We start from the raw sequence: 255,114 nt of genomic DNA on the forward strand, positions 1-255,114 counted from the left end.
CTTTTATTCTGCATCTAATGGATTTTTCAGATTATAAACAGGCAATGATGAGATTCTCCCAGCAACACTGAAATCAAAACACAACCTTGGGTGATATGAAATGACACCCCAGCCTGGTCAGTGATGGTACCTGTCCACATGATGGCCAGCATACCCTGCCCAGTTTCCTGGTCTGTATCATGACTTCTATCCCCCTAATAGAGCGCAGACCCACTGGCTTTCTCTAAATCTGGACACACTGTGAACCTTGTGTTTGCCTTTGTTCAAGCTGTTTCTTCAGCCAGAAATGCTGTTCTGTTTCCACTAGACACACATACGCCTCTCTCATATTTCGTTCAGCTGTCACAGCCCAGGGGCCAAGTCTGAGGTCTCAGATGAACTCTAATGACCATGCACCTTGCCTTGGGGAATCTTAGCTACAGTTTTGCACTCCCATGTGAAGTCTTCGGTTTATGATACTAAACTCCATGGGGAAGGGGAGGTCTTGACTCCCACTGTGTCCCCAGCACCAAGGATCAGGTCTGACAACAGCCAGGTGCCGGGAGAGTGGAGTGTAGAATGAACAGATGTATACTGGTGTATCTTTGGCCTATGCCAAAAAGACATCTGGTTCCTACTGGTTCCTAATCATGATGTATACATAGCCAGACAGTAGGAGCTGCATCAGTAGAACAAGTTTTGGTCTACTGTTTTAGCGTTTACAAAATCACTAAGGAAAGGGATGGGTATTTGGTTCAAATAGGGTGGAGTACTATGTATCATGCAAAGACCCTGAGTTCCATCTGTAGCACCACAATGAAACAATAGTAATCCATTTTACATTTTTACCATTAAATATGATCAAACCATTGTTTTCTAGAGAGAGTCAGTTTGACCTGAACATACTCATCACATGGGGGTTCTGCAGTGAGCATTCTTAGCATGTTTCTGAATAACCATTTTAGCTACACATTCTTGTTCGTCTTGCTGCCCTTTGACCCCCTCAGCAAGAGCAATGGGAAGCCCCCCTTTGAATCTCTGACTCACTGTGTGCACTGGAAGTGTTATCATCCCGCTGCTGAATTTATTATGCATCTTCCTTGGAAGAAAGAGAAGATGTCATATTTTTCTGTGTGTTCCTATTTATGATGTCTGACTTCAACACCACACCACTGCTGTGAAAAGATAGCATCTTCCAAACCTCATACACAACGAAAGCCAAAGGACTCGCTGTTTTCAAGTTTGCACAGAAAGTATTTGGAAAGATAGGACTCGACTCAAACTCAACTTGTTCAGTTTTAAAATTTTGTATTGCTAAATAGAGAACCATTTGGAAGCCTGCATGTCACAGGCTTTATAATTAGGCTTTGGACCTATGCCTTCTATGTGATAGCATTTCTTGTTATTCTAGGTATGTGACGAGAAGTCTCGAGTGTCCACAATGACTTCCCAGGATTAATGAGATAAGTATTCATTTAGTTGTGTAGGTAAGTAAGCAGGCCCTTGCTAATTAATGGCTTTTTTTAAAGCCAGCTGAACAGTTTGAGACAAATTTCGGATCCCTGCTCTCTGACCACCAGTAAGAGAGGGGCTAATGTTTCTCCAAAGATGCCCCAATGCATTTTCAAAACAGTTTTCAAAACCTGTGAGTGTGTTACCGAATGTGGTGTAGGAGCTTTGGCAATGCTATTAAATTAAGAACTTGGTGATGGAGAGATTACTCCATGTTATCTGGGTCAGCCCAGGATAATCACAAGGGATCTTACAAGAAGCAAACAGGTCGAGTCTGAGAATGAGATAGGACAGTGGAAGTGTACAGTGTGTGTGTGTGTGTGTGTGTGTGTGTGTGAGAGAGAGAGAGAGAGAGAGAGAGAGAGAGAGAGAGAGACAGAGACAGAGACAGAGACAGAGACAGAGACAGAGAGGCAGAGAAAGTGTATGTGAGAGAAAGAGAGGGAGAGTGTTTATGTATGAAAGAGACGGGAATGTCTGTGTGTGAGTGTATGTGTATATGAGAGTATGTGAGAAAGAGAATGTGTGTGAGAGAGAATGTGTGTGTGTGTGTGAGAGAGAGAGACAGAGACACAGAGATACAGAAAGAGACAGAGAAAAACAGACACTAAGAGACAAAGAGACAGTGTGTGAGAGAGACAGAGAGACACACAGAGATAGTCAGAAAGAGAAAGTGAGAAAGAGAAAGAGAAAGAGAAAGACAGTGAGAGAGACTGTGTATGAATGTGTGCATATGAGAGAGACAGAGATTCTATATGTGAAAATGTGTGTGTGAGAGACAGAGAGACACACATAGAGCAAGAAAGACAAAGTATGTGTGAGAGAAAGAAAGAGAGTGTATGAGAGAGACAGACTGTGTGAGTGTATATATGTGAGAGTATGTGAGAAAGAGAGAACATGTATGTGAGAGAATGTGTGTATGTGTGTGTGAGAGAATGTGTGTGTGTGTGTGTCTGTGTGTGTGTGTCTGAGAGAAAGACAGACAGACAGAAAGAGAGAGACTCAGATTCTATGCTGTCATCTTTGAAGATAGAAGAAGGATCCACAGGCCACAGCATGGTCTCCATAAGCTAGGAAGGTTATGAAGATAGGTACTTTTTTCCAGGTTCTGGAAAGAACCTTTAATATTGGGGGCTCCCACATCCAGACTATCCAAGTGTGTGTTGTTTGGACCAATGAGCCGTGACCATTTATCCCAGCAACACTGGAAAAGGAACACTCCCCTCTTTGAACCATGACTTCCAAAAGGGAGGAGAAATTCGGAGCTCCTGCCCTGGTCTCCAATATGTCAGGGACAGACCAGCCTCTGCCTCACAAGGAGAGGCTCTCCCACTGCTGTCTTCCTTGATAAAGGCTTCCAGTGGCCTCAGCACACAAGGCACAGACCTTAAATATACCCAGCCCAGCCCGCCTCTGCTCTTGCCTTCCCCTCACTCACAGGCAGCAGACTTGGGTCTTCCTGTTGCCAGCGATGTGAGGACTTGCAACTGTCTCTGCTTGAAACACCATGGGATCAGGTGGGTCTTTACTTCTGCTCCTTACAGAGTTTTTGCCCATGCTCTATCAGTTGAGTGCCTTCTGTACAGCATTTAGCACTGCCTGGGGCCACTGCTTTATCATTCACCTGAGCTGTCTGCTCTTACTAACACACACCCTCTGTCTGAGGGCCCAGTGTGTCACTCATCACCAATACAGTCACGTGCCAGAGCTTGGCTTTCTTTGGCCTCAGTCTGAGCCTTCAAGAGCAGTTTCTGCTGGGGTCTGCATGCTCTGGGACCTCAGATCCTTTTTCCTGAGGGCTCCTGGTTGCCTTTAAATACAGGCCACATTTTTTTTTCCTGAGGATGAGAAAGCCTCAAGAGCTACCCACACCCTGCCTGGCACTCACACCAGGTTCTTTTGAAAACAAGTATTTCCACAAAAAAAAAAAAAGTATTTCCATGAAGCATCAACAGCAGACAGGGCCACTCTGAGCACAACAGAGCAGAAACAAAACAAACAAAACAAGATTACTCCATAATTATGTCTGGACCCATACAAAAAACAAGAACATGGTCCAAAAACACAAAAGTGATCAACAGTGCCCCTTCCTACCTAATACTCGATGACTTCTGTTTCTTTACTAATTATAACTTTGGTCTTACCTCATTTCTCCTGCCTTCTAGCTAAGAATTATTAAAGATATGTAATCATATAATTACCCCTATTCCCGATAACATCCAACGCACAACATCCCATTTCCTTAAACCCTCCCCAGCACCCAAGTCCAAACCCTACAGTGATATTTTTTCCCCACAGTGCTGGGTTCAAGTCTAGAGTCTTGTGCATGTTACATAAGTACTCTACCACTGAGCTATATCCCAGTCTCTACATTCCTATCACATTCCTGTGCTGAGATAACCCATGGATCCCTATCACAACTAGTCAGACAACTCAACATCGTTTCTTCTACAATCCCTGGAGTCTCCAACAGTAAGCACAAGAAGGCAAACCCAGTGCTTCTGTCATCTTGGTATGGAGAAGTTCTCCACGAGCCAGGGGGTCAGCTAGAAAATCCTGAATCCAGTGCTAGCCAATCAATAACACTGGATACTTCTGGGTGACTTGGAACAAGGTGCATGGACAGGAGCTTGAGAAGTTTCTGGTGAGTTGTTTCCTGGCAGGCAAAGGGCCTGACAAGTCCCAGCTAGAGCACTTGTGGCCTGGATGGCTGGCCTCAGAGATGTCTCCACCTAAGGCAAGTCACTCCCCATTGCTAATCTGACTAACTCCCAGCTCTTCAAAGCAGCTAAGGGACAGGAGAGATAGTTCACACAGTAAAACTTTCCATGATGAAGGCCTGAGTTCAACCCTCAGCAACCACATTAAATCCTGGCATGATGGCACGAACTTGTAATACCACTTGGGAGGTAGAGACAGGGGGATCCCTAGGTTCACTGGCTAGCCAGACAACCCCAGTCAGTCAGTGAGCCACAGGCCAATGAGGTACTCTGCTTGAAGAAAACAGGATAGAGAATCATTGGGAAAGACACCTGATACTGGCATCTGACATCTCTACACGTGCGTGTTCATATATAGACATCTGGACACCTACGCAGCAGCCTCAAGAGGTGACTTCCTCTTCTGCTTCTACCCTTCCAGCAGCTCCCTTTCCCATATTTCTTGTATTCTTCTTTGGACCCTCCTTCCTTTATGGTCCTCCCATTGGCCTCCTCCCTTTTCTCTGCCCCTTTTAACTCTCCACCTCAGCCTGAACCTCTGCCACAGGTCTATGCCTCGGGGCCAGCTTGGCTCTGGCCTCTTCCCTCCTTCACATCCCTGTGTGATGGTTAACTCTGCTTCCCCAGTGTCTCGGAGGAGCCCAGTTGGCTACGCCCAGCTGGAGCAGCTGCTCTCAGCATTTATCAGGGGATTTCTGGTTACAGTAACGTCTCGATTGATTTATGAAGTTGGGGAGTATGTTTAATTGTGGTGGGCGTATGTCTCATGTCCTTCATCTTCCCTGCCACAGCCTAAGCTACCCAGAGGTATAAGCCACACCGACAGGGCTTGGTTTTGCCTACTTCCTCCTTAGGACCCAGAACCTGCATCCAGAGGGTGACTGCCCAGCATCCCATAGGCTACCATGATATATGTGAGGCTTAATCAGCTGAGGTGAATCTCAGGAGACCTTCTGGTGATGGTGATCTCCCCGCTGTGCCCCTCCCTCAGACAGCAGCAGCCCCAGCCCCCAGAAAGGGGTCAGGAGCCAGACTCTAGAAGCACAGCCACCATGCCATGCTTAGCCGGTTGCTCCCAACTGTAAGCTCTCTAGCCTCAAAACACTGGTCCGAGAATATTTTTCTTTCCACAACTGGAACTTTTCCAGCCTCTCCGACTGCCTGAGCGCTCAGCTCATTCTCAGTGAGGGGGGAGAGTTAATCTCAAATGCTCTCATCAGACACCCCGGACTCTCCACAGAGTAAAGCCAAAGTGATGGCAAAGCACACTCTTGTTCTTAAGGGAAGGATATGATGTTGGAATAAGCATCGCACTACCACCTTGAATAGAACCAGATTAACACATATGCACAGATTTTAGGGTAATGTCCAAGATAGGAACTTCAGGGAGAAAAACGAGGGTTTCAAAACCTGTAAGTGTATATATAGCAAGAGGCCGCTCAAGACAACCTCACATGCTGAACACACTTTCTGTGAACCAGCAGGCTATTTACTGTGCCCTTCTGGAAAAGGATTCTCAATAGTTAACCTTTATAAACCATTTCAATTAGTCCAATTAGTTACAAAGTTACACTTGTTATTGTTACAGTCAGTGAGCAATATTTTTGCAAAAGGAATTTGAGATTGCCATTTCCTGCCTTTTAATAATGTCTTTCCTGTCTCCTTGAAAAACCACACCCACACTTCACTATCAAAAACACAATCTTTAAAATGTAGCTTAATGTATGGGTTCTCTCTTTCCATTTTAAACTGTCATTTTCAATTTGTTTGTTTTTCTTTTAGTATCCAACAGCACTTTAGATTTCTCACAAGCTCTGTAGGGATGTCAACCTGGGAAGTGAGAGGTTCGAAGACCCTTCTATCCCTGAGGAATGGCTGAGGAACAGTCGGTCATTCATTGTGGTTGATCTGTGCCTATGCAGGGCTCCCAACCAGGCCGTGTGCTGGATGTCAGGGCCAGACACAGAAGATTGTGATTCTAGACAAATACTCAAGGGTAGGCAGCTGCTCCAGCACCCCTGGCTTGCTCCCATTGCCCTGAAAAGTGAAGACACTTGTGGGTGGGAACTGGATTTCTGGACCTTATTCCCAGCACAGATAACAGTTAGGTTTGGATTAGATGCTGATCACAATAGCTAACAGTAAACACAGGCTTAAATAGAATAATTTATTTTTCTTTCACTTAAGTAAAACAACAGGCAAGCATTCCAAAAACTATTGAGCATTCTCTGTTCTTGCTTCACAGATGTTAGCGTGCAGCTTTTTTGGGGTGGCAGTGACAAGTTGGTGCCAGACAGGACTCCAGGCAGGAAGAAGGAAGCAGGAACAAGGGGGAAAGACAGAGAAAAGCCCCCCCCCATACACAGTCTAAGCCCCTCGTCAGAATCTCTCAGGTTTAATCTTGTACCTTTCTTGTGCTTCCACCATCTGAGCCACAGTTGCTTGGAAGAATGAGTGGAAAAGAAAACGTAGTTATTCATCTTCCTTCACCACATCAACTCAGGGTTGCCTTAGTAAGACAGCAGAGAGCAGGTGGGCAGCCTGCCTGGGACCCATGATACTGCCCATCTCACCAAGTACTTAGGAATTAAATCACATAGTATTTGTAACCCTTGAATACATCTTTTCTTGGAAAGCCTTCCTGAGGCAATGTTGGAAGTTAGCCTTTCTTTCTTTCTTTCTTTCTTTCTTTCTTTCTTTCTTTCTTTCTTTCTTTCTTTCTTTCTTTCTTTCTTTCTTTTTTTTAAATGTAGGAATCACATAATATATACTTCACACCTAAATTCTAACAACTGGTAGGTGTGCATGTGTGTGTGTGCGTACATGTCTGAGATACCAATTCTTTGGGAATACCCAGTTAGAGGACAACGGCAGAACGGTGGTAACATGGCCCCAGCTCATGCTTCTAGCCTCAGTGTGTCTGCCACCATCTCTCCTATCCATCATTCACTGGTAACTTCCTGTATCTCTCTGGAGATAGAACAGAAGGATTCTGGGTGATACTTGTCTTCGTTTAATGCCCCCCCCCCACCATGGCATCCTAGTAGCTAGTCATACTCCATAGAAAGCTTTGGAAAAGTCCTTCTCCAGAGCCTGAGAACATCTGTGATCTTAGAATACTTGTTATTATAAGAGAGACCAACCCCCAATCTTAGAATCAGCCCTATGCAAAACTCGAACTTATAACGAAGATCAATGTGCTGGAGAAGATGCTCTATATTGCATCAAGATAATTCCCTTTATAAAGTGAGTCATGCCAGGCTGCCTTAATACAGCTGCACTTAGAATGATTTAAAATCTTACACATTCCATTTGCATGAAACTTACAGAGATCTATTTATTAAGCGAAGTGCAGCTACTCCCATGCAATTCTGTGATCCTCGTGTTGCAAGGAAATTACTGCCAACCCTGCCTGAGCTGACCCTCTCCTTTGTACTTCCTTCTTCCAAATTTTCCCCTAAGGAGGAATTTTTTTGAATCCTATTATAGGAAGAACATTACTGAACACCATTTAATTATCACAATAAAAACAAGTGAACTTTAACGTTACTGGAAGCTTCCATTAACTACTAGCACCCCTTTTTCTGTGCTGGAAAAGTACAAGTCCCCCCCCCCACCGCCCCACCAAAGCATTTTAAAAACTTTCAGAGAGCTGAGAATCCCCAGTTAAGGCATTGGCCACCTGCCAGGGCCGAATGCTAATGATATCATGGAACTTAGAGCTGAAGGAAGAGGCAGCACTGGGCGTCAGCTACTCAAGGCTGGCTGTGTCGGTTCCTGGGCAAGTTCTCCCAGTGGCTATGATTAATGATGTGCTTCTGACCAGTCTGCCAGTGACAGGACATAAAATTGCTGGCCAAAAACTGGGCAGAAATCAGGGAGGGAGGAGACAGCATGGGGCTGAGAGTCCCAGAAAACCCTGGAGAGAACAAAGTAAAATATATATGTCCGAGCCACTTTGCAGAAACTTAAAACCATGTGTGAATATACAAGAGAACATCTAGGGATACTAGGGACCAAAGCTACACAGTGACCAGCATGCTGGACTGAAGTAGAATGAGAAATCCAAGCATTTCAACAAGGTTGGGAGTGGTTTTCGAGAGGATACTGGAGCCTGCTGGGAGTTTACATTGCAGGAGCCTGGCCTGGTGAGGCCTGCCCTGACTCACCCTCACAGGGCTGGAGTTCACGGTCACTGCTTGGAAACGTTGACATTTCCTTTTAAAGGAATAGAATGTAGAGTCGGGATCTAGGACAGCCCAGAGATCCTCTCCGAGCTCTTCTATGCAGTCCTTCTTCCTTTATCTTTCAACAGGACTGAGCTGGGGTAGCCGTGAGATGGTTGTAGAGATGGAAGACAAGACCCCAAGTCTCATAAAGGGTCAAGTGCAAAGCTGGCATCTGTGTGTAGCCATACACTGGCCTCACTTTTCTTCCCGTCCCTTCCTTCTCAATTCCGTGTTCAGTTATCTCTATCCTATGCCTGTTAGCTGGGGATATATTATGGGCATTTTCAAAGCTCTTTGAGTGATTTTTAAAATGTAAATAAATATTGGTTGCATTTTGTAAGGACACCAAATGCTAGCAATCCGACTTCATTATCTTTTGCTAGTATGTTACCTGGGGACATGGGTGGGAGGATGCCTTCTCCAGTTCACTGTGGTTCAGGCTGCTCACTATAAGTTACAGAGGGTCCTGTGGAGTTACAGTTGCCAGGTGAACTATAGAAGAACCAGCCAAATATGAATTTCAGGAAAGAGAACATAACTTTTATCTGAAAGTCAGATTTAACCTGGCCAGGACCTCTGGGCTATTTTCAGTTTGCACTGGACAGTCATGTATAAAGAGGGTGTCGTGGTAACTCCCTAAAATTCTGCCCAAACTATCACATGCAAGGACCCATCTCTGCTGAAGTGTGCAGAATTCTTGTTGATACAAGTGTGCCTTCAGTGTTAAAAGCAATAAATTCCTTCTGGTTTAACTACAAAAGAAAATCATTGGAGAGAACTTGGATCCTGTTCCCTTTGTCTCCTGAGGGTTGATGCATTGCTCAAGGCCCTGGCTTCTCCATCAGTTAAGGATGCTGGCCAAACTGCAAGTATTGTCTGCCGCTTTTGCCCCTGTTTGTGCTTTTAATCTCTTCCCATAGCTTCTTTCCACCCACACTTACAGTCGCTCTCTTTCCAATGATTTCTTCCCCCACCCCCCGCCCCCGACTCATCAATTCAAAGTTCTTAATACTCAGCTTCAATGTAGAGCCCGAGGTTTGGCCAGGGTTCTCTGTTCAAGTAATAGCCCTTAAAAAGCTGAACAGAAATGGACTCCCCGGGGCTCCTGCCATGTTCTCTGGTTATGGCAGCTGGTGACAAACTGGTCCTAAATTATATGTAGAACCAGCTGCCAATGGACCTAGTCTTAAAACAATTTCTTGCACATAGGCAGTGCTCCAAGCTTGCTAAAGTACTCTGGAGTTGACAGCTTTTCTCCTGGTATCGAATTAAAATGCATTCCACTACAGTTGAAGTCCTTGTCATACACCATTTATAGTACCTTCTTGACAAAAATGTCCTACATCATTCCGTCTTTGTATCCACGACCCTTTGCTATGTCACTCTAGGGAGACTGGCCATGTGGCCTGCTTTGCTCTGTAGATGTTATCAGAAGTGATATGCTGCCATTTCCAAGCCTTGGCATTAAGGAGTTTTGTGAATTTTTGTTCTCTCTCCAAGAACTCTGCTCAGATGCCATGTGGTGGAAAAGCTCATGTCTGCCTGCCAGATGGTGAGAGACAACCTGTAAGCCTTGTTGCCTCAGCTGACAGCCAGCCATTGCCTTGGTGAAGGGCTCCTGAGCTGACCCATAGCCAGCCATGCACGAAAAACACCTGACATCCAGAAGAAAAAATAGTGGAGCTACACTAAATTGATTAGAAGAACCATGAGCTCAAGACATGGTTACTATTTTAAGCAATCAAGTTGTGGGGTGGCTTGTTCCACAGACATTATTCCTAGTGCACCATTCAAGATGTTCAGATGCTTGAAGAATGTAAGGAACTTCTAATCAACCGATAACATCTCCAATTGCTGCCTTGATACAATTTTGATGTTGGATAGCACTAGGAGATACAACAGAAATCAAAAACTGGGTGGCTGGATCATAGAGACGTGTCCTTACAAGTGATAAATCCACTGTTCACAGCATGAGCACAGAGGGAGTTGGGACTTAGAGCGAGACTTAGCAAAGTGCCGAGTGACGCAGCGCATGAAAGTTCATCTCTGCTTGAGGCTGACAGCAGGTGTGGCCGTACAGCTGCTTTTCAAAGTGTGGTAAAGGGGTTTTAATGCTCTTAAGTCAGGAGCTCTCCTCTACCACTCTACTGTTATCAGTCCTCACTTCTTAACTGACTAGGCAGAATCAGGTGGTGTGGATCCTCCCGCCCTATCTTCTTTTCCGTGTAAGACTAGCGCTTGCCTGGTTTCCCACAGAATGCCTAAGCTCCTTTCTGTTTTCCGCTTCAATGGCCCTGCCTCTTCTCAACCCTTAATGCTGGAGACAGCTTAGGTTTGGTTATGGGCTCTTCCTTCTTCGTCCCCGCAGCACCACCCAGTAAACAACATCTGCAATTAGGTGTGTCCAACATGCAGCCCACAGGCCACATGCTCTCAAGAGTGCTATGAAAGTGGCCAACTACGTTCAAAGACAATAGCTCGAGCTGCAATGTCAAAAGCTTGGAGACACACACACACACACACACACCGTGTGTCAAAGATTTCCAACTTCAGTTTTGAACTCAGAAGTGCTTCCAAATCCCAAATTTCCATTTTTAAAACAAATAGTGACATATTAAATACAGACATTAGGTGAAATTGCTGAGTATAAAACCAAATAAAACTTGAGCTTTTTGAAATAAAATAAGTTATTTAAATAAAAAGTTTAAATAAAAAGACAGGATAAGTTATATACAATTATACACGACATTAATGAAATTGAAAGTAGTAGTGGGGGATTCGCATCAAAATAGCCAAAGAAAGATACAGAGCAGTTAAAATATGAAAATGCCAAGGGATATAAGTTGATATGGAAAATTATGAGAAATCATTTGAAGTGAGAAAGAACAGGAGCTTTCATGAGTGTAAGGATATAATCCCTGGGCCAAAGGAACACTTGAATGCTTAAGCAGAGTCAGGAGAACAGGCCTGACCAGCTGCAGGTCAAACCGAGGAGCAGCAACGTGGAAAAGAGCAGAGACATTTACACAGGGAAATGCATTCACCAAGAAGCAGGGATGAGAGCAGACTTCTTATCACCGTAGTGGAGTTTCAAGACTCACTGGAAGATGTTATAGGCTGGTATTTACCCAATAGGAAGGCGGGCTGAAGGCAGAGTTACAAAAGCACAATAATGAATTACTGAGTTGTAACGGCCACTGCATATGGATGTAATACTGACTACATGTTTAGTAATTTTTTTTGTAGTTGAAATTTTACAAAGAGGCTGTTGGCACAGCTCAGGGGTAGAGCACTCGCCACGGGCCAGCAGCTTAAAAGAACATAAAAATTGAAGATCTCCACAGCAGTCGTCCTATGCCAGGGGAAGAGCGCCAGGCTAAAGCCTCATTTGAAGTCATTTGCACAGTTAAGGACAGAAATTCTAAGTAACTTACGTCTGTTAGAAAAGTTTGTGATTATATGTGTTAAAAGGAAAAATCATAAAAATCAACAATTAAAGTACATATTAAGATTCTATGGATATACAAAAACCCAAAAGTAAAGCAAACATTTAAGTGTACTACAAATAATCAGCTGGTTAATATTTATTTGTTTAAAGTGGCTCTTAAGGTAGAGCCTATAAAGACCCAGCTATGTATTCCCACACACAGGCAATTCAGCACAAACAAAACTGAAGAGGACACTCGGTAGAAAGAAATATAAAAAGTGAATCATGTAAATAATGCAAAAAGGAAGCTTGGAATGGCAATCAGGTATTTTTAGCAGACCAAGTAGAATTCAAGGCAAAAAAAAAAAAAAAAAAAGATGCAAAGAGACAGAGAAACCACCAGAGACGCAGTACTCAAGAACCCGTACATACTGAAGAGCCTAATTGTGTCCAGCCAAACCACATTTGGTGAATGCATGACCAAGAATAAATAAAGTGGAATTTTATTGAGAATTTGAAAGGTTTGACTGACAAGTCTATATCTGCCCATTCGTAATCTTTCTTCTGAAATCGCAGAGGTTTCAGTAAGGGTGAAAGACCTGACTGGGCAAAAATGCAAGTAAATCTAAACTAATGAGACCTCGTCTCAAAAAATTTGTTAAAAAATAGTAGCAACAGCAGTAATATTTTTGGGGGGTGACGGGAAGCAATGACACAGCGGGCTGAGTAGTTCATGTGTTAAGGACTAATTCCCAACAGAACTGATGAAGTATTTAGAGGTGGGGTTGGTGAGACAACTCCCTCTGTCAAGTGCTTGCCTTCCAAGCATGAAGACCTGAGTTCTATCAGCAGCACTTGCTAAACTGACTGCTGTAACCCCAAGGAGGATGTGGAGGTAGAAGGACCCCAGAGCTAGCTGTACAACTGGTGTAGCCTGGGAAGGTTCCAGGCCAAATACATGACCTGCTGCTAATAAATAAATAAATAAATAAATAAATAAATAAATAAATAAATAAAAAAAATAAAAAAAGAAAAGAAAGAAAGCTGAATAATTCCCAGGGAATGACATCTGAAGTTGTTCTCTGCCCTCTGAGTACACACACACACACACACACACACACACACTTTGAAGTAAATGACAATAGAATTACTTCCTAGCATAAACTTCAAGAACACATTAGGATAACTGCTAAAGTCTGAGCTGAGGTAAGCACAGGAAGTGAACATTGTTATTGTTAGAAAACATGGTAAAATATGATACTCTTAAAGGATGCTCAAATGATATCCGAAGGGAAGAAAGAGGGGGCAAGGGAGAGGAGGAGGAGGAGGGCAGAGAGGAAGCAATCTGGAGAGACGAAAGGAAGATATGGAAAATTGGCACTCCAGAAATGGCAAATCTGGGTAAAGGAGTATACAGGTGATTTTTTAAAAAGAGTATTCTTGAAATTTTGCAGATTTGAAGGTTTTTTCCCCCTTCTCAAAGTAAAAAGTTTGAAAAAAGACAATACACTATAAGCAGCTTCAAAAGGGGGTGTATTTCAAAGTGTAAAAGGGTGGCCATTTTCCCAGTTCCCTTGCCTTTCTGAGCCCTTGTTAGCAAGGATTAGAGAAGCCAGAAGTCCATTGTGTGAGGAGATGCTTGCTCTCCAGAAGAGCATTGCTGACCACCTTGCCTGCCATACCATGTATGACACAGCACCTGGCTGGAGCCAGGACCATTTGTTACAGATTGCCGTGGGGATAAACATAGACCAGTGACTACCCAATGATGTCATGCAATTGTTTTAAATAACCGAACCCAAAACAGCAGTGTGGACTGCATTCCAAGTAGGTCATAAAGCCATATTTAAGGTGCTCTGGCCTTGGGATTTCTGTCTTTTGTAACATGTTGCTTTAGTGTCTCTCTCCATGTACCATAATTCAAAACAGAGACACCCAATCTCCTTTTAAATGTTTCCCGAGAAAGCTGCCTCCTGACTTTAGTGCTAAAGTGTCAACACAGCCCTGAGATTGTTTCCAGACCTCCCATGCTCTACGCAGCAAGGTCCCTGATAAAGGGCAAGGGCAGGAACGCACCTTGAACTGAGGTGGCATTGCCAGGGATGGATGTGTGTGGTGTTAGTGAACGGAGAGAGCATCTGAAAGGGTGGGTAGGAGATTATGTGGAGACCCGGCTCATTATGCATAAGATCTACTTTGAAGGCCTCCTCTGGGACGCCCCTTTCCCGGCTTCTCAGACACATAGTCTTGTGTCTGGCAAAGTCACAGCATCCTTGGGTTGATGGCATAAATAACATATGAACAGTGAGAAGGAGACAAGAAAATTAGGCTGCTTCTAGAAGATAGCATAGTTGAGATTCTTAGTGACATCTCCGTTTCTTCAATGGTGACAAAGTCTATTTTAGTTAAAATTACTCAGGAAGAGACTGGGGAGATAAAGTCAGTAAAACTTTGGCTCTGCGAGCACGAGGCCTGCATTCACCTGTGAGCTGCTGCATACAAAGCCGGGCATGATGTCAAGGCTGTGATCTCAGCCCCTGGGTGCTCTGGCGGATCCCTGGCAACCATCGGCCTGCCAGCCTAATCTACCTGGAGAGACCTAAGCCTTCGAGAAATTGAAATTCTATCTCAAAATACAAGGTGGATGGCTCCTGAGGAACACCATTCCCAAGGCTGATCTCTGGGCTCCACATACAGGTATGCATACATCTGCACATGCACACACACTCACTCACACACACTCACACTCACACACACACACACACACACACACATTCACAAGAGCTCACATGCAGTTTACTAAGGAAGAAAAACCCACACTAATTCAAAGAGTTCATTGGCCACAGAGGGACTCAGGACCTACATGTAAACTTCTAAATCACCCACGCTCCCTAGAAAGATGGTCACTCTATGAGGGGCCCGGGCCTAGTTCCCTTTCATGTGACCAAACCCCTATCCTTATCTCTTCCCAAAGAAAGCCTTTCTCAACTGGAAGAATCAGGTTGAGAATTTCTGATTTACCGGATACCACTATGATTACGTTTTCCAGTTATCAGAGTCTCTTTATTACTAGCTTTGAAAGGAAAAAGATACCAGACACGATGGTGTATAACCTTAATCCCAGCACTTAGGTGGTTGAGGCAGGAGGATTGGGAAGTCTTGTCTCTAATAAAAAAGAGAAAGATCTCCACTGGATACAGTCTCTCATGGGAGAAAAGGGAACATAGATTGGGGAGGTTTTTCGGGCAATGGAAGATTCATTTTTGTTTGCTTTCAGTTTTCACTTTTCAGGTTAGTTCAGACCCCAGAGTCTGTCTCTACTCTTCCTTCACTGAAGAAAATGGAATGGAGAGCCATATCCTTGGCATGCCAGTCAGCTCATGACAGCACCAGGACCACAGAAAAATGTACTTATTGCCAGGAAGTCCTCATGCCTTGGAATAGGACCAGAAGGGCCTGGCTTCTTCTGGTGACTTTTGGGGGCAGAGAGTCCCAGTCCCAGTCAGAGCACACATGCTCATCAGTGTGTTTGGGGCCTTCCAAAAATGGCAGGCAGGCAAGCTAATGCTCTTAGTGGAACTGGTGTTAGTGTACATTAGAGCGTGCTCCCAGAAGTCAGAACGGACTTCTCCCGACTCCAGAAGGAAGTGCAGGCTGTGAGGACAACTAAGAAAGCAAATAAGGCCAGAATGTCCTCACAAACTCATGGGTGGGCTCCACCACACAGCTGGCTTTCTCGCCCGCCTGGCCTACTCAGACCAGCCCTCACACACGCTTAGTTTGGCTTATAACTTTTGTTTGTTTCCTCCAGAGAGGGTAGAGAAAAATGGTAGGGAAGCGCTGCTTTACTTAATAACCTGGTCATTACACTTTATCCTATTTTAAAACTGCACTGTTGATCCATGTACCGCATAGTAAATACATTTCACAATAACCATGTCCTGTGAAAGCATAGTGTCAATGTTGTCCTTAACAAGGGAAATGAGGTCAGAGAAGTCAGGTGGCCACTCTGTCAGCTGTTGATGGATGGATGGCCAGCCAGTGACCAAAACAAAGGAAGATAGTCTTTTACTTTACATCACATTTGAGATTGGATATAGGCTCTGCTTTTTAATGAGCATGTCCGAGGACCCAGACAGACAGCCTGGGCTAACGTGTCAGTGCACAGAAAGAAAGAAAGCTACAGAGCACAGCAAGGTGACTCTAGTAACAGTTCATCAGTTACAACTGCTAACAGAACAGATTTCAAAATGAAAAATACTGGAGTGGTGTGCATGGTTAATGAGTCTGATATGATCCTACACTAGACACACACACACACACACACACATGCCACCCTGTACCCCAGAGGCACGAGCCTGTCACCTAAAATAAGATTATACTTTAAAACAAGGCGGCCCATAATTGCTCGATCTGAGCATTCTCTATAGTTATTTATATATCATTTCTGTTCAAATGCAGATTTGCATTCGTGTAGGTAAGTTCTGGAAGCATTTATTTATGTAGTCATTGGAATCTATTTGCTGGTGGGAGCTAACCTTTTCTAGGAAGAATCTTAAGGCAGTATAGCTCACCTCTCAAGGCTGGGCAGCGTTCTGCATGAAGAGCAGACTTATTGGGAGCACCAGGCTGAGGCCCCGGAATGAGAGGGTGAATTTGGCAGCTGTCAGGACAGATCAACTCACAAGCGGAAGTGGGTTGAAGAGAGGTGTTCTGTCTGAGAGGACAGAGCTGGGCATGCAGGCCCCATTTACTGAGCTGCTTCTCTCTCAGGGAGCACCCATAGAGCCTCGCCTGCCTGCCCTGTCATCCTCAGAAAGGAGAGTGCTACCTCTGGCACAGAGTCCTTTCTAATTGAAGTACAACACTATGGCCTGAAATGTCCCTGCTCAGATGTGCTTCCTGCAGCTTGTCTGAGCACTCCCGGAATTCCCTTCAAATTCACAAGCATGAGGAAGCCTGTCTTTCATTTCTCCAGAGGGCTGAGGAAAAACCCAGGTCTATGGGGCAAAATTCTGTAAAGCAAGTCAAACAAACAAGTTACTGCTTCTTAGCGAAAAAAGCTGTTGAGGATTAAGGTGTCTTTGGGGGCTACCTTGGAGTGGGTCACATCCGTACCAGGATAAAGCAAGGTGGAGAAGCATAAGAAAGCTGGTACCATCCATCAGGGATGCCAGTGGCTCAGAGGAACCTGGTACCACCCACCAGGGATGCCGATGGCTCAGGGGAACCTGATACCATCCACCAGGGATGCTGATGGGTCACAGGAACCAAATTTGTCTAGACACAATTTTCAAATAAGGAATCACTTTCTCCTCAGAGAGTTTCTGACCACCTTGGAAGCGGATGCTGAGAACTTCACAAAGAGAATAAACACCAGTCCTAAGGAGGAACACAGAACACTGCCCCTTTCTTTCCCTGCATGGGCCCTAAGAGGCCCCTGACTCCATTCTACAAAAGCACCTGTGTTCAGAGGGCCCAAAAGCTGTCCTAGCTGTGGCAGCTGACTAGCTCAATGACCTTGGGCTAATTACTTGATTTAGGATTGGGTTCCTATGACCTAATGATGTGAGTCTGTCTGGGAACCTGATGGAAATGTATTCATTAAGAGAGGAGGAAAGACGCTGGGAACACAGGCCTGAATGCCTGAGTGGTGAGCCTGCTCTCAGGGGGTCTGGGGAGACAACACCTACAGAAGCAGGGTTTGGGTGGTCATTAGACCATTTGATGGGAGAATGGGGGAGGGGAAGATTTTAGTAATGATGCCTTTGTTCATCACTGTCTCACCGTGACCATCTTCTGGAAAGAGACATAGTACTCTCATTGTTGTCTCTTACTAAAATGACGCCCCATTGTCCTAACAAAAGCTCAAATCCTCAGCTATGCTTCCACAGTCCCATGCCATCCACCACAGCCCCTTTCCCGGACACTTGCTTTTCTTGATCCCTGTCACATAGCCACAAGGACTTCATTTCTATCCTCCAGAGAACAATCTCTTTGCATCTCAAGCACATCTTGACTCTTTACTTTTTATTTCTCCTTCAATGCTCATCCTAATTATGACTCCCTCAGGGAAGGCCCTGCCCTGCATTCCTCTCTCCAGCCCTACTGGAGACCCATTCCATCTTTGCAAAGCATCCTGCTCCTTTTCTTTATGACTTTGGTTGATACCTGCATATTTACTAATACCCGTTGGATTAATACCAGCCTTTCTCACTGGGTTACACGCAGTTGATGTTGTATCTCAGGCCTAGTACACAACAGACAGTGATCTCAGGGACCTCAGAAGGATGAAGCTGAGGTGAAGAAGGTAGGGCATCCAGAACACTGTTCCCCTTCACATTTACAAACCCCATTTGTCAGTGACCATGGACATTGCAGCTAGCCAGACTGCTTTAGAGAAGCATTCACATCTATGAACAAGACACGTGCATTCTTTGCTACTTTTGGTTGACAACACTGGGAGAATTTGAGAAGCGATGAGCCCCTGAACTGTCCTTGTTTCTTCTGCTAAGAACAGACCATGTTTTGAATGCATTCCACTGATTGCACCATCTCTGAGGACTGCACATAGGAAAATGAGAGAGTCCGTGTGTGGGGACTTGGGTCTGGCAGTGGCATTCAACCAATGCAAGCAGATGCTTAAGAAATATGCTGACACTAGGGCTTTGTCTCCCCAGGGCACTAGAGACACACAAAAAACATTCTCTGCTTTGAAAAACAAAGCATTCATATGGAGCCAAGAATGTTCTGGAATCAGCAGTCTTAAGCCTTCTGCACTCGGTTGAAGAGGTCCTTGGGCTCAGATGGATGAACAGGGATCTGCTACTTAGAGATTCCTGGCCAGGTCAAGCCATCTGGCCTGGTCCAAGCACCTACTGTGTGTGGCAGGAACTTGGGAGATGCCTGCCAAAGTAGAGCCACTGATTATCTGTGCGGACAGACAAGTCTGAACCCTCTCAAGCAGTTCCAGGTGTCAGGAAAAGAAAGAGTGTGATGCGGGGGTGTGTGGACAGTTCCCAAGTGAGAATCTCTTCTGCATTAAGAATGATGCCTTTGAGCCGGGACCATTATGAAATCTTCCTGATGTTACCAGAGTTGAGGCTTGGGATGCCTCAATTACTAAGTGACTCCACTCGGCACAAATATGGTGCCCTGCATGAATAGACTGCTCACGCTCTGAATAAGGAGACCAACTTAAAGTCTCCAGCCCAACTAGATGTCGCTTCACTCTTCAGAATCTATTCCTCTCTGACGATCTCACTAACCTACAGCACTATGGAATGGTTACTTCATTCCACTGACTAAATCTAGCCCCATTCCAATAGTATAATTTACATTTGATTTCTCATGTAGTTTTCTTTCCTGTTGTCTGAATCAGTCTCCATTGAAACACAAGTCCTCCTGAATTTTAAGCACCTCTGTCCATTTAGCTGCTGATTACCTAGGCAAAACTTCCAGGATGAAAGGCACAGGACACCTATGTGCCAGCTCAGAGACTAGGAAGGAAACAAAACTGACTTCAGCTATAATGGGCTCTCTTTTAAGGTCAGCCATTTTCCCCAGGACAGCCTGTTTCTCTGAGCAAAAGATCAAGGATGTCTTCCCAAGGCGACCAACAGAGCAGCGAACACCTTGACGTTTGTCTGTCTTCAAAACTCTTGAAAGCAACAAAGTGCCCACATTGTATCTTCTATATGAAAGTCAATTATCTCTTTTCTTATCCACAGAAATCCCAGTATTTGTAGAGAACAGCTTGGGAGGGATATTGGGTCCCCATCTCAGCAGGGATCACCCAATTTTTCGTCCCTGGAAGGGTTTTCCGTGTATCTCCTTTCCCCTGTTCCCTCCGGAACTGGAAGGGCTGTGCACCTGGTTGACTCAGAGGAGTCAATCTTCCTCCATTTAGTCCCTGGGACTGAACCCCGCAGCACTGAGGGCAGCTAAGGCTAAAGCTAAACGGTGCTGTGCTCTAGGAGTAGACAGAGATGAAGTAACAGAAAAGTAACATTCAATGGCGCTGGCTTGGAGAAAATGGCTGGGGCCTCTGGGTGTAGGAGTGCTGGTGGGCAGTAGGTCCTATTTGTGATCAGTCGCCATCTTTGAGAGCACACTGTTGAAGGGAATTTGGTCCCTGCTCTGCTTTTCCCAGAGGCTAGCAAAGGACATTTGAGACTAGTATTAACCAGGATCCTCAGATTTGGGAGAGACCTTCCAAGTCATAACTTATAATCAAGATTTTTAAAGATCATATTAAAGTTTAGCTCTTTTTTATTTCTACTTATCATTTATTATTATTGTTATTGAGATAAGGTCTCATTGTATAGCCTAGACTATCCCTAAATTCCCAAGATTAGGACCTGTATCTCCACCAATATTCTGGTAATGCCAATGCACAACCACATTCTGGACCGGTTGAAAAGTTACTACTGCTTTACCATCTGTCATTGAGCCGTCACTTTATTAAATCAGGTGGTAGGAATGAGGACCGATTATTGTCCTTTGTTAACATTGTTTCTTGCATATGCACTCACCAGGGCCTCTCTGCTGCCCATTGTTCACGAAGTCCATTTAATCAAGACTGCGCTCAGAACCCTCTGTAGCTCCTGAGCCCCAGCCAGGTAGCTGTGGGCAGACTGGAGAGGAGACGTCACTCTGATGGAGGTGGTATGGACTCTGAAGAGGGTGGGAAGTATGGCGGCTGCAGCTCTGCCTCCTGCTTCAGTCCATCCTGCCCCAGCTGTGTGAGAAATCTATGGAACAAGAGCAGTGTCAGGGAGAGTTCTACTTGGCTCTTTCCCTGTTGAGGGACACCCAATACTTGTATAAGTATTTACAGGGCCATTTCCCTCTTGAGAATAAGGCGGGACTGGTTAAAGGAAGAAAGAAGAAGAAAGGCTAACACTGACTAGTAAGGAATGCAAAGTGGAGACATCATGGACCCATAAGGGTCTCCTCACCCACGGTGGGGGAGGGGGGAGCTGGAGAGATGGTAGCCATTAACACGAGGGTCTGTGGTGTAAGCCAGTGACTCTCCACAGTTGTAAGCAGTGTCTGGCAGGTGTGATTTTTTTCTTAGAAGTGCCAATGGATTTCAAAAGATTCTCATGGAATCTGTAATTCATATTTATTCTATCTCTCTGTCTCTGACTCTGTCTCTGTCTCTCTCTGTCTCTCTCACCTCCCATCTCTCTCTCCCCCTCCCTCTTCCTCTCCCTTTCTCTCCCACCCTGCTATTCTGACTTTCTAGGGTCTTATGTAACCTAGGATGACTTTATATTTACAAAGTACCCGAGGATGACCTTACACCGCTAATCCCCCTGCCTCTCCACCCCCCAGAGGTTTACAGATATATGCTCCCATGTCCAGTTGACATGATTCTGAGGATCCAGCGTGGGACTTCCTGCATGCTAGACAAGGTCTCTATCAAAAGGAGTAACGCCATCTGCCTCAGCACCGCTTTCAATCAGGATGCTATTCAAGTCGTTCCCAGAGTGATCTTCAGAGTCCTAAGCTTCTAGACAGTATATAATATCAAGTGCAAGCTACACAATTTGGTGGGACAGCAATCACTTAGAGTCACTTTCTACAAGAGGCAAAGGGACTCAGCCACCAACAGCCTCCTTCTACACAGGAGCTGAACTCTTCTAAATCACATGACTCCTCTTAAAGCCCAGCACTTAGGAAGCTGGATCCATCTGAGAACCCAGGCCTCCTGATACTCGGAGGGAGGGCAGGTCTGCACAGAGAGAAGCCACTTCCATCCCGCAATTGCCTGGGAAAAGCAAGACATTTGCAGCTACAGCGCATCAGGAGCTCAGCTGGTTATTTCTAGCTTGCTGAATGTCAAAACTCCAGGCTGCTTCTCACAGCAGCCTCCACATGTCAGATCAAATCAAGGCATCAGCGAGTCAAGCTGCCAAATCAGCTGCCCCAAGCACTAGCCTGGAGGCGCTGGTCCGGTCCAGCCTCTTGCAATGCACCTGACCTGGGCCCCCGCGGTGCACCTGACCCAGCGCGCTCAGCTTACTGTGAGCCCTCTGCCCACGCTCCTGGGGCGCGGCTCCCACCTGCAGTCAGTGCCTGGTGCTTGAACACAGTCTGAAGTGAAGTCTTCACCGGCTCGGTGCAGCTGTCTGGGTTTCCCCCGATTTGGGGCCAGCTGGCAGTCTGCCCCGATAGAATGCGACCATGGGAGCCGGGCTCTGATGCTGAGCTCTGACCCCAGTGAACAGATTAGTTTGTCTTTCCTCTGGTCTCTTTTGGAATCGCTTGGAATCCTCCTTTGCCCTGCCTTGTTTTCTTAGAATAACTCTCACACCCCAACTCCAGTTCTTCCCCAGATCCAAATCACCCAGAATGTTTGTTTCCCTGTACAATAAAAGCAGTCCCAAGGGCCACTGAAACTGGAACACTAGAAGCTGACCACCACCCTCAGGAGGCTGATGGGCTTCTGGGTGGGAGGTAGACCATGCTGTCCTGTGTTAATTTGGTAATTTGATGCACGTTGGACTTTGCTAGTTAATAGGGAGCTTCCCTGCTGGCGCAGGGGGCGGGGAGGGGGACCTGGTTGGTCAGGGAATGGATTTTGCAGGAGAGGGGGATAAAGTTTCCAGGAGAGAAACAGTGTCTTGGGTAAGGCCTGGGAAGAAGGCAGGGGAGGCCAGTGCTAGAGATTCGCTGGGGAGGAGGCGGGGGAGCTCTTGAGCCAGAGTGAGTGTTGACTGATCCAAGGTGATGCAGGCCTTTGAAGGGAAAGTGACCCACTGGGTGTGCTTTTCTGGAAGGATCTGGAGGTGGAACTCCAGAAGGTCCCAGCAGAGAGGCATCCACTCACTAGAAGGCAGCAACCTTCTCAAGGGCACGCGCCCTGTTGTCCTGTGATGATTCAGTTCCCTTCCCTTCCCCGCTCTCTCTCGCTGCTGCCCTGGCCCTGCTGCCTGATTAGGACTCTTCACCTGGCTGCTCTTGGTTTGGTTCCCCCCACCCCCCATTGCTGTTGCGTTGTTGGTCTTTGCGAGCTTGAAGGTAACAGGCAAGGTTGACTGCACTTTCAAGAATTCATTTGCCCATTGACTCAATAAATATTTATGAAGTGTTTGCGTAGGGCCAGGTGGTGTGCTAGTCATCCCGGGCTGCAAAAGGGAGAGCACACGTGTTTCCTGATTCTCGTATTTGTCTGGCAGTTCCCAGCTTAATATTGCATGAGGATTATCTGGAAAGTTTTTTTTTTTTTTTTTTAATATAGCTGACTGGGCTGTTCCCCAATTTGACTGAATCTGAATGGTTGACAGTGTGTTATTTGAAACTTACACTGTGTCATTAAAACTCTGCTCCAGGTAATTTTACTGGGTCAGAACCACCCATCCTTAGAGGAATGCTGTTTATATCCTTTTGCAAAGCAGATAAGAGAGAACAAACCCAGAGTCTGGCCACCCTCTGAGGGACTCCAGGCAGGGTTGGTCCTGTGAAATCAAGCCTGGAGGTCTTCCTGGAGTTTGAGAATTCCTGTTCCAGTTACTGGTTAAGGACCATTCCTCTAAATTTGATTAAGTATTTATCAGATGCGGAGCTGTGGACCAGTACTGTGAACTCTCTCTCTCTCTCTCTCTCTCTCTCTCTCTCTCTCTCTCTCACACACACACACACACACACACACATTCACACACTCATACACCAAGCCCAGCCCAGATCTACCTGTCTAGCTGAGCATAATCAACAAGGAGAACAGTTAGGCAGCCTGAGCTGCATGAACCCTTCAGACTAGGACTGACCAGCCTCGGAGGCTTAGTGTTTTTCAGAACGTTCCCCATGTAGAGTAGGAAGCAAAGAGCCCATGAGGTAAGTGACTTGGCAGGGGTGTGTGTGCAGAGATTACTACGACACTGCCTCCTCGAGTTTTAACACTGCCTCCTCGAGTTTTAACTCTGATTTCCTGTCGCGGCTCCTGTACTAGGCCATGCCTCATGGAGCTAAGGAGAAAGTCAGGATTCTGTGAAGTCCACAGCCTGACAGGGAGAGGGGTTCTCAAGCTTTTACTGCCAACACAATTGCTTGGAGCACTAGGCAAGCGCCTGAGTAGGTTGGGATGGAGTCTGACAGTTTACATTTCGAAGGTTTCTGGGTGTGGCTGATGAGGGGCGCTGGGTGGGCCACACCTCGACAACCACAAGCAGATGCGGATGCTCAGTGAGCACAGGCAGGCTGGAGAGAGGACAAGGCTAAGGGTTTCAGTTCTCAACCTTCCTGATACTGTGACCCTAAAGGAATACAGTTCCCCATGCTGTGATGACCCCCGACCATAAAAATATCTTCACTACTACTTCATAGCTGTCATTTGCTACTGTTAGGAACCATAAATATCTGTGTTTCCCAGTGGTCTCAGGGGATCCCTGCTATAGGATCGGTTGACCCCAAAGGGGTCATGATCTACAGGTTGAGAACAGCTGTTAACGAGACACTGGTGTAGTCTCTTCAGAGGTTCTCTGTCTCTTCTACTTCCATCTCTCCCTTCTGAGCTGGGACTTCTTAGATGTTACCTCATGGCGTGTATAAAATGCAGGCTCTGGCCCATCAGTGAGGCCAAAGTCAGCACTTGCAGGGGCTTTTTTTTGCAGCCAGCATTAAAAGGAAGTCAGAGTCAGTCCCTCCGCTCGCACGCACTTGTTGTCTTTATGTCCTTCGTTCCGACTGCAGCAGGACAGGTAGAGCAGGCGAGCAGTTCTTGGGGAGTGCAAACAGCTGCCTCACCACAAGACCAACCTTCAAGCTTCTCAGACTTTTCTGGCTCTGCAGGTACAGGGTGGAGTCACAGTGAACCAAGTGCCAGCGCTGCCATCCCATCTGTAGAGATTTCCACCGACTTTTATTGTTTTGAACTCCAGACAAGAGCGTTACCAGCCACACTATTTTCTATATCAAAAGCTGGAAAATATTTCCAAGAATCCAAGGTAGAGCCTGGGGCCTAGAGGCCCCTCCTCCCCGCCCCTTGCCTACTCCCTTGTTGTGTGCTTAGCTTATCGGCAAGGAGTCCTCTCTGCATCCTTCCCAGTAGGGCCTGTACGTGGCTGGCACATGGAGCCTTCCCTGGAGAGGAGCTGGGTGAGGCCGTGGACACGCTTCCTGAAGCCACAAGAAAGAGGAGGCTGCCGATCCACCAGCAGCTGCTTCCTGGAATTACAATGCCAGGCGGCTCGGAATAGTATTTTTCCGAGGTGATGTGAGCTGTTACAACATTCCTGCTGGTCCCCACAGGACCTTCCTGTAAGGCAAACCAGAAAGTTACCCAAACCAGCATTCCTGAGCAGCAGAGCACAGGATTCCAGACACAGTTTCCAGCATGCCTTTAGAGCCCTCTTAGGAGCAGGAGTTCATCTCTTTCAGAGCCTCTGCGTGTCATCAGCTGGGGCCAGGGGTTTGTCTGGCAGGCCACAAAGTCATAAGGAAGTGGTATGCGGCATTAAGTCAGCTGGGAAACACAGGTCTTTGCAGATTCCCCTAACAGGAGGGTCATCTGAAAAAGGAGCAAACCCCACGTGTCACAAAGATGCTTTCTCTGGTCCTACCCTGCTCTTCTTATCTGACTCAGAAAGCTGCTGTGACCTATTGCTGACCTCCTCAGAGCTATGGCACTGGTTTGGAAGTACCTCTGTTTTATCTGTGTCTCTCCATGCACTATCCTGCCTCTGTAGGATAGTGGTTTTCATTCCGAATAGAAAAACCTCACAGATGACAGTGGAAATGTGCAGGGAGGCAAGGACAAATTCCAGACTGTTCCCATTCAGTGATGCCCCACTCCATACAAAAATGAACATTAAAAAAAAAACAGACTCATAAAAGCAGTTCTAAAATGCGTTTGTTTTTGAGACATGGTCTCCTGTAGCCCAGGTTAGCTTTGAGCTGACTTATGTGGTCAAGGATGCTCTTGAACTTCTGATCATCCTGCCTCCACTCCTGCAGGGCTAGGATTATAGGCATGCATTGTAACAGCCAGTTTTATACTGGCTGTATAATGCTAGGGATCAAACCCAAGGTCTTTTGTTCATGATAGACAACTGGGCTATACCACAGTTCCTGGTTCTAGGTACATTATTCTTTTCTAGGGAATAGAAAATGAATGGGAGTGGAGGGTTCTTGGAATAAAGCAGATGGAACCAAGAGATAGGGGCCTGCTCTTAGAAGCATTAATTGTACTATACCCTACTCTAATATAAAGTGGAAAATGACCTCTTTTGTCTCTCCTCCCCTCCCTCCCCCTCTCTCCTTCCCTCCATCCCTTGATGGATGCTTTTGGTATCTTCAACCAGAGAAATCCTAAGCTAAGAGGCTCCACTTCCGGAGATGCCAAGAAGACTCATTGGGTAAAGGCACTTGTTTTCAAGCCTGAAGACCTGAGTTTGATACTTGGTATCCATATGGTATAAGGAGACAACAGATTCCTGCAAGAAGATGCCCTCTGACCTTCACACATGAGGGAGATATGGTATGTATACACACACACACACACACACACTTTTTTAAAAAGAAATGAACCATCTAAAAAAAGACCCTACTTATAAAATGAATTCCTTAGTCATGCTAAAAATAACTGGAATTGGCAATGAGAGTTAGAGGTTTACAAGTCATTCTGTTCATCTCTTCATAGTCTTATCAGGTGGTGATAATATCCCTCCTTCCCAGACATTAAGCACTGTTGGTCTCAAGCATTTTGTATAAGAGACATTCAATCTATTTTACCATGGACCTGATGAGGGCGAAGGTTAGGGACGTGCAGAGTGAGTGCACAGTGAGGTTTTATACCCATGTCTCCTGACCCCCAAATTCATATTCTTTAGAGCCCATAGCATGCACTTGGCAGCTGCTGCTTGTAGTCCCTGAAATCAAGGCCATCTCTAGAAGCAAGTCCTTGGAATTCCAGCTAGGCGCTAACATTCCAAGCAGGCAGTGAGCCAGCAGAGAGGTTTGTTGCACCCGTGACTCTGCAGAGCTTATCCACAGCACATGGTGCTCCTCACAGGGCCTGGTCTGGTGCTTTAATGGAGGGCAAGACGAACAGAGATGCTCCCTTAGGCCATGTCTTACCTTGAGGTGGGTAGTAAAAACTTTAACTCTCTGCTTCCCACCCTTTACCACAGTCCCATTTCCTCAATGCTTCATTCAAGACCTCATTCCAAACAGCTCTATATCTTACCTCTGAAAACACTCCCCCCTTTAAATTTAATTATGTTGAGAATTTCATCTGTAAGTACTATATTTACATCATCCCTACCTTCCCCCGCCTCCTGGCAACTTTTTCCATGTCCCCACCCCAGTTCATGATCTCTTCTTCTATAATTATTAGTTCTCTCTCTCTCTCTCTCTCTCTCTCTCTCTCTCTCTCTCTCTCTCTCTTTCTCTCCCTCTCCTTCTCTCCCCCCCCCACTCTCTCTCTCTCACACACACTCACACACTACACAGCCCTTAATGAGTCCATTTAGTGTTGTTGCTCTTACATATGTGCATGTTTAGGGCTGACCACTTGAAAATGGAAAACCCATCTCCAGGAGCTTGGTCCTGGAGAAAATTTATTCATCTTCTCTTAGAAGACATTGATCGCCTGTAACTCTTCATCTGATTGTGATGCCTTGTGAAATTTACCTCATCTTCCCTGGCATCTCAACGTTGTGTTGTCACTATGCAGGCATTAAAGGTGACCATTATTATTGAGACTTCAGGGATGTAGGATCCCTGTCGTGTTTAAAAGGCCCAGTCTAGCAGCAGACTTCTTGGTCCCTTTGGTTCCTACAGTCTTTCTGTTCCCTCTTCTGCAATGTTTCTTGAGTCTTAGGTGTAGGATTGCATTGTAGATAGACTTATTGGGCAAGGAACTCCTAAGGTCACTAATTCTTTGCATTTGACCATTGTGCACCTCTGTAATGGTCTCCATCGACTGCAAAAGGAAGCTTCTTCAGTGCTGGCTAGGAGCCACACATAGAATGCCTCCCTATTTTTCTCCACCAGCTCTTTGCATCAGGCCTAATTAGAAGTTGCAAATGTAGACCACAGGCAATGCTCCTGACAATGCTCCCCCATTCTCTTCACGCCCTGCCATCCTTAGTTCCATCCTCGTTCTCTGGGAGGAAGAGTCCCTCTACAGCGAGCTCCAGGAAGCTAAGCTATAATTTATCTAAGACTTAGACTTGAAGACTCCAGTTCTAGGTTGTGGCTACACATTGGAACCATTGGGAGAACTTTCATAATCTCACAACCCAGTCAGGAGCTTCCTGAAATGTTATGTCTTGCTCTCATCTTCCCTGTCTAATAATTAGTGTTAGGTATGGTCCTGTGGTGATAAACTGGCCATGGGCTATGAGGACAAAGCAGGCAAATGTCTAGAAATGCTTCCGACACTGAAGACAACTCTGTGATTCAAGAGTATGCGCTTTGTCTCTGGTACTTGTTGAAATGTGCACTCAAGAGAGGGAGTTTAGTTCACTAAGTGATTAGGGCATCATCTCATTTGGTCCCACAGTGTTCTCCCAGGTGATTTGTACTTTTACTTTATACACAAGGAAACTAAGGTCCCTAGAGGTTTCAGTATCTAGTCTCCCCCAGGCCCCATTGGCCACAGCTGGTAAAGCAGAGCCAGGCTGCACCCAGTTTGGCCTGGAATAGAAATGAAGTTTATTTGATCACAGTTCCTCTGTTCACTTCTAGTCATCAGAGCATAATTTTCTCACTACTTGACGATTTCCGGGGATGTGCTGTTGGGCTTTCTGAAGTAATAATGATAATAAAGGGTCTCATTTTTAGTACTTGCCCATTTCTATAGTATAAATATTCCCACCACCGCTGCCAACTTTAAGTTAGCATAGAATTCACTAGACATTAACATGGGAGAAGATGTGGAACTAGCCAGTGTAGACCAGCACAGAAAACCACTAGAAAATGGAAAAAGTGTACACATCAAACCATTAAAAACCATGTTTCCCTTCAATCCCAGAAAAGAATTTTCTTTTAACATATGCCTCCCCAAACGATCTTTAACCTGGAGTTCTGCACTGGTAGGAAGGTGCTTAACTCTTATTCCTGAAGTCAGAGAAGTGCCACAAACAACAACCAAATGGGTGTGGACCTTAGGAGTTTCCTATCATCCATAGAAGGCTAATTCTGTGAACAGAATCCCAAGACACATCTCCTTCACCCTGGGGGCTGAGCGCCCTCGCCATGCGCCTGATTTCCTTGCTGAGAACTACGGATCCACTTGCTGAGTTCCCTCCCAGTGCTGAGCCTGGACTCCCTCCTGACTGTGTGGTACAGTGTAGCAGTGGGGGTCGGGCATGCGGCCAGTGGAAACATGGTGTGGAGCCAACTCCAGGCTCGCCTGGGTCGGCAGTGCAATTGTGGTATGCTTGTAAAGCCTATTTCAGACTGTGGCATGCTAGTTTCTAAGGGTTGGGACAGGGTTCCTGTCCACCATTCTCACCCAGGATACAGACTGCACATGCCTACTGGTGACAAAGTCCTTGTCTCAGAAGAAAGCCCATCAGAACTTTGGGTACCTCTTTGAAAATATTAATATTTTTTTTTTGTATGAACACAAACTCTATCACCCTTATTGTATCCCGATGTGTCCCTGTTCTAACTCCAGGATTTATATAATTGAACTAGTCTCTTTTTATGTATAGTACAGTACAGCACAGTGTGTCAATCAGCTTTCTATCAACATGATGAACACCCCAAGATAAATCAAGTCCTAAAGAGGAAATGTTTATTTTTATTCATATTTTCAGAAGTTCCAATCCATGGTCTCTTGGCCAACTGCTTTTTTATTAGATATTTTATTTATTTACATTTCAAATGTTATCCTCTTTTCTGGTTTTCCTTCCAAAAAACCCCTATTCCACACTCCCTTCCCCTGCTTACCAACCCACCCACTCCTGCTTCCCTGTCCTGGCATTCCTCTACACTGGGGCATCGAGCCTTCTCAGAACCAAGGGCCTCTCCTCCCTTTGATGTTCAGCAAGGCCATCCTCTTCTACATATGCGACTGGAGCCGTGGGTCCCTCCATATGTACTCTTTGGTTGGTGGTGTAGTCCATGAGAGCTCTGGGGGTACTGGTTGGTTCATATTGTTGTTCCTCCTATGGGGCTGCAAGCTCCCTCAGCTCCTCTGTCCTTTCTCTAGTTTATCACAGTCAAAACACATGGTAGAGGAATCTGGAAGCAAGGAACAAAGAGATGGGAAAGAACTAGAATCCTGATGCCCCATAAGAGCATCTTATCAATGATCTAACGTCCTCTCATGGGTCTCACATCCTCACCTCCCAGGAGCACCAACCTGGGGACAAACTCATTGACACATAGGCCTGTGGGGAACATTCAACCTTCAAATCACGAAGCCAGGCCCAGTGGGCCATGAATGTAGTACCAGCATCTCAAGAGGAAAGGTAGGAGGATCACAAACTTGGGCTATAAAGTAAGACTCTGTCTCAACAACAATGACAACAGAAAGATCTAAAACATAGAAGTCAGATAACATTATAGGAATAAAAGTTGGTACAGCAGGGTCTCTGTAGCATTAAAAAAATTAATAACAACAATAGCAATTATTCCTAGCTCATTGAAAATACACTCCAAGGGGTGTCTGTGGGCTCATGGTAATTACTCAGGAGTCCAGTGTCATCTCTTGTCACTACCACTCACTGAGGACAATGACCCTCTGCCAGCACAGAAGCTATTCCCGTTTGCAACCATTTTAACACCATTCTGCTCTCTAGATGTTACCTAAGGACTATCCTGAAACTTTCCCCCACACAAATGGTCCTGGGTCACCAAAGGGGGTCACTTGCTAATTTAGACTTTAAGGTGGCAGGAAAGTGATGCACATGCAATAGAAACTGTAATTGGAATTTTGGATTTTGATCTTTTCACAAACTAGCAATATGCAGCATAGTATTTTCTTTAGATGCTAAGCCACGGCAATGAGCTGCCCTTGTCAGCCATGTGGCCAGTCAGTGCTTCACAGAGTGTGAGGGTGTGGTGTTTGGTAGGTTGGGTGACTTAAAGGCACTTTGGACTTAGGATATTTTCAATCTACAATGGACTTACTGATGACCAGCCCCTTCCTAAGTCAAGCATTTACAGGTGGTTGTGACATCAGCTCGCGTCTCTTCTGAGGCTGTCCCTCTGTAGTTCTCACTTCTGTCTTGTGCCTTTTGCCATCAATCAGCTCTCTTATCCGGATCACCTTGCAGCTTCATCTTTCTCCATTGTGGTACTTAGCATGGGAGTCACTCATCTACACATAGTCGTCTCAAAGCAATGTTCAGTGGGCTCTGCCTTTGGGCTCACTTGAGACACGATACTTGCCCCTCAGGAGGATGGCGTGCTAGTTTTTACTTGGTTTTAATTTTTACAGATTCCTATTGCATTTTCATTAGAGTTCACATTTGTAGCAACAATGACTATCTTTTGCTTGTTGTATCCCTATAATTTAGAAATAGGTAAATATTAGTGATATTTGCTGAATATATTTTTGCTCTGCCTAATTATCTTTTTTGTGCTCTCATGGTTACCATCTTCTCCTAACTCAAGGAACTGTCTCCGATCCAAACATAGCTCATGCTTATTAGTTAGATTTTTCCTAGCACAGACTATAATCTGCATTTGTATCTGAAAAGCAAATTAAACCAGGACAAGATGGAAGCAGTAATCTAAACGAAGCTGCCTTGCTGGCGAGTAGGTTTGGGTAAAGAATATAAACTGGAGGCAGAAGGCCTGACTCAGAGGCAAAGGGCACTTGCGGCTCTTGTACAGCACTGTTCAGTTCCCAGCATCCATATCCGGTGGCTCACAGGTCACTCTGGCTCCTGGGAAAGACATTGCTCTCTTCTGGCCTCTGTAGACAGCTGCACACATATGCACACAAAGGCATGCAGACACATGTCCATAAATAAAAAGAATACAAAATCTTAAAAAAATATTATGTTATATCCATGACTAATTCATTTCTGGGAATACAGAAAACTTGGGCAATTTATTTATTTATTTATTTATTTACTTATTATTTATTTAGAATCACTAAAAGTTTTCTAGCAACTAGATTATGCCCGGGGATATAGTAAGTACTCAGTGAATCTCAGTTTAATGAATGACTCTCTAGGCTTTTATATCAGAATCTCCTGATATAAAAGAATATGTGTAGAATATATGTGGAAGAATATGTGTAGTTTGGAAACAAAGTAGTACTTTATTTATGCCACTTCCTTTTGTATTTAGTTAGTGTTATAACTTAAAGCAGCAAGTGTCTGGAGAGGGGCTTTACTAGAGTAAAGAGTCACATGACACTGATTTGGGAGAGCATTAAAAGACCCAGGGCATCATGCCACAGGCAGCATTATCAGACCTTCAATGGAAAGAGAGTGCATTCTGTTCAAATTCCCCAAAGGAGCCTCCTTCCCATGGGCATCCTGAAGGAGAGTGTGGCATGACAGGTATCCCGAAGGAAAAAGTCTTCAAATCCCTGGGACGAAGTGGGTTTCTTATTCTTATTCTTAACTTACTCGGTTTCTTGAGTGAGTAGCAGACAGGCTTCCCATTGCCCCCGCCCTAACATGCCTTACCTGCTAGGGTGTGGACTATAAACTTATCTGAAAGGGAGAAGGGATGTGGACCATAGCTCAACATGTTTTCTTGGCATCAATTCTGTGTTGGGAAAAAGAGAGAGAGAGAGGGGGGGGGGGAAGGTTGTAGTCTAACAGTTATGATATTGAAGGCTTGAAAGTCTCAAATAAGATTAAAGGAAGGATTGAAATTGTCTTAATCCAAGGAGAGCAGCGCTGTCTTGGGCCTGAAGGATCACCCTCTCGGACTGATCTTTACCTGCTGTTTTGTGTGTCAACTTGACACAGGCTGGAGTTATCACAGAGAAAGGAGCTTCAGTTGGGGAAGTGCCTCCATGAGATCCAGCTGTGGAGCATTTTCTCAATTAGTGATCAAGTGGGGAGGGGCCCCTTGTGGGTGGTACCACCTTTGGGCTGGTGCTCTTGGGTTCTATAAGACAGCAGGCTGAGCAAGCCAGGGGAAGCAAGCCAGTAAGGAACATCTCTCCATGGCCTCTGTATCAGCTCCTGCTTCCAACCCTGCTTGAGTTCCAGTCCTGACTTCCTTTTGTGATGAACAACAATGCAGAAGTGTAAGCTGAATAAACCCTTTCCTCCCCAACTTGCTTCTTGGTCATGATGTTTGTGCGGGAATAGAAACCCTGACTAAGATACCTGCTAACTCCACACCCTGGGTACCGTTGCTCCTTTAACCCACATTGACACAAGGAAATGAGTTGAGACTTGGTTACTTAATGTTATTAAAATACAACTCCAGAAAGCATACCACCTGTCCTTGATCAACCAGTCCAGGACTCATCAAAGTAAAAAGAAATGAGTCAGGGTCAGTGACATGTCCCAGTGGGTTCAGATGTCTGGTGCCAGGCCTGATGACCTATCTGTGTCTGATCTTCAGAACCAACATGGTGTAAGGAGAGAACCAAACTCCTCAAGCTGTCCTCTGACCTCCACACTTGCACCGTGGAATGCATCATACCCACATCTCTACCACAATGACGAAATATATAAATGTAACTTTTGAAATGGTTGTTAGTCTTTCTCCCAGTGATCAACATCCCTTCCAGTGTTTCAGTAACATTGCTGAAATAATTCTCATCTTACAAATTCTACCAACATTCCCTTGAATGCCTCCTAGCACCCTGTCCCTAGGCTACAGTTCATCTCATCAGCGAATACCTCACCTTCTTCACTGGCAAAAACCTTCTTAGAGCATTGCTTCTCAACCTTTCTAATGCTGCAACCCTTTAACACAGTTACTCATGGTGCAGTGACCCCCCCCCCAACCATAAAGTTATTTTTGTTGCTACTTCATAATTGAAATTTTGCTGCTGTTATGAATTGTAATGTAAACATCTGGTATGCAGGATATCTGGTATGTGACCCTTATCAAAGGGTCGTTTGACCCCCCCCCCCAAAGAGGATATGACCCACAAGTTGAGATCTGCTCCCGTAGAGGAAGGGAGGGTACCCTGGAGTCCTTTCCCTTCTGGCAAGCGCTCTGTGCGTATCTGCTGCTGAAGGAGCTTAGGTTTCTTGTGATCTTCTTACACCAGTCATTCCCCTTTCCCTTTTGTGCATGGGTGAGCATGAGGAATAGGAAAGGCAGCTGGCTAAGAGGTGCTGGTGAGTACGTGGCCATAGGAATGAGTGATCTGTGTGTGTCTAAAAAGGGATCTTGAGACTGAGAGAGCACAGGGTACACATGGAGATGAGATAAGGCAGAGAGATTACCCAGAGGTGGACAAAGAGCAAAGGTGACTGGGGGTCCAATGGATGACAGGAACGTTATCAGTAAGGGGAGAGAGGCTCATTGAGCATGGCCACCTGCTTACTCTTAGCCAGCAGAGCACAAGGCTGGGGAAACCTTAAGAGCTCATTCAGGGTATTTTTGGCACCGTCTGGTCAAATGACTGCTAGACTGTCCCTGGTTTCTAAATTTGAAATGTCTGTAGAGATTGTTTCACTTTTGGCAAGCCACTTGAACACGTCCACACTTGGGCCTAACACAACCTTCCCTTTGTCTTCTTCTAGCTGTGGCTCAAGCCACTAGAAGAATAAAGTCTCTGTCATGTAATGACCACCTTGGTGGCATAAGACAGGCAACTCTGGGGATCTGGAAGAGCTATGACATGTGGCAGGGACATCCAGGGCTGTATTCATTAGACTCTACAGGCCTGCGGAGGCTCTTTTTACCACGGTACATCTCCAGAGAGCTTGCTTTAAAGAGAAGAGGGTATAGGCTCTGCCTCTGGCTTCAGGACATTAGGCATGGCAAGACTTACTGAACATCTTGGATAGCTTGGCTTCTGGTTGCACAGGATGCTGCATGGCCATCATAGGGTGCCCAGTCAGTACTCAGGATGGGTGTGGTCCCCATGGTCAGAAGTGAACTAAATGAACCTTGTAGCTAACCCTGAAAGGACAAGCGAATTCCTATCATGTTGGAGAGAAAAGCCCCTTAGGAAAACCATGGGCATTTCTTGGCCTGGTTCTTTTAGAGGGACCTGTGTTTAAAACTTAAAACTAATCCATATTTGGCAACGGGGCTTGACTCAAAACTCCTCAGAAGGTTTAGTCAACTGAGGAGGGTCTGAGGCCAAGAAGAAGGGATGAATCCTCTTAAGTTGGCACTGGCTGAGTATCTATATGAGATGGGCATGAAGTATATAGGGGTCTGTCCTGCCCACTGTCTGATGGACACCCCAAGCCCCACAGACTGGCTGTGTTCTGCCCATTATCTAATGGACATCCCAAGCTCCACAGACCGGCTGGTAGTGACAATAGCTAACACTGAGCACATCCAGTGTCCCTGTACTAACTAGATGCTTTCCATCTGCCTCTGAGGCAGTCACACAAGGCAGGCAGTCACTGTTGTTTGTTCTTTACTGACAAGGACACTAAAACTGAGGAACAACTCCCTCTGCTTAAGGACACCAGGTGAGTGTGGGCTCACCCCATATGTGTGTACCCCACTAAGCATGCTCTCTTAACTTGGGGGCCTCTTGCCTCACACAGCAGAGAGAAGTGGCTCTGCTAGATATTCCATGCTGGGGCAGGAGCCCATAGGGTGATAACAGAGGCAGAAATACATGGGAAAGGTAGCTGCCTTTTCGGAGCTCCAGAGGAACCTTCAGAATAAACACACGAATGATTTTAAGTCATTTTGATTGGAAAACTGGTTCTGAAGGCCAAGTAGGGGGAGAAGAAAGGAGGAGATAGGAGAAGGTAAAGTCAGCTGACCAGGACTAGGGCTGGGGTGGAAACGGGATGAATCCAATCCAAAGAGAAAGGAAGACAGCAGAGTTCTGTTCACAGCTGTGCTCTGGTTTGTTCCCGCCAACCTGCAACCACCCAGCCCAGAGGAACCTGTGACCACAGGGCTCATTTCCAGAAGAACCTGTGACGATGAGGAGGCTCATTTCCTGCACAAAAGTCTGAGTTGGATCAGACTCTTATCTTCAGATATGAAAGGAGGAATTATATGACCCAGTGTGCCCATTAAGTGTGGTTACCATAGGTCAACATTGCCAGATGAAACAATCCAGGTAGCCAAGACCAAATAAGGGGAAAGGTCTTGGCTGTTGGCTTGGGGAATATTGCACATCCAATGAAAACCAACAGATGTTTCAATTCCTGCTCCTGCTCGTCTCCTTGCGGGCAAGTCACACCGGATTCGTGGCTATAAATGTGCAGCTGCCACCACCGACTGCCTGGTGGCTGTACACACCTTCCTGCTCTCCGCTGCAGCTGTGGCTTTTGCTCCAGCTCGTTCAGTGAGGAGGCTGGAAGTTACCAAAAGACAGGACAGACCTCCAGAAGGAGGAAAGGATTGTAAACTAAAGCTCAGAGGTTAGCCAAGGGGGTTCCAGTGGAGTTTATGGGACCCAGTGTGACCCAGACTATTTCCTCTTTCTCCCCTTTTCTGAACGATAAGGAAACTGAAGTCACTATTGCATCACCTGGGCCTGCCCCAGTTCCCTGAATCAGGGGTGCGAAGCACCGCCCTTGATTGCGACTGAACTGTCTCCCTGGCAGATCTATAGTTCTGCAAAGGGGCAAGGATGACAGGGGCGAGGATGACTAAGGCCTTCCTGCAGACTGGCAGCTTATTTCCTGCTCCTGTGAACCCCAGACTACACCCTTTTAACTGCTCTCAGAACCCCACAAAGGTAGGGAAACAGAATTGATTTTAGATGGAAAGCCTTACTCATTTGGGCTAAAAGCAAGGACTCCAGAAATAAAATGCTTGCTTCCTATCTGGGCCCTAATGCTTTTGTTGTGTGACTTTGGACAAGCTATTAAAAAAAAAAAAAAAAAAAAAAAAAAAAACCTCCGTGCCTCAGTTTCCCCATCTGTTCAATGAACATGAGAGTACTCGATTCATAGGAACATTGAATAAATAAATGTGCTTAAAATTTGTACAACTAATTTTACATAAGCCAAGCATTATGGCCAAGAGGCCCCAAGGCAGAAAGAGCTCCCCATCCCAGCAGACTGTGGGACTGGAATGGAAAGCTTCAGGCTTTATATCCAGAGCCACCCCTTATCAAGATCAAGACTTTTGCAAACCTCAAGTTCTTGGAGGCTGTAAGATGTACTGTATTTACTCCTGCCTGCCACACAGACATGCACCAAGAGCTACTGAACTATGCTAAAGGAATCTGCAGGGAGGCTCATAGCTTTTTCTATTAATGCAGAAATATCTATTTTGCCCTGGAATGCCCCAAAGAACTGATGGTGGAGACTGTGGTACTGCTCAGCTGTCTCCTAATCCCTCTAGGCTTTTTGCATCTTTAGGGGAATGCCACGATCTGGCCAATCAAATGGCAAGAGAGGTTGCATGTGTTCCTCTGAAGAGTGGATGCAAAAAATGTGGTATATCTACACAATGGAGTACTATTCAGCCATTAGAAACAATGAATTCATGAAATTCTTAGGCAAATGGATGGAGCTAGAGAACATCATACTAAGTGAGGTAACCCAGACTCAAAAGGTGAATCATGGTATGCACTCACTAATAAGTGGTTATTAACCTAGAAAACTGGAATACCCAAAACATAATCCACACATCAAATGAGGTACAAGAAGAAAGGAGGAGTGGCCCCTTGTTCTGGAAAGACTCAGTGAAGCAGTATTCAGCAAAACCAGAACGGGGAAGTGGGAAGAGGTGGGTGGGAGGACAGGGGAAGAGAAAGGGGCTTATGGGATTTTTGGGGAGTGGGGGGCTAGAAAAGGGGAAATCATTTGAAATGTAAATAAAAAATTATATCGAATAAAAAAAAAAGAAGCAAACAAGGACTTCCTCTATTCTACTTTCTCAGTGGCACAATTAGCAGATAGAGGGCCACAGGCATGTATTATATGTGAAAGATAAATGAATGTTTTAAAGAGCTACTAGGATTCTGAGGATTAGCCTGCTACAGAATACCCAGAAGTCACTGCTCTGATTAAGAGTAGACGTATGGATCAATGAGACTGATCCCTCCTCGGGGATACAAGTTCTGCCAATGTCTCCTCTCAGGAGTTTGCCTACAGTCCTGGGTTCTAATAACAGCAGAAAGCATTGAAGTTTGACTAGAAACCTGTTCTCTGAGTTGGGAAGAGAACAAATCATTCGTCTCACAAAATTTCCTTTTGCTACAAAATGCCTTTATTTCCAGCCAGATAAAACTTTTCAACTGTATATATGGTTACACGTGAAAAGGTACACCTTTATTGTGGGCCTTGTTTATAAGACCCATTGTTAATTATTAATGTGTATATCAAAAAACCTTTGTCTCTGAAAACATAACTTAAATAGACTGACTGCCAATACATATTTGTGGATGGAACCGTGTGGAGTTCGTCGCCAATGAGTCAGCCTGGGATGGAGGTGGTTCGATTCCACCAGTCAGCAGGTGTCTTGCAATGGAAGCCTGCCTGCTGACTGCACCACTGTGGTGGTGGCCCTTCTATGAACAGGAGACAAAGAAGACAGACCTATGCAATGTGGAGAGGCCTTCCACAGAACGCAGACACCATTGGGTGGACCCCAGAATGTGTAAAAGCATCATGACTCTACTGTGCACACTACTGAAGATTATGGCACCTTTTTATTTGACACTCAATAAATATCTAGTTACGGAAAGGAAGAGGCAGAGACTCAAGACACTGACGGGTGTCGTAGGGTCGTTGTGAGACCTCCACTCCCAGCACTGGGTTTAGGTTGCGAGATTGAAGGACACCCGTCTGCAGTTTCTTCAAAGCAAATCCTTCTGCTTAGAATGCTGTTCATTTCCCTAGAGAGGTCTTTAACATCTTCATCAGCATTTAATCTTTTGCAGACTGAAATATTGGCTTAAAGAAAAGTGTAGAGTGCTCCACAGAAAGTAGATTTGTCTCTTGAAGTTTAAAAAAAAAAAAAGCCAGAAGCCTGTTTGGCTTATAATCCCTAGGACTTCCTGCATTCTTCCCAGTATCTCTTCTTTTGGCTTCTGTCCTTTACTCCAAGCCTGAAAGAGCCCCGGAGACTCCTGGGTTGAGGAGCGCACATCTTTGTGACATCTTATCTCAGCATGGACTACTGGAATGTACCATGGCTCCCTGGGACTTGAGAGAGCAGCTCTCTTGAAGCTCCACCCTTCGCAGGGTTGGGAACATTTGCTCCTTGAAGATGAAGCTGGTGTTCTAAGGCGAATGCTAGGGAATTCCCACAGAAGAAATTTCTGGAAAAATCCACATTCCCCTTTGGTGCTCATTCCCCATAAGGTTATGGTTGCAATTCCGGTGACACATAGGAAAAGTTTCTAAACTCATCCTGATTAATCATAGGAAGATGCCCCTCATCAATTGGGGTTAAAACTGGCTCTTCTTTTATAAAGTCTGGGTCAAAATTGCTGACATCTTCTCTGGATTTCTGTTAAATAAAAATAGAAACTGTGGTCAACTTGTGTATACCTGGGGCTCTGGCCTCTTACATGAGACTCCGTTTACATGAGAATGTATATATATATATATATATATATATATATATATATATATATACGTTCTCAAGCATTCAGAGGTCTGCCCTGTGCCTTGGTCAGCAGCAGCATTTCTGATTCTGATCCCCGTGACTACGCGATGCTTCATGGCCACTCCACCACGTGTATTATTATGGCCTTTGCCAACTGCCAAGTCATTCATCTCATGCCCTGCTCTCCAGTCCCTGCGCCCTGGAAGTGGGACAGCCTTGGACTGTGAGGCTAAAGAATTAACAACGTGGCCACCCAGACTTGCTTATGACTCACTTGCCCATTAGCCTGCATTTCACTGAGCTGCGGTTTCCCAGCAGGCCTTGCTGAGGGACATGCCCACTCACATCTAGCCAGAGGTTGAGTATACTCATGCTCAGCTCACTTAGTGTTTACGCACATTCTATAGATGTGAGAAGAGGCTCTCGAGTCATTTTATGGTGCTGTCTGGCTTAGAGGAAAAGCACATGACCTGGTACTGGTCAGAAACAAGACACCCCAGTGGGCTGGAGCGGGTGGGATTCCCTCCGGCTGCTGGACATCCAATGTCTGACGGGCTGGCACAGAGAAAGCCCTCTCTGTTTGAAAGGACTGTGTAAACAAAATCTTTATAAACATGCTAAGGAGATCCATTTCTTTTCTTTTTAATCAGAGAGCTCCCACTTATCGGATTCAAGGGCGTTTCTCCTCCACCTTCAGACCTTGTCTCCTCCTGGTAGTCTTGATCTATTTTTAGCCTGCCTTCTCTGTTCTCTTACTCTGGATCCCTTGATATTTATATATACAGCTCAGCTCGAAGCCTGTGAGGTAGGCCACTCTCAAGCTTGGTGGCTTATATTGCTTCCGTTGTTGTCCTCTGCATTTCTCCAAAGGGGCTCTGCCTGTCTGGGCTGAACACTCTATCACTGTAGTTATGACAAGCTGTGCAGGCCAAGAAGCCAGGCTCGGTGAAGGAGCACCCGGCATCTTCTCTACTATCTTAGGGCTTGGGAGAGGCACAAATGGTGTCCCAAGAATATGAGAAAACTGGCTAGGAATAATGACATCAATTCGTTAAATTCTTTTAGGGAAACTTAAAGCAGCTTAGGAATATTAGATACTGGGATATTTTAATTTAATTTCAGGGAGGGTAGAGCTAGCACCAGTGAGAGGTGAAAACTGTGATAAATAGCCAACACAAGGAGAGACGCTGTCTCAGGGGCAACCAGCTCAGCCTCGCTCTGCAGCGGGGGCTGGCCATCCTTCACTCTGTCATTCCATAGGAGATAGCAGCTTTTCCCATGGACTTTGATCATCGGAAGAAGAGGGAGAATCCATTACAGAGGCCTTGACACTCACAATTCTGGGTCGGAAAGGTGGCTCCAGTTGGCGATGGTTCAACTGGGTCCAGTCGATTTCCTTAAAGAAAGGATGTCTGAGGATCTCATGCTCGCCTCCCTGAGTCAGGCTGCCCAGGCGCATGGTGGGGTTCTTGGTCATGAACTATGACAAGACAAGAGAGAGAGACTGTTACTCATTCATTCATTCATTCATTCATTCATATACAGCTGTCTCACAGGACAGCAGACACCAGCCCTGGCAGAGGGCCTTTTGGGAGTTTTTTTGGCTGGTCTTGCTCCACTAGCTGGATTTTCCATCCTGGGCAGTATGAATCATGCTGTAATGTCGAGACTGCCTGAGTGGATTTTTGGCCTTCCCCACTGCCATTTCAGGCACGGCCACTAAAGGAAGGCTGAAGGGTCCAATTTTCTTTTTCTGTAAATACTCTGTATTTTTCTTTCCTCTCTAGAGAAAGGCAACTCCTTGTGAACTAGTGTGCCTTTCCCCAGCATGGCAGCTGTGGACAGCAGGCAGAGTCTGACTAGGGCTGCTTTTAGGAACAGCTGGGCCATTGTTCTGTCAACTGCACAGCTGGCCAGGGGTCCTGCTTGCTCCTAAGACCACAGAGAAGAGTGGGAGCCATTGTTGTTGAGAACTCTATAAAATGTCAGCAGGGGTGAAAAGCTCTAGAAACTTCTGTGTCCGGCTCTAGGAAAAATGAAAGTTGGTTGCTTGTCCTTCTGTGGCTAAGATATTAGAGTTCGAGACAAACCTTTTCTGTCATCAAGATTCCCCTCTTCTGGTTTGGAATCCATTTCTGGAGTGAGAATGTGTGACTGCATAGACCAAAGCTAAAACAAAACACCAATATTCAAGTGCTGTTTGTACCCAAATATTCCATCTTCATGTAAATTGGAAGGCATCGCTTGTGCTTGTCTCCCAGGCATTTTGGGCTAACTCCCCTTTTTACAAGTGATCTCCATGCTTTAATCATTTCCTAGTGAAGGACTCAGGATAATTCACTTTTTAGGGTCAGAATATCATTTTAACTTCAAGTGATTTTCCATTCATAAAAAGCTAACTGTGAATAAAGAGATTTGTTTGAGTTGGCCATGGTGGTTGCACCTGTCTGTAATCCCTTTGGAGGCTGAGGCAGGAGGATGGTGAATTCCAAGTTACCCTGGGCTATAAAGTATGGCCTTGTCTCAAAGACAAAGCAATAAAACATGCAGCCTCATGGCTACAGATTATCAGGAGAGCGCTTACCTACCACAGAGAGGTGCTGAATTCTATCCCAGAACCATGGGAAACCAACAAAGCAAAAAGGTTGTTGTGGTTTTAAGGAAATCAAATTACTTTAAGTTTCTTTGTGCTTCTTCCAAGCTCAATTTCCAGTGCTGGGGATCAAACCCAGGGCCTTGTGTGGGGAAGGCGAGTACCCTTCCTCTGAGCCACACCTTAGACTCTAAATCAAGTTATCTGTAAAGAGACTAATGACAACTTTCGACAGTCACCAAACATCCTTTTCAAGTTTGACTTGTGAACATAAAACAAAAGTAATTCTGTAATTATAGAAAATGTTTGGAGCTGAGTTTACAGAGAACATTTAATGATTTGTTTTTCAAAGACAATCTTGTTGCTGATGAAGACACAGAAGACAGTGACACCTGGGTCACACCACGAAGCCAGAGCTGTGACAGGTCTCAGGGTTGGGTCAACTGAGAAGGATCATGCTAAGGAAAAGACGGCTCAGAAAACAGCCATCCCACGGCATCCACCTTACAAAAAATGTTTTAAAATAATGTCAAAGGGGAACCTGTAAGAATGAAGTCTCTGATAAGGTTTATTGGCCTCTCCTTTCTGCAAAAAATTTCTGACAAACAATTAGAGGATCTAGCATGCTGGATTTGAGGTTAAGACTCAAGCATTCGAAAACAGGTCTGATCACAGCTCTTCGTACCCCAGTTATTAACTGTAGGGCACAATCCCTGATGGACAGGTATCTGCAATTTTAAGAGCTCATTAACAACCAATAATGAAATTAAAAAAAAAAAACTTGAGAAAGAAGGACCACAGAAAGAGACCCAGATGGCTTGTGGGAAACTCCCAGATCTGCCAGGGATGGGAGCAAAGGATTTCTTGTGAATGAGTGGGTGTGCAACATGTTGGGAAGAGGGACAGTGGAGGAGCCCAGATGCCAGTGTGGCAGAAGCATTGTTGTCCGACTCTCCTCATTGCCCCTGCCACTGCCACTGAGCTCCCATGGGACAGAAGCATTGTCTTAGGAGAGGCAGACAAATCACAGTGGTGACTTTTCTGAAGAGCACACTTCTAGAACTGGGCCAGGATGAGTCACAGTTGGTAAACACCTTCTCTGGAGATCAAGCTTTTTGAATAGTCTTAATCTAATGGTTTTTAAATATCTATTTTATCTTTAACTATGTACATGTGTGTTTATCTCTGTGTGGTTAGGTGTACAGCAGAGGTCAGAGGCGTCAGATACTCCGTAGCTGCAGTTACGGGTAGTTGTGGGCTGCCCGCATAGGTGCTGGGAACATGGGTATACACTCTCAACTGCTGAGCCATCTCTCCAGCGCCATAACTTTGGTTTTTAACACCTAGGCTTGAGTTTTTTAGATATAATCATCTTCGACATAATAAGAAAGTCTGGCCAACCCAGTTTGATAAGAGTAACTCTCACCTACCATCCAAGAAGCTTCTTTTTTTCAACAGCAGAGACTATTCTAAAGGTCCACAACTGGTCAAAATAATAGAGATCGAATGATCATGCCCAGTATCCAACCCCAATGCATCCACAATGCAACCGCTGTACAAAGGCTAAGGGACAATCATGGAAGAGGAGGCAGAAAGACTGCAAGAACCAGAGGAGCAGGATGCCTGCTATGAGACAGTTTCTTCTAGACAGGCATTGTCTAAACAAGACCTGCATAGTAACAGTACCACTTGACATGCCAAAGGGGATGGGAGATTCACAAGGTCTCACCTCTAGATGAGAGATACAGGCAGGCCAAGGGAGGAAAATCATTATTCTCCAAGGATGAGAATCCCTTATCCAATCCTAAGTACTTAGCCTTAAACACATGTACATGAGACAGAACTAAATGTACCCAATAGGTGCTGTGTGTGAGTGTCTGTATGTGGTGTGTGTGTGCCTGTGTGTGTGTGTGTGTGTGTATGGTGTGGTGTGTGTGTGTATGGTGTGGTGTGTGTGTATGGTGTGGTGGGTAGGTATGTATGTGTGTGATGTGTGTGTAGTATGTATGTGTATATATGTGTGTATGGTGTGTATGTGTGTGTGGTATATAAGTATGTGTGGTGTGTGTGTGTGTGTGGTGTGTATGTGTCTGTGTGTCTGTGGTATGTGTATGTTATGTATATGTGTGTAGTATGTATGTGTATGTATGTGTGTATGGTGTGTATGTGTGTGTGTGTGTGGTATGTAAGTATGTGTGTGTGGTATGTGTGTGTGTGTGGTGTGTGTGTATGCCTGTGTGGTGTGAATGTGTGTGTGTGTGTGTGTGTTTGTGTGTGGTGTGTGTATATGTGTACAGTGTGTGTGTACAATATTAATTAAAGAAAAAGTCATTGAATGTGAGTGGGAATGTGGGGACATGGGAGGATTTGGAGGGGAAAGAAAGGGGTTAAGAATTATCAGAAACAATTTCAATCAATTAAAAAGAGAGAAGAAAGCTCCATTCCTCTTACAAAGTCTACACAGGATCTGGTGGATGCAAGGCAGCGAGCGCACTAAGCTTGGGATGTGCAGTGGCTAAGGTATCGCCATTGCACCGAGGTGTAAATCAGGAGAAGAGAAGCAAACTGTGACCCCCAGTGGGACGCGCTGGAAAGAAACACACAACGCACAGTGAGAGCTTGGAAGATGACTGAGCAAACCGCACTGGGGCTGCGCTAGGAGGCCAGTGAGTGTCATGGAGAGGTTGGCGCTTGATGAGATGAAGTAGGATCCATGTAGGAAGCAAACAACCACGCCTGTCACACAGTCAGTACACATGGCCGGATGCACACAAGCACCTGGCGTGCCAACAGAAGAACATATAGCTCGGGACAACTGGCACGTGAGGCTGGCAGGGCAGGTGCGTGGGCAGTGAGTCGGACCCATCAGAAGCGTATGAGGAGGCAGGAAGACTGGCCACAGTGCCATGAAGAAGTATGGAACTGGGGGGAGGGAGCACAGCCAGATGGGAGTAGGGAGCATAGCCAGATGGGAGTAGGGAGCACAGCCAGAGACCGAGACAGCCGAAATGACAGGCAAGAGGCAAGTTCAGAAACTACAGTGCTTGTAATTAAGGGGAAGGGAGACTTGGGAGCAGGTTCCAGAACATTTTAAAGAAGAAACATTCCTAGGGCTATGTGAAAGGGTAGAGTCTAAGGTCAGAGCATCTTCCCAGGCTGACTGATGGAGCCCTGCAAGGGAGTACCAGAGGCAGGTTTGCCAGCATTACTATTAACGGCAGCATCAACAGTAGCAGTCAGGGTAACAAATACAAAAACAAGTATTCCTTAAGATTATGCAAACAGTCAGAATCAAAATGGAGTCGCTTGTGTCAAACATTAACAAATCTGGGAGGTTGTGAAGGAGGGGAGGCGTGCAAGCACACCTGATGCTAAGAACTGTGAGAGAAGACCCATAGAAGCACATTTCTTTGCACACATGCCACCATGACCTGACACAGAAAATACTTCTGCAAGGCCGTCTGCCCAACAAGTGCTTCTAGTTTTGTTAACATCCTTGTTATTGATTATAAAGTCTGGGATTGTGGTTTATATAATGCTCCTCATTTGGCCTTCGAGAATTCCCCTTAGTGTCATCCTCCCACAATATGCTCCTGGTTTACATATTGGCATGCATGATACCACTGCTACGCCAGATCCTGACTAAGCAGATGAATCGTTTGGAGAACCTTTGTTTATTGTTTGGTTTAATTAAGGGTTTTAGCATCTTGCCAAATCTGGGCAGTTGACATGCTCAGTTTTGTATCTGAGATATAAAACACCCCACACAGACAACTAAACATGTCTACATGGGGTGCATGCTGGGGTTAGATCTCTTAGTGATATGTGAGGGTAAAGGGCTGAAGCTGGGAAGGCGGGCAAGACTGATGAGAGAGAGAAAAAGAGAACGATGGGTGAATGAAAAGAACTGAGGCCCAACCACACAATAACTCTTATTGTGTGGTTGAAAATAATCCACTTAAATGCCGAATTACATGAAGGCCACGTTTGTATGTGGGACACCTTCAGCACTGAGCTTTTACTCCTTCAGAGGAGTGGCCTGGGTTTGACCAGTGATGGGCATGGGATGCCCAGGTGGCCATATATACGGCCACCCCCTATTGTCTCACATGGGGCTGGCATCACTTACCAACTTTCATGGCTTCTGACCTCTGGAATAGAGGAAGAGAAAAGTTCTACCTGGGCATGATGACTCATGCCAATAATTCCTTGTACTCAGGAGCCCCAGGCAGGAGGACTGTTGCAAGTTTGAGGCTAACCTGGGGTACCAAATACCAATGAGTCTCGGAGAGATGTGTGTGTGTGTGTGTGTGTGTGTGTGTGTTGGGTGGGGAGGGGATCTAAGATGACAGGATACAGAAACTGGACACAAAGAAGCCAGGAACTCTAGAGGGTTGACTATACAGACAGGAACCACTGTAAGGAGGACGTAAAGCAGTGGCACTAGGGAATACGACTTTTGAGGGGAGTGGATCACAGCCCCTATGTAACTACTCTCTCCAGACATGCAGAGCTGGAGAGTTAAGAAAATGCTATTAGTCCTGGGCCTAAAATGGCCCACATTCTGCAGGAGGCAGAGCTAGAGGCTGGAGGGGACTGCTATCCTGGACTGCAAACAGCTGTCACTGGAAACCCTGGTCCTCTGCTGTGACAGCCCAAATGCTTTTGCAGAAAATGTCTTCAATCTGTTCATGTCTCTAATGGACTCAGATGTTAACTCAAGTTAACAGTCCGCATCTAAGGTCATTCTTAAAATATACCTTGCCTCCGCTCACCTCTCTGACCAAGGTCCAAATGGGAAGCTCTCCAAGAAGGAAAACCGTGTGGCTACAGGAGACTGAACACATCTACCAAAGGAAGTAGACGGTTCAGAGGGCCAACAAAAGCACTTGACAAACTGGGGAGAGTGAGTGAGTGAGTGGGTGGGTGGGTGGCCTAGGAGCCCCGGTTGCATCCCAAATGTAAATCTCACTACAGAGGGAGAGCAGTAAAGAGAGGTGGGTGACCCACCCCACATCCCCCTAAGGAAAGTGGTGCTGATGTAGAGGATGCTGAAGCAACAGAGGCCCACCAGGCTCTGAGACTGGAAAGCTCCCAGGCCACCGACAAAATCCATCAGGCACCACAGTGAAGTGCACTGGATGATGCTGGCCAGGTCTGTAAAGCACATCCCGAGAGAACACCAGCAGAGCAGGAAGGATACCTGAAGAAGGCTGAATGCATGTACGCATGTGCAGGTGTGAAAGTGGAGCTATTCTACACGACAGAGCTTAAACTCCCCTGGATAATGATGAGTCCAGAGACAAGAGGATCCAACTCTGCTTTGAAATTTAAGCAGTGTCAAGAATTATTCATCCTCTTTCAAAATGCCTGATTTCTTAGGAAGAGGACTAGTTACATAAACCGAGCAATTAGACAATAATGCATTCTCTCAGGAGTCAGAAAACACTGTGCGCTCTAGTTAATAGTTGGATCTGACTGTTGGGCAAATAGAATAGCCTTCTCCTTTCACTTCGTTTCAGACCTTAAACAAAAGGCAGACAGACTTGGCAGTTCCTACTGCCAGGCCAGAAAGGAAGGAAATCAAGCCACAAGACTCTGCCCTCAGTATTCCAGGGAGCCACTCCAAAAAAACAGGAGGAAGGCATTTCATGGTTCTAAAGAGTTCTAGGGAAGGAAGACAGAGAAAGGACACAGGATTCAAAACAGAGGCTGGCTCTCTGCCACAATGGCCAAGCTCATTATGGTCACATAGCCTGAGGGCCACCCAGAGGCTGACAAAATGTGCCCCGTGTGTGTACACCGCAGGCATAGGCCTCCTGCTTTGGGCCCTAGAAGAGTCTGAGCCAGCTGGGAAGTACAGCTGCCAACTTTGTCACTTCCCTTCATGGTGGCGAAGCTGAGGGACACATAGCTTGGAATGACCTGTGCCCAAACCACTCTCCACCTCAGAGCTGTGGTCGCAGAGCAACAGGCTGTGTGTGCAAGTTTGCAGACAGGAGGCAGGAGAGAGGACAGACACTAAGGTGACCCGGTGTGGATGCCAGTTTTGCACTGGACAAGGCAGAGGCAGATGTTCCCTGAGATAGTGGTGATAATCCACAGAGAAGGAGAGGCAGCAGGATGGACTCTCAGAGTGTCTCTGGGGAAGCCGGCTGCCATGTTTAAAGAGCAGGCTCTCACGCTGCAGGTGCTGCTATAGAATACTGGGAGAGCCGGGAGTCACTCCGCCTTGCTCACATTGGACCTGTGGGGGTTTTTACTGGCAAGGCTGGAACTAGTAATCCACAGACTTATGACAAAGGACAGCCCTGCCAGGTGTCCATACTTGTTTAGGAAAAGGGCAGCTGCAGGAGGAGAGAGCATTGGAGAAAAGAGGGCAGAGCTGCAGCATTGCTATTGCTTAACGAGGGGCAGACATTTTTATACGGGCATGCTAGCATTTTTATTACACCTGGCAGTGAGTTCAATGCTTCAAGTTTGTAACACCATAACCCCGGGAACACCCATAGTTATTGACCCTATCTTATGGACTGTCGTAGAGAAAATCTCTTATATACTGTATGGGTGCATCAAAACGAACAACAAACCTGTTGCCTGCAGGAAAGGGTAGAATAGAAGGTGGGACATCCGGTAGGCAGAAGGATTCTGGGATACAGTCAGGCCTGGGAGGAGTCGCCAGGGAACATGGAGGAGGACAGAAGCAGGGGAGCTGAGCTGAGGTTACCAGCCATGTGGCAGAACTTAGAACAGAATAACAGGATGATTGACTTACGAACTCGTCAAGAAACAGTCAAAGCTTATGGCCGGGGTATCTGTAAATGTAATTTGAGCTCTCAAAGTCATTATTTTGGGAGCTTGGGGATGGGAGGGAAAACTCTCACTTTTACAACGGTAAAACTGAGGAAAAGGCCCATTTGTAATCTGTCCAAGGCCATATGGTTTGGAAGTGGTAGAGCGGGGATTCCTAACCAGGCTCATGTGACACCAGAAACCTCTGCTCTGGAGGTCTCCATGAGGCATATCCGATCTCCTAAGGGATAGCCAAAGGTCTCCCTGGAGTGGAGTGGAGAGGAGTGGAGAGGAGTGTGGGGATTGGTTGGAATCATGGCCTAGGCCTTGAACTTCACTTGAATGAAAACTGGCAATGCTTGGTATGTAGCCTCTCTGGGTCCATACGACCTCTCTCGCTGCTACCAACGAAGCAGCTGAGATGAGTTCCATGAGTCGTGGAATGAGAGAGGAACACAAAGCCATCGCCTTTCCATGAACCTGAAGCATCTTTGAGTCTGGTTACCTGATTTTATTACAAGCCGCCAAAGACTGGTTCGTTAAAAGTGACAAAAGGGCATGTTCCTGTTTTCAGAAGCAGAAGCTGTTGCCCAGAGCCAGGCAGCTTAGGTGGGAGAAGTAAGTCCAGGGACATGGAGGAGGGAACATATCATAAGGAAAGGCAAAATAAGTTTTTAAAGACAGATACTTCCCCCCCCCTTTCTCTTTTCTTCTGTACTTTCCATTCCTTCTTTGCCATTAAACGATGGAAAAGCTTTTGCTGGGAACAGACTTTCATTGGAAATGTCTGAAGCAGAATAATGTTCTGTCATACATGTGTGTATGTGTGTGGGGGGGTACTGGACTGGAAGCAAGGCTTGTATCCTATGGTTGCTAACAATATTAGAGTCCATCATCTTCACCTTTCTCTCTTTTCTTCTTACATTTGGAACAAAGGAGCTGGCACTGTGAACCTGACTATATCCTCAGCTGTAAATGCTACTTTCTCTTTGGGTGGGACCTTTATTTTATCAATAAAGAAAGAAAGGAAGGGAGGGAGGAAGGAAGGGAGGGAAGAGGGGGAAGCAAAGAAAGAAAGAAGAAAGAAAGAAAGAAAGAAAGATAGAAAGAAAGAAAGAAAGAAAGAAAGAAAGAAAGAAAGAAAGAAAGAAAGAAAGAAAGAAAGAAAGAAAAAGAAAAAAGAAAGAACTCTGATACAGCAAAATCCCCCAACCTTGCGGGTGAAGGAATGGGCGCTCCTCGCCTGCCAGGTTACATCTGACTGGCCTACCAGGATTTTCTGTGAACTCTCCCCAGAGGCACAGTGCACTCTGTTTCATTTTTCTGTTATCAAAATCCAGTACAATCAGTGCCCTATGTTCTTCCTGTCCCCACAATAGGGCAGGAACTGTGCTTGCTTGATCTGCTGCAGAATACTGGCTGTGACTCCAGCCTGCAACCACCGTCAGAACCCAGCAGGCTGTGCGTGCACACATACTGATCCCTCAGGGCTGCCAGCACTCGGCCTGGCCCGTGTCTCATAAACATAGCTGTTCCTGAAACCTAGGCCACCTTAGGGACTTCACTTAGGCCATGTGTAGGGCGGGACAAATATGGGTCAGAGGTGTCTCAGATGGAACCCCGGGTCATGTATTTGTCCTTATGTCTATTATCCCCGTTGGCCAATATTCACAGAGCCAGGCTCAACCATGGTAGCCAGTGAGGCAGGCTCTACTGCTCTCGGGGAATTTTCTTTATTTTTATTTGAATTTTTCATTCAATATATTCAATCATATTCTTCCCCTCCCCCAACTCTTCCCAGTCACCTCCCCATCTCCCTACCCCCTCAACTTTGGGTTCTTTATCTTTCACATGTGCAAGAAAAAGAAAGCTCCTTGATGCGGCTATCCTAAGCCACACAAATGTATCCTTTGTTGCTGGGTGTTATCCTTAAGAGTTGCTACTGTGAAAAAGAGAGTGTTTGAGGAGGCTTTTCTGTCAGTACTCTCTCTCCTTGATTTTGTGTGTGTGTGTGTGTGTGTGTGTGTGTGTGTAGTCTTTGGTACCCAAACCACATCTAACAATCAACTGCAAAAAATTAGATCTTTGGTAGCTGGCAGGGAATATGCACAGGAGAAGAATCCTGCTACCATTCAGGATTTTTCCCACTTAGAAAGTGCTTCTGATGCAAAGAGGTTAGCTCATGAAAGTCACATAGAGTCTTCACTCTCCTGTCCCAGAACCTCTGATAGCTTTATTTTCCTAGTCGGAGAGCTGGAGGTGGAGATTAAAGAGACCTGTTTGTGAAAAGTCCAACTAAAAACAAGAAAAGGGAGACAGGAAATCCTTCACACAACTTCCTGCAAATAAAATTCAGAGGCCCTGTTCTCAGGAAATGAACATTCTATGAAGTAGAAGGAAAATGAGAAAAAAACAACCTTAATAAAATAAAGGCTCAAAACTCAACACATACCAAGACTCTGAGAAGATGCATACTTTTCTGTTGCTTCAGGTGCTATCCTTGATGTGAGCCAATGGGTGACTTCTAAAAGGTGTTGATCCCACCATGAGAGGCTGCAGACATACCATTTCCTCATTTAGAAACTCTAGTCCTGAAGAGGGGCTTGTCTGTCCGCATGCTAACCACCTCTCCTTTTGGGCAGCCATTTTTGGGCCATTCCCCATAACAGTATTTGAAAACTAACCCTGGTGGCCTGGGCCTGGAGTCCCTGTAAGCCTTTAGTCCGGCCTTCAATCCTTCTTCTCTCCTGGCTGATCCCCTTTTAGCCACCCCCTTGAGCTGTCCAACCTCCATCAAGAGAGGTGTGGGAAATGGAGAGGGTAACTGTCCCTGCTTCCCAGACAGCTTCCTGTCCACAGACAGGGCCTCACTCATGGCTGGCGAAGGGACCAGCATTCACAGTGGTTCTCCTCTTTGTAGCAGAGGCCAGCAGGGATTCTGCACACAATGCACTGGTGGTGAAATCTGATCATTTCAGTGACAGATAAACCCACATGTGTACATACGCTGTAATTTCTGTAAAGCCTGGGAACAAAAGCACTTTATAAGCTCCTGCTGATGCCAAGACTGTAATGCCTCCAGAATCGGCAAGAGGTGACTCAGGAGAAGCTAAGTCCTTTCAGCACTTAGCTAACACCTGTGTGAGCTCAGAGGCAAGACGCTGACCTCATCTGAGTTAGCACGCAGCCAGCCAGGGGATCCCTCACAGGTGCTGACTCGGTACCTCTGAGCTGGGCACCCTCCCTTCTAAGTTCTGGGGCTCTTTGAGGACATCCTCAAGCCTTCCTTTCAAGAGATAAATAAGGAAAGCTCAGGCAAACCTTCAGAGTTCAAAGAAAACTATGCATTTTTCATATGACTATCAGCTACAATTTGTGTCTTCTATTTCTGCAGCTGTGTATTCTGTGCTCCACAAGAGATGTTCCTACAGGGAAGTCCACTGTCCTAGTCTCATCTCTGTATTAAACTTTTAGATGACATACATGAGGGTTTCAAATGCCTACCATCTTAAGGAGAGCCAAGGTTAGGAAAGAGTAGAAGAGGCAATAATGAGAGGAGAAAGGACAGGACTTGGTGTTGGGTTGCAAGCCAGGAGAGGTTGAGACCTGCCCTGCTGACCATTCACTCTCAAAGGGACAATGAGCAAGAACTGTCCCTTCTCCACCCTGAAGTCATGAGAGTCACTGACTCTAATATACAGATGAAACACTGGCTGAGGTCTTTAACAATTCTCTAGTTCGCATGAGATGCAAAGTTTCCAAGGACAGTGAATAATACTAATAATACCTTCCATTTTTAAAAGAGAGAATTCAAATACACTTTTGTTTTTGAAGTAAAACATAGCATGCAAAATATTTAATAGACACTAATTCTAGGAACAGCCTTCAAAAGAAGAAGAAGAAAAAGGAAGGAAGAAAGAAAGGAAAAGAAAAGAAAAGAGAATCATCAGAGAATCTCAGGAAGTCATAAGAAGATTGACCTTGACCCTCGGTAGAAAGGGTGATGTTCTAAAGAGACTCATGTGTCTCTCAATTTGACTATCAGACTATAGAAACAACAGACTCCCAAAGATATGGGAATTAATTTCCCAGCAGTGTCATGCTGGGAGAAGGAAAGGGCACCAGCCAGAGCAGGGACCTTGTCTCCCAGAAAGAGATGTAACAGCATGTCAGAGCACCTTAGAGAACGAAGCCTGGACCGTGGTGGGTCAGTGGTCAGCAGGACCATACCTTGAGCTGGGACTATTTAGACGTTCTTGACCCTCTTTTTTGAGTTTGAACTTTAAACTCACTTCAGGACAATGAAGACAGATTTGGGGGCATTTACTTGGTTACTTTGTCATCTTCCCAATGTGTCCATACTGAAGAAAAAATGACACTCAATGCTGATCTCCTGGGAAAGGGGGGCATGAGTTGCTCTCTTGGAGATCACCCTGTCTCTATAGAAGGAGTGGCTGGCTGGGCAGAAAGGATGCCACAGGGTCCAGGAGCAGCAGGGAAGTGTAGCACCTCCCTGTGCTCCCTCCAGGGGGCTGAAGGGCACTTAGAGAAGGCAAGACAATCTTTAAGAATGTGAAAGAAGCGAATGTGTAAAAGTCACTGGCTCATTCTATACTCATCAAGAAGTAGGACAGAGTGGTGCTGACTCCAGTTCTAGGGTCCTGTGACTCTTGCTTGGACTAAAAGTTGCATCTGGGACCAGGGATGGGTTTTAGTGGTGCTCACACTGTTTTCTGTTTCTGTAGATTCGTGTGATTAAACCTTTTCCTTCATTCTTTCATGAAGGCTAAGCTCATTTCTTTCACACAGACTGAAGAGAATTCCCTGTCCACCCACAGAGCTTGCAGAAGACTTCCATTCACATGTTCTATGACAGGAACTTTCAGATAAATAATTAGAAGGGGACAATAAAATTGTCTTGATGGACACAGCACACAGACTTGTCTGATGCGCCTGGCTTTGCTTCTGTTGTTTTCTTTCTAATCCTGGATTGTTTTAGAAGGGATCTTTTCCTGTGCAGATGTTCTGCCGGTTGGTCCACTCTTCAGTACTACCACAGTCTGGGTAATATTTTAAACATAAGACATGAAGTGGTCATGCATCCTTGTCTGAAGGGCTTCAGACTCGGCTTGGCACTTCAAAGTCCAAACACCTTTCTGAGCTCACCATGTCCTCTGGGCTGCTGATGCATTTTCAGACCTATCCTTTGCACCCCTCAATGTCTGCCCTTTGGATATCCCAGCTACCTGCCATTCAGTTATTCAAAAGGGGCTTCTTTTTCTCAGGACCTTCACATACTTTAAAGCCTAATCCATTTCTCTTTAAAGTCTCCTCAGGATGGTTTCCTTCAGATGAGGGTAGCTCTTATTGGATTTGCCTTCACAGCACTGGGCACATTTTGTTATTAAGTTCTGAGTATTCATTTAGCACGTAATTATTTCTTCCAAATATCTTTTTTCTTTCCACACCAACTAAACTAAATTCCATAAGGTAGAAAGCACAAGCTAAGTAAGTAGCACCTTGCTCAAATGCCAAACATACAGACATACATAGTGCATATATAAATACTGGCAGCACCTACATACACACACAGACACACACACACATATTTCACACACATCTACTTGGCATATATATATATATATATATATATATATATATATATATATATATATCACAATACCTATTTAGCTCTTTGAACCCTATCTATGTGTCTTTGGTTTAGATTCAATGGTATTCAAACAAAAATATAATTCTCTCAAGAAGAAAAATCACCTAGCATAGACTCACATGTAATTAAGTGCTTAAGAATGGCAATGGTGTTTCTAGGCTACTCAGGAAGAGGATGAGGGTAATGACACTTTAAGTGACACGTGAGTGGCACTACGACTCACAACTTAGCCATGCTAATAACTTGCTTTCTATTGGATGCGTCTCTTTTAAAATGCTTTCCTGTGTGTTGCCTCATTGAAATGAGCACTGTAGCTGGTCATCGCTGGAGCTTCCCAGTTGCCATGGGAAACCAGTCACAGAACAGAACAGGACTCAAGACTCTAAGGCTAGCATGCACTCACATCCTTCTAACATGTGACATCCTTGGTCAGCCGCACTAGTTTTCTACAAACCAGAGATTTAGAGACACTTGCTCTTAAGGATTTTCATCCCTGAACTTCTGTGTTTATATTTCTAGTAATTACAGTGTTTTATGAAATGAAAAGCAAAGAAGACTGTTACAGTTCAAACCTTAGCACTCATATTGCACCAACTATTTTTAGGACCATGCGAGACACCATCCAATAGATCGGATCACTTAGCATTAGGGGCTCTTGAAGTCACCATCCTCCCATGAGGTCACTGGTTTCAAGGGTTCATCAATCAAGAGACCAGAGCTTCATCTGGTGACTAAAAACCTGTTCTGTCTTGAAACTGTTCTGTCTTAACTAACTGACAGCACCGCTTCATTCCTGTTCGTCAGGTCACTGGGTGAGGACCACGTACTCCTACCTTGCCTGCACTTTCCAGCAGGCACCAGCTTTTCTGGGCATCACACAGCATAACTGGTCATTTCAGTAGACATATCGCAGCTGTTCATGTTTACGCAGTCTGAAGTCATCCTTCCCCAGCTTCCCGACTGTATCTTCTGCAATGCCTGGGGTCCCATTCCACCCCTCCTTAGGTCTTTACTTCTCTTCTGCTCAACACCTATCCCACAGTTTATACTGAGAATCTCTAACCAACTATACTAAGGTCTAGAGCCACACGATCAATTGACACATACAGCCTAGCTTCCAAATGTCTCCTGCACCCATCAAAGTCTGCATAGCCTCACCTCAGTATCCTGATGCTCCACACTCTGCCCATGCTACTCCAATGGCATAGAGCTAGTAACCACCGTTCTTGGAACATGCTCTCTGCTTCCTGCCCGAGGCTTTGCACAGTTTCCTCTACCTCTGTCCACTCAAGTGAACCCCATTTGTCCCTCCATCTTACTCTGATGTCACCGCCCCTTATTGCCTCAAGAGAGGGAATGCCCTCCAAGGTGATTGTCCTTGATAATGAATGTGTGGAGTGTCCGCTGACCTGTTCCCAACTCCTCCTTGATGGTGGGCTACAGAAGGAGGCCAGGTCTTGCCACCCTTACATTCCTAGCACTCCACACAAGGCATGCCAAAAGCTAACCTGACAAGCATTGCTGAATTGAACTGAACACGAATTTTGATTGCCTAATAGACAGGCTTCTCCTTTTGGGGTGTCAAACTCTCCTCAGTAGATTAATTCCCATGTCTGGTATTAAGGCATCATTCAGATGCCCAGTCTCTAAGAAACTAGGTGGGCAGAAGCAGAGTCCATGCTTATGTGAGTACCAGCTACAAAGCACCCTGGCACGTCTTCCAGGGGCTTAAGTTCCTGGTACAGCATAAGAGAGTCATCAGGTAGTAACGTGGTGCTAGAACCAAGGGGCTCTAAGGGTAGAAGATAGTCATTAACGGGAGACAGAAAAGATGGGCATGAACAGATGTACTCTGGGTTGATGTCTTAACATAACAGGAATCAGAAAAATCTGGATTGTGAGTCTAGATGATTGTGCATTTCCCCTCTATTTTGAAAACTGCAACAAATAGATCTAACCCCAAATCTAGCATTTTAGCTATTTCTTGGTGAAAAAGTCAGTGTCATTAAGCGTATTTACATTCATATCCTGTGACGACCTTCTCCTGAATGGTTCCTTCTCTAAAACACCTGTAACTCTGCACTTCTCCCCGAGCAGCCCCACTCTTCCTTCCCCAGCTCCTTGGGACCATCACCCCCACCCCCATTTCTGTGAAATGTTATTTTAGGCGTCTTATGCAAATGCAATCGCATAATGTTTGTCCTCTCATTTTGGGCTTATCTCACTTAGCATAGGTATTCAAGACTTTGTCCCGGTTATAGCATGTATCAAGAAAAATAACCTTTTAAGTCTGAGTAATATCTCATTGCATGGGTTATACCACATTTTTATTGTCTACTGATAAACATTTGGGCTCATTTAACTTTCTGATACTGTGAATATTGCTGCTACGATTGAGTACTTGCTTCAGGCTCCTTTGGGTGTGTGCTCTGAATCAAATGGTAATTCTACCTTGAATTTTTTGAGGAACTACCTACCATTATTTTTACGGAGGCTGTATCTCTTTACACCCTCATCAGCAATCCAGAGAGGTTTCATTTTATGTTAGTAATGTGCTTTGTGGCTTCTAGTGGGGCGGATTTCTCTGGACTTCTCTCTTATTTACAAAATAAGGCATCAGAATGTGAAAATCGCTAAAGTTTTGTCCAGCAATAAAGGAGTTATCTTGGCTGAATTAAGTCAAGATATGACAAGAGTCAAAAAGCTGTTGGGACGGTTTACAGCATTTCATTTGATGCTCAAACAGGTCCAACTATTGCAGCAAAGTCATAGCCTTCCCATCCCCACAAAAATCATTTTGTGGATGCATCGGTCAGAAGAGTGAAGATCCTTTCCTGGCCACGCATTCTGCTGAGCATGATCCAAGCATCCCCACAGGATTTTAGAGGGCAAATACCCCAAGGTCACAGGTAGGAAAACTGAGGCCCTGCAGTTATACCCCTTGCTCAAGGCTATGCAGCAGTCAAGGGAAGAGCCCAGATCTGCTCTCAGACAGACCTCATCTTTTTGCTTCCTCTTCCCCCTCCCCTTTTTATTTTTCAACAGCATCTCTCTATGAAGCCCTGGCTAGTCTTAGAACTCATATAAGTCAGCCTGGCTTTAACTTACAGTGGTCCTCCTGCCTCTGCCTCCAGAATAGGTATGAGCATCATACCCAGCTTTCCTGATCAGCATTTCCTAATCCTTCACAGGTTTTCTTGGTTACTTTCCCTATTTAAATACTTCAGCCCTCTGTAAAGTCTAGCCCAGTGTGGTAGTTTGAAAATGCTTGGCCCAGAAAGTGGCACTATTAGGAGGCATGGTCTTATTGGAGGAGGTGTGGCCTTGGTGGAAGAAGTGTGTCTCTGTCAGGATGGGCTTTGAGACCTCCTCCTTGCTGCCTGAAGACAGTCTGCTCCTGGCTTCCTTTGAATGAAGATACAGAACTCTCAGTTCTTCCTGCACCATGCATGCCTGGATGCCACCATGTTTCCACCTTGATGATAATGGACTGAACCTCTGAACCTGTAAGGCAGCCCCAATTAAATGTCCTTATATGCATTTCCTTGGTCATGGTGCCTGTTCACAGCACTGACACCCTAACCAAGACACCCAGTATTCTCAATTGTAGCATTTACGTTTCACACTTTCAGACAGGAAGACTAAAATATGCAAAATTGCCCTAAAGATTCTCCCGGTGAATTTTTTATGGTAATTTTTGTCTGGCAACTCTCAAGTATTTTTATAGTTATTTTGACGTTGGATTCTTTGAAGGTGTGACTAGGAGTATGCTTGCTGTGTGCCTGGAAGGCTTCCATACAGCACTGAAATCAGCACTAGCAGGAGCCCTATGGACTCCATTTCATTGGCTCTGTTTTACAGTGGTGGGATCAGAGATTCACAAAAGGGAAAGAGATTCCCCAAGGCCACCTCACCCAAAAAGAAAAGCAGGGAAGCAGGCCTGCCACCCTCAACCTGGGTCCTGCTCCTTCCGACAGAGATGACATCCCAAAGAGGGAATAGATTTGCTCTATTCCTATTTGCTGCCTACAACAAAGGAGGAGCCGGTGTTAGAGAGAAGCCAGAGAGGGAGTGGTGGGGCACACAGCCCTTTTGCAGACTGTGGATCTGCATGAAGAAGAAACAGTGTAGTCTGCACTGAAGCTCGTCACATGATCACGGGGGTCTGTTTCCTGTCAGAAGGAGTCTGTGGAGATGTCTCTACATGACAAAGGCCGGTTACTGAAAACACTTGCCCTCTACTTATATCAGGCTTTTCTTCTTAAGGAGAAATGGTCTTAATAATTCCATGGGACTCTCAGCCTCTCTCAGTGAGGGGTCTCCAGATGCTCCCTGGTCATGTGACCTTTGCCTCCTGCCTTTGGTGGCAGCATAGTGGTCTTATAGCTTGAAGTAGCAATTTGTTGCGCTAAAAACGCTGAGCTATCTCTTTTATTAAGTAATAAAAAATGTCAAAGCAGCTGCAGTAATCGGACATGACACCTGCTCCATGAAAAGCCATTAGTATGTGATGGTGGCTGCTGTAGGTCACCCAGCCCACAATGCCTTGGAAATCACAAGGATTCTGGGTCACAGCATTGGGAAAGTAACAAGGCAAAGCCGGCTTAGCTGTGCAGCCCAGCAACGCTGCATCACCACAGCCCATTATCAAGGTTAGCAGCGGCCTGCCTCCCTGCGTCCATTTCCTCCCAGAAGTCATGGAGCTTCATGGCAGTGCCAGGGTGGGGGGTATACCCAGGGGGACTCCATCTGCTCAGAGGAGAAGGGGAGGGGAGGGGAGAAGGACTATGGGAGGGGGTGACAGGGAGGGGGACAGTCAGTGAGATGTAAAGTGAATAAGCAAATAAATTTAAAAATTTTTAAAAAGAAAAGAAATTGAAAATGAGTGTCAATAAGGTATTCAAATAACGAGAGAGAGAGAGAGAGAGAGAGAAAGAGAGAGAGAGAGAGGCAAACCAACAAACTTCATGGCATGAGTCCACAGACATAAGCCCTTCTCGCTCACATTTTACTGATAAAATTATAAAAGCCACATTCTTTCCTTACTCTAAATAGTCTATTTAAATAAATTGTTCTTATGAACAATTAAGCTAGCCTGGAGACATCTGGTAGAAACTCAATGTGTATTATTTTTACTCTCTAAGACATTAGTGTTTTCCTCATGTGTGGCTATTGGGTCCTGAGCTCCTAGGGTCGTGACATGACCTGTGCTACACATTGATAATATGTGACTGGGTGAGAAGTGAGAGGGTTTCTATGAGGCTTCTGCTATGGGTGGTGCACAAAATTCTCAGGGACGATCATATCTTCAGGACCAGTACGGAGGCCCCTGCATAAATATTGTCAAAATAGCGATGCTTATAAGTCTGAGAGTCTTGGAGGGGATAAGGCTTTCCTATGGTAGCTAATATTTACCAAACCTAATTTTTTGTTTCAAACCCATACAAAGAGCAGCTACATTACAAAAGAAAATGGCAGAGGAATGGAAGCAACCAGACCCAGGATTCAGTGGACATCAGGCCTGCAGGGGATAGGAAGTTCCCAAAGTGGGCAGCTGTGGTGGTGCCTTCTGGGGAGGAGCAGAGATACACACGTCAGGCTACCTGAGCCCCTCAACCATCTCCTCCGCCCAGCATCCCTGTCATGCCAATCATGTCTGGTTCTTGGAGCTCTGCTTAGGGGACAGTGGTGACTTTTCTGATATGGAAGAGGAGGAGGACTAGAGGACCGGACTGAACCTAACAGCATAGGTCTCCTTTCTCCTACTCCTGTTGTTGCTTTAAAACTAACGGCTTCCCTTCCTGCAGCTCACTGTGAATATGCGTCCCTGTTCTGTGCGCAGAGTGTAAGCAGGTGATGTGTTCAGCCCGGCATAGTAGCAATAAGCCACCTCTCCACACTGCTCATTATCCCTTCCTCAATCATCTCTCTGTTCCAATCCTGCAGCCTGGGAAACTTCCATTCATTATTAAACACTAAGCTACAGCTTCATTCTTCTGTCTTTAAGCATTTACAAACTGGAGTGTAATTTCTTGCACAACTGGGTGATTGATCCATATCCTAAAGACTAGTGGAAATTAATGGAGAAAATAAAGTCTTGGAACGTTAAAAAAAAGAAAAAGAAAAAAGAAGAAGGAAGATGAAAGAAATAGAAGTTGAAGATTATACTTAACGGAAGCTCACATACACCTCATAGATGTTATTCAACAGAGGGTGGCGTGTCCTAATTTTCACTAAAGCATATACTTTAAATTCATTTTCATCTCTCCTCTGCATACAGTAGGTAGTAATGTAAGTTTTGAACGCAACCAATGTGGCTACAGAACCATACAGATTGTTTGTTTTCAATCTAAGGGAATCAAATCCATGTTCTTTCTTACTTCAAAGTTAGGCGTGGAACCATGGTAACCTGACTGTATTAACAACAAAAGACGACTTTCTCACAGTGACACCTTATGGTGTTGTACCAAAAAATAAGAGCTTGGCATTTCGTCTTGAATAAACAGCTGCCATGGGAGCCCAGAGGCCTAGGGAGGTTTTTGAAGAGCCCCCTCCTCTTTCATCACTGAGGGGAAGTTTCCTCTGTTTTGCTCCTTGGACACTGTCAACAGAAACACAACTGATATCACAAGTGGTGACTGACTCTCACTTGGCCTCGATGTGGCCTGACTACGTGAAGGGGGCGTCTCATTTCATGTAGATTCAATCTATAAGTTCAAGGACTACTTGACTTTTCACAATGACTCCCTTATTGCCAGTTGATGCTGCACATGTCCCAGAATTAACAATGGCGTAAGAGGAAAACAGCCTAAGAGAAATTGACTCTTCAGACTGAAACACAAATCTTAATTGGTGGCAGCCGCTGTACTGACTGAAGACATTTAGAAAAGACACAAGAGGCCTATGAGGCGCACTCCTGGGTAACGGGCTGGAAGCGGCTGGTAAGTCAGACTTACAGATTTGAGGATTCCTGTGGCATCTTCGTGGAGCCAGGTAGGGTAGACTACTTCATCATTCAGTATGGCCTCAAAAAGGTCATCTTCATTCTCAGCCTCAAAGGGCGCATGTCCACACAGCATCTCATAAAGCAGCACGCCCATGGCCCACCAGTCTACTGCAGGTCCATACAACATCTCCTGAAGGATCTGTACAGAGGGGACAGTGTGAGAGGAGTCTCGGGCATGTGCTTAACAAAAGTGTTCTTCATAACTATGGATTAGGTGATAGCAAAACTAGAAAGCACGAGTCCCTTTTGCTGACATACGTGTTTCATTCATCTGTACAGAGCATGATAGGTGCCTTCTCTGCTAAGTGAGCCAGTATTTATGACTTGCTTGGGCCAATACAATGATACATACATACTGAAACAGCAATGGCTTAGAAATATCTAATGGGGGGGGAGAGCATACTAGGTTCATTCATCCATAGGGAAGAGATACAACTACTTTCTTTAGATTTGCTACAGGGGCTAGAATTAAATCACCAAGTAGAGATTAAAGGACAATGAGCCATGAGCGAAACAATCACACAATTTGTAATCTCTCTCAAACTCTAATCTAGACAAATACTAGACATTTTCAGTTGCCATCCATTCAATGAGGTGGATGTGAGCCTGGAGGTGTTGCTGTTGGTGTGGCCCGGGGGGGGGGGGGGGCTACGGCACATGATAACACCTGGCTGTATTTCCATTTGGGGCTAAGCAGAACTCAGATTTAAAAGCCACGCCTCGCAGGTACACTCACCTCTGGGGCAATGTAGTCGGGCGTGCCGCAGAAGGTGGCTGTGGTGACCCCATTACAAATCCCCTCCTTGCACATTCCAAAGTCGGCCAGTTTACAGTGTCCTTCATGGTCCAATAGCACGTTGTCCAGTTTCAAGTCTCTGAAAGAAACCGGGGACAGCATGTGATAGGCAGTCAGACCACAGTGGTCACATGGGCTTTCTAAACATACTCACACGTTTCTGCACAAACTTCTTTGGGCTATTGGGATTAAGACACAAAAACTGCACACCAGCTCTCAGAGCTTGCTTCAGGGACCCTAGAAGATGAGTCCCCAGAAATGGGCTTACTGCATGGAAGAAAGAGGTTCTCAGGACGAGGGCAAACTGTGACTGTTTTAGGCTTTCCTGGTACTTTGTACCCATATGAAATCCACCTACCAACACTCCATTTTCCACATTAGTACCCATCTCTGCCCATCAGAGTTCACTCAATGAGCATTCACAGAACAAGCAGCAGCTGTGTACCAGGGACTGTGACAGCCGTTCAGAGTTTGGATGACCATAGCCAGGTGTGGTGCACGCCTGTAAGGCCCATACTCTGAAGGAAAAGGCAGAACAGTTCTGAGTCGAAAGCCAGATGAGGTGATACAGTGACTTTACTGCCAGCCTGGGCTACAGTGTGAAAACATGTGTGTCTCAAAGGAATCTCCTCAAGGAGCTCACACCAGACAGGAATCTGCTTAGCTTGTTCACTATTATGTGTAGCACTGAATCCTGAATAAAGATACTAGAGTAGGGGAGGGAGGGAAGGAGGGAGGGAGAGGAGTAGGAGCATGGGAGAGAGGAAGAGAGGGGGGAAGGGACAGAGAGAGCATGCCCATTGCTCTATAATATCAGGGACACAGAAGAATTAAAAACTCAATATTGTGAGAGAAACAAGTCGGAAAAATGAATTCCTTCCATCAGGAGAGAGGGAAAGCTTCACTGTGGAAGGAGCAGAGCCAGAGTATGCCTGACTAAAAAAAGGATGTGAGAAAGCTGTGGTGGCAGACAGATTGAACAGGTGCCCTGTAGCAGGCAAGGAAGTACGGATATGCAAGTGGACTCAGACCATATGTGGGGTGGAGCCTGCAGAGAAACACGGAGCTGGGAAGAAAACACCCCAGGGCTGGAGAGAAAAGCCAGGTCTCTGACGTTATGGCAGCCTAGTGCTACTTTCAAAGGGATGTTGGTATTGATTCCTATGTCAGCAGCCTGGTTAGAGCACACAGGTTCCCTGCAGAACAGGGAAATCAGCGAGGGGCACTGCAGTGTCTGGGAGAGGCTGACATCTTAACTGGCTGGTGGTGGAGGAGCAGCCATCGGGGGCCTGTGGTGGAGGAAGGCAGAGTAAGCAGAGGGTTTGTGGTGCAATCAGCAAGGGCCTCAGATAAGGTGACCCGGGGAGACAGCAGGAAGACACCATCCAGGTTTTGCCTTACAGCCAGTGGTTCAGGGAAACAAGACAGGAGTGGGAATAAGGTCTGTCTGTGTGAGTACACTCCAGGCCACTGAAGGTCTGGGCATCTCAGACAAAGGCTCTTCCCACCCCTCCTCCCAATATCTTAGAGAAGTTACTGGAAGGAAGTGGATTGTTTGGCAAAATAAACCAAAACACTTTAGTGTAGGCAGGCACACACATCTCATTTGCAGACTGACAATGGTTATCAGCAAACCAAAGGCAATAGTGTTCTAACACAATCTCTGGTACGGGCTCTAGCATCCAGCTGCCAATCCAGCCTGGACACTGTTACCAAGGAAGGCTGCAGTGAGCTCAGGGTGGGAAGGAGTCCTGTCAATCATCATGGGCACCAGCCACGCAGGCACAGCAGAGAGCATGCGGGAGATGTCTATGCTTCACTTTTTAAAGGAATGCTGTGCTCAGAGGCAAACCACTGTCCTATAGGTAGGAAAGAAGGTAGTATATTATATAGGGATGCTGGGTGACCTGGAGATTCCCAACAGCTGGAGATAGGTAGCTAATGGCCAATTAGAGCAACTTCTCTAGCTTTGGGCCACTGGGTTGGGAGCCTAGGTGCCTCACTTACTGTAGTGTCTTAAGTATACGGCGCTGATAGCTGGTCAGGGCCCGCATGGATCTGTTTCTCTCTCCTTGGTCTGAGACTCAAAGGCCACTGAGCTGAGAGGACCAAGGGAAAGGCTGGTTTCTGTCTTGCTCAGATCTTGCTGAGGGGGGAGGGGAGTACAGAACTACTGCAGCTACCTGTGGCTCCCTGTGAGCTGGCACAACCCAGCTGTTACGTCTTACTACAGTGGTCACTGGATATTGCCCAGAAATGAAAACGAAGCCCCATTTTCCAAGAATGCTTTGCGGGCAGTGTCATAGAACACAGGCCTTCCTTCTGCTCCTGGGTTCTTGACGGCTGTCTCCAGGGTCAGGGACGTGTGACCCAGGTATGCTGAGTACCTTGTGCTACTTAGCAAGAAGAACTTCCTCTGTCTCTAAGCCAGGTCCACCCCTGTTCCACCTAGCAATCTCCTTCCACAGAAGCCACTGTTGTCAGTGGGTTGTGATTATGAATGCATCTCCTCCCGGTCCCCAAATCCCTGAGACACGAGCACAAAACTGCATACTGGACTCAGGAGCACTGTGGGGCACGGGAGTGAGGCTGATGTAATTTTGTCACAGGAGGAGGCCATGGTCCAACAGTGGTTTCTGGCACGGAAGGCCCCTCAAATACCTGTCACTTGGCTCCTATGGGATCAATGATGAAATTCTAGGGAAGCATCCACTGGCTGACGAGAGATCTGAGAGGATGTTGGTACAGGAGTCAGCAAGACTACAGGAACTGGCCCGCAAGGCTGGCCTTACCCATACTATGTCCCAGCCCAGCAGTGCAGGCCTGTGTGGGCCTGAGCTCAGAACACTCTTACATTTCCAAACAAGGTTACTGGGTTTCTGAACTTTGCCGAAGCCGTTATGCCTGCTAAAGTCTCGGAAAGGATCTTAGGCAACAGCAACAAGTACTGACAGTGCCCTGCAACGGTCTTTCCAGCCTCGCAGATTGCTCAAGACAGCTAGTGTCTAACACCCCAGGTAGGAGGCGTCTTGCCTATGACTCAGCAGCTGTCATGGGCAGCAGGATTGTTTAAGGAGAGAAAAGTGCTAGGTCATCAGTTTGCCAGCCCTCTACGGCAATCGCCTCTGCGTGGCAAAGTCTTGGGGCGGCTCTTCGGCGGGCACACCTGAGCAGCACAGGGGATGTGACTCATTCTGGTCATATGATGCCCAAGGCCACAAAGGCAGGTCACACAGCTTGAACTCGACTTTTCGGTCTAATTTTAGGCCTTCGCAGAACCGTGTGAGTCCTGAAAACAAAGGGCTGTAGTGGCTTTCTATATCAGATGCTAATAACGCAGAAATCTTCACGCTGGGATTCCAAGACCATTCGATTAATAGCATAATATAAAATCAGGCTATCAGCTCTGCCCTGATCTCAAACACTTCACTCCTCCACTATGAAGTCTGCCTTGGTGCCCTAAAGCAGGCACATTCATGTCGACTCTGCCTTTAGAATACTCAGTTCACACTTTTTTGGTAGCACCCTGGCCTGGGCTTCTAGAAGGTTCTGGTCTGCACCCTCCTTTCCTTTCGTAATACCTGAACCTTATTCCTTTCCAGGTTCAGTTCAGTCTTGGCAGCAGGTGCCCAAGAGAGAAATGGATAGATTTCAGATGCCTAATACTGCCTGCCCTGAACAATTCAGAGCCCAGATTATTTTTAGAGAAGAAGGAAAGATGTTCCACAAAACTCACTGAGAGCCTTGTTCTGAAGTGAGCCAGCTACAAGGCCGTGTATCACACATCTTGAGACAAAGTCCAGAGGGAAAATAAGAAACCTGAAACGGAAGTTCAAATTCTTCTTTTGAGTGAAACTGGAGAAAGAAAATTGATCTGGAAGGGGAATCTCAGGGCCAGGAGGGCCAAGCGAAGCCATTGTCTCTCTGCTGGCTCCCACCCAGAAGGAAGAGGTGAACACAAGAAGGCCGACAAACAAGCCACCATGGCCAGCTTCCACGCCAGGGGAGGGTCAACCATGAGGGGACCAAATGCAAAAACTATTGCACTGTGTTTTCTGACTTGCACTTGCAAACTGCAAAAGTCAGTTTTTTGGCTCTGCAGTTTTTCCTCCGCTTTGTAAGCCAACATATAACACAACAGCCAAACATAAACAGCTACATGATGTAGATTGCAAGTTCACACAGGACAGAGGCCGAGATCCTAAGATGCCAAACACAATGCCAGCTCACCAGTCATTAGCTCATTGAGCACTGGTATTTAATAGCTAAGGCCTTTGTCTGGCATGCAAAGGCAGAGAGGCAGAGTTATTTTATCCTCTTGCTTGCCTGAAAGGTACATTGTTCTTGCTGGGGAAGCAGGCTTACTTAAAATGCCCACAGTAGTTTCAGAGAGAATTCCCAAGTGGTTGAGGACAAAGAAGATTCAGAAATTGGATTTATTTTGTTTCCACCCTGAGCTGTCCCCAGAGAAATAAAACAGAATGGCGTTGGGTTGTGCTTAGTTCACCAAACTCAGCTGTTCCTCCAAAAGAAATCAAGGGAGTGGGATGGGAACGGACTCCTGAGTAAGAATGGATCCAGGAGGCTACTCACAGTGTGCTCACCATCTGCAGTGTGTTGTTTTCTATTTATTGATGAAAATTTCAAAGACAGTCAGAAGTCTAGGGGATGACACAAGCCCAGCGTCCCCATTTACCAGCAGCCGCTCCTGGTGGCAGGCCCCATCTTGTCCTGTCTATACATCTTTCCACTCCCCTGCTGACCCATCTCTTTTTACACTATTTTGAAACAAATCCAACACAGGAAGGCAACTCATCTGTGCTCTATTATCTGAATCCAAAGATGATTATTTAATAAAACAAAATGTTGAGGCCGGTTATCTTAAAATAGTTAATAGTGAATCATCCAGCAATGCTCTGCCTTCTGTTGCTTGTGTGTGTGTGTGTGAGAGAGAGAGAGAGAGACAGAGAGAGAGAGAGAGACAGAGAGAGAGAGAGACAGAGACAGAGACAGAGAGAGAGACAGAGGGGGGAGAGGGAGAGAGACAGAGAGAAAAGGTGTTTTGTGGATAATCAAAATAACAGTGTTGTCAAACAACATAAATTAAATGCTATGTGTTTTATACATGTTGACTAATTTTATACTCAAAACTACCTTTTGAAGCCAGATTGCTTCATGGTAGTTTCACCCTATGATCCTCTAACTAGCCAGGGGCAAGAGCAGGACTGGACCTCAGGCTCACTCCCTTCCATGCACTGGGGTTGCTGACCTCCTCCTAGGTGATATTCCCTGAGAAGACTTTGCTTATTGAAATTAAGAGCCTTCTGAGAGAATATATCAATATCCTGACAGAACAAAGAGGCTGTTTTAGTTACACCAGTGTAAAATGTGCCATTAACATTCTGCGGACACACTTCTGCCTTTGGCTTGTGCACTGGGAAAGAGTTCAGTGGGTTTCAGGTCTTCCAAGCCTGAGGTTGTGTGGCAGTATTCTCTTACTGTTCAATATTCAGAAGACAATCCGGTACTCTCTTCTGAGGAGGAGAGACTGACATGCAGATGTTAACAGCTGGTGCTCACCAAGAGCCTGATTTTGGATTATTATCTTAATTTCAAAACAAAGCTAGTTAGGGTTGGCTGAAGTTTGAGTGTCTGTCTCTATATTTGAAAAAAAAAAAAAACCTTAAAGATACATTATTGTGTTAACTTGGCGGGTGCTTTTTAAAACGTCACTGAAATATCAAAAGAGCCAAACTTAAGTGTCATCCTGTATTAGATAGGGGTGGGTGTCTGTCGTGTGTCACCCAATATCAGATGTTGGTTCCTTCAGCCACTCAACAAATCTCTGAGCACTGACCAGTAACCAAGCACTATGCAAGGGGCTCTGATGACAAGAGCAAGCAAAGAGCACTACTCTCCCCAAGTCTGCTGAGAGAGGCAGACAACCAGATAACCAGCAGCTAAGGCTCTAATTGCAAAGTTGTGATGTGAGCTGAAAGCTGGGGAGCACGGAAGAGGGGGAATGGGATGAGGGACTCGGCTGAGCTGTGAACGTCATTCACCAAGTGAGAAGAGAGTGCTCCTCACAGCTGTGAGGAAAGTGCTCCACTGCTTCATAGAATCAAAGACTGGTGTGCCTGGAGTCCTGGGAGCAGACTGGGCGAGAAGGAATCAAGAGATCCAGGAGCCAGATGCAGCAGGGTCCAGAGAGGATTTGAATCTTTGCCCAAGGGAGAAGAGAGACTACACAAAGCCTGACACAGAACTCGGGGGCAGGGGGTAGGTAGGGGAGACAATGGATTGGTGATTTTACAATCTCAAATTTAGATTAGTCTCAAGCATGGATTGGGGGCGGGCGGGGGAGCAAACCTGAAGAGATCAGTAAAAAAGGCTTTGGGGTGTCAGAAAGGAAAGAAAGTAATGATAGGTTACAGTTGGGGTAGCAGGCACACAAAGCTGAGTAAGGGTTAAACACAGCGGACATAGACAAGAAATGCATTTTGCACTGGAGAGGTGCAAGAGTTAAATGCCGAGAGATGGCATAAGGTTCGGTTCTGACTCACAGAATTTGTTTTTGGAAATGTTTTTTTTTTTTTAAAGACCCAAAAGTAAAAATGTTTAATGGCATCTGTATATACATGGCTAATAGCTGGAGGAAAAAGTTTGCCACTATCTCTGAGTAAACGGATGAAATCAGGGGGGTGAAGAGGACCTAGAGGAGCTACAGAAGCACTCTCAGTGGGGATCCCTGTGCTTTCACATCACTAATACCAGTGAGAGGTTAGAGTTAGCAGGAGGACATGGGAGGGCGGGGCCCAACACTCTGCCTCTATGCAGCTGTTTAAAGTCCAGTTAGGATGTCACCAGGCATGGGGGCACACACCTATAATCCTCCCACTTGGGATGCTGTAAGAGGAAGAATGTCTGGAATCTGAGGCCAGCCTCAAAAACAAAAAACAAACAAAACAAAACAAAAACAAAAAAACATAGCAAAAAGTCAAAACAAAAAACGAAACAGACACACACACACAAATGAACAAACTAATCCAAAACAACCATAAGATCTGCATTCAGCTGGTTTCCAGCTAGGCTCTCGGTCTCACTGCATGTTCTTCCTGCTCAGAGTTACCACAAACCAACAGACTTGGATTTACAAAGATACTCCTTACTCCATCTCGTCCAATAACAACGCTTGGAAACAAGCTAATTTATTGTGTAGTATCAGTGGAATGGCTAAGTAAAATTTTTATTACATAATTTTGTGAAAATTAACAATGTGTTACAAGACTTAAAATGTACAGAAATACTTGTAGTGAAATTTCTGTGCTCTTTGAAAATATGCTCATGATTATGAAATATTTATATTCCTGAAAAATCATGGGGAAAGGATGATGGCTTCCTATTTCTACAGTCTCTTCCTTCTCGGGCTTCCTTAATGTGATACGGTGAAGTGGCCTGTTTTCCCCATCAGCAAATGTCTGGGAGGGATTCACACAGCCCTGGGTCTGCCTCACGATCCAGGATGGGTTAGCTTTCTCGGTTCTACAGAGAAGCCACACTGGAACTCGTCTCTTCTCTCTAGACATTTCAACTGTCCACGTTTTATTTTATTTATTTTTGCTTCTTAAAACTGTGGTGCTAAGGACATCACTTACACACTTGCAGAGTATTTAAAATAATGCTCGCAGAAAGGAGATGTTCGAGTAGGAAAGTTTAAAAGTGTATCTAAGGGCTGTTTGTACTTTTCTTGCTTAGCCACATTTTACTCATTTTAGAACTTGAGCTGTTTACCTTTTGGATTATTTTAGGATGTTCTTTACATGTTGTAGAGAGTGATAATTGGTTACACAGTGTTAAATACTACTGCCCAGTTTGTCTTTAAGTTCGTGCATGATAACTTTCCCATTTTTATATAGACCTATGAACGTCTCATTCGTAGCTTCTGGGCTGTGCAAAATATTTACATCCTGATGTAAGTGTGAGAACAGGATATAAAATTACACATTCAACAATCTCTTAATTACGTTATAATGTGGGCGCCAAAGGAAGAAAGGACGTGAGAGGCAGGGGACAATAAGAGCGAATGGTTAAGACATACTTCTATACACTCAAGAACGCGTGCATTCCTTTATTTTGTTCCTAAGTTTCTTACAGGACCCTGTATCACTGCCACAGCACATCCTGTCCTTCATCTTCTCCTCTCCCTTCTGTGCTATTGAGGGCTGTGTTTCTAGTACAGGAGTAAAGGAAAACCCACTACCATCAGGGATGTTAAGGGCCTCTCTGGGAAAAGAATGCAAATGAATATTTGAGAAAATTGTTATTTCCTTAGAGGACGTGAGTTTTGTGTTTCTCAAACCTCTTGTCATAGATTCATTTTTTTTTTTTACCACTGGCATTGCCTGGTGCCCACGGTACACATGTCACCATGGGTGCTGACATTCTCAATAACTCCATGATGTGTCCCTGCAGTCTGAACCAGACACACTGCCATGGTTGAGGCCCCTCAGGGACACAGTCCTATTCACAAGGTCCCATGCACCTCGCGGTGTTTCTAGGCTCCAGCTATAAGCACGTCTCCTGAGAGCGAGAGCCTGTGATGTGAACAGGCATCACCTTGAGTGCAAGGCTCCTTCTCTAATGAATGACGTCAGACTCTTAGGCCAGCTCTGGTTTTCATCCTCCTGCCCCTTCCGCCCTCCTTCTAACAGCTGCATGGCATGGGAACTTATGAAAGTGACTTCTGTGTGAGTCGGGTTTCTACACCCTTTTAAACAGGGCCGGGGATTCAGAAATGAATTCCTACAGACCCAGTGTTGGTCTCCGTCCAGGCCCGAGAGTCTGACATCGCTGACAGGTAGGCAGTGTGGCACCACCTTTACCGCTGTGTACACAGGGAACTGACTTAAACTTGATCGTAAGATGGACACGTTTCCCCCACACCCTGTCTAGATGTAGGAAAAGACAATGATGTAGGAAAGACAATCGTAAACACAAATACAAAAGGACAGGAGCTTTCCGAGCCACAGATTTTCTTGGGATGGATAATAAAGGAGCCATCAAGCAGACAGTTGAGACTTACAAAATGTTTTTAGCATTCAACATTCCTCCGCCCCCAAGTCCCCTAGGGCAGAACCAACACAAATTTATTTAGTAGCTCTTTACAGTACTAGTATTTTGTACTTGCCAGGAAAACCTCCTTCCCCATTCTCCTTGCCAAGATGCCTCTAACATGACACCTGGCAATATTCAATTTGTAGACAAGTTCAGTGAGAATCAGAACAGCATCGGGGGCTCAGGCAGATCTGGAAGGTAACTCACCATGAATGGCAAGGGGCCTCCTGGCTGCTGGGCCTAGCTCTAACAGCACAGAAGAGCAGGACTATTACCGCGCTTGGGCTTGCTAGTCTAGGGAGGATCAAGGGCTCACAATTCCTCATGCTCTCCTCGTATGGGAAGCCAAGTGCAGCTGATTCACAGAAAACCACAGTTGTGTGGCTCTACTTCCTGGCCACAGAAATTCAAGAAAGGAAAAAAAACTCTTACAGTGAGTTTCCCAAAATAAGGGCACAAACAGAATGAAAAACCTGGGGCGGAGGGATTCTGAGAGTCTATGAAGAGGACGATATGGAGGGCCTGTTACCAGACAGTATGGATGGCTGCTTGCAGGGGGGTACATGAAGACAGCTGGAATAATTATTCCCACTGAGGTAGAATGAGAACCAGGTTCCTCTAGTTAGTAAAAGCTCCTAGTCCCAATCAAAGCCTTTACAGTAGGGATGGTCAAAGACAGAGATATGGGGCTCATCCAGTTCACACTGGAAACCCAACATCTATACTGAGAAAAGCATCCATAAAGTGACCTCTGTAGCTAGGCATGGTTGGGAGACAGACCAGAGGATCATTAAGTTCAAGGCTTTCCAGGCACTGGTGGCACACGCCTTTAATCCCAGCACTTGGGAGCAGAGAGGCAGGTGGATTTCGAGGCCAGCCTGGTCTAAAGAGTGAGTTCCAGGATAGCCAGGGCTTCACAGAGAAACCCTGTCTCAAATAAACCAAAATAAATAAATAAATAAATAAAATAAGTTCAAGGCTTGTTAGGACTACAACGCAAGTTCAAGGTCAGCCTGGGCTTTTTAATGAGACCCTGTCTCCAAGTGAGAAGCAGATCAGGGGATGCAGCTCAGTGGTAGAGTACTGACCTGGCATGTGCAGGACCCTGAGGGATTCAATTCCTACTACTGAAAACAAGACAATGTGTGTACATGTTGTGCTCCTGTTCACATGGGCAGACATGTGTGTGGAGGCCAGCCATTGTCAACCGCAAGGCGAACTCCTCAGGCATACTCCAGGAGCTTTGTTTTATTGAGACAAGATCTCTCACCGGTGCCTCCTGCCCTGTCTCCACCTTTCCCAGAATGGATATTACAAGCACAAGTCAACTACACATCTGGCTATTATGTGGGGATGGGAGGAATCGAACTCAGGCACACGTGCTTGCCCAGCAGACCCATTACCCACTGAACTCAGGCCTAACAAAAACTACAAATGTCAGAGGGCATACCAGCTCTATAGGTAAATGCCAGTAGCATTAGCAGTACTACTGTTATTATCAAGTGGGCAGACATTGGCTTTCCTGGCATTTGGAAGGGCTGCTGATAAAAGAACATAGATATATACAGAGGGTGCACAGCATGAGATCTACAGCTAATGAAAATGTATTGGACTGGGTGGGGCATTGTTCAAGAACTGGATATCTGCTGCTCTTATCTTTAGAAGTTCATTTCTGGTTACTGTATGTTAATATGCACCTTTGCGTCCTATAACAGCCTGTTGTTAAGTATCAAATACACACAATCAAATGTATTTAAAAGTAAATAAGTGAAGAGTGAGGTGATCTCTTGACCTGTCTCCTCACACCTCATTCCTTCCATCAGATGCACAGAGCTTGTCCTAGGGGACACTTGATGGGAATGGCCAGAGTAAGAACTTCTCTTCAGCTAAGACAAAGCAAGAAAAGAAAGCACAGCCATTGGCTGTCTAGTCATGTGGTCCATGACTTATATGGTGTGAAAAGGGATGTATGTCCTATGGGAAGAGAGGAGAGTCTACAGGGTTAGCCCTTGCGGGGAGTATACTGGCTGCTATTGGCAATGGGCTAAACATAACCTTTTGTCAGCATTAGTATTGGCTTATATAATCCAGGAAAGGAAGGGGAGGCATCCGTCCAACCTGCACCACACTTAACATGGTTTCAACAGGTCTCTTCTGGTTACAGGTTATCCCCATCCATCTAAGCCTGCACCATCCAAACAGAATTCTGAAACACCCAAGAGGAAATAGGTAGTTCAGGGCCTTTCCCACATCCTGGGAATTAAATACCTCAAGGTTTAATTCTGGGTTATAGTCAGTATTCCTTTGTCCTCTGTGTTTTGCCTAAAAATAGTCTTGCTTACTCTAAGTGGATTATAGATATGAAGGGCACCTTGGAGTGTCTCTGTTTCTCTAAGGTCATCTGTAGAATAAGGACACAGAGTGGGGAGAGGGAACACATTTCAGACATTAGCTAATGGTGGTCTCCCATCAAAGGCAAAATGCATAGAAGATATTGAATTTCCCGAGAAATTCCCTCCAGGAAACTTTGCTAACATTTTCTGAGTCACTCTGTTTCCAGCACTTGCTTTTGCAAAGAGCCCAGTTTTCCCAAAAGAGTCAGTTAGTTCTTTAAATATCTGAGTTTTTATATGCAGGGTTACTACTCAAAGAATGTGTCCAGTTCTGTCAAAAACACTCTGTCAAAAACAATGCAGTAAATGCCTATACTTGAGCTGTCCTAATTTCCCAAACCTTAGAAGCTCACAGAAATCAGAGACCAGAGGAAGTTTTACTTCTTAGCTTATGTCTTAGCTTTAGGGCAGAGTACGTCGCCTGCCTCTATGTGGGCAAAGAGATCTTTTGAAAAAAGGAGTAATGCCTTTCCTGCATGCTGAAAAAAATCTTCACCTAGTAATAACAGCTATTTGAGTCTGGTCAGTCTCCTCAGTAGTTCAATTTCTTTTTAAAATACCAAGGCTGCAAGGCTGTAATCTAAATAGTCAACAACCAGAGTGCCAGCAAGTCACCTATACAGAGACACTACTGGTCCACGTGTGTAATGAGGAAGGTGGCACCTTCTCACAACGTAAGGCTCATTGAACATTAACACGGGGAGCCTTGGTCTTGGCAGCTTCTCCGTGTGTGCAGTGAGTTTTGCTTGTTCTCACTCCATGGCTTTAGTGCAGGACACAGTGGGCTTCCTCACAGTCTCACACTCCAATCTTTGGCCTCCCTCACATTGCTCCTCCTGTCCCCTCCCTGCCCAGAGGTTCCCTTCCACCCCCTGACATAGTCCCCCTCCTTTCATGTCATACAAACATATGTACATGTGGTTACATCTATCCACATGTGAGAGAAAATGTGGCGATTGTCTCTTCTGCCATATTACCTTCTTTTGTTCCTTCTTCCCACCAGACGTCTCTCTCACCAATAACCCCTCTTATACTCTCACATAGTAATATTTATATCTAAATCTAGATTCTGCACAGGAGAATCAGGCTTATTTAGGTTAACGCGTCCATTTCCGGCTTCACCGATTCTTCTCTAAACGGCACCATTTCCCTTCCCGCCACACCTGAGTAACTCGACTGTGTGGACGGACCGTATTTTCTTCAACTGCACATCTATCCAGGCTGGCTCTCTGTCTGGGCTATGTGAGTCACATACTGACTTAGCTTCCTTCAGATGTTTACCACGAGAGGTACAGCTGGGTCACGTGGCACGTCTATTTTTAAGTTTAGCGGAAACATTTTCTGGTTTCCATAGTGGCTATACCAGTTCATTTTTCTGCCAGCCGCGCCTCTTTTTTCTTTTTTAAATTATTTTTTATTCGATATATTCTTTATTTACATTTCAAACGCTGTGGCTCTTCTATCTCTGTGTTCTGGCCAATATCTCTTGACATTTATTTTCCTGATGGTGGCGGTTCTGACTGTGGTATAATGGGATCAGCTCAGTGTCGTGTTCTTTGCATTTCCCTAATGACTAAAAATGTTAAAAGATTTTTTTCAAGTAATATTTATTTTCCCCTTCTCTTCCCCACCCCTCCTTTACTCTCTACCAACTTTACTTCCTCTTTCCCTCCCTTCCTCCTTCCCTCGCTCCCTCAAGGTCTCCAGTGACCCAGGCTAGCCTCAAACCTATTGCATGTAGCTGAGAATGACTTTGAAACCCAGGGCTTCTTGCATACTAGACAAACATCTATCAACTGAGCTACATCTCATTCAACTCATTAGCTCTCTTATTGACTGAATGATTTGAAGGCTTGGGGTGCTTAATTTTTCAGAGTGTTTTGTATATCCTAGACATTAATCTCTTACCATGTTACAGGCAAATATAATCTTCCATTTTGTAAGATGTTTCTTATTCTCCTGACAGTTTCTTTCTGTACAAAAGTTTTTAATTTCATGGGATCCCACTTGCCAATTCTTGTAATTATTTCTCAAACTATTTGAGCAGGGATATATTTTACATTCCCTCGGAAGCAGGGTCCAAGTTGATGATGATGTATCTGGCTGAAGATGCAATCCTTTGCCATGCAGATGGGACAGGAGCAAAACCTCACAGTTGGAGGTTGTAAGGTTTGGAGGGAAGGGAGCGGGAATTCTGCGGAAGGAATAAAGTGGCTATAACTTAAAACCTCATGCTAATGGGAGTATCCAAGAAGTGCTGATTCTAGCCTGAAGAACAGAACTTGTTCTCATCATCCAGGCGTGGGTTGTTTATGATACACAGAGCTGCTATAAGGGGATTTGTACCCTCCTCACACAGGTGAACATCCTGGATCACAGTTCCTCTGACACCCCTCCAGACTCCTGTCTTTAGACATCATGATTCAGTGGCCCCAGCTGCCCTTAGCTCAGTTACTTTTGCAGATTCAAGTTTTCATTTTCCTATAGACTCAAATCTGTCTCCTCTAGGAAGGCTTCCTCAATGACCGCACTCAGAGGCATCGTTCTTCACACAGAGGAGAGTCATTGCTTGGGAACTGCCCACCCATACCAGCTCTTTCTTTTCGTGACACTGGGGACTGCTCACTACATGGCCGTTGTCTGTCCGTCCATGGTCTGTCCGTCCATGGTGAGTGGCTTTCTATGCTCTGCTTCTACGGGTGTCCCCCAAGTTCCTGCCACACACAGTAGGTGCTTAGCCCAGGCCAGATGGCTGGACCTGCCCTACTCATCCATCGGAGCCCAAAGATCTCTTCGGTTGAGGAGGGAAGGCTTAGGCCCAGTGACCCAGGACGTTCTTGGCTCTGTATGAATGCTTTGTTTTTAAAAAGAAAGTTTTGTTGTTTTCGTGTCCAGTGCATTAAGGAGACAAAGCCCCAATGTCAACATATTTCAGAAATGGTTGAGACAGATTTGCCAAGTATTAAGAAAGGAATTAAAGTCTCTATTCCAGTTGGTGTGGTGCCCAGACTGCACTTAGCTCATCCTGAACTATTGGCCGTCAGCTAGTTAGCACCAGGTGACCTGTCCTTTTAGGTGGACTAAGCCACTGAAGGACAAGGCGGGACATCACCAGCTTCTGTGACTGAGACTGGAAGGCTTTATTTCCACTGTGCAGAAATAAGTCTCCAAAGTTCAAGCACACACTTCACAGGGAGCATATTTCAAGACACTTCTTGTATTTGAACACCCCAAAGTAACCAAGTCAAGTTATCCTCTAACACCCAACCCTTATCATCCACCGCCCTCTGTGCCTAATTGATTTAGGACATAAATCAATTTAGGACAGCAGATGCCAGCTGGACAGGCTCAGAGGAGGGATGAACTCCTTCGAAGGCTACCTCCTTTGTTATATGTTGCCTAGTCTTTGCTGTTTAGACACTCTGGTACATCCTAACATGTTAGTATTTTTAATTGTATGTTTCCACATGACTGACGTTTGTGTTTCTTTACTAGGAAAAGCAAAAAGAAGGCATGGGGTCTGAAGAGGGGGTGGAAGTTCCAAATTTCCCTTTGAGGCAGTTCTGATGAGATTTCTTTTTTAATCTCCTTAATGAAACTGCCTCTCTCTTCTTGCTGTCTTTTTCATTTGGGGGTTCCCTCTGGTACGTAACACTGTTCTGCATATGCAGGCACCAATCAACAGTTATTCTTGTCTCTTAGGAAGATTTAACCTAAGCCCCTAGGTGAGGCTGGCCGAGGGCAGGTATAAGAACTGCTGGAAAGCTGGGCAGACTCAAGCTCTGTTAGGTCACTCGACAACGTGTATATTGTCAGGCTGCCATTGCTTACTGGGGTCCCTTCCTCTGGTGATGGCTTACAAGAGGGCCGGCACCCCAGGAATCTTTGAAGGCTTTGAGCACATCCTCAAGCCTTTCCCACTCCAGACAGCAATACTTCATGACCCGTGTCTACAGCCAACTCAGTATCAAGAGACCAGATCTTTGTTCTTTTAAAAGAAGGGTATTAAAATTCCATCACACTGCCTAAACAGGATTAATGTGAATTTAACTGGCTCTTGCTGGATGCAGTGAACTCTAGGAGTGGCTCCTATTACTGAGACACCGTCCATGGCAAAGGGCAGAGAAAAGTCAGCCAGGATGTAGAGGGTGGCACCAGGGGAGACCAACTGGCATGGGTGGGTTATATGTAGTGTAATGTCTCCTGAAAACCAAGGGACAAAACATTGGTCCCCAGGCAGAAATCAGTCTCCGGCCACAGCTTTGCCCCCTCTCTGAGCCTGTTTCCTCACCTGGGAAGTGAAGGAGGGTCTCCTCTCCCACTTCTCACCTCCAGCCAATCATTAAGAACTGAGTTATCCTCAGCTACAGTTAGAATGCCCTCTCTCCACTGAGTTGCCATGCCCCCACTTAGCAGCATCATGTGCCATCTGCCTCACTCCTTCTTTATGCTCTGCCAGCTTGTTGGTTGGCTGTTTTAAATATGATTCTGACCTTCTCCCTCAAGCGTCTGGGACTACAAGCAGCTCCCAGATGGCTTTGGAGTTCACAGTCCCCTATCACCAGTCTTAGCTGTCACTCTGGCCTTGTCCTTATCTCCAAGGCGCTCTGGTCTGATCTCAGTGACCTTGAAGAGCAGCACGCACAGCCTCCCAGGAACCCTCTGTCCTATCACGTGTTGTCCTAGCCAAAGATTCTTACTCAAATGTGCGGGCCATGGATTGTCTGCAGACTGTTTCTGGCCAGCAGTGAGATAAGGGGAACACAGAGCGTGTAGGGACTTTTGCAACTATTTGCCAGCGATAGATAGCTATTTAATCTAATAAGATTTGGGCTTCTATTTTAAAATATGTTATTTTTATTAATTTAAATCTGTGTGTGTGTGTCTGTCTCTGTCTTTGTGTGTGTCTCTATCTCTATGTGTGTCTCTGTGTGTCTGTGTGTATATCTCTTGTGTGTGTGTGTCTATGTATGTGTGTGTGTGTGTGTGTGTGTGTGTGTATGGCTGTGTGTGTGTATGTGTGTATGGCTGTGTGGTTGTGTGCACATGAGGGCACCCACAGAACCCAGATGAGTCAGATCCCCTGGAGCTGGGGTTATAGACAATTGTGAGCCTCCTGACATGGGTAGTGGAAATCAAACTTACAGCCTCTGGAAGAACAGTCAGTGCTCTTAACTGTCAAGCCATCTCTCCAGCCCTTAGATTCTATTTAATACATCATTTTGAGGTTTCATTTTCCTAGCAATTTACTTATAGTTTACAATAAGTACTAATGCTCAATGGATTGCAGGGGTAAAAAAGCCCACCATGGAAGAGCAGTGGCTTAGCCCCCCTTCCGTTTCTCTCCTGGAACGACAAATTCTGTCTTCACACACGGGCCTCTTGTCCCCTTCGTAGTACAAGCCTACTGTCTCTCCTCTTAGCACCAACATTTCTGCTGCATTTCTTGTCCTTCCTTAAGCTCATTTTTCAGCTCTCTGGTCCCCCAAACAAGGCGCTGGTCTAGGTAAGCTAAACAGGTGATAATTTTCTTACTCCAAAAATTGAATTTGTTCTCGTTCCCTTTCCATGCCTCTTAAGTGTGAAGTCCTTACAGCTTCTATACCTTCCCAAGTATCCCACTAGTGTTCTTTGCGCAGTGGTACTGAGGGGAAGAAATGGTTGGAGCAGTCTCTGTATCTGCTGGCAAATCCTTTCTGCACCCATCCAGACACACTGTTTGTTCTCTCTCTGGCTCAGTCTGGTTCTCCAGTTAATGTAAGAAAAATCGAGCTTGTACATACATCCACCAGTGACTAATGTGTGTGCCCGGCGATTAACCATTCTCATAGCAATGTGCTATTAGGACCAGACAAGACAAATTGCCCCTGTGCATCCTGCATAAAATTAAAAGGTCAGTTCAGGAAGAAAAGGAGTAATGAGAGCCCTGGATCCTTCATCAAGTTGAAAGGCTCATTTGATGAAATTTGCTAAGGCATTTCATGGAAAACTCCAAAGTGATGGAATAGCACACTGAAAACCATTTAGAAGCACAGAAAATCCTTTAAGCCCAAACCAAAGACCATGATTCCCAGCATATGGAATTAATTTCTCGTTCAAAGTTAATGCATTAATTCCCTTAGAAATCATCTAGTTTCCTAACTTTTTCAGAGAAGGCCTCTTGGGAACAAAGCTCCGGAACATTGGTCTTGGATTCCTCTCCTGGATTTCCCCTAAAAGAAGACAGAAAAATCACGTGTGCTTTAGGCTCCTTTCTTTAAGAAGAGGCCATGAGGGTCTGGAAAGATGGCTCAGTCATCAAACGGTCAATGCATAAGCATAGGCCCCCCGAGCTTGGGTCCTTAGTGCCCAGTTCATAAAAGCGGGGCAGACGTCTGTGACCCCAGCGCTGTCGGGATGCAGCAGGGTAGGTGGCTCCCGGTTCTCACTGTCCATACAGCTAAGCCCAATCAGAGAGCTCCAGATTCAGATAAGGGAGTGAGATCTTATATAAAATGAAATGAAATGAAATGAAATAAAATAAAATAATAAAGGGCTGGCAAGATTGCTCAGTGGATGAAAGCGCTTTAGCCTAATGACTGGAGTCCAGTCCCTGAACCCACACACGTGTGGAAGAAGAGCACCAGCTCCGGAAGTTTGCCCTCTGACTTCCACACAGACTCTATGGCATGCATGCCTACGTATGCACACACCATGTTCACACAGAATGATAGTTTTGATTTTAAAAATAAGGTCTTGTTCACACATAATAATATTTTTAATTTAAAAAATAAGGTAGAGAGTGATTTAGGAAGCTACATGCCCTGTCCCCAACATACACACACATACACATATACACACACACATACACACACACACATATACACACACATACACACATACATACACACACATACACACAAGCACATACACACACATATACACACACAGACACACACACACACACATAAACACACACAGCCACCTGTTAACTTCTGGACTCTTCACATATGGCTGGCACACACACACACACACACACCCTCAACACACAAAACACCTGGCACCAGATAGCCAGCCCACTTACAGAATAAATTCTAGGAGATTCCCTCTCAGAGCTCCTGCTAGTCAGAACACTGACACTCCACAGGTAGTCAAGACCAAAAGCAAAACAAAACAAAACCCACCCCTCCACCCCCACCCTCCCAAAAAGGAAAGAGACTCAGTTTCTTACTCAAATTTACAAGCATAGAGCCAACTCTGAATCTCATATTCTGAAATATTTCACAGGCAAAGCACTGCCAGCCTGACTTAGGAAACCAACATGGCGGTGCCCCACCCACTCAGCTTGATGCATTTCACCGAGGTGCACTGTCATCCTAATGTCCCTGGACTGGCCTGGATCCTGCTGACACATGGTCAGGTGGCACATTCCTGGCCAGAAAGGTGTTTGCTGTCACCCCTCCTTGCTCCTGTAACTTTCCACCCATGCAAAGGAGGTCAGCACTGCCAGAGGTAGCTGGGACAGGTCTGTGTGGGCAGATAATCACGTGCCAGGACAGGAACATGCTTTCTCTTCTGCAAGAAACATTCCTGGTGTCTTAACCAACACACATAGGGAAGGCCATGAGCCTTTGTAGTTAAGCCACAAGGGATCCAGGCCAGCCTCCCAAGCCATTGTTCTGGGGAGATCTGTTCTCTATGCAGTCACCAGGGCAAGAAGTTTCCCCAACCCTGCCTGGCCCAAGGAAGGAAGGACCTGAGGGCACCCAGGGTTCTTCCTGCTCTAGGATGCAGCTTGCCCCTGCTTGAATCTTGGCTGCCTAGAACCTGATTGTGATTGGATGGGAAATCTCCGCAAGGGCAGGGAGCACCACTTTCTCTGCTCTGCCGGCAGACACAACCACAGTCACTGAGCAGAGATGGCTATTCACAAGGATGGCGGTCACCTGCCTAGCATTGACTTTCAGGAGCACATACAACCACAAGTGTGACACTTCTGGATCTTCACCCAGCAGAGATAGGTCACCAGCAAACCCAGCTGGTCTGGAAAAGGTGGTGATGCTATGACTCGGCGGTACTGGGGGTACAGGTCCACCTGAGTCATGAAAGCAGGGGCAAAGGAGAGATCCCTGTGGTGACTAAGGAAGCAACCAAACATAATAATCCTATGTAAGCCTCTAACCACTTCTAAGCATCTCCTTTGCAGCTCCTCCTCCCTGCCCTCCCTGGAAGGGTGGGCGGTTCCCTGGGAGGCTCTGGTCCTGGTCCTTGCCTACATCACCTGCCATCATCCCTGCTAGACCACACGGCGCCTCCGTGCAAATCTGAGAAAGGCACCTCTGCCTCACGTCATGCAGCAGCCATCTGCTGGAAGACTCGATGCCGTTATGCACATATAAGCTGAGCACGATGAGGCGACAGTCCCCAGGCTGTCCTGTCAGGGTCCTCCTCCCATGCACACTCGTCTTTGCTCTCTAAGTGTAACTGAATCCCATGAGTTTAAACATCACTTGGACAGATGGCTCTTGAATATAAACCTCTACCCTGGCACCTCTCTTGGAAGATGCCAGTCTGTATTTTTAACTGCATTCTGGGCATAGCTACTAGGGCTGTCTTGACTTCCCAAACACTGAAAGACTGAAAGTAAAAAGTCACCCTTTGCTGTGGTGATTCAGAGTGAGGGGAGTCAAAAAGAAGTTCTTCGCTGGAAACCTTGGCCCATCTTTCATCTTTACGGGGTCTCTCATCCATGTTCTGTCCACTCTTTATTGTGTTACCAATTCCATCCATCCCTCTTCTCTTGCCACTGGCTTGCTTGGGCTGATTGTTTCCTGCCTGGATTATGACCAAAAATTCTGAATTCTTGGTTTCTGGGCTGGCCCCTGTTGGTCTGTTTCTCAAACATCTGATGGCTTCCATTGACAGGCAAGGAAAACTGAAGCCTTACCTCATTTCAAAACTATCCTTTCCCTCACCTCAACCCCCCTCAGATGTCACCTCATCTCAACCGTTTCCCAGGTCACAGTGAGTCACATGGAGTTTCTTAGCTTCCATGCCTCTGTCCTTCCCATTCTACCTATCTAGCAGGTGCTTCCTACCTTGAAACAGGGCAAGAGGTGTCCCTTCCTCAAGGCCTCCCCATCAAAACAATTGCCTTTTCTGTGTTCTTGCTGTATTGCCTGCATTGAGCCTTTAGGGTTATATGTCTCACATAAACACACATGTGTGCATGTTCCTCTGTGTGTGTGTGTGTGTGTGTGTGTGTGTGTGTGTGTGTGTGTGGAGAGAGAGAGAGAGAGAGAGAGAGAGAGAGAGAGAGAGAGTGCTTGGAAGCCACAACAGACAAAATTCTTGTGAAAGTGTCCTATGTCATTTGTCTTGAGTTTCAAAAGCTAACACAGTAGACAGCAGGTGCTCAGGCTTATTCATTCTCATAATGGCATGGAGGAAAACCTTCATGGTTAAACAAGACCATGGCTTTCTTCAGGTGAAAATTCTTTGTTTAGATCTGTGCCCCATTTTTTAACAGGGTTATTTGGTTCCCTGGGGTCTAACTTCTTGAGTTCTTTGTATATATTGGATATTAGCCCTCTGTCGGATGTAGGGTTGGTGAAGATCTTTTCCCAATTTGTTGGTTGCCATTTTGTCCTTTTGACAGTGTCCTTTGCCTTACAGAAACTTTGTAATTTTATGAGGTCCCATTTGTCAATTCTTGATCTTAGAGCATAAGCTATTGGTGATCTGTCAGGAATTTTCCCCCTGTGCCCATGTCCTCAAGGGTTTTCCCCAGTTTCTTTTCTTAGTTTCAGTGTGTCTGGTTTTATGTGGAGGTCCTTGATCCACTTCACCTGAAGAAATTCAGATGGCCGAGAGGCACCTTAAGAAGTGCTCAACATCATTAGTCATTAGGGAAATGCAAATCAAAACAACCCTGAGATTTCACCTCACACCAGTCAGAATGGCTAAGGTTAAAAACTCAGGAGACAGCAGGTGTTGGCGAGGATATGGAGAAAGAGGAACACTCCTCCACTGCTGGTGGGATTGTAAGATGGTATAGCCACTATGAAAATCAGTCTGGCGGTTCCTAAGAAAACTGGACATGACACTTCTGGAGTACCCTGCTATACTTCTCCTGGGCATATACCCAGAGGATTCCCCAGCATGCAATAAGGACACATGCTCCACTATGTTCATAGCAGCCTTATTTATAATAGCCAGAAGCTGGAAAGAACCTAGATATCCCTCAATGGAGGAATGGATACAGAAAACGTGGTATATATACACAATGGAGTACTATTCAGCAATTAAAAACAATGAATTCATGAATTTTTTAGGCAAATGGTTGGAACTGGAAAATATCATCCTAAGCGAGGTAACACAATCACAAAAGAATACACATGGAATGCAATCATTGATAAGTGGATATTAATTAGCCCTGAAGCTCTGAATACTGAAGATACAATTAGCATATCAAATGATTCCCATGAAGAAGGAAGAAGAGGGCCCTAATCATGGAAAGGCTTGATCCAGCATTGTAGGGGAGTACCAGGCCAGAGAAAAGGGAGGGGGAAAGATAGGATAATGGATGGAGAGAAGAGGACTTATGGCACATATGGTGGGGTGGGGACTGGGAAAGGGGAAAGCTTTTGAAATGTAAACAAAGAATATAGAAACAAAACAAAACAAAACCATGGCTGACTAAACCACGGCCTAGTCTACATTCATGTGAGGCATCAGCCGAGCATGGGCAAATGAGTACACTGTGGTGTGTAAAGCCTGTGGTGACAGGTCCAAACCGAGAGTAGAGTTAAACCACAAACATGTATTTATTCCATAACTCACAGACCACCTCAAATACCGTAAGTAGAAACTCTGTGTCCTGGTACCTTGGAAGAGGATCAATCAGAGAGGATCTTTCCAGTGTCTGTTCTGTTTCTCCATGGCTCTGCAGACCTTGCATTTTGCACAGCCTTCCTCCCATGCTAAGAGGGTCTCGTTTGTAATAATATATCCACACGGTAATCCTTAAGCAAGGCAAGCTAACCGTGACCAGTATTTTCATCTTTCCCTCTGTAACATGCGAAACACTAAGCCCACTTTTATCTTGGATCAATTTCTCCAGTTCCTGGGAAGGAGATGACCCTGAATACAAGGCCAGCAAGCAGAAGCGGGGGTAGGCGTGTGGCTTCCTGGAGGCAGTGACAGAGGCTCCTAGACACAAGCAGCTCTCGGCTTCTTCCTGATGTCTAATTGAAAGGGGAAGTGTGTCCACCCCACCAGTCGGCACTTTACTGACTAGAGTCTCCCTCTCGTTCTCTTTCACTGTTGCTTGGATGTCTTGATAATGCCAATGGTCTGCCCTCCATCACTGCACCCTGAGAGGAGACATCACCACCTAGGCAGACTTGTATTGTTACCTAGGTAGAACCAGGACTCCAGTCTGCGCTGCGTTCTCCCTCCCACCTCATCCCTCTCCTTTAGTGGCTCAGAAATAGGGAAGTTCAAAAGGTTGTGTCAGCTGCCAGTGTTATTATTCAGAATAAGTTAAAAACCATCCGCACTGGCAATTTGGTTTCTTGCAATCAGAGACACTACTGGTTTTTCAACACATCCCTCTTTTCAATAATTGTGTTAAAAGATGAAGGACCAAAGAGGAGACTTTAAAAAAAATGATTGAGGCGTGATTGACACAAAAAGATGCAGATACTTAGCGTATACAATCCGGAATGTTTGTATAAGTACCCAGCCATTTAATCATCACTACATCTGATGCATTAAACACCCATTGCCTCCAAAATTTCCTGCATTTCCCCTCCTTCTGTGCTTAGAGTACTCAGTACAAGATGCGCCCTCTCTAAGCAAACTGAGAGCTCCATGACCTGTTGTCTGTTATAAATCTCCGTGCTGTAGGATGGATTTCTGGAACTTATTTCTCTCTCATTTCTGAAACTCTGAACACTTTGTTCAGCACCTCCCTCCAGACGCTGGCACCCACAACGCTACTCTGCTGCTATGAGCCTGACTCTTCTGGGATCACACAGTCAAATGAAATCATGCTATTTGGTCTCCTTGTCTGGCTTGTTTAACTGAGTGCCTTATCCCTTAGGACCATCTTCACTGCTATAAAGGACAGTGATTCCTTCCTCTTAAAAAGCTAAGTCATGTTCCAAGGCAAGTGTTCTTCATCCATTTGTTGATAGACATTTAGGTTATTTCAGTATTTTGGTTGTCACGAGTACTGCTATAATACACATAAGGCTCCAGATGTTTTAGTTTATCCTTTGCTGTTATAACAAAACACCTGAGACTAGACAATGTATAAAAGAAAAGAGTTTATTCAGCTTGTAATTATGAAGCTTAAAGCCTAAGACTGAACCGATACATGTGACAGGGCCCCTGTGCTACCAGGACACAGCAGAAAGGCCAAGGCAGATGCCAGGTGCAGAAGAGACAGAGAACAAGGGGCCACTGTGCGTTCCTGCAACAACTAATTCAGTCTGTTAAAAACTCTGTCAACCTCTCTTTATGTCCTAACATCCTCCCCTGTCTCTTTGAGACAAGGTCTTACTGTGTAACCCTGGCCAGACTACTGCTCACTGTGTAGATCAGCCACCTTAGAACTCATTTACCTCTGTCTACTGAGTGCCAGGATTCAAGGCGTGTGCACCACACCTAGCCTAATCATTTCTTAGTCTTTCAACACTGTTACATCAGAAACCAAATTCCAAGACATGTTTTGGAGGGGACAAATCACATCCACATAGCAGGAGGGTGACTGTTTCTTATGCTGCACAGAGCCCTTGAGTTTGCTGTAGTCTCTTTCTTTCTTGTTTATTTATGTATCTATTTATATGCCTGTGTTTCTGGTTTAACAGGAAAGAAGACCTTAGCAGGGATGTGTGTGTGTGTGTGTGTGTGTGTGTGTGTGTGTGTGTGTGTGTGTGTTGGGGGGAGGGGGAGGGAAAGGAAGAGGAGGGACAGAGAGATAGACAGAGTGATCTTCAAATAGAACAGAGGTGGTATTTCCATTTGAACATCAGCGCTCTGTAAGAGACCTCTCAGAAGGCCACCATCCCTCATAGGAACTGTTATTACTACTTCATCAAATGTCTACTGAGGAAGAGCCACTGCGTGACAGATGGAAGGATCCCCCTTCTTATGTCTTCTTTCCTCTTAGTCTCAGAATAGGGGATGTCAGCCAGCTAACAAAGCCTTCTCTCTTCTTCACAGGGGCTGTGAAGGGGTTGGAGTCCACATCTCTGTGAATTTTCTGATTGCGAAAATAAGCTTCCTGGGAGGGAGGTGGTCTGGCTAAGGAGACATGGAAGAAGAGATTTCCTGGAGAAGGCTCCCCCAGGATTGCAAACTTAGCTGGAGCAGGGGGAGCACTTCGGGTTAGGAATCCAAGCAGAGAGTGACAGCGCTACCACTGGCCTAGTGACTCCCACATGTAGAAACAACACCATGAGGGAAGACATGACCCTGCATTTCCACAAGGACTCAGGTCACCCATGGCTCTCCTTGAGCACAGTCTTTCTGTCCAGACATGGAGGGAGAGGGAGTTCAATGTTTCCAACCAGGTGGAAAAAAATCCGCTACATTGGAAAATTCTAAGACTGCTCTAGTTTCTGATAAACCCCTCTGGAGATCTACTGAAATTCAAAACATTATTACATTTACTTATTGTGTGTGCCTATGCATATACACGTGTGCAATGGGCACGCCCCCTTGTAGATAGTGTCCTTCTCAAGGGCACTACAGAGGTTTATCTCATTGGCTGCTTCACTCCTATATATCAGAGCTCCCACAAGACATCAGTATACCAGCATCTTGATCCTAAAACTTCATACATTTTAGACTTGTGTGAAGTAAATTTCTGTTGTGTATACATCAGCCAATGGTATTTTCTTACAGCATTTTGAATGACCTAAGAAATACTTTACACATTCAATATTTATATTGGGAACATATATTCCCAAGTACACAGTAAGTTTCAATGAATACCATTGAATGAATGGGTGGATGAATAGATAAATAAGTAAATTCAAAGATATGAGCACAGATGAATTTATACCTCATGGAAATATAGACTGATGAGTTATTTATGTCTCATCTTGAACTCTGACACGTTTTATCCTTACAAAATATAGTATTTTGAGCTTCTAACAATAAGTTTTTTGTTTCAGAATGAAGAAAACAAATGTCCTAGGCTAAGGCATGATTCAGTAGAGAAGCACATTCTTGATTCTTGTGAGGTCTCAGGTTTGAATCCCAGCACTTAATCTACAGAGATAACACCACAAAGTATAGCACAGGCTACCCTTCCTGGCCAATGATTGTCACAATATCCTGGATGGTGAGTCCATCTTGCCCACTTTCTTGTTATAAAACCAGAATATAGGCATAGACAGTCGCTGCTGCGGCAGACTGACAGAAGCTCGGCAGCCCGCAGACGCACTGGGCGGCAAAGCACACAGCCATCACGCCTCAGTCTCCCGGCCATAAAACCTTTTAGTTTTCCCAAGCCTGCTGCCAATGCTGAGATGCCAGGAAATGCTGGGAACCTGGCCTGTGAGGATAAACTTCCTAGTTTACAGGAATAAGCTGCGGAGAACAGGGTTTTACTTCTTAAATGCTGCTGGAACCCAACGCCACACGCAGGCTTCTTGGAGTGGCTGGGGATCTGCAGAGGGAGAAACAAAGACCTCACAGAGGTCTCCAGCCTGTGGGCACCTTCCTGGCAAAGGTGGAGGACCTCGGCTAACGTCTCCGACTTATTTCTGCTGTGTTATTTTTTTTTAGCCTTCTGAATTACACAACCAGATTCTCGCAGGGGAAAGAAGAGCTGTGAACACACATGTAAATCAGTCAGAAGGGAACTCGGCTAGCCTTTGGCAGGTTTGAACCTGTTCACAGAGAAGACAGTAAGCCCTCAGTGTTCCTTAGGCCAAGTCCGTGTTCCCAATTCTCAGTCTCTCAAGGAACTGAAGGACCCCACAGCGTTCTCAGTTACAATTCGTGCTTGTCAACATTTTCCTAACTTTGTAAGCTGGTGCCACACCAGTGTCTGTCTCAACCCCAGCTGTGTAGGACTTTTTCTTTAAATAAAGGCCTGATTCTCTGCCTTCCACGTCTCCTTTCCCCTTTTCTGACTGTCTCTGTCTGTCTCTTTCTCCTTTTAATCAACATAAGAGCTATGAGTCCCTCAGGGAGGACTCCATAGTAGGACCTGACTCTCTTAAAAAAAGAATTTTGTGATCCAGTGTCACCTGGCCACCTCTACTCCTCACTCCCACTTCTTCATCAAGGGAGTGCTAAAATCCTCACCAGGTCACTTGGGAGGGGCAAATATCTCACTTCTGGAATCATGTGGAATCGTTATACCCTTCCTTGCTTCACTGAAAATCTGGGGCTGGCCTAGGGCTTCAGACTGCTCCCAACTTTTCTCAGAAAACAGGAGCTAGCTCTTGAGTTTCTACCCTTGACAGGATTTGGTTTTGCTGTCTTGCCAACCTAGGTATTCCTCTGCTGCGTGCCACTGCCCACCACTGAGAAGTGCATACTATTCTGAAGCCCAGTTAGAAACAGCGATCGATGCATCTCCTCCCCACAAAGAAGACAGCTTTGTTGCTATGCTGCTAAAATAAGATTTCTATATGCCTGCTGCAGAATCTGAAAACCCCTGCAGTTTCTCCAACACAAACAGCAAAACTCTTCCAGTGCTCAGATACTGTGAGACCCCTCAGAGAGAAGAGGGGCTCGCCTCACTTTTTCGTAAAGGTTTAGGTTGCATCTCTTTAGAGACCGAGGAACAATTTCTGTACATGTAGGATAGGCCACCATTTGCTTTTCAACAACGTTCAGACACAGCCTGTGCATGCACAGAACACTATCAGGATGACACGCAGGCACGGGGAAAAGAAACTGAGGATCCCAACAGGAATACAAAGGAGGTTTACCTCTTACTGTTTCACTGTATTCCCTTTGCAACAGCTAACAATTGCTCCTCCTTTGGTCATCTATGCACAATGTCCTTATTTTTTTTTTTTTTTTTTTTTTTTTTTTTTTTTTTTTAGCCCTGACTGTCCCAGAACTCACCCTGTAGACCAGGCTGGCCTCGAACTCAGAAATCCAATCCACCTGCCTCTGCCTCCCAAGTGCCGGGATTAAAGGCGCGTGCCACCACCACCCAGCTCACAGTGTACTTTTAACATTATATTAAAACAGTTAATTTTTTAAGGATGGGGACAGGACTAGAACATGCTAGAAAGGGTTCTACCTCTGAGAAAGACTCCTAGTCCTTTTTAAAAAAAATCTCTTTCAATTGTGAGGCAGGGCCTCCTTACATTATCTAAGTAGCCTTGAACTCTCCCTGTAGCCAGGGGCTAGCCTCACATTGGCACCCTTCCTGTTTCAGCCTCCTGGGCAGCTGGGTTTTACTGGCCTGCACCCCAAACCTGGCTGATGCCGCTCTCCAATTGATGGAGGCACCTGATGCTATCAATCTCTCTCTCTCTCTCTCTCTCTCTCTCTCTCTCTCTCTCTCTCTCACACACACACACACACACACACACACACACACACACAGAGTGAGTTCTGATGGACAAATTCAGACAGAGGTAAAACAGAAATGAAGAAATGTCATTATGCTCTGTGCCAACAACTAAAGGATACCTGGTACTGAATGAAAACTAGCAGGAAAGGAACAGGCTAGGATGCAGCCTTAAATCAGCAAGACAGTGGGAAGCAACACGAGGGCTCTCTGACTCCTTCCCTGGACATGCCCACGCTGTCTGCCCAGGCCTAAGACTTCTTACTGTTCTGCCAATTCCCATTCCTGGCTTTAAAACAATAGCTAACATATTTCCACCACAATCAGTGAGAAACTATGATATAAAACCATTCACTGCATCCCAAGCTGCTGGATTTTCCGTCTGCTTTTCTCCACGCTTCTCAATGCATACACATATATAACTGGCTTCTGCTGTTCCTCTTTTGTGGGGGATTAAAATGAACACAAAGTGCTTTTTAGCTTTCTTTTCCCCCTCTTAATTGTCAGAAACAAATCACGTAGATGAATGACTGTAGATTTATTCTTATGTTCAGTGACCATCCTTTAAGTAGTTACATGTCACTTCATGTGCGTGCACCGTCATGAACATTGACTGATGTTAGAACAAACAGGAGCCAATTTTCACGATAGCTCAGGGGTAGGATGCACCCCAAGGCCCATGCTGCAGACTATGAAGTTATAAACTAAAGTTTTATCTATTGTGGGAGTTTCACGTTCGAGGTTTGTTCCAAAGTCAATAGTGTCAATATTGCCTCTGCGCAGTACTGTTCACTATTAAACAGCTGAAAAGCACAAAAAAGGTAAAACTTAAAACAAAACAAAACACCTGTGTTGTCTCACATACTCAGCCTCCCCCAGCTGATGTGCAGGCAATGCTCCTTGCTGTCTGGTTCCACTGCAGAGAGCACATTTGAGGAGAGGGCTCTTGACTGGTGTGGTTTCCTTTGTTTCCAACCACTGTTGGAATATCCATTTAAAAACCCATTCTTGAGAGTCTGGAAGTGTGTGTGCCTTTATTCCCAGCCCTGCGGAGCCAGAGGCAGTCAGACATCTCTGAGTCCAGGTACAACTGTGTATGCATAGCAAGTTGCAGGCTAGCCAGTGCTATACAGTGAGATACTGTCTCAAAATAAAAACAAAAACAAAAACAAAACCAACCAACCAAAAACCCAAATGCATCCTTGGGCCAGTAAGAAAACATGAATAAAAGCACCTCTTAAATGGAACCTAAGGCCCCAGTTAAATCTCAGGATCCCATGACAACAGAAGAGAACAGATCCCCCAAAGTTGTTCTCTGACCTTCATATGTCTGCCTTGGTATACACATGCCCCCCCCCTTTTTACAATACTATACGCAATAATAATAATAAATAACAGTAAAAGGTATAAAACAATCTTTTTATACTCACAAGACCATCACTGAGAAAAGGCTTATGGGAACCTCTACAGTTGTGAAGTAGTAGGCCCACATCATATCTTACCCATACAGAGTCTCTGGCTGCCTATGGGTTCAGCTAAGGAATTACAAAAAGGTCACTGAGAACCTCTCTGGAAGTATTATTTGGACCATTGATTATACAATGTGTTCATGTGTCAAAATTCATCACACTCTGTTCTTAAGTCTACGAGAGAAAGGACAATGGAAAGATAGTGGACTGTCCATTGTTAGAACATGAGCTTTTCTGCCCTACTCACAGGAGCGGAGTTCAAAGCATTCTCCCAGCATGCACTGCACACCGAGGCACTGTCTATGGCTTTCTGTGCAGCAACTCTAGCAACTACCCTTGGGAGGGCACTTCTAGGCCTCTATTCTCTCAACGAAGAGACTGAGCACATGCAGTCTGTTCAAGCCTCACCACTGGGAAGTCTCAGAGCTAAGACCAACTGAACCAGGTCCTACCTACCCACTTCAGCCCGCCTTAGAGCTCCAACAACTGTGTGCCCCTGTGCTTATAGTAATCTCTCCAGGGTTCGGTTCTACAGTAGGAATCACTTACTGACCCAAACCCATGTGTTCAAGAACAAATGCCTCAGTGTGTAAGCAGTCTCTTTGAATACACTCTAACCTAAGTAGATTCGCATGATAAACAATTCCACATCACTCAATGTTGGTTTACAAGATGATGTATGTAACTTTTATGATAAAGCAAAGCAGCTACGATACAAAAAAGGAAAAAATGGTTAAAAAGTTTCTTGTATATTGCTTCAAGGAAGAGACTCAGACTTGGATGTGCAGCATTCGATGATGTCATCGCTGCATGCACAGCACAGTCCTTCCTTATACAAACTAAGACAACTACACTGTCAATAGTTGATAGAATACTAAGGGATTACTTTATGTTCAGTTTACCGCTGACCACAACAATGTCATGCTTTGAAAGCCTATATTTAAAAAAAACACAATGGCCCCATCCAAAAAGATAACTCCACTGTGGTTATTAGGTTAGAAGTCTTGATCAGGTCTGTGAACACTTATCACTTATTGACACCTAAGTTTCTTGTTCTTATGTGAGGTATTGTCATTAAAGATCTACAGTACTTATCCTCAAGAAATGGCCCTGTTAGGGGCTGGTAGAGAGATGGCTCCGAAGTTAAAGAGCACTGGCTTTTCTTCCAGATGACTGGAGGGTCAACTGCCAGCATCCACGTGATGGCTCTCAACTTTCTGTTAACTCCAGTGCCAGGGGACCCGGTGCCCTTCTCCGGCCTCCTTGGGTACCAGGCACGCATATGGTGCACAGACTACATGGAGGCAACACACCCACATGTATAAAAATAAAAGTAAATGAATCTTTAAAGGAAAGCAGAAGAGTCTTCTGTGCTGAGGGACATGATGCTAAAGGAGGAGATGGTGGGTTGCCATGGAGCACAGGGAGGACGCCTAACCCAGTGGGTGCTGGCCGCCAGGACACCTCGGTCAGTGCTGGTGACACTGAAGCTGAGACACAAATGATTAGTAGGCGAAGACAGAGGAGAAAGCAGGTCCATACCCAGGGCCTACAGAGAACCCATGCTGAAAGGGTTCAAGTGTCATTGTGGAGTCCAGCACGGTTTGACAAATCTTCTACAACACTGAACGCCCACCACCTATTTACATCCCAGAACCTGAAAATTCCCTTCTCTGATGGAAAAGGATGGCCTCGCCTACCTTGTATAGCAGCTATAGGAAATTAGAACTAAATAGGTAAAAACAAAAACAAAAAACACCCTTCAGGGAAGTTTCTCCTTACAAGAGAAGTGATTGACAGCCTGCTGCTCCCGCCCTGCTGTGGCAGCACCCCAACCATGCCCAGCTCCTCCCTCCCTGGCTTCACCCCGACTGTGCTTCCAGGAGACATTCACATAGAACCTCCGTCTTAGGCCTGCTCTTCCTTTTGCTCAAATGTCCCTTATCGGAGAAATTTTTCTTAATTCTCCCTGCAAAAGCAACATTACCCTCCATTATCCAGCATTTTGTTCATAGAATTTATCATTCCAACATCTGGCACCCATACTTTTGGTTTGTTTGCTTGAGCTAGATTTTAAGCTCCCTGAGGGTAAGAGGGATGTGTCTATTTTATTTCCTACATTTCTCCAGGGCTTAGAGCCTTATGTGGAACACGGGAGATACTTATCAAGTATCAGGCTTAGAGCATGGACAGGCTCCCAGCTTGAGGGCAAGGCTCACCTCTACCCTCCTTTGATCCCCAGGAGTCAGACACAAAGCTGAGTAGAGGGGGCAGTTCAGACATTTGTTGCACTGTCCAGTTCAATTGCTTTTGACAAATGGTGGCATTCAGCCAGTACAGAAAGGTCAGCCTGCTGCATTTTTATTGCTTAGTAGATAAATTCAAGTTGTCCTAACTACAATGAAAAACAGGTTTTGTGGTCAATTTGGTAGGAAAAAGAGCCAAACTGGTGGTCTGATTTCATTAGCCAGGGAAACCGATTAGCACATTTATCAATGAGTTACAAATAACCACAGCTTTCCTTGACACTAAAGCCAGGCACAGACAGGGCATGCCAGGATGGCCACTCTGATTTAATGAATGAAGTACACAAAACAATTAAGTATCCCGGGGCTTGTGTTTTTGTTCTGACACTAAGCTGGGTCCTTTGAGAAAAGGCATTACTGGAGTTAAGTCTTCAGGATACTCAGTCTACCGAAGGTCTAGAAAGACCCTTGAATCTCCCCTCAAATCAACCACCTCTAACTTTGTTTCACTACACTAGAGGAGGTAAACAAAGAAACAAACAAAGAAAGAAACAATGAGTCCAACTGTTCTTTTTGAGACAAGATTAGACCTGTCCCCAGGCCCAACAGCCTCACCAGAAAATCACCTCAAAGGTTTGTAACAAATATATGATAAGGAGATAAATAATCATTATTCCAAAGTAGAACTGAAATACAAATAAAAGAATTCTGGAGGGGAAAAAAGCACTGCTCTTCAAAGGGCTGAATTTAATAAGATAAAAACCCCATCTGTCTGAAGCACCCCATCTCAGCAGCAGTGTCCTAAGCATAATTTCAACCTACATCGAAGGAACCTGATGACTGAGATTTGAAAAAGAATGTCTTTCCTGATATGGCAGGCTTGAGATTGCCAGACCGCAATCTTCCATTTCATCCTACAGAGACACTAGCTCTATGTGTGTGGGTAGGGGATAAAAAGGCTCGGGGCTTTCAGTAACTTGCTCACATCTCCCGAACCAGGATTGGGTTTGCTGCTCAGGTTCACAGAAAATCACCCAATTAGTAGAAAGAAGGCCCACAAAACCTTCAAACTGGAATTTGTCCTATGGTTCAGGGACAGGGATGAAGCAGAGACTGGGGAAACAGACAGCAGACAGCTGGCCCAACTTGAGACCTAGCCCATGGGCAAGAACCAACCCCTGACATTATTGTTGGTGCTCTGTTGTGCTTGCAGACAGGAGCCTGGACTCCACCCAACAGTTGACCAAGGCAGTGCACAGACCCACAGTTAGACATTGGACAGAGCTCAGGGAGTCTTGTGGAGGACTTGGGGGAAGAAGAATTGAGGGACCCAGAGGGGATAGGAAAAAAGACCAAGAGTCAACTAACCTGGACCCTTGGGGTCTCCCAGAGACCAAACCACCAACCAAAGAGCATCCACAGGCTGGACCTAGGCCCCCACACATAGACAGCAGAAGTTCAGCCTGGTGCTCATGCGTGTTTCTGACTCTGCTGCATGCCTATGGATTCTGTTCTAACTGGGCTGCCTCATCTGGCCTCACTGGGAAAGGGGAGTGGCTCTCCCTTCTCAGAGAAGGGAAGAGGGAGAAGAGGGGACAGGAAGGGAAGCTGTGAGCTAGGGGCACTGGGAGTTAAGGGGTTAAGGGGTTTTCAGTAGAGATATAAAGTGAATAAATTAATCAATAGGGGAAAAGAATGCATGTACTGTCTCATCTTTACAATGAAAGATACTCTAGCCAGGTCATCAGTATCTTCTCAGCAGGAAGACTGCAACTGCCTCAGATAGAAACTTGGGTCATAAGGCTGTAACTGCCTCATATGGAAACCTCGTGAGTTGCCACCCACCGTGCCACATGTCCACATGAGCCACTAGGCCCTGACACACTCAAGATGAAAGTGTCCTCCCATCACACAGACTGCCCAATCTAAACTCCCTGGAAGAGACTGTGTCCATACTGTTCTTCACCTCATAACTATGGTCTCCCTTCTTAACAACAGGGGCTGGAAATGATTCCTTGGAACATGACACTGTATTTCTCAGTCTTTATTGCAGTTCGGGGTAGCCATATGATCAAGTTCCAGCAAACTCCATGATAAACCGTATGCATGCTTTCAAGAAGGGGGCTCACCTGGTTTGGAACTCCCTTCAGCCCTTCTGACTTCTGGATTCAAATTCAGAAACTGTCCCCAGACTCCTGGCCAGTGTCTTAGACTAAGAGATGGCCATGAAGGTGTCAGAACTGGGAACACAGACCTCGGGTCCCACAGGACTCTGTGGAGCTTCCGAGGCAGAGCTGGAGTGCTGGCCCTGCATTTTTACAAGACAATCATGTTTCGATATGGCTTAAGTAATAAGGTTTCCTGTGGCGGGTAATGGTGCCGAAATGACGCAGAAGCCAAACACTTCAAGCCTTTGATAGTTTCATTCCTGCCGTCTCCACGGGACCCCGTCTTCTTCCCCCGTATCTTAACCTTTAGGCTCTGGTACTACCGCAATTCCTGTACTTTAGTTTCTACCTATCTGGTCACCATCTACCTTTACGCTCCTCAGCTTGGCTTGCTTGTGGCCCCTTGTTCAGCTGTAATGGTCTTCACTCAGCTCAGATGCTGCTTCCTTCCTCCAAGTCTGCCTGCATGTCTCACATCGAATGGCCATTCCCTGCATTCTCAAGATAGCCTGGGTATTCTGTGAAGGCTAATGCAAACTGCCTCCCTGACAGACGCATGCACTCAGAGGACCGCTCTGTCTCTAGCTGGTAGCATTATCTTGCGGGGACCTTTAGGAAAGTAGCCTAGCTTACAAACGTGGCTGACCAGAGGTGGGTGTTGAGAGCCACAGCTCTCTGCTCCCTACCCTGCCTGCCACAATGTGAACAAGCCAGGTGGCCAGCTACCACCATCAGACGAAACTGCTGTGAATCCCACCTCACCTCCTAACCACGAACTCAAAAAATTCTTCCTCTCTCACGTTCTTTTTGTGAGGTATTTTGTCACTGCAATAGGAAATGGAACTGACACACCAGGTTTTGGGTGCTCCAGTTTTGGGTTCCACCTGCTATTAGTGGTCTGTGGATTGGTCCATCTCACCCCACAGACAAAGCCTCCAAGGACAGAGCCCCACTACACTCACTGCAGATAGAAACCTCCTCACGTAGAGCTTGGCACACTGTGTTACTGATCTGCTCTTGATGTGACTGGATTTTCCTTGATGAAATGGAGCCCCAGTGAATGTCGCAAAATGCTTGATTAACTCTTCAATGAGCAGGAAGTTAAAAATTAATCATATTTTCAGCTTTCTGGGCATGGGACTACAAATGGCAGACGAACCATCCTGACAGATCCTCGGTCTGGCTGGATGTTGGAGACCTGAGTTTCCTCGCTTGTACAAACAAAGCTGGCCTTAGGGAATCTGCGAAGTGTCTACTGTTACTAAAATGGAAAAATCCTGTTGTCGGGTATCATGGATGCAAGAAACTCACAGTGACTGGCTGGTTCCTCCGGGGATTGGCAACCTGACCAGCTTACCTAACTCTCAAATAAATTATTTATGAGGTATGTCTAATAAAATTTTAAAGTCATCTGATGACTCTGGGATAATGGAGTGCTAACTGTGAGAAAATATGCCTCACTGGTTCCAACTGCACGTCTCTTAAAGGCCTTCGAACTCGACACTCTTCCTGCTACTGGGCATCTGCAGTTGCTGTTTTTTCGGCCTTGAGGATTTTTTTCTTCTCTCCTCACTAGTGACAGGAGCCTAAAAGTTACTTCTTAAGAAGATCTTCCATCTCTCCCTAGCCAGACCCTTCGCCCTGGGGAAATTCTCAACCATGGCACTGCATTTTCCCCTGCGTCATGGCATTGGCCAGACTTGATTGACAACTGAATCCATCACAGTTCCATGTTCTTCTCCAGGGAATATTATTGGTTTTGCTCATCGTTACGTTTGTCCTTGGCAGTGAGCTGATGCTGACTGAAGGTAAAGTGGTCTCTAAGGGCTGCCCAGGGGAAGCGAAAAGGTCAAGTGTTTTCCTGTGGGAAAGGGGAGACTGCATACAGGCAGTATGTCGAGAACTTAGCTGAAACCTTGAGTTCTCCATACATTTTTTGGAAAAAAGAATACGGAACAATGGTCATTGTCTGGTGACAATGAAGGAGTTGTCTCTGAATGAGCAAAGTATGGCAAGAAGGGAAGCAGGAATATGACTAAAATGTTCTGGGGAGGGCTCGGAGCCCATGAAAGTTATTCATGGTCTGAGCACCTCTGTGTCTGGCCCTTTCTGAATGACAGATGGCGACAGGTGGCCATCCTTGCTGTGTAGCAAGTGAAGAAGGAATGAAGCTGCTTCTCAACAGAAAGAATGATGCCTCTGGAAGACAAAGTGTTAACAGGGCTACCAAGTTTGACTCTCACCTTTATCCCAAGGAATTCTGCTTGTATGCAGAGGAAAAATGCAAATGTGGAAATGCAGCCTAAGACCAATGACACAAGGCTACAAAACTCTAGGCTCAAATGAAAGATATCTGGGAGTTTGCAAGTCTGCTCACAAGAGATGGTGAGGAGAAAGGGAGGCCCAAGAGACATTGACCCAGTTTTCCAAAAGAGGAGAACTGCAGAGCAAAATGACTCAGGCACGAAACATTTGCCATAGATCCAACACAGAACTGATTTGCAAGCAAATTCCTAGCGAATCTCTAGCCAAGGAAGCAACATTCCTCGGAGTGATCTCACCATGGGTTTGCTGAGCAAAGCCATACCCAACTAAGTTCAGATCGCATAAATATCTCAACCAACCAGTCCCCAATAGCCCCGATCCTGCCCTTGAGAAAAGAGAGTAGGCAATGTGTGAGAAGGTTATCTTCACAGTGAGTCCGCTGTTGTATTCAGGGCCTAGTTTAATAGAACCTTCCCTGTGGGGATAGAGTTGACCTTCCTAAACTCTAAGTTTAGGAAAGAGTTGGGAATATGTTAGAGTGCTTTGTCCTAGGATAGATATCCATACCCACAGAGCTAAAAAAAAAAAATCAAAAAAGACAAGACAGGGGCAGATTTTTCTCTCCATCTGAAGAGAAACCAAAGGTGATTTTCAGGAAAGGTCAAAGATTAATAACCATACTCTGTGAGTATAAGAGGAGAAGTAAACATGCCAGTTCTGGCTGTTAGCCTTTGTGGGCTGGTTCACATCTGGAAAATGGGACAGTGAAACAGCACTGTCCCTTTAGGAGTGACCGCTGATGGCCTTATGTGCAGTCTGCCAAGGGCAGCAGAAGGCCTGAGGCAACTGGGGTCTCACGTGGTAGAATGGGTATTGAGATGCACTTGGTGTTTTCAGTAGAACTTGGTCATCAGGCACCAGAATCTAAAACGCTGTATCTCCTCTTTACCCAACAGATCACAAATACATTCTACACTTGGTTAGAGACAGCAAAGCAAGTGTGTGACAGAGGGCTGAGCGGTTTGCAGTTGAAATGTTAGAGATTGCTGAATTCTCCTTTAATACAGCTTATAGAGCACGATAGAAAAACGTTCCTGGGCTGCTGTAAGAGCCCTGTATGCCTTTTTATTTCTCTGGCTTTTCTGTTTGATTATGGAAAAACATCCAAGTAGCATAGAAGGCATTCATACACCCACTGTGCAGGTTCCTGGTAACCCACGGTGTTTTTCTCCTCTATCAAAGCTGATTCCATGACTGCCTTCTGACTCCATGACTGCCTGCTCTCTAGCTGGATTTGGTTTTGAGGTCAGGGCTCTGGCCAGCCACAGACACTACACCAAAAGCACACCGGCAGAGCCTTCTGCAGCTGCGTCTCCGAGGACATAGGCTTTGTTCCCTCTGCACAAAAAGCTATAAAAGACGGAAGTATGGTCAGCCTGTGTTCTGATCTTCCCCCATAGACTTAGTCAATAAAAAGAGAGAAATTCATACTGGACAGAATTCCCCTTTTCTCTGATCCTACATGGTGAGGACTTGCCAATGGTATCTTTATGACTTGCTGAACAAGAAGCCACGCACGCCTAGGAGAAAAAGCCTCCAAAACCAACCAACTATCCAACCAACAGTTTTATTTGGACAGCTCAGAGGAATCTTCTAGAGAGAGCATTTCAGTTCTTATAAAGACCATCTTGGGACACACATGATAAACAGGGCTGTCTCAAACTCCTAAATTTCTAATTAGATTCCTGCATGTATCTAATTCACACTCTCTGTGACCCAGATATGCCCTTGACTGTGTATGAATTCCAAGGACTTGGCTTTCAGAGCCTCACCCTTAAGACTCTGGTCCCAGTCGGGAGCCTGATGGAATTAAAGTATCCCATGAAACAAATCCACGGAACAAAAATAGCACTTTAATCTATCCTGATTAAGAGTTCTCCCTTCAAAGTCAGACATATCAGTTAGACTAATAGATGAAAATCAGAATTGAATTGAAAATTAGAGTTGAGCCACAGGTAGAAGATATTGAAAGGAAGCTTCAGGGTGTGGATCAATAGTGCCTCACCAGAAACACCATTGGCTGCCACGCAGATGTTCTGTAGAACACCATTCACAAAGCAGACGAAGTATGGCGTTCAACCTAGCAGAGCAAGCTTGCCCTTCATCGGGGCAGGGTTCTGAGGAAGGAGAGGCCTGAGGAGTCAGGCCATGTGAACCTTTCAGCCTCACTCCTCTTCCCCCTCTGCCTTCATTTTCACGATCAAAAGTTACCCCAGCACCATGAGGAGAATAAGACAGCGGCCCTCTGGTGGTATCTCCGGTTTTCAAGTTTCTTCTATTTCCAGTTTTCAAGTTTCCTCTGAACAGAGAAGGCATCAGGAAGTTCGACAGGGTTTAACTCTCAGTTCTCTAGCCGCTAGCAGCCTAGTTAGTATGTCTCTCTAAGAATTATTCATCTAATCAAAGGCAATAACCATGAAGTTAAGGAGAATTCAGGGGCAGATGTAGGTAAGTGTTGATCTTGGAACGTGTATACAATTCAGTTATTGTGGGGCTGATAATAATTAGCTTGATTTACAACAGAAGTGATTCCAAGTAGGGAGGTCACTGCTCTTAAAAAGTTAATGTGGGAAAAGTCTCTCTTCAGGGTAAGCAGGGTAGAGATGGGCAACTGACACATAGTAAATTTCAGACAGAAAGTTCTGTTTTAGTGTTTAGGATTATACCATAAAACATAGTTTGATTATGTATGGTAACACAGAAACAACTGTATTTATTACCAGAGACGAACAAGTGTATCGCTGGGTTCACTTCTGTTGCTATGATAAAATGAGCAAACACATACTTAGGGGAGAAAGGGTTATTTTAACACACAATGCTAGGTTGCAGTTCATCACTTACTGTTCTGCTGCTGCAAAGAGACACAGAAGAAAGCATTCAATGGGGGACTTGTTTACAGTTTCAGAAGGTGAGTCCATGGTGGGGAGCCCAGTAGGCATGTCGCTAGAGCAGTGGCTGAGATCTTACATCCTGACCCAAAGACAGGAGGGAGAGAGAGAGAGACAGAGAGGGAGAGGGGGAGAGAGAGGGGGAGGGGGGGAGAGAGACAGAGAGGGAGAGAGGGAGAGAGGGAGAGAGGGAGAGAGAGGGGGGAGAGACAGAGAGGGAGAGAGGGAGAGAGGGAGAGAGGGAGAGAGGGAGAGAGGGAGAGAGAGGGGGGAGAGACAGAGAGGGAGAGACAGAGAGACAGAGACACAGAGACAGAGACACAGAGAGACAGGGAGAGAGAAGCTGAGAGAGAGAGAGAGAGAGAGAGAGAGAGAGAGAGAGAGAGAGAGAGAGAGAGAGCTAGAAAGACTGGCCAGGTGTGGGTTTCTAAATAGTCAAAGCCCATCCCCACAGACACACTTCCCCCAACAAGGCTACGCCTAAGCAGTTCCATCAACCAGCCAGGAACCAAACATTCAAATACATGAGCCCATGGGGGCCATTCTCTTTCAAAGAACCACAGGCTCACCAGAGCAGAGAAGATGAGGTAGCAGGAACCTCTAAGCCCTCACAGCTGCAGTCAAGAGCAGGGGAAATGGATGCATGCAGGTTAATCTGTGTCCACCTCCTTTTCTCCTCTTTTGAACCATCTGGGACCCAAATTCAGAGAACAGTGTTGAACACTTTCAGGCCAGGCCTTCCCACATCAATGAAGAGAACTGAGTCAGTTCCCCACGAACATGCCCAAGGCTAACCTGATCTACACAATGCTTCCCTGATAGTCCCTTTTAAGGTGGCTCTTGTGATTGTGTCAGGCTGATCATAAAAACTCGCTATCACATGTGGCAACTAGGGTATAATGTAATTTGCAGAGTGGGAGCACTCTGAACACATGTGAACGGAAAATGTCAGTGCGAACACACCCAGACACTTGCTAGCCATTCCGTTCACACAGTGTCTGCCATCTCTCCAATGAATGCTTTGCCGGATATCCCTTTGAGAACACCAATCGGAATTTGAGTCCACTCAAATTACAGCCTATTAAGATCAGAAGATGGTGTTGTGACTTGTAATCAAATACTTTTGTGAAGCTACACATGAGAAATACCGCCAACCCCATTCCTAGGCATAGCTGTGGCCTGGCAAACCATCTCATCTGACCTTAGTGCCATTACAGCTACTACCAGCAACAGTCAAGACACAGGCGTTGGCTCAGTTGCCAGCTCTTAAAATAGAATGAGTTCACCACATTAGCCAACTCACTTCAAATGCTAGAATGGGGAGAGGAGAACAGTAATGAATCCAGCACTTTCCAGGGCTTGGCTGCCACAGCAAATGCTAGCTGAGCCAATCCATCAATATTAATTTCTCTGGAATCCAAACAGACCGTACATTTTAGTTTGGAGACAAGAGTTCATCTCTGTATTAAAACTAATGACTATTGGGGCCTTCTGTGAATTTCATTGCTAGACTTGAATCAATGATCATGAGAAATGAAAGGCTAGGCTAAGTGAGGAGCCAGGTAGTGGGGACTTAAAAGAGGCGTCCAGGACGCAAACTCACCTGTAGATTATGCCCTTGTCATGGAGGAACATGAGTGCAGAGATGATCTCTGCAGCGTAGAAACGAGCTCGGGCTTCATCAAAACGACGGGACTTTTGGATGTGGAACATCAGGTCGCCTCCATTCACAAACTCCATGACGAAGAACAGACGGTCCTAAATGAAACGTGTGGGAGTGAATTAGCCTCTCATTGCACATCAACACCATTCCCCTCAGAGAGACTGGGAATGGTTCCTTCTGCATTCCAAGAAGCACGCAGAATGCTGTCTGGGAGCAGAGGTGGGCCCTGTGTGGGGTCAGGTCTTAGGGAAGAATGGCATGGAAATCTCCTTGACTTTCTGCATCACTGACTATAGGGAAGGCATCAAGAGACCTTGGTTCTCATTCCAGCCCGAAACGTTAAGGGAAAAGAGCATGGGGGTTACGTCCTAGGCAAATGTCTTCAGTGAAGCACACAGGGTTAATCCCAGAGTAGAGGACACTTGGGAGGGCTCTCCATTCCTCACGAATGAGCAGAAAACATAGAACAGGTAAAGCCCTTTGGAGAGCTCAGACAAATGGAAGCCCAGTTGACAGTCTTTGGTAGAAAGTATCATGGTCCATCTAAAGAACATGAGTTAGAGGTGGATGTAATGCGCACCAGTGGCCTCCACCTGCAGGGACTCTCACCAGGCAGGGAAAACGGACTCCTAACAAGCTCCCTCTATAGAAACCTAGGGACCATGTGAGCAGTGGAACATCAAGAACTCGTGGATGGTCAGGCTGTTTAATGACAGAAAGGTTCATCCAGCAAGCCACTGCCCTGAGACACACAGGGTAAAGGCTTGTGTTTATAGACACCTAGCATCAATAGATTTCCTAACTTCCTTCCCTGAGCACTGAATGGGGGGGCTGGGGACCCAACAAAGACACACACACACACACACACACACACAGCAGATTGGTTCTACCCAAGAAAGGCTGGTGCAAGGAACATGGGTTCTTAAAATATAAACATCAAATCTAAACATCCTGGTTAAAGCTATGAAGAGAGCAGCAGAGGAAATGGGACATTTGACACCCGCGTGAGGCTTAGGGAGGTGCCTGCCACAGGTGAGGGCTATCCTTCACTGTCAGGGCTGCCCTTTCTGGGGGTGGGAATGTGGGAGGCCACTGTGTGGGCAAACTGGAGTTTTATCAAAGGATGCATGCAAGCAAGAACCCACCTTTACTTAGAGTTTGAAGTGTAACCAATATTGCTAGGGGGAGTGGGGGGCAGATGGACTGAACAATGGCCTGGCTCACTTTCAGGTGCACCACAGCTGTGTTACCAAGCTGATCTCTACCAGGGCAGTGCAACCTGGGACACCTCCTACTTCCTATAGTAAGTAAAACCGCAACAGAAGAGGAGGGAATTAAGCCTGTGTGTGTGTGTGTGTGTGTGTGTGTGTGTGTGTATCTTTCAGAGTCAGTGCTGTTCTTTCTGGGGGTGGGAATGTGGGTGATCACTATGTGGGAAAACTGACGTTTTATCAAAAGATGTATGTAAGCAAGAACCCACCTTTTCTTGGAGTTTGAACTGTATATATATATATATATATATATATATATATATATATATATATATATATATATATAATATGTGCTAGAAACATGAATTTATTTAAGAGCAAAAACAAAATGGCAAAGTTCATATAAACAAAAGACTACCACCAACTCAACTCTTCAGGTCGCCCGATAGCCCAAGGGAAAACTATACAAATATAGCAGCAGGCTTTGTGGCTAAACTAAAGGCCCTCATTCGAATTCAACTGGCAAAGGGAGGGGCAGATTGGGTGGGTGGGTTCACGTGAGCAATAGCTGGCCTATATTCTATGGGCAGAAGTCTGGTGGGTGGGGCATATTAGCAAATGGCTTAGATGGCAGGTTAGCACTCTAGGGACAACTAGCAAAGCAATACATGCACGCAAAGTTGTTACGCTAACGTAGAGCTCATCTGGAGGGGTTGCCCCAGGGTGTGAGGAAAACTCGGGTGGAAAAGCCACCTTGCAGTATCCCTGAATATGTAGCACAGCCTCACCCTTCGTGAACCAGACAGTTCACCTTCACGGAAGCCGCCAGCCACTTAAATCCCCATTAAAGTGAGCATCCCTTACTAGAAGTCAGTCCACAGGTAAGTGGCCATTTCAGGTTGCTGTCAGGGTCCTTGGCAGGAGTGTTTCCAAGGCAGCAATGGTCATGAGAGGGTAAGGACATTTAGAAGGAAATCTCTTTCACATACAATATCTTTTTCATATCCCAGATTCTAAAAGTCCTGGTCCTGGTCTAAACTGCATGTATGAGGCTAGAATATGCTGCCTTCAGGTCTTCTCTTTCTCCTCCATCTTGGCTCTTGCTATAGCCCTGGTGTGTGTGTGTGTGTGTGTGTGTGTGTGTGTGTGTGTGTGTGTGTGGTTGGGGGGGTAAGGGGGGGTATGGAGATCTTGACCTATAGAATCTGGCACTTTCCCCTTTGCTCTACTTAGAGAGAAATGGGATATTTAGATTTAAACCTAAGGATGTTTTGTTCAATGTTCTTCCTTCTTTCCATCCAGAGTCTCACGTCTATTATGGGCCTAGCACCAACCTAGAATACAGGTACCATTCACATCCCCTTGGCTGCTACCAGCACCTAAGTCAGAGAGAAAGGAAAACCTAGATTGAGGAGAGGCAACCAGGATGAAATGAAGACATGATCTAGCTTACAAAAGTCATGCAACAAGGTACAAGCTAAAATTATGTTTATCAACAAGCAACATGTTTTTTAATTGCAAAGAAACCTCTAGAGACTTGAACTTTTATTGACACTGTTTTAAAATGTCTGCTAAAGAGGGTGTCTTAGTTTGGGTTTTACTGCTGTGAAGAGACACCATGACCAAGGTAACTCTTATAAAGGACAATATTTAATTGGGGCTGGCTTATAGTTTCAGAGCTTCAGTCCACTATAATGATGGCGTGAAGGCATCATGGGGCTGGAGACAGAGCCGAGAGTTCTACACCTTAGCAGCTAGGAGGAGAACCTCAAAGCCCTCCTACTGATGGTTACTTGCCCAATCCACATTACTGTGAAATAAGATGAAGCCCTTTGGGGGAAATCCTGTGTTATTAGGGAGGGACTGTGTAATGGATTAAGGTGGCTGTGATCCACTTTTAGGGCAGGGAGGGCTCTGCTAATCCTACCTTGGCAGAGTCACCCAGGGGATTCTCTGTACTTAAAAATCTGTATACACAGCGGTCTCAGGACTCCTAACATCTAGTTTCCTAGAAGCTGAGCCCAAGTATGTGCTGAGCATCACCTGTGGCTTTGGCTCTTTTAGGGCAGATTTGCCCTGACCTGTGTGGTAGGAACCTAATGTCCAGGAACTGGTTGAGCTTCAGTTTCAAAGCCAAGCCCTTTGTCTATCCAGTGTGCCTCCCTCTGGTCTCTGATTCAACTAACCACAAATGCAAGCCATCAGCATGGGATGATGAACCCCTGAGGGAATAAAAGCAACTCAGAAATCCCTTTGTCCCCACGCCCTGTATTAGTTACAGGCACAGCGTTCAAGGAGCTGGTGCATAGCAACAATAAAATTCCTGTCGTCATCTGCCCTGGTTCCTTTAACCCACTGAGGCCTGGGCCAGCTCTCTGCCCTGGCTCTCTAGCAACAGGAGATAAACATGTCCCCTGAGCAGGAGACACCTCCTTGTCATTATAAGTTGCTCCTGGGAACTGACACGCAGCTAGACTATGAGGCAAAGTCTGGCTAGGTAGTAGAGCTCAGCTAAGATGAGACAAGTAACAGAATGTTTCTATGACTGTGAGGAGGCTGTGGAGGACACTGTTGGAGATATCTGCTCAGGGCCACGCAGACAACTGCTGTGTCTCCAGCACATGACTGATTGGAACAAGCCTATGTTTCCAGAGTCTCTTTCCCAGAACATTCAAACTGAGATAAATAGTTTTAATTCAGTCTGAGCTGTGAGTTAGAACCGAGCGAATGTGACTCCGGGAGCTGGGGGCTGTCTCTGTGGCAGGAATACATGAAATTCTTTAGTCTAACAGAATGGTGTGTGGGTGGATGGTTGGATGGTTGGATGGATGGATGGATGGATGGATGGATGGATGGATGGATGGAAGAATGGATAGATAGATGGGTCAATGCAAGGTTAAGGATGAAGCAGGAAATATAGAGTGGTGCAGAAATGAGACCAGGGAGTGGGATTAGAAGACCTCACCAGGGTTCCTTGTATCTTTTCACTTTTACATCCTTCTGGGAGGTCTGGCCAATTCCTAGCCTCAGGTACCAAGCCAATTCCTAGCCTCAGGTACCAAGATGCCTCTTATATTTGTGAATCTTTATGGTTAGTTCTTTTCTTGTATAGCCTCAGGTACATTTTATGTTACTTCTAGGAAATTTTTAAATAAATACATACAGTTTTTAAGGATCGAGGAGCTTCCTGGTTTAAAATCTAGGGCAAAATGCCTATAGCAATAGCGACCATGGGCATAAACAGAATCAAGGGGCCTCAGAGTGCTGGGCCCTTTCAACAGAATCCTAACAAACAGAACTTATTAGATGATAAAGGAGACACCACGCCCAGTACCAAGTCCTTGGTTTCTCTGTGATAATGCCTGAGCTGTGGACCCAAAATTCTCAATAGGCACAGACAGCTTCTGCTGGACTTTATTCAAATTTTCTCTCTTCCTTTCTCTTTTTCCCTCCCCTCTCTTCCCTTCCCTTCTCTCAACTCACCTTGCAAAAAAAGGGTGTCAAAATGACTAAATTCAAGGTTCACACGGACTAACTCTATCAAGCCAAGAGTTCTGACCAGTATTTGGCCTACAGAAAGTAGGCCAGAAACATGACAGAAACTCTCATTATTATCACGCCTTTTGCATAACTCTCCACTACAGCTCCAGCCAACATGGCCCTATGACTAGAACTGCAGCCCATCCAACAGTTATCCATTGTGTACAACACACTCAGGCACACACACACACACACACACACATACACACACACTGGGGGGACAAGGAGAAAGAGACAGACACACACACATAACACACATATACACAGGGAGAGACATTTAGACATAGACATATAGACACACATATACGCACAGACATAGACACATAGACAACCCTGGCTATATAGCTTGTTTAAAGCCAACCTAAAATCTACCAGGTCCAAGGAGATGAAAGTCCCCCTCCCCCAAGCCCAGCTGTTGAGGTACAGAAGCATTTCCTAATGCCACATGGCAATGACCTTGACCTTGAGGTAAGGCCTTTTCATGTTAGGAAGTATTTTTAAGAGTCATAAAACTGTTGATAACCAAAATGATAGCATCCCAGCACTCAGTTCCATTCAGCTTCCTAATTCTCTAACACTGAATAAAGATTCTGATTCTCAGCCTTATGGATTTTAAAACATTATTCTTGCAAAACAAATGTGCTGCCTGGCAGACTGCATTACGCTGGTGAAGACTTTGCACGGCAGTCCCTTTCCTCTCTATAGCATTTACTCACCCTTATAGCCACACTAAGAAAGAGTTTTCTTTGTTTAAGACTAGACTGCATCATCATTTTGATTTACAAATATGTTTCATTGGCAGATGATGTTGTTTTGGGAATGAAATGTTTTGAGTAAGAAACAGTCACGGCACATTGGCCACAGCAAAGATGGAGAAAAAAAATCAAAGAAAAGCAATTACATTTATGGTTATGAATAATTTAGATAGTGACTCAAGGCACTGTTGAACTGGAAGGCCTATCTACACTCATTAGACTCTAAGAGCTGCAGGGGGTGTTTCCCTAGGAATAACCAGACCCACATTGAAAGCTGCAAGTGTTATTAAGCCCTGAGTGAGAAAAGAGTCTCCGGAAACAGACAGCGCTACGCTGAATGTCTCCTAAGGATCACTCTTTATTATTTTTTGCTGACCATGCTGTCAGCTGGGTTAACACAGAGAGAGTTCACATCAACAGGAAGCAGTTACTGACGTCAAAGAGGTCATGGTGGAAAGCACCCTTGTGAGGAAATCTGATTGCACCATGCCTGAACTGGAAACCACTTGAATTTAACCACATTAAGAATGATTGCAAAGGCTTCACAGCAGAAGCACTGAGATGGAGTCCAATAGTTTTGTTTTTCATTCTGCACACCCTATAAGATGTTCATTCAATCACCTAGCAACCCTTGTGTCAAGCCTGAGGTCAAGGTACACCTGGACAAAGACTCATCTTTGGTAAAGTACTTATGTCTCCGCAGTAGCAAACAAAGGTTTAGAAATTTGGACTTTGAACCTGGAGGGATTCACATTCCTCAAGGCAAGCGTGTCCTGGTGTCCAGAACTTGTTACAGCCTTGTCTTAGAATGAATCCTGACCAGCCCATGTACCAGACAAGGGAAACAACTTGACAGGATCTATGGTCACCTAGAAGACAAATTTGTAAGCAACTTTCTAGATTAAGTTAATTAGCACAGAAAGATTTACCCTAAATATGGGTGGCACCATCCTGTGGGCTGGGGTTCCCCAATTGTATAAAGAAGGAGGGAGCAAGCTGAGTCCTAGTGTTCTCCTCTATCTCCTGATTACGGGATGCGACCTAGCCAGCTGCTTCTGGTTCCTGCTGTCATGATGGACTGTCCCTTAGGTTGCCTCCATCGGGTAGTTCATCACAGCAAGTGGGGGAAATAAAAATGCCCCTCATGTGATGAAGGACAGTTGGTAGAAACACATTAGAAAGGCTGTTCTGGGAGAGGACACTGTTAATTCTGTAGTGAAACTCCAGATGGTTGCTGGAGCAGAGAGAGATTGGCCCTGCAGTCGCTGCAAAATGAAGAAAGAGACAGCTACCACTTTGGGCCAGATCCAAGAAATGCCTCCAATTTCTCTGGTGACCAGACTTCCTAGCAGTTGAGTCTCCTCTTGTGAATATACTTCTACATCTTCTGTCTACCTGCTCACCACCCAACTCTGATCTCCTGTGGACTTCCCTTTGTAGCCCTCTTGTTCTGTCTCCACAGACAAGCAGTGGAGGATTTTATATTTCAGCTTCTACTAGATCAAGAAGCCATGGAGACCCTCTTCCACCTGACCTGTTTTCTGTATTCCCCACAGTGAAGGCCTTTATGGTCCACACCAATCCACTCCTGGGATCACTGCCCTGGGCCAGGAGGTCAGAAGCCACTGGCTCTGCCTCCTCACCTGCTCATTTGCCTCCTTCCTCTCCAGACAGTGACCTGAAGGCTTTCTAGAGCAAATGTCTTAGGCTGCTCTCCAGTTGGAGAGCTTGTACTGAATCCTTGGACGAACACAATTATGGCTAAACTCCTTAGCAAAGATGTGAAACTTCTTCTTCAAGCCCTGTATTTTCTCCTATCTCCTGCTGCCTCTGGCCCTCTAGGTTTTCAGGGTCCCAGTGATTTGTTTTGTGATTCGGCACTTCTGTCTTGTGTCTTAGACCACGGCCTCTCCCATAACCAAAGGCCTCCTTCTAGCCCGCAGGTCAGGGTGGAGACAGCCCCTCCTCTGGAAGACTGTTTAAGCCCCTTCAAGATCATTTCCTGCCTTTTTCTATCACACAGTGATACCTTTAACTTCAGGTAGTTAAGATGTGAGCCTACTATTTTCTTTCTGTATAGATGATCAGTTTCTAGACACTAATTAACCCATACACACTAAACTGAAAACACAGCAAGCTCAAAAATATCATTCTGTCTTAAAGCAACACGTCTGTGTCCGAGCTCATGAGATCTGCTCTCACATTCAGAGACCACTTAGTTTTGAAGACATGGTTTACGATATCACTATTTATGTAGACCTAGCTGGCCTTGAACTGACAGCACAAAGATTCGCCTGCCTTTGCCTAAAACCTGTATGCCCAGCCTCATGTATGGCTGTTTTAAAGTGAAATGATGTTCCCATATATGGAAAAGAAAAAGAAAAACTACAAGTTTTCACAAAGCACACACATGTTATCACTAGCAGATATTTCCATACCAGTTGGGAAATGTCTCTAAAGGTTTGATTATCCACTTGTGAAATCTAGCCTTGTATATACCCTGTATAGGAAGGTCAGGGTTCCAACTCATAGCAGGCCTCCCAGGGGCTTCCTGAAAGCGGAGACAGTGGAGACAGTGGCTTTCATAAAAACCGCTGGTTCAATGTCTTGCTGACAAAGTGAAAGGATGATTATTAAATATCAAAACAAGAGAAGTCATGCATTTCACCCACTCTGTGTTTGACACAGTCCACTTAAACACATTAAGTGAACTCATACTTGGCTCCTTGGTGCCCTCTGCCTTGTTAGGCAGCAGAATTCTAGGCTAAAGAGAGCCAGCAGGAAACTAACCAGGTCCTCACCCACACTGAACAAACCCTACACCCTTGCTGTCACCCAGTTCAGGAGCCCTGTCCCACCACTAAGTGCCACAGGGGAGACACCGACAGTTCTAACCATAAACCCAGAAAAATGGGATCACAAACATATTTTTGTATTTTATAAAATATATTTTATATATTTTTGTGTGTGTTCGTGTGTGTGGGGGCAGTTTCATGCCATGGAGCACATGTGGAGGTCAGAGGGCATCAGTAGGAGGCAGTTCTCTCCTACCACGTGGGTTCCAGGACTCAGGTAGCTGGGCTTGGTGGTCAGCACACGGACCTACTAAGCCATCTTACTGGCTCATGTACGCTCTTATAGGAACAATCTGACACACTTCGCTTTCTCTGCAGGAAACAGTCCCCCTAGCCCATGAGACTAGACACTGAGGACATCACTGGACACTCATGCAGGGCCACAGTTCTCAGCCAAGGCAGATTCCTCGGGGTATGCACTGCAATACCTCAAGGGCACAACTGATGCTTAATGACTTGATACACAGGAGATGCTGCTGGATGCTTAGCACAGGACAGCCCTCCAAGAGAGGCATATCCCACCATGTTTGAAAGGGGGCCCTCGGCATGGTGCTGTATGATCATTTTACTTAGGGTTCACTGCAACTGTAACAGCTTACCAGCCCTGAGATGGGTCAGGTGATTGGGGTGATGTTCTGGGCAGTGTGGAAAGGAAAGTTTCTCTGCAGATCTGTCCTAAAGCCCTAAGAAGAAGGAATTAGTTGAGTGACTGGCAGGCCTACATTCTGTAGGCTTCCAGAAGAGAAATTTAACAGGGCTGTAGGCCAACTCTGCCTTATAGGTTGCCTGTGTTTCCCGATGCCTAACCTGCTTTAAGTAGCTTTCACCATCAGTAGATGGATGTTGGTTCAGAAGTTGTGGACAGCGTCTCATCCTTACTCCGTGGAATGAAGACCCAGAAATGAACCCACACACCTATAGTCACCTGATCTTTGACAAAAGAACTAAAACCATCCAGTGGAAAAAAGATAGCCTTTTCAACAAATGGTCAACTGGCAGCTAACATGCAGAAGAATGCAAATCGATCCATTTTAAACTCCTGTACTAAGCTCAAGTCCAAGTGGATCGAGGACCTCCACATAAAAGCAGACACATTGAAACTAATAGAAAAGAAACTGGGTAAGACCCTTGAGCACAGGAGAAAATTTCCTGCACAGAACCCCAATAGCCTATGCTATAAGATCAAGAATTGACAAATGGGACCTCATAAAATTACAAAGTTTCTGTAAGGCAAAGGACACTGTCAATAGGACAAAACGGCAACCAACAAATTGGGAAAAAATTTTTACCAACCCTACATCTGACAGAGGGCTAATATACAATATATACAAAGAACTCCAGAAGTTAGACTCCAGGGAACCAAATAACCCTATTAAAAAATGGGATACAGAGCTAAACAAAGAATTTTCACCTGAGGAATATCAAAGAGAGGAGAGGGCTTTGGTCCTGGAAAGGCTCAATGCATCAGTGTGGGGGAATGCTGGGACAGGAAAGGGAAGTGGGAGAGGGTTGATTGGGGAACATGGGGAGGGGAGATGGGTTATGAGACTTTCAGGGGGAAATCCAGGAAAGGGGACAACATTTGAAATGTAAATGAAGAATATATCTAATAAAAAAAAGTTAAAAAAAAAAAAAAGAATACCAAAGAGAGCATAGTTCTGTGCTCCCCAGGAAAGGGGTTGACAGAGCAGCAAAATGCCACAGTAGCTTCCCAAGGAGTGCTGCAAAGAAATGGAAAAAACATGAGTGGATGGAAGGGAAGGTGGCTGACTGGCACTCCTGTTTTGATGGGGAATTATATTCTACATCATTTTAACATTTAAGATGCCATAACCCTTGAGGATGAAATGAAGAGTCGCTGGGAAGAATTCTAACACTCCCTTCCCAAGTCCTGAGAGATCCACGCTGACAGAGCCAAGCTGGGAGGGATGAGCTCACCACAGAGTGGGCTCTTGTGCTGAATGAACAGGCTGCAAGCAGGAAGCCTCCCACAGATCAGAGGCAGGAGGCCCTCCAGACCAGACCGCTACTGACTGACAGCAGAAAGCAGAAAAGGGAGTCTTACAAAAGAGCAGTACAACGGGTCTTGGTGGCTTATGAGGTTATTTGGGAGTGGGCAGGGAGGTAGACAAATGTCCCTGTGGCCTGGAGCAGGAGATGTCAGTGTGAGAGGAACACACAAACATCGAGGTAAGCAAGCAGGCAAGCTAGGGCTGCTACTCTTCCCATTCTGCTTCCTGACATAGGCCTGTCAATTACTCAATCAATACAGCACCAATCACCAGCTAGAGGTGATGTGGGGTTTGGATCAATCCTTCCTAATAACCTTCAGCAGATACCAAATTCATTCTACCCTACATAAAAATAAGAGTGCATTGTACACACATATATAGCTTCAAGACCAGCTCCCTGCACACCTTCCCAAGCAGGTGGCTTTACTGAGCCTGACCAAAGTGGAAATCCAAGAACAACCTCCCACAGATTGGGAGGTCACCTGCTGAGTCTATCCACATAGGACAGCTTCAGGCCTATAGATTCCTAGAGCAGCCGCACAGGATAAAGCCTACTCTTCTTTGTGCCCCACTGTCTTCTCAGGGCGGGCTTCATGTCACAGACACTCCATATACATGGGCTGAATGAATAAATGCTTTCCTGCCTTCTGCTGCAAGCTAAGCCTTGTACAAGGTTGTTTGTACTTATGACAGGCAATGGCTATCTCTGGGGCCCATGAGAAACAGTCATAACCCAGTTCTAACCAGTGATGAAGTATTAACAAGAAACTCAAGTATTTCAAAACTAGAACACATGAGAGCCCATGGTTGCTGCCCAAGAAAGTCTGGTTTTTACAACTGCATAACTGTCTACAGGGTGGGGTCGACTCACTCCACCTACAGACTTACAGCTTCAGATCCTGCCTGGATAACCATGTCAGTCAAGGTGGGAGCTTACCCAACCACTCAGGGACTGCCTGCATGCACCGCAGAAGGCTACAGCGTTAGTTGGTTGGGGACTTAAAACTACTCGGGTTCAAGTTCTGCAGAAAACCCAACACATGGATTGGAGCTTCCGCAGGATCCAGACTTCAAGGACAACTATCGTTCCCACTGTGTGTAAGAAACACACTTAGTACACTAGCTCAACCTCCCACTGTCACTTCACGGGTGCCAGTCTTCCTTTAGACCAAGAGGGAGGACAGGTATTTCACCAGAGTCCCCCCTAAAACAGCAGAAGTTTTGGGACTTGAACTTCTAAGGGCAGAGGATTGGCAACTTGACCCACTGTAGTGAGGAAAAACTGTAACTATGCAATCACCAGCTCCAACACTTCCAGTCACTATGAGCACACATGACTGAGGCTAACTCTAATGAAGACTGGGGACTTTAAAGGAAATGACAATCGTACCACAAACATCTGCCCAGATGTAAAAGTACAGGGGCTGCTCACCCTCCAGGTTGTCAGTGGTGGTGACAGCTGTAAATAAGCCAGTTACAGTTAAATGACCTTGAAGACAATGATTTTAAACTCTAGACACACCAGATATCCTATGGACCAATCCAGACACAGGGGCAGAGGAACAGTTTGACCTTCTGGCTCCTCCCCCACCCCATTCGTAATCAAGGCCCTGTGGCCCAGTAGCTCAAGAGAACAGAAACCCAAATCCTGTGCCTGGGACGGTCCTCTGTACACCATCCCCAGGGTTGTCAGTTGAGGGAGTAAGCCAACACAACTTGGTCCAGACATCCCAATCTCATCTGTGGATCTATCTATCTCCATAGCTACCAACCTGAGAGAAAGATGGGACATGCCAAGGGGCGGGAAGCAAGCAGAGATAGGAATACCAATACCATGCTCTAGTTTGCTTTCTATTTCCATCTGAGCCAAAGGCAAGCTAGAACAAATGACCCAATAGCAGAGCACATGGCACGAGAAGTAATCACTGCTCAAGGAAAGGGGCAAACCTAGTTCCAGAGAGATCAGAGGAAAATATCCTTGGGTGTTTCAGAAAGGGCCAGAAAATGCATATGGTGCAAAAGAACAATTCTAACAACCCCTTTCTTTTCAGATGTATATACTGCACAGAGGGGAGATTTCTGGCTACAGTGTGACACAGAACTGCATAACCGAGGCAAGAAACCACATACTTTCAGATGGCCCCTTGATCCAAGACAGATTGTTTAACCTCTCTGGACCTCAGCTGTTCAAACCGTTAGAAGGAGGATGGGAGTATCTTCACCTTCTGAGATTGTCTGGAATACTGCAAGACATTTTGCCCAACGGGTATTTATGGAATAGCAGGGTGTACTTTCTGGAGCAGCAATAAGGAGCAAAGCATCCAGAATGCACTTCGGTGCGCTTCCAGCTTCTGCACTTGCCCATCCTGCAGAACTGACAACACATTTAGACTCCGACAATCTTCAACCACTGATGCTAGCGAGGCCCCTGCAGACCATCACCTCCATTGTCTTTTCCTAACCCGCAGCCTTGGGGTCTCTTCTCCTTGGCCAGGGTGGAGTTTCAGAGCACAGGGAGCTGATGCTATGATGGGAGCTGAGTGTGCCTCCTCCCCAGTCCAGCTGATGGCAGTAGCTCTTAGGACTGACCATGCTGCCTGAAACTCAGTATTCCGAGGAGGAGTGTGTGCTGCGGCTAATCTGCCCCCGTCTGTGTATGCAGCTCCCTCCCCCCACGCGGGACTCCTTCTAGAGGCTCCACTAGGGAGAAAGGAGGCATTTTTTTTGGACCGGAGATGCCTAACTAGGTGAAATAGGAAAAAAAGGAACTTCTTGAAGACACTGGGTGCTAGAAAAGCAAGAGCCCGAATTTTAACTCAAGGTTCTTTTGTTATTGCTTGCCCCAAAGCGGGGTGGAAGAAAAACCCCTTTCTCACATCTACACATTCTGCTTTACTAGTAACCAATACAACAACAATGGAGAGAAAAATATGGAGGAAGCAATGCTCTCTTGCCCGTGTGTTACCAAGTGATTTGCTTGACATCCTCAGAATCTGCTGAGAGTGTCCTGTCTGTTGTGCCTGTGTGCACAGATTCTGAACAATCTCACCTTCCACAATCGGGGGCTGGGCTATGTTACTGCTCCTCAGCAGGTGAGGAGCCACAGATCCCTCCGGCCTGCCTGGAGCTCCATCTTCAGGGCTGACGCAGGAAGTCTAGCAGCCCAGGGTCTGAGGAAACCCTAGGGGCCAGTCCTGTGCTTCCTGTCCCTGGGAGTCTCTGTGGTCCTAGAGCCATCAGAGAAGCAGATGCAAACAGAGTTGAATCCCTAAGGAGTGAGGAGGGACCTCGGTGCAGCCCTCTTCCACATTTTGGGCACGGGACGTCCTGTGTTTCCGAGCAGAACCCCCGCTCAGCCCTGAACAAAGACTGGGGCGTCTGACCAATATCGACTCTGCCGCTCCCCCTTCCTGGGAGGCTGCTTTCTGCCTTTGTTCCTGTCTCCTCCCCCAGCCTGGCTCTGGCTGGCCTCTTACCGCACCTATCTGGCTCTCTGAAGCTGAGCTCTCTCTGCCTGGCCTCAGCTGAAAGCTCTTCCTACTGGTAAGCCCATGGGGCCTCCATTCCAGGCCATAAATGCCAAAAGGCTGATGGCCCCGAATGAAGATGAAAGGACCAGAATTGAAGTTAGCTTCAAAGTACTGAGGAGTGCAGCATGGACTAGATTTGTGACACTGGTCCCTTGTAACCAAGGGTTCCTTGGCTAAATAATGCTTTTTCCTCACTACCTCTGTTATTTAAAACAAAACAAACCACGCATTTGAAAACTGTGTACCAGCCCAAAACTCCACCACTCAGCTACTGCCCGGATGAGATTCTTATCATTTCTAGCTGGTGCATTTGTGGGGCATGGAGAGCCAGTTTGCTGTCTTGGTCAGAACTTGATATGGATACAAACTATTCATCTTTGTAAGCATTGTATTCTTTCCTGGAACCTTCTAGTTCTACAATTTCTTAAACGTGAGTGTGTTATTATTTCCATATTTCCCTAAACCACGGACACTCAGGTAATAACTGAGTCTGTCTTACGGAGTGACATCATGCCATTAATCATACAAGCCAGGTGCTCATGACAATGTCTGACATCCAACACTTTTGGCTTTTTGTTAATGACCTGGTGGGTCTGGAACTCACGGACTCTACCTCTCCTGGCCTGGCTGGGACTACAGGTATGTACCATCGTACCTGAAAGAAAACCCTCTTCAATCAGTGCGTTGTTTAAGTGTTTTCCCTTTACTGAAACCTCAGGTTGTTTCAACTTAACTCAGATGATAAGAAAAAAAAAAAAAAACCTCCAAAATCTAAAACAAAGAAAAATATTTAAATACATATTTCTCAAACTACAAGAAGTATTTTGATATTTCTCATTTATACAAGAAGTATAAATGGCCAATAGATACATTTAAGAGAAATGATTGCCACTAACCATCAAAGAAATGCAAATTGAAGCCACCTGGAGGTATTGGCTCTTCCCTGCTAAAACTGTCATCTAAAGGATGAAAGGAATTGAGCTCTGGCAACACAGGGAAGAAAGAAGGCCTGTGTGCACAGACACTGGGCCTGTGAGTCCGTCAACCACCGCCCAAATCCATATGAAGCCGCCTCAACAATTAAAATGGAATATGCATATGATCCAACCAACAGTTCCACGAGCTCAGGTTAGGTCCAAGAAGCCTGAAAGTCAGCAGACTGAAGAGAGAACTGCACGCCTCGATCACTGCAGCATTATTCATGGTATGGATGAATGGACAGAGACATGGATGGACGAATGCCGAAAATGTGGGGTGGATACACAATGAACCATCATTCAGCCTTAAAACGAGAGGAAGCCCTGTCACGTGTGTGGCCACACAGATGGATCTGGAGGACATGAAGTGAAATAAACCAGGCACAGAAAATCAAACCTAAAGAACTCCCATGAGAGTTCAAGGGTGCCAGGGTTGAGGGTAGGAGGAAGGGAATCAGAAACCATTAGCAATGGACTAATAATATATATTAACCATCTTTAAAATGTAAGCACTTAAAAATGTTATTTATTTATTTATTTACTTATTTATTTATTTATAGGTGTATATGTCTGTGTGTGTCTATGTCTGTGTGTGTCTATGTCTATGTGTGTCTGTGTGTCTATATCTGTGTGTGTCTATGTCTCTGTGTATCTGTGTGTCTATGTCTGTGTGTGTCTATGTGTCTATGTCTCTGTGTGTGTCTGTCTGTGTGTGTGTCTGTCTGTGTGTGTGCCTGTCTGTGTGTGTGTGTCTTTATGTGTGGATGCATGTATACCACAGCAGATACATGGCAGTCAGCGGGCAGCTTTAGGGACTCGGTTCTTTCCTTCCACTCTGTAGGTCCCAGGGATCAAGTTCAGCTCATCAGGCTCCGAGGCAAGTGTCCTTACCCACCAGCCCTCACCAGCCCAAATCAAGCATCTCTACATACAGCATCTGTCTTATTATTATATTGTTTCTGTTGGCTACTCAATGAAAGTAAAACCAGCAGACTTAGCGGATTTATAGGTGTTGATATTATTCCCAAAGTGTTGGAATTCCTGATGCTATTGGAAGGTTTGAGATTTCTCACTTGTTTCTAACAGTAACATTTAAGGAGAGATCTGGGCCGAAGAGCTTATAGATTCCTAAACCTATGAAAAAAACTTGATAACGTATCTAGTATTTGAAATTTGCTTACTGTTTTCTTTTTGGTAGAAATAGAAGGAGCTCCTGAATTCCCACTTCATGGTTTCTGTGAGGGGAGCTCTGGGTCATTTGCCCTTGTTTGGTATGGGAAGTGGGTTCATCACAGAGCAGCCTTAGCTTTTAAAAAGAATTTTTATTCCTTGAAAATTCCATAGATGTGTGCAATGAATTTTAACCATATATGTTTCCCATTCCCTCTAACCAGGCCCCTCAATTTAACTTCCTTCCACCTTCAAATCTTTTTTTCCCCAAATAACCCAGTAAGTCTAGCAGTATGCCTATAGGAACATGGCTGTGGCGTCATCCACTAGGGCACGGGCAGCCTGACGTGCAGCCTTGCTGTGGCCCTGTGAGTAGTCTCTCTACCTTCCCACTGGACCCTCACAGAGGTCTCACTTCTGTCCTGTGACCAGGACTCAGAGAAAAGCAGAAAAGGCTTTTACATCAGACTCCACATTCAGACCTAGGGTCACCAAAGAGAACTTGGGTGGACAGTCTTAAGGGCAGTGTTTTCCCATCTTTCCAGGCGATGCTTCAGTAGCTGATGCAAGACTGCACATGACCCATGGGTCAGTCAGCCTGGCCTATACCTGAACCCTGTCTCCCACACTATCAAACCAAGAGGACCTCAGTGAGCTCTCCCATCTCTGGGCTTCAGCAACAGAGATTCCACAGGGCCAGACATGAGGGAGGTCACGTTACTAAACAAGGACCCTCCCAATGAAATGGTATTTGGCAGGCCATCTAGGGAAAACTCCAGTGCCCTGACTGGATGAGCTACTCAGAGGAGAGAAGAGCACCCAGCTTCTCACTTGAGGGGACATGGTTTGCAGAATTAAGTAGCTGGAGCCATCCAAGTTTGTCATCCCTCGTAGTAACTCGCACCTCCTCCTTTATAGCCGGCTTTACAGTGGGCAAGGGTAGACACGGAGGGCAATTTGCAGATGGAAGTATAGCACTAGAGTCCTATAGTCCCCAGAGTGAAATGAAAACCCTATCTCCAACTGGCCATGTGGAAAACTGTGCTCCTTGGTCCCCATTATTCCTTTCACCCTCTGACCTGAAGGTCAAGCATTTCTCTCCCCTCTGTCTTTGTTTTGGAGACAGCATTGTAACCCACAACCTTTAAAAATGTTGCTGAGTGTCACTGCTCTGGTGGTGAGAAATCAAGGCCACTTTGCAGTCACGACTGCCACCCTGTGGCCAAACATCAGACTTCAATAGGAGAGGGAAAAAAATAAAAAGAACCAAGGATGCTAATGAAGACTTCAGCTGCAAAGTCCCAGGAATCCCTATGGCCACTGAAATTTTATTCCTGCATAGGGTCACTGCACAGAGTAGATATGACAGCACACGCAAAGCTGTCAGGACAGTGCCTAGAAGGCAGACTATAAAATGTTAGCTGCTTTCACTACCACGGAGGTAGGCACCATTGGACTCTGCCCAAATCTTAAATGCTCTCATTTCCTGAGCATTACCTCCAATGGTATATCACATAGAAATGCTCTATAAATATGTAAAGATAAAAGTAAAGGGGACTTGTGGCAAGAAGATGGGTTGAACTAAAAGCCCAGATAGGTAATTATATACATGGAGACATTTTATTTATACATGGAGAGAGAGACAAGGGATATGGATATGATAGATAGATAGATAGATAGATAGATAGATAGATAGATAGATAGATAGATAGATAGATGGATAGAGAGAGAGAGAGAGAGAGAGAGAGAGAGAGAGATAGATAGATAGATAGATAGATAGATAGACAGACTAAATATCTAGCCTTTACAGAGGTTGGCTGCCTGCACCTGAATCCCAAGGACTGGGATTAATAACATAATCCACTGTGTCTGGCACAGTATGTTCTTAACATACAAAGAATACTGTACAGCTACTAAAAATAAAGCAGTTAGATGTATATAAATGAGAAAAACCTCCAAGATTTACTGTTACTGTTTTTTAAAAAGTGTGTGCAATCATAGTCAAAGCACAGTCTTGTTTGAGTTTTTACTTTTCTAATTATTTTATGTGTATAGGTTTCTGCTTCCATTTATGTCTGTTCGCTACATGCATGCCTGGTACCTGGCAGAGGCCACAAGAGGGCATCAGCCTCCCTGGAAGTGGAGTTAGAGACCATGTTAGAACCCAAGTGGCTAGTGGGAATCAAGCCTGGGTCCTCTGGGAGAGCAACCGGTGCTCTCAGCTGCTGAGCAGCCTCTGCAGAACTTTCCAGATTCTGTGTTTTTTAAAGGGTGGTGTGCATCACCCTTTTATGCATCAAAATCTCCTTAAAAGGCTTCCTGTGTCAGTGAGAGCAGGCTCATGGAAGATGCGTGTGCCGTCTCCTGAAGAAGCTGGCTTTCTGTGATTAAGCCTGGCCTGGCATTCCTGACAGCAGCTTCTTCCCAGGTTTTCTACTCCATTCCACAGCTTGGTCTTTGAAGTTACAGTCTCGTGCAGTCACAGTCAAGCTGGCCGCAGCTTTAGAGTCTCACTGAGCTTAGTTCACAGTGGATGCCTCAACCTCAGCCCAGCTCAGCAGGAGCTGTTTACCCACTGTGAGAAGCATTCTCCTTGCCAGCAATTTCAAACTCTCACTCATGCTTCAGCTCAGCTGTTAGTTTCCATCACCCCTAAGGTGGGATGCCCATGTGTGTCCCCCCCAGCACCTCAGGTTCCCCAATGGCGGCACAGCCGAAGGGCACAACCAGGGATCCCAGACAGCAGGAAAACCTGACCCATCTGTTGGTTTCTTAGAGGTCACCTTCCCTCATTGCTGATTAGAGAACCCCAATTATGGACCCAATTCTAGAAAGGCAGCAGAGTGACCTGGCCCAGAGAATGGACCAGAGTCAGTTCAAGATAGTTTTGATTCATTGGCTCATCTTGGTGAGATATCTCCTTTCCCAGCTCCTGATACTAAAAAAGATGACCTAATAGACTAAGGAAGAAGAGTGGTCCTTGCTGTCCCATGGCCTCTGTTTTGGATGTTGTCCTGTGAAAGTGTGATGTGTAAAGGTTTACCAAATACAGTGAGCCACCAAGTAGAAGACACATCTAATGGCCCTGGGCAACGGATCCAGTCCCAGTAATCACCACCAGACTTTACACTGTGTGGATTAACATGACCCATGTCCAAATGAACCAAGAGCACCGTGATTTTTGTTTAATCTATCATTAGCTCAGCATTCTACTGACTGCAACAAAAAGCATCCTAGATTGCTACTCTTAATCCATCAAATCCCAAGACTAGTGAAGGTGCCAGGCAGAGAGTCTTTACGGAGAGGAACAAGGTCTTGGGATGAATCAAACCAAGGTGCTCTTTCTGGGTCCTTCTAGATCCACTTCTCGACTCTTTCATTCAGATTCAAGCCTGTCCAGAACTTAGGACAAGGACCATAGCCAAGTCCACCAAGACAACTCATGACATTTACTCTACCCTCCAACTTCTGTAACCTCTGTACTGTAGGAAATTTATGTATTAAGACCTTTTCAATAGCAGGGAACACAACTCTTGAGGTGAGACTTCCATGGGACAGCATGAAGGAAGAGGTTAATGTACTAGTTCCTATCACCGGTGCCCAGGTCATCAGGAATGGCCAATACCTTGAGGGTCTATTCCAGACAACTCCCTGACATCTTCAACCCCTCACTATTACCTCATCTCTGTGAGACAGGAGGCTTTGAGGCGGGGAGCACCATCATACTCACTGGGGTGGAGGGGGAGCACCTGTCATACTCATAGTGGGGAGTGACGGCCACACTTACCGGAGTCTGAAAGCAGCAGAAGAGCTGGGTGAGGAAGGGGTGGTTGCGGGCCAAGGACAGGATCCTCTTCTCAGTCATGGTGCATTCCACATCATCATCCTGCAGGATCACATCCTTCTTCAGCACCTTCACGGCGTACAGTTCTCCTGTTTCCTTTATTCTGGCAAGCATTACCTAGAGCAAAGCAGGAGGGAGCAAGAGGGAGACCCAAGGGTTGAGGGTGTGGGTACACACCAGAAGCTCCAGCATGCACCCACATGCAAACACACCACACACACACACACACACACACACATACACACACACCACACACACATATACACACACACACACCACACACACACACCACACACACACACACACACACCACACACACACACCACACACACACACACACACACACCAGCACGCTTGGTATGTCAATCCAGCCGGCCAAAGCCAGACTCACCTTCCCGAAGCTCCCCTTCCCCAACACCCGGATGAACTCGAAGTTGTCGATGCCGAATCTGCTGGAGGAGTTAATGCCTATCCCATTTCCTTCTTTGGAGCCCTCCTTTCCCTGCCGTCTGAGTGTCGACCTGGAAATGAGTTTCTGCAAGGAGGAGGAATGTAGAAATGACGCTGTGAGCTCAAGGTGGGCATGGATGGGGAGACCGCCCTACTTCTGAGCAGCCTCAGCTTCCACCCAGCATGCGGAGAGGCCAGTCCTGGGCAGATGTTCAACTTATTCAACCAAAAACTACCTCGCCATTCACTTATGCACTGCTGTGTGGAGAATATGCCCAAGCTTGTGCATACATGAAGATGCCAGTGCCTTAGGCTGGTCACTGTGGTTTCCTCACCACAGAGCAGTCAGTACTAGGAGAGTCACCTAGTGACCACTTCACACAAATGGGTGGTTGTCATGCTTGCTCAGAATCTTGGCAGCAGGACAAGAAAATATGTTTTTTAATACAAAAACTTAAAATTATGTTAATAAAATTCAATGTAAAATAGGAAGGATGATAATTATGATGGGTAAACGTTAAGGACCTAAAATCCCAGCAGCCTTCTCTTCGGTATATATATTTTTAAACAATGTACAAAGATACACATTTTCATGCTAAATTTTAAAATATGACTAAATTATTGTCTTATTGTACACAGTATTATTTTAAAATGGTTACAATGAATTTTACATCTTTAAATGCTTTTTTGAGAATGCAAGGCTGAAAATACTTTTTATTATTTTTAAGTGTGTGTGTGTGTGTGTGTGTGTGTGTGTGTGTGTGTGTGTGTTTCTTTGCATGGGCATCTACAGATGGGTGCCAGACTCATGGAGGCCAGAAGAGGGCTTTAGATCCCTGGAGTTGGAGGTGGCTGTAAACCGCCTGACATAGACGCTGAAAACTGGACTCTCAAGAGCAGAGCTCTCTCCTAACTGCTGAGTCATCTTTCCAGCGCCCACTGGGCTGTTTTTGTTTGTGTTTGCCCTCTGAGGCACTCTGAATGGACTCCAAGGCTCCATTCACGCTAGACAAGCACTCTACCACTAAGCTGCTCCCCAACTCTAAGAATATGAATTCTGAAGTTCTTGACATATCTAGTTAAAAAGGATGGTCTAGACTTTAGGTCCTAGGGGAACTTAAAAGGCTGAAAACAAACCAAGTACTCCACAGCCTGAACCTCTAAGGGTCTTATATATTTAACCCCACAAAACAGGCACAATACATTAAAATGGCTTATATTTAAAATGCAGCGGTTTTTATAGATCTTCCTTCAAATCTATCGTAGACTTTTCAGAAAAGTGGTCCTAGCATCAATTGTGCTTCCTTAACCTGCACTCTTGGTTAGAGCTAAACACTCGAAGCCAGGGTCCCCTCATCTTTTTTTTAAACCATTTTTCTCTTTGGTTACTTATAATTCCCTCTTTTTTTTTTTTTTTTTTTTTTGATTTTGGTTTTTCCGAGACAGGGTTTCCCCTGGCTGTCCTGGAACTCACTCTGTAGACCAGGCTGGCCTCGAACTCAGAAATCCGCCTGCCTCTGCCTCCCAGAGTGCTGGGATTACAGGCGTGCGCCACCACTGCCCAGCATAATTCTCTATTTTTAATGATGTGCTGTGAACAAGTAGATCTGTTTCCCCCTCTATTAAATACCATAACACTAAAGATACTTGGTTTCAAAGAGAAGGAGGTTCTGCCCATTCTGGGACTGTCACATGGCCTGCCTCCAGATCTCACAGCCTCCAGACAAGGCCACTTCCCAGCCTCCAACCAAGGACATGGACCAGAAAGACAACACTAAGACCTAAAAAGCAGCCAAGGCTCTGATGGACAGCACCAGTTGGACATTACTTAGGGAGGTTGCAGGACAAAACACAGCCAGGGCAAGCAAACCTCTCTGCACCCACTCCCAAGTGTCCCTACGTAGGAGCTGTCTGCTGAAGAATGCAAGAGATGAACTCACAACCCTGGACACATGCTGCCGTCCAGGAAAGCAGAGAACCGCGGGCACTGGCACCTTCAGTCCCATTGGCGATAAGGAACCAGAGGCCTGTGGCTACTGGCCAGCTCTCCAAATTGGCCACCAGCCAGAGACATACCCCAGGCACCTGGATTCTGAGTTTCTTACCAGACCAGATTGATGGGGAGCTGATTTTAAGCGGAGGTGGGGGTGAGTCCTTTCTCTTGCTTCACGATCTATATGCGGTTTCATGCCCTAACTGTATAGACTCTAGTTTGGGAGACAAACTGCCTTTTTTAAGTGCAGTAGTCTCGTTCACTGTATTTGCTGAGATTGTTCCCGGACTCTCATGTGAGCTCACTATACCCGAATAACTTTCAACCCACAACACGCAACAGAGGCAAAGGGCTCACCGAGGTTGGAGAAATATTTCCGGGTTGGAGACCCATCCCTGCCAGGGTCTTGGCAAGCTCCACCGCATTCACCCCACAGTTTGGGGCCACGTTCGCCTGACACCGAATATGTACATTCATTTTACAAACTGGAGGGGGAAAAAAAAACCAGAATCCAGATTCACAAATGTGCTTGCAGAGAATATCAGTACCCTAAGGACTGTGTCAGAAGAATGATACAGGCTGACAGTGTGGTCTCCCAAGATTAAACTCGTACTTAGAACAAGTCCTGGCATTTTATCTGCTTCTGATTAGTGCAGAGGCAGAAATCCTAAACCTGAAAGAATGACAGGCTTCGGATAATGGATTTGACTCTCTTCGCTGTGGCTGGATGGGATAGACTCATCTAAATCCCATGTAACAGCTGCTGCTGCCTTGGCTGCAAGATACGACAGAGAGATGAAGATGTGTGTCACAGTGACAGTCAGGGGCGATTAGATAACAAAGGATCATGCTAACTGACGTCACTCCCTCTTGCCAGTGAAATAAAGACAGCAATCTCCGGGCTGCAACTTGGTCACCTTTTAAACAAGGTGGAAATGGGTTTCTGAAGGGTTTGAGCAGCTTCTTTCTGGGTACTGCTGTGGTTGGGTGGTACCCCTAGCCCACAAAGCACAGCCGGCAGGGCTGTGGTTCTAACTGTTTTATAGGGAAGGAAAAAAAAGAGCAAACTTTCAAGTGTTTGAAGGCCAGGGTAAATGACATTTGGAGAAGTGAGCAGAGCAAGCCACGTGTCTTGTGTTTGTGAAGCTCCCATGACAATGACGGCTTCAAGGTTTAATCAGCAGAAATACATGACTATCATGTTTCTTGAAGTGGGTCCTGCTGATGGAAGGCCCCGCTGAAGCCTTGTGGGACAAATGTCTCTTTGATGGAGTCACTCCATCTTTGGAGGCACAGAACAATCTAGACGTTATGGGGATTGAGTTTGTCATTTGGGAAGCTTTCTTTATGAGAAAGAACATCACATGGCGCAGAGAGAGGCCCTGATGCTTAGGTTCCATTAGCTTCATGGGAAATTGACTGGTACAGAGAGAGATACAAACTACAAAGGCCTTCTAGAAAAACCCCGTGACAATAAAAACAAAAGTCACAGGGGCCAAGTCACCGCAGGTCTGCTGCGCGGGGCACCCGGGAACACAGATGAACCTCATGTGTGGATCTGTATCCTAGCCGGAAATACAAGAAAACGGAAGCGGCTCACACGATGACAGCATGAGACTGGGAGCAAGCAACACCTCAGGTAAAGGCGCTGCTTTGCTGCTTGAGGTAAATGAAAAACGATGTTTTCATTTCATTTCATTCTGTACCCCAGGCTGCTCTGGACCTCACTCTGTAGATAGATCAACCCTTGATGCTCTTCCTAGGGTGCTGGGATTAGAGGCGTCAGTCACTACACCTTGCTAGAATTGGGTCCCTTTTGTTGACAGACGCAGTTTGACTGTCCCAGACAGCCAATGAAAGTTATCATCCTAGTGTGTGTCTCTAAGGCTTCAGGTGCACCTCAAGACAGTCAGATAATCACATATTAATGGGAAATGACGCCAGGCCAATAGCTTCACAACCCCTAACAAAACAGGTGCTGGTCTTCACCTGCCTCGGAGCCTTTGAAAAGGCGAGAGCTCCGAACAGCACTGGGTGCAGTTGGTGAGGTGCCAGCCTCCATCAAAGCTTCAGCTCCTGCTCTTTGCCCTACCAGCTTCTTCAGTCACATCACAGGACATTTGCAGACAACTCACGCAGCTCCTGCCAATGTGACAACTCAACTGCTGCCTACTTCTGGCGAGAGCCAGTTCTTAGAACCCAAACCTCTCTTTGGCCATCCACCCACGCCTCCTCCCACCTTCTCTCTCTCTGACAGCCAATTTCCAAAGCCCTCTTTCAAATGCCTTTTAAAACATACACTCAGCAACAGGTAGCTAACAACTAGCAAGGTAGATCTTTAGACTTAACATGTAATTTAATCTATATTATTATAGGGATCTGACACACTTCTCTTTACATATACTCCAGCCCAACCAATGATGCTTAAATAACACAATTCAGGTATTTATATGTAAATCATCAGCCCCAGGTCAGATAATAAGCCCACAGAGCTTCAAAGGCTTATAGTAGGATGCTATAGGAGAAGGAGGAGGCCAGCGCTCCTTACTTTTACACTGCAGTCCTTGTCGCATTATTCCCCAGAGCAGGGAGCCACAGTGGTCGCAGAACGTGGGCACCTTGTAGTTGTGAACATTGAACTTGTGTGGGATGTTGATGCCGAACCTCTGCTCTGCGATCTGGGGGAAGAGAAGGACAGGTCGACTCTCGAAGCAATGTCTTTTGTGATGACTGGATGGCAGTGTGGCAAGCGACGAGGATTTTGATGACACCCGAGCTGGGTATATTATTTTATCATGCAGAACTGTCCTGCTATTCGGGTCATAGCACATCTTGTTAATGAGGAAGACAGGACTAAGATACAGGTACGTGTTAGACCATTCACCATTTGGAGAAGGAAGGAGAAGTTAACATTTCCTTCATCTTTTATATTCAGATCACAATGCTCTCTGTGTCACGCAGAAGACCCGGGGTCACAGGATGAAGTCAGTCCACAGTGACCCTGCAGTGGCCACCTCACTCAGCCCTTCCAGCCTGTGTCTGGCATTTACATATAGACAATGTGAGTGCCAGTGTAATGGCCTCTTATGGGTCATTTCCCATGTCCCTCCTTGCCATATGCTCTCTGGTCAGCATCACAAATTGAAGCAAAAACTACAGGTGCAGCCTGAGAAAGGGAAAGATGCTGACTGCTCCTCTCTGGACTTTCCTGGCCTCTTTTCTTTATGAGCTCTAGTTCACATCTCTCTGTGTGTTTCCCTATAAAGCATGCTCACTGTCACGAGTACCCAACTTGGACTTTCCCAAGCATCTGCAAGTACACCGTGTCAACCACACTCCCCTTTCTTTCTCCCTCTTGAATTTAGAACATGTGCCCATCCCAGGGAAATGCAACGGGCACTTACACACAGAGACATTTCCCTGGAGTCCCTACATCTCTCTGCTTAGCTAGTGTCATGTACAGTTAATACACTTGTCAATTCAATTTAGCTGCTGCTAATACACATGAGTGAGGCCCAGATGTTTCAGGCTGATACACAGAGGCTGTGGCTCAGGCCTGGACTGATAAGGATCACTAAGGGAGGCAGGCCTCAGCATTGGAAAAGCCAGATGGACAAGCTCAGGCCTCTTTTCCCAACTACAATCCTCTCTGAAACAGCATGTGTGGTGTATACAGCTCTGCTCAGCTGAACACTGACAGGGTCCTTGGAAGGTGCTATGCTCTAAATGCTAAATATGTCTCACAGCTTGTGTTCAAATTCAGGGTTCCCCAGCCAGTGAACTGAACCAAACATGGCTACAGAGTCACTGAGAGGTGGGATCTAGCTTTTTTAAAGTCCATTCTTAGTGGCAGAACTTTGCAGGAAATTCCCCGCCCTAAGGCCCAGCTTCTTCTCCACCCTACTAGGAACTGTCCTGCTCTATGGCATCTAAAACCACAGGACAAAGCAACCCTTTTCTCTTGTTAGTATAGGTTACTATGGGTAGTTATGGGTTGCTATGCATATACTATGTTAGCACAGGTAGTTATGGGTAGGCATTCTGCGGAAGTGAGGCAAAGTCACCACTATGCAAAGTGAGGTCAGACTACCAAAGAACAAAAATATAAATTCCAGCAGCACCATTGTGGGCGCTAAGGACTATGGAGGGCTGTGGGGAGGGGGGAGTGGGAGGGAGGGGGAGAGAGAGGGGGGGGAATGCACACAGAGGGAATGGTGCTTGGTCAGCAAACCAGCCCTCGCTTACCTTGGCATCCACTTTGTTAATGTTGTTTTGGCAAGTGCAGGCTGTAACAATGAGATGATGGCAGCGCTTATGGACGACGCAGGTGCACACTGGGAAATTAAATCCAGCAGTTACACATTTATCAGAGCCTCCCAGGACAGCAGGCTGCGGCAGTCAAGGAGAGCCGCCCACGCCAGAAGCTTTGCTTGGACGTCTGGTCACATCCTGGCAGCCAGTGCCCTCATCCTTCCTGCATCAGCCGACACCATCCTAACGAGACCTCCGCTTACGGTCAAGTGCGCTGCCGTCCTGTCCTAAGCTGTCCTCTCCTTCCTGACTGCATCCCACCCTGCACCCACTTCCAGGGGAATCTTTTCACAGTGTGACCCTGGCCTATTTATTTATTTATTTATTTATTTATTTATTTATTTATTTATTTATTCATTTATTCATTTATTCATTTATTTATTTAATTTTAAAGATTTCTATATTCTTTATTTTCCAGACATATTTTATTCTGTTCTTACTTTGCTGGGGATCTTCAAAAACACCTTAAAAATTTCAAAGTTAAAAGACCTGGTGTTTAGCTGAAACTTATCCAGGCCTTTATTTGTTCTATTATTCTTTTTTAAAAAGTTTTTATTATATACTTGCTTTATTTACATTTCAAATGTTATCTCCTTTCCTCATTACTCCTCCGGGAAAAAACCCCTATCCCATCCCCCTCCTCCTGCTTACCAATCCCTCCCCAGCTTTCCTGACCTGGTATTCCCCTACACTGGGCCATCAAGCATTCACAGGACCAATGGCCTCCCCTCTCACTGATGTCTGAAAAGGCCATCCTCTGCGACATATGTAGCTGGAGCCATGGTCCCTCCATGTGTACTCTTTGGTTGTTGGTTTAGTCCCTGGGAGCTCTGGTACATATTATTGTTCTCCTGTGGGGCTTTAAACCTTGGGTCCCTTCTCTAGATCCTCCATTGCTTGGTTGGCTCTGAGCCATGGGTATTTTGATCCTCCTTCCAAGAAGGACTAAATGTATCCACACTTTGGTCTTCCTTCTTCTTGAGCTTCGTGTGGTCTGTGAATTATATCTTGAGTATTCCGAGCTTTGGGGATAATATCCACTTATCAGGAAGTGCGTACCATGTGTGTTCTTTTGGTCTTATCTGTTCCATGCCTGAACACTTCCGGTGTCGACTCACTTTCATCAACAGTGTTCAAACCCAGCAGGGTTCCTCAGAGGGCTAGAGGATACCTCAGAGGCTACCCATGCTACTTGTCATGATTCTCCTGTGAGACCTATTTGGTTCAATGAAAACTAACCATATGACCTTCCTCTGCCTCTCTGTCTGACATTCCCTACTTGCCTGTAATTGTATCTAATGCTTATGACAAGATAAAACCCAAAAGAATATCTCACCCAAGAAAATATCATGCCCCTTTCTAGACCCAAAACTGCCTCTCCTCTGATTTCCTGCAGCCTCTCACACTACTTCAAATCTTCCACATGTGGCTGAGGCTTGCCCAGAATTCCCTGCATGGTGCTGGGCACTGAATGGGCAGTTGAAGAAGCATTTGCAGAATGGTTCAACCAGCTGCCTGAATATTTAGAACTCTGACACTACCGTTTCCCATCTTCAGCCATGTTAGGGCATAGGTTATACAAACTGAGCAGGTATCTGGGCATGGTGGCATGTGAATTTAATCCCAGTACGTGGGAGGCAGAGGCAGGTGGAGATCTGTGAGTTCAAGGTGTGTGTGTGTGTGTTTGTGTGTGTGTGTGTGTGTGTGTGTGTGTGTCTGTCACAAGACAGCTCTGGATCACCCCTGCCACCTAGTGGAATCCTGTGTTCAATCTCAGGTTCTCAGGTTCTCGGGCTGCACAGGAATAGCCTTCTTACCTGCTGATCCATTGGCTGCCCAGACAGCATGAGTCTTGTGCTTTCTGTTTTGTTTTGTTTCTTTCATGTTTGTTAAAGTGGTTTAAGGTCCAGCGTGTAATTTCTGCTTAGGAAGAATGTGTTGTCTGTTGCTGCTGACTGGTGCATTCCAGGAATGTCAGTTTGATCACACTATGACAGTGCTGTTTAGATCAACCAAAGCCTTGCTTCTCTGCCTGGCCAAGGCTAGCACTGATTGACAGAGCAGCCACAGCAGTAGGCCTGTCTCCTTCCCTCGTGGTCCGAGGGACTTGCGCTCACACGCTTCCCAGCCCAGACGTATGTACACGTCAACCACATTCATGGCTCTCTGGAGAACTGACCTGGTTACTACCACACAGGGCCTTCCTAGCTCTGGCCATTTCCTCTGCCTCAAGCCTGCTTGGCCTGGAACACCACCCTGTGCTTCTGATGAGGGTGGGTCTCCACACTTCTCTACTACCAAGCATTTGGTTTTAGTCCTTCGGTGAGATGTAAACAAAACCTTCTCATGCCTGCTAATTAAATAATGTTCTTTCCTGTTCTTTAAAAAGCAGGTCCCCTGCTGAAAGTCAGCCATCAAATGTACTAGCACTGTGCTAAGAGAAAAAAAACCACAACAAACTTACCTTAAGTCACACATTTTAATCTGTAAATCATACTCAAGTATATTTAGAGCTTCTCAATCTATATAAGGATGTATATGATGGATATATCACTAGAGGACATACCCCTATATTAGACAGGTACAGGCTAAAATCTGCTTTCAACCTACCTTGTGAGCTATCTTCTCACTTGGGGCTGAATCGTATTTGTAGGTTACTTAACAATTGTTATATTAATTTACATGCGCACTTTCCCTAACTTTGAGAATTCAGTGGAATTTCTTATATGTAAAAGTAAAAATTAGATTCAAGAGTATGTCTCAATCTGCTCTCCTAAGTGAAGAAACACATTGCATTGCTTCCTCCAAAACAGAAGGAGGACTTTCCTTATTTGCATGTGGACTAGCTCTATGGATATGTGGAGCTGTTGTTACCAGTCGCCTGCAGAGTCAAAGTCAAGATACCCAACACTACAGGCACAGACTGACTACACTCAGGCCAACAGAAAGGGAGCCCCATGGAAGGCCAAGTGGACCCAGCCCACACCCCCACATAAAAGGAGGCTGTTCTCACACTTTGATTTTATTTAATTTTGAGTCTACAAGAATGCTACCTTTAAGTTGACTTTACCTTAGAATTGTGAAAATGAACAGTACTTAATTGTGGATTTTTTCTCACATTCATTAATTCATTCATTCATTGGGCTAGGATCAATAACGTGGCCTGGTACATGCTAATATCTCATTTTAAAAGTGTATTTGATTTTTATTTTATGTTTATGGTGTTTTTGGCCTGTGTGCATATCTTTGTGCCACCAGCATGTAGTGCCCCTGAAGGCCAGAAGAGGGCATTATATCCTCCAAACTGGAGTTGCACACAGTGTGAGCAGCCATGTGGGGGCTCATGACTGAACTCCCACATCCTACGCAAGAGCAACAAGTGCTCTTAACCAATGAACCAACTTTCCAGTCCCTCATTTTTTCTTTTTTCTGAAACCAGAAAGCTAAAAAGATAAAGCTATTTTGGACAAGAGCATCCATTCTCTATGCCGGTGGCATGAACACAGCATGTGACTTCTCATCTTGTCAACAGTGCAATGTGAAAACCAAGGCTTTATCCTCGAGACTCAAGGGCATGCCCACCCCAGTATACCTTGCTGCTCCCTCTTAGCCCTCTCAGGTTACCGAAGAGCGGGCTTTAAGCTGCAAAGCTCTTCTGCATGTTCTGACTTTACAAATGAACAGATTCCCTCTATATTGTCAAAAACATCCAGGATCTGGTAAGAACTAGAGTCTTCCACACGGGCACCAGGCGTCTATGGAGAGCTCTCATTGTATTGATGGATGGCAGCCTAATCTGTCTTCTGTTGGTATTATCATATTTTCACAAGAAAACACAATTAAACATGGTTGTAAACATGTTTTTCTTACCTTGGCATTGGTAACCCTGCTTCCCAAATACTCCCCTGTTCAAGACAAAAGGAAAAAAATGACTGTCAGTCAAATGATTTAGTAATAACATCTATAATTATAGTTCTCGAGAAGAAGTGTGTTCCCTGTCCCTTATGAAAAACATCTCTTCGGGGAAGAGGCATGGACAGTGTGCTGTTCCGAGCCCTTGTTTATTACCAGGAGGCACAACGAACACCAGCTGATGGATTAGACCGCTCCTGGTGATATAAACAGTAGGTGACGAGGGCTCCCGTTCCTCCTACCTTCAGCTGTCTCCTAAATCCTTACTGAAAAGCAACCCGTGTGGAGGAGGCTCAACTCAGCCAGGAGCTCCTCCATTGCCACACACACACACACACACACACACACACACACACACACACACACGCGCGCGCGCGCGCACAGAACGCGCGCAAATTGTCTTATCTCTACATCTCCCGCTGAAACCCACAGTGGGGCAGACGTGGTGCCACCATCTCCTTTCTGCCCACAGCTTAATTTATGACTCACCTGATGTGTTCTATGGTAGTGTGTGTGTGTGTGTGTGTGTTGGGGGCCGGGGTTGTAATTCTGTTTACAAATGCCATAAGTACCCTTAACCTTGACTCTCTTTGAACGTAATTACTGCTTACATTTACGTTCTGCTATAGACTTGCCACTGCTTGCTCGGGCTTACATCTTATAAGACATTGCCCCAAGTCTTTAGAATTTCTCAACCTTTAATTACATTAGGTCCTAATTGCTAGAGGTGAGACCGTGGTAGAGGACCACTAGACGCTAGGGCTTTCCACTATATGGCATGTGCCTCGACACCACTGAAAACTAGGTTTTCTCACTACAATTATTTCCCATAACCGATCACATGATCCATGCCTTCCTCAAGGCAATACTGATAATTTTCCTTTCTCCTCAGCCAGGTTTTCTAGTTTATCAATTGATTGGCTCCTCTCTCTCTCTCTCTCTCTCTCTCTCTCTCTCTCTCTCTCTGATTCATGCTTTTTCATCCATTAGCATCTTCAATGAAATAACCAGGATACGAAATACTATCTAACATTTGGGTGGGTAAATTACTTAGTTTTCTCATTATTATTTTAGTAGCAGGATTAAACATGCTAAAAGAGGGTCAACATATCTACCGAGGTGGCAAAGGTCAGATGTGAAGAATAGTCCTACATACATTTTCTCCTGAAACCACACATAAGCCAAAGAAGCTGTAACAGCAAGACCAGGGACGGGGTGGGGGTGGGGGGGTAAGCAAGCCGTCTCACCAGATGAACTCTCGGCAGTGAGAGCAGTAGGTGGGCTGCCTCAGGTACGTGGCCATGAACTTATGTCCGTTGACTTGATGGACTCGCCTTCGCATAGCCCTTTGGCGCTTCCTGGTAAAATGCTTGAAGATGCGGTCTCTCTGGAGAGTGGCTGTGTGTTACAAGAAAGGAAGACATGGGCTGAGGATATGACTTATAAAGTACTCACCACACAAGCATCAGGACTGGAGTTCGAATCTCCCAAGCTCTCTTAAAAAGCTTGGCATGGTAACACAGGTCTGTAACCTGTGCTCTGGGGACTAGGGGTAGAGACAGCAGGAACTCTGGGGTTCCTTGGCAAACCAATTAAACCTTCACTTCTGCCAACCTTACAACCCAGATGATGGCACTGGTTGCCCAAACACAGTTAGCACAGACCCTCCGATGCCAATCTGTATTAGGTAAAAGTAATCTGTGGTGAGTTCAAATTTTTCTAATCTAATATATAAAGATAGCCGCTCCTATCTGAAGTTCTTGCAATCTGTGCAGCATCTAAGGGTAGTGGATTATGTTTTCACATCATTATACCAGGCTTTCCCCAACACCAACACATGCAAAGATATGACTAGAAAAGTCAGCTCACATCCTCAGGATGCTTCTGGAATAAATCACTGGTATAAAGAAAATGTAAGAAACTATGTGTGAATAAGTTTTATTAAAGTTAAAAGTATTAACTTTTAAATCTAGAATAGAGGATTGTCAGACAATAACTGAGCGACTGTATGGAGTGTAGGAGCTGCTCACATAGCATGAACAGATTACCCATCATCTCAAACAGTTATCATTTCCTCATGATAAGAACATTCAAACCCCCTTTTTATAGCCATGTGATTAATATAATACATTACATTAATAACTACATTACCCTCTGTGTAGCAAAACACCAGAGTTTGCTATCTGGATGTAACTGTTCTCAATGTATAAAATGATTTTAGTTAGAGGATTAGTGTGATAAAACACCATGACCAAAAGCAACTTGGGGAGACATTGGTTTACTTCAGCTAGTAACTCTCAGGTCACACTCTATCACTGAAGTAAGCCAGGGCGGGAACTCAAACAGGGGAAGAACCTGGAGGCAGGAGCTGAAGCAGAGGCCATGGAGGGGTGCTACTTACTGGCCTGCTCCTCATGGCTTGCTCAGTCTGCTTTCTAATACCATCTAAAACCACCTGTCCAGGGATGGCCCCTCATGCCTTAAAAAATGAACAGATTCACAATTAGATATATAAAGTTCTGCTTGGCAAAACACACAAAGCAAATATTTGATAGAAACAAACTGAAGAGAAAAGGGGGTTGCAATACAAGGGAGAGGATTATAACATAAGACATAGAAATCAGCCTGTCATAGTGACACAGGCCTGAAATCTAGCTAAACTAACTGGGAGCTTGAGCCAAGAGGGTCGCAAGTTCAAGACCAGCCTAGGATATAAGGTGAATTCAAACCTAATCTGGGCTGTTTAGTGAGATCCTGCCTCCAGATAAAAAGGACTAGAGATACAGCTTGATGGGAAAGCACCTGTCCAGAATACCCTAGACCCTAGGGAATGAAGGGGGGGTGGAAGGAGGGAGGGAAGGAGGGAGAAAGGGAGGGAGGGAGGGGGAGCGAAAGGGAGGGAGGGAGGGAGGGAGGGAGGGAGGGACTCGAAAGAACCAATAAGGAAAACAAATGAACAATCTCATAAAAATAAGGCAGAGATTATAAAAGACAATTTTAAAACTACCCAGATAGCCAGTAAACATGTCAAGACATCTAATCCTATATAAGATGGGCACTTAGGAATAAAACTAAATCATGCTCTACCTTTTAAATTCATAAACATGAAGAGACTTGTGTGTGTGCTGACAGCGGTGGGTAGGAAGATAATCTGGGATCCTGAATATCCAGGATTTATGGAATGTTCTTGGTACAAAGCCTCAGCACTCCTATGCACCAAACAGGCAGCACTGTCTTCCTAGCTCTGTCCACGAAGGGGCGATGAAGAACACATTCAAAACACTCAGCAAAAAGCAACAATCCGTAGCATTAAAAATGGAAGCTATTTCAGAAATATTTGGGGGTGAGGACTAATATCTTTCAAAGTACAAATGTATATTTTCTTACACTCAACAATCCACTTGAAGGATTTTTGGTTTTATAGTGTAAAAAAAAAATAAAAATAAAAAAAATAAAAAAAACACACCAGTAAGCAAGAGCATCCAGTCTCTGTAGGTATAGGTACAGCAGTCTTTTCCAGGAGAAGCTGGGTGGGCTGCGTGCTGTGGTGGTTCACCTATCGGAACCCAGGAGGCTGCTGAGGCCAGAGGATTGCCTGAGCCAGAGCACAGAGGACCATCTGGGTAACAAAGCGAGACCCTAAAATTAAAAGTTCTTACATTTAAAATAATCTAAAAACGCATGGAAGCAAAGGGGACACTACCAGCGATGAGTGTGGGTCGCGGAAGGGAGCAGCACATCCTGAGTTTCTTAAATTCACACATGGAAATGGCATAAGGAGACCCCGTTTCGTATGCTAATGTGCACTAAAAGATAGAGGGGAAGTGTGGTCTACAGTAGGAAGCCCGAAGAAGGAAATGCAAGAAGAGCCAAAATGAATGTGGATAAAAGGCCATTGAATTCCGAGGCCCAGACACAGGTAAAATTACAGCTGCTCTCGGTGAGGAGTTTGCAGTCTCTGTCATACTACCTAATTTATTTCTCTCTCATGTCTTCTGTCTCAAGAAGATAAAATATAGCACTGTCCTGCACCCTGTGAGGATGATGCATTATGGAATCAATATCTCTGCCAGTTTGTACATCTACATCATCTACAATGTTGGGCAATGGCTCCCTACTGCCCTGCCCTTCCCCACTAGGCATCCAAACGTCTCTCAGGAACCCCTAGTGAACAGGCTCTAAGGTTCCCTGGGTGGCAGATGCTAACTGTGAGGCTGAAGGCATCGCCACTTGTGTGATCACCAGCCTGAGACACAGCTCAGGCGTGGCCAAGGCAGGATGTGCACTGAATTGCTAAACACTTACCATACCTTCACAAATTAAATTCTCTGTAGGAGTCTAATTACCGAGAACCTATTCATTTACGCCTTTGATACTACAAAGATGGGCTAAAAGGTCAGCTCGCTTGCATTTTTAATATTTCATGAATTTAATCCTTTCTGTTTGCTCAGTGGCAGTCTGCAGAGCGGTAGCATGAACTCTGAACTTTGCAGGTTCCTTCTAACCAGGAAATCTAAGCCGATTCTGTTTCTGTCCCCTATGTTGCTCTGGTCCTCCATCTTTCCCAGAATACTCTCTTGGTTTTCCAACTAGACCTATCTTTATCCTACCTGCTCCAGAACTCAGCAGCCTCCGCCAGATCCTCAGGGCGGATCCCAGTCTCTTCTAAGCTTCAGCCCTGTGAACCAGGCTTCTGCAGGTCCTGAATACACAGGGACTCTGACTGCGTGCCACTCACCCATCCCTACATTTCCTATATGCACTTTTTGTTTCAAAAGCAAATTCGTATGTGTGCCGTGCATGCACACACACACACACACACACCCATACACAACCCACAAACATACCCGGGAATCTGCAAGACATTTGAACACAAAAACTTTGGGGTCTGCGTTACCTCCAGTGGCATTCTCTTGACTGATGTTATGAGCACAAGGAGGAGAGGGAATTTTCCTACTGCAAGCTTGCACCCCACTTCACAAACTGAGGACAGAGTGGGCTTCCTCATTGCTTGGGCAGGTTTTCTGTTTACTTAGGTCGGAATTTAAAGGGCTATAAAAGACTACCTAACCCTGACTGTGGCTCACGCCACCTGGGCTTTGAGAAATCTTTCAAATCATATTTCAGTCAGACACGTTGAGCAACCCTAACATGCCTTGCAACTAAAACTTGCATCACAGGCTCTGCTTGGCTCCCAAGTGCCCAGGGCCTCTTAAATAAATAGGAAGCTGGCTCTGAGCCCTGGCAAGGAAATGCACATTCCTGTCTCCAGGGGTCAGCAGCCTTGCAGCCCTGATAATGTCCCTCCAGAAGTTGACTGTGAGGAGCCATTACCTGGATAGGGTGCAGGGCAAGCCTGTCATTATCATGGAAAGAAACTTTTTTTTGACAAAACTTCAGTGTTGCAAAGCTGAGTGCTAACCCGCGTATCATTGTGAGAACTGCTGGCACCTACGAAAGAGCATGCAATCCCACGGTAAGGGTTCATTTGCAAAAGGCTGTTCTGCACAAAAACCTACACCACAGGAGGCTCCACCGAGGCAACACGGAGCTTTGATATCTCTTTAAATCAGCTTTAACTTCACCTCAAAAAAGGTAATGTCTACACCCTCAGAAGTTGTTTGTCTCACTAAGCTGATGTGAGGTTTTGTTTGAAAATGCTCACAGTTCCTAACTTTCTCTGTGTGCTCTTCATTCACAGATAGTTTCCTGGTATCTCTGGGAAATAATACATTTTCTGGAAACTCGGAAACTAACAGGAAGGTTAAGTGGGGTCAAGCAGCCAATGACATCAGAGAAGAGGCCAGATTCTGGTTACTGCTGTCAAGCTACTTAGTAACACCAACTTTTTTTTCTTTTTCTTTTCCTTTTTCTATCGAGAGTGTTGTTTTAGCAAATGGAAGAAAACAATTATGAGCAAAACAAAACAGAAATCCTTAGGGTTGACCAATCAACCAAGTTACCAATCATGACAAAACAAAAATGCATCATACGCTCCCAAGACACATCTCTGGAAGGGAATGGGACAAAACAGAGGAGAATTTTCTTCCATGTTACTAAACTCACAGAATAAGCCACTGTCTGATCCTGTTTACAGGAAGCATGATGCATGTGAAGATGGGTGATCCCTGTTTGAGACAAAGCTGATATGAACACAGACAGGCTAGCTATGTACAAAGCACACATTAAAATGAGTCTTTACAAGTATACACCGGCTGCTGTGTGGAAGCCTTCAGCAGGAGGTTAGTGAAGAAGGAATCATGGGAGATGCATATCTTGTCCTCTGGAGTGCTGCATAAAGGTGGTGAGACTAGCAGCTGCTTAGAGGAGGGGAATGGGAATTGGCTGAATTCAGGTAGTGCCCAGATTCCTGGAACTTCCGTCACTGCCGATGCCCGATGGCGCGGAGGCCTAAGACTTTTTAAGTGGCAGCAAAGCCCCAGCAGAGGTATAGAAAAGAGTCTTCTAAGTTTCCTAAAGGACTTTAACTGTATGACCGACAGCATCTTCCGAACTCGGATGATGCCATTCGGCTTGCCATTCTGCTTGTTGTCTGATGCTGGTTGTCGGGGAGCTGTGTCCAGGTTTCCAAAGGATCTGGCTCCCTCTGAGGAAGACTGATCCATTCAAAGACTCAGCACTGTGAGAGCTGGACAGGCCAGCTACCAATGCCAAAGAAGCAGCTTCTTACTAGACTGTCTCTCCTGGGTTGGACTACCCTTGGTGTATCCCACTAACCATGACGGGTGAGTGGACTCGCTGTCACTGAGGAATTCCTGGGTAGCAGGAAGTAGGTCAGAACTTAAATAACTGTGACACTCTAAATTGGCACCAAAGTTCCATTAAGAGCCATGGGGGGAACCTCTCACCAGGGTTGAGAAGATACCCTGACCTCCTACCTCCTCCTCCTGATCTCCTTTCTTTCCTCACCTCAGGGATCTAATACAACTCCCAAGCACAAGTCCTTGCTTCTCAGGACTTCTAGAAGCTCTGCTCTATCCATAGGCCCCGGTTCCTCTTATTCTACAATGCTCAGTCGCCTTCATTTGTTCTTATCTCCTACCCAGTGGAAGGTAAGACTTCTGGACTCTCTGGACACCCAGTCATCTCTGTAGCAACTCATTCTTTCTCCATTCCCTTGGTTTCTCACGGTTGCCTATAGACTGGCGATTCCCAAAAGTACATTCTAGCTACATCCTCTCTGTGGCTACTTAGCACCCCTCAGTATATCTCTAAGTTGCAGAAAACTTGACATTTATCAGACTGAACTTTCCTCAACACTGTCTCTATCCTCAGCAGTAACAGTTCCTTTATCCTTGGAGTCAACCAAAGATCCAGGTGATGTCTTCAGAGCCGTCACTGGCTGTTTGCTTGTCCTTGCTTTGCTCTGTCGGCATCCACCATCACAGGCACTGGGCTCAAGACAAGGGCTTAGATGGCAAGTGTCATCAGCCCTGTGTATCTGTACTTTCCAAATCCTCAAATTCAAGCAACCTCAGATCAAGAGGACTGTCTTAGGTGCATCTCTACTGAACAAGCACATACTCTTTTAACATAGCTTAAGAAATACATCATATTTGCATTGTACTTAATATTATGAGTAATCTAGAGATTATTTAAAATATACATGAGATATAAATACTATGCATTTCATATACAGAGACTTAGTTGCCACCTTGACTTTGAGTTTGAGGGATCCTAAAGCCAATAATCTCTTGCAAGTATCAAGAGTCAACTGGAGGTCACTTGGGAAAGAATTCCCAGAACAACAGAAGACAGCAGGAGCAAAATACAAAAAGAAAGGGAGCCCACAAAGTAAACACTAGTAACAGGTTTCCATCTTGGGCATCTGAGGCTCAACACACTGTGGGGAATCACAATGCACAAGCAAAGCTTGAGGAAGGGATGAAGAAACTAGGTTTCTTCCCTCAAGTTGGCACGTGCCATTGGAAGCCCATTAACTTACCAGAAGTTCCAGTTTCTTTCTGGTTAGAGGGAGTATGTCCAGAAAATCCAGGAACAAATTGATAGCCTAGTCCTGATTTCTTTATATTTTTCTATTATATATTATATATTCATATAGATGTTCATATATTCATATATACATATATATCATAAGTATTTGATATATAGTCATGCATATGTAGTATATTATATAGAGACATATAGTGTATATATATATTATATTATGTATAGCTTATGTGTATATTCTATGCTTCTTTAAACTCTTTGTGAAATGGACTTTAAGTAGAATATTCTCCCAATGATAACTTTCAATTATTATGATGCACACTGCTTCTGCACAAATGATTCAACCTCATACATTCCCTTCTGTCTTTTATTATCATGTGTAAGAATCCTATGGTTGTTGTCATAAAAAATGTTAACATTTCCTACCTTCCTGTTGTGACTCTATAAATATTTCATTTTCCCTGAATTGATTTCACCCATAAGTAAATCTGCCATTACCCCTTCTCTGGCTTTCTTATTTAAAAATGAAAATTCTTGACTGGTGTACTGGTTGGTTTTGTGTGTCAACTTGACACGGGCTGGAGTTATCACAGAGAAAGGAGCTTCAAATGGGGAAGTGCCTCCATGAGATCCAGCTGTAAGACATTTTCTCAATTAGTGATCATGGGGGCCCCTTGTGGGTGCTACCATCTCTGGACTGGTAGTCTTGGGTTCTATAAGAAAGCAAGCTGAGCAAGCCAGTAGAAGCAAGCCAGTAAGAAACATCCCTCCATGGCCTCTGCATCAGCTCCTGCTTCCTAACCTGTTTGAGTTCCAGTCCTGACCTCCTTTAGTGATGAACAGTAATGTGGAAATGTAAGCTTAATAAACCCTTTCCTCCCAACTTGCTTCTTGGCCATGATGTTTGTGCAGGAATAAAAACCCTGACTAAGACAACTGGATTACCACTAGCTTTCAAAATGACATGGGAAAGTTTCTCTTCCATCAAATCTGGAATGGCTCATTTAGGGGCACATCTCACCGTTACTCTCAGTATTATTTTATCTAGAAAGTTCTCAAAATAGCATAGTACGTCATCTTGGGCTCAAGTTAGATTACTGTATGCCGGTTTTATTTGCTCCAAATGTAAACATTTTTCAATTATCTGGGTATTTTTCTTGTCTTTTGTTACAAAACTTCACTTTGAGAAAATGACCCTTCACAAGCTCTTGTCTGACAACTTTTTAAACATTGTATAAAAGTGAATCATACTTTGTTCATTGTTGCTGTTCTTGTTTAGAAAGATATCGCTATGGGAAATGCACAGGATTCAGAGACTATTAAAAAATTACCCTAAAGTCAGGCTTGGTGGCACACATCTTTAATCCCAGCACTAGGGAGGCAGAGGTGGGCAGATCCACTTGAGTTCCAAGCCAGCCTGGTCTACATAGTGAGTCCCACAACAGCCAGAGCTACATGGTGAGATACTGTCCTAAAAAAGGGAGAGGTTGCCTAAACGACACCCGTAGGGCTGGAGATTCCTAGCACCGCCACAGTGGCTAACAGCCTCCTGTAAGTTCTGTGACATGGGATCTGATGTCCTTCTGCCCTATATAGGGGTCAGGCACACACCAGACAGACAGACACACGTGCAGGCAAACATAAAATGAAAACAGATAAAAATATAAAATTAAAAAAAAAAGTCATCCTAATCCTTACTATACAAATAGCCTTGGTGAACATGCCAAATACATACACAATATTGACACAGTCCTAAACTGTGTCACACACACACACACCCTGAGGTGATTTGCCAACTACTTTTTAGCCCCCACCCCAATCTTGCCACATCTTTTTTTTAATGGCTGATATTAATACTGAAGGTACCATTGAACTATCATCTCTCATACAACAAATACACATCCCAACTGATGTGATTGAGAGTATGCGTACAGCCCTCCGGGTGGAAGCTAGGCTTCTCCTTATGGCCTGGAATGTTTTTCTCTTTTACTTGAAGCTTAGGGACTCGCCCCACCCCCACCTCAACCTCCAACCCCAGGTCGATCTTCCTTCCTCACACACAAAAAAGATTCTTACACAAACAAAGTATCCAACCAAAATCTTTTCCAGATAAACATGTGTTTCCTGCCCATTTCCTGCCCGGTCCATTTCCCTTTCAATCCCCTGCCACCACCACCCCCTCTACTTTTCCACTTGTAGCTTCCTAAGGTTCTTTCGGAGCTCCCAAGTTCTGGGCAGAGGATTTAGAAAACCCTACTGGGCATAACCATGGACACAGCTGCCGAATCACTTCCTTCTCCAGTTCCACTGCTGGAAATTCCACTTCTCCAACTGCACTGCCTCCCATGGCTGACCCGCCATGACTTCAAAAAACTACTCTGTACACTGGAATCACCCTGATACAAAGCCTTACATTGAAAGTAAGGTGATCACACAGGCAGCACTCATGAGGGATTTAAACACCAGTTACTTTTTTTTAATAATTAAAAAAAAAAAAGAACAGGTGAAGAGATGCTTCCTTTAATCCAATGTCATTTATATTATTTGGTCAATCACTTTCAGAAGCTAAAAAATTAAAGGCATACATCTTGGCTGCCAAGCTGGGGCTCTTGCTGTTGCTTAACAATTAGATTATTCCTTGAATTAAACAATAACCAAATTAAATTTAAAGGATTTTAAATTAAGCACTCTTGTATTTTGGGTTTGTGGTATAAATAAAGGTTTGCCGGGAACATTTAACTTCTAATGAAAATAGGCGTTTAGATGAAATTCCTTCCCCTGTTACCCTGTGCTTTTTACTCGGTGCTACCAGAAATGAATCCTGCTCAAGCTCATTGAAAAGGGTCTTTCTCTATTATTACCTTAACTTAATCTACGGCATTGAGTAGGAGCTTTGAGAACATTCGCTCTCACAGTATCTGAAGGAGCAACACAAGCTGCCCAAGGAGAAAGACGGTCAATAGTCCTGCTCATCTGTAAAGCCTATGACCAGAGCAACAGGCCCAACAAGATATCCCCAGAGGTGCAATAGTGGCACCTTGGGTGTAACCAACAGCTGTCTAAATTGGACTTAAGTAAGGTCCAAGGGAACTCATGCCTAGTCTTCAACCTACCAGCTACCCAAGGCTGGAGAGGTCATTGACCCAGAGGAGAACCTGGATATACTACAGGTATATCCTAGATATATCCTATCTGGAAAAACAAACTACACAAGAGACAAAAAAGCACCTTGCACGCTCAAAGCTCAGGGCCACCTACAAGTGTAAGAGATTAGTGTGGGTGGGCCCAACCTACTGGCTGTAGTGCTACCTTTAACAAGGTCATACTGGATGGTATAAGAAAGCAGGAACAAGCCAGTAAGCAGCACTCCTCCATAGCCTCTGCTTCAGTCCCTGCCTCCAGGTTACTGCTTTGAGTTCCTGCCCTGACTTCCCTGGATGAAATAAACCCTCAACCTCCCCTAAGTTGCTTTTGGTCATGGTGTTTGATCATAGCAGTAGAAACCCTAAGGTGTAATCCCACTGGATAAAAGGACAAATGTTGAGAGTCCTGGTATGAAGTTGCAATGTTGAACAGAGGCAATACTATAGACAAAGCTATCTTGTGGGCAAAAGGAACCCTACACAAGTCACGTGTTCCTCTGAGCTAGTGTCAAGGTTCCCTAGAAAGAGAAAAGGCTGATTAAGTGGTTGGCAGGTCTTTTTGGTGTTCTTTTTCCCCCTCATTCTTGAGAGTCTGTGTAACTAGCAAAACGAGCTTCTAAGGATGAGGGTGAAGCAAAGATGGCTCGTGACCACATACCTTCACCTTTGGAGTGTTATGTAGACACTCCAAAATGAGGGAGATGGTCCTCAAAGGTCCGTGCTCCTTAAAAATGTTGATCTAAAATTATAAATATGTAGGTAGATACAAAGATAAAGGTAGCAATGATATCTAACGAGATTCCAAAAGACAAAAATTTAAAACTAAAATACCAAACACTTGCATATAAGCCAGGAGAAAGAGGCATGCTAACTAAGCTCACTGAATTGCTCTAAGTGGAGCCTGAAGCACTGAACTTTAGAATTCATTGCAGGCATATTAAAATTCCATGCATAACCTCTTACAGAGGTTCTATTTTACAAACCAGTAGAGACAAGGGAAATGGAATTGGTAAACTATACTGGTAGGAAGATTCTCGATCTAATTCCAAGCAAAACACCGAGCACAAGAAATGAGGAGTACTTGAACACCAGAAAATACTACTAGAATAAACCAGATGTGACCACATAATGGAGATAGGATGGTTTCACTGGAAGAATATACTGGTATCTGTTATTGTATCTGTATTTACTGTATAGGAGAGTTTTCAAAAATAAACTGATGAACAACAGTTACTTATCATGTAAACAGTGTTTAGTGCAGAGGGTCTCAGAAGAGAGGGGTCACGTGCTATCTCAGTGCCCACCTAGAACACCCCCGAAGAAAATGCTGCAAGATGCTAAGCTCACACACATTCTTGTTCCAAAGTGCGCCACAGCTTGGCAGGTTCCAATTCAAGGAGGTTTGCTTTCATTCCTCTAGGACGAGAATTGCCAGTTCACGGGGCAGATCTCTGCTTGCTTCTGGAGTAACCACAGCACTCTCTTTCAATGGCTGTACCATTTTGCAACCTTGCTGTGAATAAGTCTAGCACGTCCCAGTCTCAGAAAGATTCAGTGTCGTGAGTATTTTCATCATCGTCTGTGTTACGGCACTGTCATAGTATGTTCTTAATGGGTACCTCCCGAATTCCTAAGCACATTCCGAACTCCTGAGCCCAATCCCATGTGTTTAGTAGTTCTTTGTCAGACAAAACCATCTATGCAAATCTAAAGAAACAGTTCTTTCATTTGAACCATGACTTACTTGAGACCCCCCCCCTTTTTTTAAGAATCTAGTTTTGTTTGTTTGTTTTGTTTGTTTGTTTTTCCTATTGAGAGAAGAAACATGTCTTTACATTGGTTCCATGGAATTCAACCAAATTCTCCCTGGCTAAGACACACAGACTGAACATGAAGGAGGCAGAAAAGTGAGAAAGTGAGTCTACTTTTCATTTATCCGTGGAAGGAAAGCAATAAAACCTATACTGAGTTTTAAAACCCCATGATATTATTTGGACCAAAATATATATAAAACTTCTCATTAAATAAGATAACACAGCGTAAGATGTAAAATTTCAATGTCTTAAAAAATAATCCAAATGACACCGATTCTTTCTCTCTACTTATAGTTACAGCACACAAACACAGCCTTTTTATTTTCCTGGCCTCTTTCGGATGAATATCGTTAGCCTCATTATCAAGTTCCTAATTAACTGGCACAGCCCTGACTGTGGCAACTGTTGGTGCAGCTAGTCAACTGTGGCAGAGTCCAGGGGACACACATTCCAGGACCCCAGAGGCTCTACAAGGAGTAACCCTGGGTGTGACCACTTGCCTTTGTTTGGGAAGGAGGCTCTAAGCTATTGTACAGACTGCCCTAAAAAAATATTCAACTTCATCTTTGATGACAGAGATCAAAAAACAAGGGAGGAACTTGGGCCCTCTGAACATCAAGCATTTACAAACTGTCACCCTGTGCCGTGAGAAACAGAGGTGATTTGGTTCTCCAAGCTTCTCTCTGAGCTGTCACGCTAAGCTTACAGACTTAATGTAAACATAGGCATCCGATGCAAGGACATAGAAACCCAGTGCTCTTCCTGGTCCTCAAGCTTGACTTCAGTTAACATTTGTGCTGAACCAGAAAACAGCAGCGGCTTCCCGGGACCCCGAAGGAATGGAGCCTTTTGTGTTTCTGTCTATTCGCCAGACTAACTGGAAACTCCTATAAAACTGGAGGGGTGGGTTCTAAAATAATTAAGAGCTAATTCCATCTTGCTTTAGCTCTGCTTCCTTTAAGAACCTTGTTTAAATCAGGCTTAGTGGCATAGGGCCTCCCTGAGTTCCAGTTTCTCAGGCTGCTGGGGCAGGCGACCATGCACACCCCAAACTCTTGCACACATTCAGTTGCCTGTGCATTTTGTGTGCCTTTTGTTCTTAAAGATTTTTTTTTTAATCTCTTGCAGGTCAGAACTAAGTTTTATGGTTTTGCATCCTCCCAATCTGTTATAATGAGTGCAAGCTCAAGGCCTGCCTGAGCAACAGACGGAGTTCAAGGCCAGCAGAGGTGATTTAGACAGACCTTATGTCAAAAGAAAAGGTAAAAAGAGAGACAGGAATACACCTCGGCGGGAGAGCGCTCGCTTAGCCTGCATGAGGCCGTGTTTAAAAGTAAAAAGAACACAGTTTTAACCTTTAGCCTTGAATACCACAATGGAATATGGACCACCCCACTCAGGGTCCCTTCAAATATCTAAGCAATCAAAGGATGAAACCCAGGCTTCTGAAAGCTGGTCAGCCTCCTTCACCAGAGAGGCTTAAAGACACATAGAAAACGCAAGGTAGACAAGGAAAAAAAAAAAGAAAAACATTTTTAACCAGGTCATGTAGGCCACCATTGATTCTCAGAACCGTACCAGTAGGGACTGGATTATCTTCTGTGCCTCACAGACAGCGAAATGTCTCACTTACCCAAACTGAGACCGGCCACTGAAAGATTTTGTGTGTCAGGGTAAGAGTGGAGATGAACACAGATGTCAAAATTAAGCTGATCATGTATCAAGTGATCTTCGGGAGAGTCAGTCATAAACAGCACTGTCTGCTCAAATCAGAGCAAAGGTGGGTCCGGCGGTAAGATGAAACATCTGAGGGAAGCTGCCTCTGCTCTCCACGAGGGCCTGCACGTCCCCAACAAGGGCCTGCACGTCCCACTTCCTCATCCACTTCCATCAGGAGTGTGCCCTGACTCACGAGAGGGGAAAGTGTTCAATCCTGTCACAGAAAAACTTTCCGTGCTTTCTTCTGATAAAATTCCTCTGTTAACAAAGGTATGGGGTGCCTTGCTTCACAGGGCCACTGAAGAGAAGATGTTCTGAGCAAAAACTGCTTTAAAATAAACTACAGCCTCTCCACCTAACAGGATGAGCAACAGGGGACTGTCACCCCTCCCTATCTGCAGCAAGCACAAAACACAACTGCACTCCTCACAGAATAAACTACTATGTGAAACAAAAAAAGGTTTTCCCCGGTTGAAGGGTTATTCAGAGGAGACCCCTCGTGCAAACAGTGCGGGTGAAGCGATCTGTCCAGTCTTGCTTCCACAGCTTTGGGTGGGTGCAACCTGTAAGCTTTATCTCAGCCATGTGCCGGGCAGCTTGAGAACTGTCATTAGAATCAATAACTAAGGCGATTACAGTTTCGTCCGTTTGGATGTTTTCATGGAAGGTACTGGCACAGACAGGCACAACAGGGACTGTGTCAGAGTGACAGTGTGTGTGCATGCAGAGGCAAGGACACGTAAACATTGCCCTAATCAACAGCAACACACACGTGAAACTGTCCCAGTTGCTCCAAGGGCTGCTTTCCAGTGGCCTGGGAGTTAAGGGAAAGTGGAACACATGGTGAATGCCTTAGAAGAAAAATCCTTCAGTTTATAGGCTTAAATTCCTGAATGTGGTACGTGTGGCCTTTTGTTTAAGACCTGTGGTGGTTCAAATGAGAAAGCCCCTGCAAGGGACTTGATGATTATTTGGTCCCTGGATGATAGAACTATTTGGGAAGGATTAGGAGGTGTGGCCTTGCTGAAAGAGGTGTGTCAGTGGGTGTGGCCTTTGATATCTCACTCACACACACATGCTCTCTCTCTCTCTCTTTCTCTCTCTCACTCTCGCTCTCTCTTTCCCCCTGCCTCATGGTTATGTCTCAACTCTCTCAGCTACTATTCTAGCACCATGCCTACCTGCCTGCTGCCATGCTCCCCACCAAAATGATCATGAACTCTGCCACGGTTTATATATACTTGGCCCAGGGAGTGGCACTATTGGAAGGTGTGGCCTTGTTGGAGTAGGTGTGTCACTGTGGGTATGGGCTTTAAGACCCTCATCCTAGCTGCCCAGAAGCCAGTATTCTGCTATCAGCCTGCAGATGAAGATATAGAACTCTCAGCAACTCTCCTGCACCATGCCTGCCTGGATGCTGCCATGCTCCTGCCTAACTAAGACACACTCTAAGCCTCTGAAGCTGTAAGCCCCAAATGAACTGTTCTCTAAGTTGCTTCAATGACAGCATCTTATCACAGCAACAGAAAATTAACTAAGACAAGGAAGGTCCTTCCAAACCCAGCCCAGGATCTTCTTCTAAAAGATAAAAGTTCTCAAACTTGTGGTGTGCTCCTTGCGTAATGCCCACCTCCTGCTGGGCTTCTACTCACCCCATACCTGGCCTGGCTTCTCACCTTCCCAAACCTCACACAAGCACCTTCCCACCCTTGGGTCTCCACAGGGCTTCTCAGCCCACCGCATTCCCTCCTGCTCCTCCTGTGTCTTTCCTCAGCTCTAATGTTCTCCTATGCCGAGCGAGCGTTCTGTGCAGCCTTCACGCTCTGTGTATGTGTGCATTCAGTTACTATGTATTTTGCCTTTAGCCCTGCAAGATGACAATACTCTTGCAGGCAAGACCTAAATGTTATGGGTATATATCCTCCCGACATCTGTATCAGACACTGTCTGACTACCGCAAATAGTGTCTCTGTAGATTATACTTAAGTGCTATTAAAAACTGTAAAATGCAATTTCAAGAGCTCTTATCTCATTCCTGTGCCCCTGGATGCTACACTCCAAAGAGACTTCTTGTTTCTCAAGGGCCATCTTGACAGGCCACAATGACATAATGATGCTGAGAAGGAGCCTGCGACTGGAACCATCTGTGAACTTTAGTTTTTAGGCTCTAACACACCTTCAACCCAGAGATGTAGGCAACTTCACACCAATATCCTCTGTAGCCTGGAAAACAAATACTTGGTGCATACATACCTTGTACATCAGAAATGTGTGTGAAGTATGAATTAGAGAAAGCACACGAGCTCCTGTGAGCTTGTGCCCATACTCATATGTGCCCATACTCATGTGTGCACATACATATGTAAAAAGCAGGGCCTTCAATAAGCTCCCAGCTTACTGCAATGTGTCTGCCAGGGACCAGAGATTCCAAGACTCAACCTCTCACTGAGCCATAACAGTTGAGGTGTGACCCAAGAATCTGCAGGCTAAGTCCCGAGAACCAGGGGTCCAGGAGGAAGGACACACAAGTCAGTAAACAGATAACGTACGGAAGCAGCTGTTGTCTTATCTCCAGTCTACTGTCCAGGAATCTTCAACACATTTGGAACATGTGATGCCTGAATTGGATCTAAAGTTCTGGGGTGTCAATAGGAACAGGAAAAGCCCAGAGGGTTTTTCGGCAGCCTGCACCCTGCCAAGCTTCTACAGCAAGAGGCTGCCTTTCAGGCCTTGGGCAAAATCTTCAAAACTGTGTATCTGCAGTGGCCCGTGCTATAATCCAACCTTACTGCTCACCCACGCAGGCCTGGCCTGGAGTCCACATCAGCTCTGATCACTGCTATCCTTACCTCTCCTCATTCCCACTCTAGGCTTTGGGGTTTGGCAACTTCCAGTCAGAGTTTGACTGCCCTCCTCATGGCTCCCACAGAAGCGAGGCCACCACCCGTCTTGAGCAGCAGCACACTTTCCTGCTTCGACTAGAAGTAGGGGGCAGATAGATGCACACCTGGTGTCCACAGTACACACAGGCGTGAATGAATGGGTGAATGAATGAATTCATGCTTGCATGAGGCAATAAATGGGAGTGAGTGTAAACGAGTCCAACACACTCATGTCCTTATAGGCCTTGTGCTCTGACCAGACTGGAGCACGTATGATATACGAGGAAATATGAGAGTTTGTTTGTTTGTTTGTTTGTTTGTTTGTTTGTTTGTTTTTTGAGACAGGGTTTCTCGGTGTAGCCCTGGCTGTCCTGGAACTCACTCTCTGTAGACCAGGCTGGCCTCAAACTCAGAAATCTGCCTGCCTCTGCCTCCCAGGTGCTGGGATTAAAGATGTGCACCATCACTGCCCGGCAGGTATGAGAGTTTTACAAGAAGCCAGTTTCAGGCTGGGACCAGAGAAGTGTGAGGCTTCAGAGGTCACGGGGAGGCCCTGACAGGTCTCTAGAGCAAACTTGCCTTGTTCTCCAAGTTCTGGCAGAGGAAAGACACCATGAAAAGGCTGATTAGAAATGACTAGGCAAGATCACGTGTAATTGTTTTCATGTATTCAGTTAAGGAAAAAAAATGAGATGGCTCAGCGGTTAATAGCACCGACTGCTCTTCCAGAGGTCTTGAGTTCAATTCCCAGCAACCACATGATGGCTCACGGCCATCTGTCATAGGATCTGATCCCTTTTCTGGTGTGTCTGAGGACAGCAACAGTATACTAATATGAATAAAATAAATCTTAAAAAAAAAAACAAAGAAAAAGAAAACAAAAGAAAAAATGTAAAATTACTTTCTGCAACTACAACCAAATCCATTCAATCCCTGTTGTATTTTAGTTTGTGTGTTTGCTTTGTTTTGTTTTACTGTGTTTTAAGGTTTCAATATGTGGCCTTGGCTGTTCTGGAACTCACAGAATCGACCAGGCTGGCCTCAAACACAGAGATCCGCCTGCTGCTGCTTCCGCAGTGGTGGGATTAAAAGCATGTCCCACCAAACCCAGCTCAGTCTTCCATTTTATACAAAGCCTCATTATGTAGCCCAGGCTGGTTTCAGATTTTAGTCCATCTGCCTCGGCCTCTCAAATCAGAGCTATACAGTTACACTCAGCATCCAATTAACTTAATAATGTCCGATCCTTATACTTCTATCAGTATCACCTAAAACTAACTGCATATTTTGATGATAAGAAGTGACTGGTATGCAAAGCACAGGAAATGCCATCCCTGACAGGAAGACAGAAGTGCCCTCGGAACTCCACTCCTCCTTCAAAACAAACCAACTATCTACTTGGTCTTTCGGAAACAGGAGTACGGAGAGTTGGCAGGTTCTTTTTTATCATTCCATGCAACAGATAATGACTACTAAAAACTAAAAGGAACAGCGATAACCTTCCGCTTCGGTTCTCCCGGTTAGGTAACATCTCACAGCAACGATCCACACTGGAGATGTAAGCCAAGCAAATGCCTTCAAAACTCAGCCCAGCCTTTGTTTCCAGTGCAGCCATCTCCCTCCGTCAAGGGCCGGTGGGAGCTGCGGTTGAAGGTGAGGGAGGTCAGGTCTTTCCCCTGTGTTCCAACCCAAGCCTTGCAGGTGAGCTCTGCTCTGGCAATCTCAGACACCAGGAAGGGACTGCCAGCACTGGAGGCATGCTACCACTGGCTCTTCCAGGAATGGGAATCGTACCTCTGTGGGACCCAAGGGAGTGGCTTTCTCAGCAGAGTCACAGATGGCCACTCAGAGTCAGTGAGCATAGCCCACCCCTTTGTTCTCTGTCCCCGGCTAACTGCTGTGGTCATGTGGTCTTTCGGAAAACTGAAACACTGCCATCCGAACACGAGACCTTCACCTGCAGCCGAACAAATCAGTCGGATGAGGGGCACATCCTTAAGGCACGCAGCAGCAAGCCACTGATTTAATGTCGCGTTTATGCTGCCAAGTATGGTTAGATGGAGTTTGCTAGGGAAACAGATTGACAGAGATCTAAGCAGCCAGTTCCCTCCCTTCCTCCTGTTCCCGACCTGTCTTTTCACAGTGACAAGTGGCTCACTTAGTGGAATTGGTTTTGGATTTTGCAAGGTCCAGTTTCTGTCTGGAGAAGAGACCATAACAATGCTTTCTCAGCCTTAGTTTGCAGAGCAGGCATGGAGAGGTGTGTGCCAAATTCCCAGAGTTCCCCCTGAGATGCATGCTCAAAGTGGCTGGGAAAAAACAGCGCCTAGCTTCAGGGGCAACAGTTCTCAATCTGTGGGTCACAACCCCCATAGGGGCTGCATATCAGATACACTGCATATCCGATATTTACACCATGATTCATAACACTACCAAAATTACAGTTATGAAGCAGCAATGAAATAATTTTACAGCTGGGTGTCTCCAAAACCTGAGGAACTGTATTAAAGGGTCGCAGCATCTCTAAGGTCGAGAACCACTGCTCTAGACCTAGCCCATACGCACAAGGATGCATCACTTGTTACAAAAACCCATGTAGTGACTTTGGAACAACTTTGGTCTGATCTGAAATCTAGTGAGACTAACTAAAAGAGACTATAAAAGGTAGACCATCCGTCTACCCTTGTAGCACTGTGAGCAGAACCAATTCTGCTAAGCCTCATGGGAGCTAGAGTTTGATGCCACCAAGGGCCAACTGTATTCACATGTGCTGGTGACCCTGTGTTTGAGGCTGGCATGCATGGCAAAGCAGGACAAACTGGGGGCTGGGGAGGGGGTTCAGTGGGCAAGAGCACGTGCCGAGCAAGCAGGAGGACCCGAGTTTGAATACCTGACACCCATTTAATAACAAAAAGCAGGGTAGCGCCGCCATGCACACCTGGAAGCCCGAGGCTGGGGAGGAGGGGAAGCCAGGAGGCTCTCTGGAGTTTGCTGACTGCCAGCATAACAGGAAAGCAACAAGTTCCAGGATTAGCAAAAGACACAGTCTCAAGGGAACAAGGTGGAACACGACAGAGAAAGAAACCCAAAGTCTGGTCTCTGAAGGTGCACACGAGCTCACACAAATACAAATACAAATACACACACACACACACACACACCACTGTATGCACAAGATGGAAAAGCAGGGGGCAAGGCAAACCATGGTAGCTAAACCACAATGCTATGGGGGCCTTGCAGACATCACCCAGTCACCTCCTTTTCCTTTATTAAGTCCGCCCAGGTATACATGTAAAGTACACACACACACACACACACACACACACACAAGCATCTAATGTACAAGTGTTCAAGATACCTATGCATGTGCCCAGTTCAGCGGTTTGCCTTTGTTAGCAACAGACTCTCTATGGCCCAGGTTTTAACAGTTGTGATCTGCCCTGCTCTGGGACACTCAGAGATCTCTACATCATCCATCAGGGGACCCTGGGCAGAGCTCTCAGATGGGGTCAAATTCCACCACTAATACCTAGATTGCTTCTTTTTGAAAACCAGTTTCATGAACCATATTGCATTGGGCCTCAAGCAAGAATAACTTTATAATTCCTCTGGGGGGCTTTTATCATATTTAGAGACATTTTTCAGGTTGTCACAATAATAGCAGAGCATGCATGTGACTGGCATCTAGTGCGCAGAGGCCAGGGAAGCTGGCAGGCACCCTCCTGTGCAGAGCACAGTCCCACAGGCTATGAGCTATCCTGCTCCTAACACCGAGCATAGAGAACATGAGAAACCCCACAGCACTTGTGTTACTTTGAGGGAAAAGGTATTTGTTGCTTAAAAATAAATGAAAACTTCTGCTCTAGGATGGATGGACACCTGCATGGATTCAAGCTATTCAACAAAGTGTCAGCCCTTTGTGATGGGCTTTGAAGTCCAGAAATAGCACAGATTTTCACATCAGACACTTGCTTGTAAAGGTGAGTCAAAAGCTGTTATAAAGAGCTAAGAGTGTGTCCTCCCCCGCCCCCCGGAATTCACCACTGGTTGGGAATCGAGGGACCTATAGCCACCACGGAGCACACAGCAGCAAACCTCCAGCTGGGCCCCTTGAAAATCAAGGAATGCAGGGAAAGCAGACAGGGGCAGCCTGTTTGTGTGTGTGGAAAGGCCATGGGTGTGGCCTTCATAGAGCTCAGTTCTCTATCAGCCTGGCCAAGAGTCAGAAGTTAAATATATTGCTTCTTTTAGGAAGGAAGGTGAACAATGGCTTCTTCATTTGAAACCACAATGGGAATTTAGGAAGGGGTGGAGCCTGATCCTCAAGATGGAACACTGCCTGGGCTGTAGTGTGAAGGGCCTTGCTCTCTCAGTCTCCAAGACACTTTTTCCAGTCACTGCTCTTTACTGTTTACCAATTCTAGCTAATCCCAGGGGTTAACCGGCACCTTTTGGTACCAAAAATAAACATACAAGAGGAATTTTGATACTGGGGTCAAGGGGAGGAATACAGCCGGCCTTGTCCTTCACAGACGCTTCCTGCTATTCTGAGATTCTCTGAGATATATCTTGGCAAAAGGAAGTAACGTTCACCCGTGGTTAGGCTGGCCCTTAACAGAACGCACAGCTCCACTTCATCTTCCATTCCTGGATCCTTCCATGGACCTCCAAGATCTGCATGGATTGTCATTGTCCATCACACTGAAAGCTATTTAATGAGCTTCCTCTGGAGACTGTGAGCTCTTTTGACATAGGAATGCAGCCCCATTTGACTCTTTGTCATGAGGATATAGGCTCATGCCCAGATTCTGGGGAATAAACGCCTGGCCTGTCAGACACAAACTTTGCTTCAGAGTATGATCCACTCAGTCTACAGTGCAGCCCGGGTCCTCACTCACACTGTACGTGAAGGCTGCATGGTAAGAACACAAGCCCAGAAGTCACTTCAGTAAACACAGTCAAAGAACAGGACAGACCTGTGTGGCTGTTAGGTCTTTCTCCAGGAAGCTCTCCATAAGCCAAACAATCACAGAGTGAAGAATTCAATAAACAGCTGCCTTTGAGGTGGCAGAAGGCACACTCTCCCTTTTCAAGTTTAATCAGCCCATCAAATGGCGTTGACTTTACACATTCAGTCGAGAAGCAAGGCTGCTGTGGCTTCCATATCAGTCCTTAGAAGCATGCACAAGATGCACACACTGCAGTCACAAAGCCCGTCCAACCAGATGCCAGTCACTGTGTCTGTCAAGGCAGAGTGACCATTCCATGGCATGCACAGCAGTATTCATATGACTTTCTGCTTGAGTCTGTGAACTATCTGAAAAATACAAATACTGTCCCATTCATTGTTTTATTACCAGGATACAGCTGATGCCATAATATTGGCATATGGGGTATAATATTGAGTGAATAAATGATCTTGGCCTATGAGACACAAGATAACTGTTCGCTTCCTTCTCTGCCTTTTCTCATCACTGGCCCAGTTTCTTTCTTCCCTCCTCCCCCCTCTGCTCCTCCAGAACTTCTGAGGCAGAGGGAGACCTCCTTATAAAAGTATCTGACTATCACAGTCAATCAAGCATCAGCACACACACTTTCATAAAAATAGCAACAACAACAACAACCATAATGTGCATGGGTGTTTTGCTTGTATGCATATCTATGCACCATATGTATGCCTGGCACCCACAGAGGCTAAAAAAGATGGCACCAGATCACCTAGAACCAGAGTGACAGATGATTGTGAGCTATGACCTGGGTGCTGGGAACCAACCCCAAGTCCTCTGGAAGGGCAGCCAGCACTCAATTCACTGAACCATCTCTCCAGCCCCACTCCGACCTCATTAATTTCCTTCCTTCCTCAATTCTCTGAATGCTGTTGCTAGGTTAAGTATATTATTGGTAACAAAGAAAGATACAAAGTTCAATGCTTGTGAGGGGGTCTGGGGAATTTCGCAGTGGTCCTCCTAATCTAAGGGTTCAAACCCACGGAGCCACTACACGAGGATCGTTCCCTCTGCCTTAGAAATGAGGCACTTTCCACTCATGGAGAAGGAGAGATCAGGGAAGACTGCCCAAGGAGGAAGTAATAAAGATTCCATTTGCTAAAGCAATGTGGGGTTCAGATAGCCTGAAGCAAACCCTTTCAAGGAAGGCCACATATAAGGAGGGGGCTGGAACCTGTGGGGAGTGAAGTCACCTGCAGAGATTAATAAAGGGTTTAAAATCCTAGTACCTTATTTTCAAGTATGATGGACCTGGGAAGCGGGCGGTGGTGGTGGTGGTGGTGGGGAATAGGAGAAAGATAGAATTTCTGGGCAAACCCTAAACAGGGCATAGGAAGCTACTGGGTCCTTTCTAATTTAAATGTACCAGGATATTGGGTGGACTTTTCCTCTTGTCCCAGAAGTTTAGGGCCCAGTACCCCACAATAAGGCTCTCAGACCTTCTCCTATGGGGACTTCTTGGACATGAGAACACTTCCATTTTTGTTCCATGTCTTCAAAGTCAGAACACACCCAAGGAGGGAAAGGGAGTCTGTTCTGGGGATACGCAGTGCTTCAGGTGAGAAATTATTCTAAGCAGGAAACTCTAAGAGAATTCTTCAGGGGCAAGAGGGGAGGGAAGGGAAGAAAGGGCATGTGGAGAGAGGGGAAGAGGTACCGGATCTCTCAGGACAAGACCTCATCCTCTTCGTAGCTCCAAGCCGCAGAGCCAAGTTAGAGGCGGTGAGCTAAGGAAGTGTCTACTTAGTCCGAGGCAAATTTTCAAAATGCACAAGATTCAAGCTTAATAATATGAACATATTTTAAAACCGAAGGTGAATAACAGTGCACACTGGCAGAAGATCTGGTAAGCAAAATTATAGAGAGACAGTGACTATCTTTGAGCTAAACCACAATTCTGGCACATAATATAATGTGGCTGACTTCTGAGTATACAGTGTGGTGGGAAAAGAAGCCTGGAATGAATAAACAGATACTGTAAGATGGCACTTACTGAAGGAGGGCGCTTATGTGAGGTCCTTAGAATAGTGAAAGTCTAAGACCGAAGGTGACATGGTGGCTATCAGGGGACAGAGGGACTGGTGTTGAATGAACACGCAGATTCAATTTTGCAGTAGGAAAAGGTCTCAGAATATGGATAGAGCAGTAGTGGTCACACAGTGTAAATGTACTTATACCTCTGAGCTAGACATCAGTGAGGTGGTACCTCTCATGCTATGTGCGTTCTACTGCAATCAAACTCATTTTTATTTTAAATAAGGGTGATAGGAAAGTTAAAAAGCTGACCCAATATGGCGTTCAGGGATCTGTTAGCCAAAGAGAAAGAAAGAGTCCAGCATAGTCTAAAGCAAGTACCGTCAACAGAGTCAAACACCCCCCACGTCTTTCCTGACCGATTGCACATCCTCATTCTAGACCAAGTGTTTTCCTCAGCATTTATCTAGCTAAAAATGGATGGCTGAATAAAACCCCTAGATATACAACCCCTGAGAGGACGATACAGCATGAATAGGGAGGGGAGCTGCTATTAACTTAGCTGGAAATACAAAACATTGGGTGGGGAAATACTTGGGTCCAAGCATTGGCATCCCAGAAGGAAGCAGTGGCGGAAACAGGGTGACTGGGCATAGCCCGTGGTGATGAAACCAAAGGTCACAGGGAGAATAGAAGTGGAATGTGGTACCTCAGAAGTTCCCTGGGATGGGAGGTGGGGTAGGACAGAGAGAAGGGCAGGAACTGAGGAAAGAACCAGAAAAGTTAGTGGACACAAAGCAGTGTGAGTGGGGGAGGAGGGAGGCCGATGGGGGAGGGGTCCTTTCCTTCACCATATGCTGCATGTTATACTCAAATAAACATAGGGATGGGAGATGTGTGCTTGCTAAATGAAAGGATGAATGTCAGGTAGCAGTGTGCTAAAGCTAGGCCTCAGGAGACCAGGGCCACAGACACAGATGAAGAGAGTACAATCCAAGGTCAAAGAAGAGCCTGTGGCCTCTGAGTGACAGGGGCGGGAGCTGAGATCAGAACCCGGAAGAACACTGACTGAAGGGCATGGATGCCCACAGATATACGCAAGAGAGAAAGCCGTGGAGCTCCAGGAGGGCCAGCAGATTTCAGAGTGTAGCTGTCGGAGGGCGGGGCTCTGAGAGAGGGTGTGAGGAGCATCAGTAAGATGGTGGGTGACAACTGCTTTCTAGACCAGGCAGTAGCACTGTCCTCAGTGCCCTGTCAAGAGCTCCCTCGGGGACGGTTTCAATCCAGGCCTCTAAAAAAATCTACATTTGTAACTAACATTTTAAACACAGGGAAATACACTTACAATACACGTACAACCATCTTGTCTGTCAGTCCTAACATCTGCATTCTGGGTCAGTTTCAAATGAATTGCTCTCAGCGTGGGTAACACTTTCTTGCTTCTTTGCCTGGTGAGTTTTGATTGGATGCCAGACAATGTGAATTTTGGCCGCCTGAGTGCTAGATGGTTTCAGCGTATATTTTCAGTTTCATCTGTGACCCAGTTAAGGTACTTGGAAATAGCTTGATACCATCAGATCTTGCTTTTAAGGTTTGCCAGGCAGACCTGTGCAGATTCACTCAGGGCTAGTCATCCTCGGAGGCAAGGCCTGTCTGCTTTCTGCGTGCCCTGCCCTGTGCTCCAAAGCCTCTTTCCTCAGATTTGCAGCCTTGGTGATAGGCATAGGTATTATTTCTGGTCCTATGTGGGCACCAGACAAAAATCATTTCTGATCCTTTTGGATGATCCTCCTCTCCCCCCACACCCCCATACCTCCACTCCCAACCCCCAGTCCCTGGCAGTTCTTCATCCTGCTCAGTACTCAGAAACCCCAGGGAGCACACTGTGAATCTCAAGCTTCTGAGTAGAGCTGTAGCTCAGCCCAGAAAGCGAGGTGTAGCATGCACAAAACTCGGCTTCAATCTCTAGTATTGCATAAAGCCAGGTGTGGTGGCATACGTCGGTAAGCCCAGCACTTGGGATGCAGAAGTAGTTCATTGTCATACTAAGCTACTTAGTGAACTAGAGGTCAGCCTAATTCACTAATTCCTAATTCTTGTGTGGGAATCTTTCAATAGATGGGAGTTGGGGGAGGAAGAGGAGGAGAAGGGATGGGTGGGAGAGGAGAGGCTCTCGGGCATATTCATTCTCCCTCTCCCTCTTCCCCATGCCCTCCCCTTCCCTCCCTCCTCTCCCTCCCCCTCTCTCTAGAAATCCTATCCTTGTGTCCCTGAACAGAGGCACCCAGGTTCCTCACCTTTCTTCTTCCTACAATCTGGAAACTCTCTCAGTGCAGGTTCATGACCCGCTGGATAAATGACTCAAAGGCCCTACATCTGGATTTCTTTCCCTTTCTTCTGTTTGTGCTTCTGGGGATCAATCCTACAGCCTCACACGTTCTGGCCAAGCAGCACGTCAGCATGCTATGCCCCCAGCTCAAGGGGCTCTCTTGGTTTTGTTTTCTGTTTTTCAAAACAGTGATTCTCTGTGTAGCCCTGGCTGTCTTGGAACTCCCTGTGTAGACCAGGCTGGTCTTGAACTCAAAGATTCACCTTTGTGGATCTGCCTCTGTCTCCCAAGTGCTGAGATTAAAGGCCTGTGCCACTGTCACCCAGTTCAAGGTATTTTTAATATACAAATTTAATATGATTTGTTTCCTATTTCTCTTGTCTAATATCTAGTGTGTTGAAAACCCTTCTTTCATTTATTTTATGCATATTTTGTTTATGTGAGAGCTGAATAAGTTCTATCCTTGTTACAAAATCTTGAGTAACTGTAAAAACCCCCTTGGGTATCCTGAGAACTACCTAGCCCACCAGCTTTAAAGGCCTGATAAATCCATGTGTTTTATTGGCTGAAGGAGGCCTCCTGAATTGTTAACACTCTCTAGTTTTAGCCACTGATCATTAAGAAGTAAGAGTTTTCTGCAATCTGTCTCTCTGTCTCTCTGTGTGTGTATGCACATGCATATGTGCACATGTATGTGCATAAGAGAGAGATGGGGGAGAAATAATTATGGAAATGGAGGGAAAATAATTACTCTATTTCCTACTACACAACCATCGATACCTGTCATGCTGGCCACTCAAGACAGCTCAGGATATAAGCAAAGAGTAATGCGTAAACCATGGGCATGAGGACGGCGGCTCCCAGGGTGGCTCAGCTCCCTGCTTAGGAAAGATACCCTTTGTCACATGGTTCCTGTGTCTGAGAGGTGACTAGGATGCTGTCCCTACTGGGCTCTGCTGCTCTTTTCTTCAGGAGACTTAGCCACCCAAATGACAGAAGAACAGAAAGATGGCGCCCATCACATCCCATTTTCTTCCCTGTATCTTTGCTAGCACTCTCCACTAAAATGTATCTGGTCATGCAAGCTTCAGGATGCCATGTGGGTTAGAATTAGCCAACTATACCAGTCATTGTCACAAGTGCAAGTTGGCAGAAGTAGTGAGGATAGATAAGGGAGCTGACCCTAAAGGCTGTCCTCATCTGTGTCTTCCACAGCCAGAAGAAAAAGTCAGGCACATGGACCAAGGATGACTTCTTTGAACTAGGAAACAGAAGCTCTTGGATAAAGGATCCAAGGAGGAGATGAAAGTCAACCTCCCCCATACCTCACAAGTGGGAAATGGTGCTGTCACAAGAAACAGATACCTTGAGGTAGACTCCATTCTCTCCTGGCAGCAGGACTTCCCAGCAAGCCCTCAATGAAAAGAGCTTTGAATACATGTTTGTAAGAGTTGTATACTGCAGCAAATGAGCCTCCATAATTCCACATATATCACCCCACACCCACACATCCACAAAGTGCAGAGCAGATTAGAAAGAAGCACACTTGTCAAGCATCTTTCTCCTTTTGCCTGTAATAAAACTGTAATTTTGCCTACAAAATTTACATGGCATGTATTAATCAATTATGCAAGTTCCGGATTCCTCAATGCATTTTCACTTGAGCTTGTTACCACCTTTAATTTACAAAGGGCCTGGGTGGTGGTTAAGCCTTAAACAAAACAAGCCAGCAAGCAAACAAAACCAGCTTGTGGACTAAAGCTAAAGATGTTATCTGGTAACTCAAGAGACAACAAAGCCTGTCAGGTTAAAACCACAAACTCTCTGCATATTTTACCTTAAAACTGAGAACTAATTTAATAAAGGAGGGCAAATATTTGGGAAATGACTATATATATATACATACACACACACACACACACACACACACACACACACACACAAAGAATAAGCCAATCCCATTTATTTGTGAATTAATAACCAGGTAATTGGCCACTCCCTTGGTCAGGTCATATTCAGTCTCTTAATACAAGTCTTCTTTCTGGGACTTAGAAATGTCCTGTAAATATTGATGCATGTATTCATCTTAACAGAGCCCTGGGAAGAAGGTACACACTGTATTCCTTCATACCGAAGGAGGCAAGCTAGTGTAGGGAGGTTTTGCAAAGAGACCCCAAACAGCAACTCCCTGGGATGACAACACTCTGGTTCTTTGATCACCCTAAAGCTAAAGTCTAAACACTCCCTCAGAACAGCACTGGGGACACCTACAGCTAGGCTCTGTCTATACATCTCTGCCAACACTCGAAGTCAAGCTGCTCCCCAGAAGCCCATCAACAGACCCCAGCCAGCTGACCCCGCATTAGCCAGACCTCAGGACATTAGCCAGTGCCTCAGGGACTCCTGAGGTCTAATGGATGGCTCCAGAGGCAATATACGTTCCAGCTGTGGAGCTGAAAATTGGCGAGGCAGATGGAGAATGAACCTTCCTGCACTGTCCCCACCTCGCTCTGACATACATCCTGTGACATTCGGTTGCTGACTTGAATTTGAAACAATGGCTGAGAAACAGGCCTTATGTCATCATATTATTTTCCAGTGCCTTTTACATGATTCACCAAGAACCTAGAAGCAAATGGGTTATGGATTTCCTTACAGGTGGGTGGGGTTCATAAGCTGCACCAGACCCTAATGTAACACTGTGGGTGTGTGCTCCTGTGCATAATCTCCCGAAACCTTTACAGCAATCCTAGGGGTGGGTAGCCTTAGGCCCATGGTGGACACAAGGTAACCATTGCTCAAAGTCGCTCAGCTACTTGCATGTGGCAGAACTGGTTTATCTGATTTAAAGCAAATGGCTTCTAGTCACCCACTCCACACATCCAGCATAGTAGAGACACCCCCAAAGAGCGATCCATGGGCAGGGGGTTGTCATTACTAAGTAAAAGGTTAGTAATTAGCTCTTTTGACCTCTATGGAGAGCATTAATATGCCTAAAAGCAAATCCATTTAAAAAGATCCACCTGAAGGCAGGACTTACTTTCTGGAACCAAACAAAAGAATGAAAGAGATTCCTTTCTCACTTTCCCCCACCAAAAGACCCTCAGAATAGTAAAACTATATTATCCCAAACTGTAAGTGAGGCCAATTCTGAGAACTGAGCAGGCAAAGAGCAAGAACGTGGAAATCAGACATTTCAAAGAACACCTGGGAGAGAGGTGTAGAAAATACTGACAACCCAGATACTCTTGAGTGTGATCCTTCTACAACACACCTAGGTGTTCCCTCGGCTCTCCCTACAGAGGGGAAGACAGCAGTCCTACCAAGTCATTTACAAAACATTATTGTTAAATTATAGATCTGCCTAGGGCACGGGGCCTATCAACAAGAAGGGAACCATCAACACTGGAGCTGCAAACACTGACCTTCGGAGATTACCTTGCACGCCTAACCTTCCAGGACAGTGCTGAGAAAGTCAGCTTAGTGTTATCAAGTGCTTTCAGATCAGGCCGAGAGGTACACACTGAAATGTTTGATCCATTCTGGCTTCTAAGAATTCATACATGGGTACCGTCAAGTGCAGGGTAGAAAACAAACATGCTTTTTTTCAAGACAGCATGCCAATCAAGCTTGTTTTTAGAATATATACTATAAAAAATGTGGGGGCTATTTTAATTGGAATCACTTAATGTTGCCTTCACCTGCCTGGTTCTGTTCCTTGTAGGCTGTCTCTGGTCTAACCTCAGAAAGACACTGAGCCAGAACCCACACTCATGTTTGGATTGTATTACTTTCAAGGCTGGACTGAGTCCCCTCATCAGCACCGAGAGCTTGCGGGCATTTCCGAAGCTGTCAGCCAGCAGTCAGTTCTTTCCTTCCACCATATGCGTCTTGGGGATTGAACTCAGGTCTTCAGACTTTGCCCAATGAACTATCTGGCTGGTCTGTTCATCAGCTCTTAAAGGACTACACCAAAGCAACCCACTCCTCTATGCATTTTTCTCCTATGTGGTTTTCCCTTGATCAAATGAGATGACTTAGTATACAATGTAGGTAGACGTAAAAATGTCAAGAATCAGCCAAGCAGATGCCTTGTTTGAACTGGCTGCTTCCATATCTTATTCAAAGATTTGGATTCAGTCTGAGGCCTAAGAACCTATTTTAACCCCCAAATTTAAAGTGAACCCATCACTTTGGAACAAGTTTTCATCTTGCCATTTCATACTTTGGAAGTTCCTGTTTTCAGTGTCTGGTAAATTCGAAATTCTGTGCTAGAGGTCTCAGAGGTTAGTGGCTACATCCATAGGTAAGCAGTAAGTGCCATCAGCACGCAGGAAGAGTTAAACTTCTCAAAGGTATGGACTGAGTCTCCCACACCAGGCTCCCACCTGTTCACAGCTGTAGAGCTCAGCGGAGAGATGCGCCCCCAACATCTATTAAAGCTACACAACAAATATCAGCTCACTCGCTTGGAGGTATGAACAGAGGCTCCAGCCTCAATCTTCTGACCTGTGTTTTCGAACAGTGAGGTGCATGAATAAGTCATTTTTTAATGAGCCATAACTCAAAACTAAATTACAACTAATTACCCCGAGCAGTGCACAGACTTGTTGCCTATCAGATTCAAGTTCCATGCAAACTGAACTTTGGATGTTTAGGAAGCTGGAAGAAGGAGGAGGAGGAGGAAGAGGAGAAGGAGGAGAGGAGGAGAAGAAGGAGGAGGAGGAGGAGGAGGAGGAGGAGGAGAAGAAGAAGAAAAAGAAGAAGAAGAAGAAGAAGAAGAAGAAGAAGAAGAAGAAGAAGAAGAAGAAGAAGAAGAAGAAGAAGAAGAAGAAGAAGAAGAAGAAGAAGCAGCAGCAGCAGCAGCTTGGAATGGTTAGACAGCTTCCAGTGTGGTTTAAAACAATGAAAAACCAGTACAGCATTTTCAGAACTGGAGAAAGCTCTGGCTTTTGCAGAGTACGTGAAATCACAGTAAGCGGGGACACGACAGTAAACGGGGACACACTCTGCTCTCTGAGCCTCACCCAGGCGTACAAGCAGCCCACTAGGTTCAGGTGGCCCAAGAGGAAGCTGCACCATGCTGCAGTGAGCTATATTCAAGTGACATGGGAATTTCCTGGGAGCTGGAATTAGCCTATCAGAGTGCTGATCCTGTGGGACCAGGACACACTGTGTCCCAGGCCTCAGGCCTCCGCACCCCCTCCCTTCTGCAGGTCCCACTCAGTCGCCATTCCCCGCCTTACACTCTTCATGTTCCCTGGCTTACATTTCACAGACCCTTCCTCTTTCCTTCAGTGGCTCAAATGACACTCTGTGCCCTCGCTAGCCACCTGAACAGAGAAACACACACACAATCCCCATCGCTGCCTCCTCTGCCTTTCCACAGAGTAAGGCAATTGCATCAGCTTAAAAAGTCTTAAAATTGTCTGAGTCTCTGCCCACACATCAAAGTTTGAATTCTATGAGAACAAAACAGGGTCATTATAAAGTATATTATATGTGAAAATACATATATCCATTACATAATTTTCTATGTAAGTACTCTGTGCGTGGATGGATAGGTGGGGAGGTGGGTGGATGGATAAACAGACCTCCTCTTGGGGAACGAGACTGGAGTGGTAGTCATTTAGAAGTATTGCTCAATCCCACATGCTGGGTAGCCAGCCAGATATAAATTCATAGAGGCAGCAACTGTTTTCTCCTAGTGACATGAGCCCTGAGAAGCCATATATACAAAGTCCTTCGCCCCCTGCCTGCCACTTGACACAAAGTGTTGCTGGGGAAACCTCAGACAGAGAACATCACATCCACACAACCAGCCGAGAAAAATGGAGAGCCTTCTGTTCTATCTCGTTCCTTTGAACAGAAATGAGCAGAGAGCAAAGAGCTCCTGCCTGGAGAGAACATTGAAACATAATTAGAAAAAAAATGCTGGAGAAATTATTTTTTCTATCAAAAAAAATTAAATAACCTCTGTTCTACTCAACTCTTCTTTCCACTGCGAGAATCTGACCTGGGTAGAATTTCAATATAGAAAGATGCGCCTGAAGACCCACCTAAAAAAACTAGCTGAGCTGTTCTTGAAAGAGCTCTGTTTCCAAAGCAGTGTGCAGTTAACAGACGGGTGGCCCCCCCACACACACGGAGCAGGGTTCCTGGTCTCTCAGTGGTTTACACAGGGCAGCTTGTAGCGCTCACAGCCCTGACCACCTGCTCAGACCAGCCCACGCTAAACAGTCAGCACTCTACCTGTGACCACCTGAGCTTGGCGCTCTTTTGGTGTCATCACTTCCTGAGCTTGTTTTTCTGAGAGAAGGCTTGTAAGTACAACTGGCAGAAAAGATGTGCCTTGTAGTAATAACAATAACAAAATGTTATAGCTTTAAAAACTCAACAAGTTCGGACCCACCCAAGGACACTGAAAACAAACAAACAAACAAACATGACTAAATTAGTTCTTGCTAAATTAGATGCTTGCAGCATCTCATGGTCCTTAATCCTTAACAGAGTCTAAATGAACATCTGTCAGTGTCTACTCCCAGTTGTCATTAAATGGTTAGCTTTAGGGACAATAAAAATCATACAAAATGTCTCTTTTCAGTTTGAGGACTCCTTTATACACTTTAAAACTACTGGTGCTGGGAGAGTTTTGAATTGTATAGATTTTACTAATATGATCACATTAAGGATTGAAATGTCAAAGTGTGAACATTTCTTCCTTGACTTAAAACGGGTAATGAAGAATCCATTCCACAGTAGCATGGCATTCCAAAGGCAAGTATGTACTGTAAAATGAAGCAAAGGCTAAATGATCACATTGCTTTATAAATTTAAAACTTAAATGATGCCCGACTTAGAAGCAGCAGCTTCCTTCTTCCCTCTGTTTCTGTACTTAATCCAGGACAGCGTTTTTCTAGTTAAAGAATAAGCAGAGCCCAGCCTCTCACAGAGAGCAGCTTAAAGAGGAAGCACGTTAACAACCCTTTCCACCAGTTATGACTATTCTTCTTTGATCCATCAAAACTCAACACATGGTAGTGTCTTCAGCTCAGCTCCAATGTGGGAGATAAAGCTTTGGATACTTTTACATGAAAACCTACTGGTCAGTCTAACAATTCCAGCATGATTATGGTCTCGAAGCAGCTTGTATTAGCCATTTTGAAAATATTTGTTTACTGAGCCCTGTAAGCTCTTCAAAAAGTTGATATATTTCATTACACAATTTCAAAAAAAAATCACAATTTTGAATTAATATAAACAGCACACTCATGAAAAGTGGCAGAGATAAATTATCCAAAAGCCTAGTTACGGTGTAAAGGTTTTGTTTTGAAGGCTGGCACCAAGCATCTGCAATAGTCTCTTTGAAGTAACTGACTCAATCCACCACCACCCCTTTTTTTTAGGGAATTTTTTCACAAATTGCCAAGTTCCATTACTACAGTTTCACTGTCACTCCTCTGAGGTAGGAAAGCTGTTCCATGGACAAAATGGCGTGCTCATTAGGCTCCCAGGTGACTGTTGATCTTCATGTCAAAGGAGGAGCCCATTGGAAACCTTGCGAAAGGGAAGTATCACAAAATGGGAGGCTCTGGGGAGGGTGACCCCTATGCCACCACCAGAGCTGGCTCTCCTTGGCATGGAGTAAAAAAAGAACACTATGGTATGCTGTGCTGGGGTGTCAATGTGCTCCCTGAAGCTCATTTGTGGAAAATGTAACCCTCGATGCAAGTGCTGGCACATGGCACTCAGTGACAAGGTCCTGAGGGCTCTGTCTTTAAATCAACTGTCATGATCAAGGCTGTTATCAACGTGAGCCCCCCTCCTTTGTATGATAACACTATACTATCACAAAGCAGCAAGATGACCCATTAGATGGAACCCCTCAAACTAGGTTTCCTCAGCCCGGCAGACTGTTCCGGGACTTGCAGGGGGCACACGCAGCACCATCTTGGCTACCTGACAGAACCAGTTAGCAGTCATAGCCTGAGGCGAACATTGCTTGGGCCTAAGCCTGTCAGGCTTTTGCCTGGACTCAGGCCCTGAACAGCTAGGCTAGCCGTGTGTGCACCAACCCAGTTGGGGGATCGACTGCCCGGCAGAGTAATCAGCACTCGGAAAAGGTCCCCGCAGCATACACCATCAGCACTCCCTGAAGGAGCAAACAGGCATCACCTGGTTCATAGAGACAATCTGGAGCAAGGCACACTAGGGCTCCAAGGGCAAACAAGAGGAAGGCAGCACATCAGCAAGCTGTGCCAGGGGAAACCCAACCATCCAGTGTTGTGGAAATAGCCTTACAGCCTCACAGGAGGCTCAAACACTAGCCAGAGACAAGACCAACTAATGCCAGAGATAACAAGATGGCAAAAGGCAAACATAGGAATGCTACCAACAGAAATCTAGGCAATATGACAGTGAACCAAACTCTCCAACAACAGCAAGTCCTGGATACCCCAACACACCAGAAAAACAAGATTTGGATTTAAAATCACTGGTCATGATGCTGCTAGAGGAACACAAAAAGGACATAAATGAATCTCTTAAAGAAATACAGGGGAACATGAATAAGCTAGAAACCTGTATAATGGAAACACAAAAATCACTTAAAGAAATTCAGGAGAATAAGGCTCAAGAGATAGAAGCCAATAAAGAAGAAACACACACACACACACACAAACCAAACAAACTTAAAGAAATGTAGAAGAAAGTGAGTCAAATGGCAGAAGTCATGAGAGAGGAAACACAAAAATCTCTTTAAAAAGTAAAGTAAAACACAAATAAACAAATGAAGGAACTGAGCAAAACCATTCTGGATCTAAAAACAGAAGTAGAAACAACTAAGAAATCACAAAAGGAGACAACTTTGGAGATAGAAAACCTTGGGAAGAAATCAGGGGACATAGATGCAAATATCAACAACAGAATACAAGAGATGGAAGAAAGAATCTCAGATGCTGAAGATACCATAGAAACCATTGACTCAACAGTCAAAGAAAATGCAAAATGCAAAAAACTTGTATCCCAGAACATCCAGGAAATCCAGGACACAATGAGAAGACCAAACCTAAGGATTATAGGTATAGATGAGAGTGAAGATTTACAACTTAAAGGGCCAGCAAACATCTTCAATAAAATTATGGAAGAAAACTTCCCTAACCTAAAGAGAGAGATGCCCATGAATATACAAGAAGCCTACAGAACTCCAAACAGAATGGATCTGATTAGAAATACTTTCTGTCACATAACAATCAAAATCCCAAATGTACTAAACAAAGAAAGAATACTAAAGGCAGTAAGAGAAAAAGGTCAAGTAACAGATAAAGGAAGACCTATCAGAATCACACCAGACTTCTCACCAGAGACCATGAAAGCTAGAAGATCCTGAGTGGATTTCATGCAGACTCTAAGAGAACACAAATGCCAGCCAAGATTACTATACCCAGCAAAACTCTCAATCACTATAGATGGAGAAACCAAGATATTCCATGACAAAACCAAATTTACACAATATCTTTCCACAAACCCAGCTCTGCAAAGAATAATAGGAGGAAAACTCCAATACAAGGAGGGAAACTGAACCCTGGAAAAAGCAAGATAGTAACCTTCTTTCATCAAACCCAAAAGAAGATAACCACTCAAATATAAAAATAACATCAAAAATGACAGGAAGTAATAATCACTATTCCTTAATATCTCTTAACATCAATGGACTCAATTCCCCACTAAAAAGACATAGACTAACAGACTGGATAAGGAAACAGGACCCTACATTTTGCTGCATACAGGAAACACACCTCAGTGTCAAAAACTACCTTAGAGTAAAAGGCTGAAGACAATTTTACAAGCCAGTGGTCTCAGGAAACGAGCCAGGAGTAGCCATTCTAATATCAGATAAAATTGACTTTCAACCTAAAGTCATCAAAAGAGACACAAAAGGACACTTCTTGCTGGTCAAAGGAAAAATCCACCAGGAAGAACTCTCAATTCTGAACATCTATGCACCAAATGCAATAGCACCCTCATTCGTAAAAGAAACTTTACTAAAGCTCAAAGTACACATTGCACCTAATACAATAATTGTGGGGGACTTCAACACTGCACTCTCCTCAATGGACCGATCAGGAAAACAGAAAATGGATGCACTGAAAAGATCTTGGACTCTCTCTGATTGGAGTTCAGCTCTGATATTTATTTTTCAATGGGTTGTAAGAAATCACTGTCTCCAGACTGCCTTACCGTTTGCACACTGAGAATCGCACCGGCCACACACTTGTGTTGGAAGCAAACAGGCTAATGTATAGGATGGCAGAGACTCCATGACTCAAGTAAGATGCCATCCTGGCAGCAGAAGGAGTGAGGCAGAGCTGTAACCTAATGCGAGTGTGGCACTTCCCCAAAGGTGCTCCACAGATACGCTAGATTCCGCTAGATTCCGTGGAGAAGAGAAGCAAGTATAATCTCTTCCTTTTCTAGTTCCTCTCCCCTGCTTCCTCCATCCTGTCTTCACTTGACAGCCGTTTCCAGTGCCAATCACAAGGATTTCTCAGACTTACAAGAATACTAATTCCTTAAACTAATGTAATACACAAGATGAATAAATTTTAAAGCTGATTTTCAAAAACAAAGCAAACAAACAAAAAAAGCAAACAAACAAAAAAAGACCTAAGCCAAGAAATTGTCACAGGGCTTCAAAGGTGACAACGAAATGTTATAAATCAACTGCCAGCAGAGGTAATTGCTTTTCTTTTTAAAATGGCAGGTGCAAAAAGTATTAGCCACAGCGTGAAACTGCGGGCTCCAGCTTTGTAACAGCCTCCCGTTTCGTTGCTTCTCTGTCCGTGTGGCCATGCCATCTGAGACGAGCCTCACATGCAACTGTGGTCTGAGACAGGAAACGCGTGGGGAAAACTGAGGCAGAGGTGCAGAAAGAAAGAGGTCAAACTCTTACCCTGCACTCCAATGCGCCGCCTGTTCCAGAGGTCACTAATATCCAGGGTCCTCTCTGCATTGCCCCCAAGACATTTGTTGTCTTCTGGAGACATTGTGTCTTTACAAAGACACTTTTAGTATTACTATTATTATTATTAATTCTTTTGATTTACTTGATTAGCTCAGAAAATTCTCTTAACGAGGAGCTTCGCAACCACGGAATGTTATGTAACTGTCAGGAGCAGACCCACCTGTCACTCATGACGCCTGAGAGCTTCCTGACTGATGGAGAGAAATTATCTTCCTCAGCCTGTTCTACCTGCAGCTTTTGACTCACAGCTTACGTGGGCATATTAAAAATCTTTCTTGAGTCCTTTAGACATTTAAATTTTTAATACACCTCTTTAGAATGCATAAAACTCCAGAATTAAGAATAAAGTAGCCTTCCTCAAAATACCATTCTCTAGCTTCAATTTTTAAAGCAAGAACGGTACATGTATTCAGAGTTACAGCATGATTTTGGTGTCCTACAAGCAACCCAGATTCTGGCTTTTTGTTTAAAAACATAAATACTTTCTTTTCTTTTTTTCATTTCACTTTTTTTTCTTGCTTTTTCTTATTAAAGACAACTCCAAAAACATGCAAAATTAGACTGGGCAGCCTAAGAAACCCATGTCCAACATATAATTATGTAGATTCAATAGTCAATTCATGGTGACTGGGGAGAGGGCTCTGCTGATAAAGTGCTTATAGGTCATGATGAAGCCCTGAGTTCAGATCCCAAGTTCCAACCTACAAAGCCAGCATGGTGGTGCACACAGCCGTCATCGGGGAAGGTAGAGACAGGAACACTGGTGTTCACCCGGTAGGTGCTGTCTCACTGAATTGCTGAGCTCTAGGTTTGGTGAGACTCTAACTCAAAAAAGAAAGCAATAGCCTGGCAGTGGTGGCACACGTCTTTAATCCCAGTACTTGGGAGGCAGAGGCAGGCAGATGTCTGAGTTCAAGGCCAGCCTGGTCTACAGAGTGAGTTCCAGGACAGCCAGGGTTACACAGAGAAACCATGTCTTGAAAAACCAAATTAAAAAAAAAAAAAAAGAAAGGAAGAAAGAAAGAAAGCAATAAAGGAAGACACTCAGCACTGACCTGTAAACTCTACAACACGAGTGTATACACACACACACACACTCACACTCACACACATAAACACAAACATTTGACCAACCAATTCATGGTTAACCCTATCCATAAAGCATAGATCTCATATCATTTTGTCAGTAAATAGATGCTCATTTTATCTTAAACAGCCACAATGTCACAATCACACCTAAATAATGTTAACAATTCCATATAATCACCACCTATAAGAACGATCCATACATTATACCAGGCTAAAATGTCTCTTTTCTATTATCTTGGCTCTTTGTTTCTTTCAAATTTGTGGTCAAAGGATCCAAACCTCTCTTCCTGTAAAATACCCCCACTATGGATTTTGCTGATGGCATTACCTGGTGGCATTTGAGATATTCTCCCATCTGCTGATGGGCTCCGGAAGCCTGGCTAGACTCAAGACAAGCCTCCCTCCTGACTGGCAAAGGCTCCCATCAGGTGGCATGCCAAGTGAAATGTTCACGCTAGGAACCAAACACCTCAGCTTGAAGAATCCTGAGTCCAGACGAACCCACATTCTCTCCAAATCTTGTAACATTACTCTGTGTTTTCCAATAACATTATAATACAGCAACATCTTTGTGACCTATTTTCAAGTGAAGGGATATCATACTTTATTTCTGTTGGTTCCCTTCCAAATCAAGTGATTATGCATTTAATTTGATACCTTTCTGTCCCTTCAACAGTTTCCTTCTTCTCTAAGAGAAACCCAGGCCAGCACAAGGATAACCACTAAAGTAGCCACAATGCCAGTGTCTAAGTCTATTAAGATCCAGGTCTGCTTCACCACTGTCATAAATCCCAACTGGATTAGACTATGCGCCCAGAAATACTTGGCCAAAAAGGAGCAGACTGACATAAAAGTCTTTTCAAAATAACCATGGACCAGCTATGTCCCTGCCTCAGCACTAAGGGGTTCTGCTCCTGACCTTTCTCAATCATGAACTGTTTCTGTCCCTGGACAAGTGACTTCCACAAAGCAAAGATTTCTAGAGTTTTTCTGAATCTCTCTTAATGAAGAAATCACTTTTACCACTCAGTGTAAACACTGCTTTATAAACTCTTTTATGCCTCATTCTTTGTTCAGTCTTCATCATCAGACATTTTCATGCCAGTCTGGAGTATGTTATGTGCTCTTAGGGAAACTTCCACACTTACAGCAAGCATTCCATACTGTTATTCCATTAATGAGAATGTTAGACACGTGCTCATGAAGTAAATCCACAAGAGAGTTTGAGTTGACTTGACACACTATAAGCTGAACATATAGTGTTAGCAGTCACTGGAGTTGGTAGTAGTTGGTTGCAGTTCCACAACACTGGACAGGTCTGGCTCTCTGCTGCTTCTCACTGGCCCCTCCAGTCGTGTTTCTGAGTTCTACCTGGCACACAGAGCTTGGTCCCAGAAGGAACATTTGGCCAGAGTCCAGACTTTCATTTCAGGGTCAACTTGGACATCTCTTCCCAGACTTCTCACAAATACCCCAAATACCCCTGACCAAGCCTAAAGTCATTATCATCCATGCAATATTTCAACCCTAGCCATAAGCCCACAATACCATCTGAGCCACTCTTGAGAGCCCTCCTTCACCCCTGGTGCTGAGTGGATCGCTAAGTCCTATTGACCGTGCTTCCGTATATCTGTCAATGCTACCATTCTGGTCTGGTCCTTCAGATTCCACCTTTGCTCAGGCCCAGCAGTTTCCCTTTACAATCTCCTGATGGTTCTCCACATTCTGAGCTCTTACAATCTAACACTCTTCTCAAGCCTTAAAACCAACTGACACCAAGTCAGATCGTGCTTCTCTCGGCCTAAGTTCCTCCCCAGGGACTGGCAAGATGTCTTCACTGACAACATGCTTGATGTACAAGCACGAGGCGCTGAGTGTCCCATCCTCTTCACCCATGATTTTTTTTTAAAGCCTGACACAGTAGTGCATGCTGGGAATCCCTGAGCTGGAGAAACAGATAGAAGGATCCTTGGGCTTGCTGGCCTGCCAGTCTAGTTGAATGAGTGATCTCCAGCTTCAGTAAGAGACTGTCTCACAAAATAAGGTGAAGGGTGTTTAAAAAACACACCCTGCATCAACCTCTGACCTCCCCCATGCGCGTGCACACACCCACACATGCATGCACATTATCTTGCATGCGCGCACACACACACAAGCAGAATCTTCCCTGGTCCCTCATCATCAACTCCAACTCTAGAAGTAGCGTGTACTCTGCAATTTACTGACTTGGTGCCCTTCAAAGACTAAAAGATAGACGGTGCTGTTTAACAGCTCCAAATGGGACTATAGCCATGCCCTCCATCAGCATGCCCCAGCCTCAGCACTTCCACACTACGTGTTCAAGCTACCCCTGTGATACTGTGACGGGGCTGCTGGGCACAAGCCCAAGCCAGACCCATTCTCTAAGAGACAAATCCAGGCTCTTGCCACAGCTGTGGCTGGGGCTTTGGCTGAGAGAGGGGCAGAAGAGAAAGGGGGAAGAAGAAGAAGAGGATTAGAGAAAGAGAGGAAGGGATGAAGAGGGGGAGAGATGGAGAATAGGAATTTCATCCTCTGTATTGACAAGAGAACTGCACTTAGACTAAAGCGACATGTGAGCTGGAGCTGAGTTCCAGTCTAGAATCCAAACTGAAAAGACAATGTTTCCATAGAGACGCCACAGGTCTAAGGTTCCTGAAATAAGTTTCACATATAGATGCCTCTGCTCCCACTATCCCAACATTAAGGTCTGTTTCTTGTGTGCAAAATAGATGATATAACATCTTTTAAAATATGTAAACAGACCCAGAGAAGAGTGCTAAGACTGCAAGCACTGTTGGCACAGTGTCTTTAGTCCATGAACTCCCTGTCTTCCTCAGCAGCAGCTAGCTGGAGCCTTACTGGAGCTGGGGAGAAAAGAGGATTGGCTTAGAGGGAGACAGAGTTGTCAATGGTGAACTCAGCCTGTTCGCAGGGCCAGCTGCAAACAGAATACAATTGTTATGACCTAATAGAACTCACCCCCAAATAATCTGTCATTTCTCCCTTACAGTCACTAAAACTGAGAATAAATATAAGACAAGATCCAAGTGCTTTCCCACATCAGCACAATCAAGGAAGATACATCTTAGAAACTCCTAGTCCAAGAGAGCTAGCGCTCCCACAATGTCTGCAGCACGGTCAGACCTGCCACAGCACGCATGTCAGGGGTCCCTGGAGCAGTGCATGAAGGCAAGACCTCACCCACTCCTCTTCTGGCCTCTTGTCTCACTGCTGGGTTTCCCTGTACCATAGCCGGTGCATGTAATGCCACATTCATTTTATTTCACAGAGCAAAGGGTAAAGTCATCTGTCCCCCTGATTCCCCACGTCCAAGATAAAACATGCAGAAGAATATGGCTGAGGGGAAGCAGAAACCCTTCAACCTCTAACCTGGGCAGGTTTTGTATGTCTGAGGAGACTAGATTTTCTGCTAAATTCAGTTCTTCACAAAAGACACCATTTGAATAGACAGAGACAACACAGGGCAAACCTTAACACTGAAACCGTTTCCTATATGAGTACAGCTTGTTGGCAGAGAGGAAGGAAGATCACTATTTCTAAAAGGAACTGTAACCAATTTGCAAGACAGCAATGCTGAATATGCAAACGAACTACATGCTTTAAATCTCAACTGTACTTGTGCAAGGGAGACGCAAGATGTCCTGAAAATGTGGAGCTAAAATACTAAAAAGTTAAAAGGACTTAAAATCCTCTGATTTTCAGTGACGAGTAGTAGTTGTGCCCCAGGACTGTGGAATTGGTCCTGAAGGAAGTGAAAAAGTTCCATTCTTGATAGGTTCCACGACTTTAAGGGGATCAGTCCGTGATTCAGGCAGTCGCTAGAAAAATAAAGAGGAATACAAAAGGAAGTGTACAGGAAACTCTCAGTAAGAGAGGGGGATTTGGACAGGAGTAAGTTACACTTGCCAGAACGTAACAGCTGCTCCTAGCATTTTTTAAAGACTTGAAAAATAAGCCAGAACTAGAAAAGGTTTCATTTGATAAAGTCAACCAGTCAAATATCTTCAGCTAAAGAGCCTGGTGCCCAAGGATTTGCCATTTTAAGAAAAGAAAAATATAATAATGGTGGTGCATGCCTGTAATTCCAGCTACTCCACAGGCTGAGGCAGAAGGAGGGCAAAGTCTTCCTCCTTAGAAAGAGTAGGTAGGAGACAAGGATTTAGGTCACAGTGGCCTCAGGATTCACTTGTAAAATGGTACAAGTGTATGAAATTGGCTTTATTCACAGACGATATGGTTACTACACAAGCACATGCAAACACAACTATTGGAAATAGTAGTGAATTTAGTAATTAAGCCATAGCATCGAAAGCTAATGTACAAAAAACAATTTCCATACACTAATTTAAAGATGAAATTCACAAAATTCCATTTCCAAAGTACATAATATTGTACTCAGCAATAAAAGAAAATTAAAGGACAAGCAAGTTCTATATCGAAAATTATACAATACCAATAATACTAATCATACTGCTGAGCCACATTCAAAGCCACTGTGTGGCAGGATGTACCATATGGAGCACACATATGAATGAGCTGCCAGTTGTGCTCACCCTAATCTAGACGGCCATCCCAGATTCATTCAAAATCCAGAAGGCTCCTGTGTGGAAATGATAAGCCAATGCTAAAATTGAAATCAAAATACAAAATACTGAGAATAGCTAACAAAACCGTAAATACAAAAGGAAGCACTAGCAAAGGAAGTGTTCCCACACAACTTAAGCTTACATCTTACTACAAACAGACAAACATGACTAAACATTAGCATCCTGACGAGATAACAGAAATGGGCCCACTCGTGGGATCGACTGTGGGTCAATGAGAATGGGGAACTTTTGCTACAAATGCTCCTACAACATCAAGATGAGTGTCTGTGAATATATTCTGAATTCCCACTATATCTCAGATGTTAAGGTGATCTGAGCTTCAGCATAAAACTGCTGACACATTGGGCTTTATTGATAATAAAATCTTCTAAATTAAAAAAAAATAAAAAGCTAAATTAAAAGCTTGGCAGGCTGAGGCAGAAAGAAAGATGACAAGTTTAAAGGTTTACCTGGACACTCAGTAAGATCCCATCTCAAAGAGAGAAGGTGGGAGGGGCTGAGCATGAGCTGGGTGTAGAACATTTGCAGAGCACACACAAGACCCCAATGTCACTGCAGCTCCCAGGAGGAAGAAACGGGACAAGCAGAGGGCGACTGAGACAGACACTTGCCATTTGTATTTTCACAAAGGCCCTCCGTTCATAGGGCACAAGAACGCCTGTAAGTTGTATTAGAAGGCATCTCCATGTAACTTGGGGTTAGGGGTTATCTCCATGGCAGAGTGCTCTGCCCAGTAAGCACAGGCCCTGGGCATAACCCACAGCACCAAAGAAAGCATAAAAGCATGTATTTGCCTACTCTAATTTCTTTAAGTATTTGCCCTGTTTTCTGAAGACTGAATTATTTATGCACAAAACATGTGCAAGGGTGTTTACAGAAGCTCCACTCAGTACAACGTGGACAATAAAGATAAAAATACTGATATATACAATGGTATCAATGAATCCACCAGAAATAATGCTAAGCAAAAGAAACTAGACACCCCCCCAAAAGGACACACTATACAATTCCAGTTACACAAACTCCTAGAATGGGCAGAAATACTTCATGGGAATGAGAACATATTATACTTATTGCCGTGGGCAATAGGATGACCAACGGGAGCTCGGGGAACCTTCTCAAGAACCAAAGCTTCTGCATCTTGGATTGCATAGCCGAGTTACTGAGTTATTTGCTGAAATTCAAGTTATTCACATTTGATCTTTCGTTTCACCGTGTATAATTTTTGTTTTGATTTTTTTTCAAAATGGCTTTTGGTTTAAGGGGGACAGCTTGGCAGCTGTCCACCGCACACTAAAGCACAGAATTCATTAAAAGATAAGGATAAAGTGGAGATCATGAAAAAGAGAATGCGACCCACAAATTTCTTTTAGAGGCAAACTAAAAGCCTGGCCCAAGACGCTAGAGTAGAATACAACAGGCACAACTCGAAAGAAAGAAAACCATCTAGCGGTTCAGCTAGGATGACGATGGGTAAGGAAGAACCTCAGCGGACGTGATAACAAAATTAACTGATCCACAATAGACACTAACTAGGCGATCTGAACCAGGAGCCTGCCGGGCCACAGAGTACAGGCAGCTCAAGTGACACCCGTGGTTTTAAAACATGTTTCAGGAAATGCTTCTGCTATAATTTCCATCAATAGACATTCCTCTTAATCATGTACTGAAACTACACACACACACACACACACACACACACACACACACGCCAGAAATCACTCACAACTCGTTCTTACCTTCAGTGAAACTCCCTGTTAGGGTTATTACCACAAACACTTTCCCCTCGGGCTCCAGATCCACCTAGAAAGAGAGAGAGAAAAGCACATTATATTTTAATATTGAATTACTTTTTTGTGGCTCTTGAATAATTCTTTACAAGGCGGCCTAAATACATAAATCACAGCCACACAAACTGAATCCAAATCTCTTCCATTGCACAGTAGAGACAAAGAAATAAGTGAACTCTTGAGGAACCGTCAGGCTTGGAATCTATGTACTCGGAACGCCCTTCGTCTTGAATTGCCTTCTCTCCCTCCTTCACCTCACTTGACTCACAAAAGCAGACACACATTTGCTTCTTCCTTTGGAGCCATCGTATCTTAGGCGCATCTCTAGTGGGAGCCTTGTGTACAAAACTAAACCACATAGCAAGTGAGTGAGCCGAAGGAGCAGCGTCAACACATTGGCCCCTTCAACTTCAAAGGTCTAGTTTCATGGAGTCGATTGTACGAAGAGTCTGTCTTTTTCTATCCATCTGGTAGATTAGTAGTAACTAATCTACAAGGATTAGTTACTCTTGGCTGCTCAACAGCCACTGAGGTTATCTGTCAGCTGAGGCATCAAGACATGTACACCACGAAAGACCCTCACACAGCAGGGTACCCAGAATGGAACTGCAGCATCCCCAGATACCTGAGCTGGCACATTCTAACCTCTTCCCACAGGATGCTGAACTCACTGTCCACCCACATTTCAAAATCCTGCAACCTGAGATGCTTGTGGATTTAAATGCATGCTTTTATAAATGCCCTCAGATGGATCCTTCAGATTCAGCTCATGGCTCCACTCCTACCTCTGACCTTTCACCTACAGTAAGTCCAGCCAAGTATAGACTCGATGACCTATTGGGGCAGGATAGCACTTTCAATAAGCTGCAAACTGCATGCTACAGCAGAGGACTCCTACACTGGAGGAGCTGCCTGACTCTACTGAAGGTGGAGCTCAGGTGGCCCCAGTTCTCTACCCCCAGGGCATCCCTGTCCTCTGGGAGTTTGGGAGAATGCCATGAAGCATTTTTAGCCCGGCTTTCGTCACAGAACTTAACAGTGCTACCCAGTACTATACCTCCAGGTAAACAAAGACCCTCACAGTGCACTGGCAGTGGACTGGCCTTTCTCTGATTCACTGCCATACGTATTTATTCTTACATCACACTCCAAGCAGACACCTTTCACAATACAATGAGCTTTGTACGCTCTAACAGCTTTACGTCTCTACTGTGACAGCCAGTTCTTAAACTCTGCCTTTCTCTACATAGGATCTGCATCCAGTAAGATTACCACCCTGTACATCACCCCCATGCGATTCAACCTGCTGGTCTCATGACGAATGCTAATTTACAGTGTCGTGTTAACTACCTTGACAGCACTTGTGAACCTCTATTGAGTGGTTCTGAAAATAGTCTCTCTGGAGAGATGACTAAACAGAATGTCACTGTCTAATTGTCTCCTCTCTCTGCCTTGACTTGTTTCAAGTCAAAAAGAGGTTATTTTTAAAAGCTACTCCCTCACCTTTAGCAAAGAGGTCTGACAAAGAACATAGACACGACCTCACAGCACAAATGATACTAGTGCTGTTACAGCTGCTGACAGCCTGCAGACAGACAGACTGCCAGGCCACCTCGCCGTCTTACACCCACAACCAGCAAGTGGACCTTTGCCAACAATGCCCGTAGGGCCCACAAAGATGGGTACCTCATCTCAATGGGCTAGGAGCTCTCTGACAGATGTCGGAAAACCACACCACCCAGAATCAGGTGCTCACACACAGAAAGGCTTGCCTCCTCGTTATTCTCCAGCATTATGGGCATCATGAGGGGCCAGATTCAAACCCCATCTTCAAGCTTTGTCCATGTGAAGCAGATGTGCTATGACAGGGGACCTAAGTATGAGGTTTCAAACTGTAAGTCAAAACTTAATCACAGGGATGGGAAAGTAAGTGTAGATTGTATATTGCAGGGGTTTTTAAATAGAATCAAACAGAACAGAAAATATGAACACACGGCTTAAAGGAAAGAACTTTGTATATGCATGTTCCTCTGTGTGTGCACATGTGCATATGGTCACACATGCATACATGTAGACACCACAGAGAGCCTTCCTGGTCTCTACCTTATTTTTTGAGACATGGAGCTCATATCTGGTCAATGAGTGCCAAGAACCCACCTGTCTACCCCCTACAGATCAACCACCAACTTTTATGTGGTACAGAGAATCCAAACTCAGTGCCTCACCTCTGTGATCCAGGTACTTTACTGATTAAACTAGCTCCCCAAGCCCCAATTTCATGAAGCTTTGGTTTGCATTTTGATATGCATGTAAGAGTAGACTGGATTTTAACGTGGAGGTGCATTCTTTTTAAATTAATTTATTTATTTTCTTTGTATCTCCACCACAGTTTCCTCTCCCTTCTCCCCTCCCAGTCCTCCTCTCCCTGTCCTCCTGTCTACTCCTCTTCCCTTTCTCTTCAGAAAAGGGGAGGCCTCCCATGGATATCAACCAACCTTGGAAGATCAAGTTGCAGTAAGACTAGATGCATTATCTCCTACTGAGACTAGGAGAGGCAACCCAGTAGGAAAAGGATCCTAAAGGCAGGCAACAGATTCAGAGACAGCCCCTGCTCCTGCTGTGAGGAGTCCCTCGTGATGACCAAACTGCACAATTGCTGCGGATGTGCAGAGGGCCTCGGTCAGTCCCATGCATGCTCCCTGGTTGGCAGTTCAGTCTCCTGGGACCCTATGAGCCCAGGTTAGTTGATTCTGTGGGTTTTCTTGTGGTGTCCTTGACCCTCTGTCTCCTTCAGTCCTTCCTCCCCCTCTTCTGCAGGATAACAGTGCTTTCTTCACTGTGTTATAGAGAAATTTGAGATCATAGATCTGGAAAGACAGATGGGCTGTTGTCACTTAATTCCTGGTGTTTGCTTTGATATCCCCCATTGATAGCTAACTGCTATATCAACAACAGGCCTGCTTTATTGCAGTACCCCACAGGAAGCTCCTTCTCTAAGAGCAGAGATGTACTGAGATCAACAATTTCCACTCACTGACTCTAGTTCTATCCGACACAGTTTTCATGGTAACTGTCTCTCTAGACCATGATACACACTGCGACACCTAGAGCAGCTCTTGATCTTTGGACCAAATGGTTCAGCTAGGACCCCACCCAAATTACAGGGTGCACATGTGACCTAGGATAAATTAATCAAAGCACAGGTCCCTACAACCAGAATGACAGACTGTGATGTTTAGCAACATCAGCTTGAGAATCACTAAAGAGAACAAGCCTATGGGCACATCTGTGAGGAGCGATATCTAGACTTGGTTAACTGAGGTGGGAAGAGTAACCATAAACATGGGCAACGCCATTCCATTGTCTCATGTTCTGGGCCAAAGAAAGAGGAGAAAGCAGGCTGAGAACCAGTGTCCAACACTTTCTGTCTCATAACTGCAGATACAACAGAACATGCTGCCTCAAGTTCTGCCATCATGCCTTTCCCACCATGACAGACTGTACCCCCACACTGTGAACCAACCAAAATAACCCCTTCCTTCTTTAAGTTGCTTCTGCCAAGTATAAAACACAGTAATATGTCACTAAAACATCAGTCTAGAACTGACACTGTCCCTGTATCGTGGCTATCCTTACAATGTTCTCCTCGTGGTCATTAATAACTCACATTTGAGCATAAATTTTAAGTAGATACAATTAGGAATTCTTAGATCTGCAAGAAAGAAACAAGGTCTCACTTCTGCTTAACTTCATGCTAGGATGTCAACTTGAAGTATCTGGCACAGTATTTTGTGTGTCACACAAAACTAAAGGATGAGGCAAAGTTGGAAAAGTGGAGAGACAGAAAAGACCAAGATTTTATGATATCATTTCAACCTGTAGCCCCTTGTCATACTCTAGCCTCATGTTTTCAATTATTTGAGCTCATAAACCCCTCCTTCATTATTCATCCACATTGAATAGGATGTTCTATCACTCATACACAACACTCTGACTCATATAATAATAAAAAAAGAAAACTTACACAACCCTTGTGAATGCTATCTCCTATAATCTGATGTTCTGCTTCCCTCCATCACTTAAATAGCTCCTGTAGACTCATCTCAGCCTCCCATCAAGTCCAAGATGGTCCATCTCCATCATCCAAAGACAAGTGTGTTCATCCCAGCTGATTTCTCTGTATCATTTTATCTTATTGGTGGTTTCCTTCTCCACCCCATCTCAGGGCCACTGCTTGCTGAGGCATCACTCCTTCATGGCCCTCCCCACTCTTCTCTAGCTTTCTCAAGCTCCTAGAACGCAGTCACTCATGCTCTCTGTCTCTCTTTGTCACTGTTTCCATGTCTCTGTATCTATTATCTATCTATCTAGCTAACTATAATCTATCTGTCTGTCTATCTGTCTGTCTGTCTATCTATCATCGACCTACCTATCTTGCTATTCTTCAATTCTCTTTTCATTCCATTGGAAGATTCAGATCCACGATTTCCTGAGACATTAAACTTTGGGGATAGAATAGAAATTGAGAATACCTCTAACAAGGGGTGGGCTGAAGGTGAGAGTCAGTGTCAGATTTAGTTCCTATATTGCAACACAGACCTTTCCCAAAGCCTATGGATATCTTTCTATGGGCATTTGCATTTCAGGGTCCACTTTCTTCCATTCCTTACCCCATCATTTATTCAGCAGCCCACAGGAAAACCCAACAACCCTCACCATGAAGTCTTCCCTCTGAAGCATCCCTATATCCAGCCCTTTCCCTCCAATATCTGATTCTCTGATCTACTGATGAATAATATTTTATGACAGGCCATCTACAGCAGGCATAAACTTCTCTGATGAGGGTTAATTGGTGCATTGATCTATTGGTATATCAATGATTCACTGGGGGCCATTTTATGTCCATTTAGCAGGGTAACGATGGTAGGCTTTCTCTTAAAGCCCATGACCTATCTAGCCATGGATTATTGTCCTCATTGATAAAGTCAAATATGAGTTCCATTTCTTGAAGAGAGTCTTAAATGCAATTAAAAAAAATGATTGATTGCTTCTGTGACATTCATGCTATCATTATATCAACGTGGTGCTGCACAGGTCAGTACTGAAAGTCTTCTAAAAGTTTTATGATTTTATCTTTTACATTTAGGTCTCAGTCCATTGTAAATTAGTATTTACACAACTAATGAAGGAGTCCAACTTTACGTATTCAGGTGCCATGGTACTATTTGTTTAAAAAAATGTGCTAGAATTTTTAAAGGGTGATTGAAATTGTATGTGTTTGGTGTAGTGGGCTAGTGAAAACAGAAATCTGAAAAGAGGCATAGTATTCATGGTTGTGTGCTCTACCAAAGAATCTAGACCATAACCAAGGAAGGGGGATGTAAACATTAAAGAGTTGTAAGTGTGGAAGGCATGTGGTCCTTTTCTTTTTTCTTAAAACACATCCTTGGACAACAGTCAAAACAGCTAAAAGTCCATTGACAGAGGGCAGACATGAGCTGTCAGTAGTAGGGTGGATCATGAAAACAAGAAATTAATCATAAAAGATGACACATCCGTTATGATTCCATTAATACAAAACACTCAGATCAGGAAAATGTATAGTGACAGAAAGCTCCCTTTCCACCACAATCTCACTAGAATTTTTTTTTTATTGTAACCATTCTCACTAAAGAGAGATGGTGTTTATCAAAACCATAGCTCAGATCGGCATGTCCTCTGTATCAGCACTCTGCATTCTACCCATTCATACAACCTCCTTTGAAAAGACACAATCCCAGCACTCTGGGAGGCAGAGACAGGCAGATTTCTGAGTTCGAGGCCAGCCTGGTCTACAGAGTGAGTTCCAGGACAGCCAGGGCTATACAGAGAAACCCTGTCTAGAAAAAACCAAATCCAAAAAACAAGAAAGAAAGAAAGAAAGAAAGAAAGAAAGAAAGAAAGAAAGAAAGAAAGAAAGAAAGAAAGAAAGAAAGAAAGAAAGAAAGAAAGAAAGAAAGAAAGAAAGAAAGAAAGAAAGAAAGGAAGGAGAAGGAAGGAAGGAAGGAAGGAAGGAAGGAAGGAAGGAAGGAAGGAAGGAAGGAAGGAAGGAAGGAAGGAAGGAAGAAAAAAAGAAAGAAAGAAAGAAAAAAAGAAAGAAAGAAAGAAAGAAGAAAGAAAGAAAGAAAGAAAGAAAGAAAGAAAGAAAGAAAGAAAGAAAGAAAGAAAGAAAGAAAGAAAGAGAAGAAAGGAAGAAAGAAAGAAAGCAAAGACACATGCAGGCCATGGGCCCTTTTTAGATTCAGATAAAATCTTTGGGTTTCTTATAAATTCTAGAAATAACCCCCCTGTTGGATGAACAGTTTATACATCTCATTTCCTAGTCTGTGGACCCTCTTCACTCCATTGTCCCCTTTGCAATTCCGTGACTTTTCAGTTTGGTGTAACCCTGTTTGACAGTTTCCACTTTTGCTGGCTATGATTTTGAGTCATCTACAAAACCTTTGCTTAGACAAATTTCCTGAAATGTTTCCCCTTCTATATTCCTCTAGTAGTCTGGAGACTTAAGTCTCAGACTCAAGCCAGAATCTTCACCTTTAAATATAATAGTAGCATCTGTTCAGGTTTGGTCTGTTGTTATGCACTGCAATGCTAAATACTGGCCCCCCAAGGTCTGGTTGCTTCTAGGGATGAGGAAATCCTCACTTACATCAAGTGATGCTATATAACCTTGCTCCTTAATTTAAAACTGTTGGTTGAATAAAGATGCCTACAGCGTACAGCTAGGCAAACGAGAGGCAGGCAGAGCTTCAGTTCCTGGGCTTGAGGTCTGCAACTGGACCATGAGGAGAGGAAGAAGGTGGAGAGAGGACACCATGGGGTAAGGGCTCATGAGAACTGGCCATGAGGTCCAGCCAGCTGGAGGAAGAGTAGCCCAGTCAGAACACGGCAAGTCCTATCTTGGAGTTATTGACAGGGAAGTAGACAAAATAGCGTAGAGGGTTGATATCTTCCCAGATTTAGTGCTGTTATAGCTTATTATAAACAGAAAGGTTTGTGTCTTTTATACGGGAACTAAATGATCTAAGGTGGGGTAGAAACCCCCATTATTACCACAGCAAGCATCTATATACTTCAGCTTAAAAAGTTCTTACTTGAGGGAGGTAACATATTTTCATCCTTTCTCTAACCAAAATACCCTCCAAAGAGTCTGCCTCTGACCCTTCCTTATCTTCTATCACAAAGTGTCGATCTGTGTGCTTTCTACTCTCTACCCTCTGACCTCTTTATTTTCTCTGCCTAATACATAGCACTTTTAATCACTGAAGGTTGACTTGGTACCTAGTGTGTAACAGCTCTTGGGTAGAGTATCATGCGGCTGAAGGAGTCCTACTATCTATCTCCATAGAAATCTGAAGAATCACGAAGAAGGAAGTTCATGAGATCATAGCCACAGGAATGAGGAATGCTTGTTGTTTAAATACCTCACCTCCCTACCCAAACTTATCCTCTGAATCTGTTTGGCAGCAATACAAGTAAAGACTTGGGCTCTTGAGCTAATACTTTCTCTAGTCTGTGTCTCTGGGCAAACCATTTAACATCTCTGTACCAGAGATAGAGGGGAAAGTGTTAAGTACACAGACACCAGGACCCTATCAACATTCTGCAAACTGAACTAGCTAGGGAGAGTGGGAGATGGGGATCTGGTGCTTTTCAAAACTCAGACACAGTCAGACCTTGAACCACCACTATGAGTTAGGTGATCTCTCAGACCTCTCAGATCTCTCCTAAGAGGAGAGTTTCTTAGTGTAACCCTATCTGTCCTGGAACTCACTTTGTAGACAAGGTTGGCCTTACACTCAGAGATCCACCTGCCTCTGTCTCCATGGTGCTGGGATTAAAGGTGTGCACTACGACACAAAGATCTCTGAGAACTTTAAAGGCTTTGATTCCATGCTAAGTGTCCAGTTGGCATAGAATCACTGAATCTGCCATTTCTGTAATTTCCGAGACTAAATATCCTGGAACCACAATAGCTGGGCACACCCTGAGACTCTGTCTTCCTCAGCAGCACTAAGCATCCTGTTCCCAAATGGGATACTTTGTCTCCCTGGTGTGAGCAGCCTCCCTAATGCACCCAAGCAAGTATAAAATGTATACACTTCCTATCCAAGGACCCTTTCCAAAGTGTCACGTCATCGCCCCTCCCACCTTCCCAGGGCCTTCAGAATAAGACGCCCTTCTCTACAGACTCTCAAGAATACACAGGCTCCTCTTGGACTGCCTCTCCCTAACCTTCCCAAACCTCCTTGCAAATTCCATCCTGTGAACCAAACTGTTCTTCAAGTCATGCCTGTCCCTTCCACCCATTACACATCCACACCTTTGCTCCTGCTGTGTGAGACCTGGGAATCACCCAATCATCCATTCACACCTTCCCAGCAAGCCTCCCAGCATGGAACCATGGCCGGATTTCCCAGAGCAGGGTTGTAAGTGGGACTGCCCACCAGGCACACCTGTGGAGGACGGAACATGGGGGGGGGGAGGGGAAGACCAGCTCTCTGGGTTCTTACAGAGACCCTGTCATCCACTCTGATCCCACAGATCTTAAAATCCAGTCTCAACTGCTATCTTAACATCGACCACATTCTTGAATAATTACTAAATTTCCTACATGTTTCTCAGCACTTGTAATGAGTCGTCAAGTTCCATCCAGGGATCTCCTCACACTTACATAGTATTTAATATTTAAGATCTCAACCAGGGGCTTCTAAGCCCCTTGATCATTGCCTAAGTCTAATTTATTTGTAACCTAGTCGAAGATAAGCTTAAATTGTTCGTATTACACGCTCTGTTCTCGCAGAAGCTCAGCGAAAGTCCCTGAACCAAGTACCTACTCAACAAATAATGATTTATTGGGTGTAATGAGATCAAAAGAAAGGTCACTGGACCTCACCTATATAATAGGAATGATAATCTTTATTGCAGGATAAAATACAGAGCTTTGTTTAAAAAAAAAAAGTAGCAGGGGCAGCCAGATGGCCTAGAGGGTAAAGGCGGGCGAGCAAGCCTATCAGTAGGAATTTGCTCCCCCATCCATGTGATGGAAGGAGAGCGCCAACTTTTGCAAAGTTATCTTCTTATCTCTACATGTGCACCATCACACACACACACACACACACACACACACACACACACACACACGCATACAGGCACACACCACAGTGACAGTGCTTCAGACACATTAGGGCATACGGCCCACTGGCTCTGTAATCACACTCAGAAGCAGCCCGGCCCGCGTCTGGGTCACAGTCACTTTGCAGAAGCTTGCACGAGTCACTTTCGCCGCTGGCTCCACCTCCATGGGGTGTTTTCTCAGAACCCTCCGTCTAAGCACTAATGTTCCGTGATTCTAAGCAGGCTTTAATAAAAGCCTGTGCACACGACTCAAGGGAAATGCTCATTTAATTAACTGATAATAACCTATAATCATTTCCTTTCACAAAAGGCATTAGAATTGATCACAGGCAGGAAACCGCCATCTCTGCAATATTCATCGGGGCCTGAAGTAAGCAGAGGAATGCGGCCTGGTAAAAAGGAAAGGCTTTGATTTGAGCAAAAGGTGTAGGGTACCTGTAGGCCCACGGGAAACTTCTATGTAAGAAAGGTCCAAGCACCTTAAATTACAGGCCAGGTGGCCCTTCTCTATGGCTTTCCGGAGGCTTGCACTTAAAAACAAAGAAACCTGAGCACGTGATAAAGTAGATCTCATCATTCTTCAAACGGGAAACTATCAAGCTTCTGATAAGTGTGCAGGTTCTTACAGGATTCTATCAGGGACCCGGAAGGACATGGGCACCTGCATTCTGGAATAAAATATGACAACGTCCTCTTGACCTCCACCAATGCGCTGAGCCCCTACTAAATCCCTACCTGTCATTACCTCTTCACTGTACTCTCTTCAGGCTAAGCCACACCATTAAACAGATAGAAAGATGGGGTCACAGTGGGGTTTCTGAACGAGCCAAGGCCATACAAGCATGGAAGACGCAGTCAAGATTTCAGTTCTGGGAAGACCCCATGGTTTCCGTCTCCATGCTACTCGAGACGGGGGGGGGGGGGGGGGGGGGAGGAAGGGGGCACCGGTCTGCGTGCCTGCTGTTCAACCCAATGACAGCCTGCACATGAGGTCAGCGGCTCCATGGAAGTCCTAGCAAGATGTATGTCACTGTCACCTGAGGGTGCTTGTTACCCTCTTCCCACTCCTTGCCTCCTCAATGCCAAGAAGAGTGGGAGAAGAGTCAATCTGGCAGCCCTGTTTTGTTTTGTTCTATTTTGTTTTGTTTTACAGAACTTGCTGCAGGAAAGAACTATTAGACTAGGAAGAATCTAGTTAAGATGCACTTACAGAACAGAAGCTTCTTAGTCATAATGAAATAATTATTCTTTTGTGCCCTGGCCCACTCTAACAGTTTGATCTGAAGAAGTTGGGTATTTTAAATTGATATAAATAATCCCAGGATTATTCTATACTGTTGATTCTTGTTACCCATTTGTAATGAAGGAAGGAGGTGAAAGCCCCAGCAAAATCAAGCAAGTACTAAGTACAAACCCTGCAGAGAAAACGCTAAGCATTTCAAGGTATTTTACACACCTGTCTGGTTAATGGCTCACTCACTGGGCTATCTTTGGAAGCCTCGAGCCAAAGGCACGACAAGCATCAAACCCAAGTATCTATCTCAATAGCTATTTTATGACATCTTTACTCGCTTTGATCTTCTAGAGAGCAAGATGAAAACCCCACAAGAGATGGGACCACGCCTAGAAATCCCGCCAGCTGTTTTCAAGGTGGCTGGGGAAGAGCAGGCAGGAACTGTGCAGTGGTCAGGGTGATTGACAGGTAAATGCAGGCTGTTCAAGTCAGGTCAGAAATAGGGCTGAGGACCATAATGGCCTGGTAACATGCTAGAGGCCCTGGTCCTGGGGTGACAGATGTACTGGGAGGCTTCAATCAACAAAGTCACAGCATCATCCTTACATGTCTGACCCTTAGACACAGATGTGGGTGTGGAAAGTAGACAGAAAATGGTGGTGATTGATATACGTTAAAGAACTTTTCCAGTGTGCTAATCTAAAGGGAGGAAGTCTACTTCAGAAAGGGGGTTTGGGAAGAAAGAATATCCAGGAGGGAGACTATCCAGTCAGAAGTACCAGGTAAAGGTGAGGGCATGTCTGGGATCAAGGACTAATTCTTAGTTCCAAACTGACTGAGCCACTGACTGAGACAGGAGCTCCAGGGGAATGAGCAGGGCCAGAAGGAAGAATCTGACTGACTCTGGTGACTGAGTATCCATGGGGCTCTCCCAAGCCACCCTGGAAGCTTGAGGGGGGAGGACGGCAGGACACAGATCACAAGTGACATCCACGTTACAAGTGCTACTCAGACCAAGAATGAAGTGCACTGGGCCACCAGAACGCTGTCCCTGGGGAGTGGCACCTACACTGAGACCCGAAGGCACGCCATGAATGGAAAGTGAGGCCACTCTGAGACGGTGGCCTGTGGTGAGAAGACAGAACCAGCACAAAAGCATGCTTGGGAGTGGGAGGCTGGAAGAGCGCTCGCTCACAGAGAGGAATCGGAAATGTGGGAACAGCTACATACAGGTGACTTTGTCCCATGATGAAGGTCAAGGGGACACCAGGGGTTCAGCCAGCGCCTGGCAAAATGGGGCAGGCTAGCTACTAAACTAGGGAACAGCAAGTTGCAGTCTAGAAATTATGGATAATTTTGTAATAATGTAATTAATGAAAACCATCTGACAGAACAAAGAGAGAAAAAGGCCTTAGATTGAGTGACCCAGACGAAAGGTCAGTGAACAGTACCCCAGAGCCAATGTCATCAGGCCACCATTTTTTTTTTGTAAGTAAAGTTTTATTGAAACACAGTCATGCCTTTGTAAGTCTCAGATTGTCTATGAGAGAGCCATCATTAAAGTCAGGGACCATATGATGACAATTGTCCAGGGACAGTCTGCTGCTACGGCAGCAGTCCTGTCAGATAATATTGAAGCTAAGAGTTGCTATCAGTCAGTTATATCTTAGGGATGGTGATGTCTCTGCATGTGGAATTATGGGTCTGTGGTGATGCTGGGGTGAAGAAGCCCACTGTGCTGTCAGGGATATGGGAGTGTGACATGGGCAATTATGTCCCACACGTAACACATGATAGCACACAATGAGGCTCACTGGATTGTGAGCCTCTATAGTATGCTTGTGGTTATTTGAAAATACAGTCCTACTTACCAAATCCAACCTCATTGTCCATGTCGGCTGCTACGCAGCTCACCTGATCTCAGGTCTCCTGATAGCGCCAGGGCAGGCTCAGTGAGGAGCCTCCCCACCAAGACCTGTGTAACTGCCTTTTATGACCTTTGATGACGAAATGCATAACGACCTACTTCTCAGGATAGGTTCCATCATTAGGTAACATACCACTATAGTTAGGACAAAGATGATACAGGTCTGCAAAGTCGAAAATATCTACCTTCTGCCTACAGAAAACAGACAATCAAAATGAAAGAAACAAGAGGGAAAACCCTTTTGGAACACCATTTCCATTCCACACGGGAGCTCTATGGGAAAGAGCAGGTTTCAGAGGGAAGGAAATGAGTCTAAGTTTGGACACAGAACTCCTGAAATAGAAACAACTGGTAAGAAGTTAGAAATAAAGGCAAAATGTGGAGTGACGATAAGGCTGGGTGACTATTTGGGAAAAGGTAATCTCAAAGATGCATAAAACTCCTCAGGAGGGGTGACAGGAAAGGAAGGGAAAACAGACCCGGAGAGAAGGAAGGAGAGAGAACCAGCAGACATCACTTGAGGGGTGGGAAGTCTGTGCTGAGCAACCTTGGAGAAAGGTCAATAGTGGGAGCAGCCAAGTGCCACAGTGGGGAAAGAAGGTGACGTTAAAGGGACTGACTGCCAGACTTGGGAGTCTGCGGTGGCAAAGGGACTTCATTCCTCATTCCCATCTCTCCAGCAGGCCTGGGGGACAGGTTCCTTTATGCGGCAAGGAATATTCAACTGTGTGGTTTAATGATGTCAGAAGTTAAATTTAGAAGTGTTGGGCTAAAGGTTTTTGACACCAGGTTAACAGTTGAAAAGTCAATTTCAAAAAAAAAAAAGTCTAGCAAGAATCCTTAAGCAATAGTTTAGAGGACAAGCCTGGGGTGGGGTGGGGAGCAGACTGCACTGTAGGAGACCAGAGTGAGTGCTGAAGAGAACTGAGAGAGAACTGGATGTCAAAGGGCAGGAAGCTTGAAAGGACTCCAGTATCTGAAAGGTTATAAGGTTTACCTGGAAGATTCTAGAAGGGGAACTAGTTTGGGGTGACTCTGGTTTTCAAATATACTGACTGTATTGGGAAGTTGTTCCAGCAGAAATGCTTGGCAGAGAGAGAAATGATGCTTGAAACTTAAAAATAAGCCAGGCCAAAGGGAGAAAAATGTAAGAGCCATCCACTGGACAGCAGAGCTGCAAAACAGTTGACTCTGACAACAGATTTTACAGTTTAAAGAACAACAATGTCTCAGGGACCATGAGAAAATGGAAGAGAGCAGGTCCTGCAGGAGAGAAAGAAAGGTGTCTGAAGGGCGCTGTGTCTCCCGTGGGTCACACATAATTCTCTTATCTTTACACCACCTTCAGAATGAAATGGTATGTCGTCTTCTGACGAGGCATAGCCATCCACAAGTGAGTGACTTAGTAGGTTGGTGGCAGGTTGAACTAGTTTGGATTTTAAGGCCTTGCTACCATCCCTACCACCCTGTGACTGGAATCCAAACATGTCTGTGACTTTTTAATAAACATTGTCATTTAATGTTTGTCACACAGGACGTTCCATCAAGTTTTCCTGTCTCGTTTATTTACTTAATATTGACTTCGGCCTGTGTTGATATAGTTAATGCTAATATTTGTCAAAATCTGTACAACTTTACAGCACCGTGAAATAAAATGCAGTCAATTAAAATTAAATCTGGGAAGACCCGTGAGAGGAATCAGTAAAGATGATTATTTCTACAGAAGCCCGATGACCTGATTTGATCCCCAGCACCTACATACAGGTGGAATGAGACAGCCAACTCCTCATGACTCTGGCCTCCACGTGAGCACCATGGAAGACACATAACACACACACACACACACACACACACACACACACTTATGTTTTGTTTTTTTTTTTAATAATTAAATTCAGGGCATCAAGAGTCCCAGGGTAGAATACAGAAATTAAAGATGTGTGCCACCACTGCCTGGACCGAACTTGATTTCTAATATCAATCTCCAATAAAAGAAGCCACGGCTCCTTGAAGAGATGGATGATTAAATGGAGCAAAAATAAGTCAACTTGAAGCATCTGATGACTTGATTTCATCTCCAGCACCTACACAAAGATGGAAGCAGAGAAAATAAACAAGTGCTTAAAAAAACAAACTACAGTAACATTGCCACAGTAAGGATGGGTGGGTCACTAAGAGTCAAGGAAGCTGACTGGGAAAGCTCCCCAGGCCAACACCAGCAGTGTAAAACTGAACGTCTATGATGATACAAAGGGCTGACTAAGGGCTGGTGAGATGGCTTGCTAGGTAAAGCACATGCCTGCCAAGCATGAGGACTGGGGTTCAGATCCCTAGCACCCACAAAAATGCTTGGTGGGCATAGAGCTCACCTGTAATCCCAGCATTCAGGAGACAGAAACAGGGAATTCCTGGAACCAAATAACTAGGTAGACTATGAACTGGTGAGTTCCGGGCTTAAGGAGAGGTCTGCCTCTACATACAAGGTGGATGGAGAAAGACATGTCATGGTGATCTCTAGGCTCCACATGCATGTGTATACACATGCACACTCATGTCTGCACTCACACATGACAGCACACATGCATATGCACATATGCAAACATATGCACATACATATGCACACAACAATGCCAAATGAATAAATAAGGACACAAGATTAGAATTCTAAACTTTTTTCTAAACACCCCTTCAAGGAAGTGAAACATAATTTCCACAGTCTAAGTGTGGGCTGAGCGTAGTGACTTCCTTTCATAGATGGGGGGAGGGTAACAATAAGAGATGCCTGACGAATCTTACCTCAGCCAGCAGAGCAAGACTGTCATCAGTGACAACCTGTGTACATTTACCATATGCGTGTATGTATGTACAGGACAATACATTAATTAGCACACTGTGATGCTCTCAGATCTGTCACTCAGCACCTGCAGTCTTCCTCCCCAAACCCAGATCCAAAAGGAACACCAGACAAACCAAATCAAGCCATTGTACAAAATGCCTGGCTAGTATTTCCTAAGTTGGGAAGCACACCCAAACCAAGTCAAGTCTGAAAAACTGTAGTAACTCTCAGTTACTAGGGGGATTCTGACACAGAAACAAAACATTGAAGTAAAATGTAAGAAAGCAGAGAAACTATGGAATGTCATTAGTGCAGGTGCCATTAATGGTTCAAGACTGTGAGGCACACCACACAAGACACGAGTCCTTGAGGAACCAGTGTGAGGATATGGAACTCTGTGTGACCTACTCAACTGTTCTGTAATTCCAAATCCATTCTAAAATGTGCATTTATGCAAGAGATGCGACTTTTAAATGAAAAAGTCCTTTAAAGGACTCCATGTCCCCCATGGAGTTCTAAACCCAAGTAAATCTCAGAGGGACGTAATCTCGGTTACTTATCAATTGCCACAGATGTTCAATATGACTTCCATCACCAGGTGTGTGAAAAGAAAGGCAGAGGCAGCAGTGCAAAGGGAAACCGGATGCTCCCAGGCTGTGCAGGGCACACAGCTCATGTTCCTGCCCAACTTCCCACAGCTGGCCAGGTGTCAGCACCCCAGGCTGAGCAAAGGTGCAAAGGTCACGGGAACGAACTGTCAGCTACTTCACAGTCCTGAGGAGGGACAGCCTCAGGGAGAGCCCGACACAGTTTTCAAAACAACTTCTTTCTCAGAATTGTTCTCAGACAAGATTGGTGAAGTACCCTCCCTAAACTGAAGGCAGAAGAAAGGGCAAGACACACAAAGGAGGGGGAGGGGGAGAAGTGAAGCCAGCAGGGGTGGGGGTGGGGCCGAGGGACACGGAGTCAAGCACTGCTACAAACTGCCAAGGGAGATCTCACATCATGAGTAACTTTTTGCAGCTAAGGCTGAGTAATCTGATGACACCATGCGCATTACACTGATTTCTGCAAACTTGGTGGAAAAATCTGAAGAAGCCTTCCAACACAGCCCAGGCCTTTTATTCTTGTCCCCAGTGCTTAGGCATTAAGGACTCCTGGGTCAGATTCTTTGGGGAAGATTAAGGATGAGGACACCCCCACCCCTCACTGCACCCCATCCCACCCCCACACCAGGCCTCAGAAGCCAGCATCCCAGTTAACAAACTCCTCAGGTGACTCCCATGCCTACTGAGTCTGGCAACCACTGTGGACTTTCTTCTTCTTGTTATCACCACCCCATCCCTTTCTTCGCCATCAACAGCCAAAAATGGTTCCCTGATCAGGGAAATATGCAGGTCAAATATCTCCACTCAGAAAGGCTGGGGACCAAAGGTTTTTTAAATGCCAGCAGAGTAATTTAGATAGTGGAATATTTGCATATACTTAATGAGATGTTTTGGGTCTGGGACCCCAGTTTAAACATAAATTTCACTTATGTTCCAGACATATCTTGAATCATATAGCCTGGGGGTAATTTTGTACAAAATTTTGAGCACACCTGTATTTCAACTACAAGCCCATCACATGAAACCAGGTGGAATCTTTTCAACTTGTGGAATCATGTTAGCATTCAAAACACTTCAAATCTTAGAGAATTTTCCATTGTGTTTGGTTGTGTTTGGGGGGGGTGGGAGGAAGAGAGAGAGAGAGAGAGAGAGAGAGAGAGAGAGAGAGAGAGAGAGAGAGAGAGAAATAATGATATACAGGGAGAAATGTGTTTTTCTGTATGTAGATCATATGATCTATGCAACTTTTTAAAATAAGTTCTATCCACAAATTTTTCTTTTCCACTCTTTCACTAACTGCTTGCTATTAATAATCCGACACTTCTGAGGAAACCATTGCCCATAGTTAATCCAACAGTCCAAAACATTCAGGAGTTTAATGTTAAGGTAAAACCCAAATGCTCCGTCAGAGCATTACACTGTCAGAAGTAATATTTCTTATTAACCACTAAATTCCACAAAACAGACTCACCATCCAGGAGTATATGTAATAAAATGTGTAAAAAATGTAATAAACATGTGGAAATCAGAATGGAAGCAATGGAACCAGAGAACGAGTTAAAACACGAGCAGTGTAAGCTGTGTTAAAGCCACGCCACAGATGTGATTTCTGAGTTCTGAAGCAAAGGGAGAGGGGAGCTGCAGTCAGCAACGTGATTCGTGTCAATCATGCCGACACCACACCCATTCCTCAGAAGAAATATTTCCAAGGCCCTCAGTCAAGTTTAGTACTGGGGTTCTCAATGTGTGCTTTTGGCACCTCCTGCAACCTGCTAAATACACAGTCAGAGCTCAAGGTGAGACCCACCCGCCTGTGTCACAGACCTGGCATGACAGGTGACAGTCATGCCAGCTGCCTGAGTGCGGAAGACTCCTGCCCTGCTGTGTTTTCACACTCCTTACACCGAGGGTGGTTACACACCTGGTCAGAAGCACCAACACTCCACCCCAGGGGTTTTCCCCAGGGCATAATGCGGGTAACGCTGATCTACAAAGCCTGGAAACACAGAGCCCAGCAGGCTGTGTACGTGGCAGGCTGTGTACGTGGCAGGCTGTGTGATCCACGTCTCCCAAGGTCACGTATCAGACATGGTTCGGAACACTGTCAGGATATGGATAAATATGTCCGTGAATGGTCATCTGCTCAACAATACCACTTGGGCAATAAGTACCCAGAAGCAAATAAGGAATGTCATTTTCAAAGGCTGTAAAACTGTCTCCATGAATTTGTTTTAGTTGAAGGAAAATTACCAGCTATAATCAAACATCTTCCTGTCTTAAATTAAAAAAAAAAAGAAAGAAAGAAAAGAAAAGAAAAGATAAAATCTGCACAAAGCCTTCCACAGAAGCTCTGCGGTTTTAGCTCCACCAGTCTAGTAAGAGGATGTAATTAGTACCAGCCCAGCCTTACAGATGAGAAACACCCACAGGAGTGTACGGGTACCAGAGGACTCATCGCCCTAAGTCCCCTGACCCTTGGCCTAGTTGTTCCTTTGACCTTCAGCACTAGTGTCTGCTGAACCACGGTAAGGCGCAGACAGCTCTGCCCTCTGTCATTTTCTTTCAGTTCAGCCGGGAGAAGTGTGTCTGTGTCAGGCGTGAGACTGGATCCACAGACATCACAGAGCAGGCCTCTGCTTGCTGAGAACACGCAGGCTCAAAGGCCAGACCATCTTGGGATTCCATTTTTCTCTTTCGAGAACAAGTGCTGGTGATGGATAAAAAGAGGCTAGGGGTGAGCTGCCAGGGTCCAAAATTAGCAGCAGAAATTGCCTTAGAGATTGCTGTCATGCTTAGTGGCCCCAGGTAGCACGGGAGGACTGAGCCCGTCTGACTTTCCTCCCTAGGCAATCCTAACTTGACATACCACACACACCTGGAAGCTCTTCCAAGCATCCCAGGTCAAGGGCCTGTTGTCTATCTGGGAAGACAATATTTATTGTCATTATAACGAAGTTACAGCCGGGAAGTAGTGGTGCACACCTAAATTTAATCCCAGCACTTGGGAAGCAGAGGTAGGCATACTTCTGAGTTCGAGATCAGCCTGGTCTACAGAGTGAGTTCCAGTACAACCAGGGCTACAGAGAGAAACCCTGTCTTGGAAAAAAAAAGTTACAAGCAGGGCATACATCATCTCTGTGATGTCACATTCTTTCTAGAATAACTCCAGGTCACAGGACCTTCAACTAGGCCAGAGCTAAGGAGTAGGCATCAACACCCATTCATCCAGTTATTCATTCGATAAACATTTACCAGACACCACTACGCTCCAGATACTGTACCGGGTGCCGAAAACAGGGAAATCTGTGGAGGAGAGCAGAACCAGGCTGGGTGTGCCCCTTGCACTGTGATCTCACCCACATGACCTCATCCATGGTGAACCTCGGTGGTTGTTACACCATAGCCAACATCTAATGCACGGGGTCTCTACCTCTCTCTTTGGGGCAGCAGCATCTCCTACTGATTTTTTTGGATCTCATGTCCCTTGAAGACATTGTCAACTGAATAGTTCAGACAGAGGTAGAGGAGGACATAGGTCCCTTTGACATTAGCTACTGGCTGATTCTATGCTTCTCCACAGATACAATTCACACTGTCTTCATCTTTCTGTCTCTCTCCTCTTATTGTCATATCTTCTGCTGACTCTTTTTTTTTAAGACTCTTCTTTTTAAACACATGCACACATGCACATGCACACACATGCACATACACACATGCATGCAAGCACCATGAAACATGGGATGGTGAAGGGCATTGCTTACATAAGCATTTGCAATGATTACCAGGTGTGGATACGCGGTTCCTTGCCTAATGAACACCATTCATATTCTTAAAGCAATTAATGTAAGGTTGCAATGACAAGCTCCTGTTTCCTCACATCCGGGAAACAATGAACTCTGACCTATTACTTCCAAAGTTACGTGATGCCAACCTGGGCTTCCCCTAAAGTGGTCATCGGTCAACCTACAATTAATTCCCACTGACCTTCCTGAAGGAGGCCTGGGTCAAGAGGCAGAATCACAGAATACTTTCCTGGAAGGTTTGGATTTTCTTTCTGCGGTGGTTCTTTACCCTCTGTGACCTTCTCTTGGGACACAAAGTCATGGAAATGATCTTCCTAATCTAAAGTTTGCTTAAAGTTTCTTCGGTTCTCATTAGGAAAGGGTCAGGGGGCGGGGGGTGCTAATATATGTCCATGTGGTTGTTTTTATAGCTTACTTGGTAAACCTGAACAAGATAAATAAAGCTTATTAAACTAAAACTCCACACACCTTCAAAGTGTGTGACGGTTACTCCCACGCATGTCGGGGAGGACCAGGCCTCATCTGCAAAGAGCTTTGCAATCAGTTTCATTGGCTGACAGAACAGGCAGGAGCACAGACCGCCTTCTGCAGGTTGAGAAATTGAGACAAAAAGGCAAGACGGGAGGTGCAGAACGAGGGTGGGGGGGTGTTCAAGCTTTTGTTTCTCTGTCACTTTCATCTTTACTGGTTTCATCCTTCAGACTTTTCTACCTTCCTGTGCTGCCCACTGCCGTAAAGGACCCCTGTCGGTGACCCCTTGCAGCTGCATGTGTCTTTTGTTCCTGCTATGCCTGCTATGCCTGCTACGCCTGCTTACACCCTGCATGATCCCTTACACGGTTTTGTGCCCGCATGCTGCTTCTCCAACTCAGATGGAAGTTCTCTCTAAGAGCAAGAAACACGATTATTCACTTATGCGTCCTCACTACTTGATACATCATAGGAAATGATGATTCCGTGGATTGTACGGGGTACCCTCTGTTTAAAGTAAAAAGGAGAAACATATAACATGAGGTTTTAAATGGAATATACGGAAACGCACAGAATTCAAGCCCATCTCAACGGTTTTCCTTACACTGGAAACACTAAAAGAGACTTTACAATTTTTAGTTGTTTTTGTTACTACTCCATTATCTAGGGAAATGTATAACATGCACATTTCTTCCTATCCCTTTAAAGAAACTAAAAGAGCGCATTAAATACATTGCCCAGCCCAGCGTGGTGGCACATGCCTTTAATCCCAGCACTGGGTAAGTAGGGGCCGGTGGATCTGAGTTCAAGCCCAGCATGGTCTACACAGCCTGTCTTGAAACACCCAAAAGATGACCATCATCATGATGACCTTGATTCTTGATGATGATGACGACAAAGATGACGATAAATACATTTCCCAGAGTCAATACACTAACTAAATTGCAAACAATGGAACAACTAAAAAGTAAAATACAAACAGATGAAATGTTACCATAAATTATACCCACTGTCAAATCTCCTAAAAGAGTCAGGAACTCTTTCTTCTACCCTTAAACAAATGGGCAGGAGTCTTCCAAGATGCTGCCCTATACCCACCTCTGTATCTCACAGAGCAGCTAAAACACTTAGGCCCTATGGAAACATACCAGCCTAGACCAAAATGTCACGTAAGGAGAACAGGCCCTACTCCTGCCAATTTACCTGGTTATGTCCTCCCTCTACAGGCTTCCCTGACAGGCCACTTCTGCCATCTTCCCCCGGCCATACCCTGGAGCATCTCTGCCCAGAAATCTACATCACTTACCAGCTTCCTGCCCTTCTCCTGTGACACCTGATTTATCTGGGTTGAGGGATTGTGTTCTGTTAGCCCTTTAGGCCTCTTTGACACATTTTCTCTAGTTTGAACATTCCTCCCACACACCCACTCCTCTCTGACTTCTTTCTCTTGTCTTTCAACCACATCTAACTGGTCAAATTCTACCAACAGCCAGTCATATTATCATCTGTTGCTTCTGTTCAGATATACAAGCTCAGGTCACATACCTGGGACCACTGTGTGTGCGTGTGTGTGTGTGTGTGTGTGTGTGTATGTGCATACATGTGTATATGTGTTAGTATGTTTGGGTTAGTGTGTCTGTGTACATGCAGATGTGTGTATACGTGTACACATGTATTTATGAGAATACACATGTTCAAGTGTGCATACCGTGTGGACAAGTATATACACAGATGTGCACTTAAACCTGCGGAGGCCAGGTTTCAACCTCAGGTGTCTTTCTTAGTCGACCCTCACTGTTTTCCTTTTGAGACAGGGCATTTATTTTTACCTGGAGCCTGTTACTTTGGCCAGACGGTTAGCCAACAAGCCTCAGGCTTCACCTCCTTCTACCTCCCCAGCAGTGGGATTCCAAGCATGGACCTCCACACCTGCTTTTTTTAATGTGGGTTCTTGGGATCAAACTGAAGTTCTTATTGCCCTCATTTTGCTGACTGTGCACGCCAGTCACAAACTCATAGTCCCAACCTCATAGCCCCAAACTCATAGTCCCAACCCTCAGTTGGCATCTCTTCAGATTCCTTACACTTTGATCATCTCTTCTCTCTCCTCCTTCCAAGACTACCCAACTCCAGACATTGTCTTCACGACCCCAACCCCGTTATTCTCTGCTATGAGCCACCCAGGCTGACTAGCAGGCTGCCCATCCCATTGGTTTTGTCTTTGTTCAGGTCATGTTTAGGCAGCCATGATGGTAAGACTTATTGGTGTAGCTTCTTCGGCACTTCTGGGGAATACAATTTCACCAAAAACTTCCTGTTCCTCTGGCTCCTACAGTCTTCCTGCAGCCTTGGGTCTGTCTGCAATGATCCCTAAGCCTTGGGTGCACGAGTTGTGTTATCAGGTGGGACCTGAATCCACAATTCTGCATTTTCATTGGCAGTCATTTCCTGTCATGGTCTTTGTTACAGAGGTTAGCTTCCTTGATGAGGGTAGAGACTACACTTCTCTGTGGGCATAAGGATAAGTATTTAGAATGTCGTGAGAAATTGTGTTGTCCAGTAAAGGGACAGCTTCAGGTTCTCCTCCAAGATTCATGACTTTACGGACCCTCATAGGAGTAGTTGGCTCTGTTATCCGTACCAGGCATGATTTCCTTCTTGTCGAGTGTGCCTTACATTTGACTAAACCACTATTGGTTACCTCCTGCACCCTCCTACGGTTAGCACGCCATGCAGGTCACTGTTGTGGTGACACCACAGCTGAGCATTGGCTGCTTCCCTCCTTTGGATGCCTACTCAGCACTTTCTGGTACCACTAAAGCTGTGTCTGAAATGCATGGTGTCTTGAGCAATAGGGACTTACCTTGCACTTCTAGTGGGGAAAACAAGGGTGATAGCAATAGCCTATGCTTTGAAGGACTCCTAGACAACCCTACCAGCAACTCAGAGTGGGATGGCTCATGGTGGCACATGCCTTTAATCCTAGGAGTTCAGAGGCAGTGGCAGACGGATCTCTGTGTGTTTGAGGCCAGCCTGGTTTATATAGGAAGCTCCAGGCTAGCCAGACAAGGCTATGAAGTGAGACCGTGTTTTAAACTTAAAAAAAAAAAAAAAAAAAAGGCAGGCTTCCATGCCTCCTGCTTTTGGGGCAGCATTGTTATCCCAGATGGGAAAGTTTAACTTAAACTATCTCAGTAAATGCATCTATCAACTTATATGTACTATAGATATTTTTAGGAGGATAATAGTATGCTTCCTTGTGTGTGTGTGTGTGTGTGTTTTGATACACTTATCACTATTTTACCCTCATTTTGGCTTATTCTCTATTTATCTCCCTCTGTTTCCACTAATTAGAACCCCCCCCATTTTCCCATAATAGGCTTGTGATCCAGAGAGTTCTCAAAAGAAGAAACAAAAATGGCTACAAAATATATTTTAAAAAAGCCATCCCTAGCATTTAGAGGCATGCAAATCAAAACAACTTTGATATTTCATCTTACCTCAGTCAGAACAAGAAAGATCAATGGATCGACCAACATCAAATGCTGAAGGATGTGGGTGGGGTGGGGTACCCTCCTTCGCTGTCGGAGGGACCCCAAACTGGTACAGCCACTATGGAAATCAGTGTGGAGAATTTTCAGAAGGCTAAAAGCAAATCCACCAGACAACCCAGCTTTAGCATCGCTTGGTCAACACGCCAAGGATGTGGTCCCAGTCCACAGATGCTTGCCCAGTCATGTTCACTGTCCTCTCCTCGCAAGAGCTAGGAAATAGGACCCATCTAACAAAATGTCCTCCCACTGATGAGTGGATAGTGAGACGCTGGTGCGTAGGCACTACAGAATACTATTCGGTTGTTAAACAAAGCCACGAACTTTGCAGGTAAATGGATGGAACTAGGAAAGATCCTATTAAGTGAGGTAACCTAGACTCTGGAAGACAAACGTCTCCTGATCTCTCTTGTTGGAGGCTCCTACAGGTGTAAGCGTATATCCTGGAGTAACCACAGAAATCAAGAAAGTAAAATGGGACCGTTGCTGGCAGGGGACATGGTGGGTGGTAGAGGGGGAAATGGCAGAGTATGAGTGGATCTCTTCTTCTCCTCATCAGGACCAGCCACACTCATTATCCAACATTCTAGCCAGGGGGCTTCGTTCTGATCTTCTCCTTTTCACAAGGGACAAGGGCTCTGTCTTAGCAATGTCTCTTGAGGACACTCTGACACTAAGGTGACACTAGCATCACCTGTGTAAAGGTTTTCATTCTAGATGACCTGCTTCCCTGAAACTGACACTATTCCTCACTCAAGGATTAACCTAGTATCAGATGAAAGACAGCTATCAGAGGATTGTGAAGCTCTGACAAAACTTGTGTTCCATGACACTGGCCCAAATGGCACAGGCATTCAAGAAAAGGGAACTTCGCTTTTTCTTGTTATGATGGTTGCAAAGAGATCTAGAGAGAAATGTTTGATTATCCCACCTCCTCTGTGGCAGGGTCACAGGAAACATGATATGGACAAATATGTAGTAATGCGAATAAGCACAAAAGCCAGTCAAATTTCTCCCAGGAATGGAAGAATTCAGTGGCTGATGTTACCAAAACGGTAAAAATATTCACATAATCAAAGGTCTCGTTGTCTTGCGAGCAATCCTCCGAGGGACTGGTGAGATGGCCCCATAGGTGAAAGCATTACTGTCACAAGCCAGACACTGAGCTTAGTCCCAGGAACACAGGGGCGAAGCTGGATGTGGTGGTGGCACCTATAATCCCAGCACCCATGGCAAAACAGAAGGCAGAGACAGGCCCAGGCAGCTAGCCTGGAGTATTCAGTAGAAACAACGAGCAAGACCCAACCTTAGCCATGTGGCAAGGCGAGAAGCAACTCGTGAAAGCTGACCTCTGACCTCCACAGATCTGCCTGTCTATCCACCAGGAACACACACCAAGCAAGACAGTGTGCACCTGAGTGTATTTCCAGAAAGTTTTTGGTACTACAGCGGAGCCTTTTGAGCACATTCCACTTTGTTTTTCTGATCAAGTCCCTAAGGACACCACTGCTGAGACTGTCTCCATACTCACCCTTCTCCTTGTGTTTTTCTAACACTGGGAAACTATGCACGGTGAAACTTAAATATATAACCAAATACACACATCAACATGATCAAGGAATGTGGTAATAACTCTGTTCATCTTTAAAGTTCTTTCTGAAAATGAGTCAACCTGCTTTGAGTATTTTGTCTGTTCCAAATCCTATCTGCATAATCCCAGGTTAGCCGGCCTCTTCTCAAAGGGTACAGAGGTTATAAAATGAACCTAAGAACAATGTTGTAAGTTTTAGACATATCATACAGAAAACTCCAGCACTAACTGTCTGAAACTCTAATGAAGGGTTTTTTTCTTTGGTAAACTAAACATTTAATGGTGGTCAGTAGCCCTTTTTGCCTATTATGACTATTATCTGGGATAAATACCTTTTTCACTCATTCACAAACAGGTCTTCTACCTACCCTGTTTCTCAGTAAGGGGAACCAAACAATGGAACTTTTTACAGAAAGGTAACAAATGGGAATTCTACAACTGCTCCCTGCAAGCTCTGCCCCTTCCCTTCCAAATACACAAATCGGAAAAAGCTAGGGGCTCACTCAGGCAGGGTTCTGAATAGTGTAGGTAACAGGCCCACCAACTGGAGACTAAATAGTTCTCTATAATCTAAAGAAGAGACTACCAGCTAGATAGTCTGAAATGAACTGGAAAAGCCATCTAGGTGGGTATCACCTGTGGTCTCCCAGGGACGGTGATCGCAGACTCACATCCATCCTTCCCATGAGTGGCAATATAGGTGACTCTTCATGTACATGCATGTGTATGTTCTTGTGAGTGTGTGTGCACGTGTGTGTGTGTGTGTGTGTGTGTGTGTGTGTGTGTGTGTGTGTGATGGGCTGGATGGCTGGGTCTGCCATTCTTAAACTGAATGTACCAATCCCTCTCAGGCACTGGTACCCAAGATACTTGAAGTGGAGTAAAAATGGCTGCCTACAATGAAAGATTGTCATGTCAGTGATGCTGCTCAAACTGCTACAGCAAGAACTTCCTGGTTCCAGTTGCAATAAGCCCTCGCTTCCTTCTTGATCCGCAGGCCCTGGAAGCCACCGGGCAGGAAAGGAAGTTGAAGCGTTTGCCTTTCTTTTGATGTTAATTTGTAAACAAGCGCTTTAACAATACAAATCATTTCATCCAAAGAAAATACACATGGATTTTTAAAAAAGAAACGTAAGTGTTTAGTTCCAGGCATCGTTTTAGCCTCTAAGATTCTTATGATAATGTAAAACGGAGAGTAACAATTCCATTTGCTGGACTCGTTCCTTTCTTCCCCTCCCAGTCGTATAAGAAGGTGGTTTCCAGGCAGACAATGCCACATAACAAACGCCACTTTCATGACTCTCTGACAATTACAAAGATGTTCGCGAGACACAATGATACAATGCTATACTCTATATAAAATGATTTAATAACCGCGATGTTCCCAGGAAGAATTCCTACCATGACTCTCTCTGTGGAGAGATAGTTGCAGAATTATCTATCAAGATTCTCCTATCCTAAGCCAGTGATAACTGAACTCTGCACTGAAGGAAAGTTTTATCTCTGAGACATCCAGCTGTGCTCCCAGTACCCATGAGTCACTGAAGAGGACTTTCGATGGGGCTGCCAATGCCTTCCATCTTGCTTCATTTTAATTCACTTCCAACTAAAATAGCCACATGTGGCCACAATACTGAACAATATGACTCTAAAATGTTCACCGCATTTGGGAATTCATTCTTTACCTTTTAAAAATAGAACGTTAGGGTTCGGGCAGTCTTTCACATAAATCAGTCTACTTCATATTTCATGTAAATTCTGGGAAAGCTGTTCTACCCTGGTTTAACACTGGTTAGAAAAATTTCGCCTGTGGGACCTATCATGGAAGTTCTTATACAAATAGAACACATTAACAATGCCAAAGGTTCTAAAATAGCATCCTAAAGGGGGGGGGACCTAAAAAGTAAGCCTGCAATAAGAAATATTTTATTTTGCATATGAATAATTCTCAGGATCACGCAGACATCACTGAATTGGCAGTCTCGGTGCCAGGCCTTAGGAATGAAGAGGCAATAAAAGGAATACTGGAGTGTCAACTTTAGTTATGGCTGCTCTTTAGTTATACAGCTTGAAACTCCTCAGACCCAGCCCTGCCTCAGAAATCAATGTCACCCAGAGGTTTGTTCATCGATGAACTCAGTAATCCATTTACCAAACATTTCATTGGTACCCACTACATGTCAATCACGGAGCTGGACATATTAAGTTATGGAACTCACTTTCTGTTTTTTTGGACTGAAATGTTGGAGGGAAAGGCATCATATAAACACATTATGATACAACTTGGTAAGGTCAAGCTAAGCCCAGGGGGCAACAGATCTCCACGGGAGGTGATCTGAGGGATCGGGAGGGATCAGAGAGGAAGGAGGCAACGTTTGAACTGAGAGCACAGAATGAGGGATTCCTATGGCGAAAGCAGGAAGGGGCATTCCAAGCCCTGTGGCTCAGGAAGGTGGGAAGCAGGCTGGGAAGCAGGAAGTGTTGCTCAAGAACAAATCTGGAGTTAGCGAGTGGTAAGAAGAGAGGCTCAAATGGCACCAGGTCAAGGAACTTGATCTTCAGCGTCTGAGGGGAGACCTCAGAAATTTCCAGATCTGAGAGATAAACAGTAATTAGAATCTGCTAGCCCAGGTGACCAGGCGGATGTGGGAGCTAAGGAAAACAGGTATTCAGAATGGCTCCCGGATTATTAGCTTTGATGACTCCATGAATAGGGCTAACTGCAAAGGAGCACAGCCGGAAGCCACTCGCGGATATTACACTCTGCCCTGTGCGAATACTTTATAGCTACCTCAGAAGACTCTTGTGAGATAGACATTGCTACCTCTAATTCAAAAAGAAGCTGAGGATAGGCCCCAATAGGACAAGGCACTTGCCTGCTGACCTGAGAGTTAGATTCCTGAACCTGCATCAAAATAGAAGGAGAGAATCTTCTCCACAGATTTGACCCCTGGCCCACATGCATGTCACGACACACATACAACCCCAAATGCACACATCCTCCTACGCAATTATCACACATAAGCCACTAATAATAAATTTAATAATTTTTTTAGTGTAGGGCACCAACGCTTGGAAAATGGATGACTTGCTCAAGATCAAAACCTCTGATAAGAGTGAGAAGCACAACTCAAATCCACTTCTAATTCCAATGAAGTCTACGCGAAGCAGGCAAGGCAGGGCTGGGAGGAATGGCGGTACACCCCAGACCTGGAGAGTCTCAGAAACCTTTTCAGATGCATACATGGCGACCCGCAGTTGGCTGGACTCCAGGCTACAAAATCAGGCAGAGGTGCGGGACCATCAGCCTGGGCAGACCGAGGGGGCAGACGAAGCTGCAGAGCTAGGGTGCGGGAGAAAAGCAGCTCTCCCTGAACTAAATTCCAAAAAGACGATGGATGGGCAAAGAGTGAGAAGCCCACAAAGGCAACGTAAGGCAGAGAAGCAGCAAAGAAGAAAAAGGACTGACCGGCCAAAGCCTCTTCAAGAGGCAGCAGGAGGCAGACCCGCTGAATGCGCCACCAGCGGCTGCAGTAGATCCTCGGGGTTAGGCAAATGTGTGCGTCATTGCTGGGCCTGAGAAATGCAGACATGGCAAACACAGACCACGGCTGAAGAAGAGACACTGACTAATGGAGCTTGGTCTAGGAGAACGTGGAGCAGATGGGATAGCCTTGGCAAAAACAAGCAGCCAGTGGCTGGAATTATACTGGGGTTATATAGGCACCAAAAGGGCACCAGTGGCCATTCTACCCAACCATTTTTAAGTTTCTTAATAAAGTTGGATACAAAGTCATCTGTGAAGAGTCACTGAGGGAAGAACAATTGCTTCATGAAGAACAAAGAGAAGCAAAGAGCGGCACCCTCCTGCCCAGTACAGCCTGACACCAGGTAAGGAGGGAGCAGTCTTGACATCAGCATGCTGCCCAAGGTGGCAGGTGTGCTGGTATGTCAGTGTCTGAGGTATCAACCATGTTCAAGGATTCTCCATTTTACAGACCGCTCACGGCTGGCTGCCCACCGATACCTCTACTCTACTGAGAGCAGGCTCCGGCCATAGAAATAAAGAATCCAGGAAGATAACATCCTCTTCCCCTGGAGATCTTCCTAGACAGCCCTAACAAGGTACTGTACTAGCCCTGCAATACTCTGACGACTGCTATGTAAGCCTCTGAGACAAAAAAAAATCAACTGACCCTCAAAACTTGTCAATGGTGGGCTGGTGAGAAGGCTGGTGAGAGGGAAGGCATGTGCCTGTGAGCTGGACAGCCTGAGCTGAAGCCTATTCTGAGTGAGATAGCCAACTCCTACCAGTTGTCCTCTGCTCTCGTGTATGTGTGTGTGTGTGTATGTGTGTGTGTGTGTGTGTGTGTGTGTGTGTGTGTGAGAGAGAGAGAGAGAGAGAGAGAGAGAGAGAGAGAGAGAGAGAGAGAGAGCGCACATGAAGTACGTCAGGATAAACCTACAAATGGTCTGTGACAGCCTCTGTCTCCTGGCTTTCATACCATTCGGATATTCAGCACAGAAGAATCCTGGTTTTTAAACATGAGGCCAACGCTAAGTGTGAGGGAAATCACAGCAATCTGGAACATGAAGCGACACAAGGATAAAATGGGTATCAGTCCCTCTTCCTTGGAAGGTCAACGGGACATCCACATGGGGACCAGCTAGAGTGACAATGCTTGACTCCAGACCCCGGTTCTTCTCAGCCCCCCGCCGCCCGACCAGCTCACAAGACTGCAGCTCACAGAACAACGGAAACGTCAGGCCGCACTCCTGTTCCGTGCCCCCCAGCTGCCCTCCCACTTCCTCTTTCACCCGGTATGAGCTGTCATCTTTCCATGAAGGAATGCCAAGCGCCCAGGCTGTCTGACTGGCACTTCCTGCCCTTCAGGTTCTCTGCATGCTTCAAAAAGGTGGCTAGCGATGTGCTACCGGAAAGGCCGCCCTCCCCACAGGCTTAGGTCCAGGAGTCCGCCCCCTGTGAGTCACCTGCCAGTTTCTATCATATAGGACAAGATCTATGATTTCAGGAGGCTTCATCTAAGCACTACAGGCTGTAGACAGCCTCTCTCACAGTGGCCCTTCTACACAGATGAGGCAAGTGTTTTTTATGATGCTCAACTAGATTTCCAGTTAGCAAAACACGAAGGCAAGCAAAAGTTGAAATTATGATGTAGCAATACATTATAATAAGGTTGGCCCTGAGCCGTCTGGTGGCAAGAAATGTATGTTGAAGCCACTCAGGAAACGGCTCCTAAGTCTGAGGATTTCAGTCTTAATTATAAGCACACAAAATCTTCCCTGACAGTGTATATTTTTTTAGGTTAAAAATAAAAGGACCAGTTTGGGTCAAATTATTTAAACACTTCATTGATGATCATTTTTAAAAGGAAAAGTTCTCTGTTTGACTTAAGAAACTCAGTGTATCGTATATAAAAGAATGGATCTTCAAAGTGTCTTCCCTAGGTGTGGGCATCGCTCTTTATCAGGGGTATGTAGTGGACACACTACAGGACATCAGGGCATCAATTTCTTCTGAGTTAAAATTTTAAAAGGTCATGGAGACCAGAATAGGTCTAGCAAGATGAATGGAAGAAATAAGATTTGTCTAGTAAAAGAAAAAAACAACAAACGCAAGCTCTGGAAGGGCAACAGCAGCGAGTGTTCAGAGCACATGATGGGAACTGGTCTCTCGCAGTGACTCATGGATGGATTTACACAGAAAAGCCACATCTATGGCATGAAAAGAATTAGCTTCAGGTGAACTGTTCTTCCTGTGCAGTCATCAGGCATTACTCGGCATTTTGGAATGAAGCTTTTATGAAGGAAATGGAATAGCTAGAAAAAAAATTTTTTCTGTTTACTATTAAATCAGGTATGCAAAATTGGTATTGTTGATCCAGTCCACTGTTCACCTCTAACCTTCTCAGCTTCTCAAACCCAGAATCTCATTCAGATGCTCACTCATTTAATTCATGGCCTACTGTGTGCTATGCATGACATGCTGGGCATTGAAGGACAACAAATCAGACACGTGCCTCCTCTCAGCACTGACAGTCTAATGAGAGGCAGAGCTGGGGCAAGGCATCCCAGCATACCATGAAAAATTACTGGAATGCTTGAAGGCCACGGGGGCTCCGCTGGTAAAGTAGAAGTTTGGGGTGGGTGGAGAATCAAGGAACTGAAGGGGAAAGGGGAGGGTTCCAGGACACACATACAGCTTGTGTCTCTGGGTCCTAAAATCCAACTCTGAAATCTCCAGAACCCATCACGTGGCAGATGCCCAATCAACAACCGTGTTAGAAGTGTGAACGTTCTTAATGGAGTCAGATGATCTTTCTTAAGGAAACCACCCTAGCTGCAGAAACAGAAGAAAACAGAAGACGGATTACAGGCTTAGGGAGGTTTTTATCTGTAACACAGAGAAATAATTAGAAGCAACAACAAAAACACAGCAGGTTAAGTAAAATGCTGTGTGAAATATGTACAGCCACCATGCAAAAGGCTGACATTACAGCTCCATGGCTAAGGAGGCAGGTGGCTTATGTGAGAAGTATGGGAACCTGTAAAAGTGAGCGCTCTTCATATCCCTAAGCACTGACTTATAACATCACATGACCAACCAGCTCACTTATATCACAGACATAGAATGTCCAGAGCCTCCCATTTTAAAGGTGATAATCTATCCAAATTCACAGAAAGCCGGTCCAGCCAAACTTCACTCACTCAGAAGTATAACACTGGGGCTGGAGAGATGGGTCAACAACCAAGAGCCCTTGTTGCCCTTGTTGAAGACCTGAGGTTGGTTCCCTGCTTACAACCACCTTTAACTTTAGTCCCACAGGATCTGGTGCCTTCTTCTGCCCTCCACAAGCACCAGGCACACAAGTACAGATACATAACAAAGAGGCAAACCCGCATACTCATGAAACAGATAAAGATATCTTTAAAAGCATTTCTAAAAACAAGTGCAACATTACTTCAAGGAAATCTTACAGTTACTAGTCTGACAGCTGTCACAAGCTTCTTGCAGGTGAGCCTGAATGGACAGGCTATCAAGAACAAGCACAGAGAAGCTTCTAACAGCAGGTATCCTGAATGGAACAGGCTAGGCTAAGAGTCAGCAAAAAACAACAAGAAGGGAGTGGTACATATATCAGCCACGGACATTCTAATTTACTGTTAGACCTTTCCCCCAATACAACCAAGAAAAATAAAATCCAATAAAATATAATTGTATTACAAAATTCTAGAAGTTGAAAAAATGGTTTTGATATCCTAAAATAAACACTACTGTTTTTTGTTATTGGTGGTGGTTTTTTGTTTGTTTTTGGTTGGTTGGTTGGTTGGTTGGTCGGTCGGTTGGTTGGTTGGTTGGTTTGGTTTGGTTTGGTTTCTGGCAATGCCTTACTCTGTGGCCCTGATTGGTCTGGAACTCTCTATGTAGACTAGTCTGGCCTTGAATTTGTAACAATACTCTTGCTTTTGCTTCCTGGGTGCTGGGATGACAACAGGTTCTGCTTTGCCTGTTTAAAAAGGTCTCTGTTATTAGTCTGTCTGTGTCATACTGGAGAGTGAGATACGTATGCCTGCCACACCAGGTAGGAGGCCAGCTGAGCTGTGTCCCATCCCTCCCAATACATCTTCTATGCCTACCTCAACCATTTTCATTATTATGAAATTGCAGGTTCTTACTGGAAAAAAATATGTAGCTTGAAAAATCAACATCCCCATAATCCCATTCTGCTTCTACAACTGGTCCCCAGGGGCTAGGGGACCCATCTTCCCATCTTCCCAGGGCTGCATAGGGCCTCACTCTTATCCACAGGTGTGAGGTTCAAAGAGATCCAAAACCAAAACAGAGTGTAAAGTATTGGTCCAATGTACCCCAAAGTGACAACTCATAATCTTGGTTCATCCCACTTAAGAGTGACATTCGTCTGTCACTGCAGAGATGTTAATGTTTTCAATTCCAGGTGCCATCCCACTCTCCCCTAGAGATGTTGTTAGTAATAGTCAGTGTAATTAATTCCTGGCCCGATGCGAGCCTTAGGCAGCTCTAGCGCTCAGACACATGGCTGACCCCAACAGTTTCCAATAAACAAAAGCTTGGATTTGTACTAACGTTTCTCTCATTTTCATTTTTATTTTAGATGTGGGTCACAGCTTGCTTACTTCTCTTCAAGAACATTGGTTTGTAATTTATCAAGGGCATCTTTCCACATCAGTTCACAATCTTAACAGCCACATGGGTGTAAGGGAACAGAAAACAAAACAAAAGAAAAACAGAAGAGTAAGAAGCCTGATCTTAAGATGGAGATAAATGGGATATAATTTAAGAGATTAGACTCACCATAATGATTAAGAAGGAACAGATGCCAGAGACCTCTGAGGTAGGAGAGCCTTATATAATGCCCTGCTTCACTCGAGGGGGACAGATACAGTGACTCCCAGAGATCCCGGAGCCTCTTGGCAGCTAACCTAAGACTGCAGGAGCCCCATCTCCCAACGCCTGCCTCCACACTGCTGCTGCCCTCCAACCCTGCGTTCTGACAGCAAGGACCATCGTGGGTGACTGTGAAAGATGCCACAGCAGTTTTCGCTGCGAGGCAGTGATGACTTACAGTCCAGCTGGCCCAGGGAGCGACAGTCTCCAGGACTTTCACAACTAAACTGAAAATAGAAGGAGAGGCCATCACCAATTATCTCGACTTGTGTTTAGGGTACCAAAGAGCTATCCTTATACGAGTGAACACTGTCATTATCCCGCTGCCTGGCAAACAACCAATGCCCAAGAGCGCGTCCCCCAGGATCTCCCTACCCCTCACTACCTTCATGCCCAGTAAGTTCATCCAAGTATGACTCTCCAGCGAACTGATGTGTTTTCACTCATGTACACTAAGTCCCATGTACATCCAAGTCCCACGATTCGGACCATGGAAAATCAAAGGAGACTATCATCAGTGAGAGTCTCTGTGCCTGCCCCTGTCCTTCCCAGAGCTGCGCTCTCCTCCCCAAGACTTTCTCACTCAGAGAGAGACAGTCAAGCAAGGCAACTCTACAGGACCTTGGCCCAAACTGCCATCCAGTAAAAGAAAGACTTATAAACACGGTCCTCCAGAATTCAGCATTTCTTGTCTCCTCTCCAAGGGAGAGAGAGAAAAATCTGAGTGATGCACCTCTGTTTCCACATAGCTCAGTTAGTTATGGGGGTACATCATTGTTTAATCAAGAATCATTTTCTGACTGCTCTGCCCCTTTCTAAACAAGCATGATATAATGTGTGCAAATTAGCGGAAGGGGTAGAAACCATACCTTAGGACCCTACCTAGACAAACAAAGTGGTGCTGTAGCAAGCAGCAGGAGGAGGAAGAAGTGGTTCATCTCCCTGTCTATGCCACGTGAGAGAGAACTGGCTGGCATGAGGAGGGCCAAAAATAACCTATAGCCCTCACAGAAACTGCTGCTAGACCCAGATCCCAAAGGCCAGATTCCATACACTATGTGATCCAAAACCATGGCATTATTAGAGACTCGGAACACATGCCTGGGATAGCTGAGCACTGAAATAAGAGAGGGCATTTTAAAGCACTGGCACAACCCTTCTGACGTCACATGCCCCTATGTTGTCCCATGAATAAGAACTTGAAAGCATCTTTCTTGTCACTTTGTGAGGCTCACCCCAGCATTGCCCAAGCATCCTGAGCTCACAGGTGTGGACTGATACGGTGACATCACCCACTGTATTCGTAGCCACAAAAGAAGTGATATCTTTTTAGTGGTCTGCTGGTGAGCCAGTGAGAGGAGAGGAATTCTGTCACAGAAACAGTTCTTCTGGGTAATGAGATGGTCTGGGTGTCTGGAGCAGCATGGAGCAGGCACACCAGCCGACCTCTACAAGGCAACTGGGGCTCAGATGGACAAACGCCTACACGCCTAAGGACCTGTCAGTTCCCACCTCTGCATCTGTGTGTGGTGTGTGTCCAGAAAAGTAGAGGCAAGACAGACAGACACATAGGCTGGTGCTCTTCCGGAGAGTGACAGCAAGCCTTTGGACAGGTTAGCATCTCACCCTGAGCCCTGGAGAGGCTGGAGGAGAGAAGGAGGGAGATGAAGAATGTGAGAATGGGAAAGGACATCACAGATGGGAGTGGATCAAAAAGTAACAAGCCAGCGTGTATAAGCATCGCAGGAGCGCTGCCTACTGCACAGCCCGTGTCTCCACAGTGCCTGAAGCAAACATTTTGGGCACATGTCTCATGGTGCTATTGTGCACCCTAAAAATGCTACTTTCTGAGTCTGCACATCATTACTTGTAAAACAGAGATAACAGAATCCAACATAACAGGATTACTAAGTGATAAAGGTAACAGATGTTAAAGATGAGCACACAGTAGGTGCTCAACAAGTAGGGCAAGTAGCATAAGACAGTGGAAAGGAAGGCCTTCAGAATCTGGAATCTGAAATCATTTACCAGGTCCCAGCTATGTTCTTATGTTACCAGTTACCTGCACAAGATCATGCATCTCCAAGCACAGCCAGTGATGAACTTAGAGAAACACGAGGGGGTTCAAAGCAGAAAACACACAGGAAGCAGAATAAACATTCAAACTCTATAAAGGGCTAAGCAAACAAACTCTCTCTTAGGGAACTCAAGTATACATTTTAAAGAGCACAAACTGATCTCACACCTCTCAGGAAGATTGCATTCAAACTGAGTCCCAGCTTCAGAAGGAAACACTATCAGTCAGCAACAGATACAAGAAATACTTAGTATCTGCTGTGGGCCAATTGCTGTGCTGGAAACACAGGTGCAGAGGCTACTGAGGGACTGTGCCCGACAAAGCTGCCAGTCGTAGGACGGGATGAGTACCCGGTTGTAAGAAATCTCACCCAAACACTGCAAAGCGGCAAAAGAGCCTCTTTCAGAGAACCATACTAAGATGGAGGAAGGAGAGGGCTGATGCTGACTGAGCCAGAGGACGCTGAGCACTAAGAAGAAGGAAAGGTCAGAAGTTGCATACCAGACCTGGTGCCCAGCCTGTCACCTCATGGCCAACTACAATTACAAAGCTGCCAATAAAACTTCTGCCTTTTTATGGGGTCCATAAAGAACTGAAGAAGCTTCCCTCCATCCTACCCCAGTCTTCTGCATCCACGCCTGAGCATCAGAGACAGAGGCACTGTTGCTGTCCCCTCCTGACCAGACGCTGTCAGGCCACCTCTCTTCCCAGACTCCACATGTGGTTGGGATGCCCTGTTTCTCACAGACCCAACCCTTTCTGGTCATTCAGAATATTCTTCCCAGCCACAGACCCCAAGAGCATGTAAACCTGGACCATACAGGCAGTCAGATGCCTTGCCTCTTCCTGACTGTGACACATTGGGAGATATGTCCTCCCCCAAGGACACAACCTTGTAGAAGGCTCTAAGAAGGGATGGTGCTGACAGATCCAGAGGGTTGCGGGTCAAATGAACTGCAGTGGGACCTTCTCTGAGAGAGGAACAGGAAGGACCTGGGCATTCCCCTGCGGGCTCCTTAGCTCTCTTGGCCTTAGATGAATCAACTTGAGAGACAAGCGGAACACCCTCCTCCAAGGGCATATTAACTTCCTCCCCTCATCCCACTGCCTCAGCCACGCTCATTAAAGAGGTCATTCACCTGTTCCCTGGAAACCTGGGTCCTCTCTTCCTTTCTATCCCAGCAAAAGTACCTGGCCCCTCCCTCACCCACTGAATGAGCAACACTAGAGGCACAAAGCTCTTTTAATGTCCAACACCTCAGATCTGCCAGGCTGTGCTGCTGGAGAGGTCATCAGTGGTATTGTCAGGCTTCTGGTATATAAATCAGAGAGTGGAGAGGAGGCCTGGATGTAATGACAGGGGCCCACGTCGGGTGTCTTCTCTCTCATCTTCAGCTTGGCACTAACCACTGCTTCCAGGTCGTCGAGCCTAAGCCAGAGCACAGAGCTCCACAAAACTGAAGGTTTGGGGATAAACTCCAGATGCTCCAACGGCATCAGCCCCAGAAACAGCACAGGAAGCTGTTGTGAGAGCCACCGGAGGATTCCAGGACAACTGAAGGAGCCACAGAAGCACACACTGGCCATGGCATCCTCCAAAGCCCTGAAGAGACTCATAAAAGCATCACCACACACAGACTATTTAGAACCACAGCAGCCCATCCCCCACCCCAAGGAAAGCAATGAAATAAAAATAAAACCCATGTTGTAATCACACCAGGATTTATTTCCCCTTTCAGTCTGGCACAAAGGGAACGAACGAGATGACATTTTCATCCAAACCGCCAAACCAAAATCCCTCCCCCACCCCAACTCCACCCCGACCCTCCGTGTTCAGGATGTCTGCCCTCAGTTCCTCTTCCCATCAGTCCTTGGTCCTCAGGTCCTCGCTGTCCATCCTCACAAAGATACAACCAATCATCCGTGAACAGGTTTCAAAGAAAGGAGCAGTCACAGAACAGAGGCAGCTAAATTCCGGAGCTACTCCCAGACAATGCTGACAATGACTTGTGGCCAGGCAGCATCTATACCTCCAGCTAAGGTTGGGAAGGGAAGGTGGCCGATGAAAAGAAGTCACTTAAACATCCACCTTCATAGTGGCTGATCAGGTGACATCCAGGGCTGCGGGAAGGCTTTAAATCAAGCCCACGTTAACAGAACAGGTTCGTGAGGCACAGACAGACAGGTGTAGAGTGTCTGCTTCTCACTGCTGTTGTTGAGAAAGCCCTCCTGCACATGCTCAGACTGAAGCTCTGGAATACACATAGATGTAAATCTCTGGGCCACCAAAATGGGCATGCAGCTGCCTCTGCTCTACGACAAGCTCCCTTGCCCTTCCTCGTGTCTATGGCTAGCATAACACCGGAGAGATACCTGCTCCAGCCAAGTGCTGAATCTAGACTGGGCTGTAAGAGGGCAGAGCTAGGGTGTGGGTTTAGCATGTACAAAGCCCTAGTTTTGGTCTCTAGCACTAAACAACAGCAGAAGTGATGAACCTCTTGGCAAAGTGACAGTTCATTCTGAAATATTTCCAAAGAGGATAAAACAGCTCAGTACTGCAGGTGGGGAAATTCCACACCACATCCACACAACTGCCCATGCCAACAGTCAATCACGCCTACGTCTTCACTGTTTGATAGAAAAGAATGAAATCAAGCCAGAAGCGGTAATGCGTACCTATAATCCCAACACTTGAGAAGCTAAGACATGAGGATGAACTAAGAGGTTTGGAGCTACTCAGGGCCACCAGCGAGCTCAAGGCCTGCCTAGACTCCATAGCAATACTTTGCCTCAAAAAAAAATTAAAAATAGAAATATTACTCAGGATGGATGTGCATATCTTTAATCCCAGCACTGAGGAGGCAGGAGGAGGAGGATAGCTATGAGTTCAAGGCCAGACTGACCCATATATCTCATTCTAGGCCAGGCAGGGCTATATAATGAGACTCTGTCTCAAAATGAAAAACAAAACAAAACCAAACAAAAACAACAAAAAAAAAAAAAACAGAAAAAGTAAGAGAAAAAGAAAAGGAACAGAAAAAAAGGTGCCCAGTATGCTGCTGGCACGGTGTTAAGAGGAGATAAGTCCCAAGTTAATTTAATTTGTGTTATACCCTCATTTACTGTTTTGAAGTGTTAAGAAATCACTGTGCAAGCCTTTCTTGAACAAAGCGGGCATGTCAATCCCAGCACCTATCATCACTGTAGAGGCGTACACAGAGCATACACAGAGCATGCAGGGAACATATGCAGAGCATGTACAGTGTCCTTCCTCCCCAGGAGACCATCCTACAAGCTAACCCTGGGGTATAACCTTAAAGGGCGAGTATTCAGGCATTCTGCCTCCAAGTTATTCATCCTGTCCTGCCCGGGAGCCACACCTGGGGCAGGCAGAGCCAGCGCTGTCCTGGAGCAGGAATCTTTTCATTTGTTTATGAGGAGAGAGCAGGAGAGAGGGGCAGGAAGCTCACAGCACTACAGCTGGAGCCCACTGGTTCTGCCTGACTAGTTAGCTCATGGGCCTTCAGAATCTACTTGTCTTTGTCCCCAACTCACGGTTGCAGCCAGACACCAGCACACTTGGTTTTCATGAGAGTACTGGGAACTCAAAACTTGGGTCCTCGTGCTCTCAGCAGGCATTTTATCTGCTGAGCCATCTCCCCAGTCCTTGGGGCAAGAATCCTAGCCTCCCTGGGCCTCAGCTACCCTGTGAAGAGGGGATTATAATATGATCTATAGGTCTCCAAGGAACCATGAGGATCAGCTGAGTTAATACATGTGAAGCACTTAGCCTGACACCTAATTAATCTTCCCCAAGAAGCCACCGCCATGGCCTCCTGCTCCTCCCCCCCCATTCATCTCTTCTCTCCTCCCTCCTGCCAAGGCAGAGGCAACCACGCTCCCCACTGCTCTTCAATATGCACAGATTGCAGTGATTTCTCCACCGTGGTCCATTAATCTGTGGCTTGTCCTTACCCAAGTACTGAAAGGTGTGCTCTCCGCCCCGAGAAAGGCTACAATGATACATTTCTCTCTCTCACCTCAGTCTAAGTGTACACGACCCAGACAAACCAAGTACAGTATGGCTGTGGGGATGACTATAAGTGACTTCGGAAAAGTCACAGAGAGCCCTGGGGGGACGGTCACTACACAAACCTCCTGGACGGACATTTGAAGGGAGGACATTTCTGTGTGAATAATGCAGCACATGCTACCCTAGAAATAGTGGACAGAGGGAAACGATTAGTTAGGAAACAGAATAGAAACGGGAACTGAGGACACATGAGCACAGGACCTTCTGTTGTGACAGAAATAGAAAGAAGCCCTCTTAGCAAGCTTCATAAGGCTCCTGAAGTCAGAAACTGAGAAATGAGCCTGTGGGGCTGGACACACTGGAGTCTAGCCTCAGCCATTCCCCTGAGGGCTCAGAGCTATCACTGTATTTAAAACAACAACAGCTTAGTCCTGAAGGACCACCAAGCTTCCTTCAGCTTGTAGAGCTAGCAACTTGGGCCTAGGAAAGCAGATGGCCACACAGGGAGGCCTTGGGAGAAAGAAGACTGACTCCAGCAAAGGCCAGCAAATCGGGTCAGGGGTTGTAGCCTGTGACCATCCTAGCCACCTCATTCACAAAGGAGCCTGAGCTCTACAGACCTGCCAGCTGCCCCAGCTATACCCACAGCTGTCAGACGGTCCCACAGCAGGCTGTGTGGCCTGAAAGGAACAGGTCTGCTCACAGACCCAGCACTCACTCCAAGACACCCACTGGCTTTTTGTCTCTTAAATTATCATAATCATTAAGCACTTGAACAAATGAAGGGGAAGAAAAGGGGGGATGGGATAGAGGGAGGGAGATTAAATTTGTCACTAAAATCTGTTTTCAATATGTCACACCAGTGGTTAGGGTCATCTCATAGGAACGCATGGCGCTCCGTGAACCTCAAGACTGCCTTCTGTACCAATACGGCTGAAAAAGCTCAGGTATCATCTGGCTCAAATCTCATCCTGCTTGCCATGGGCTTGGTCGCACTAGGTGACATTTATCTTGCTACATATCCAGCCTCATACACGGCAACTGTGGCAGCGGCTGTGGATGCCATTAGATCTCTTAGCACCAAGGGAACTTAGGATCAGCCAGCTCTCTGCCCGTGTGAAACCAAGCTGCTGCTCTTCTATCTTGAACACCGAGGTACCACCCTTCAATTACTGGTCCCGCGGTAGTAGAGTGGCATGTTCACCATTTCAGGATAAGGGGGTGGAGCTTGCTAGAAAGCACCACTGGAAATCAACATCTCACAGAGCATGCACTATAGCATGCAGAACCTGTTTAGAATAATAATCAAGGTTTGAGAAGAGGGCTCAGATTTAACAACTGCCCATCAAGGCTCTGAACCTCAGAAAAGCATTGCCCTGACTACACTTTCACATACAAGATACACACCTAGAAAGCATTTGTTCTGAATATCCCAGGTGGATTTCTTGGTGTTAAAGACAATTCTACCCAGTCCAGCTTGACCAAATTCAATACAAAACTCTTAAAACTTCTCTATACACATATTAATTTTTCACACAAAATTTCACACGTGTGTCACGAGATGTTATATAACAAAACATTACTCAAAATATTGCCTTGTGACAAAAAGCTAGATTTTTTTTTAACTTCTCGCATTAAGTTTGATGTAAGAAAAGGGTAGGAAGAGCCTGTCATCCACCCTGCATTCTCTACTCCGCCTGTTATCTGAGCTCAAGAACAAACGAAGCTCTTTTCCTAACAGGCTAATCCCTTCATTATTTGAGAGGATCAACTGGTAAGTCTCCTCTGTCCAGTCCGGTGACATATTTGTTGGTCACTGTCCTTGTTTGGTTCTTCCTGCTGTAATAAACACCATGACAAAAGCAACTTAGGGAGGAACCAGTTTATTTCATCCAGTGCTTCCCTGTCAGTCAGTCACTGGGGGAAGCCAGTGCAGGAACTAAGGCCGGAGCCTAGAGGCAGAACTGGAGCAAAAGCTGCAGAGGAACAAACACTTCACTGGCTTGCTTTTCTGCTTGTTCAATTCGGTTTTTATGCAACCCAGGATTCCCTATCCATCTCATTCACAAACAAACCTGTACTATACAGACCTGCCAGCTATTCCAGCTGTCCCCATAGCTGTTAGATGGTCCCACAGCAGGCTCCGTGGCCTGAAAGGAACAAGTCTGCTCTCCAGTAGCCTAGGCCCTCCCACGCCAATCATTAATCAAGAAAATGTCCCCACAGACATGCCCACAAACAATCTGATAGAGGCATTTTCTAAACTGAGGTTTCCTCCTTTCCAGATGTCCCTGTGTCAAGTTTACAAAACCAACACAGTCCCCATTACTCCTCAGACTTAACCATGGTCAGATCTGATCTGATCTCTTGCTTGAGTTAGATTTGTTTGAGACTCGTTCATTTCTTAATTGAAGTTGCATTAAGCCCCTTCTCCTGGCAGTACTCTAGGCTCCAAGCCAGACCTTTGATTAATCAACCCCCAAACCAGGTCTTTTGGCAAGTGCTTCACTGCAATTACTGGTAAATCAGAAATCCAGGCTTAGGGCCTCAGACCTGCAATCCCAACAGTTGGGAGGCTGAAGCAGGATGATTACAAGTTGAAGGCCAGTCTGCACATGGGAGAACCTACCAGAAAAATAACAGCCGCCACCATCACAACAAAGGGTTGACTAGAATCCAGGCCACCTTGTAAGCAGTAGGGAACCGTGAATGCAGTAAATGAAGAGAAAGAGGATCAGAGAAAAAACAAAAAATAAACCTCACTGAGAACAGTATCTGATCCCCAAAGAAACAGGGACAAAAATCACTGTCTCATAGCTAAGGATCCCTGGCTGGGTTGAGGGTGACAACACACAGTCCTCAGGCTTTGGTGCCTCATGTGCCGTTTATATTCACTGAGCAGGAAACAGGCAGCCATCTTTCCAGATGCCAACCTCCAGAGAGCCAGTAAGATCTCTCGTTATCAGTTCTCATGTAAACTCTGGGGTTCAAGACACCACAGTGGTCCCAGAAGCCACTGGAAAATTCACACTGAGGGATGGAAAGACCTGTTGCATTTTCAACGGGGATGGTGACACCTCCGCCCTGTGGGTTCTGTGCGCCGCCACCACAGTGACACAGACAAAGGGCAGAGTTCCTGTGGAAACACTTACAGTGCGATGCTTCTGATCAAGTCGGGTCTTTGAAAAAACACAAAGGCTTCATTCGCCCCAACAATAGGGAGTAATGAAGCCCAGTGGAAAGACTGGTCTGGAGCCAGTGAGTGGGATTCCAACTAAGTCAAACATTGACTGTCCTTAGACAGAGATAAAAAAAAAAATCTCTCATTAACTGAGAGATAAAGCCTGAAGATAGGTAGGACACATTCGTCAGACTTCTAGAGAGGTGCTTACTGATTAACTCATCATCAAGGGTACCTCTCCCAGCCTTATCTCACGTTAGAAAATGACAAGCCACAACCATCTGCATCCTTAGGAATAGAGAGAGTATCATTATACGATTTTTAAAGTGCCATCCACCTTCGACATCTTTCTGTGTGCATTGAATTAGCAGTTTGGGCGTAAGCAGGGCCTTCTCTTGTAAATCAGTTTGGCAGTCCAGTTCAGAACAAATGAACACCTAGAACTGTCTCTCTGCCCATCCCATAAGGTACCAGAGCTGTACTACAGAGGTAGGTATCAGGGTTTACAAGGATATCCCCCACAAGGGTACCCACATGTCTCCCAACTACCACAGAGACTTCTGTCAACTCCAGCAAAAGAAAAGAACCCTTTCTCATGCCTGCCTTCAAGGTGTCCAATCCAACTGACATCCTGGGCAGCTGTGCTGTGTCGGCCTTAAACATCTGCCATTGTCAGAGAGCCAGTTTCTACCAACAGCATGACCTGGGCACATGTACCTGCTGAAGGCACTCAGCCAGTATCTGCCTGGTAAAAAGAAAGACAGGTACAGGAAAAACTCCACGTGATAAATTTAAATCATTGAATGAAGAGGAGGAAAGATATATATATATATCTATCATCTTCCACCTGGTTAATACCGACCTCCCCTGGAGACTAACTCCAGGACCCATTTCCTACAAGAAGTGCCCCCTGCATGCTCAGAGGTACAATCCCCTGGCTCTCTATTGACATTTCTATCCTGAACTCAGTCATCTATGATGACATCATGGGTCTGTTCTGTCCCTCCAACCCTAGGAAAACCTCCATGAGATCCTCCAAAGAGCACCTGACCTGCTCTCCTGTCTTAGGAGAACCTAAAGCACCTGTAGAGATGTGTGTGCTCAGGCTTGTTTGTGGGTGTTACACAGGGAGGGACATTTCTTCTTCAGACCCTCCTGCACCCCACCAACCATTACACAAGTCCGCTCCCCTCCTCTTCCAAAAGTTATGACAGACAAAGCAACTGAAAGGAGCAGAGGTAGGAAAAGCTCATCTGTGCATGAACTGCAACACCAGGCAAGTGCGAGGAGGGACAGAGGTGGCCAGGGCCAGCCTACGGGGTCTTCCCCGGCAGCCTGAGTGTCACGGGGACAGGATTTATTTAGAAGATCTCCAGAAGAAAAGCTGTTAGTGTAGAGCCTTAGGAAGCTCCTTGGGGCAGCCCTGAGGATTCATCTGAGATAGTAAAACTCTTCTGTGAAGAGAGTTCTAAAACTGTATCAATTACCCATACAGGTTATAAAGATACCAAAAGGTATGGTACTGACAGAAAAGGGGAATTCACACGGCAAGCAGTTTGCAACACAATTGGTTAGAATCCATCAATAAATGAACTGGGTGAAGACAGAAGGGAGGATACAGGCACAATGGCTCCTGGCTGACTGGAATGATGGTGAGCTCTGATGGGAAAAGGGCAGAGGAGTGGGGTGATCGTGAGGTGTGAGTGAGTGTTTAATTGTGAACTTGTTGGCTTGGAGACATTTAAAGGATGCCCAAGTGGGTCTATGCCATACTTTTCCCCTCTTCCTTATCCTGTTGTGGGAGGAGGGAGGCTAAAGGAGACAGGATAGAAAGCCCTTTGCTTTGCCCTCTGTGAACCTGCCTATTGCTAGAAGCAGAAGTCACAGTCAGCAGGAAAGATGGGACATGGGGTGTTTGAGCCCCTGGCACAAGAGCAATACAATCTAGGGCATAAAAGAAGGCAACGCCATCCGGAGTGTGTAAGATTCTGACAACGGAAGGAGCTTACTTCGTTAAGGGGGCAAGCACGGGAGCATCAGTACTTAGATGTCTGATGTGTGGCGGAAGAGGTGAGAGAAATAAAGAGTACAACATCCCAGCGAGAAGCACTGGAGAAACACAGTACCCAAAGTACAAAGAGAAAGGGAAAGAAGTAGCCATGCAGATAAGTAACAAGTAGCAACCTATGGGACACCAGGGGTTCTGTTGGCGCCAAGACCTCAGGCCTCATCTACAGGAAGGCTGAGTGCTGCGGGAGAGACTGGAGAGAAGGCTCTTCAAAGTAGTTTCTCTTTGGGAAAAAGATGGAGAGACATTGTTGCCCACTTCAGAAGAACAGCAAGCCAGGCCTAGACCTGGCTGGGTCAGCTAGCCAGCTAACGCCAGGGAGGCTGTTCGGGAGGCCCGGGATGCTTCAAATGAAGTGGGAAGGAGGTCCGTCTAGAGAGAGCCCAGAGGGGATCCCACAAAGCAGCAGGGAGGAAGGTGGCCCACCCCAGGACTGCCAGCATCTGAAGTCAGCATCTGAAGCAGATGACAGTCTGCAGGTTTGTGAAGGTGGTCACCCTATGGACTCCAGCCTTCTCGGAGAGGAACACTAGAGAATGTATTTGAGAGCTGGGGAAGAAACACATTTTCCCCTAGGTTAACTCTGGCTCTAGCCTAGGACCTTCCTGACCGGCGGCCTGCCTGGGTGAGAGGAAGGTCAGGAAGTGAAGAGTCCTGCCTAAGTCTGAGGAGAGCTCACTGGTAGGCGAGGAGCTCAAACTTGGGGAAGACTGAAGCGTCTACCAGTTCCCTGGGGTGGTTTCTTCCTATTGACATGATCTCCACTGGCACACAGCTCTTCAAAACTATGACGGAGAGCTAAAGACACTGCCACCAGGCCTAACACCCTGGATTCGATCCCTGAGACCCTCAGGATGGAAGGAGAGAATGTATTCCCACAAGTTGTCACGTGCATGTGCCATGACACACAGGTATCTACATGTGAATACACACACACACAGAAAAGAAGTTCATGAACCTAAGTTTTTAAAATTTTTAAACAGTGATAACAGAAAGACTACTGATGAAAGGGGTCATGTGATATCTTGACAGAAATGACTACCCAGGACCATTATTAGTCTTTTCTAATTTAAAAGAAAATCGTGAGTCACAACGAGTGATGGACGGCTGTACTCCTGGCACACGAGGCTAAGACAAGACACCGACTCTACATGTGAGGCCAGTCTAAAAGGCAGACAGTGTTGCAGAGCAGGACCCTGACTAAAAGAATACCCTAATACTATTAAAAATTACTAAGTGTCAAAATTTTATATGCATAAGTCCTACAGAGTCAAATTATAACAAATGGAGTCAAAATGACCCCTGAAAACCTCAGTTCTGAAGAGAAATGCAAACTAGAGGACTGAGGCAGCAAACTGAACATCTCCTGAAGAAGGGGTAGCTCAAGGACAATGAGTCTAAATGTCAGCCATCCCTTCACAGCTATACTTCTGCGGACTCTGTGCCTCTCACAGGTGCCTATTCTTGAGAGACCTCTTAATATATTCTGGTTCTCTGATGCAATAGACAGTGTTTAACCTTTCAACTTTTCCTATTTTGAAATCTACATTCTATCACCCAAACTAAGTTATTAACATTTTATGGGAGGACCAGGACACTGGCAAGTCATTTTTTTGCACCATTTCACCCATTTACACAGTCAAGGGAACAAAATTCATCCTGGAATAATTCCTGGGGCTTCTCCAGACCTCACTCATGCCCGCCCCAAAATGTACTGCTATCTCCATCAGAAAGATGTATCTCTAAAGGAAACCTTTCAGCTCACAGGGTAGAATCGATGGTGCTTAAGTCCCAATTCTGACTCAAGAACTGAGAGCAGTGAAGAATTTCTTCCTTCTACGACTCCCTGCAAAAACCTTACCACATCAGGGCAGGCACTTCACCAGATGCCGAGATGAGCCTGAGGGTCCCAGTGTTTGCACAGAGAACACTGCTTGGGGCTGAAAATAGCAAGGTCATCACCAAAGCCAGGGCAAAGAGCCATACACACACATTCTCATTCACTCCAGACATCTGCCCCAGCAGCACCACAGCAAATCAATATATCCACAATCCAGGTACAGGGTATGCATGATAAAGAGGCTGAGGGGCCCAACAGGAACTCAAACAACACAAGCTTCATTCTCCCGGACTTCTGAGCAATTCAAACCTTACTGTGCAGTACTGGGGAGCAAATGGGCGTTTATTCTAGAATTTTAAAGGGGACAGCTCAGAAAACGCTAATGTAAAGCCAACTGAAGCCCAGAAGACCCAAAACAAGTGTCCGGACAACAGACAAAAGTACAGATAATCCTATTCGGAATGAGGGCTAAAAGCATTTCAAGTTTTCTAAGAACCAATCAGAACTCTTGGCTCCCTTGATTGATCCATAAACCCACATGCAAATGGCCCAGTTTTTAAACTGAAGTTTCCGTCCTTGAAAGCATGGCTGGGCAAGGCAACCCAATAAATATTAATTAGACTTCAGACCTGAATCAACAGAAACATCTTTTATTGTCAATTGGAAGGAGCTGTTCACCATCACCCCCTTAACTGCAACAAGCAAATGTTCACGTCAGCTCTTCAAAGGACTCCTTCAGTCTTCTGCAGCTAAACACTGTGACTTTATTTCTTCCTGGTTTGTTTTGCACTAACAGCCTTCGATAAATCCACTACCGAATAATTAAACCACAAGATCCCACTAATGACTTTCCGTCAACTAACTTTAGCTGGCTTTGTAGCTATGCATACAATGGAAACTTTGTTTTCCAATATTCCTTGAAAGATCTCTAAGTGGACACTTGTGCAGAATTTACCCCAGATCCCTAGGAACCCAGCTTTCTAGCTAAGTGGTTGCTACAAGTAGCTTATTGATTTCCATTACTTGCCCTCAAAGATAAAGCAAAAGAAGAAAGCTGCATTCAACCTCCCTTCTGACTCTAAAATTCTGTGTAAATAAATGCCCTGGGGAAAGGACCTGCACCCTTAGCTTTATGCAAGCATTAAGGGTGCAGGGGTGGCTGTGGCCGTGGCTTTAACAATAAGCTTTGTTTTCTATGTTGGTATCCAAGACTGCAATAAAGGTTTACATAAGTTCACCCTGAGTTCTCCATGACCATGTGAAGTAGGTACTGATAGGGATAGAAAACTGGGGCTAGGGGCCGGGCAGAGGGCTCAGTGAGGGAGGTTGTTGCCATAGCATGCAAACATGAGGATCTGAGTGTGGGTCCCCAACCCACAGGTGAAAGGCTGGGGTGCAGCAGCACACATGTAATTCAAGGGCTGGGAACCAGAAATAGTTGGCTCCATAGCTCCCATGCCAGCCTAGCCAATCGATGAGTTCCAGCTTCAGTGAGAGACAGACTATCCCAAAGAAAAGAGAGAGGGGGAGGAGGGGGAGAAAGAAAAAGAAAAAAAAAACATATCAAGGGCAAATTTTGGCCTCTTCTCTACAGGAAGACCCACACACACCACATACACACATAAACATACAAACTCCACATATATACAGACATATACAAAAAAACACACATATACACCACATACAAACATAGCGACACACAAAAAAAAACACAACAAGGAAAAGAAAGGAAGAATGATGAACAAATGGACAGACAGACAGATGGACAGACAGGCAAACTGGCTTGCAGGAGTTAGACAGCTCTGCTAACAGGAGGCAAAACTAAAAGTGAACCTAGATTCTTGCTGAAATCCAGGCATCACACCATGATGAACTGGTAGAGACTTGGGACAGAAGGCAGCTGTCTGACTGTGCCCTCGAAGCCTGCATCTGTGTGTCAGTAGTCCACAACTGCAGATTCTGCACGCCAGTTTGTAAGCCTTAGGCAAATTCTTATGTGCCTTTTTATACTCAACACAGGCTAAATGGATGTTCTGGGGTGGTGGAGGGGGCTGGGGGACTGGGGGTAAGGAGGTCAGAAACATAAAGGGAAAAATTATTGCAAAATAAACTTTATCCAAAACTATTTAAAACTGTCAAGAGCTAATTCATAAAATTATAGCCAGTGAATAGTAAGTGAATTTCCCAAAGCAAGCAAGAATAAACTGTATTTTCTTATTAAGAATCTTATGTCAATTAGTTAATTTTCATCTATAAGTTTATATTTTTATTAAAAACAGCCACCTTAGCACCTTAGCAACTGCACCACTACAAGTATCCTATCCCTTTAAATTATTAAAGCCTTCCCCTGATACTTAGGAGTTTACAGAAACAAGTGAGAGAATATAAAGGCTAGAGCAGTTCAGACTCTGGTTTCTTTCTCTACCACAGCTCTAGGCCTTCAGCCAGCGATCACGGACCTGAAGCTGGCAGACAGAAGCAGATCCTCGGGTTTGATAAGCAGAAGTTTCTCTGATGTCATCTGAGGAACAACCACAAGGCTGCCCCTCCCCCGCCCTGAGAAACTTTCCCATGGCCGCCTTGAAGTGCTGGTGCCCTAAACACAGTCTTCGGGGTGACTTTTGTTAGCCAGTGTGATTCTTTTCTGAATGCCACTGTCAACAAAGCATCCGCAGTTATTCTTTCTTGAGGGCCTACTGTGTGCTGGGCATGTTTAAGGTATGACATCTAACCCTGATCCCCCCAGAGATGGAAGGGACTTGTTACTTGCCAGCGTTGAGACAGTATCCCTGAGCTGGCTGGCTCCCACTCTCCCTCCCCTCTTCCTACCATCCTGACCTGGGTCTCACACACCAGGCTGCTCTGTCTCTGCCTGAGCACCTTGCTGTAACCTTCACACAGTTGTTTCTTATCATTGGTTGTGACTGAGATGTCACCTTCTCTGTGCACTCACTCTCCTCTCCAATTCTGGACAAACCAACTTTGACTCTCTCGATTAATACCATCCTGTTTTAATCTCACTGCAAATCTCTGTACAAGTTGTTATATTCCCTTCATCACTTGCTTTCTTGTCTTTTAAGTTTTATTATTATTATTATTATTATTATTCATGCCATCTCCTATAGCCCAGACTTGCCTTGTGTTTGTTATATGTTATATAGCTGAAGGTGACTTTGAATTTCCAATCCCTCTGACTCCACCTCCCAAAGACTGGCATTACAGGCAAGTACCACCATACCCAGTTAATACTGTGTTTGGCATCCAATCTGGGGCTACCTGCTTGCTAGGAAAGCTTATGCCAACTGAGCTCCTATCCCCACCTTTCCTTTATTGATCTCTCTGTGCAGACAACAGCTCTGTGAGGTTACGGTCCTGGGCTATGTAGACACTGCTACATGAGGCCCCCCTAGAACACACCTGGGCGCCTGGTGCCTGACTTGTGAATGACCTGGCATTTATACTACTCCACATAAGGGTGCTGTACAGAAAGAATGTTGGCCTAAAGTGCAGATGGCCAGATGGCCAGATTCTCACGCTCCCCCTATTAGCCAGAGGAGGGCTCCCAGATGATCTCCATTCAGCTCATATCCAACATCACCATGCTTGGTGAAAAGGACCCAAGCAATAGGAGACCCCAACTCTAAAGACAAGAGAAATGCAGAATTGCCACCCATGTCACTGATCTGTCTTGCACTTGCATCCATACACCACAATGCTATTACATCTCCCAAGGATGGCGAAGGGTTTGAGTGGAAGTTACGAACAGACAAACCCTACTCCATCTCACAGAGGAAAGTTAAGATCTTCAGAAGACACCAAACCAAGGTCACTCAACAAGGCCTAGTTTTGCTTTTTCTTTTCCTCTGCTGCAAACCTCAAAGCTCCCGTTCAAATACAGAGGCTTTTGAACACACCTAAATAACAAGACCAAAGAGGTCCTAAGGCAAGCCAGGAGGACCTACTATATTCCACCAGGAGCCAGAACTAAGAAAAAACAGAGCTTTCAAAGCACATCCTTAAAATGCATAGCTTCTCTCTGTAACTGACCAACTGTCTCCTAAGATTAATAGGAGGGAAGGTGTTTTCCAACACCAGGGACAAAGACTAGAACCACACCATGTGAGTTGTTAGGCCTAACGAAAGCCTGAGCTTTGATATGCTTCAAGTGGGCATTTTTACCTGACACTTTATATCATCTAAAGTCAGGAGTCCGAACCACTAATTAGGCACTAACTCCCAGAATATGGTCAGGAAAGCACAAACACGTTTTTTTTCCTAGAAACAGGTCTATAGCTTTTACCAATCAAGACACCATAATGGTTTCTGAGCCATCTGCTTAGCCTGAACCCTGCTCCCAACTCTTCAGCCACCATGAAACACAGACAAACATGTCAACATGTCCAAGAGACTTGTAGCCAGCAAATAAATAAACACATTTCCATTTAGAAAACCATGCTGATACATGACTTGGAATCAGAGGCCACACCATAGCACAGGTAAGTTCTGCAGACATGCAAGGGCAGCGCTGTGCCTGTACACGGGATAAATGTGACTTAAAAAAATAAAAACTGAAAATGCAGCCTGTGGTTTTAGCTTGTGCAGAGAATGAAGCCTAGGTCTGAAATTAGGTTCACAGGACTGAACAGACATGCTCATGCTGGCCCCAAATGACTTGGCTTATTAACGCAATTATGAGGGGCTCGTGCTGACCATGGTTCCGTGCTCTGGCAGATTTCTTCAAGCACAAACCAAACACCACTGCTAAACCATTTAGCATTTCTCTACCTGTGAGGTCGAATGTGTACAAGGGTAAAATACAAAACTGAAGATCTTTCCAAGAAGGCAGCAAGCAGTAAATGTGCTTCCGATGAGAGGCCTGTGGGGGTCTTTCAACCACACTCATCCCCGGTGCCTTGATGGTCAGGGCTCTGATTCACAGGGTCCTGGATAGTATTCAGCAAAACCTCCTGCCTTACAAAGTTCTTCAGCATAGCCTTGCAGGGTGATAGCCAGTACCCTTGGGCTCCCTCCTCCATCTAATTAAAACATCTGTCCTGCAAGTGATTTATTGTGTTGTCACCACCTAGGGTGGAGATATAGACCAGTGGCTACAGACAGTTCAAGACTACAAAGCTTTAATTACTCTGCTAATGAAAATCTATCAAAAGCTTAAACAGTGGGAGTCTCTCCTCCCTCCCCAGCCCTCCTCTCTGACATAAGGTAAGAGGGGCATAACTTAGAACTGCCCATAGAATAAGAAGTACATTAGTGTAAATTAAGAACTACAAGCACCTGGCTTGAAATGAATCTTTACCATAATTACTTCGGTCTGATTTTTAAGCCAAGGAGATAAAGCCAACATCACTGTTGATGCCGGACAAGTCATTTGGACACAGGCTCAATCCTCTCTGAGCCTGAGCAATTTATATTTGAGGCCAATTCAATTCACAGGAGTCACTAACTCTAATGAGACATAATTCACATTGACTGCTTTACCAACCCAGCTCCTCCCAAAGGGAGGAAATGACCGCTGTCTAAAGCAGGAAATGACATATAGAGTCGCCTACAGGATGGAGGCAGAGGCTATACAGATGGAATGGTCCTTAGGGAGATCCTGGTGTGATACGTTGGTGATAAAAGCCAGAAAGCTGAGACTCTGACAAGTGGAGATTTGCCTGAGATCCCAGCTGACAGAGGACTAAGTCACACACTGAGCACAGTTCTCCTCACTCGAGTTACAGCACAGCCCTCATAAATGCTGTACGCTGTGATCTACAAAACAAAGCGGGGTTTACCTAATATAAGCAAGCACTGGCTGCAAACCTCAGCACAATAATAAAATAAGACCCAAAGGGTCTTCTTCTAATGGGATAGTTCATCATTTCCAGTAAAAGTGAACTCCCCGATATAATTTCTGGGACATCTGCTTTTTTGAGTAAGAATACAGCTCTACAGATCTAAACTGGAATCTAGATAAATATCGATGAGTATATTTATAAATTAATGAATAGCTTACATGTATGCATAGTATACAGATCTTGAATGTGCTCATGTTTGTGTGTTCCACTTCCTGTGAGCACAGCAGCAATAATGCCTGAGCTGGAATTTCAGTTCCCACATTCCGAAAATGAAGGTATAGGCTATGGTGTCACCAGCTCGAACCCTCCTCCCAGGACTGAGAAGGCACTGAGTCAAAGGGTCTGCTTACATAACAGGGAGCGGTGGAGCCCGTGGCAAACTGGAGTGTCACAATACTAAATAGATCCTGGTTCTGTGTCAAAAGCATTTGTGCCAAGTACACCTTCAGGCTGCGTACAGGCGCATCCCCTGTCAGACTTACTGTAGTGCTTCGGACCTAGGTTCATTTTTCAGTTCAACTTCTATAACTCTCTTAAGATACATACAGAACTTGAGGTGCTGTATGAGTCCAATACAGTGTTAACTGCTTTCTGCCTGTGGAACTCACAGTATTTGCAAACTCTTTACAGATACCAAAACTTAATTCCTTCCCATAGTTTCCAAAGCCTCTAGGGGCAAGGGGGTCAGAGACACAGGAAGGCCTTTCACCTGTGATGTCTCCTGGAGAGCATCATGTCAGAAGTTCCTGTTCCTCCTGAGGAAGGATCTTTCCATCATTTAAGCAAAGCAGGCCATCCAGGGTTATCTATGTAAGAGTATTATAAATCATTTCCTCTTCCGTCCAGGAAAATGTCCTGTATTTCCCCCAAACCAGTTGGTTACCAATACCTGATGACTGGCCTCTTTGCTGTAATTTCCTGGCTGGTTTTGTTTATGGGTATCCCCATATTTCCATCCCCAATTTATCTTCTCATTGGAACTATGAGACCTACAAAGGAACAGGCTGTGTCTGTCTCGCCCGTGGACTCTCAAGGGTACACAACATCAGGCCCATAGCTCACTCTTCCATGGTGGGCCTGCCTAGCTGGGCATTACAGAGAGAAAAGTGTCTGTCACACTAGATACCTCAAGACCAAAAAAAGGACTCTGAACTGTTGCAGACCAGTTTCCCAGATGTCTGTGAGAGCCAACCCATTTACATTCCATTCCTTCAGGTCAGAGAAGGTTCTGTTGGCTGGTATTGTCTTTTATGAAGCCTGCAGGTAGGAATTAGCACTAAGGTTCCCACTCTGAAGCCTGTGGACTAGAGAGCAGGGAGACTTATGTCTCAAGAGGAAACCAGCAGCAAAACAAAGGAGAACATCCCAAACCAAATTAGAGACTGTAGGTTTCTCTGATCAGGCCTGAGAAACTGAGGAAGACTTTAAAGTTTCTGGGTGGCAACTGAGAAAGGCCACTTTGGTCATTATAACAGTAAGAGTGGAAAGCGGCTACTACGCAGGCTCCATCTTTTATTACATGCTAATAAAATTGATACACAATGAGGTATGCGATAGCCAACTGTTGCAAAAAATATAGAAAACCTGCAGAAGACCTCAGGGACTTCCCTCCTAACTGCTACCCACCTCATAAAAATTTGTCCACTTCTGCCACCACAAGATACCTTTTCAAATGCTCTTTAGATAACCACACTGCACAAGGGGAGATGATTCACACTCCACCCACCAACCTCAGTAGCTCTCCAAGGCTGAAGATACTCAGTTCTTGCATATGCCTCCAGACTTACCATGGGGCTCAAAAATTGCAACTGAAGGAAATTACCAGGTATTACCAATGTGAAAACCATAGACTTTTAGAATGAATCAAGCCGAGAATGTTCCATCTATGTTAGTTTGCTTGCTGTTGCTGTGGTAAAGACCACAACTAGAAACAACCTGGGGAATAAAGGGTTCATTTTGTCTGCATGTCACAGCCCTTTATTGAGGAAAACTCAAGGAAGGAATCTGGAGGCAGGAACTGAGGCAGAGGCCACGGAGGAACTCTGCTTGCTGATACATATACATATGCATACGCATACACATGCGCATACGCATATAATATACATATACATATAATATACATATAATACACATATATATATACACATACACATATACATATACCTCACAAGCACCTGCCCAGGGGTGGCTGGGCCCTCCTGTCCCAGAAAACTAACTAGCCTACCACGCATAGCATTTTCCATCTACTAATATATTTAATGGACATAAACATCCAACCCAATCTTTCAAGTTCATATGGGTATGCCATTGATAAACAGATCCAGCACTGGTTGGCTTAGAAGATGAACGAAATGTTTAAAGAAAGAGATATTACCAAAATACATACCCGTTATTTGGCACAACATCACATAAAACTTCTTTCTTTTATTTATTTGGGTTTTGTTGTTGTTGTATATATTTGCTTATTTTAACAAATATCTGGTGTCACATACCACATGTTCACAGTGCTGGGATCAGAAGATAACCCTGATCCCCAAGACCTTGCACTCTACAGGAGGAAGATGTGAGGGCTAACAGTGTAGGTCAGTGATGGAGAGATTAGCTAGCATGGGTGAAGCCCTGGGTTCAGTCACCAATACTGAAAACCTAGGAGAGCTATAATAAAGAAGTTGATTAGCAAAGTGATCTCAGAGAGTGGTAAGAGCAGAGACAGGGACGGTGCTCCTGAGGAGGCAGAATCCATCCCAGCCAGAACCTACATGAACGACAAAGCAACCAGCCCTCCTAGAGCAAAATCCATCTCCTGATGAAATGGAAGGACTAGAAAGCTCATTCCGATGGTGGGACAGACCCCCTAGAGAGTCTAAATCACATTCCCCTAAAACACCGCAAGCTAGTCAATGCTAGCCGCTCCTTACAGCTGCCTCAGGAGGAACAAAAATCAATCATGAGAATTAATAACCACTACAAAGCACAAAAGAGAAGAAGCCAAGTGATAGAAAATATAGAAGAATTTGGGTGTAAAAATCTCATGCCCTTGTGTCCAGCAGTCAGGTCAAGAGACAGTCCCTGGCTGCCCACAGGGCACCAGGAGGCTTCAGCTGACAGGACTGTCAAAGGGGTATCTCAAAGAGAAACTGAGAGAGCTGCTCTTCATGGCCACACAGAACAGAATGTCTTCAGGAGGCTGAACAGGAAAAGAGGCTGGGATGCGGCCAAGCAGGTCCTTCCTTCCTGAGGGGCGCCAAGGTCTTTCCATGACGCAGCCTCCTGCTCCTCCTGCCTCCTGCATGCCCTCTACACCCAGCATCAAGTTTTAGATATCAGGGGAGTCAGAAAACAAGGGCCAATAAACACCAGGGGGAAACCGGAAATGGTGCCTTAACCAAACTCTGAATATTCTGGAGTCTTAAGACATTATACAAAACAAACAAGTTCCAGAAGAAGCAGAAAAAAAAGAATGCAAGTGATAATCAAGACAATAAAAGTGTCCAAAAATTAACTTAATACCCTTGCTCTATTGGGTTTTGTTTTTCTAGGCTCCTGCTCTGAAAGAACAGTGCAGCCTCTGCCTCCCAGACTCGGAGGCTGGCTCAAAGCCGTCATCATTAGAACCCTTTTCACACTTTCCTCAAAATAAAGATGATAAACCTTGATGGTTTGTCTACAGTCTTCTTGAGGTATGACTGAAATACAAGGCGAGGCACATCTATAAAGTGAACTACTTGGTGAGTTCTTGGTCTTAGTGTGAGTTCATCATCACTGTAAAAATAGTAAATAATTTACCTGTCCCCAGAACGCCCCTGTGCCTCCAATATCTATCCCTCATTCCTAGACACCCACAAATGTGCTTCCTGTCACCATGGGCTTAATTTCATTTTCCAGAACTTTGCATGAATCGAATCCTATAATAATGTTCTTTGGGGGAGGGGGATGTGAGAGCCATGGTTGTGGCCAACCCACAGGGAGGATTTCCTTTGAGATTCACCCACGTTGCTGCCTGTATCACTAATCCATGTGTTCTGACTGGCACGGCGATTTATTTACACATTCCTCCTCTTTGTTGCACATGAGTTTCCGGTTTGGGAGCTGTCACGGATGAAACCACGGTGGATGATCATGCACAGGTTGTATTGTGAATGGTTTGATCTGTCTTGGTAAACACATGCGTAGGTAAATCATACATTGTTCCGTTTTCTAAGAGGACTGCAGCTGTGTGGGAGAGCTACAGTTGTTCCCTTCCTAGCCTATACTTGTGACTGGCAGGGCACTGACTCTGGTCTTTCCAGGGGGGATAGAGTGATATTTTGTTTTGTTTGTATCTGGATTTCTTTAGTGATTAGGATTATGGGGTCTATTTTAATATGCTATTTACACAAAAGTATTTATTCAAATACTATGCCCTGTTTTTAAATTGCACAAATTGGGTGTTTTCTCATTACTGTTGAGAGTTTAGAGTTATTTTATTTATTTGTGTTGCCAGTACTTTGCCTAACTTACATTGTACAGTTATCTGAGTTATCTGCTCTCAGACATTGGTTTGTGTTTTCATAATGCTAGACATCTTTTAAGAAGTAATGTTTAAATCTGACAAAGCCCAATCCTAATAACTGGGGCTTTGGGGTTGCTATTTTTCTTCCTTTATTATTTATTTATTGGCTGAACTCAAAATTATTACTATTTTCTGCTATAATTTCTTACAGAAACCTTACAGGCTCTGATTGCAGGTCTATAGCATTTAGAATTAACTCTGTACATGGTGTGGGGTAGAAGTCAAAGCCTCTGCTTCTCCACAGGGCTACACACCCTGGCCATTTATTGAGAAGACTGACATGTTCCCCCACTGAACTAACTTCTGGGCTCTTTTAGTCAAAATCTAACTGATGGTTCATGTGCAGATCTGTTTCTGGATCCTTCTGCTCCACTGGCCTGTGGTAACACTACAACAGACTCTAAAATCAGAGAGTGCAAATCCTCCCATGTGTTCTTTTTAAAATTAATTCCCAGACCAATATAGGTCCTTTGTATCTATCTCTATATAATTAGCATTCGTCTGTCAATTTCTATGACTTCTTGAGATCTCGACTGAGACTGCTCTAAATCTACTATGTTTTGGAAGAGCAGAGTTCTTAATAATTCAGAATCCTTCCAGCCATGAATACATCATAGTCTCCATTTCCTTGGCTCTTTATTTCAGCAATGTTTTATCATTTCCACTGGAAAAGTCTCACATCTATTTTGTCTAATTCATCCAATTTTCATCTTCAATTTTCTTACAAGTGATATATTAAAAATAATTTCAGTTTGCTAATGATATAGGAACAGTTGATTTTTGTACACTATTTATTATTTTGGACCCTGCAAACCAGCTAAACTTGATTGTTGGTCTTCCTTTTTTTTTCTGTAAATTAAGATGGTTTTACTTCTTCTGTGAACTACAAGCATTTTGTTTCTTGAAACTTCCTATTGCACTCTTAGACAGTGGAAAGAGCAACACCCTTGCCTTGTACCTGATCACAACAGAAGATTACTCTGTCACCAAGGTGTCCCTGTAGATTAGCATAGACAGACACAGCCTCTACACTACGAAGTTTCTCTCTGTTTCTAACTTGCTTAGGAACTTTATCCTGAATGCATTGCTCATTTTCTCCAATGCTTTTTCTGTATCTATTGAGGTGAGCATACAAGCCTTCATTTTGACCCTGTCCACAAGAGGCCTGGTAGTTCTACAAACATTCAATCTGCCTTAGAGTCCTGGATATAGTCCTCCCTTGGTTATGGTACGCTCTCTACTCGACACAGTGTTGGATTTAACTGACTAAAATTTAAAGCATCTAAGATCAGGAAGGATGATGCTTGCTTGCCTGCAGGTACTTTTGCCTTGCTTTGTAATGTCTTCATTGTATTTTGGTATTATTTCAAAGAATGAAGTAATCTGTTTCATTGCCTTTTATTTTCTGAAAGAATCTGTATAAAGCAGTTAATAATTCATGTTTAGTGATCATAAAATTACTTAAGATATGTGAGGGGAATTGGGCAGTTTCTGTCTTTTCAAGCTATGTGCATTTCGTCTGAGACGCAGAGCTCACTGGAGTAACGCCTTTTGTAACACACCCACAGCCCCGTGGTCCCATAGTAGGCTCTACAGCGCTATTCTCCTCCTTATTCCAAAAGTTGGAAACCTGCGACTCGACCCCTCTTATCACCTGCATTCAAGCTTGAGGCTTATCATTTGAAAAAAGGAAAGACTCTGCTTTTTCTTTGTGGAGTTCCTGTTTTCTACTTGGCCAAGTTCTGTTATCTTTACAAACTTCCTTATTCTAGGCTCCATCTGCTTCTTCAGGTTCAAGGTGAAAACACAGATCTTTGACTTGAGGTCTTACCAATTTCAGTGTTTAATATGATCAGTTTCCATTAAAGAAAAAAATTACTTGCATCCCATTCTCTTATCGTATATATAATGAATAAAGTGAGTGTACAATTAATAAAAATGTACTATGCTGGGCTTGGCACCAGATATACATTTTGCTAAAACAGCTCTTTGCCTTGTTCCCACCGCAGAACACCAACAAACTCATATTAAAGCCAGAATAACTGGTTACCGTCTTCATACTCGGAAAGTGTCTCGGGCGGTGAAGCATAGAGAAGATCAGGGTCTGCTCTAATGAGAATAAAAAGGCTGGTTTATGATGAACTCATGGTTACATCCCTTCCTGAGGCTCCAGCAATTGCTGGATCTTTTCTTTTTTAAGTCAACAATTCGCAGTTCCACTAGTAACCAGAATAATTTTTACTCTTCCACTTCATCTATGAACAAATTGCACATTTGAATTTGATATTCAAATGCATTTCTACAGTCTATAAGAGATATTTTGAAGAATATTCTTAACAAGTAAACATTCTAGTCATATTATCCTCAGTTTCAAAACACTTAGAACCACACACACACACACACACACACACACACACACACACACACTGAAAGACATATATGCCATCTAAGTAAATATAAACCCATGACAAATCACTGGCTCCAACGTCATTTAAATGCTGGTCCTATCCTACCATTAAAGTTTTCCAAAATGCCACCAGTGGGCCCTATTAAACATCTAGGCAGAATGTTAAGTAATACAGATCTTTGAACATCCCCTGCAACAATAAAGAGCTGCATGCCCTCCCTAGCTAGCCCTACACTCAACTTTCTTTTATCAGAGCCCCATGTCTAGGTCTTCCTCTATGCTCCACACTCACAAACCTAACTATTTTTTCTGTCAGCTAGGAAGTCTATAAGTACCAATGCTGGAGGCCCATGCCCAGAGGCTCCTATCTAGTTTATTTTAAAGTAGAGGTGTTTAAAAGCTCCCACGGGATTCAAATCTTCAAGCTAATCTAGGCTGTCTCCAGCACAACATGCTTATCACAGCTGATGGCCAGCCGGTACCACCAAACTCCAGCACCCAATTCCTCTAGAGATTTGCCCAGCCTAAGTCCTAACCAAAGACTTAAGTCACAATTCACATACTCAGTTCAATTCTGTGTCTGGAAATTCACAGAGAAGCGTGTAAACTTATTTGGGAAACTGAGGCAAAAGGATTGTCCCAAGGTCAAGCCAACCTGGGCTACTGTGTGAGAGACCCTGTCTCAAACCAACATCAAAGTTAATTTTTAACTGTATTTGATTGGATCCCATCTAACCCATTACTAAATTCCAAAAAAGAAAAAAGAAAAAGAAAAGAGAAGAGAAGAGAAGAGAAGAGAAGAGAAGAGAAAGAGAAGAAAAGAGAGAAAAGGAGAAAGAAAGAAAGTTAGGTCGGGTGAAATTAATCCCATAGTTTGATAACTAAAGTTAAACAATTATGGGTTTTTTTTTTAATTTCTATTTAAAAGGTGAATGTTTACAAGCCTTCTGTACTATTACAGAATATATGGTGAAATTAACAACGCTCCAAAGTATAAAATACGTATCTCCATGAGTCTTTGTCTCTCTCCATCCGGTTCTACTACATGTGAATTTCAAACAGATTCTGAATAACGATTCACCTCGGTTCCAAATCCACTCCTGTCAGAACTAAGACCATTATTAAACTCTAGAGTCTTTACCGCACACTACACTTTGCCAGACCACTTCGTTGTAATTATCATTTTAGCATCTCAGAGTGGGCACAATAACCCAGCATCACAAAGACAGAGTGAGGATTAAGACCTATGGGCGTTCTGGCGCTGTGTGAGGCACTCTAGAAATTTACAGTAGAAATTCTATCTCCAGGGAACTATGGGAATGGCAGTGACTTGTAAGAAGTTGCTGCAGCTGAACGTCAACTCAGAGGGAGGACATCCAAATATAAGGTATTCTGGACACCTCTTCGCAGAGAAATAGTTTGGAAACACTAGTCCAGCACCCATACACCCTAGGCTGACTGAACTTGAGAGCAAACACAGAGAAGTTTTAAACCTCCCCCCCACCAATCCACACCGCCCACCCCTGCCCCCAACCTCCAAAGGAAAAGCTAAACAAAACTCTGCCAGAGTGCAAAGCCATGCACTCACTCTGATCCCTGCCAGTGTAGCTTTTGTACCTCTGGGATGTAATGGATGTGCATGCTGAAACACGTGTGCAGGTCTGTATGGCTGAACCAACATGCATCCATAAACACTATGAATAATACTCGCGAGAATGTATGGCTTTCTCCTAAGAAGTGTTTGAAGCACTTGACTCAAATCATATCACTTTCATATCGCCCCTTCTCCGCTTTTCTTTATCGACCGGTGGGCTGAGATTCCTAAACCCCCTACCCCTAGAGGAGGGAGATGGAACTCTGTATCACTATGGGGTTTCCCCTAAGAGCAAAGTCCGGGTCCACAAAGAGGACGGCTTCCCAGAGTCACACCTGCCTGCGCCCGCATACACCCACAGCTGTCGCGTCAACAGTGCAGGCCACCTGGGAAAAGCCCAAAGTCTAGAGGGAATTCCTTTCCCAGCAGGGCGATGAGGAAGGGGGACACTGACGAGATTTGAAAATTCAAAAGAGGAAAGGTCCAGCAGACATGAAGGGGCGAGGCAATCGCTACTTACCCAGCCCTCGAAGGTGTCCGAGGTGGCCGCCGTGCGCAACAGCTCCTGGAACTGCAGCGTGCAGTTGGCCACAAAGTGGTCATAGCCCAGGGGCGTCTCGTGGAAGACGGCTAGCTCCAGGTGGCCGCCGTCCGTGACATTGGCGCAGAACTCCTCATTGTAGGTGGGTTTGTTGGTCTTCTGCTTTGTGCTGGTCTGGCCCACGCGTACCTGGTCTACGCTCACCGTCAGGTAGGGGTCCAGCAGCTGGTGGCCCTTTTTGAAGAGCGAGTGCCGCAGGGACCAGCGAGTGGGCTGCAGCCCTACAGCCTCTCCGATGCGGACCCTCAGATAGCCATTGAACTTCATCGTGCCGGACGACATGCCGGCGCTGCTGCCGGAGCCCCGAGGGGGCCGCGCTGGCTGGCACTGAGGAACCGGGAGCCCGGGCTCAGGGCAGTCCTCTCCGCAGCCACGGGCGTGGAGGCAGCTCCCGGGAGAAGCAGCGCCCGAGCCCCCTGCGACCGGCCATTCCGCCTCCTCCAAGGGATCTTCCCCTCCCCTCCTTCCCTCCCGCCCTTTCTCCTTAGGTGGAAAGGAGGGGAGCCGGGCTCCGAGCCCTCGGCGGGCTGCTGGGCTCCCGACCGTCCTCCCGGAGCGCGCGGGGCTCGCCCCTTCTCCGGGGCCGGGCAGACAGTCTCCCCGGAGAGCAGGAGCGACCCGTCCGGCTAGCTCCAGCTTTGGCGTCTCTGCCCCCGCCTCCGCCCGCTCCTCCTGCCCCCGCCTCCGCGGACTCACGCTCTCCCCCACTCGGCGAGCCGAGAACCAGGAAGCAGCAGCAGCAGCCACCGCCGCATCCCGGGCCGGAGCTGCGCGCCGCCAGGCTCCAAGTTCTCAGAAGCCCGGAGCGGGCTGCCACGCCTTCCGGACCCCGGAGGCGTGGCGCGCCGCGGGCAGCCGGGCTTTGCGGGGTCGGTGCCAGGTAATACACGGTGGAGGGAGCCCGCACTCCCCACCCAACCCAGGGGCGGTTCCTGCCCTGAGTGCTCGCCGATCCCTGTTCTGGCGGCTGGGTTGGCGGTGTGTTTCGGGCTGGAGGCAGCCCTAAGGGATTGGACAAAAAGAAAGAATTCCAGGCCCACCGCCAGCAAGCACCTGAGGCGTGGGAGACAGCGGGGGGGGGGGGGGGGGGGTAGTTGGCAGAACCGGAGGATGCGGAAGATCAGCTACAGGGAGCCCCAACTCCTACCCTAAGTGGTGGCCTGGAGACCCTGCCCGAGGGTAGCAGAGCCCTAGCCAGAGGCGGTGCGGTGGGGAAGGGGAGGTCCCTTTCCTAATCTTTACCTGGCTGGCTCATCCTAGGTTCAGTTTAAGACTCATCCTGTTTATGCTCCTTTTCTGCAGAGAGTAATTAGTTGTTTTGTTTGTGTTTCTTTTTAATAGGGCAATGGTGATGATGGGAATCCTGTACTCCTTCCTCCGAGGGGTGTGTCACTGCACAAAGAGCAGGAAAGATTGGTTCTGCTGGAGGCAGACAAGGCCAAGATGTAATAAGTCTCTTCCTCCGCGAGAGGTGGTTCCTGGTCCACCTAGTCCTGCATCATAAGGGCAGGAAAGTGTTCACACGCGCCACCCTGACACACAGTGGCTTAGGAACTGCCTCTTCTAGGAACAAACACTTTAGGTTGTTATTGTCAGACTGGGCAGACCCTGAGTTCACCCTTCTCATGGCATCGGCAGGTTTTATGCCCTAGGAACACCTTTTGGTCTAATCCATTCTACCCCCCTGAGGGCCAGCCACAACCAATATGTCTCCCATAAAGTCTAGGCCATTCTTAAGATTCTTAAGGGCACTCGCCGTACTGGTCCTTACTAAACAGGTTGGTCGTCTGTTCCCTTTCTAGCCCTGGTTTGGCTTGCTGAGAAGGGTCTGGGCAATTTCACATTAGTGAACTGAGGCCTCACTAGTAACAACTTCACACCAGAGGACGAAATGGAGGACAGTGGGCTGCCCGGGAAGGCCTCTCTTGGAAATACCAAGGCTTCCTGGAAAGAGTGGAGCGAGGAAGCTGAGGGTCACTTCAGTTCAGGCAGAGCTCTGGAAAGTAGGCTAGCAAACGGTGGAAGGAACCGGAAGGGAAGAGGTGGAGCCCACTGGGTGAAATCAACTGTCTCCCTTCCTAAAGAGCTGGACCTGACTCTTCCAACGAGCTGCCAGCTAGCCTTAAGAACCGCTGAGGGGCATGGCGGTGGTGGCGCACGCCTGTAATACCAGCACTTGGGAGGCAGAGGCAGGCAGATTTCTGAGTTCGAGGCCAGCCTGGTCTACAGAGTGAGTTCCAGGACAGCCAGGGCTATACAGAGAAACCCTGTCTCAAAGAAACCAAAATCCAAAACACCAAAAACAAACAAACAAACAAACAAAAAGAACCACTGAGGGCCGATGTTCATCTTCATTATAAGAAGATTGTCCCAAAATGAAGAGGAGCTACACAGCAGACCTGGTGTTGGGGTTGATGGAATGTCAGACATTCCATGTTCACCCTGCCAGGCACCAGGATGGGCAGCGGCAGGACAGCCAAGTGCCCGATACTCCTGCGGGACCTAGAAACAACCAAGAGAAACATTACGCGTGGCAAGTGAAGGAAAGGAAAGGGCCAGGGGTCCTAACACATGGAATCCCTGGGGATGGGTAGAGATGAATCCTCTGAGGAAGTGAGCAGCAGGGATGAGTCCGAGAAGCAGCCGCACGGTCTGACATGTCTGAAGAAAGCACCGGGTAGCTGGAGATAGGAAAGATGGGAGTCAGATGGGAGTCAAACCTTCCTAGGCAGCTGCCGCACTGCCAGGCTGGGGCTGGGGAGGGGACTCAAAAGAAAGTCCATGGACGTTCCCTGTGAGAAATATTAGCGCCCAGGAAGCTGTTAAGCAGAGCCAAGGCAGGATGAGATTTATGGATTTAAAAATATTTCTTGGCCCATGCAGCCAAGCTACGGAAAGAAGAAGTCTGAGTGGAGAGGGACCTGTGAGGAGGCTGCTGTTGACCGGGACTTCCGGGGGTTGATGGAGATGAAGAGAGCTGGGTTGATTTGAGGACCGTTAATAGCATGGACAGGTTTGGAGGCTGGATCGAACGGAGGCAATGAGGAGGGGAAAGGCTGAGCCTGACTTGCAGAATGCAGCTTAAGCAGCTGGGTCTGTTGGGGAGCCGTTAAGGAGACCCCAAACGTTGCTGGAGAAAAGATTTGTGGGAGGAGATGAAGAGCCCGATTTGAAACCCGTCAGGTTTGATGTATGTTTGATACATTTAAGTGGAAATCTGAAACCGGGCGATTGGCTAGGTGATTGTGACAGTCCAAGGGACAGTCTGGGCTGGGGACATCAATTTAGGAGCCAAGGTATACACATAGTAATGGACGCCAGAATAGTGGGTGAAGCTCTGCTGTGGGAGAGATCAAAAGACAAAGACTGCACAGCACGAGATAAAAAGAACAAAGACAAAGCTACTCAGAAACCCTAGCATTTGTGGGTGGAGAAGAAGGCAGGGATGCTGAGAAGCAAGTGTGAAAGGAAGAGGGAGGCCAAGAAGGTGCGGCACACAGGTATTGTGGCAGCCAAAGGAAAAGGGTTCAGGCAGAGAGGCGTGTCCTGCTAGGCCAGATGATGCTGAGGCCACATAAGGAAACACAGAGCAAAGATGCCCTGTGGCTTCGGCAAAGGACAAGGCTTTGGGATGGTGGACGACCATCCAGAGTGAACAGAGCTGAAAAATAAAGAAGATTGTAAGCTAAGACCACAAGGTTTGGTCAGAATGAGGAGAATGTGCACAGAGAGGCTCTAGGAAAGTGGGTAGCAAGGCGAGACAGGAGAGACGCACTCCGCCCTGAGAATTCGGGAACAGTAAAGGGATGGGCCTTGCTTTAGAAGTACCTAGCTGAGCTCCCATGGTTGCGTGGGCCTCTAGACCCAGCTACTGGGAAGTCTGAGGTAGGATGACCCAAACCCAAATTCAAGTCCAGCAAGCAATACAGCCAGACACCGGCCCCAGGGTGAGAGAAATATCTATGTCTGTGTTTTAGTCTGCTTGCTAAAGCTGTCTGATTAAAGTCACGCATGACAGTGAGATAGATAGATCCCCAAAAATGCCACAGGCAAAGTACAGGTCACCTCTGGTAGCAGTCAAACTGTTTCCTTGGGGCACTCACGAGCTCTCTTACCTCTCTGCCCCTTTGGTCACATGCTGTTCTTTTTCTCTGTCTCTTGCCCCCAGTTTTAGACTGGGTCTCTCTGTGTAGGCCGGAATGCTGCCATGCTGGCCTCAAACTTACAGACAGCCAGAGCTGTCTCAAATAAAGAAATGACAATGAAGAAAAGACGGTGCACATCTGTAATCCTAGCACCGGGAGGCAAAGGATGGTGGATCTGTGTAGCCCTGGCTATCCCCAGACTCTCCATGTAAACCAGGCTGGCCTCAAACTTACAGAGATTCCCCCCTGCCTCTGCTTCCTGCATGCTGAGATGAAAGGCATGAGCCCCTTTGCAGGCTTTTTCTTCTCTCGTTGCTTTCCTGGTTTTCTCCTCCAGTAGCTGGCTCCCTCTGGACAGCCAGAGGAGAAAGACACCGGTAGCTCCAGATCCCCAGATCCCCAGATCCCCAGCTCAGCAGCCCTGGCAGAGCAAAGGTTTTCCCTACAGCATCTTCAAGCCAAAATCCAGGAAGATGAGTGACTCCCAGGAGATGCCAGACAGGTCCAAGGTCATCATGGGGGAGGGCTGTCTGTTAGCTCAAGCCTCACCTGAGAACAGCTTTTGTCCAGATCTGGGCCTGTTGTAGAAGAAAGGCAAATGACTGTGCACCCTTCCCAGCTCGCTACAGGTACCTTACACAATAAAGCAACCAATGTAATAGGGGCAGATCTTTGCCATCACTTTGAAATCTGTGCTACTGAAGCTTTGTAAACAAGTATCTATTCCTAGTGCCTCTTAGCCACATAGTAACTGAGCTTCTCTGCATGTGATTCCTAGCACATTTTTGGGACATCATCATAATAATAATCATCATCATTGTAATCATCATAATCATCATCATCACCATCAGCGCACTGAGTTGACTGAATCACTGCCAATTTTCTGATTTCTTAAGGACCATTTAATGCAATGTTCATTCTACTTTTAAAATAGAATTAGAGAATGTAGCAAATGTCACAGCCAGGTCAAAACTTACTTCTTGTTACTATGTCACATGCAGCAATCTGACAGTGAACATCAAAGGGCTCAAAGCTGATCCTTATGCTGGACACATCTAGTAATACTTGGATGTGTAGGCAAATCCTAGAGTAGCAACTCAGTGGACTACTATGCAGTTATTAAAAGTATATATAATTAACAGCAAAAAAACCCCAGAGTAAATAACATTTAAAACTAAACTATAAATTTAAATATGTTATAAAGTACACAAAATACATATAATAAAATATTATATTGCAAAATAAATGAAAATAGGTGTTAGATTGTTCTTATAAACAAATGATAAGCATATTTATCTCAAAAGGTTCTGAAGATAACCAAGTCACAAACACCATGGGACCCATTGCAGGATGGGAAGCACACTTTGGCTATGATATTGGCTGCCATATTATAATCTATTGAGTATCCACCATTGTAACAAGACACTTGATAAACTTTATTTGTTTGATCCCCATGACAACAGTACAAGTTTTGTTAGACTCTGTGCTTCACAAATAAGAGAATCCAGGGTCAAAAGATTTGTATGAATTTGATCATAGTTAATACACAGTTAAGCTGGGTTTGGCCCACTTCTCTTTTAAAAGCATGCATACCTAAGCCCCATGCTGGATTGATTCCAGGCCTTAATATGTCAGGAAAGTACTGCTGGTTCTGAGTAGAAGGCAAAGGAGGACACGGTGGCATGCAGGGAGGGGTCAGTGTGATTCTGTCCCTTATCCATTTCTAAGCATGCAGAGGAACATCTAAATAAGAGGGGCCACGATGTCCTACTTCTGAGTGTTCCAAAAAGAACAGAAAATGCTAGCTACTTCACAGAAACTAAGATTTCTCAGAATAGAAGAATGACAGTCATCTCATATGGAAAAGTGATACACACATTATAGGGACCGAGGAAAAAGACTCACACCCAGGCGTGTCATTGTGAGGCGAATACAGGAAGCGCTTCAGCCTCTCCAGAGGAAGAACTGAGGCAAAGCAGAGACTGGGAAGAACAATAAGATGAGAGAGGTTTGGTTTGTCAGCCCAGGATCCTGATACAACAATCAGCCAGGGTATCTGTAGGACAAACAGCCCCTGAGGAAAGAGGAAAGAAGAAAAGGATATGAAAAGGAAAACTCCACAGGAAGAGGAGCCTTAAAACCCAAGTAAGACAGGTTCCCCAGTCTGAGGGCAGAACAGACCATGAAAGCAATGTCCATAAAGAATAGTCAAGCTAGTGACTCTGTGTACTCTCTCCAGCCCAGTGATCAGGGGCAGCGACCCTGTAAAACACTCCTGCCACTGTTTCCTAACAGGAAAATCAAGTGAGGCTAAATATTTGATGTGCCTAAGAAAGCAAATGCAAATCTCCTCACGATGACTTTACTTCTCGACATAACTCACCCAGCTGCATCTACCGGGGTTAGAGTGCTACAGTCAGGATCGTCTGCATATGAGGCTGGGTGTCACCCCTAGAAAACCTCATGATAGTCTATTAAGAAACAGACTCATAAAAGCCTGATTATAGTTTTGTCAATTAAAAAAACACATTTTGTATGCAATAAAAAGATAAATCATTTATGGGAGTCAAAACTAATTGCATGTAGTCACCCCAAACTTCTTGTCTCCAAGTGTGTAATAACAACTGGAAATTAAACCATGTCACGTGAGGCAAGAATCTCACTTGGGATTAAAATTTAAAACTTACTATATGTCTTCATTTTTAATATTTTTTTCTTGGACATAGAAAAGGCATTCAGGAAAGAAGCAAGTAAACACGGCTTAAAACAGTAATCATTCTTCTCTAAACCTATTATTAATACTGTCCATCATCAGCTTATCCCATTAATTTGTCTAGTTTGGTTCTGATCCATTAGTAAGTCAAGTGGTTATTAACTACAAGTACCAACCAAGTTATTAGCTGGTGTCATGTGTGTGAGAAACTTGGGAAAAGAAAATACCAGCCTGGGACCCTCAACCTTCACCAGCTTTTCTCTGGTCCGCTAAAGTGATTCTCTGTAGACTCACTAATTCCATTCTGGATAATGCCATCATACTTGGATTACTAAGATCTTCCACAATTACCTTTAGGTCACTTACAAAGAACCTTCACACAGATACACACACACACACACACAGACACACATACACATCACATCACAGCCTTTAATCAAACCATTTGATATCGATAAAATTTAAAACACAAAATGCTTTTTTCATCAATTCAGATGATTGCACCATCAAAGTCACTTGAGTGTGAATGGAGAAAGCGTCCATTGAAAACATCACAGGGATAAAGCCACACCTGCTAATTACTACACCTACCATCTTACTTTTTTCATGATACAGAATGAACAGAACAGTAGACTAAATGCTTCGGTTGACCAGAGTCCTGGTTGGCAGAAGACATGTATAAGTGCTGTATTGTTGTAAATTTGGAAGGGTCTACCCTAAATGGGAACAGCGGTGGTCACTGGTCATGAGTGGATTCAGAAGGCGGCCCATCCTAATGGTGGGAGCTTATGCCCTACTGACCCTTATTGCACCTCACGTTCCTTATCCACTCTAGAGGTTATTCCCACGTGGAATAGTGCCTGGTAAGCAGAAAGCAACTTTATATTGCTGTGGGATCTTTTCCAGTTGTCTCTATTTTGTATTTCTTCCATAGTGAAAAAGTTAGTGGTATAATAAAGGGTTTTAAGGTGATATTAAAATCTCTAAAACTATACACAAATCCCAGTAAAATCAGCTTTGATCATTTAAAATGTTAATCATTTCCTGGGTTTGCTTACTTGCTTGTTTGGTACTTGAAGACCCACCTGAGTCCTGTCCCCAGAGCTTGTAGAATTCCTAATAGACTCCTGTCCTTGAAATCCTGCCTAAGTCCCCAATCATCATTATCATGGGAGAAGAAGAAGGAGAAGAGAAGGAGGAGAGAGAGGAAGAGGAGGAGGAGGAGGAGAGAGAGAGAGGAAGAGGAGGAGGAGGAGGAGAGAGAGAGGAAGAGGAGGAGGAGGAGAGAGAGAGGAAGAGGAGGAGGAGGAGGAGAGAGAGAGGAAGAGGAGGAGGAGGAGAGAGAGAGAGGAAGAGGAGGAGGAGGAGAGGAAGGAGAGGGAGGAAGAGGAGGAGGAAGAAGAAGGAGAAGGAGAGGGAGAAGGAGAAGAGAAGGAGGAGGAGAGGGAGGAGGAGGAGGAGAGGAAGGATAGGGAGGAGGAGGAAGAGGAAGAGGAAGAAAGAAGAAGGAGGAGGAGAAGAAGGAGGAGGAGGAGGAGGAGAAGAAGAAGAAGCAGAAGAAGAAGCAGAAGAAGAAGAAGAAGAAGAAGAAGAAGAAGAAGAAGAAGAAGAAGAAGAAGAAGAAGAAGAAGAAGAAGAAGAAGAAGAAGAAGAAGAAGAAGAAGGGGAGGAGAGGAGAGGAAGGAGAGGGAGAAAGAGGAGGAAGAAGAGGAGGAGAAGCAGCAGCAGCAACAACAACAACGTCTATATAAAGGCCAAGACAAACTTCTATAATGGAATCTTCCAAATCTCTGCTTCCTGTCTCCTCTTTTAGAACCTCCCTTGGGTAGCTGAAAGGATGGCTCAGAAGTTAAGAGCACCTGCCAGAGGTGTGTCTACTCCCAGAGGACCACTGCCTTCCCAGCACCACACTGAATGGCTTCAGCTCCAGAGATACACACACACACACACACACACACACACACACACACCAGGCAAAGCTAGCCATAGTGGCCCAGGCCTTTAATCCCAGCACTCAGAGGCAGAGGCAGGCAGTTGGATCCCTGTGAGTCCCTGTATAACCTTGTCTTCGTAGTGGAATGTTGTTGTCTAATAAACAAGCACACAAAAACCAACCATCCAAAAAACCCTGACCAAACATAAATAAATAGATAAAATTCAGAGGCCTTTGTCCTTTCGAGTTTTATGGGTAGTGACTCCCTTAGGGGCCACATAGCAGACATCCTGCATATCATATATTTACATTACAATTTATAACAGTTGTAAAATTACAATTACGAATTATCAATGACATAATTTTATGATCGGGGTCACTACAACATGGGAAGCTGTCTTAAAGAGTACTCTGAGGGCATTTCTGAAAACACCTTCGGAGTAGCCAGGGAATTAGATGACCCAGTAACTGGAGTCTCGGACAGTGTTTTACAAGCCAACATGGCCCTTCTAGGGGCAATGGCATTCGACGAGAACGTGGGTTCACATCCTCCAAGGTCGTTAGCCACTGAACAAATCATCCCTTTACCAGACCCTTACGTATGGGAGGAACTGGAGTTACTGTAAAGGAGGCAGCCTGCGGAAGAGCCCCTTCAGAGCCCTCTTTTCTCCAGCCCACCTCGTCCTTGCTGCAGCAAGTTCCACACCACCTAGTGCCATTGGGTGAGAAAGACTAAGCCACACACCGAAAGCCAGCAAGAGGCCCATTGAGGCAGAGGGAGGCGCTGAAATCTCCGCTTTTCTTAGTCCAAACACACTTACAAATTACAAGCCAAGGGCAAATCCCAGAGACAACACATAGCGCAATACCGGGACACAAAAGGAAAAGGGTTGGCGAATATCACAAGGGGATACAGCAAGCTCAAGGACGACACGGCATGGGAACACAGAATCTCCCGGCACGCTAAGACGAAACACGGGCGCGATACTCAGAAAGGAAGCCCACAAAGGAATTTTACACGTTTCCCTGGGTTACTCATTTTTTTCAGGGTCTGAACAACTGAAATCAGGAAACACCTGGGGTTGTTAACATTAGTTAGGAAATGACTTTAAAAACTTGGGCTCCGTTTGAGATAACCGGTGGCGGGCAGTGATACGGCTCCAGCGTCCATGATTCACCATAAAAGTGCACAGGCTGTTTCTCTTCACTGGGATCCGTGTTCATAACAACAACTAAAGAGTCAGTTTGTTTATGGGTTTGTTTTTTTTTTTAAGTTTTAAAATTGCCTGGCATTTAGCTACATTTTTGTCCATATTTATAATTATGTAAAGATGTTATAACTGATGGGAAAATAAATACATGGGATAATAGACTTAAGATAAAATATTTTTAATAATGGGGCTGGAGAAATGGCTTGGTGGTTCAGAGCACAGGGGACCTAGGTTCAATTCCCAGCACCCACATGTCAGCTTGCAGCTCCAGGAGATCCAAGAGACTCATACAGGTTAAAAACTCCAAAGCACATGAAATCAAAACATAATTTAAAATATATATGTATACAGTCTTTAAGAGAAAGTAAAGTTCAGGACACACAGAAAGGTGGATTGTGTGGGAAGGCTTGCTAACAGAACTCCAGACAGAACTGGTTTAAGCCCCTCGTGGGGCTGTTGGTTAAGCTTTCTCTGAGTTCTTGGGACTTGGAGCCTAAGTCCAAGTCTGAATGCCATCGTCTCCAGAAGGACCGTGTTGGCTTGTTAAACGCTGTCGAGACCCCCGGCTCTACTCTCAAGTAAGCCAGTGACCAGCAGGCCTTACCGACAACTGGTTTCTATAAGCAACATTATCACATTGCTTGGCTATGCTTTCTTAAACAGTGAGGGGGAACACACGCATTACAACGCAAGACTTTATATCAGCGTTCTTAGAAAATATAGCACCCAGCAAGTCTGTTTCTTGCATTTTCCTTTGATATAGCATTTAAATTATTCATTGTGAAAAAAGGGTTATTTTTTGTTATTTTTAAAAAGGTAACAGATTGGTTTTTATATTAAAGGATAAAATTTATACAGAACATTTTGCCTTGTAATTTTATCGTGAAAAATTATTTTCACTTTTTGAGTGCATATGCATTCCTGTATATGCAGGTTCACGTGTGTGTGTGTGTGTGTGTGTGTGTGTGTGTGTGTGTGTCTGTGTCTGTCTGTGTCTGTCTGTGTCTGTGTGTATCTGTGTCTGTGTGTCTGTCTGTGTGTGTAGACCAGAGGCTGACATTGGGTGTCTTCTTCTATCTCTCTCCATGGTAACTGGTTTGACTGAGACAGGGTCTTTCACTGACCCTGGAACTTTAGCTAGGCTGCTGGCCAACAAGCCCTGGGGATCCTACTATCTCTGACTCCCACAGTGTGGTGGTTTGAATAAGAATGGCCTTCATAGGTGTCGGTTTGAATATTTAGTCCCTAATTGGTGAATCTATTTGGGAAGAATTGGGGGTGTGTCCTTGTTGGAGGAGGTGACACTGGAGGGAGGGGACTTTGAGGTTTCGAAGTCCTCTGCCATTTCCAGTTGTCTATCTCTGCCTCTGGATCACACGTAAGCTCTCAATCACTGTTCAGGCTCGATGCCTGCCCACTGGCAGCCACACCACCCACCATGATAGACATGGCCTCTCACTCTCTAGAATGGTGAGTCCACAGATTAAGTGCTTTCTTTTATAAGTTGACTGGACCATGGTGTTTTGTCATAGCAACAGAAAAGTAACTAAGGCATGTTATAGATATGCACAGCAAAGCCTGACTACCTACACAGCTGCTGCAGGTCCAAATTCAGGGCCTTATACATCACAGCAAGGGCTTCACTAACTGAGCTGTCTTCCCACCCCTGCACCTTGATTCTTAAATAGAATCATATTAGACTACACTCTGTTCCACCCAAATTTGTGCTAAACTCTGGACAAATGTGTTCTAGTGTTTGGTTGAGTGAGTTTTCTTAATCATTATCATTTATACAAATTAGTTGCAATTATTTAGGTGAACCCCAGTAAATTACTTTTTTAAGTCCTGAGAGTTGAACCCTAGGCCTACATATGCTAAGTAAGCTTTTACCAGCGAGCTGTATATCTAAACTAAGGATTATTAAGGTCAGATTGAGAATACAAAATGGGGGCTGGAGAGATGGCTCAGTGGTTAAGAGCACTGACTGCTCTTCCAGAGGTTCTGAGTTCAATTCCCAGCAACCACATGGTCGCCTCACAACCATCTGTAATGGGATCCGATGCCCTCTTCTGGTGTGTCTGAAGATAGCTACGGTGTACTTATATAAATAACAAATACAAAATGATCATCAAGAACAATGGCCTGAGACAGAAGGGAAACAAAGACCTGTCAGGTCGTGGTGTAGCTCAGCAGTAGAGTGTGGGCTTAAGCATGCCATGAGCCATTCACTAAATCCCCAGAATGAGTCAGGGAGAGAAGGGAGCAAGAGAAGGGTGAGGAAGGGCAGGGCAAGGAGAGAGTGATAATGAATGAGATAGAGGGAGATAAGAAGAGTAAATAAGGAGAAAGAGATGGAGGAGGAGATGGGGAGAGGATAGGAAGGGTGGAAGGGAGGAGAAGGAGGAAGAGGTGGGGGAATCCAGGTTTCAGGAGGTGAGGTAGAAGGATCTTAAGTTTAAAGCTAGCCTAGGCTACATATGAAACTTTGCCTCCAACTCGAAACAAGAACAAAATCCTGAAACAGAGCTGCCGATACAGGTAATTTTTAAAAGCCTAGCAATATTAGGAGAACTTGTCAGTAATTCAATAGCCTGATAGAGTAAACTTTGAAAGAAAATCCAATCATAACTCTAGAGCATAATGTTCAGCAAGTGGATTCTGGGCATGGTGGGAGGGGCCTGTAGAACTAATTACATGAGAAGCTAGAGTAAAGTCCAGAAACTCCCAAGCAGAATAAGTACAAACACACAACAACAACAGAAATGTCAACCTAATTATATCACTGCAGAAAGTCTAAAACACAAAGATGAAGAATCAGTTTTGAGATCACAAAGAACAATCACTTTCAGGGGAGGACAATATTACGAATGACAGTTTTCATCTCATTAGCAGTGGAGAAAGTAGATGGGATGGAAGGATTGTTGGCCCAGAATTCCAATCAGAATTAAAAACAGGGCTGGAGAGATGCTCAGAGGTTAGGACCGTAGATCACATGCTGCCTTCAAAGAACCCAAGTTCTGTTCCCAGCAGCACATCAGGAGGTTCACAATGTCCCTTAACTCACGAGTCACGGGATTCAAGGGCTCTGCATTTCTTCTGAGGGCACTCATGCATGAGCACATGCACAAACACACACACACACAAACACACATGTGCATGCACACACACACACAAATACACAGACACATGTACACACACATGTGCACACACAAAAATACACACATACACACATGCACACAGACACACACAGAGACATGTGCACACACAAATATTCACATGTACACACACAGAAATAAACAGACACATGCACGCACATGAAGTATACACACACAAATACACACATGTACATGCACACACATGCAAATACACAAACACACACACGTGTTACAAGTGATTCGAAGTGAAAAACCATAAAAGGTAACTTTGGATAAATGATTCAGTGAGAATTGGTGATGAAACAGAAGAAAAATGACTAGCAGGGGAATATTTAGCATGAAAGGCAATGCTAGGAGGGAGAAAGCCAAGCCACAGAAATAAACATCACCACAAATAACATTTGCATATATTCATTTATAAATAGGTATATTTAATACAACCAATTGTTTAAAGACAGCACATTGTAGGGGGTTTTGCTCATGAAGAATTAAATGTATGATAATAACAAAAAGGAACAGAGTTAATAAAATTGTACTGTTTTAAAGTTCTTTTCAATTTTTTATGTTTACTTAGCATGTGTGTGTGTCAGTGTGTCTGTGTGTGTCTGTATGCGTCTGTGTGTGTGTCTGTGTGTGCATGTACACATGCACCACAGTGCACACATGGATGGCAGAGGACCCCCGCAGGTTGGTTCTCTCCTTCCATGACATCAGTTCCAGGCATCAAACTTACACCTTTGGGCTTGGAGGAAAGTGCTTTAGCTGCTCGCCAAACCCAGGTAAAATTCCAATATTTTACATAAAGTGACCCAATTCGTCCAATATGCTATTAACTTAAATAGGTTGACTAATAAAAATTTGCTATCCATTTTAAAATCTCACCAAACATGACCACATTTAAGCTTAAATTGATAGAAAATAAGTAGAAATTTAAATTTCAGCTCTTTGGGTGGCATTTGCTCCCAGGTTACTGGGATGAACTGTTATCTTGAACTTTAAGATCAAGGAAGTCTTTCTTTTTGAAGTTATTT

At 45.2% G+C, this 255,114-nt stretch overlaps 1 protein-coding gene across 1 annotated transcript; it reads right to left on the reverse strand.

The window, feature by feature from the left end:
* Positions 1-38,543: 38,543 nt before the first annotated feature.
* On the reverse strand, positions 38,544-241,593 carry Prkch (protein kinase C eta). The gene is made up of 14 exons (XM_052185667.1): positions 240,846-241,593; positions 179,018-179,081; positions 134,927-135,077; positions 133,638-133,672; positions 129,702-129,790; positions 128,005-128,134; positions 125,814-125,941; positions 123,405-123,548; positions 122,957-123,130; positions 103,060-103,214; positions 62,263-62,401; positions 61,477-61,665; positions 40,801-40,944; positions 38,544-39,365 (listed from the first exon to the last, which is right to left on the reverse strand). The coding sequence occupies exons 1-14, from the start codon at positions 241,206-241,208 to the stop codon at positions 39,219-39,221; spliced, it is 2,052 nt and encodes a 683-aa protein (XP_052041627.1). The 5' UTR covers positions 241,209-241,593; the 3' UTR covers positions 38,544-39,218.
* Between the last annotated feature and the right edge of the window lie 13,521 nt (positions 241,594-255,114).

The sequence above is a fragment of the Apodemus sylvaticus genome, chromosome 6 (genome assembly GCF_947179515.1).
Source record: "Apodemus sylvaticus chromosome 6, mApoSyl1.1, whole genome shotgun sequence".
Classification (NCBI taxonomy): Eukaryota; Metazoa; Chordata; class Mammalia; order Rodentia; family Muridae; genus Apodemus; species Apodemus sylvaticus.

Excerpts from the sequence above, each read along its gene's own strand:
- Prkch (XM_052185667.1), bottom strand. The coding sequence starts at position 241,208 with ATGTCGTCCGGCACGATGAAGTTCAATGGCTATCTGAGGGTCCGCATC. Across the intron at positions 133,673-134,926 it reads CACTGCCGAGAGTTCATCTG|GGGAGTATTTGGGAAGCAGG; the intron begins GTGAGACGGCTT and ends TGTCTTGAACAG. Across the intron at positions 125,942-128,004 it reads ACAAGGACTGCAGTGTAAAA|TTTGTAAAATGAATGTACAT; the intron begins GTAAGGAGCGCT and ends TTCCCCCTCCAG.